The sequence below is a fragment of the Aulonocara stuartgranti genome, assembly GCF_965226115.1.
Source record: "Aulonocara stuartgranti genome assembly, chromosome: 10".
In the NCBI taxonomy this organism is placed as follows: Eukaryota; Metazoa; Chordata; class Actinopteri; order Cichliformes; family Cichlidae; genus Aulonocara; species Aulonocara stuartgranti.
The window spans coordinates 14,514,119-14,795,598 of NC_138946.1; the positions used below are offsets into that span (position 1 = coordinate 14,514,119).

General features: G+C 40.9%; 18 protein-coding genes and 1 long non-coding RNA gene across 50 annotated transcripts in view; 8 read left to right on the forward strand and 11 right to left on the reverse strand.

Moving 5' to 3' along the window:
* The first annotated feature begins 428 nt into the window (after positions 1 to 428).
* LOC309715745 (sorting nexin-12) lies at positions 429 to 6,294 on the forward strand. Of its 2 annotated transcripts, XM_082549097.1 has the most exons (5): positions 429 to 848; positions 2,284 to 2,379; positions 2,666 to 2,790; positions 3,107 to 3,197; positions 3,737 to 6,294. In XM_082549097.1, exons 1-5 carry the CDS (start codon positions 684 to 686, stop codon positions 3,740 to 3,742), a joined length of 483 nt encoding a protein of 160 aa, XP_082405223.1. In that variant the 5' UTR covers positions 429 to 683; the 3' UTR covers positions 3,743 to 6,294. The 2 variants fall into 2 exon arrangements, with proteins under 2 accessions (XP_082405223.1, XP_082405222.1); XM_082549096.1 differs by lacking the exon at positions 3,737 to 6,294 and having other exon boundaries at positions 3,107 to 3,719.
* A 12,342-nt stretch (positions 6,295 to 18,636) lies between these two features.
* On the forward strand, positions 18,637 to 25,596 carry slc7a3a (solute carrier family 7 member 3a). Its single transcript, XM_082549563.1, has 11 exons — positions 18,637 to 19,234; positions 19,349 to 19,510; positions 20,015 to 20,198; positions 20,283 to 20,398; positions 20,600 to 20,822; positions 20,909 to 21,048; positions 21,358 to 21,460; positions 21,765 to 21,988; positions 22,458 to 22,624; positions 22,749 to 22,857; positions 22,960 to 25,596. Exons 1-11 carry the CDS (start codon positions 18,868 to 18,870, stop codon positions 23,109 to 23,111), a joined length of 1,947 nt encoding a protein of 648 aa, XP_082405689.1. The 5' UTR covers positions 18,637 to 18,867; the 3' UTR covers positions 23,112 to 25,596.
* A 2,710-nt stretch (positions 25,597 to 28,306) lies between these two features.
* On the reverse strand, positions 28,307 to 37,001 carry LOC309715408 (ras-related protein Rab-39B-like). 4 transcript variants are annotated; one of them, XM_082548498.1, is made up of 6 exons: positions 36,909 to 37,001; positions 35,365 to 35,775; positions 34,332 to 34,564; positions 32,187 to 32,457; positions 31,603 to 31,778; positions 28,307 to 28,392 (listed from the first exon to the last, which is right to left on the reverse strand). In XM_082548498.1, exons 3-5 carry the CDS (start codon positions 34,544 to 34,546, stop codon positions 31,623 to 31,625), a joined length of 642 nt encoding a protein of 213 aa, XP_082404624.1. In that variant the 5' UTR covers positions 34,547 to 34,564; positions 35,365 to 35,775; positions 36,909 to 37,001; the 3' UTR covers positions 28,307 to 28,392; positions 31,603 to 31,622. The 4 variants fall into 4 exon arrangements, with proteins under 4 accessions (XP_082404624.1, XP_082404621.1, XP_082404623.1 ...); XM_082548495.1 differs by lacking the exon at positions 28,307 to 28,392 and having other exon boundaries at positions 30,720 to 31,778; XM_082548497.1 differs by lacking the exons at positions 28,307 to 28,392; positions 36,909 to 37,001 and adding an exon at positions 36,307 to 36,323 and having other exon boundaries at positions 30,720 to 31,778.
* On the forward strand, positions 36,997 to 43,551 carry rab38c (RAB38c, member of RAS oncogene family). The gene is made up of 4 exons (XM_082548499.1): positions 36,997 to 37,331; positions 37,990 to 38,120; positions 39,660 to 39,797; positions 41,492 to 43,551. The coding sequence occupies exons 1-4, from the start codon at positions 37,139 to 37,141 to the stop codon at positions 41,651 to 41,653; spliced, it is 624 nt and encodes a 207-aa protein (XP_082404625.1). The 5' UTR covers positions 36,997 to 37,138; the 3' UTR covers positions 41,654 to 43,551.
* A 2,090-nt stretch (positions 43,552 to 45,641) lies between these two features.
* On the forward strand, positions 45,642 to 72,453 carry LOC309715404 (phosphatidylinositol-binding clathrin assembly protein-like). 4 transcript variants are annotated; one of them, XM_082548485.1, is made up of 19 exons: positions 45,642 to 46,620; positions 52,782 to 52,924; positions 56,292 to 56,367; positions 56,762 to 56,864; positions 57,965 to 58,058; positions 58,156 to 58,267; positions 58,685 to 58,791; positions 60,200 to 60,241; positions 62,003 to 62,088; positions 62,560 to 62,662; positions 64,043 to 64,176; positions 64,415 to 64,512; positions 64,734 to 64,847; positions 64,959 to 64,989; positions 65,130 to 65,271; positions 66,259 to 66,282; positions 66,656 to 66,712; positions 66,892 to 67,011; positions 70,107 to 72,453. In XM_082548485.1, exons 1-19 carry the CDS (start codon positions 46,491 to 46,493, stop codon positions 70,119 to 70,121), a joined length of 1,731 nt encoding a protein of 576 aa, XP_082404611.1. In that variant the 5' UTR covers positions 45,642 to 46,490; the 3' UTR covers positions 70,122 to 72,453. The 4 variants fall into 4 exon arrangements, with proteins under 4 accessions (XP_082404611.1, XP_082404613.1, XP_082404612.1 ...); XM_082548487.1 differs by having other exon boundaries at positions 62,599 to 62,662; XM_082548486.1 differs by lacking the exon at positions 66,259 to 66,282 and having other exon boundaries at positions 45,644 to 46,620.
* A 2,925-nt stretch (positions 72,454 to 75,378) lies between these two features.
* rbm14a (RNA binding motif protein 14a) lies at positions 75,379 to 84,740 on the reverse strand. Of its 4 annotated transcripts, XM_082548492.1 has the most exons (9): positions 84,632 to 84,740; positions 83,801 to 83,980; positions 81,627 to 81,811; positions 81,195 to 81,377; positions 80,999 to 81,111; positions 80,523 to 80,804; positions 80,176 to 80,405; positions 79,612 to 80,022; positions 75,379 to 76,334 (listed from the first exon to the last, which is right to left on the reverse strand). In XM_082548492.1, the coding sequence occupies exons 2-9, from the start codon at positions 83,959 to 83,961 to the stop codon at positions 76,331 to 76,333; spliced, it is 1,569 nt and encodes a 522-aa protein (XP_082404618.1). In that variant the 5' UTR covers positions 83,962 to 83,980; positions 84,632 to 84,740; the 3' UTR covers positions 75,379 to 76,330. The 4 variants fall into 4 exon arrangements, with proteins under 4 accessions (XP_082404618.1, XP_082404617.1, XP_082404615.1 ...); XM_082548491.1 differs by lacking the exon at positions 75,379 to 76,334 and having other exon boundaries at positions 76,876 to 80,022; positions 80,999 to 81,108; XM_082548489.1 differs by lacking the exon at positions 75,379 to 76,334 and having other exon boundaries at positions 76,876 to 80,022.
* Positions 84,741 to 85,107: 367 nt separating this feature from the next.
* LOC309715406 (uncharacterized protein) lies at positions 85,108 to 90,893 on the forward strand. Its single transcript, XM_082548493.1, has 6 exons — positions 85,108 to 85,205; positions 85,763 to 85,954; positions 86,052 to 86,166; positions 87,421 to 87,493; positions 87,689 to 87,780; positions 88,157 to 90,893. Exons 2-6 carry the CDS (start codon positions 85,763 to 85,765, stop codon positions 89,317 to 89,319), a joined length of 1,635 nt encoding a protein of 544 aa, XP_082404619.1. The 5' UTR covers positions 85,108 to 85,205; the 3' UTR covers positions 89,320 to 90,893.
* dpp3 (dipeptidyl-peptidase 3) lies at positions 90,735 to 102,150 on the reverse strand. Of its 3 annotated transcripts, none has more exons than XM_082548482.1 (19): positions 101,954 to 102,150; positions 98,828 to 98,977; positions 98,525 to 98,669; positions 98,317 to 98,406; positions 97,956 to 98,093; positions 97,607 to 97,681; positions 97,386 to 97,476; positions 97,163 to 97,293; positions 96,253 to 96,383; positions 95,962 to 96,020; positions 95,142 to 95,336; positions 94,921 to 95,033; positions 94,728 to 94,820; positions 94,514 to 94,576; positions 94,271 to 94,395; positions 93,529 to 93,649; positions 93,107 to 93,286; positions 92,541 to 92,703; positions 90,735 to 91,564 (listed from the first exon to the last, which is right to left on the reverse strand). In XM_082548482.1, exons 1-19 carry the CDS (start codon positions 102,112 to 102,114, stop codon positions 91,422 to 91,424), a joined length of 2,367 nt encoding a protein of 788 aa, XP_082404608.1. In that variant the 5' UTR covers positions 102,115 to 102,150; the 3' UTR covers positions 90,735 to 91,421. The 3 variants fall into 3 exon arrangements, with proteins under 3 accessions (XP_082404608.1, XP_082404610.1, XP_082404609.1); XM_082548484.1 differs by lacking the exon at positions 101,954 to 102,150 and adding an exon at positions 101,662 to 101,873; XM_082548483.1 differs by lacking the exon at positions 101,954 to 102,150 and adding an exon at positions 100,395 to 100,684.
* A 248-nt stretch (positions 102,151 to 102,398) lies between these two features.
* Positions 102,399 to 106,533, reverse strand: cd248b (CD248 molecule, endosialin b). Its single transcript, XM_082548646.1, has 2 exons — positions 105,477 to 106,533; positions 102,399 to 104,334 (listed from the first exon to the last, which is right to left on the reverse strand). Exons 1-2 carry the CDS (start codon positions 105,907 to 105,909, stop codon positions 102,608 to 102,610), a joined length of 2,160 nt encoding a protein of 719 aa, XP_082404772.1. The 5' UTR covers positions 105,910 to 106,533; the 3' UTR covers positions 102,399 to 102,607.
* A 3,761-nt stretch (positions 106,534 to 110,294) lies between these two features.
* LOC309716012 lies at positions 110,295 to 114,881 on the forward strand. Its single transcript, XR_014279350.1, has 3 exons — positions 110,295 to 111,575; positions 114,480 to 114,601; positions 114,687 to 114,881. It is a non-coding gene; the product is annotated as an uncharacterized lncRNA (long non-coding RNA).
* On the reverse strand, positions 111,931 to 117,349 carry LOC309716011 (CAAX prenyl protease 2-like). 2 transcript variants are annotated; one of them, XM_082549564.1, is made up of 8 exons: positions 117,067 to 117,349; positions 116,892 to 116,994; positions 115,798 to 115,881; positions 115,154 to 115,232; positions 114,897 to 115,064; positions 114,489 to 114,560; positions 114,280 to 114,342; positions 111,931 to 114,180 (listed from the first exon to the last, which is right to left on the reverse strand). In XM_082549564.1, exons 1-8 carry the CDS (start codon positions 117,165 to 117,167, stop codon positions 113,960 to 113,962), a joined length of 891 nt encoding a protein of 296 aa, XP_082405690.1. In that variant the 5' UTR covers positions 117,168 to 117,349; the 3' UTR covers positions 111,931 to 113,959. The 2 variants fall into 2 exon arrangements, with proteins under 2 accessions (XP_082405690.1, XP_082405691.1); XM_082549565.1 differs by having other exon boundaries at positions 114,021 to 114,180; positions 114,443 to 114,560.
* A 1,689-nt stretch (positions 117,350 to 119,038) lies between these two features.
* On the reverse strand, positions 119,039 to 147,388 carry LOC309715648 (EH domain-binding protein 1-like protein 1). 7 transcript variants are annotated; one of them, XM_082548926.1, is made up of 26 exons: positions 146,763 to 147,387; positions 142,922 to 142,979; positions 142,747 to 142,842; positions 140,878 to 140,931; positions 140,518 to 140,696; positions 140,191 to 140,309; positions 135,629 to 135,833; positions 134,217 to 134,558; positions 132,524 to 134,071; positions 130,460 to 130,978; positions 130,081 to 130,185; positions 127,937 to 128,787; positions 127,612 to 127,834; positions 125,642 to 126,496; positions 124,623 to 124,830; positions 124,365 to 124,513; positions 124,192 to 124,240; positions 123,508 to 123,832; positions 122,484 to 122,554; positions 122,270 to 122,318; positions 122,111 to 122,163; positions 121,633 to 121,753; positions 120,583 to 120,682; positions 120,419 to 120,492; positions 120,168 to 120,282; positions 119,039 to 120,000 (listed from the first exon to the last, which is right to left on the reverse strand). In XM_082548926.1, the coding sequence occupies exons 1-26, from the start codon at positions 146,864 to 146,866 to the stop codon at positions 119,913 to 119,915; spliced, it is 6,660 nt and encodes a 2,219-aa protein (XP_082405052.1). In that variant the 5' UTR covers positions 146,867 to 147,387; the 3' UTR covers positions 119,039 to 119,912. The 7 variants fall into 7 exon arrangements, with proteins under 7 accessions (XP_082405052.1, XP_082405051.1, XP_082405050.1 ...); XM_082548925.1 differs by having other exon boundaries at positions 121,633 to 121,744; positions 127,612 to 128,787; positions 146,763 to 147,388; XM_082548924.1 differs by having other exon boundaries at positions 127,612 to 128,787.
* A 4,218-nt stretch (positions 147,389 to 151,606) lies between these two features.
* On the reverse strand, positions 151,607 to 157,036 carry znrd2 (zinc ribbon domain containing 2). Its single transcript, XM_082550125.1, has 4 exons — positions 156,866 to 157,036; positions 156,280 to 156,431; positions 153,591 to 153,675; positions 151,607 to 153,061 (listed from the first exon to the last, which is right to left on the reverse strand). Exons 1-4 carry the CDS (start codon positions 156,879 to 156,881, stop codon positions 152,625 to 152,627), a joined length of 690 nt encoding a protein of 229 aa, XP_082406251.1. The 5' UTR covers positions 156,882 to 157,036; the 3' UTR covers positions 151,607 to 152,624.
* Positions 157,037 to 158,725: 1,689 nt separating this feature from the next.
* On the reverse strand, positions 158,726 to 165,302 carry arr3a (arrestin 3a, retinal (X-arrestin)). Its single transcript, XM_082548509.1, has 18 exons — positions 165,221 to 165,302; positions 163,754 to 163,785; positions 162,966 to 162,996; positions 162,800 to 162,860; positions 162,660 to 162,704; positions 162,367 to 162,557; positions 162,013 to 162,072; positions 161,849 to 161,925; positions 161,604 to 161,739; positions 161,433 to 161,517; positions 161,270 to 161,342; positions 161,030 to 161,167; positions 160,775 to 160,858; positions 160,657 to 160,680; positions 160,517 to 160,566; positions 160,370 to 160,389; positions 159,542 to 159,572; positions 158,726 to 159,228 (listed from the first exon to the last, which is right to left on the reverse strand). The coding sequence occupies exons 2-16, from the start codon at positions 163,759 to 163,761 to the stop codon at positions 160,385 to 160,387; spliced, it is 1,068 nt and encodes a 355-aa protein (XP_082404635.1). The 5' UTR covers positions 163,762 to 163,785; positions 165,221 to 165,302; the 3' UTR covers positions 158,726 to 159,228; positions 159,542 to 159,572; positions 160,370 to 160,384.
* Positions 165,303 to 165,387: 85 nt separating this feature from the next.
* mcf2b (MCF.2 cell line derived transforming sequence b) lies at positions 165,388 to 186,093 on the forward strand. 5 transcript variants are annotated; one of them, XM_082548502.1, is made up of 27 exons: positions 165,388 to 165,957; positions 169,778 to 170,021; positions 171,427 to 171,561; positions 171,691 to 171,807; positions 172,542 to 172,691; positions 172,816 to 172,940; positions 173,071 to 173,185; positions 173,275 to 173,394; positions 174,922 to 175,113; positions 175,501 to 175,692; positions 175,772 to 175,952; positions 176,263 to 176,351; positions 176,666 to 176,766; positions 176,936 to 177,002; positions 177,459 to 177,574; positions 177,683 to 177,752; positions 177,837 to 177,929; positions 178,235 to 178,327; positions 179,660 to 179,785; positions 180,019 to 180,234; positions 180,318 to 180,410; positions 180,504 to 180,579; positions 180,812 to 180,854; positions 184,252 to 184,424; positions 185,001 to 185,119; positions 185,802 to 185,914; positions 186,009 to 186,093. In XM_082548502.1, the coding sequence occupies exons 2-27, from the start codon at positions 169,971 to 169,973 to the stop codon at positions 186,088 to 186,090; spliced, it is 3,048 nt and encodes a 1,015-aa protein (XP_082404628.1). In that variant the 5' UTR covers positions 165,388 to 165,957; positions 169,778 to 169,970; the 3' UTR covers positions 186,091 to 186,093. The 5 variants fall into 5 exon arrangements, with proteins under 5 accessions (XP_082404628.1, XP_082404627.1, XP_082404626.1 ...); XM_082548501.1 differs by lacking the exon at positions 165,388 to 165,957 and adding an exon at positions 167,380 to 167,618; XM_082548500.1 differs by lacking the exon at positions 165,388 to 165,957 and having other exon boundaries at positions 169,607 to 170,021.
* A 2,968-nt stretch (positions 186,094 to 189,061) lies between these two features.
* On the reverse strand, positions 189,062 to 209,731 carry f9b (coagulation factor IXb). 3 transcript variants are annotated; one of them, XM_082548506.1, is made up of 8 exons: positions 208,555 to 209,731; positions 192,943 to 193,109; positions 192,682 to 192,706; positions 192,477 to 192,590; positions 192,246 to 192,377; positions 190,456 to 190,817; positions 189,891 to 190,035; positions 189,062 to 189,627 (listed from the first exon to the last, which is right to left on the reverse strand). In XM_082548506.1, exons 1-8 carry the CDS (start codon positions 208,568 to 208,570, stop codon positions 189,068 to 189,070), a joined length of 1,521 nt encoding a protein of 506 aa, XP_082404632.1. In that variant the 5' UTR covers positions 208,571 to 209,731; the 3' UTR covers positions 189,062 to 189,067. The 3 variants fall into 3 exon arrangements, with proteins under 3 accessions (XP_082404632.1, XP_082404631.1, XP_082404633.1); XM_082548505.1 differs by lacking the exon at positions 208,555 to 209,731 and adding an exon at positions 193,962 to 194,124; XM_082548507.1 differs by lacking the exon at positions 208,555 to 209,731 and adding an exon at positions 193,962 to 194,068 and having other exon boundaries at positions 193,023 to 193,109.
* Positions 200,121 to 217,464, forward strand: fgf13b (fibroblast growth factor 13b). Of its 3 annotated transcripts, none has more exons than XM_082548511.1 (5): positions 200,121 to 200,406; positions 211,310 to 211,420; positions 213,301 to 213,404; positions 214,704 to 214,902; positions 217,317 to 217,464. In XM_082548511.1, exons 1-5 carry the CDS (start codon positions 200,358 to 200,360, stop codon positions 217,454 to 217,456), a joined length of 603 nt encoding a protein of 200 aa, XP_082404637.1. In that variant the 5' UTR covers positions 200,121 to 200,357; the 3' UTR covers positions 217,457 to 217,464. The 3 variants fall into 3 exon arrangements, with proteins under 3 accessions (XP_082404637.1, XP_082404638.1, XP_082404636.1); XM_082548512.1 differs by lacking the exon at positions 200,121 to 200,406 and adding an exon at positions 206,486 to 207,002; XM_082548510.1 differs by lacking the exon at positions 200,121 to 200,406 and adding an exon at positions 209,829 to 210,784.
* A 3,965-nt stretch (positions 217,465 to 221,429) lies between these two features.
* On the reverse strand, positions 221,430 to 238,481 carry LOC309716134 (actin filament-associated protein 1-like 1). 2 transcript variants are annotated; one of them, XM_082549764.1, is made up of 19 exons: positions 238,303 to 238,481; positions 231,031 to 231,159; positions 229,390 to 229,470; positions 229,178 to 229,263; positions 228,982 to 229,093; positions 228,779 to 228,868; positions 228,448 to 228,659; positions 228,030 to 228,209; positions 227,841 to 227,933; positions 227,185 to 227,287; positions 225,523 to 225,678; positions 224,727 to 224,941; positions 224,374 to 224,519; positions 224,179 to 224,257; positions 223,637 to 223,745; positions 223,364 to 223,531; positions 223,104 to 223,270; positions 222,331 to 222,456; positions 221,430 to 222,254 (listed from the first exon to the last, which is right to left on the reverse strand). In XM_082549764.1, the coding sequence occupies exons 1-19, from the start codon at positions 238,322 to 238,324 to the stop codon at positions 222,228 to 222,230; spliced, it is 2,301 nt and encodes a 766-aa protein (XP_082405890.1). In that variant the 5' UTR covers positions 238,325 to 238,481; the 3' UTR covers positions 221,430 to 222,227. The 2 variants fall into 2 exon arrangements, with proteins under 2 accessions (XP_082405890.1, XP_082405891.1); XM_082549765.1 differs by lacking the exon at positions 222,331 to 222,456.
* Positions 238,482 to 241,166: 2,685 nt separating this feature from the next.
* The window catches only part of LOC309715307 (actin-binding LIM protein 3-like), a 54,711-nt gene continuing 14,397 nt past the window's right edge, over positions 241,167 to 281,480 (reverse strand). For 2 of the 4 annotated variants that reach the window (XR_014279182.1, XR_014279183.1), the window contains 20 exons: positions 277,491 to 277,674; positions 275,927 to 276,039; positions 274,903 to 275,029; positions 274,475 to 274,568; positions 273,990 to 274,077; positions 267,354 to 267,412; positions 265,583 to 265,663; positions 264,859 to 265,020; positions 264,713 to 264,742; positions 263,968 to 264,079; positions 263,631 to 263,732; positions 258,158 to 258,208; positions 253,335 to 253,472; positions 253,119 to 253,183; positions 252,673 to 252,814; positions 249,037 to 249,066; positions 245,934 to 245,992; positions 245,189 to 245,255; positions 243,512 to 245,057; positions 242,497 to 242,598 (listed from right to left, as the gene is read on the reverse strand). Coding sequence is in view for 1 of the 4 variants with exons in the window: in XM_082548315.1 (XP_082404441.1) it covers positions 242,485 to 242,598; positions 243,512 to 243,600; positions 245,189 to 245,255; positions 245,934 to 245,992; positions 249,037 to 249,066; positions 252,673 to 252,814; positions 253,119 to 253,183; positions 253,335 to 253,472; positions 258,158 to 258,208; positions 263,631 to 263,732; positions 263,968 to 264,079; positions 264,713 to 264,742; positions 264,859 to 265,020; positions 265,583 to 265,663; positions 267,354 to 267,412; positions 273,990 to 274,077; positions 274,475 to 274,568; positions 274,903 to 275,029; positions 275,927 to 276,039; positions 277,491 to 277,674 (1,907 nt within the window). In the remaining 3 variants the exon portion in view is untranslated. Of the gene's footprint in view, positions 242,599 to 243,511; positions 245,058 to 245,188; positions 245,256 to 245,933; positions 245,993 to 249,036; positions 249,067 to 252,672; positions 252,815 to 253,118; positions 253,184 to 253,334; positions 253,473 to 258,157; positions 258,209 to 263,630; positions 263,733 to 263,967; positions 264,080 to 264,712; positions 264,743 to 264,858; positions 265,021 to 265,582; positions 265,664 to 267,353; positions 267,413 to 273,989; positions 274,078 to 274,474; positions 274,569 to 274,902; positions 275,030 to 275,926; positions 276,040 to 277,490; positions 277,675 to 281,480 lie in introns of all 4 variants that reach the window. The other 2 variants (XM_082548315.1, XR_014279184.1) reach the window with 2 other exon arrangements.

Below are 281,480 nucleotides of genomic sequence, written 5' to 3' on the forward strand. Positions count from 1 at the left end.
TCATTAGTTAACAACCAAATTATCATTTTGTTGATTTAAAAAAATCGTTTTATCATTTTTATAAACATGTGTAACTGCTATGTTCTTTCTCAAAACATTGAGAAAACAATAATTTCCTCTACCTGTATACAAATATAACTTCAATGATATCTATTTAAAACAATTTTGTTGTACTTTTTCTTTGCCTTAATGTTTTTGTTACCTTTATTTTTGTGTCATATATATTTTTTGCTAGCTTGCACATTACCTCTCTCTGGTCCTTGTACGTCTCTACTTCTGTTTTTTCTTTTTTTTTTTACATAAATAAATAAATACAAATACTGTGTTTTGTTTTGTGTTTTTTCATCAAAACTTTAGTCCTGTGAATTGCTCTGCTGTAGCGATGGGTATAAAAGAAACCCAGTACAATCAGCAATATCTGTGTGTCCATTAGAGGGAGTGCGGAGTGTCCCGCACAGTACGGAACTGAGTCAACGCATTTTTCTGATTCAAGAAGGGTAGGGTAGGGCGCAAGGCGGCTGGCCCCCGCAAAGAGAGCTACACAAGTCGGCTACTTCCCCAGCTGAAGCGGTCAGCTATCGAAAGCAGTTGATGTCTTCAGATGACATTTAAGACTTCACTGTGTATTTAGTTGGTTTGACGCTAATTCTCCGTTGGTCGTCTGAAAATCACAACCCGACAAAATGTCAGATCCTGTGGTGGCCGACACTCGCCGGTTGAATTCCAAGCCCCAGGACCTGACTGATGCTTACGGTCCCCCCAGCAATTTCCTGGAGATAGACGTTTATGATCCACAAATCGTTGGAGTCGGACGGGGCCGTTACACAACTTACGAAGTTCGCATGAGGGTAGGTATCGAGGCGTAAACCTCAAACACCTTGCAGCATTAGCTTTTGGCGCTAAGCTAACTCTTAATTACAGTACCGATGCTAGCCAGTTAGCCACGGTCACCGTGCCGTTACGTTGTCGCTATTCGTCGTAGAGTAGCTCGAGGTGGGGCGCGAGTAAAAATCGAGCAGCTGGGACTGTCAGCGGCCTAGCTAACATGTAGAAGTTTCTTGAAGGTATGCTAAGGTGCAATTACGGGAATGTAAGCAGTGTCACTAGTTCAAAGTCAGTACCGTAGTTTTTCCTCAGCTTACAGTATTGTTTGTGAGCTAGTCTGCGTTAAGTAAAAGGAAACTAAATAAAACATTAAAACAAAACCAGGAATTTCCAGCAGACTCCGGGAAGCTAACTGCTAGCTATATGTGATAATGCGCTGTAAAGTAAATTAAGACTGATTTAATGTTACATTGTTTGTCTGTCTGGATTTCTAGAGCTAAATACATCAGTGGATAGTATCTGGATATATGAAGGAGTAACCAAACGTTATTCGTACATATTCTTCGACAGTTTCATATTGATATTCAGAGAAAAGCTGAATAAAAAAGGCTAACAGTGTTGGTGTTTTTCTAAAAACCGCAGAGCAAAACGCATAAAAGTGTTTTGTGATTATTGAAATATGAAGAGGTCGAGTTAAATGTTGGGTTTTTTCTATAGTGTTGCAAGGAAGTTTACGGTTCTCTGTAAAGTGGCTTTTATTTGACTGTTGTGAAATTGTGTAAGTCAAATTTAATGTAACAGTCACAAGTTTTAACTAACTTGTTCACTAGAAAGACGGCTAAGCTTAAAAGAATGTGAGACGTGGGAAATCACTAACACAGCTAATTCTAAGGACGTTTCAGGAAGCTGATTCAGTGACACAACACAGACGCACTATAATTGTGTAATTGAATGTTAACGTGCCTGCCTTTCCTGCAAATCATCATTTTGTGGCACTGTGGAGAGTCTGCCTTGCACAATATGAACAACTTACTGTTCTCAGTGCTTGAAAATTGTAATAGACCATGGTAGGGAAGATTGGGTCAGGGGCCTGTGGTTAACTAATAATTACCAAAAAGCCATATCAGTCCAATTAACCCTCACTGGGATCAATAGTGGAAAGCAGAGGGTCGCTGCAGTCATAATCTGTGCTTTTACAAGTGGCTTTAATTGCTTTTCAAATAAACAAAGTATAGATAAATTTTTTTCTGTACAGAACAAACCTTTGCCAGTTATTAGCAGATCTGATTTGTAGCCAGATAAAAGATGAGTTAAAGCTTTTAGTGAAATAGGGGAAGAAAACTGATAATAGTTGGAATTGTAGTGCAGGTCCTTTCCTTACATATCAGTTGCCATCTCATGCAGATGATTGAATTTCAAATTAACCAACATGTTTTGTTTTTTGCCTTCTCTTTGTAGACGAACCTTCCCATTTTCAAATTAAAGGACTCCTGTGTGAGGAGAAGATACAGCGACTTTGAGTGGTTAAAGAATGAGCTGGAAAGAGACAGTAAGGTGAGTGAATAATAATTAACAATGTAAGTGCAGAGATTGCATTGTGTGACTTGACCATATAAAATAAGTAATCTGATTATTATTATTTTCTGAAACAAAAATATGGTGATTAAAATGTTTACATGCGCTTGCACGGCTATTCTACATGAAATTGTTATGAGGGCCCAAATTTGGCAGTGGAAATGTCTACGGTGTTGACTTTGTTTCATGTTGAGTGTGGACTTTTTTCTCCTTCTTTTTTCTTTTTTTTTTTTCTGTTCTTTGTGTCGACCCCTGCCTCCTTCAGATTGTTGTACCACCTCTGCCGGGCAAGGCCCTGAAGAGACAGTTGCCCTTTCGCAGTGATGAGGGTCTTTTTGACGAGTCATTCATTGAGGAGCGAAGATCGGGCCTGGAGCAGTTTATCAACAGGTCAGTTAGTCACAAAATTACATTATAGGCGGGAGTCTTGGGTGGAGGGAGACACGAGCAAGACTTCATTGTGTTTTTTCTATCGCTGAACTTGTATCAAAGCCATTGCTGTCGTTTCTTTAAGTTTTTCTATCCACTTTAGTGAGCTGTTTGTTGTCAAAATTGTGTAGCCCAACACAAGGCTTAATCTAATCTGTGCCTGGGAAAGGAGAACCAAGCAACAAATCCATGGCTGCTTTTCCACAGCGTTCCTGAAAAGCATTTTAAAATGAGCAGAGAGTGAGTTTACAATGTTTGTTTCTGTGTTTCTGTATAGAATTGCAGGTCACCCCTTGGCCCAGAACGAGCGCTGTCTTCACATGTTTCTTCAAGAGGAAACCATTGACCGTAACTACATTCCTGGAAAAGTACGACACTAGGGTTATTGAGGGATACGGGCAGTTGGGGGTTAAACTGTTGGGGCTGTAGAACGGACTGCCTCTTGCCTTCTCTTCCCTCCTAACTTCTCTTAATCTCTCTCTTTGTCTGTCTCTTTCTTTCACTCTGTGGATATTATTGCAAAGTCATATCGTCTTTATCTTGGAGTTAGAGCATGAACTTTGGCAACACATAGAACATGTTGACGATGTTTCAGACAACTTTGACTCCTCTCTTCCGTGTGCGTTTATTTTATAACTGTATATTAAGAAAAGCACCTGTCAGTAGCATTCATAATATCGTTAATATTTGGCACTAAATAGTAATTTGCAGGAATGGAAACGGTGTACGATACATTCAGACTTTCCACAGATGAGTGTCATATATTCATGATTGTAATATAATGTGAATAAAGTAGAATAACGTCTAAATATGTGTGCTGGAGCTAATGTGTACCATAAGGATGCATGCAGACTGTAAATGAGAATTCTGATCCTGTTTTGTTCTTTGTTTTTGTTTTATTTTTTAGGTATGAATGAAGTAAGTTTGCTTTATTTTATTCTGTCTCTAAGAGCTTTCTGGAATTAAAGGTGGTTGCATGGGCACTAACAAGACCAAAGGCGATAGTTCACAAATACTTCAGTAAAACAAAACTTAATACCACATGTTAACAGAGATCTGACTGCAATCTGTCATTTCACTTTGTAAGTACAGCCAGACGTGGTCTCTGGTGCATTATAAAAACATGTTATTTCCCCCCCCCCAAAAAAAAGGATAATGTGATTGTGGTGTGTTGCAAAGGTGACGGTACTCTGCAAGCCAGTTTTCAAGCGTTTCTTTTCTAACAGTAACCACTAATGTAAATGGGGTTTAATAAGAGTGCTGAAGTTAAAGTGTTTCTTCTAAACTGGCTTGCAGATGTTTCTCATTCCACAAATATCAGGCCAGTGGAAAGACAAACCACCACTAGTATATGAGTTATGTGAACTATTGTTTAATAGGGATTAAATACTGTACATCACCTACAACCTCAGCTCTTTTAAGACATTTCTTGTCAAACTAATTCAGATACACTGTCATTATCAATCACACTAATCCCTGGCTGCATGGCACACTTGCACGCTTTCTTTGCAGTACATTTGTGTTAGCCTCGCTGATCAAACTCTTACACGACTCTGATCACAGTTATGTTGCTATACCTGTTGATTCTGATCTTTTTTTTTTTTTTCTTTTTTTTTTTTGTTAAGATGTTTTTTGTTTTTTGTTTTTCTTTTCAGACTTGGATACTGTACATTTGTACAGAAATATCTACGTCTGAAAAACAAATCGGCCAATTGTACCATCATGTAAACCTTGACACAATATGTCCTGCATTTTGTGTACCAATCAAATGTTTACATGTGCAGTTCATTAGACAAAGTTTATGACTAATGAACTAAATCAGTTGAAGTTATTGTCCATACATATGGCAGCAAAAAAAAAAAGCTGCTTATTGGTCACATAAGTCTTAAAACGGACAGCATCATGGCATATTTTGCGCCCCCCCCCCCCAAAAAAAAAAAAAACAAAAAACTACGTTGCATGATGCTTGTTGGTGGCATGTGCTGCACAGAAGCTCAGGAAAGCACTTCGCTTATGGAAACTGCATGAACTCCTCTGTAATGTACCATGTTAAGCTTGTATTAGATTTGCAATCACAACTTCTTTACCTGCCTGACTGATTGAATAAGAGTCACTTATCTTTCAGTCCAGAAAGGTTTTAAGAGTAGAAATGGTTCTCCTGATCTCCCGATGCAAGTAAAGAGTAGAAGTTTGCACGTCCAGGGTAATTCCTTATTATTGCCTTATATATCTATACTACTATTAAATGACAGACACCCCAGTGTTGCACTTCTCTTCAGTGTTTTGTTTTTTGTTTTTACTGTTTGGCTGTAAAGCTCAAGCAACTCTAAAAACTGCATGGTACAGATTAAACGGGTCTGTCTTGTAAGTGAGACGTTGAGTCTCAACGGGACTACCTGTGTAAATAAACGTTTAAAATGTAATGATGAATGAAAGTAATGATGATCTGAGAAAAGCTTAGTTGGTGAAAAATGATGCAAAAGAACAGGAGCTGTCATACTGTATGGACCCAGCCTCATCTGGTCATCATGTGATGCTTTCTGCAGATAATCACATTAGTCAGCGTGCATCGTTAGGCTCTATTTAAAAGAGTGTCAGTCAAAGAACACTGTCGATTGCACGTTGGTGTATCATTTCTCATGTTTTTTTTTTTTTTAATCTCTCCCTTTCTCTCTCACTGCAAAGACGGTACAGTCTGCTGCACCTGCCCCGTGTACATTTATTTCTACATCACGTCATAAAGCTGATGTCAGACCTCATAAGTGTCAACGATGTAGAGAAAACACAGCTTTCTGTTCCTGGAATGAAACTTAAGAGATCCAATGTATAAATTGTTTGATGTTGTATCTTCATTCAGTCATTCCACTTACTGTATGTACACTATTTTTGATCTAATAATCAGTGAGGAAAACCATATATCTTTTTAGCCATTTTTTGTTTGTTTGTTTTTGTTTACAATGATTGTTTTTGGAATGTCTTTTTTTTTTTCTTTTTTTTTTTTTTTCCATTCGATTACTTTAAAAAGAAAGTAATTTCTTGCTCTTGTTTTCTTTTGCTAGCTGAGATGTGATTTTGATGATGACCTCCCAAAGTCAAGCAACATGTAGCATCATAAAAATGATGGCGACTCCAGTCACTCCAGTCGCTGTTTTCTCCCCTGAGTTTGATATTTCTGGACATGCTCTTACACAGGATTGTTTCACAAATACTTGTTGAGTTGGGCAAATAACCATGTCTAAGCACTGTGATAAGAGATTTGTTATATGAACAGACATTCATTGTTTAAAGGCAGTAACAGCATCTGGTTTATTGAGCTATAAAATGAGGCTTGATTTTCTTTTTTCTTTTCTTTTCACCTGTATTCTTCTTTCTCTCAGCATTATCGTGAAGTGTATTAATACGTTGCCATCATTGCAGGAACTTCATTGTTAATTCTGTCCACTAATTAAATTTCCTGCTGCCTGCTGTGTGCTGTCTCTTTTGACTTTTACAGCAGAGAAATGGGAGCAAAAGTCAGGGGGGAAAAAAAGTCAGGTCAGTGAGCAAGAGTAAGTCAGAGGAGATTAAATGATTGTAGGCTGGCAGGTCTTAAGTTATTCTTTATATCTTTAGATTTGTTCTTGTCATTTTTTTAAAAGTGGACTTGAGGATTAGTTGTTCAGGATTTCTGAAAGACCAGGATATTGGTTGCATTTACGGGGAATAGTTTCTTTTTGTGGGGATAGGTTAATTGGATAATCCAAATTGCCACTAGGTGTGAATGTGCGAGTGAATGTGAGTGTGAATGGTTGTCTGTCCCTGTGTGTTAGCCCTGCGACAAACTGGCGACCTGTCCAGGGTGTACCCTGCCTCTCGCCCTATGACAGCTGGGATAGGCTCCAGCGCCCCCCGCGACCCTGAAAAGGATAAGCGGAAGCGAATGGATGGATGGATGGAGTTTCTTTTTGTTTTTGAACTACTTAACACTGAGCTATGATTAATTCAAGCATAAAAAGGCACCTAACCCAATGAGCTAGTGTTGTTTACACATGAAACCCAATTTGTTACCAGCAACCTGGCACAAAAAAAACATTTGTTCCCAATTTTTTGTTAAGTATGAAAACAAACTGACAATCATGAAATTGCACTTTTGCATCAAGGTGATTCACAAACAGCTATTAGCTGAAAACTTGGCATATATTATGGCATGCAGTGTGTCCTTAAAAAATGAGGAGAAAAAACGGTGGCAGTTTAAAAAAAAAACTACAAGCAGAAATGAATAATTTGTGAAAGTAATTTCCATAAGAAATCCAGCAAAGACCTGACATAGGACCTGAGAGATACATCTGACGCTTCAGTTGCTCGATCTACTGTTCGCTGCGGCCTCGTCATGTCTTAGTGAAAGGGTGGCCGTCAAGAGGCCATTCTTAAGAAAAGGAAATGGGGAGAAAAGGCAGGTAATTTGTTATGCCATATTATACAAAAGATTTCTGGTTTTAAAGGAGATGATCAATATGACGTCCTCTGTACATATTGTCAGGAAAAGGTACAACAGTGACTGCAGCCATCTGTAAAACACGGTAAAAGCTATGGTTCAAGGTGATTTTGATCCACCATGCAATACCATCTGGAAAGTTTCAGGTTTGCATCCACTTTGTTTTTCCCCATGTCAGTGATCCCAGACACACTGCTAATGTTGTAAAAGCATAGATAGAAAACCACAAAAAAGCAGGTTCAGAGCCCAGATATCCTCCTTATCGAAGTATTGTGGGATCATCTTGACAGAGAATGCTACAAAAGGGAGAAACATCCAAGGAAGAACTTTAAATGCCTTTAAGAAGCCCGAAGACTACCAAACTTGTCCAGAAGGCCGCATAAAGAAGTTAGAACGAAGCTTGGCTAAGAGAGTTCAGGCTGTGTTGAAGAATAAAGTGGTCACACCAAGTATTGACTTTTAAGCTTGATAGAACTCCTGTTTTCCTAGTAAAATATAAAGAAATTAAGGGTGGCTCAAAAGACTTTTGCAAGTGGTAATTCTCTGGATGAAAGTATCTTCTTGATGTCAGAGGAGAATGGGCAGACTGCTTCGAGCTGATAGGAATGCAAAAGTAATGCAAATGGGAAAATGACAACTCTTTACAACCAAGATATACAGATGAGCATGTCTGAATGCACAAGATATCAAAAAGTAAACAGATGGACTACAGCCACGCTGGGTGTTACTTCTGTCAGCTAAGAACAGGAAACTGAGCCTACAGTTTTCACCAAAATTAGACAAGAGAAGATTGCCTAAGTCTTGATTTCTGCTGCATTCTGATGGTAGGATAACCATTTGGCGTAAACAAAAAAATGGCCTTAAACAACACGAAAGCATGGATCCATCCTGCCTTGTATCAGCAGTTAAGTTTGTACCTAATGAAGTGGCCAAGGAGTGTATAACGTTTAGTTGTAGTCAGTTTACACTGCAGGTTTGGAGAAAACTGGAACTCAAACTGCCAGACTACTTTCAGCAAAGGTTTGTCAGGGTGTTTGTAATTCTCATTAGCATAAGCAACAGTGACCTAAAAGCTTGTTTTTATCTGTGACACACATGACCACACAAAGCTGCCACAATGTTGATACAAACAAACAAAATTTAAGCAGAGAAAAAACAGCATGTAAGTGTGTGTGCATGTATGCATACAAGTCGTTTTAGGTTTTACCTAAGACGGTTTTTTAAGTCCTCTAATCGTTTTCTTGCTGAGGTTGGTCTTCAGGAAATGCCGGGATTAAACGGCGTAGGGAAATTCTCGCCACAGGTGGATTAACGTTGTCCCAGAATCTTGTGAGCTGCAGGTGATCCAAAGTAGGCATGACTGTAATTAGACACAACTGTTTCCACATGAATAAAAATAAGTCCAGTAGGGTCATAGAGAGCACAGCCTGTGTGCTACACAAGGCTGGTAAAAGAACACTGCCAGTGTTTGATTAACAGTGCAGAGTTTTGCGTTCTTAAATTACAGTTTTTAGAGGGTCTGCTATTTGTAAATTATACAAAATCCCTCTTTAAGTGTGACACGCGTGCTGTTCTATACCTGTTACACTAATTGTAACATTACAGCACTCACTCACCAAAAGATTCACAATAGATGTTAAAATTGTTCCAAAATTAGAATCTTTTAGTGAACTAAAGAATGTGCCTGAACAATGACATGCATGCAGCGGCCATGACCTTCCTCATCTGTGAGCACAGTGACCTATAGAAGACGTGAGCTTTGAAGTGTTGGCCTTGTCCTGAGTAATGATAGTGTGCAGACAGGATGGGCACGCAGGGCCAAAGCAGAGATTAGGTGGTGTTTGGTTAGTCGTTTTAACTGTGGAGCCCAGTTTGTAGCCATGACGCTTGTTGTATTTGCTGAGACACCCAGTTGGGTTAGCCTGATAAAGTGGAAGTAAATTGAAAGAGCAACTCAAAGCACAATGGCTGGGTAAGGACAATAGGTGAGACGAGTGGCTACTATAGTGCCATCGGACAGCGAGAGCAATGGGTGCACAGGAAGAAACTGCAAGAGGTAGCTCTGTACATAGACTCTTTCCTGTTGTGTCCAGTATAACAAAAACAAACATTTACAGCAACAGGAGCCCCAAAGACACCTTTTCAGTTCATTTGGTTTGTGGCGGTGGTGCTATAAATGTCAACAGAAAATCATAACATAACCAAAAGTTTAAAACCTTACAGGTGGGCCCTTTTTTATTGCTAGTCCTTTATATCAAAGTTGTAGAGGAGCAATGCCAAAATGCTGCACTGACTAGATTCCTGAACATTTGACATTAACATTATATGTCCAAGTCAGAGATCAGGAAATATTTAAATAAAGACCCATTCCTGGAATATCTTTCCCATTATATACAGCTGTAGTCAAAAGTTTACGTACACTTGTATGAAGTATGAATGTCATGGTAATTTGGGGCTCCATTTATTTTTTTGAATTGTTCTTTTTCCAGAGTGGAACGATTGTACAGTGGATCTATGAATGACTTTACAAAACAATAATTGAGGACACAAGTTTGAATTTATTTTGGATTTTCTCTGATTCACTTCAGATCAAATGTATACATACAGGCTCAGATATGTACATACACCTCTTCTAATGTTTGTTTAAATGTCCCTTAGCAAGTTGCACCTCGACCAGATGTTTTTGGGAGCCATCAACAAGCTTCTGACATAATTCCGGCTCGATGTTTGACAGGTTTTCTTTGCAACATTGGTTAATTTTAAGTTCATTTAAATCGGCTGTTTTTTTGGCACTGACTCGGCTTTTAAGCCACAGGGTGGAGGCTGAGGCTTTTGGGAAGGCCATTACAGAAGCTTAATATTAGCCTGTTTTATACATTCAAAAAAAGCTGTCCTGTTGGAACATCCAGTTGTGTCTAAGTTTCAAGCATCTAGCTGTTGATATGACATTAAGGAAAGAATTTGGAGGTTGTCCTCCTTCTTCATTATTCCATCCACTTTGCGCAGTGTACCAGTACCTCTGGCAGCAACACAGGCACATGATGCTACCACCAACGTTCTTCACAGTTTGTACAGTGTTCTTAGGTTTGAAAGCCTTACCTTTACTCCTCCAAACATACTTCTTTTCATTGTGAACAGCTCAATCTTTGTCTCATTTGACCATAAAACTTTTCTCCAGAGGACATTTGGCTTGTTCATGCGGTCAGACAGAAATTTCACTTGAAGTTGAAAATTCTAATTTTGGAATGAGTCTTCTTATTGGTCGGCACCCTCTCAGCCCCTGGTGTTACAAAATTCACTTCACTGTGAACAGTGATGCTGCTGTTCCAACAGTTTCCAGATAATGGCAGGCTTGAGCCTTGGTGGTTCTTGGGTTGTTTCTGAACATCCTAATCGATTTCCTCTCATCTGAGGGTGACTGTTTGGGTTTTCTTCCAGATCTTAACAAAGTGGTGACACATCCAAATATCTCACACTTAGATTTGTTTGAACTGATGATCCTTGAGTTGTTTAGAATCCACTGACAAAGTCTTTCCTCACCAATGAGAACAGGCTTTGCCATCGTCAAGTTAAAAGACAAAGTTCCTATTTTTAAAATTTGTATATTGTGCAATCATTCCACTGTGAAAAAAGAACAATTAACAAGAAAACAAAACAAATTTAAAAAAAAATACTTAAAAGCCCCAAGTTACCATGACATTCATGTCCAAGAAGAGGGTTAGGATGTAAACACGTGTCACAGCAGTGGAAATATTTTGCTTATGTGCCATTCCTAAGATCAGCATTATACTGTAAAGTCCGCCTGATGCAATACTGAGCTATCTTCTATGCTTTTTCAAAGCTACCACTGAGAAATTTTGTTCACTCTGCGAGGCATTTCTTTAATTCTGATGCCACTCGGTCTTCACGTTGCATCAGACGTCACAGATGATGCCACACAGACCAGCACTCATCCATGCAGCTACACACTGTAAACTGCAGTGCACACACACACACACACGCTGCAAAGAGGCAGCGAACAGACTATCAGAGAAACATAATTTGATTATCTGAACACACACACTGCAAAGAGGCAGCGAACATTATCTGAATTTCATCAGGCCACATGTGAGATGACATTTTTTATTATTATTATTGCATAATTAAACCTAAATAAGTGTGTATCATAAGAGCAGCTCGAGCTAAAATTACTTTATTTGACACCATTGACCTTCAAGAATGCGCAGGTCACCAAGTGCACATACACATGAAAGAAATTGTTTATATTTCCCCCCTTTTTCTTTTAATCTGTGAAACAAAGCAGCAGCGGATATAGTGCACGGTCGGAGTCACAGCCTATACATAGCTTTCCACGAGGGGCGTCCAAATATGGGCATCGCTACTACAGCATGCGCTCATATACAGTCTCTCTGTTTATCCCGATATTTGGTCTGTAAAGCACTTGTAGGCGACATAAAGTATATAAAAGTATACAATATACATTAATATGTAAAGATTACTTCACTACTGTGTTTTCAGAAAGTACAGACATCTAACTTCCATTCATGAGTGGAAAGCTCCACCTTGTGATGACGTCACTGTACACATCCTCTCGCGACTGGTAAAAACCGCACTAACGAGCGGGTTGTTTCGTCATCTGCTCTGACACCAGCGCTCCTATCTGTCGTCTTTCTTCCTCTCTCCACTCACTTTAAAACCACCAGAAGACATTAAAGGTAACGACGTCGGCTTTTGTTTAACACAACAGAAACGCGTTTTTAATCTAAGATGTACTGTAGTGACATTTTTCTATCTAAAATCGAGCTTGTACTTACGATATAGTAAACTGATGCAATCCTCCTCGTGTGTTGTCGGATGTAATTGGCGCAATGTTGAACAAGACCAGGACGACACTGTTCTTGAGCAGCTTTATTATGTTTTAAAGTCAAATATTTCAATGTGTTTTTTCTCTAACCGAGCGTGAAAAACGTGTCTCGGTTATTCACTGTACTTTCCGCTTTAATTTGTCATTTGAGCGGGGAGTCAGCTGTCTGCCCGAAACGTTACCCGGAAAACCGAGCAGAAACAAGAAACTTAATGTAAGGCGACCATTGTGGAAAATGTGTTTAATTGGTTTCCATCTTCTTCTCAGCACACTCGGACGCTTATCCGTGTTATTAATCGTGGTTTTCATTCATTGTTTTGGTCGTGGTGGGCTAGCACGCCCTGCTACTAGCGTGCTACAGAGACGTGGAATGACCGTAAATGGTGCTTTTAAAGACCCCCGTAGCGCCGAATTTTTGAGAATCGCATGCATTATTCTCAAAGAACACTAATCTTTAAAAATAATAATAACAACTTGGCTAGTTCACGTGCATATTTAAACTGAGCGCACCCAACCAGAGCCACTGCAAGAACTCGATTTGTAAGATTTTTTTTGTAAAGCCTAATCTCTGAATACCAATGCAACATTTACTTTTATGTGCAAACGTTATCCAGAAGATTGTTAAATCCAAGCCTGAGCCCTAACGCCGCACTTAAAAAGATCACCAACGTTAAAACCACCGCCATTTCCCGCTTTCTTGCGTCAGGTATGAAATGTATTAAAGCCAATTGCTGCACTTCCTATATTGTTGAAAGCAACACTGGCACCACACGAGAGCTTCCCAGCCACGTAGATAGGTCAGTGGTGTTTCGGTCGCTTGACAGATGGGGTATTTTATCCATATGGACAGCTGAACAACGTCGGCACTGCTCGTGGGTAAAACAATTTTAAACTCGTGATTTTATTTATTTATTTTCTGGTAACCTCGTGCGCGAGTGGCAATGTCACCTCGGGAAGGTGTGCCATTTGTGTTGCATCAGCCAGTTGAAAGCCAAGCTTTAGCTGGAGTAACTAATGATCAACTGCATTAATTGTATTGGAGACAAGGGTGTAGACACGGATAAGAGTGTGTGTCGAGAGTATTCACACCTGCTTGACTGCGTTATTGTGGTTTCAAGGGGTCAGGTTGTATAACCTTGTACCAGAATGCCACGTTACTTTAGGGGCAAAAAAAAAATCAGGAGACCACGGAGATCGCGGAAATTCGGTTTTGAAAAAACACAATAAAGTCGCCATTTTTTAGTATAATAATATAATAACAACACATAGCAACTCATAACAACACATTATTTTTTTTATCCTGCTGCTAAACTAATTTCCCCTTGTGGGACAATAAAGAAATTGAGCTGTAAGATTTGTGTTACTATTCAATTCAATGTTGTTTTTTCAGAGGTATCCGTCCAGTTTCTGTGGGACGCTTCCTTCTGTTTGTTTTGTTCACGCCATTTGCATCAAACTAAATATTACTAATATCTCTCAGAGTCAACAAAACCCATCAGAGCTGTGATTTACAGCAGGGTGTACTCGATAAACTGCAGCAGTGTGAAGCTGTAATAGTCAGAGTGAATGATTTCGCTCATTATTGGTTGTTTGAATGAAATGCTCATAAATTGAAGTGAAGCACAAATTTTGTGTGCACGTGTGTGTCATTGCAGGAAGGGTGTGTGCTAGTCCACATCAAAGGGTCTTCGTGTGACATGTTCTGGGAACATTTTGATTATGGTTAAATAAAAACATTCAATAACAGGGGAAGGGGGGTGCAAATGCTGCCAAACTCAAGAAAGATTGCACGTCTGTCGTGCTACAATGCGGCACATTTCGGCGTGAGTGTGTGACAAATTGGTAGTTTTGTCCTGCTCTTGTCATATCTGATGATGTTAATGGTGTTGGCAGTGGTCGTGGGAAAGCGGGCAGGCTCTCGGTTTGTCACATTCCATTTCACAGCGAGTCCGGTTTTTGGCAAGAGGGGTGGTCTCCCCGCCAGGTGATCTGTGGGGTTGTTCAGTTCAGTCTCCATGGTTTCTTTCTTCACTCGGCCTTTTTGTTAACCCGCTGTGCACCTCATATCATCCTTATTGTCCCTGAGTCTAAATGTACTGTTCCTGTCTTCAAACAGCCGGGAAATAAAAACACTGTGTCGTGTTTGAGAGGATGTAGAGCAAGCCGCGATGCAGTGTACACTCCAAATAGATCCGGCCCCACTTTGCAGGGAGCTGAACTTGGTGTTTGTTCAACTGCTGCACTCCACAGATTAACTGAAGTTGATATTTAAGGAGTGATGTGGATTATTTTGGCAATATTTTGCTATATAAATCCAGCAGTGGATTTCACAAACTAGTGAGCAGCATAGAGTGAAGACACAGCTTGACTCGGTATCACTATCAGCAGCAGTGGTTATTTGTCAACAGTGGCAGTCAAAACAAAGCCATGTGTTGCTCATGAGGATAGAATAAGGAGCAGCAACAGGTTGTAATGAGGTTAGCAGGTTTGTTACTACTTCAAATAATCCTCTTAGTCCTTGGAAGCACTTGCGCCAATGCTAAGTCAAGTAACAGGACTATTATCCCTGAAGCCTGTTGTAACCGGACCGTTGTTGGCCAGAGCTGCTGCTGGTCATAGTCCCCCAGCATAAAGAGCCTTTTAGTTTGGTCCTCAAAAAACAACAACCGTGCTCAAGCTTAGTTTTAAAAAAGCGATAACAAACACAGAAGTGATCTTTGCAACAAGATTCACGCATCATCTTTGGCTTTCCAGGGAAATGCTTGTGTTTTCACTTTAATAGCAGGAGCATGGGGGGGAAGGGAGGAAAAAACCCCCTGCTGGTTATAACGTTAGTCTTTCATACAGGCGTGTGTGGGCTAGTGGAACATGCAGAGGGTACATTTGTGAGCCACACCTCCACACAACCTGCCCCACTTGCACAAACGGGCACCCTCGTGAAAACCACAAGGGAAAGATTAGCAACAAGCTGACGTGACAGAGGTGGCATCCGGGGCTATGGTGGCTTGCTTTAATAAGACCACCCTTAATTATGCTCAAACAGTAAGAACGCATGTGTATGTGTGTCCTAAAAAGAAAAAAAATCATTCCCTTTTGCACGGTTGCCATTGTCCCCACCGAAGGGTCCCGTGTAGCGTTGGGTGAACCCCCGAGGAGATCTAAGGCCGGTCGGGCACAGTAGTTTGGTAATAAATGTTTATTGACAGGACACCGAGCACCTTAGATCTCAGTTCCTGGTGTGCGAGTGGAAAATGTTGCTGGAATGTCACACCAAGTGGGGAGCGGGAGCATTTCCACCATGTACCAGTTTCCCATCAGTCTTCAGAGGGGAGAGTGTTTATTATGGCAGTCATCAGGTGCTCTCTGTGTTGTTTTTATTTCATTGTTTGACAGTGTTTTGAGTTTTTTCTCCCAACACTTAACTGTACCAGACAGGATATTCTCTTTTGAAATAGTAAGCCTAGAAATGCTTTGATAGTCCGTTTCTGTTGTTTTTGCAGTATTAATAGAATATTGTCATTGTGCTGAAACATCGTGGGAGCTGGGGAAAAGGAAAAAGACTAAAATTGGATCATAATGCCGCCACAGCTGAATGTACATTGCTTTCATTTTTATGAAATTGTACACCTGAAATAAGTTCTCAAGGCAGAAAGATAAAGAAGCACAAGCCTCAAAAGTCCACTGTACATGCCGTAGTTCTCGATTCTCTTTTTTTCTCGAGTCATATTTTTGATTTTTTTCTTTTGAGCATCTGCAGTTTTTCAGAAGCTTCCCATTGATGTCTGGGTTTTGTTTTCTTTTTTTCTTTTCTTTTAGTTTCTAGTGGTCACGTTCTAAGTATGGATTCAATTTCACTCTGAGAACTTCACCCTAAGCAGTAGAGATTTTAATACATTCATGATGTGAGCAGGGGACCTTTTTCCTATTTTTATAAATGTATTTTATCCCTGAAGCTCATTGGACAGACGGTGGAGGACAAAAACACTTAAACAGCACTGCTCAAAATGGTACTGTGTGGCCCTCCGTCTTCAGTTTTTTACACACTTAATAGGCATTAAAGGGCGTTTTTGATGTGGCCGTCCTCGCTGTGCCGCTGATTCAGTCCGATCTTTGCCGCTGGGTTAGGATTTCACATCTCCTCCTCCTCTTTACAGACTGATCTGTGAAGTAACTGAAAGGCCTGACATGGGAAAGAATCGGGTGTCGTTGCAGTAATAGCCTCAGACGCGTAGCTTTTAACGCTGCTCCGCCCTCAAAATCCTGACTTCAGCCCTTCTCTTGGAGAACCTGCAGATCAGTTGCACACCAAGAAAGAATGTTTCATTGATTGTTCTTTATTATTTATTCTTGATTATTGTTTGTCAAATCTTATAGTTTAAAGGTGCGGCCTGTGGGCCCAGTGTTGGACTTAAATTTGTCAAACCCTGCCCTAATGAGTTGTGTGAGCTTTTAATCACCAAGAAGCTCAATGTTTTTGTATTTTCTGTTCTTTTGGATAAGTAGATATGCCTCATGATGCAATATCCTTCACCTTGGTCCAGTATATTATTTTGTTGAAATGTTAATGATTAACCATACAAGTATAGTATTTTGTTGATAAGATCAAAGTTTACAGCGTTCTTATTGCTCTGAGCATGTTTTTGCCTCGTGGACCTGCATGTGCGTACAAGACTGTTTACTGTAAATAACAGAGAGTGAGTACATCTAACATGTAAAGTTTAATATTTCTCTGAAATCTCAGTGACGCTGCAGAAACCAGGTCCAAGGGGGAAAAAAAGGGTGTAAAAACAACACGACGACATGATGCATTGAGCCATTTTAGACAAGACAAATGTGTGATTGCTACTTCCTGCAAGTCACACTCTGTCGTTCTGTCGCACACCCTTCTCGATTTGCAAATCTCTGGTCTCCGTGTAGCTTTTCTGTGGACATCTGACAGCTTTAACCCCACAAAGTGACACTTTACTTCTGAAAAGCTTGCATGAGTTAGCAGCACGACAGTGAGTCCTGGCTGCTGGCGATCAGTTTTATTTTGTTTTTAATCTCAGCAAGAGCTGCAAGACTGACATTTAGCATTTTGTTAGTGCTGCGTAAAGCCAAAACCAGTCTAACCAGTTTTTAAGCACATGGATTTCTCTCTTCTGCTTTCCATTTGGAGTAAAAGACATCTTATTTAGATAATCAAATTACTACTACTACTGCTGCTACTACTAATACAACTACTTTTACAAAGCAAGACTTCAGACTCAAACGGCAGTATGAGAACTCTGAATAATCTAAATAAGACTGAAGGTAGTCAAGCAACATTTTGTGGGAGTGTTCAGGGTGTTGCTTGTACACACAGTGTATGTACCGACCAAAAGGTTGTTGAACTGCAGGCCTCGACCATCACTCACTTTTTTGACATGTACACGTGTCAGTAACCCCAGATTTTTAGTTACATTCACTCAGTTATTGACGTCATTCCTGCTTCTGCCAATAAAAACGTGTCCAGTCCCCCTCAGACAAACAGAAAAACAGTGTCTGTTTAGGTTACATGTTGCATAAAGTGTCCTTGGCGTGTTATGAAGCTGCTTTTGTGTGTCAAAGAAACTAGTGTAATGGTTATCTTTCACCCTGTGAGATCTTGGCAAACCAACCCACAACTGGCACAAAATGTGTTGCTGCTGTCCTTCGGGGTGGTTCATTGTGTTATTTTTCTCAATCAGATCACTGATAATGCATGTAACAGTGAAAACAGTGTATTACATTCTGATTAGTGAAACGGCACTGTCACGAGGTTGTGTTGGAACCTATGTAGTTGTAGTCCTCCGTTTGACCAACCCCCATCACCACTGCACACACTTTCCCAGGCGTTTCCCCGTCTAGCTCTAGCTGCTAGTTGACTCCTGGTATTTTCTCGCAGTAAGGGAGTGGTGAGGAATAAGGTTAGGTGTTGTATCAAAAGAATTTATTATTTTTTGGGGTGTGCACCATGGAAGGTTTATTTGTCCAGGCAAACTTGAGATTTGATTAAAGCCTAACAGTATAACGCTCGGATTTCTTTTGTCTTCATGGTTCCTTTGCGTCCCACTGTGTCTCGTGATGTGTAACTGTGCTTTAAAAGGTGGTAGTATTCCAGTGCAGTTTGCAACATCTCCGGGGCTACCTCGGTTCACTTGAAACACACCTAAAAACCTGCCGAGACATTGCATATGATACAATTTATTTTTGTAGCCCAGCTGGGAGCGATTGTGTTGCAAGATTTGATATATTCTCCGCCAGTTTGAACACTTTCCTGGAAAAAAAACAAAACAACTTTGCTACTTGGAAAAAGCGAGGTTTTCATAATCCCTCTGCAGCATGCCAAGCACAAGAAGCTGTAAGAAGCGTAAGCTTTGGCTCGTACTGAATAGCGCCCTGTTTTGAGCTCTTGTTTTCTTGTGTTTCCTCACAGGTAATCTGCTGCTGCTAAATTCTGTGACCACAGCCTTTGCTACTTCCTGATCTCTGTGTTGAAGCGACTGTGGCCTGGCTGATACGAACACAAAGGGAGCAATACTTGACGAGTAACTTACCCATCCATCTGTCCAAACTTCTCCCGTACCTGCCGGTCACACGTGTTCTGTTTAAGCTGTGTCAATCACACACACACGCACTCACACTAGAAGGATTTAAAACGCATAGCCTGCTTCTGCGCCCACACACAGTCACAGCAAACATGGCCAGCCATCTGTCCACCTTTGGCAAAATCCTGCTGCGTCGCAGGAAACTAGACTTGTCAAGTGTAGAGACCCAGTTCGCCCGCTGCTTGTCCACCCTGGACCTCATTGCCTTGGGAGTGGGCTCCACGCTGGGTGCTGGTGTCTACGTCCTCGCCGGTGAGGTCGCGCGAGAGAAGGCGGGACCCGCCATCGTGCTCTGCTTCCTCATCGCCGCTCTGTCCTCCATGCTGGCCGGCCTGTGCTACGCCGAATTTGGCGCCCGTGTCCCTAAGACGGGCTCCGCATACCTGTACAGCTACGTGACAGTCGGAGAAATCTGGGCCTTCATAACAGGATGGAATCTCATCTTGTCTTATGTCATAGGTGAGCCTCAGTTTCACTAGACTGAGATGTGCCGTAGAAATCCACACATTAGGAGTCATATCTTGTCACCATATTCTTAAATAATCTCTGGTATTTTTTTTTTCCTTCTTTTAGGTACAGCCAGTGTGGCCCGGGCTTGGAGTTCAACCTTTGACAACCTGGTGGAACAAAAGATCTCGGGCTTCTTTAAAGCCTCCATGGCAATGACGGTGCCAGGCAAGGTGCTGGCAGAGTACCCGGACCTGTTCGCCCTCATCCTGGTGCTGCTGCTCACTGGTGAGTCTGCTTATTCTTAGTGCTATGAGGGGATAACTTGCTCAATAATAAGGACATTTTTGGGATATAAAAAAACTTGAGCAGTCCAATAACGGGTTATCCGCCTTCATTTTAACTGCTTTAAACTCATGAAGCTGTTTGAGCATCAGACCCTTACTGTTAGTAGCATTTTAATGCATACAAGTGTGTTTGTTCTTCCAAAGATGACCCACTGAAACCTCCAATATCGAGTACTTTTCTCATTTAAAATTAGGCTGTCAGCTTGGTCGTTGCACACCGCGCTGAAGTAGCCGATTGCGATCATTGCATCCAAATCATTGCACAACAGACAACAGTTTTCACACTAACATCACAGCTAGTGTGGCCTGCCAGTAGCAGTGTTAGAATGAATTGGTGTCGCTGACTGATGGTTTGTTGGAAGTGAAGTATGAAAATGTCCACCCACGTAGCAGGATGTGTTGTTGAAGCTTCTCTCTCTTGTCTCCGTCTACTTCCTGCCCTCAGGACTTCTGGCCTTTGGTGTGAGTGAGTCGGCTCTCGTGAACAAAATCTTCACTGGGATCAATCTGGTGGTTTTGGGGTTCGTTATTATCTCCGGGTTCGTTAAAGGGGACACTAATAACTGGCACCTCACAGAGAACGACTACAGGGAATTCATAAACAGCACCAATGGCAGCAGGGAGCTGAAGTGAGTGTTTGATGGCTGATTTACTTCTCTGATCCAATCCTCTTTTATTGTTTAACTTCATGTTTCTCCTCATCTGCCTCCCAGGTTGAAGGAGCAATACGGCACTGGTGGGTTTGCCCCATTTGGACTTAGCGGAGTTTTGTCCGGTGCAGCCACGTGCTTCTATGCCTTTGTGGGCTTTGACTGCATTGCCACAACAAGTAAGTAGTTTTGATGGTTATGAAGAGTGTTGCGTTACATAAAACTTTTCCTTTGTAAGGCCAGGAACTCTGGTGTGTGGGGAAAACCCCGCCCTTGGATAGTACACGCTAACATAATCAGCTTTTGTCAAGACGTTCAAGGGTTATTTAGGCGCGCCAGTGGGATCCCGCTCATCTTTCTCTTGCTTTGTGTTCCCTCAGGCGAAGAGGCAAAGAACCCCATGCGCTCCATACCTATTGGAATCGTGGCCTCGCTGCTCATCTGCTTTTTCGCCTACTTCGGCGTGTCTGCCGCTCTCACCATGATGATGCCGTACTACCAGCTGAACACTCAGAGTCCTCTGCCCGAGGCCTTCAGCTTTGTCGGCTGGGGTCCTGCTCGATACATCGTGGCTGTCGGTTCTCTCTGTGCTCTGTCCACCAGGTGAGGAAGGCATAACCCAAAACATCTAACATGTTTATGTTCACATGACTGTAAAATGTTAATGCAAACTTCCAATCCTCCCCCAGCCTCTTGGGCTCCATGTTCCCTATGCCCCGTGTTATTTACGCCATGGCAGAGGACGGGCTGCTGTTCCGATTTCTGTCTAAGATGAGCGCTCGCACAAAGACCCCTGTCCTGGCTACCATTGTTTCTGGTATTATTGCAGGTAAGATAAAGATACAACTTTCAGAGACATTTATGTTTGGGCATATTTCTCTTCATGTTTTGGACACGCAGATTTGTTTGTTTTGTTTCTTTGTTTGCTGTATCAATGTACAGATATTGCTGGTATCAATCTCCTGTTACCAGTAGTATCTGTTGCTAGTTTTCCAAGTTCACAGAGCTTCCTGCTGCCTCAGCTCTGTCTAGCAGCCTATCTCACAGGCTGACATGTCAAGATCAATACTAGTTTTGCAAATACTGATATTTTTGGTGCTTGCAGCTGTCTAAGATCTGGTCTTACTTCTCCTTCCAGCTCTGATGGCCTTTCTGTTCGACCTGGCAGCTCTGGTGGACCTCATGTCCATTGGAACCCTTTTGGCGTACTCTTTAGTGGCCATCTGCGTCCTCATTCTCAGGTAAGCACCTTTATTCTCCACCATCAAATTCACACAGAGGCTTGTGAAGTGGTAATCATGTGTTAAATACTCTGTAGCAGCTGATGCACTAATGCCATTGGCAAGCACCCATAAGTTTAAAAGCACAGTTATATCATAATCCGTGTCGATCCAAAGAACAAGGGTGAAGGCAAGGAAGCTTTACTGGCTCTCACTTGGCTGTGGGCTCATTTTCATAGTAGCAATAAACAGGAAGCAATATATTTAAAGTAACAGAAGCAGTTGTGTGTGACGTCTATGTTAAGTCTCTCATTCATGTTTCTAGGTATCAGCCAGGTACCCTAAATTCACCCAGCCAGCTGGAGAAGCTTATGGAGGAATCGGAGAAGATGCCTGTGAGTGGAGGGGAGAGTGGCGATGAATATGACATGGAGATGGATCAGAGGCCACTAAAAGAGACCTTCAGCTTCAAGCTGCTCTTCTGCCCAAGTGGAAAGATCCCCACAGTCCTGTCTGGGAACATTGTCTACGCTACAACTGCTGTCATCTGTAAGTGTGTGAGCGAGAAGGCTAAAACAATAAAGTGTGATGAAATATATGCTTTCCTTTGGAGTTTTAGGGTGGTTTCACACCTGCTGTGTTCAGTCCATTAATGTGATCCAAACCTACTACCTAACAGAACGCCCCATAGCCACATATGCTTTGTATTCTCAATGCGGGAAGGTGCTACAGATATCTAAAAGTCTGTGCGGTCTAGCAGCTAGCTGTGAAATGAACATAAAGTTCTCCATGTTGTCTCATAGTCCGGAGCACGGACGCAATGAGCTGTCTGAACACTCACGTGGTTTGTAGTGATGCATTTTGGTTCGCTTGGAGTTTGCTGAGAATTCCTCTGTGTGAAAACAAACTAAATCGCATGGGAAAGCTACAAGCTTACAAACTCATCATCTGATTTAGATCAGAATAAACTAGGTGAAGTAACCGGTGTAAGTAACTTCATCTTCTGCTCTCCCTGCAGCGATTTTGATGACTGTCCTGTGCGTCATCCTGGCCAACTGTTTGCCGGAGCTGCTCGCTGGATATTCGGGTGTGGTGGTGCCGTGCGTTATTTTAGTTGTGCTCTGTGCCGTCTGCGTGATCATCATCTGGAGGCAGCCGGAGAGCAAAGAGGCGCTCACCTTCAAGGTAACTTTCCATTTTTTTGAAGCACAGGACGTTGTTGTTTCTGAGACTGACTGGACACCTTGGGCACATGTTGTTACGATGTTATCTGAGAAAGTGTCTTAAGTTTGGCCTCTGTCTCTTTAAGGTTCCTCTTCTTCCCTGGTTGCCCCTGTTCAGTGTTTTCGTCAACATCTACCTCATGATGCAGCTGGACTTGGGTACATGGTGCCGCTTCACCGTCTGGATGGCTTTGGGTACGTTCGAGCGCTACACATCCTGTCCTTCCTTCTGTTGCCTCACATTAATGTGCCCGTTTTATAACTTCCATCCGCCTCTTCTTCTTCTTCCCCCTTCAGGTTTTGCCATTTACTTCTTCTATGGCATTACAAACAGCAACGAAAGCGGCAACAAGCCACTCCCACGCAAATACGAGCTCCCCGTGGAGAACAATGCCCCAATTTACAAGGGTGCCCCCAACAGTGACGTGGAAGCAGGCAGCAGCCCTTGATGCAGACTGGCACAGACCTGGGGGAGCGTTGCAGAACTTCCACACTCATGTTTGGCCATGTGGTTACCGCCAAATGTTGCAGTGTAGGCGGCTTGGAACGCTGCCCTGGGTTTGAAGGAGGAGAGGCAAGAAAATGCGACACACATCTTACCTCTGATTTTTAGAGGCTGATTTAACTTGATGGTTAGACTTCTCACTACGTGCCCGTTCTAACCCATTTCTCCTTAGCCATAGCCCTCTGGAGACATTTCGCTGCCTATGAGAAAATGCTTCGAATGGACCCAACAAACATCTATGAGTTCATGTTTTCAGTTATCAGAAGCTGTAAACTGGAAGAATGTTACACTTCTCATGTTTGCTTCCTTTTCCGTTACTCCAACCCTCCCATCCGGCCACAAAGAACCATAGTGTAAATCACTATGACTTAAGCCAGTCAGTTTACAACTGTCAGCTACACTTCACGTTTTCTTTTCCTTTTTTTTCCCTTTTTAGAAAGAAAAAATAAGCAGAAGGTGCAGACGCATCTGTCCGTTAACCATCTTTCTGTAGAGTTCACCTTCCCTGCTTGTTTGCATCGGTGCATTTAGGTCAGCAGCACGCGACGGATGCCATCTTACTCACTGTGCAGCTTTAAGGAGTTTGTAAAGACACTACCGCCCTTGTTTGCTCCAACCCCAACTCCCAGAGACCCACCTTACAGCATGTGTACACGAAATCATTGTGGAATCGGTTAAATGCGCCCGTTTTATGTTATTTTAGAAATTTTGGGGGGGGGGGGCGGTTGCATGTAGACTGCATTTTTGCACATTTTGAGGCCTTTGATTTGAACCTGGTAAATACAGGTTGTAAACAAAGAAAGTAAAGTCAAGATAACAAAGGAAAGCAGGAGTTGTGAGATTTTTGTTTTGTCTTTCCTTCTGTTTTCTGGTATTTAGAGGAGGATACCCCATCATCTATCTGTTTGGTTACAAATGTCTATTTTCCCACCCAAGAGCTTTTTCCAATGCCATGGAAAGCTCTCTATGAATTTTAAATGATCCGCGTAGACTTCCTGACAGAACTGCACCTGTGTGCCTCTTACCTTCGTCGTCCGATCCTGTGATGGACGGATACTGCGAGTATTTTGGTGTCTGGGAGCTGGGGTTGTTTTCTGATAAAGGACCCATATCCAATCACTACTATAACACATTTTTTTATTTTTTTTATTTTGTCACCTTTCTTTTGCTTTCTACTTCCTTGTGAAAAATAAGTATTCTTGTTTCCTTTTTTTCACAAAGGTTCTTGTTTAGTTTCAATTGAAACTTGTTCTTGGCAGCTTTGTCTGTTGAGTACTCATCACATTTATTATTTTAAACTTTAATTTTACTGCATTTTTTTTCTTCCTTGGTATAAAATGTTAATATTTAAATGTTTCTAGTATTGTTTGCTTTCTCTTTTTTTTCCCCTTTTCATATAAACTTTAATCAGTCAGTCTGCTTTTTAGATGTTAACGTATTTTAATCATTACATGTACAGTTTAGAGTGCCGTTCCCTGGGGGCTTTGTTTTATTTTGTTTGGTTGGGTTTTTTTGTTTGTCTTTGTTGAAAAAATGTCGTCAATCGTCACATGATTTTAATTGTACTTGCCGACCAAATGATCTAGTTTTTGGGACCCGCGCGTTTTCCAGAAGCAAGGAGTGACCCCTTAAAGCTGGTCTATAAATTATTTTTCAAACCTATCTTTGCCCATGTCAATAGTCAGTAACTTATTGTCAAAAGTATTTGTTTGTTGTTGTTTTTTTTGGGGGGGGGGGGTCCTAGTAAAGTGCTTTACTGTAGAGTGTACAGTATTTGTTTAAAACTATCTTTATTTGTATAATGCTGTAAATTATATGAATTGTTTCTCTAAAATATGACCAATTATAATTTGATACGGTGAGGGTTTGGAATGACACTTGAAGGCATTTTACGAACATTTGATGCTTGTGCTGCTGGAAGCCACATGGAGGGGAAAAAAATCCCTACTTTCTTCAGATAAGATGGTCCCAGCGGACGCTTTCCCATAAGACATGACAGAACTTGAAAATTAGTGGAGAGGGGAGTAGATTTGGATTTTTAGATGTTATTGAAGTATAAACTGGTGCCTGGAAAAATAAAAACCCATCTGTCAGCCTGTGGAAGGCGCTGCGGCTGCTAAGAGAGTCAGTACTTTCAGTGTAAACCCCGCTCTACATTTTAATGCTGCTTGCCGGAAATTCATTACCGGGAGTATTTTGTGACGCGGCCGTGCCTCGTGTCACTCTGTTCTTTACAGCCAGCTCCTGTGCCTTTCACAAAAGGAAAAACAATCATCCCCTCTCTCACTGCTGGATCATTAACAGCAGCAAAATATTTCTTTTATATCCTGTACATATCGCTGCCATGTATAAATGTAGCTGTATTTTCAGTGTTTGTTTGTTTTCTTTTTTAAAAAAATAAAAGTGATTGATGATCACACCTGATTTAACGTCTCTGTCTTGTGCACTTCTTGGTTTTCGTAGAAAGATGTCCGTGTGAGTTGGCTGTGTTGGAGGCAACTGAAGCACATTTTTGTTTTTTTCCATGAGTCATCGGTGACTCACGTAACTATGTCAACAATGCAGTCTTTATGAGTTATGCCAGGTGCCAACCCTTTTTAGGCAGTTTGACCAGCTTGGTAACTTTAGCCAATTAAATTCTTACTCTGTTAAATTCTCACTTTCGGCTCAAAAAGTTTAGACGGTTCGGTAAGAATTACCTCGTTGCATCATTAGATAATCACTGCAACCAAAAGAATTGACAATAAGACATTAACTGGACACTTTATTAGATACACCTCACTAGTATCAGGTTAGATCCCCTTTTACCTTCAGCACTGTCATAAGTATTCATGACATGGATTCAGCAGGTGGTGAGCACTGTTGTCTCACAGAAAGAAGGTCCTGGATTCAAATCCACCACCTCTCTGGGGTGTTTCTGTGAGGAGCTTCCTTGTTCTCACCGCACTTCAAAGACAATTTGCATTACCAAAACCAATTTGAGATGGTCTGAGCTTTGCTACGTGGTGCTTTGTAGCCATCAGACGCCAATAAATACTTACGCAGTATTGTTGCCTTGCAAACATCAGAGAAAACTGAAATATTAGGTATGATAATTCTGACAAGAAAAGCGAGGAATAAATAAAATGTAGAATAAATTCAAACTAGTTAGATACATCTAAAAATGAACACCAGGAAAAGATGCTTATAAAGGACAACAGTGAAATGAGACAGAAAAGGCTCATAAAAATATGTCTTTAAGAAGGATTTGTAAGAATGATGTATGACAGTGAGCTCATCACCTCAATAGTGAGATTGGGTTGGCTGTAGGTCAGGAAGTGGGCTCTGTATATGTGATACCCCGCTACTCCCGTCTGCATTTCAAAGTATGAACTCTAATCCATCTGTGTGAGTGTGTGTGTACGACGTGCTTGGGTATAGAAATGGGTGAACGAGGCTTGTAGTAAAAACTGGATAAGCTTTGAGTGCTCAGAGTAAAGAAGCAGTCCATGTACCTAAGAATGGTCACCCTTGGTTCTCAGTTAAGACTGTGGGATGGCCAGCAGAGCCTCAGCTGAGCTTATGACTCGAAATACACTTTAAGAGTCAACTATAAAATATTTAATTAAATTCTAAAATTAACATTAACAGATAACCAATGAAGAGAAGCTAAAATGGGAATTAATAACCATTAATTCTGTTTTATCCATATTTAGGTGCAGGAAGCTCTGTGCCATGCTGAATTTAATGTCTTGGATACAGTCATTCAGTGCACTGACTTTAAGATTTTTACTGTGGTTAAAAGAAATGTATGAGTGAAAATGCTGTGCTATGCCCGCGGATGACATATACCAAGCTTCTTCCCGCAGGCGATACGGTCTCTCAATCACACCACCACACAGTCCTGACCCACACATACAGTTCTTACACACACACTGGACTTTCTGGACATTGTTTTCACTTCATTACTTAAATCACGCTGCTGTTATTGTGTATATATTTATTTATATTTCTTCATACATTCTTATATAGTTCTATATTGTGTATTTTGTTGTACAGTTATTTTATTTTCAACTTTAATTTATATATTTTATCTTATTCTTTCCCAGTTAAATTTACCCTTCATTCTAATTTGTGTTGTACAGTTATTTCCTTTTTAACCTTAATTTATATTCTATTCCTTCCTAGTAAAATTTACCCTTTTTAATTTTTCATATTTATTTCCTATCTTATTCATAGCCTTTTCCTTTTTTGTTTTCTTTAGGTCACGAGCAGTTGTCCAAGCATTTCACTGCATATCGTACTGTGTATGACTGTGTACGTGACAAATAAAAATTTGAATTTGAATTTTGAATTTGAAACCAAGGGTAACATGTACAAAGAAAGATGCCTGAGGACAGACCCCTGAGGTACCCCACACTTAACTTCCATTGATGGTGACATCACGTCCAAGTGACTACAGTAAAAGACCTTTCCTGTGAATAAGAATAAATCCACCTTAATATTGAACCAGAAATTTGAGATGCTTCAGAGAAATACAGCGATCCACAGTGTCAAACGCAGCACTCAAATCTAATAACACTAAAAGACAACTAATCAGCAGATCATTCAGCTCTCTGATTCCTTTCTGTTTAAAAAAGCAATCAACTGTTCAGCACCGATCATTTCTGATCTGTTGATCACATTTCTCCAGAAAAGGGTCCATGGTTGACATGAGCGGTTATTTGTGATACTGTTGCCATCCTACCAGCTTTAATAGCTCTCTGGCCGTTCTCCTCTGACCTTTGCTACTTAAAAAGGCATGCTCTCCCAGAGAGCTACCACTTACTGGACATTTCCTTTTCTTTGGATCATTCTCTGTAAACCCTAGAAATGGAAAATCCCAGCAAACTAGGAGATTCTGAAACACCAGCCTGTCTTTCTTCCCCATTCTGGTGTTCAGTTTCAACTTCAGCGGGTTGCCTTGAGCATGTCTACGTGCAAGTTGCTGCCACATGATTGGGCGATTGTTATCAAGCAACAAGAACAGGTGTACTTAATAAAGTTTCCAGTGAGTCGTCCTTACTTTAAGAGATTTAAATGCGACATTTTCCATCTTTTACTCCCCGGGAGGAATGTTTCGTTTTATTGCTTTGAAGTTGTGATAGATGTAGGGTTGCACTTACATTTTCCATACGACTGAATTTGAAAATCACAACAAAAATGTGGATTTTAACTTCTTTGTTTGTCTCACCTTTGGTAACAGGCTGAAAAAGAAAGAAAAAGGAACACATTTTGGCGAAGGAAGAGTCTTTTTTAAAATCTCTACACTATAAAAATGCATAAGAGCTGCTCCCTCCTCTCTTCTCGACACACTAAGGCTGCGCTCTAGTGGTCGCACACTGCAATGTGCCAATCTGGAAACAGTACAGCTATGAACCACTGTGGCAAAGCTGTGTGTAAGCTTGAAAACCTGCACAACAGCGAATCTCCAAAGAAAAACCTTTTCACTTCCAGGCATTTATTTCCAATGACGATCGAGGTGTATATAATGCCACAACAACATCAAACGACCAACCTTGTCAGGATTTGGTTACAAATAAATTATTCACACGTTTAGTGTAATGTGATATAAATGTGTTTCCCGCCACCTTACACTTCAGACGTCAGAGCTCAAAGGAATAACACACAGCTGAATGTATATGAAAGCCTGTTCGATGGTTAATGCCACCAAAAAAGTTAAATCTGTCAGTTTTTTTTCCTTTGTGCTGTGTTTCACATGCAGTTTTGTTTTATTTTTCACATCTCTCATCCATTCTGCTCCTACAGTGAAACAGTTACCTACAATATATCAAAGATTAAAAGGAAAAAGCCCTTTCTGTCTTTGGAAATTTTCAATTAAATGGACTGAGTGTATAAATGAATTTTAAACAGACTCCAAAGACTCGTACTGAGTAAGTACTGAATGAATTAAGAAGCAGTTCATAGGAAGAAATAGTGTTAAATGTATGTGTCAAACAATAATATTGAAGGAATCTAAAAATAAAATAACTATAAATGTTACTTTATCCATTTCAAATGTATGTTCATTATCTCATTACACTGATTTTTTCCCAATAATATCCCTTTTCATTACTCACGGATGTACACGCTGCATGCATGATGAAACAGACACGGCTCAATGGTCTGGTTTTTTTCCATCCAGATGGTTGCTTGTTTTTTTCCACTGTATTCTAATACACGCGAGTCACACAGTGAGGTGAGCCGCAAAGGCTGTGGGCTAGTCTGTTTCCTGTGTTTATTCACAGCACAAACCTCTGGGCGTTTGTTTAAGAGGGATGCTGTGAAAGCTACAGAGACGCCGTGAAATAAAATCTAATGTGGGATAAACTTAGATAAATTGGATTTTAAGGTCCCATCACTCAAAGAGTTTGGTGTCATTTTTCTGTCACAGGAACCAATTTCTGTTAAGCTTTAGCTGTCTGACAGATGGCCTCACGTTTGTCTCTTGAACATTTGGGTAACAGAGGAGTGCATAGTCGTCTCAAAGACTGCAAGGCGCCTGGTCCTGCAGCTTCAAAAAAAGAAAGAAGCACAGATCATCACCCCTCCACCACCGTGCTTCACAGCTGCTAAGAGTTGTTTGTGCTCACATGCTGTGGTTGGTTTGCTCAAAATGTGGAGCTGTGTATTATGGCCAAACATCACCACTTTGGTCTCGCCTGTAAAGGACATTGTCCCAGAAGTCTTGTGGTTTGTTCGGGTGCAGCTTTGCAAACTGAAGCTGTGCTGCCATGTTGTTTATAGTGAGACGAAGCTTTCTGCTGGAAACCCTTCCAAACAAACTATACTTGTTCAGTCTTTTTCTAAGCTTACTTTCATGAATTTTAACATTGATTTTTTTCTCTGAGCATTGTACAGTCTGACCCTGGGGTAGATTTGCTGTGGTCTCCATTCACCTAAATGTTTTGCACTTGTGAAAACATTCAGGTGGGATGACAGACTTCAAATTGTTTGTAATGCTCACAAGGAGGCCATCTGATTGTTGGACTTTTCTCTGTTTTCTCTGTATTATTGTCCTTACCTTATAAAATAAAGCACCTTGAGGCAACTGTTGTTGTGATTTGGTGCTATATCAATGAAATTGAATTGGAGTGATCTTATAACTCTTTCCAGGGCAGCAACAAGTGATTTTATAAGTTCATTGCTGATGCTTTTTGTCCTTGGCATTGTATTACCTTGTACCTGAATGCTCCAGATCTGCAAACTATCAAAACATGTGCTTTAATAGTGGTGCTTATACCAGCTGATGACCAATTAATCAGGGCATTTTAATGAGAACTCCTTGCTGCTACTTACCTTGTTAATTCCTGTGGAAGCAGTAAATGTGTACTTTGCTTTTCCACACACTGCATCTGCATTTTTGTTTAATGTTTGCTGATAAATAAATGTTTTTGGATTACCTGAGGTTGATTTTTTTGTTAGTTTTAGCCTCATTTTAGGGGCTTTAAGGGACCAGTTGATTTTTTAGTAACATCCTGACACACAAAACCTTAGAAATGAAAGGAAGCTTCACTTTCTTTTTACTGTGACTTTATATTTATTTCAAATTGAACACTATGGGGATCTATACAAAAGGCTTTTGGACAGTTTCTCACCTGTTCTCACCAGTAACCCAACACGGAGCAGTAAACGTGAACTGAGAACTTGCCATATCGATCAAGTCGTCAAGGCTAAAATAAGCAGCTACAGTAACGTTTTTCTTCCAGCAAAGAACAAATGTACCATTAATCATTTTCACAGTGCAAACTCGTTCCTCCGCGTTCAGGTGAACAAACGAGACATCTGAAACTTTGGTTCGCTTGGAGTTCACCGACCTCCACCTTCTTTATGCGTTAAGCCACTCAGATTTGTAGTGCAGGCGTACAATCAGTCGGCGAGGCTTTCTGCCTCCTCTCTCCAGCCGAATATAGTCCACAACGGGCTGCGGTATATTCAGAGGCATTTCCAGAAAAAAGGAAGAGGCGTGGCTCAGTCGTGGCATCGCGGATTCATCAAATTAAAGTCACACAAGAGTATAAATACACTACACTGATAGTCTTTTATACATGTGCAGCTAGAGAAACGGAACTGGCCACTGGAGTATAACTGTACACATCAGGAAAGGCCAAAGGTGGAGTAAAGCTTAAGTGTCAGTAGCAGCTGCAAAGACAGCAGGATGACTAGAGTTACACGCATGCACACAGAAAGATGAAGTGGCAGGATGCTTCTTGTGCTTCTACACCTGTTGGGAACATCAACAAAGTGCCCCAAGTTTGAGCCTTAAACAGGCAATTGAATGTTAAAATAACGTCTATATGAATAAGTATGTAACTGAGCAGGGGAAACATTAAAGTCCCCTAAAACTGGCCTGAGAGCAGCCATGGCAAAAAAGATCTTGTACATATGGAGTCCACTGAAGTATTACCACCTCTCACCCTAACGTGCTGCAGCCGAATCAGCAGTAGCACTGCCGGCTGCTCTTGGTGACCTCCTCAGAGGAGTGGACGGTGTTGGGAACAAATCCGCTCTTGACGCCCTCCCAGCCGTCCTGGATCTTGATGTCCCCGTTGCGCACCAGCTCAAAGATGTCCTTCGTCAGATCCACAAACGCCTGGAGGAGGAATCACGAGCAGGCTCAGCAACAGAGATTATGTTTTATTCTGATCATTAATTCTTAAAATAACTGCAAAAATGTCAATATATGCTGCTTATAGCATATTAGGATTATGCATCTTTAAGTCTAAGAGAACCAACATTTTCATGAGGAGTTTTGCATTGAATATTTCAAATTGTTGTCACTTATTTCACCATCACTGCTTACTTTTAATAAAAGTACCTCTTTTTGTTTTAGACACCCTGCATGCAGACGGCAGAGAGAGACAGTCTTCTTCGTGCTCCTGTAGTTATTTATACCACCCATATTATTGTTGCAAAGCAGAACCTTTCTTATAATATCCCACTTTTTCAATTAAAAAAAAAGATGAACTACATATGGAATAAAAACAAACAAAAACTACACCTTCTCCACATTGATGGCCTCCCGTGCAGAGGTCTCCACATAGCGCATCCCGTAGGCCCCCGCCAGCTTCTCCGCCTCCTGCTGAGTCACCTGACGCTGGGCTTCCAGGTCACACTTGTGGCCGACCAGCAGGAAGATGATGCTGTGCGGCTGGACGTGGCTCTGCGCCTCCTCCAGCCAGTTGTGGACGTTTTGAAAGGAGCGGCGGTTTGTGATGTCAAAGAGCAAGAGGCCACCCACTGAGTTGCGGTAGTAGGCTCTGGTGATTGACCTGCACAGAAAGAGGTGTGCAGGAATGCAGACGTGAATAACTGGCAGAAGACCACACCCACAGTGGAAAAAAAGGGTCCCCTACAAATGAACAAGTTGCATCTGTTTGAGTAGTTTTTGCTAAAAAAAAAACTACCGTTATACAATTTGTACCGATTTTTTGTTCTTTTCTTTCTTTTGCAGATGAATACAGGTGAACCTCTGTCCGTCCTTATTTCTGACACATTTGGTCACTGTCATGGCGGAAGACCCATCCATGACCCATCTTTGGTGTTTTGGCTGAGAGAAGGAGGTTCTCATCCAAGATTCTGGTCTTTAAATCAGTGACGTTGTCCTGTACCCTTAGCAGAAAAATGTTTCCACCTCTGTGCTTGCTAGTGGGGATGGTATTCTTTGAATCATACTCAACATCTCTCTTCATCCAAACACGAAGGGTAACGTTGATGCCAAAGACCACCTGATCACATCACTTTCTCCTAAGCCTTCTCTCAATCATTTGTTCACCGGCAAACTTAGCACGGGCCTGTAAACGTGACTTCTAAAGCAAATTTTTGTGAGGCTGCAAAAGGTCAGTCCATCATGACACAGTTCAGCGACATGCAAACCAATTATATAACATTCATTGAATGTGTTTTATCTGGATTTTGTATTGATATTCTGTGTCTCGACATTAAAAACTACAATAAAAATTAGAGACTGTTCATTTCTTTGTAAGTGAAAAAACTCACAAATTCAGCAGGGGATCAACTAATTATTTCCCCCATTTTTTTTTTAATGTTTTCTTTTAAAAATACACTCTGATTTCCATGTTTACACAATATCAGCATGAATCAAAAAGCTGGCAGCTGGGAAGGTAGGCCATACTGTTATATACAACTCTTTCCAGCTTCTTCAACATGTGATTAGCATCAGGTTGAAAAAAATCTACTTTTTAATATTTTATTTGTATTTTGTGGACTGTTTTCATTTGGCTGCAAGTTTTAATATTTTATATCGTTTAATTTACATATTTAAAAGTGACCCCTTTAAAAAAAAACATAGTCATGACTTCATGAATTGTTTTTTTCCCCATGATTGCCAAATCATTAAAAATGTGAATTCTGAACCCAGTAAAGGATTAGACTGGAGATATTCTGGGTTTTTGGTTTGTTTGGTTTTTGTTTGTTTGTTTGTTTGTTTGTTTGTTTGTTTTTTAATTATTATTTTTCTTTCCAAACATGCAGAGCTACCCGCTGTGGCGACCACTTTTTGAATAAGGGAGCTGCCAAAAGTAGATTATTTTTATTTCGAGACCAGCAAAAGACCCAAACCAGCCTCAGGGAAACACAAGCTGGTGTACTGCCTGTGCCAGTCCTGAGCTGGATTAATGGAAGTGTTGCATCAGGAGGGGCAACCGGCATAAGATTTGTGCCAAATAAAACATGCGGATCCATCTGCTGCGGCGACCCCTTTGGGAAATAAAGGAGCAGCTGAAAGTCCCCCCCCCCCACTGTGATCCAATCCAACCAAAAGAGCAAAGTTTGTGGCTTCCCTATCCTCTCTCTGACTCTTATTATGATATTAAAATGATCACAAATATAAACTTTAATTTTCAAATGAGGTTAAACAGCTTAATTACCCATCTGGTTGAGATAGTTTTCACCTAACAAACTTTTAGTTTAGTGTTAACAGCAGATGGACAGAGAACTCATGCAGTAATGTTAATGAAGGAAAATGTCAAAACATGTCATCTTAACGTGGCCTAACTGAGCTTTAATGCCCATCTGACGGAAGCATGTGTAGTGTGTGCTTTTGAAGTATGAGGAGAGTCTTGTTTATAGTCCAAAATCTAGTTTTTGTGGACACATGAGAAAGAAATCAGGAGTCTGTCTTTACCTGAACCTCTCCTGTCCTGCCGTGTCCCAGATCTGAAGTTTGATTCTTTTCCCCGGCTCGATCTCCACAAGACGGGAGAAGAAGTCCACCCCGACGGTCGGGTCTGACACCTGTGCGAAGCGGCCCTCAGTGAACCTCCGGATCAGGCATGACTTGCCGACTGTGGAGTCTCCGATGACTATCAGACGAAACTGGTAAAGCCATATAGTCTCCATTTCTCATTGAAATAAGTTCTGCAAGACAAAAAAACCCCACTCACTTAGTCAGGGTCACCCACAGTAAGCCCAATACTGAGACTAAAACGAGACTCTTAAAAAGATGAAATGAGAAACCTCTCCTCACAAAACCAAATATTTTACATCATCTAATGGAAGGATTTTTGTAAATATAAAATCGAAAACATCAATTAAAATCCTGCTGTTCATGTCTTCAAATTTGGATCCTTCAAAGGGGATGGAAACAGCTGTAGATTAAACATCAGACTTTAAAGCTTCCACAAGCCCCTCCGTCTTTTTCAGAAAAAGAAGATCTGCTTAAATGAGTTTAAACAGATCAAACATTACATTTAATCCAGAGATTGTGCTGACTAGAAGGATATTTTTTGGGATTATGGCTTTCCTCTAAACATGGGAATAATAGGCTCATAGCGTCTCAGCAGTGGCCATGTGATTTACAGATGGGTGATCTAATTTGAAAGAGGGAGGGGGAGGCCACTCCTCTCCAACTCAATAAACAGTGGCGTAGTCAGCCCCCATGTGGATAGCAGAGTGGTTGTTATAGAGCAATAACACACAATGAGGCCTTGAATAAAGCCAGAATTCAGGTTTAATATAGTTGCTTAAAAATCACCATAGATAGGAAGAAGGCGTCCTGTGCTACTAATGATGCAACGAACAAACTATATGGTTCTTTATTTAATTTTTTTTGTTTTGATCACAAGGCCCAACCCTCTTAGCTCAATGAGCATTCTCTACTTAGTTAATTATTTTTCTGGACAACAATTAAATTAAACAACTAATAAAGTGTGACCTACCTCAATTTCAGAGCTCAGTACTTGAAAAAAAGAAACCCCATATTGATGATTATGTTTCCAAAAAAGAAGAAAAAAATGACCCCTAATCTAGCACTGGTTCTGTTGTTGCTTACAGAAAACCCCAGGCGGTAACATACAGAGCATTAGCAGGGCCTCCGGTGCAGCATCGCTTTGTGAGCCGGTTTAAAGGGTGAAAACGGGGTGAGCGGTGTTTGGCCCGACAGGTGATCCGATCTGCTGGCTCATTACAGCGGGGCTGTTGATATTTCCGCGATGATCCGCTGATGAAATGGCAGCAGAACACAGCAGCAGCATCGCACTCACGTCTCTTCCTCGCCCTCATCAGTACCATTACCGTAATGGCGCGCACAGCAGCGCAGCAGCAGATTCCCGGGGCGATGCATTCACGTGCTATACGGAAGAAAAAAAAAACGGTAAATAAGAAACGAACACACATGAGATTGTTTCATATCAGTACTTACTACTTACAAAAATATATTTATAATTTTTTTCCCCTAGACCTCCAGGGTGACAGCGAATGATCAGCCAGTGGAAAACAACTAAACTTATTCTATTTGCTCTTGTACTATAAGTACAATATTTGCTGGAGTATTTTCATTTTAACCTACTATGTACTTCTATAAAGAAAATGTATTTTCTTTTGTTAAACTGCATTTCAGTACACTAAAAATAAGTATATGCAGTATAACCACTATTACTCTTCTGCACATGTCCAAAAATTGCCTCCTTAACTTTGCCTCCTCTTCTCTCCAGAGCACACCTCCACCTCTCCAGCCTCGCTTCCACCCTCTTCCTACTCTCACTACAGATTACAATGTTGTCTGCAAAACATCATAGTCCACCCCCACCCTGAACCCATCTGACTTTCCCACCAGTCCACCACCACTCTCCTCATACATGACCTGCACCACCCTCACATACCTCTGTTATCCCTGACTTCATCATGAAGTACCACATTCCAACTCCTTCTGTACTTCTCATATCAACACTCACAAAACAAAAATGGCACCTGCAGTGCTCTTTCTCAGCATGGAGCACTGATCGTTCTTAGGTAAAGACTAAAGCGCATTTGCACGTTTTATTTGATCTTATTCATTGATATTGAAAACTCCATTCAGTTCAGAAGTAAAGTCCAACACATTAGCCTGAAATCAAGTTTGGATTCTTTGATTTGCATTTGGTTTTCGGGTCCATTACAATAACGGTGCTGTCTGACTTTAGCCATGATGGACACTCCGTGCAATCACGATGTAGGGCTACAGAAATGATTTAGTCATGAAAACATTTATTGCTGCTTTTTAAATAGTAAAACAATCTAATATTTGCGAACTTCAGCTTAAATCGATCATTTTTTTCTAATTGAAAACATCCAAAGACGTCATCGATCCATTTTACACAACTTTCTGACATTTAAATGACAGATATTAATTTGTTATTTGCAGAGTCGCTTTATTCGAATATTTTAAAGACATCAGATGGAATTTAAAATGAAGCTTATGTTTACGAGGAGTGTGTGAACGCACCATGAGTTTTCTGCTGAAGTTTGCAGTTTGCTCTGAAGTAAGCGAACTCACGCTGTCCTTATTTTATTTAGACTGTTGGACTCCGGTGATTGCAGACGATAGAAGATCACGTGATAATATTTCGGTTCGCAGCAGGACGGAAGGAAATGCCTTTACTGTAGGTGCTCTGTGGTTTTGATGTGTCTCAGCATCCTTCGGAAAGTTTTCATAATATCACCGAGCCTGCAGCCATGCAGCAGGAGCTTCTTTTCAAAGTCCTGGTCATCGGAGACTTAGGAGTAGGGAAGACGTCCATAATCAAGCGGTATGTGCATCAGATCTTCTCCCAGCACTACCGAGCCACCATTGGGGTGGACTTCGCCCTGAAGGTGTTGCAGTGGGACAGTAACACTGTGATCCGGCTACAGCTGTGGGATATTGCAGGTCTGTCAAACTTTAACGACCCACTGGTTTAAGGCTTATATATATCAGGTGATACAACGGTGTGTGTGTGTGTGTGTGTGTGTGTGTGTGTGTGTGTGTGTGTGTGTGTGTGTGTGTGTGTGTGTGTGTGTGTGTTGGGGTTTTTGGGAACAAGAACCATTTGTTTCACCATCAGCAGCCGTGAAAGCTGCTTCTGGAAGGAAAGGCGCTTTGCAAATTCACTTGAGAGGATATTTAGAGGAGAGTTAGAACATAAATATCTTCATCTTAATCTAACTCAAGTCTTTTTGTAGTGTCATAAATAAGAGGATAGCACTTTTTTTATTTAAGAAGTGAAAGGCAGAAGAAAAACAAAGAAAAGAAAAGCAGATTTTCCACCCAGTAAGTGTGTGTGTGTGTGTGTGTGTGTGTGTGTGTGTGTGTGTGTGTGTGTGTGTGTTGCATGCCTGGGTCACTCCCTGCCGTTTGGTGCCTGGTTGAGGAATGTAGATCCCATGCTCATAATATCAGGCACATGATGGCAGTTGCTGGAGACTAAACACACACACAGAGCTCCATACCTGGCACTCATAAACCATGACGTGACTTGATTTAATTTGATGGACTTGAAAGCAGTCTTTGTATGTGCGTGTGTCTGATTGATGGTGTCTCATCCCAGGACAGGAGCGGTATGGGAACATGACTCGTGTCTATTACCGGGAGGCGGTGGGAGCACTGGTGGTGTTTGACGTGACGAGGGCCTCCACGTTCGACGCCGTGCTGAAGTGGAAGGATGACCTAGACTCCAAGGTCAGATGGCTGAACCTGCAGAAGCATAAAGCTGGGCTTTTCTGGCTTCACCGTCATTCTCTCTGTCTTTTTTTTTTTACCCACACGTGACTGATCGCATGGTGGTTAGTGCTGTTGCCTGAGTTCAATTCCACCATCGGGTCGGGGTCTTTTTGTGTGGAGTTTGCATGTTCTCCCTGTATTTGCGTGGGTTCTCTCTGGGTACTCCGGCTTCTGCCCACAGTCCAAAGACATGCACTTTGTGTGGATAGGTTAATTGAAAAATCTAAATTGCCCATAGGTGTGAATGTGCGAGTGAATGCGAATGGTTGTTTGTCTCTGTGTGTTAGCCCTGCGACAGACTGGCGACCTGTCCAGGGTGTACCTCGCCTCTCGCCCTATGACAGCTGGGATAGGCTCTAGCACCCCCATGACCCTGAAAAGGATAAGCGGAAGCAAATGGATGGATGGTTGGTGACTGATCGCAACTAAAGAGAGAGAAAGAGTTTTTGGCCCCTCCATTCATCTGTTTTCTTAAATGTTTATGCAGTTCGGGGTCACGGAGGGGCTGGAGCCTATCCCAGCTGTCACTGGATGAAGGGCAGAGTGCACCCTGCACAGCTTGCCAGTCTATCACAGCACCCCACTGACTCAAAACCTCTGTTATTTTCTTTGCAGTATTTCAGTGTTTTTTCTCCTTCTCACAGGGATCCAGCAGCATTTCCCATAAAAGGCAAAAACCTCAGGTTGCTACATTTACCCACATGTTTTCTCCTTTTTACCCCTGCATCACTTCTAGTGTTGTTTTTGGGATCTTGCATTGGGAGCTATAGTTGCATTAGTGCAGTGAAAGTTGGAAAAAAAAGCCCAACAGATCACAATCGTGCTCTTGGTTGATATTCAGGTTGAAGGGTCCTCATTTTTATACAACAGAGGAGCGAACAAAGCAGAGCAGAGGCGACTCAGCAGATGATCTGAAAGACGATTTTGGGCAAATTTAAATCAGGTTTTTGCTTTTTTTTATGGGAGTAGTCATGCACATTTATGATCTCCTTTTGTATATGTGGAAAATTATCAGTCATTGTTCAAATGTAGATTAATGCCACGGGCTTTTGAAAAACCTTGCACTTTGATGTGCATGAAATGGCAGAAAATGAAGAAGCAGAACTTGAAAGGGAAATAAAATGTACAACTTATTTTTTGCAGACTGTTGCATGAAAAGCGCGTAAAGGGGAGCATTTTTGGACAGAGACATCATAAAAGATGTGAGAGGATTTCAGAGGGTGAACATGCACCTCTGAAAAAGCTTCCTGACACTTTAAAGCAGACAAAAACCACTCCATGATGAGAACAAGCGAAAATTAGCACTCTAGTCTCTTCAGCTCGTATAGTTGTCAGTAATACTTTGTTATTGGTTTGCTTTTGTGATAAAATGTCTTTACAGAGAGACTACAGGGCACACTGATATTTTTCTGTTTGTGTGCTTTAAGGTAAGACAGGGCCATTTAACAATTTATTTAAAAAATAATGTGATCCAGCTCAACTTTCTTCTGTCCAAAGGTGACACTGAACCATGGGAGGCCAGTTCCAGCTGTACTCTTGGCCAACAAGTCAGACCAGCTGGTTTCCCAGCAGCCCAAACTCGACGTCTTTTGTAGGGAGAACGGCTTCGTCGGATGGTTTGAGACTTCTGCAAAGGTGTGAGAGAGGAGACCCACGTGGCTTTTGATGCAATCTCTGCAACAAGCTGTAGATTTTCTTAGACAGATCGTTGAGTACACCAAAGATTTCTGTGCAAATTGTTAAAGCTTAGAGGTCTTTCTTTGACTACCCAAATGATAACTCTGTGCCATACAAGCAAGGCCCAAAATCGGGTTATATTTGCATATTTGGGGGGAAACTGGAGCAGTGTTATTTCAACAGAAGCTTCCTGTAAAAACAAACGATTCAAAAAATGTTTCATTCAAAGTCAGACAAGTTTATTTGCCGTCCTCTTGGGAGGCAAACAGAGGAATTCCAGCACTCTGGTGTGAACTAGACTCTTCTTTTTCTTCTCATTTAATGCCTTTCCAATGAGTTACACACAAGAGTGTGAGGTAAAGGCTGCGATGTAGTTACTGTACACAAAGGTTCATGTACATAAAGGGTGACTGACATGTGGGCAGTTTGAAAGAGAGCTGTAGATGTGTGACAAATGAAAGGAAAAGCCTGGACCGTTAAAGCCCTCAGTGAGGGGCTCTGATACAAAGTTATGCTGTGGGGGGCGTTTGGGTCCACAAATCAACACAACGCTGTCCTGATTGCCTTCATCCTACAATGAAACATGCTGCTCACACTTAGAAATCAAATAATATGACATCAGTCCCCTGCCAAGCATGCATTCCTAGTCCCAAAGAGTCTAGCTCTGCTCTAAATTAATGCGGTAATAGTAATTTTTTTTCTTGGCTAAATCACTATAGTAACCTATGGAGAATGCTTAACCTGGCCAGGAGCAATTTATGTGCAGCGTTTCAGTTTAAAATCAGCTGAAAGCGTCACATTTTCACTGATTCCAGTGCGCTTTAGGCGTTGTACAGATTCTGGGCTGAAGGAAAAAGGTTTATAAGTTGTACCTTACACCACTAAATGAGGCCCAGCTGTAAAGTCGAGTCGCATTCTCACAGGATTTTGCTGGCATTCAGTCGGTGATGCAGAAAATGAATGTTTACGCTCGGGCGTAGATGTGCCGCTATGTCTGATTTAAACTGCTGCGATGGCAGCTACTAGAACCCAAAATAGTAAACATTTATATTTGTTGGCTATTTATTTCTGAGAATACCTGTTAAACCAATGCAATTAATTGACTGCATCACTCTGAATAACCGCTGGTGTTTCAGAGCTTTAAGGTGCTGCCGTCACATTAGAAGTGAACGGCAGCACAGAGCGGTAATATAAATATAATAGAGTGAGATATTTTACCCCTTTGTGCGCTTTTGATGCTGGTAAATTCACAACATAAAGATAGCCTTATTTGCAGCAATGTTGCATTTTATTGCTATATTCTCTATAATTTTTAGAGATCACCTGTTCCTCTGATAATGTCTCTGATTGGAGGAGGCAGTGCTGAATTATTGTAGGGTCTTGACCTTACAATACAAAACAACTGCAAGCAACTGTTGTTGTGATTTAGTGCTATATAAATAAAACTGAATTGAATGTGTTGTCACTATATGAAAAGTAAGGAAAATTACAGCTTCTATAGGACTCATTCTGAGTTTAATATGAATGTGCGTCCATGGCAATCAATTCAGCTTCTCTTGAGATATTAAAATCTGTGTGTGTCCGCTGCACCGGTGTGGCTGTAAAGATTTCATCACAGCTGTCTTACTTTTTCTATTTTTTTTCTCACTCAGGAAAACACAAACATTGAGGAGGCAGCCCGCTGCTTGGTAGAGCACATTCTGAGAAACGAGGAGAGTCTAGTGACAGAGCGAGAACCTGGTTCGCTCATCCTGTCCGGATGCGCCACGACATCAAAGCAGCATCTTGGCTGCTCCTCGTGTTCAAAATGGTAATGTCTGACATCAACAGGCGACCAAGACGGGAAGGCCACGAGAAATGTTTGACTCAGGGACCGCTTTAAGAAAAATTCTGTCTCAGAGTGATAGATTTGATTTTAAAAACATCTTAAAAGTGTTTAAAGTCTTTGAAGTTCTGTGGGAATCAAAATGTGATTTTTATTACTTTATTTCTTTATCCATTTTTTTTTGTCCCTCCACACAAACTTTAACAATCTTAGAAATCAAAACACTAAAAAAAAGAAAAAAAAAGTTGGTACATGCAGTTTTTATTATTGGCACTTTCTCGCTTCTTTAACTTGCTTTGAATCGACAGTGTGACACTGATATTTGAACTGACGGCTCTCTGTGGCACTTTCGTTCTGACGCTGATGTAACATGAAAAATAATTCCAAACTTTGATTTTTTTTTTTGCCTGCAGTGTGAACACAGACACGAAAACATGAATCTTCCTTGCGTTATTTGCACTTTTCCTCGGCCTACGTTTCTATCTGTATTTAACCGCTCACTAAAAATGTCAACGTCATGAATACTGCATTGTGAGCTTGAGATACATAAAAGCAGCTGCTCAGCTTTGGATAACATATAGACTGGGAATTGGGAAAACAGCCTGACTCAGGGAGGGGCTTCATACTGTTCAACTCTGCTGCTTGAAGCACTAATACTGACCTCAACTCAGCTGGGACGAGAAGTCATATACAGTCTCTTTGCGTATGACTCGGTAGCATTAGCAGTTTATAGCAAGCACACTGTGTTGGCTATGTTTTTTTAATAGGATTTTCAAGAACCTACATCACTCTCTTTTGTATATGGATTTGAGTGAACATTTAATATTGGGTGGGCCACATGTGAGCGCCACACTCTTGGCTTCAGAAATAACTGCTGTATGGGAATGAAATCTCTTTGCAACAGCTATCGCCACCTAGTGGCTTCAGATAGAAGCAGGTTTAAGATACTTTCCTACTGACTTAATTTTTCCAACCCCAAAATTAGCTCAATGTTTTATATTGCCTATGGGGGCATTTGGTCTAATATCCACTGCCAAGCCAATGGATGTGGTGCATCAACAGTGCCTCTATGATAAGGCCCAGATATTTGAGGAGATAAGCCCAGAGCAGAGGTGGGCAATTAATTTTCCCACAGGAATCACATGAGAAGCTGGAACTGCTATGGAGGGCCACACTGATCAGCTTGTTGAGATATGAAATTAATACTGAGCAGAATTCAGCTCATCTTATTGGTGTGGGTGCAGTTTATCATGTGGCCCCTGTGGGAAAATTAATTGCCCACTGGTGGCCTAGAGGAATAATAATAATAATAACAATCATAACAAAGAATTTAGCCAACAATAACACTAAGTGGGATTTTTTTTGCTTTGCACCAATCTCGTTGAATATATTTTCCTTCTACACTGCATCGTGAGCTGATGAAGTGGAAAATCTGTTCTGGCACAGTGCTGAGGAAACTAAACAAGAATCCTTTGCAGTCAGGAACAAACAGAGAAGTATCGGGGACCCTGGAGGGGAGACAGTTTAGCAGATATGGCCACTAAAAAGACCATTCAATTAGCTGATAAGATACTAAAGACTGTTTCTGAATTCATTAATTAGAAACAGCTGTAAGAATAAAACAATTAAGACATCTGCGGGTCCTCCAGTGCTCTGCCTCTTCCTGATATACTGACGGATATTCAGTCAGCTGCTAATTTACATGTGTTGTCTGTATTTTAAATGTGGTTTCAGTGAAGAATCTCATTTTTGAAGTATTTCACTCTTAACTTTCACCATAAACTCTTGGCTCTGTTGTTCAAATGGGACATTTTCTTCAGCTTTAAAATCAACTTCTTGTCAGTCCAATAAAAAAATGTGGTATGTGCTCCTCCTCTTCTGCACAGACGCTTTTGTTGAGCTTGTCTTGTGTGTTATTTGAAGGTCCATGTTTTCAAATTAGGCATCTGTTTTATATTTTTCTTCACTGCCTTTGATGTGCAATAGCACTTAAGCCCTTAAGAATAGAGGCATTTGTCTGCACCCTCTGTGGACCAGACTATGTGTATATAGACATGTACTTCTGCATATGTTTTAAATGATGATCATTCAGGATTTTTGCCTCAACTACATGTCACTTAAATCAACACTCCTTCAAATGAACAATAATACTGAAAGAATTATCCAATTATTCTGTAGCTATTCATACAATGCATTTAGCTTTACTTTAAAGCAACGTTTCTCTTCCTACAGCTGCATGCTTCTGAGGATTTACAGTTGTTCTCTTGATGTCATTCTGAAATGAATAATCTTTAGGTTCTAGTTTGTTGGCAGGGAAAATTTGAGGTTGTTACTTTGCATTTTAAGGAAATGTTGATCAATATGTTTCAGTATTTTAGGCATTTTTTATACCAAGGTAAATAACTGAGCAGCAGATTAACTTTAAGATTGTGTATTTGTTGTACGGCTGTAGTCAAACGTTTACATTCAGCAATCATGGGCATGAATGTCATGGTAATTTGGGACTTTTAATGATTTCTTTGACCTGTTCTGTCCATGGTACAATGATTATGCAAGCATCCTCTACCAGACACTTTTGGTAGCCGTCAACGAGCTTCTGGCATAACTCTGGCGAGATATTTGACCACTCTTCTTGACAGAATTTGCAGACCTCGTTTAAATTGCTTGTTTTCCTGGCACAGGACTGGTCCATAGATTTTCTAGTGGTGTGAGGTCGGGGCTTTGGGAAAGTCATTCAAGAAGGGATCATTGTCCTCAATTTGAAGCTGATCATTGTGATCATGTTGGAAAATTCGGAGGTAGCTCCCCTTCTCCATTAAACCATCCACTTTGCGCAGTGTACCTGTACCACTGGCAGCTAAGCAGCCCCAGAGAATTATGCTACCACCACCAGCTTGACAGCTGGTGCATTGTTCTTAGGTTTGAAATCCTCACCTCCTTTACTCCTCCAAACATACCTCTTTGTCATTGTGACCAAATAGCTCAACCTTGGTCTCCTCTGACCATCAAACTTTTTTCCAGAGGACGTTTGATTTGTCCATGTGAGCAGCTGAAAATTCAAATAGAGCTTGAAGGTGTAATTTTGGAGCAGGCACTTGCCTTGCTTGGTGCCTTCTCAGTCCAGTGATGTAAAACACACTTCACTGTGGACTGCGGCACTGCTGTTCCACAAGTTTCCAGCTCACAGTAAGCTTGCTAGTTCCTGGTTGAGGGTGACAGTTTGTGTCTTCTTCCAGATCCTGGCAAAGTGGAGATGGTGACACATAAAAACAACTTTTACTTATGTACAGTAGTTTGAACCAATGATTTTTGAATCCACAGAAATTAAAATAAATTGACAAAACAGGGACAGAGGTTCCTGCAGGGTTTAAATTTTAGCAGTGTGAATATTTTGTGGTCTAGAGAATATCTTCTAAAGCTTTCTGGATAACACAAGGAAATATGTTTTAAGCTATTTAAGTAATACCCTCCTGTGAGTTATTTTACCATTATGAGAACACTGTTTCATTCCAGGAACTACATTTCACTGTAACGGTGAAAAGATATTAAAGCAAAAACGATTACTTAAAGCCCCCTCATAGTATTAAGTTAAAAACTGGAGGTGGAATATTGGTGGGGAATTATTTACAATAAACGTCACCATCTGGTTTTCCTGGGATTTAAAAGCACAAACTAAAACACACGGGGTCAGAGGCACCTTTTCATAGGAGGTGTTACAGGAATAAAACATCTTTTTGTGTGTTGTTATTATTAGTGGTTTTTCCTCACTATGTGTCTACATTTCATTGGACAGCAGATAATCAGCGCGAGTTTGCACATCACACTCTTGTGCTGTCCGTATGCACTAAGGTGATAAACCAGCTGATGCTTTTCTCTCCTTGAAAAGCCTTCTGCTTTAAGATGCCCTCCCCGGACTCGAGAAGTGGTCCAATCGCCCTCGTTTCTCAGTCACCTGATTCATGTGCTGCCATTTTACACACAAGTTTGACTGACAAAATAAATAAATAAATCAGAATTGGCCTATCGGAAACCTCAGCAGAGAAATACACCCTTTTGTAAAGAAGATTAAAAAGACTGGGGATAAAAATCACAGCGGCTGAGGTTTCATGCAGCCAGCGCGGGGTGCTGTGTGCGAATCAGAGAGGCGCTTGCAGTCGGATCTGTGCACACGTTCAGAGGCGATACCGGGTGAAGAAGAAGGAAAAGGGGAGGGAAAGGACAATGCTACAGCCCGTGTCTTTGAAAAATTAGTCTTCAGTCATGGTGATGCCGCATAGATTTCATAATCATCGCCGGCCGTCTTTCTATCACTGACATTGCTTTTTTGTGATTCAGCGCTCTGGCACGGACTCTGCGCCGGCATTTCACCCTCAGCAGCGTCTATTTCAGGGATACTGTAGATTATATTAATACACTGACCAGCTTTGGATGCAGGCCGCTCTGACAGGCTACACCGATTTTCTTCTTTTTTACAAGCAGGTTGATTATTTCTGCAGCTGGGCCACCCTGTTGCCCTGCGCTGGATTTTTGGATGCTTCTCTGGATGTGTGACCGTTTAACGCTTTATTTGGCCGCCGCATGAATTCTCCCACCGGATCCTGGTCCGTGTACGCTGCTGTCCTCCACCACCACCACCTGCTCCTCCTCTTCTCCCTCCTCTGGCCGATTCTCACAGAGGGCACTACCCTCCTCCTCCTCCTCTTCCCTGCCGCTAAAGACATTTTGATCGTCCTCCCCGGTTCCCCCCACCCGGACTCGACCATCACTCCTCCGCCTGCCTCCTCATCCTCCTCCTCCACCACCGCCGCCTCCTCCTCCTCCGTAACATGTCGGGACAGTCTTTGACCGACCGGATCGCCGCCGCACAGCACAGCATGACCGGGTCTGCCATCAGCAAAGCCGTCTGCAAGGCCACGACGCACGAAGTCAGCGGACCCAAGAAGAAACACCTTGACTGTAGGTTAAGCATACCATCACTGCTTACTGTATAGATAGGCAGCCTGCCTGCATGCATGCATGCATCAAGCGACCAGCATCTTTTTCCTCACAAAGGGTAGCTTGTATAAACAGCATTACGCTCCCCCCTCCCACCACCTCTCTCTCTCTCATCCGGCCCGCTTATGTTCACAGCTTCTTTAATTAGGCACCGTTACATTCCATTAGATTAAAACGTGATTTACGCAGCAGCCGAGCGCACACAGGCTCCACCACTGACCATCAGAGCAAGCGGAGATCTTCTTCGTCTCTCTTTTTTTTAATATAAGGCGAGAGGGGGGCAAGCCAGGCATTATCTGTGCATGTCATTCAGGGGAAATAGGCCACTCTGGTATAAGCTAATCATATTGCAACCAGTGTAGGCCTATCCATTATTAATGCCACTATCAGGAGCAGCAGCAGCACTGCTGGAGACTCTTCAGTACAGAATGTGCGTTATTGTGCAACATTTTTCTGCCATGCATTCTCGCTGATAAATGCGCTGCTGGTCAGTCCTAAAGGTGCTGAGGACCCTGTCAAGGTTTTAGGAAGAGCAGTGCACTTTTTCCACTCCCCAGCTAATTGTCTATGCAATCAGTAGCAATGATGCACACAGTGATAAAGAGGATTTCTCACATGTGGATTGCATCAGTGATTATTAGGTGGCTGTTAGGTTAGGTGGCTTTTCTGCCTCACTATAATTACTTGACATGATCAATAGAGAGCATGGGTGATCAATGGCACTGCCAGTCACACTCACATGCAGGCAGACAGACAGCAAGACAGCGAATCTGGAGGAAATGTGGATAAATCAGTCAGAGAGAGACCATGAGGCAAGTGGCCAAACAGCCAGTCATCCAGCTACACACCCACCCACCCAGTCAGTCGGTCGCCTGGCAAGTTTGGCAGTGGATTGGTCAGTCATGTCCACAGCAGAGGGTATCATTGTGGATTTTGGGCTCCCTTACAAGATATGCCACCAGGCATTTCAGTGTAATATATCTAAAGAGGGCTGCCTCACTAAAAAAAAAAAAAAAAAGAAGAAGAAGAAGAAGCAGGAAACACCCAGTGGGGGCTCAGAAGCAGGTTTCTCTGAGCATTTACGATGAAGGAGCCCTTTTGTGACTCTAGAGCAGGGGTGGGCAATTCCAGGCCTCGAGGGCCGGTGTCCTGCAGGTTTTAGATCTCACCTTGGGTCAGCACACCTGAATCACATGATTAGTTCGTTACCAGGCCTCTGGAGAACTTCAAGACATGTTGAGGAGCTAATTTAGCCATTTAAATCAGCTGTGTTGGTTCAAGGACACATCTAAAACCTGCAGGGACACTGGCCCTCGAGGCCTGGAGTTGCCCACCCCTGCTCTAGAGTAATTCCTGCTGCTTTGATTTCATATTAATCTTACCTCGATGGTGGCAGGCGCTCAGTGTTAATTATTAAGTTTTTTAGAGGCTGATGTTTTACGCTATACACAGTTTCACACATCCTTGGAAAAATAAGTAGAAGAGAATCAAACCTACTGTAGGCTCCACGTTCAGTATCGCCGCAAGTGCATCAACAGACTGGCACCGGTGCTCGTTTGTTATTGTGCTCGCCACAGACGCCCCAGTTTTATGAGAACATTGGACTCCTGCAGATATTAAACGACAGAAGGTCATCCACCTTCAGCGCCTGCCACGAGTGGGTGTATCTCAGAAACTAGTAAATGTCACTTAACTCAAGGGTGAGAGCAGAAAATCTTAAAATAGAACCGGAGCATTTACATGACAAATGTCCATCTGTCAAGTGGATTATAAAACAGTTTTTGTCATGACTCACAAGGGCAGAGAAGTTTCTCTCAGAGTCGGTCAGTTTATTCTGGTGAAGGTGGTTTATTCTCCTTTTCCACATTGATACGACTCCTTTGTAGATTTGATTCACTCTCATGGATGTGTGAATCACATTTTTTAGTTAAATAAGCAATTTTGTACTGAAGCCATTCAGATGCAGCTGTTCTAATAGATACCGCAATAAAATACTTTCTATTTCCAGCTAGAGAGCCTCTCTAAGCCAACATCCAGCACTCTCTCTCATCCGCATTAGGGCACACTTTTAAGGTTAAGGAGGCGATCCAGGAAGGAAGTGTGTTTGTCATCAGGCGGTCAGTGGGCCTGAGCCTTAATTTGACTGAGAGGACCTTGGTGGGGAAGTGAATAAAGAATGCAAAGAAAAGGCAGTGAACACAACTGCTCTCAAGGAGCTTCTGATGAGTCAGCTGTACAGGACTGCGTGCAATCACAGGTCTCTTTGTTCAACCATCAATGCATCTGAGACTCTTTTCTAACCGAACCTGCGTGGTAAACTCAGGTTATGAGAAAACGGCGGACATTTGGTTTGTATTTTCAGATAATGCAAAGCTTATTATAAAAGCTCTCTGCATGGAGGACACGAGCGAGTGGAGCAAACTCGGTGTGGCTAAAAGAATACAGAGCTGCCGGGAAGAAACTGTTCAGATTGGAAAGAAAGAATCTGTTAAAATAATCTGAGGTTAGTTTGATAAGCAGAGTTAAAATACACTCTAGTTGTTATTGAGCCACCACAGCAGGCACAGCATAGAATAAATGCTACGCACAATAAATCTATTCAGAGTGACCAAACCCAGGCCTCCTTTTTTCCCCCCCCCTCTTACGGGGTCATGACCTTGCCGCTGTGGTAGGTGACTTCAGTGGCAAATGTTCATCTTTGATGACCCACAGCAAATAATGAGCATGACACACACACAAACACAGGGTAATGACATAGTAGAAGAGTAATCAGGCTAAAAATTACCTTCTGCCCCCAGAGCACAGTCAGCAGTGGTATTCACTGTATGATTTCTTTGCTTGTGCGTCACTGCTGAAATGCTGTAGCGTCACGTTGTAGATTTATTCAAAAAGAAGCTAATTGTGTCGAGAATAATTATCTGCCTTTTTTGCTCCGATGTTCTTCGCTTTTGGCCTCTCGGCTGGATTCAGTGAAAGGCAGCAGCGAGAAAGAGGAAGAAGTGACGACAGATGAGCAAAAATACAACGGATGACGGGGCTCAGCCGCACAGGCGGTCAAACAGAAGAGTAATATACATGAATCCCCCCCCTCCCCGCCACGCACACACATGCTTACTCTGACATCTTGTAGTTCAATTACACGCTCTGAATGATATTCACTTTTTTTTTTTCTTTTTTAACGCCAAGGCTTTAAAACACATGGGAGGGAAAAAAAAGTTTTTATTGCATTTTAAAGTAAATCTCTCTTTATGAGCTCAAATCCCTTCAGTCATGCATACTTTAAAACTCTGCTCTTACATTTGATCCTAACCAGTATTACAGGTGTCTTAAATTTAGCGCCGTGTTGTCGTGTAATCGTGCAAACCTTTGCACGCTTGCAGCATAAATCTCACTTCTTTTTGTGTTCTTTATCTGCATTTTTTTTTCCTGTGTGGATTTCGGCTTATCGATAATCCCAGCTGGCAATCGTGCAATCAATACTTCATCATCATCATTGTCATCATCATCACATCCCTCTGGCTATTTGCACAGCCAAATATCGATGGTTAAATCCCAGCTGATGAATTGTCACCCAAAGGAACAAATAGATTGGGACATGGAAATGTAGTAATTACCCTACTAAAAGTTAAATATCTCTAAACCTCCAGTGAATTAGTTAGTGGTTACTCACAGGCAGTGTAAAACTGAACACCTTTTGACCTTGTCTGCTGTTTAGTTACAGCTTGATATAGATGTTTGGGGTTTTTTATATTTATTTATTTCTGAATTTCCTAGGATCATCCTTCAAGCTCTGCTTTTGAGCTCAGCTACCTCTAAATATGAGGCAAATATGTGGTTATTTTTCCACTCTGTTGCCTCATCTTACATCGTTTTTATTCAAGTGTCACATAAAACTACTAGAAGCTCTGGTCCTTGCAGTTTAAAAGCCCATGAACATAAAAGCAAACATACAGGGTTTCAGAGAAATGGTCCTAATTTAGACATGGAATGCAAGAGGCACACATTAAGGATTTTAAAGGAGGAATTGAGGATTTTATTGTTGCGTATATATACATATATCTATTCAATATGCGTTAGTTTGGGAATTGTTTCTTGTGCCAATTTTATTGCTTCCTGTGCATGTTACATTTTCTGCTTTCAGATGTAGGGAGTGGACAGACCTTTGGCTTATATTTGGCCCTAAAGCAGGAGACCAAATGTCATGACATTAATGCAACAGAGTTGAGAGTCTGACAGTCTTGGCTGCGTTCGTAATTCATTGTAGGCCAAGCTGGATGAGGTGACAACCTATAATCAATACTTTTACACTTATTATTGGCTGTGCTGTTCCTGCTGAGGCTTTCGCAGTCGAAACTAAAATAAAATAAGACCAAGCTGAGTTGGATCGAAACATCAGCTGCCGCTGGTCGCTGTTGCTTAGGGTGTGTTTCGACATGCAGTCAATGGTTAATCAGGGTGCGAACCGGGACTCTTTGGTATCCAGCGTTTCAGTGGCTGCAGAAAACCTCATCAAGCTTTCAAAACAAAACACTGATAACCTCTGATCCTGCAAAAAAAAAAGAAAGAAAAAAAGAAGCAGATCTCAGAAACCAAACAGCTTTCTCAGTATCTCAGCACACAGATGCTCCCCCGTCTGCCTGTGACTACACTGGTTTTCTCTGATTGCACAAGGGACTCTTTAATTTAGTTCCTTTCATTATAATTGTGCGACACACTTTTGTTGCTGGTGTCTTGTTACCAAATTCAAGTGAAACCGCGGATCGTCCTGATTTCACACTTCTCATCTCATCTGGTAACATTTTAGATTCATTTCTTCTGTCTGCTTATCACTTTTGGTCCCAGTGTGTGTTTTACCAGGATTAGCTGAGACCCTGTTACCAGCTGGCCTTTAAGCAGCCTGCACAATCTCACTTTTAACAGCATCACTGAGAATTTGATGCAGATTGTTTATCCAGGAAAAAAATCTCCAGCTTGCTGATAAATGTCACTGAGCAAATAGCATGAGCTATATATTATGAATGCACTCTGTATAGTGTGTTTATAAAAAAAGTTTTTTTTTACTGTAGAAATGCCCCAAGTCAAGATAAGAAAATCTGTCCCTGAAGATTTTAACAACCTTTCGTTTACAGTAATTGAACATTTCAGAATCACATAAGTGGATCTGTAGGCTATGCAGTCTGTAATGCACTGTGTAAAACATGTTTGCACCATTTTACTAGAAGCCTGCAAGTCTTTGTGCTTCAACAGATGCCAAACATACTTTGCATTTTGCTTCTGAGCCCAGTTCCTTAAAGAATGTAGGGCAACATTCCTGCAACCCATCCCAGCAACACTTCTTATCTCTATTTAATTATTTTTGTTGTATCTACAAGACTGAGCACAAACAAAAACCCCACTCCTCTGTTTCCCTGCCAGTTCTCAGATGTGAACACGCACATGCGAGCACACACTCGACCTGTCGTTTGCCAGACCTTTGAGTCTGACATACAGCACCGAGCTGTTTTTCCCCCTTTTTTAAAACGTGTTCCACATTTGCTTTAAACGGCCAATTTACATTCTAGATGCGACTCTCGGATGTTAACTGTTGGGAGGGTGGGGGTCATCTGTTTTAGTCCATCATCGCTAACAAAGATGCTCGGGAAGAAAACTCACAGTCAATATTCATCATCACTCCATTCATCTGACAGTTTTTTTTTTAAAGTTTTTTTTTCCTAAATAAAATATGTGTCGCTTAAGTTCATTACGCGAGAATGGAATCGACCTTGCAATGTACCTTTCCATCTTCTGAGTTGATATTTTATTGATATTTTTGTAGAGGAGGCTGGCAGCGTTGCTGAATTACAGTCTCAGATGTGCATTTGGAGATACATCCATCTATAGAGACTATATCATTCATCGATATCATTAATCCATCATTTGTTCATTGAGGCGAGATAAATGCACCGGTCAATATGACTTCAGTCTGTGTGATTGTTCACTCCATCAGCAACTGTTGCTTTTATTCACAATGACTTACAGTAAGTGAACAGGCGGGGTTGGAGTTTATTTGTGTGTTCCTTCACCTTGCTTTCACACTTTTCTCCAGATTGTTTCATGGGTCATCTTTTTTTTGTCTCCTCCAGACCTGATCCACTGCACCAATGAGCTGAACGTCAGCATCCCCCACCTGGCAGACACACTGCTGGAGCGCACAACTAGCAACAGCTGGATTGTGGTTTTTAAAGCGCTCATCACCACACACCACCTCATGATGTACGGCAATGAGGTGAGTCAACCCGCATCGACGTATGGATGCCCGGGGAAATTCGGAGGATGTCTGTCCCCTCTGATCTTGTGACAACAGGAAAATTATTTGTCATCCTGACAAAAAACGCTTGTTTTAAAGAGATCTAAAACGCACTATGGTGCTTCTAAAATGATCCGTCTCACTGTTTTTTTGAGGTCAACATTTCCTGAGTGGTGGGACGTGACTTGAAAGGCCAAAATGACTCTGCCGAAGCTCTAAATAAAAATGTAGAAAAGCTTATTCATCTATTTATCAGTATTGCTCTTCCAATAGAAAAAGGCACCAAATAACCTCTCATTACCAGTGACTCCTGTGTGTGTTATCAATTAACTACACAAATTGTCACTAGGCAGCAAAAGATGACGATCAAACCATTTCCTGTACAGTCTAATACTCTGTGAATGAGCACGAGAGAGACTCTGAGCTTGCTGGTGTTTTGATCGATCCTAAATACTTTGTAGAGATTTCTCTCCAACGCACCCTCAGTGAGATTCTTTGAAACCGTGTCTTCCATGTGTCCAGCAAGGACAGATGAAATACTCGGCTGACATTTCAATGGCCAGTATGACAAATCGCAGCGCTCCACTGCGCACCCTGCGAGAGCAGCGACCAAAAAACATCAAACATGTTAAATGATGAGCTTCTGAGACTAGATAGAAGTGCCGTGGCAACGATTACTCCGGGGACGATGACCCTTTCAGAGCATGTGAGCAACAAAGCTTTCAGTGACATGAGCAGTGACATGATGTTTTAAAAATTTGTCAGGGTTGTTTAAATTGGGCGTTTTTAGCCTGGCTTTTTCCTCACTGGTTTTCACCCTGGCCAGAAAGACTGTGTGTTTACAGGCCTCTGAATTGGCATCAAAGCTTGCTTAACGTGATCTGATCCTTTTAAAAAGTGGATGCTGGAATGGGTTTTGCTGCAAATGGGATATCAGTTAAGGAAAGAAGGGGTTGTTTTGTATTGGTAGTGAGGGCAGATTGTGAACGCTAGATCAAGGAAAAGTCGTATGAATCAGCTCTTAATGTTAAAACACCACAGCGAGCTGACTGACCTGATCCACCCTGGCAACCACGACTCAAATAAACCAAACAAATACATGTAGCTTTTTCCAGAGGCTGCCTTTTTTCTCCATTGAGCTCTTAATTGTCTGCCTGCTTTCAGTTGTTACAGGAAAGTTAATCTGCTTCTTTTCCCCCTGGGTAACTCAACCTAGACAAACTACATCAAGCCTGGACATGTTTATGAATGCTGATACAGTTTTCAAGGATGTCAGTGTGTCTGTTTCATACAGTTTCAGGAAGATTATTTCACTGTTTCCTTCTTGGCTGTGAAATTAGTAAAAGGCAAAAAAAAAAGTAGGGCAAGAGCTTTCAAATAAAGACGGGGCAAACGGTCAGTGAAACAAGTAAGAAAGTGAGTTACACAGCGATAGCTAATATACCCAAGTTTGGTAACACTGGCTACTATAAGATGCTAGTCAAACCCGTAGACTGTATATTAGACTTTGTTGTAGACACAGTGATGTCACCCACTGGCTTTAATGTTTGCCGTTTTCAATTTCTAGCACCAAATCACAACAACTGTGGCTTCAAGGTGATTTTTTATTGTAAGGTCAAGACCCTACAATAATGCAAAGACAACAGGAAAAAAAACCCAACAATAATATGATGCGACAGCGGGAAGAAAAAACTTCCTTTTAACAGGAAGAAACCTTGACAGAACCAGGCTCAGCGAGAGGCGGCCATCTACTGCGACCGGTTAGGGGTGAGGGGAGGAAGACAGGACAAAGACACACTGTGGAAGAGAGCCAGAGATGAATAATAACTGATGATTAAATGGTGGTGTAATTTTTGCAGCCTTAAATCTGCTTTTGTGTTGCAGATGTTGTGTTTTTTTTTTAGATCAGATGCAACTTTGAACAAGCGCCAATTGCTAAGTTAGCAGCTAATGCTGACTAGCTTAGAATTTGGCCATGTGCAGGTTAGAGAGTGCACTGCTGATAGCAACCACTGGTTACTAATGAGAAATGTGTTATCCCTGACCATTTGGTGAGCAGTTGCTGGAGATTGTTAGTTGAAATTTGGAGCAAAGAGGTATACAGGGGTTATGAACGCTTTGGGCAACAAGCGTTGGGCATTGACAGCAATTTACACTATATCTATAAACACTCGACAATTACTCACTGAGTGGTGGAGAAGCCTTAAAGCATAGCAGTAAAATATGTGCAAAATATATGGGCAAATGTTGAAGCCTGCTAGCAAACAAAGCAATCACAAGAAGGTTTTTGGTGCAGCACCACGAGGTGGCTGTAGCTCAGAAGGTAGAACAAGATAATTGAAAGGTTGGTGGTTCAATCTCTGGCAGCTCCAGTGTTAGCTAGAAAGCACTTAGGTGCAGAAAAAAAGTCCTTTTATTAATGGATGAATAAAGCATATTGTATAAAGTGCTTGGAGTGCTCCAGTACAGTAGAAAAGCCCTCTATAAGGACCAGTCCTTTTAGCATTTACCCTCTTTGCAAACCACTTGCCAACTGCTCAGGGAATACGGTTTTCCTAGACCTGCATGACTGAGGCCTTAGCAAAGTGCATACACAAAATGCCAGGCCTGTGGTGCTTTTTCAAATTCTTCTTCCGAGTTTCCGTGGTGACATGAACAAAAGTCTGTCACAGATACAAACTTTGGTGACCTTTAAATTACGTACGAGCAACGTATGTGGATTGAGACATGTGAAACAAACACAAATGGAGAATATAACGTCACATTTGCAGGGAGGTGGTGAATATGAAAATCAAAAGAATCGTGATTTATAATAAATCTTTTAAAAAAACATATAGATGCTAAAAATCGCTGCACGTGTGACGATGTTTGTGCAAGGTTTCATTCATATATAATTATAGGTAGGGTAGATACACAAATATATACATATGCTATGATCTTTACAGTAAGATGCCACAGATATTCTAATTATTGATAACATATAAATACAATAACACTAGATTTTAATTCACTGAAAACACACAGAAAGCACAGATAATATTACAGTGCACAGTAATATTATTTGTCACACTACTGCATTAAAAAGGCACCGAAACAATAAACAGAGTTCAACTGGAAGGTACATTTTATTACTTTTAAATGTAACTTTGCAAAAAGAAGAACTTTTTTTGTCAAACGTTACCTGCGTCACCCAAGCCAGCACAATTACCCTCTGAAAAATGCAGATAAAGCTGCAACATTTGTGTACATACAGGCTGCCCATGTGGCAGTTTGGCCTTGACTTGAAACTGTCAGGCCACAGAAAGAGAGAAATCACTAACTCATTCTTCTGTTCTTTTTCCTTCAGAGATTGATGCAGTACCTTGCCTCCAGGAATACACTCTTCAACCTCAACAACTTTCTAGATAAGGCTGCACTACAAGGTGATTTAATGCCATTTGGCTCTTTGTAGACTCAGCAGTGCTGTACATCTAACAAAATGACTTTATGTCGGACTCTCGCTGCCTCTGTAGCGCTATCAATAAGCTGCTGCTCAGACGGACCAAATCTGAAAAACCTACCGATGACTGTACCCTTTGTTTGTTACAAAGGGTGCGGAAAATTAAAAAAACATGCTTGGTGACTTTTTAATTATATATACAAAAGGAAAACAAGATAAATAAATAAAGTAAGGTAATGCATGAGCACTGGAAATGTGGGTTGGTCGCAAAGAAGCGACTATATTTTTAATTAAAATAAGTGTAGCTTCTTAATCTAATGTGAAAATTGGTCAAGCTGATCAATCTCTAACTGCAGCACCCTCTCTCTGCCCTACAGGGTATAACATGTCAACCTTCATCAGACGCTACAGCCGCTACCTGAATGAAAAAGCCATGTCTTACAGACTAGCAGCGGTGGACTTCACAAAAATGAAGAGAGGGTAGGATACTCTTGCTTGTAACACTTTGCCTGTTGTTTATCCTCTGCTTTACCTGTATAGTAGAAACAGTAAATATATTTTCTATTTTTCCTTAAATGTACATTTATGTTAACAAGTAGTCATTGCAGCCCCAAGTGGCAAATGCATGTCTTGTAAAAACAGTGTGTTCAAAATGGTTTCTATTTTTGTGTCAAGTGGTCTTGTGCCTATGTTTGAGATGAGCAACACAACAGTTTTGTTTGCATATGGGCAGCCAATCAGAAGACAGTAGGACCTTAAAGAGACAGAGCTAAAAGGGCACAGAGAGTAGATGAACTGAGCCTTTGAGTAATAAAAGCTTAGAGTCGCTGTTAGTGATATTCTAGAACAATGTTGAGCAAGAAATTGAACAGCCTTTGATGCTAAAATGCTGTATTAGAGTCAGTATATCATAACTGCAATCTTAAAACATTGTAATTATAAGCTAGTGGTCATAACAGACCAAACAAAGGAAAACAATTACAAGTATTGAACCAACAAAGGATGATTGTGAGGTTGGTTTAGGACATGCGTGAGGACAGTTTTACATTTTTCAGTGGGGAGGTCAGAGTGGGATTACATCAGGGTTAGATGAGGTCAGGCAGGACCTTCAGTGGATTATAGTGTTTGCAGATGATAGTGTGACCTGTAGTGAGAGTAGGGAGGAGTTGGAAGAGAGCCTGGAGAAGTGGAGGTATGCTCCAGAGAGAAGAGGAAGAAGAGGAGGGAACAGTTGTAAAGTATGGTTTAGAGATGCCACTAACAAAAAGACCAGAGGCAGAGATGAAGATGCTCAGATTTTCACTGAGAGTGACCAAAATGGACCAGATCAGAAATGAATACATCAGCGAGACAGCTCAGGACGACCAGTTCGGAGATAAAGTTAGAGAAGCGAGGCAGAGACTGTTTGACACGTGCAAAGGAGGGCTAGTGGATATGTTTGATGCTGAAAATGAAGCTGGCCAGGTAAGACAAAAAGAGGAAGACCACAGAGGAGGAAGTTACATACTCTTGATTTTCAGTACATCACTTCCTCTACAGGCTTGATGAGTTCTGCGTGTGTTCTCCTGTGTGATTCTTAGGGCTGATGGTGTGATGCGCACCATGAACACAGAGAAGCTGATTAAGACTTTGCCCATCATTCAGAACCAGCTGGATGCACTGCTGGATTTCCAGGTAAACATCTGCCTTAATCGCTCCAAACCCTTTAATGTAAGCAATTGTAGCTGTCACTTCAATATCTCATCTCTCGTTCGTTCCTCCTATCGTCCAGCCAAACTCCAACGAGCTGACGAACGGAGTGATCAACACAGCCTTCATGTTGCTGTTTAAAGACTCCATACGGTTGTTTGCCGCTTATAACGAAGGCGTCATCAACATGTTGGGTACGCACGACACGGCAGATCCTGAGTTCATCTATCTTTAGTTCGTTCTATATTTATGTGGTAATTTTCCTCTGATGTCAAGATCACAAGACTGTGACTCCATCCAACTCCACTTAATCCTTCTTTAGAGAAAATCAATTTTTCCTCCCACTGTGTAATGATCAACTTCTTTTCTTCCATTAATTATTAAGGCAGTGAGGTGTGAGGGTCTGATAAGAGACCATCAGACTCTATGATTTTATTGTAAGTGGGAGTCTTAATGAAAATTAATTTCATCCTGCATGGACAAGAATTGGACAGGCCTAACAGGGAAAATCAGTACCAGATAGATTTTTAAAAGTTGTTTTTTACAGTATACACTGCTGCAGGTCAAAGTAAATTCTGTTTTTGAGCTGTTTCTCGTCTTCTGGCACACAGAGAAATACTTTGACATGAAGAAGAACCAGTGCAAAGAAGCTTTGGAGATCTACAAGACCTTCCTCAACAGGATGACCAAACTGTCCGAGTTTCTCAAAGTGGCGGAGGTAACGTCCGTTTGTCCTGCCGCTCTTCGATGGAGTTAAACACCTGTAAAGACGATGGGAATATCTATTTGGAGCGAATCTCAACGGCCTTCCTTCCTCTCTGATTTTATATAAATATATTAAATGCTCCTTTCTCATTTCGTCCTGTCACTCAGGAGAAATTTAATCTGCAGAAAAGCGCACTTGAACCTGTTGAGATTTGCTCCAGACTTCTGTTACCCCAGGAACTGATTTACGGTCAGTCTTCTCAGACCTAAACTGACCGCAGATCAGCCTCCGGGAGCTTCTTCTCTTTAATCTTCCAAGTCTCTTTTTTGCACTAGATCTTCTCCTGTTTCTGTCCCTCTCTTGCCCTGGCCTAGGGAGGGGTTTACTTCAAGGCAGTCATTAACGCCAGACTCTTATAGGCTATCAGAGAGACACTCATGTAGAGCTTCCAGTTGAGAGACCCCTCGTGTGCTGCCTGTTCACATGCCTGCACTGCATGCCCAAGCAAGCTCTTTTTCTATCACTATCTCTTTCTCTTGTTCTAATAGCTTAATTTCCACCCTATTTCTTTTTTTTGTTTTGTTAATAAATAGAAGTTTCTTTTATTTTTAAATGGCTGTTACTCCGTTAACAGCTCTTGCTGGGCTTCACAATAAATATAAACAGTTTTATGATCTGTAGACTGCGCAGAGTAATCGTGTACATCTTCAAAAGCTGCCTCGCTGCTTGGTTTCGTTCCCATTTGGAAGAAGGTTTGGGATGCAGCCACTTGATCCCAAAGAAAGAGAGAAAAAAAAGGAAAAAGAAAGAAAGACTAACGTTGACTTTAAGGACCCATTCATTTTACCTGTCTAACAAAATGTGTTTGTCTGTTTGTGTGTCATCTGTGCTCCCCCTCCCCTTCTTCTTTCTGTTCAAAGTCAACATTAGTTGAGTGTCTTCCTTTTGGATGTTTCTTATCTTGCAGTCACATGACCTGTTGTCTGCCCTCTGTGCCCTGCCTGTCTAAACAGTCGTTGTGCTCAGCTTTCATTTCCAACCAGATCTCATCGTGTGTGTATTTATAAGTGTGTGTGTGTACATGTACTGTGTGCGTGTATATATATATACATATATATAGGTGTTTGTATGCGTGTGCATGCGCCTTCCTCCTCTGTTGTCTTTTCTTTGTTTTCCTTTACAGCCACTGCATGAAGTAATGAATGCTTGGGTTTGATTCTTCTTTCTCCCTCCTCCTCCTCTTCCTCTTCTTCCTTCAACACGCCTCTTCCCTTTATTTTTTATTACTATGTGGTCTATTGGGTTTCTTTCTTTCTTTCTTTTTTTGGTTATTCCCTGATTTATTGTTACATTTGGTTTTATTTTTATTTTGCCTCCCTCCTCCCTCCCCCTATCCCTCCTTCCTTTTTTTGTGACACAGCGAGTTGGGATAGATCAGGGCGACAGCCCCGATCTCACACAGGTCAGTCTACATCTCATCTCAATCAGTCAATCAACCAGTCAGTCAACCAGTGTATTAAATCCGTCAAAGTCAGTCCCATAATGCTTCATTCTAAACGCTCCCGTTCCCTACTCACCCTACAGACCTGCCCACACTGCAGCTGCCCCGTTCTCCTCCTCTCTTCTTCACTCTCCTTAACTCCTTCACTTTGTCTCCTTTTCTGTCTGAATCGAGAATAGAGAGGACACATGCAACTAGCCTGAAAGCAGCATTTCCCCCCCCCCCCCTGACAATTTTTAGTCCTGTTTTCCTATCTGAATCCTTGCAGAACAAATTTTACTCTAAGGTAAGATTTTTTTAAATCAGTTTTTATGCAGCACAGCCACAAAAGTTTTCAGTCTCTCTCTCTCTCTTTTTTCAGATTAATTTTAGACTGGGGCATATAATATGTCAGAATTTTTTCTGGCAGTCTTTCAGGCATTTTCCCAGTGTAAATATCAAAGCTTGTCTGTTGACTCAAAGGCTTATCATACAAAAAAAAGTCAGCACAACTTTATGAAATAGGCTTTTGTCCATCTAAGCAGTGTTCACATCACTTTCTGAACAGATTATGTCCCTTTGTATTATTAGCTGTGGGGAGAGCAGCGAATGGTTTTTGTTAAATAGGTTTCTGCAAATATGACTTGGATAGGTGTACATAATGCCATCATAAGTACTGCATACTATGCTATGGTCCTTGAATACAGCTTATCCTTTTCATTGGATTTTAACAATGTGACAAAAAAAACTTAAATGGAAAAAAGTTGTTTTTTCTTTTTCTTTTCTACATTTATGTCGTGTTTGTAGTGCTTATGAAGACCTTATATGCCCTTATTCAACAACATAGTGAACCATGCCTTTACTAAGCTCTAGATATGTGTCTGTTTTAATTTTAAACTTTTAGCATATTCTAGATTTCTCTGAAGAAGGATGCCCAGAATTCGCATTTTACTCTCTTTCCCCCTTAAAATAAGTATATGAGAAATCTTTTCTTTGCCTGTTGTGTTTGCCTTGTGTTCTCTGGTGCTGAAATGTAAAGCTCTGGGTGAAAACTGTGGTATCACATGTGGTCCAAATGAACCCATCCATCCTTTTTGTTTTCCAGTAATGAGTGCAGGCCAGCTGTTCGATGTGTATACCTGGTTTTTTCACCAGATGTTTACATTTGACTGAGTTAACTTCCTTGGCTTCCAGCGGGACACAGTTTTGGTGCTTAGCTCCAGTGATTACTTCCTCAGCCAATCAAACCACTAACACATGAATCTCACTGTGGAATCCACAAGTTAACTCTTAAATTTTGGATAGTGATTTTCTTTCTGTGTATGCGTGTGTAAGTGTGTGTGTTTACGAGAGCATTTGTGCACTGCTGGCCTCTGCATGGGCTCGTTAGATGGTTCACAGACGTGTTTGTTGTGTTTCGACTCTGGAGCCCCGCAGCGATGATGCTCTGCTCTGTCCCGACCTGTCAGTCCTGCTGTGGACTCGCTTGCATGATCCAAAGCTAACATGTGCATGCTGGCCAACCAAACCTGATGAAACCAAATGAAAAAAACAAAAAAACAGAACAAAGAGCTGTCATAGAGTAGATAGTGAATTTGAGGGTGATGTCTAAATTTTGCTGCTGCTTTGTGTGTGTGAGAGAGAGATGAAATGAGAAGTGAGGAGAGGAGGGAAAAGCGAGCTAAGTGCCCCAATTTGCCTACTTGCCCATGGTTGTAATCTGCTGAACCCCACCCCCCTCAGGCTCCCAGTTCTCTCCTGGAGGCTCTGGAGCAGCATCTAGCTTCTCTGGAAGGCAGGAAGCTCAAGGACCTCTCCACCGCCAGCAGGTATGATCAGATACCTGGCCTGCTGCATCACTCACTTAATGCTACTTTTAAAACTATTATTTCTGCTACAGCTGTTCTTTCCCTTACTGCTACCAGCATTAGCACTACAGCAACCATGGTGTACTGGTGATCTGCCACCATGAATTTTACTACTGCCAGATTTTTACAGTTTCTCTTATAGCAAACATAAAACTTGCATTTTACCTACATGCATCATATGCTGTTGCTTAAATGATACTTACAATCAAATTTTACTCAAAGTTCGTTTCTGATCACTACTTTGAAACATTTCAACCGTGGGTCATGCTGATGGTGCCCAGATAACTAAATGGGTTTTTTTTTTTAGCTTTACATGGTGTTGTTAAAAAGTATCAAAGAGTAAAGTAAAGAATATCCCCCCCAAAAAGAAAAAGAAATTTAAAGAGACCTGTAAACCCTGTGTGTGTTTGCGGGTGTGTGTCTTACCTTAAGATCCAGCACCTTGTCCAGTGCAGTGTCATCTCTCTCCAGCACGGGGATCTCTCTCAGCCGCATGGAAGACAAGACGGAGGACAACCGACTGCAGCAACACAAGGTGAGTCAAACCTGTCCACATACTGTGGACAGGTTTGCACAGTTCATACATACCACGTGCCAGAACTATTGCAGGGATTCAACCACAATATGATTGCCTGTGCTTTTAGGTTCTTTTGTCTTCTATGCTAGTGAAACACTCTGAAATCCGTTCACGTGTGTGAACCATGTAGACCTCGGTGTCTTAAGACTTTCTGCCCTCCACACTGTTGTTAAAGTTGAATAGACAAGTGCATTAATTCTGCAGTACAGTGAAATACGCTGTTTCTCTGTAGTGTACAGAGATGCACACAGAATAGAAATGAACTCTCAGTCTACATACTGCACTCCTGCAGTGGAGTTTATTCTCAAACAAACCATCCTGGCCTTTCATTTGATAGTAACAATTTAAAGGAAGATTAACCCTTGAAATACACACTCACTGGATGCTTTGTTATTTATATCTAATAAAATTCTCATTAATGAAACTATTAAACTGGGCAATAATATGGCAGCAACTCATTTAGATGAGTTAAAGAATGTAGACATGGTCAAGATAACCTGCTGAAGTTCAAACCAAGCATCAGAATGGGGAAGAAAGGTGAGGAGACTTTGCATGTAGCATGGTTGTTAGTGCCAGACGGGCACTTTCCCACACAACCATCTCTAGGGTTACAGAGAAAATATCCAGCAAGATGCAGTTCTCTGGGAGAAAATGCCTCGTTGATGTCAGAAGAGAATGACCAGACTGCTTCAAGCTGATAGGAAGACAACAGTAATTAAAAAAAAAAAACCACTCGTTACAACCATGGTATGCAGAAGAGCATAACACATCCAGCTTTGAGGACAACCTTAATCGCTTTTGGACAAAAGAAGATATGATCTGATCTGGTCTCATAAAACCATGGATCCATCCTGCCTATATGGATGGTTCAGGTTGGTGGTGGTGTAAGGATGTGGGGGATGTTTTCTTGGCATACCCCTTGATACCACTGGGTATTGTTTAAACACCACAGCCTGCCTGAGTATTTATGACTGCAGTGTACCCATCTTTTGATGGCTGTTCCCACCAGCAACTCTAACTGGCTTCTTGAACATGACAATGAGTTCACTGCACTCAAATGGCCTCCGTAGTAACCAGATCTCAATCCAATAGAGCACCTTTGGTATGTGGTGGAACAAGTAATACTAGATGTGCAGCTGACAAATCTGCTACCATGTCAACATAGACAAAATCCTTTGAGGAAAATCGCCAGCACCTTGTTGAATCGCTGCTAATAAGGATTAAGGAAGCTCTGAAGGCAAAAACAAAAAAAGAGTCTGACATAGTACTAGCAAAGTGAACCTTGTGTGTATTATACTAACCATAATCATCTACATTGTGTTGATGTATTCTGTCTAGGAGGACGGTCACAAAGTGATCGACATTCAGACACCTAACGTGTCACCCAGCACCCAATCAGTGGGCAGTGCCAACAGCAGTGGAGGGGCCACAGATCTCTTCTCTAACTCACCTATTGTACCCGTCAACAACCAGTGAGTGTATTGTCTGCGCTTATATATAGTTTCTACAAAGAAAAAAAGTGCCTCCTATCTATACTGCTAAAAAGAGTGTTTTTTGTATTAGTTAAATGTCACAAGTCTATTTCCTTGATCTTATCCTGATATTTTGTCCAGTTACCCTACGTCTTTAGATGAAAGCCTTTAGCCTTTACATTTTTAGAATAAAGTGAGGAAAAAAACTGTGCTTTCCACTCCATTTTCCTTCCTGCAGTGTGCCAAACCTGACTAGTGAGCTGTTCACCCTGCAGCCTAACTTCACCCCCATCCAGACCACACACACTGTGCCCAACAACAACAACGCCTGGGGAGGTAGGACCACGCACGCACACGCACGCACGCACATGTACACATAATCATGTTAACGTACAATGAAGCATGAGAGTAAATTCCCACTCACTACCTCACACACACACATACAAACAAGCACACGCTTAAAGCATGTTATGCTTTGACAATGACAGCTAGCTTCTTCATGCTTTTTGACTCATTTCTTCTCTTTTCACGTTACCATGGTTACCTGTGGACATCAGGTGACTTGCTAAAGCCATCCCCACCCACTCAAATTCACAGTCCTGGAGCCCCGTTGCACTCTGGGAAGATGCTGCCCAATGATTTGGACTCATCCTTAGCCAACCTTGTTGGGAGTGAGTACAAAATGTGCAAATTTTCTCTTCACATTTTCCCTGTTAACCAGTCTTGCTGTGTCTCCCTTTCAACTGATGCTATGTTTATTTTTGTTTTATTTCTTCTCCCAGACCTGCAGTTTGGGGGGACGCCAGCTAAAAAGTGAGTGGGTTTGCCTTACATCAAAAGCCGAGCCGCAGGCAGACGACTGCTGTCGGATCTCTCACACTGTTCAATGATTTTTGCATCCTCTGTGCACCTGCAAATGCACGTGTTAGATCGTGTGTGTTTTTGTGCATCAGGCCAGAGCTCCAGTGGAGTCAGCTGGTAGAGAAGAAGCCGACGGGTGGTAGTGGCTGGCAATCGAAGACCATGTGCACCAGCACCAACTGGACTCACACCACCCATCCCATGGCACCTGCACCCATGCCCGTTCCTCAAATGGTAAAATAAATGCTACAATTACTTTTTAATTGCCTGCGAGAGTTTGTGCTTGCGTCATCAAGGTCCTGTGGTTGCACTTACACTTCCTCTGACACTTTTTTCCCCCACTTCTGCTGCTTGATTAGATGTCTTCTCAAGACAGTATGGGTGTGAAGGTTTCTGCTTTATTAACAGTTTCTCCAGTCTCCACTTAGTATGGTTGGTTAATTTGGGATTAAAATATAATTTCACATATAAATTTCTGTAAACCAAAGCTAGCTATGAGTGGATGAGGGATCCTAGGTGAATTTCTAAATGGATGGGCTTGCTCCAGCGCGATGGCCAAGAAACTGAAAAGGTTTCTGGCTTCCATGCTGTTTAGTCAGTTGCTTTATCGCTCATTAGTGTTTCCCTACTGGCCGGTAGACTTTACAATGTGATAAGGTAATAAAAAAAAAACAGATTTTTCTAGGCGCTTCTGAGCTTTTAAAACTGGAACCCCAAAGCCTCAGCTTTTTTAAGATAATGATAAAAACTGACATTGCGCACAGTTGGATTTTTCTCCCAAAAGTCTTTATAGATGTCTAATAATTGTGGTCATGTGAAAGAGACCAAGTGACCACTGAGAAGATTGGCAGTGAGGCTGTATCCAGCTCTTTCAATGCATCAGTACTTTTGAAGGAGCTCCCAAATGTGTCTGTGCCTTTTGTGCTCCATGCCAATTATCTACACGTCTCTTCAATTCAGTCTGGTTTCATCCTTTTAATTTTGGACTGATTGACCTCTCAACTCAAACTGCTCATTTTCTCGGCAAATGGTTTGGAAAGATGGTGGCACGCCTTGAATGGAAAGTAGATGATTTTAACATGAGGAAAGTGCAAAAAATTCCGCTTTATCTTCTCTGCCTGTTTGGAGAAAGAGAACGGGCATGGCTGTGATTGTGGTATGCGGAACTATTTTAGAGGTCTTTAACTGTTTTTCTTTTCTCTCTTTCCTTTAACTCGACAGAATGGGATGATCTATACTGGCTATGTAAGTTTCTTCAGCCCCCTTTCCTTCACTCCTCGTTTTGTCCACGACATCCTCCAGAACTGCACTGCTTTGCTTTCTTAATCATTTTCCTTATTGTACTGTCTTAGAACTGCCCTTTTATCCCTTGTGGTGTCATCTCGATTCAGTGTTGTTAAACGTTAAAGCTGATTTTGTTTAACAAGATCTTGTAAAAGCCGAATGAATGGGAATATTTATTTGGCATAAAAAAACAAAAAATGACTTTCTTTGAGGTACATCTTTGACAGATTAGAAATTAATTGCCCTAACAGAATTAGCGTTAATTTTAATTTATTTCTTTTGGTCACTATTAAAAAGTATTGTGCATTACGCCCCTCCCTGTTTTTCTGTACAGGCTCCAGCACCAGTGGCTTTTCCTATGACGACACCCCAAGTGCCTGTGTATGGAATGGTAAAGAACAACTTCCAGTCTTATCGTGGTCTTACAGTCAGAGATTTTTAATTTATCCAATAAATACTGTTTATTTTTATTGTTTTGTCTCGGTTCACGTTGCTCTGTTTACTCCCCACCTGTTTCGCTCCCTCATACTCTTCTCCTTCCCTGCCTGCTCTCACCTGTGCTCTGAGAAGCTCCCTCCTCAGATGAATCATCAGATGGGGGGCGTTCCCATGATGCCCCCACAGCATGTCATGTATAACCAGCCTGTCCTGAGACCCACCAATCCTTTTGGACCCATCCCAGGAACACAGGTAACATCAGCCCTCACAAAAACAAGCAGAAATGTTAATGAACATGCCAGAGAGCGTGGGGACAAGAGCATAGCATATGGGCACTAATGGGATCATCTCAAGTAGTGCAATGGTTGTACGCAGTTGTGTTGCACAAAGACCAGAGCGTTCTCACTCCCGAGGCGTAACATGTCGACGTTTTGTCACGTCCCGCGGCGTTCCTGAGGAACGCGAAAGGAGACCTTCGGCGTTCTTATGGTACGCGGCGGGTTATGGCTGGAATCCAGTGCAATGACGCTCCCGCGGTAGTAGACGTTCCAGCCCTGTATTCCAGCCCTAAACCTAACCTTATCCCTAGCCCTGACCATAACCTTATTCCTGACCTTAACCAGATGATGATGTTAAATAGCGTGTTTCTAAGCGATTTGAAGAAAAAGAGCGAACATGTGTAGGTTCAGTCCATTCGGTTCTCTTATTTCCTCTTTTTCCGAGGTCGTCATTTAGGAACGTGGTGGGTAGCCGAAAACGTAATATGGTGACGATTTGTCACCTAGCGTAAAATGTTACGCTTTGGGAGTGAGAACGGGTACAAAGACACAAGTTTAGTAGTTTTGCCTCTGTACACCACCACAGTGGATTTTAAATCAACCAATCATGATGTGATTGAAGTGTAGACTTTCAGCTTTAATTCAAGGGGTTTAACAGAAAAATTTGACAAACTTTTTTAGGAATTGCAGCAAGTTTTATAGATATTCTCACATTTTCAGAGGCTTCGCATTAATTGGACAGTTTACTGTTTCATGACCGGTTATGCCTACTTCTCTGTTCTTGGACAAGCTTTGAAGACACGATATCTGAAGATGATTCAAAGTGTTGATTTTTCACTGCACTTTAAATATGAGGCCCAAGGAGATGTCAGTGCAAGTGAGGGACATCATCATTAGGGTCAACCCCCCCCCCCCCCCCCCCGCCCCCCACCCAAAAAATAAAAATAAAGCAATCAGAGAGGCGGCAAAAACCTGGTACATTCTTAAAAACCATGAATTCACCAGCTTGGCAACAACAAAACACCCGAAAGAACATTGAAGATTAGTAAACAGAATTATAGACAGAATTATAATGATTATAATCATATCCATGGTTAAGAAAAACTTCAGAATCTAAATGTGTTAACAACACTTAGGTGTTGGACATAGGTGCATCACTGTCAAGGTCTATAATCAAGCGATGGCTTCATGAATGGAAATATAGAGTTTTTGCAAAAAGGTGCAAACCACTGGTTACACTCAAAAACAGGAAGGCCGCATTAGACTGTGTCAGAAAAAGAGCCTGCACAGTTATGAAACAAATATTTCGACAGGTGAAACCGAGATGGTAAATGGCCTGTATTTATATAGCGCTTTACTAGTCCCTAAGGGCTTTACATATCCAGTCATCCACCCATTCACACACTGGTGCTGGCAAGCTACATTGTAGCCACAGCCACCCTGGGGCGCACTGACAGAGGCGAGGCTGCCGGACACTGGCGCCACCGGGCCCTCTGACCACCACCAGTAGGCAACGGGTGAAGTGTCTTGCCCAAGGACACAACGACCGAGACTATCCAAGCCGGGGCTCGAACCGGCAACCTTCTGATTACAAGGCAAACTCCCAACTCTTGAGCCACGATCGCCTGGCTACCAATGGAATCAGGTCACTAGTGTTTAGTGATGATGTAACTGCAGATAGAAGTAGTAGTATGAATTCTAAAGTGCACAAAGCTATACTTTCTCTATACTCTCTCAGATTGCAGATCTGACTTCCCAGTGCAAATGATCCATAGCATACTGCAAGAGCCACCCAAGAGTTTCTCAATGCAAAGAAATGGGAAATTCCTCAACAGTGAAGTCAGTCACCAATGAAGTATATCCTATATATACACAGCATCCCAGCTGTTTTGTGGCTACATCGATGTAGTTAAACGAGCAGGCTGGGGCCGCTGGTTAGCTTGGCATAAAGTGATGCCCCCACAATCCCACAACTTGGCATCAAATAAGAGAGAAAAGTGATTTTCTTTAGGGTTATTGGTGTGCTGTTTTTCTTTTTCTTTGTTTGTATTCTTTTTTACTTTTGTTTCTGCTCTTAATGCTAAGGTAAGCTATCCAACTTCTGTTCACATGCAAATCACATGTCAGAAAATAAGTGCAGTTGTCAAGCTGTGCATTCCTTTGTAAACCATAAATCAAACATGCAGCTTGTCTGGGTGCTTTTTTTGTATTTTTCTTTCTCCTTACACTTGACCAATTACAGATAATCTGACACCACGCAGAGCAATTTTGAAAGCAGTCACAATACAGTAGGGGAAAAAACTGCCTTGTTGAAGCAGCAGCAGCAATGCTATTACAAACATGACCAATAAAAAAACAAAATGTTTAGTAGGTAATAAGGAGGGTGTGTGGATGGAGAAACTGCCCAAACTAAATCATCTGCAAATATTGGACAGCTCTAACATTTATGGTCTTCAGTGCGTAGCTTCTGAGAAAAGCAGATTATTGAAGCAGAAACAGATAAAGGAGAAAACTGGGAAGTAATAGGAGCTATTTAAATGATTTGAGCACATTAACGGGCTGCATTGCACATCTTAAACCGATGTGTACCAGCACAGAAACAACACGGGCAGAATATTGCTTTGGTACAAACACTGAATCTGTGCCTCTTCAAGTCCTCGGGAATAACAGAGGCCACTCGTTCATAGCTGTTTCTCTAGGGGTGATTAGCAATGTTCAAGTAGTGGCTCCATCAAGAATCTCAATGATGAGTCATGTTGTCAGGTAATTTAAAAATTGACCAGGAAGTGTGAAGAAGAAAAAAATAAGTTCACTGCGAGCAATCATCAGCTGCAAAGGTTACAAGACTCACAGGAGCACAAACAATCAAGTATATTTTGACCAATTATTCAAAACATAACAGAGTAATATAATTGTTTACTGAACAATCACCGCTCCGAGGTGCTGTTTTCTTGGCACTGCGGCAGCTAATACGCTTGTCAATAGATGCCTGAACACTTGATGAGCTGTTTTGTTGAACTAAATTACTCTTGCATGTCTCTCACCCCCCCACCACCCCGTCCTCTGCAGATGCACTTCATGTAGGGGATGATGTTGTAACCATGGCAGCAAAGCTGGGAGAGAGAAGGCGAGAGGAAAGAGACAGAGAGAAAGAGTCGGCAGCGAACGCAAATCCAGAACCAAAATCCAGCGCAGGGGAAAGAAAGAAGAGGGCAGAGAGGAAGAAAAAGGGGAGGGGAGAGGACGAAGGAGAGAGGAGGACCAGAGGATGGATAGAAGATGAAACGCTGATGTCAGTTTCCATGTCACCTGACCCTCTAATCTCCTCTCCTCTCTCCATGTGGCTACTGATCTCTCTGTCTTTGAATCTATAGTGCTGGGGCACCAGAGGCTCTGCATTAGTCCCATTCAACCTCTGCTTGATTTGCCAGTTCAAATGGCAATTACGACCTGTGATGACACTATGAGGACTGACAGCTCGTTGGAAGTGCAGAAGCTCTTTTGCCATTTCCCCCCCGCCCCTCACCCCATCATACTGATAATTTCCTGTATAAAGGCTTACCCGCATCTCTCTCCATCCCTCAGCTGAATCAAACTTGGAGGACACGCGTCTCTTTCTCTGATTGGATCGTTTGCTGGCACTTTACTCTATGTGACCTTTGCCAAGGGTGTATTTCTGTGTAGGTGATTTTTAGCATCTTGTTCCGATTGGTTCCCGGTAACGTGTCATCCATCCGTCACCTGATGTCAGAAGTTATTGATTTGAATGCGTGCGTGTGTGTTCGTGTGTCTGCGCGTGCGTGCGTGCGTTCCTTTTTCTACATTTCAGCGTGCTGCATCCACGTATCCATTTGAGTCTTTTTATGAGCTCCATTTGTTCTTAATTGCCAATTTCACAGAGAGAATCGGGCGTAAAACAATTGGCACGCTTGTGTGATTGTGGATGGACGTGGAGCTGTGTAGGGTGTGCTACAGCGTGTGTTTCTCTTTTGGTACCTGATGTCATTAATGTGTTGCCAGGTACCAACATGTTACTGCACTGGAATTAACTGATGAAAGCACTGAGCCAGACCCAGGCATCACATTTGGATGTAAACAAACCTCCGCTACTTGGGGACGTGATGTACACACTGTGTTTCGTTTCGTTTTTTGGGGGGTTTTGCCCTCTTCTACAGGCGTGCAATATCATGCAATCTCATTATACACCCATTTGTAGCCCGGTTAGAAGCCTTTTTCTGCTGTAGTGTCAGAGTTCCTGTATGTCCACATGAGATTTCTGTACAAAATACTGTTGATTTTTTTTTCTCGTTTTCTAAGCTGTTCTGATAACAACTGAACTGCTCTAAAAGTTGTGAAAAATGCACTGAGAGCCACACAGGAGGTGAGTTGACATTAGGTGAATTTCAATCTAGCAATCAGTAATGGTCGAACTCCCAGCTGTATGATATCCTCCCTGTCCTGAGCATTTGTCCTGTCCAAAATTAATCTCCTGTCAAGTCCTTATCACCCCCACCCTACCCACCCCAAAAGATAATAAAATTTAAAAAAAAATGGATGAGGGTAGAAGTCTCACCTCCACTGGGAGGATTTAAAGAGAGCCACTGAGAAGCGAGTTATTAATGTAGAGTGGAACGTTTATGGACAGGACAGCTAAAGGTCAGTCTGGAGCATCAAGTGAACGACAGCAGTGGAAAGCAGCTGAGCGTAATGTCTGTCGATCGCGGCCCGAGCAAAGCCCGCAGCGACGGCGCGCAGATTAATTCGGACAGCCAGAGACAGGGAGGCTCTAATGAGACATTAAATGTTAATGTGGATTTTCTAGGAGATCCAAGGTCGAGTTAGACTCACAGTCAGATGATATATATAAAAATATATATAGCACAAACCTTCAAAGAGGGGACAATGCTCTGCTGCACAAAAACCTAAAATCATTGCTGGGATGTACAGTCGAAAGGGGCAATAATCAATTGGGTATGAAGTCGTTTTTTTTATTGGTTGTGTCCGTTCTATGTACATGTACTGTATGTGTGTTTGTGTGCACATGCCTTCCCATAGAGATAAACAGGGTCATGTTCCTCGGTTAGAGGTTACACATCTCTATCGAGCTGGTAGCTTGTACTAACTTAGCAATGAGTGTTTTTGTGACCGTGTCTGTACAACATCACATCATTTTAAGGTGGCTCTAGGTTCACTCATCTGCTGCAAAACGCAAAAAACGGGGGGGGAAAGAAACCCCCGAGTCATCAGATGTGGAATCAGTCAAAGTGAGTCTGAAGCAAACTTCTCCAAAGAGCTGGAAGTGCACATGCTGGTGATTTCTAACAAAAAAAAAAGAAAAAGAATCGCAACTGTAACTGCTGGCTATGTAAAAACCAGTCTCACCGCAGCTACAACTTTACTACCAGCAGAGAGATTTGTGCTAGGAATCACCGGGCAGGCAGATGTTCTCTTTGAGGTTTCACTTTTGAATGAACATAAATGTAAGAGGTCAGCTGAGATTTGGGTATTTCCTTCGGGAAAATGTCGCGCCATTACTCCTTGTTGCAGTTATTTGTCGTTCTCCGTCAGATGAATGAGCTTTTCATTGTGCACTTCACTCCCACCAACAGAGCTCGATCCATCCTGGGCCAACCTCTGACTGTTACTGTGTCCTCTGTATATAGGTAATGCTGTTCATGTGTTTTTAGACGTGCTCTCTCTCTCTGTAAAGTGATCGAAGCCCCATTGGATGACGTACTGTACGTGGGACAATTTATTGCTGTATCTGTGTTTGAATGGTTGTACTTTGAAGGTGTCATCATCCAGCGATGGGCGGGGTGGGTTAGGGTTGATGTTTGTGATGTTTGTGTCCATCTGGAGGAGTAAGGGTGGGGTCGGGAGGGCTGGGGTTTATGGGGGTAAACTATCACAACTGGTCTATACCAAGAGTGTCTTCATCAAGGAAGTGGACAGGACAGGGTCTGTCCTCTTCAAAACAGGAACATTTTTTGCACCAAAGTCATCATCAAAGCGCAGCTTCTTCTTATTCAAAGTCACTACGGATGGATGATATCAGAACTCAAAGGAATTTTTTCGTTCTTTTACTTTTAGAGACAAAGAAACTGTCTTTTTTTTGCATGATTAAGTGTCGTCTTTTTATTGGCTTGTGTGCCCGGTAAAAGCATGACCATTGTGTGAACTCTCACTTACCGGTGTGTTTGGAAAACGTTAAGGAAATTTCTCCATGAGATTTTTTACTTACCTCTTGACATGAACACTCATTGACATTCATAAATCAACTGTTTTACAATGTAGGGGTCCGTAACTGTTTGAAGGCTGCCTCGCATGCAGAAATGCAACTTGCAAGTAACCCATCAAACTTCAAACACAGTTACCATATCTGCATCTCTGTAAAACATCATGGATGTCAATGTCGATTATCACCTAGCTAGCTAGACATTGCAGTCTTGTAAAATCGCTCTTTATTAAAGCGTTGCTATTTTCAATAAGTGTGTTTGAATGCTTGCTCCTTTTTCATACTATGCCAGCAGCATCATGAGAGGTCGTGATTGAAAGTCCAAGTACTGTAATACGTGTTTGGTCTGGTCCACATCGTGTGGTGTTCTTTATGTGTTTGCCCAGTCTCGTCCTGCCTGTTGTCATAAACTAGACTTATCAGTTCTTAATCATACCCTAAAGCACAGACCGGTTTCCTCTTAAGCCAGTCTTAAGTCCATGAGATGCTTCAAGTGTGTTTTGAACAATTTTGGAAAACTAGGACCAGAAATGTACAGATGTGGGGGTTGGGATTTGAGATCAATGGCATCATTTTCAGCCCAACTGTGTTAGTGCAGATGGGTAAATTAAGAATCTGTAGCATTACCCACATCTCTTGGTCATGTCTTTTTTTCCCCTTCTAAGAATAGTTCATTAATATTATATTCTTCCTCACATTCCCTCTACCTCGCTATGGTAGATTAAGGGACACAGCATGAAGCCTTTGAGCCAAACTAATTGTAGTATTTTATCTGTGGTAGGACTTTCTAAAGCCCAATGAAATAAGATTTGAAAGGCAAAGCTTTAGGAGAAAATTATTTGCCGTCACATCTTACCTTTCCATACAATACAATAAAAAGAACCTCCACTTTCAGTGTACACATTTACCTACACTAATGGTGCACAATGGATGTAGAAGGTTAACACAATGTTTCAAAAGTGGATGCTTATATTAAACATGGGTTTCATAAAAATGAAGTGAGTGGCCAAGTCCCCCCACCTCTCTTAGATTGGAATAGTCACACAGACAATATCCATGCAATAATTGCAAGAAAATTCTTTTTTTTTTTTTTCTGAAACTGGAATGTTTATTGAACCTTCTGACAATTTTTTAAAAATCAATTTGCATTTGAGTTGGTATAATTTCTACTATGTCCATAATTTCTGTCCAATTTATTGCGCCATTTCATTCAGCTTTTTCAGGAAAAAAAACAAAACACACGGATTCAGAAGTCACAAAAACCCATGTATCAAATAGGCATTATAGGGTTAATCTGGTCACCGCAGGAACAGCCAAATTGCTGTTCAAACCATCTGTTTGGAAAGGACAGCCAATCAGAATAAGACAGCTTTAAAAGGAAATGAGCTAAAAAGGTTTGTTTTAGACCCAGGATGGACAGAGGCTTGAACTGAACTGCGAATTGTGCTAAGCTACCCTAGAAAAGAATGAATATACAGAAATGAAAAATAAACACTATAGGTCACCTCTAAAGAGTATGTTTAACAATGCCCAGAATGGAAAAGTCCCCAATTAAATTATTTACTGACTGCACACTCAACAGGAAACAAGTGTTTGTATTCATTAGTGAAGCTACTTCATAAACTAATCTGGCTGATGGAGGCATTTATTACCAGAGTAGAAACTGCTGCATATCCATACCATTATTCCAATGAATGGTGCATGATGTCTCTGCAGTTTCACCTTCACTGTTCCACCTTTGCCCATTTACGTACACAGGCCTACTCCTCATGTTACCTCAGTATATTAGTGTATACTGCTTTCACTACACCCATGCAGTACTGTAGTGTCCATTTGTAAACTTAATTGCTGTTGAGGGCATGAAACTCAGTGAGTATCCATGAAAAGGTCTTGTTTGCAGGTGGAAGTCCGATACCTTCAACTACTTCTTTTGTATATTAAAAACGACTCAATTATCAGGTTTGGATTGTTATCAGAGTATTGGTTTTTATTTGAAAAAGCATAGATTGATGTTTTTGGAAAAAAACTGAATAAAATGTCATCTGATGCTGAGCCCTGAAAGTTTAAATGGCAAAACCCACCAAGCTTTCTGCATCTTCAAATATTCACACAGAGATTGTTTCATTCAGTTGAAATTCATTTTATTGATAATTAAACATTTGAAAGAACATAGGACAAAATGTAATTTAAAACAACATGGTCGCATCCGTGTTCATCGTCATTCATACAAGTAGAATGCGGCATCAAAAATCGTTTTCAGATGGGGGGAGTCGAGCGTTGAACCAGCAACCGATCCTGAGCCAGGTTATTCAACTCTGAAGTGGAGGCCCTACCACTGTGCTCTTACGCAAGGCACTTAACCCCCGAAGAGGCCGCAGGGGCGCTTTTAGAAAAACTAAGACAACCCATCGATCTAAATGTCCCCGACTCTGGCTGTGGTGCTCTTCGGTGATAGGCTGAAACAGGACGTACTTACAACAACATGCCTGCTGCAGAGTGTGTTCAGATTTAGACTAAAGGGGGCACAGATGTCCTTAAAAACTTGTGTGAGAGTGGTCACATTAGGAGCAGGAATGTATGAGCAGAGAAAACTTGAGGGGAGGAGGGAGGGGAAATGTAAGGATTTGAACAGGAAAATAAAAATAAAAAATAAATAAAAATCTCCCATTTAAAAAAAAAGAAGAAAAAAAAAAGAAAAGAAAAGAAAAAAAACCCCCAAAACCCCAAACAAACATTAATAAGAAGAGAAAAAAGATGGGTGAGTTGTTTCAAAAAATAAAAAAAATTCCAAAATCCGGACAAATCTGAATCCCTGAAGGCAAGTGAGATGTAAGAAGTATGGACACAGGAGCATCTGTACGGCGTGTGTGTGCTGGTGAGTGTGTAGGCGTGTTTCGGGGAGGGGTCTGAGTGTGTGGTCTGAGTGTTTACCTTAGTGGGGAGACCCCCCATCGTCCACAGCAGTTTCAGGCCTAACGCTGCTTTTTTCCCCCATTCCACGCTACAGCTGCGTGTGCCGTACGTCCAGGGCAAGGGCTCAGTTTGGCTCCCTCCCACTCTAGCTGCAATAATCAGCAAGAGGAAGAAGGTGGCTGGAGCAGCAGCAACAACAAGGCAAGCAACTAACAGTTCACATGGAGAAGGTGGAATAATGTGGAAATGTAGAGAGGCTATGTGTCACTGAAAAATAATCGCAGCACTATCAGTTCACGTGCTGAATGAGAAGTAATGCGAGTAGCTAATGTGTGGTACAATCACATCGGAGCAACTATTGAGAGTCATGAAATGCAAGAAGAATCAGGTGTGCATTAGTATTATTTGCACTGCATCGCACGTGTTGTCTGTTATAAATTATATGAACTAACCCAGTTATAAGGTGAATGTTGTCTAGGTGTGATTTGGATGCTGAGAAAGCCTGTGTGTGCTTCTGGTGAGATCAGAAGAGAAAAGGAAAGGTCTTCGTGCCTTCTCACTTCTGCCCGGGAAAAATCAGTGGCCTCTACAAAATCCAAAACGACTTTCGCATCACCATCAGCACTGAGAACATCACCTGAAGTCTGCTCAGCTTAAAACCCTTCGATACACACACACACACACACACAGTTGCTTTCTCTTTTTACTTCACTCGCCAATGCCACTACAACTCACCATCACTCACTACATGCTACAGCACAACTGTAATCCCTCCCTGCCATACAAACGGCTGCCTCTTTTTACGAGTCTGGTACAACTGAACTGTCCAACTACACCAGGTCTCCAACTGTTTAGAAAGAAATACAATCACTATGTTTTTATTAACAGTCAATATTCCTACCAAATGTTGGTTGGCATCTTTTTAAATATTTACATTTGTACCAAATTGTAGATTTTCTTTCCGTCTAAATCACAACTATCCATGAGACCAAAGGTGTGACAGAAGCTGATGAGACTTCCAAAAAAAAAAAAAAAAAAGGAAACTAATGGAAGATGTCAAAAAATAAAAATAAAAAAATAAAGAGGAAAGAAAAATTAAAAGTTGAATTTTAATTGCTCAAATTCTATTAGCTCCATTGGCCATGCATCGCTTGCTGACATTCCTCCTGGCTCTTATAAATTCACATATATACAAAACCAACAAAAAGAAAAAACCCAAAACTATTGAACAACTGAATGTTGCTTATAATCAGAGAAAGATGTGGATGCATTGAACACAAAACAAGAACTAAGTGTGAATAACTACTAAATTACGTGAAGACTGTTCTGACATTTAAAGGCAAAACCGACCTTTAAAGCAAAAACTGACAGGACATATTCAGTTCCTGAGGTTGGAACATATTTTTGTTTGCACAGACCTCAAGATTTACAGAAAGCCAAGAGGGGAAGAAAAGTAAGGTAAATTATAATCATCTACCTCAACTGAAATCATGCATTCTTGTGGGTCTACTCTGCTTTAATCGATACTGCCCAAAATAGCAAAACTATGAAACATCAAGCAGGTTATTCACACACTGCTTATATCCATCAAAAACCAGTCCAACTCTTGTATGTTAGGAGGATGGTCTAGAAATTTACCTCAAAGTCACTCCTCTCACCCTGCAAATGAGTAAGCTCAGGAAATGTTTTCATGTGAACAGCCCCCATTCTTTTATTTTTTTAAGACTGCACCGTCAGCTAAAACCCCTTTCAGACACAGCAATCTCACTAGGTCTACCTAGTAAGACTTACATATTTCTTTTAATATGGTGCATGTCTGGATGCATGCTGTCACATGTGCGTCAAAAACAATAATCAAGTGTATGTGTTTGCTTTATTCAGTCCAGAAGACAGGATGATGTCTCTGAGCTTGTGTGGGAGAAGCTGCTCAGTCAGCAGCCCACACACTCAAAATCAGAGAAACCCTGCTGGTACTGACGATGAAGGAGAGAACAAATGTTCTCAAGTGAAACTACATCTACAGAGTGATGCTTACAATGCCCAATGACACCAGTGAGATAGGTCTTTTGGATATATTGAAAGCTGTTTGTGTGCCTGAACGAAGCCGTGAGAAGAATTCATGTATAATCCAAGTGCTGTCTATCTACAAGACTGATGTTTTCTATCCCATGTCTGAAAGGGGCTTAAGTGAAACCAGCCTGATACATTATTTGAGATGCCATCTGGTCAATTTAACAACACAATTTCAATCTGTACGGGATCAAATTTCCTCAGTAAATGAAACAATCAATTTGATTAACCACTCAAACTTCCTTTTACCTCATCTCTGCTTTCCATCTTCAAACACCATATTACATGTAGAGGTTGTGCGTCTGATCAAAACAGGTTTATTGTTACGAAAGCATCGCTACAAATGACTTCAGACTAAGCCTCGTTACATACTCTACAAAAGCCACAACAAATATGCAAGCACAACTGTTTGTACTTTGTTATTGTTGGAGATGTGCTGAGTCAACTTTGTGTTCTTCATAGCAGACTGCAGTTTGAGGTGCTGTCTAACTGAACAACATTATACAAAGAGATGTTTCTTCAATACCCTGACAGATATACAAAAGGGGACAAAATTATAGAAACAATTAGTATAAAGCAATACAGCTCAACAGCACATTAAATTGCAGCCAACCCAAAGTTGGCCGTCATGAATGAACATCATGGGCCTGTAGAGAAATTAGTGTTTTATAAAAACAATAACAAAGCCATACAGTCCCAGTTGGACAGGATATGTTTCCATGGATAAAACCGGTTTATAATTTACTTATCTGTACTTTGTATTTTTGTCTGCAATATACGATGAGTTGCCAGACTGCACATTTCATGCAGCAACAATCTTTTATGTAGAGTACATAAAATGGCTTCGCCTGACACCGAACAGAAAGCTCTTCTGAAGTGACAAAAACCCACCTTCTGAGTCCAACCTTGTTTGGGGCAAAATTTAAGCTTTAACATTCAACAAGGAACCAGCTGTGCCTCTATATCACATCTAACAGGAACTATTAATGCTTAACAGTACTCCAGTATCAGCTGCCTCCCTCATCTCCACTACTCCAGAGACCTTGCTAGCTCATAATCATCCACTTAACTGAGTAATCATCCATTGAGAGACTAGTTGGTCAAGATGGAGAAACAGGGGAGAATCACAACCTTGCCCACTCTCTTGTTTTTCGCCTTTAAACTGTCCCTTATGTATGCTCGCTGACGTACACACACACAAACACATACACGCGCACACACACAATCACACATCTGCCATGTGTAAAGGAGCGTGTGGGAGGGGGGTGGGACTATCGATAAGGGGGTTCTGGCGTGTGGTAAGGGTAATCGTGGCGCGGGGGCATGGGTTGCCCGTGTGCGGGTGTCTGCTCATACGGTGTGGAGGTGGAGTAGCTTCCCGCTCCGTAAGCTCCCGATGAATCATATGCTCCCGGTGCCCCGTAGCCTCCAGATGTGTCATAGCCCGCTGAGGCGTCGTAGCTTCCAGACGAGGCATCGTAGCTCCCGGATGAAGCGTCGTAGCTCCCCGATGAGGCGTCATAACTTCCCGAAGTGTCGTACGTTCCTGGTGCTGCATAGGAATCCGATGCGGCATATGTCGGGAGTGCTGTATATGTCCCTGGTGGTGCAGGGGTTGTGGTGGAAGCAGGTGCCTGTGTGGTTGCCGGTGGAGGCGGAGGTGGTGGTGGAGGATTGGTGTAGGCATACTGGAGGTACTGGTACTGTTGCTGGTACTGTTGATACTGTTGGTACTGATGCATTTGTTGGTAGTATTCTGTATATGACCTTGAGTCAAAATTAGAGTTGAAGAAAAGGTAAGAAATAAGCAGGAAAAAAAAGGCACACAAATCTCAATAATATGACCATGTTATATTATCATAAACTGGTTTAAGCTTAATTTTCTTCTATCACTATCTGCTCTTTAAATGTTATGTGTACCTCGCAACAGGATCCGCTCCTTCAGGAGTTGTGGTGGTGGTGGCAGCGACGGGGTCTTCAGGTGCTCCAGGTGGTGTTGGAAGCAGGGCACGTCGTTTGGGGCGTATCTGAGCAAATGAACCCGGAACAGGGTCAGGGAGGAGAGGAGCTCGATTTCCTCGTATTGGGCTGCGGTCCCGCTCATTATCTGAAGGTGCTGCCTTTCTCCCTGCCTGCTGCTCTGCCAGAACCTTGAGTCATAAAAAAAAAAACAAAAAACACACACAACACAGATAAGATGACCGTTTCTGAAACACAATAATAGACACACAAGCACACAAGACATTTTTACTCCAAAGTTAACAGACCTTCTGTCCCTCCTGAAAGAACTTGGCTCTCGCTGCTTCGAAAAGTGTTGTTGGATCTGGTACAGTCTGGGGCTCCACCTCTTCCTCAACTGCGGCCGCTGCAGAATTGTGATTTGCCAGCTCATGAAACACCTGGTCAGCTACAGATCCATACACTTGGCTGGCAAGAGCTCCATATATGACTCCATCTGCACCTTTAGAACTGGTGATCCCTTTCAGAGCAGCGTAGGTGGGGTCAAAGGATGTGGTGTTGTAGAAAGAGTTATGGACACTTTGTTGAACCTGCAACAAAAGAAAATTCTTAAATCTAGTCCGTCTAAACTCTATGGTGCAATATAGGGAGTTCAAATTAAAGTTCATAAAAGGCTTGACTGACAATAAAGTTTCCTAAAAAGTTGTGATATTCATTACTTTGAAAAACAAAGAGCAGAAGGCTTTCAAATGGCAGTGGACATCCTGGTGGAGAATATACTTACTTGTATGGGTAATCCAGCTGCAGCAGCTGCAGCTGCAGCAAGCACAGCTGCTTGACTCTGATGATGCTCTAGTGACGGAGGCGGTCGTGGAAGAAGACCCTCTCTGCCACCTGCTGAAAACATGATTACAACATAAGCTGCATTTCATTTCTTGGAAAACAAATTGCCCTTTCATCATCACCTGCTGTTACAGCACCTGTGGGGTTAGCTGAATTTCCAGCTGTCATAATCTGGTTTATCAGAGGTTGGGCTTTGGACAGCTCTACAGCCAACTGACGCCCCTTGAACATGGTCCCATTGAGTGCCTCAATAGCCGCCAAGGCTTCCTCCTTCCTCTCCATATGCACGAATGCATAGCCAACATTTGAGCATAACCTTGCTGTAGTTTACAGGAAAGAGAAAGGTCAACATTAGTCTGAGGCTGATTTTTACAATGAAATGTGTGCATCCCATATTTTATGTCACATCAACTTGAAAGATTGGACCACGATGCAAACCAGAAAAGTCACTTGCTCAGAGTTTAAAGTCCCCAAATCTGTTCTTATTCAAACCAGCTCAAGTTAATTAAATCCTGATGCAAATTTCTCTCACACACAATCTTTACAGATTACAAGGCTTTATACGTTACCTTTGACTTTATCACAGTCTAAAACTCTTCCGAAGGTTGAGAACAACCCATGCAAGTCATCTGCTGAACATGTAGCGCTGAGGTTCCCCACAAACACTTTAGTGGAGTTGGGTGGGCGTGCTCGTGACTCTTCGACTACCAGGGGTCTGCCTCGGTACTCTTTGCCATCAAGATGTCGTATCGCCCTGTTAACGTAAGAACAGCTAAATCATAAACACATTCAAAACCACAGATGAGACTATCAGTAATAACATTTAACTGCAATATACGGTCACTGCCTACTTCCCTAAGCACACCTATTCAAAGGCTCATTAATGCAAATATCCAATCAGCTAGTCACATGGCAACAACTCAAGGCATTTACATATGTAGTCTTGGTGAAAACTACCTGCTGAGGTTCAAACTGAACATCAGAATGAGTAAGAACGGCAATTTCACTTTGAATATGGAACACCAACTTCCTGCTATCCAAGACCAGGAAACTGGTGCTACAATTTGCACAGGCTTGCCAAAATTGGACAATAGAAGACTGGACAACAACTGCCTGGTCTCATGATTAAGTCAACATTCATATGGTAAATATTTATTCTGAATGTGACCATCAGTTCACTGTACTTAAATGTCCTTCAGTCACTAGATCTTGACCCAAAATAGCACCTTTGGGATGTGCTGGAAGAGCAGACTCACATTATAGGTGTGCAGGCAGGACAAATCTGCAATGACCAGATGATTTCACATCAATATGAACCAAAATCTTTGATGAGACCCTGTTGAATCTATGCCATGAAGAATTAATGGAGTTCTTTATGGAAGAGATCAAATACCAGCATAACAAATACTGCTGCAGCCTTTCCTTGTTTTACTAACTGCACTTTAATAGGAAGTAAACAGCTACTGTAATTAGTCAGACCACAACAGTGTTTGGTGAGAGAATGGTCCTGTTCCTGTTTTCTTTTTAGTATCTTAGTTTTTCAGATACTGCAGCCTGTTGCTTCTTTCATACCTTTATAAACTTTGTTACTTTTATTGTTTGACCTAGGTCTTCCAATTTCTAATAATAATGAAAGAGACAATTCTTGTATCTGAACTGTTTGTCTCCACTCAGACATTTTTTTAAGGTGTCTGCAAACTGTAAACTATTGCATGTGTTTTAGGCTTCTACTGTATTAGACTAGTATTAAGCAGGAAAGTGAAGCTAAGCAAATGGTCAAATTAAGCTTCTATGCATGGATCTTGGGATTTATAATTAGTCATTACTTTTATAATTAGTCATTACTTTTAAACAGTCAAAGCACTGGAAAGGTCAAATATGTATATACTTGTTACTTTTAACCTTTAATTTATATTGTATAACTCATTGATATGATTGTTGTACTGTAACAAATATGTAGCTCCCAGAGTGGACTCATTTCTGTGAGTTGTTTTAACACTATAACAAAAACATCATTTATTTACAATGCAGATAGTGCTTACCAACTGTATCGTTTAAGAGGTTCAGAATATGTACTACAATACCAAAAAATCAAACTGAAAGAGAATGACATGTCATGTAGACTAAATCTGACTAAACTCTCAAACATTAAAACTAAAGACATTTCAACTTGTTTCAATTTATTTAACTAAAGTCTAGTTTATGACATGTTTTTTTTTTTTTTTTTTTAAACGTTTAGTTTTACTTAAGTATAACAACCTTGATGATAAAATAAATGAACGTTTCTGGTTTTGGAATAGATAGATTCTATCTATCATATGATGTTCCTAACTCACAATAGGATTTTGAAGGCCACTGTGCACATTAGTGCAACTGGTCAGAACAAAGTTAAGTAAAGAGACACAGAGCAATGCATGGCAGATGTCTGTGCAATACTCTATTTAAGAGTCTGCTGATAAGCCATAATTATTTTGGGGGTTAGCTTTACTTTACTACACATACTGAACATCACTAATACAAATGTTACATTTCTGACGCATGTTTAAAAACGACAAAGCTGGACTACTTTAAATGACTAAATACAATGAACTCAGTCTGCTCTTATACTTTGAGAAAAGAATGTATGTTTTCATGTAAACTACATGACTCCTTTTGACATGATTTCCGAGATGTACAACAACATTTAGGAAAGCAAAACACTAATTATATCTAATAACAGTGATGGCCAGTGTAACAATTATACCTGTCTGCTGCCCCCTCTCCCTTCAGGGTAACGAAAGCATACTGTCTCAGCAACGAGCAGGTGTTGATCTCTCCATATGGACCAAAGAGCTTGTTCAGTTCTTCGTGCGTAGCATCTATAGGAAGGTTCCCTACAAACAACTTCACGTTCTCACCGCTCATCTCTGTAAAAACCAGGCATCTGCAAGAGAACAAACATGACGCGGGGAACATACGGTCATTTGTGATTTGAGCAACGGTAACAGGCTAGCTAGACGATTAGTAGATCTCAACAGGAAATTTGCTGTCTTGAAAAAATCTCGAAAGGCCTATCAAAGCTGATTGATCCCCCCCCCCCACACACACAATCTGGCGTTATTACCAGGCGGGGTTTTTTTTTTTATAGCTATTTGCGTATTCGCCGGATTGCCACTTGGCAGTCGCCGCAGCGACGCCAGGAGGTATTATTAGCTAAGCTAATAAAACCGTTAAGTTGGGCGGCGAAAATGCCTCCAGATTAAAGTGTGTAAAATGCCTAGGTTAGCCGCAGAATGGCAAAAGACGAAAAATAGCTACATGTAACTGTTTATATAGCTTACTATAAGCACCGTTACACGACCAGCAGCACGCTAAAACTCCAGACACTCCTGGCCATCTTGTTGAGCATTAGCTAATGTTAGCTACGCCAGCTAACGCTAACGTAGAGGGTTTTATCTGAGTGGTAGCAAACGTCTACCAAAGCTAAAGCCAGGTCTCTGTTACCAGTTATCGTAAAAAAATAACTAAGCCCGTCTAGTTTTCATATTTGAACAAAAATTTTGAATTATGCCAGCAAAGTACACAGAAGCCTTACCCAACGCGGTCCTGGAGCTGTCGTATTTAAACCTCACATCCGTATCCGGTTTCCTGAGGCAGGGTTGCACACATGGAGGGCGCAGTTTCACCAAGACGGTCACTTTACTGGCAAGCCACTATTTTACTTGCATATCTTCGCGCTAATGTGCTAAAGTAGACTGTAGCACTAACAAAATGGATGAACGGAGGCTATGGGTTCTGTAACTACAGGACTTTAAACCAATTAACCCCTGTTTAACTGCTCTTCTAAAACGACTTGTTACTATTATCTGTACTAAAAAGTAATAGAAAAATAAGACATAACTCAAGTCTTATGTGGATCTAGAACACGTGAGTCTGACGTCATGATGACTTGACTTGACTCCAGGTGAGATCAGGTGGGTTAGGAGGAGGAGCAAAAGAAGGCATCTTCAGATCGGAGAGCACGCGTCATGACAGGCCAGAGTGAAAGAGAAGTAAACTTCCTATCGTAGTAAAAAAAAAAAAAAAAAAGCTGGTGGAAGAACACGAAGCATGCCATCATAAAGTGGATCCGGAGGTGAAAAAGGAAGGAGAAGAATCGGAGCAGAGAGGTAGTAAAACAGTTTGAGTTGGTTGTTTAAAAATAAGATGAGCGTGCTGTGACACACAATTACATGACTGTAGCGCTAGAAGCCTGCGTGCAGCGCAGTTTGCGGAGGAAATGCGCAAGTTTTAGAGGAATGTACTTCGTGCGGGTCCAGACAAGTTGACATGTATAGGCTGCGGTCAGATTCAGCCCATTGATGCGTTCGTATTAAGAAGGATAAGTGTGTCAGTTTGACATTTGCTCCTTTTTTACTTAACATCTAATGACTGTTGTGACGTTTGTGTTTGCTGTCGGTGTGTCTGTAATTTAAAGATCTTCACCATAGGTTGCTATTTTATTTAAGCTCTGTCTGAGCTGCTGTGCTTTACCAAGTCTGGACTTTCCGGTCCAATCCAGTCAGATTTATGGTACAAGTGTGTGTCTCTGTTTGTGTGCAGCAGTCTCACCCGTCTTTCTGTCATTACTGGGATCCAGAAGGATGCCATAACCACGTGTAGCATTATGAGACTGCATGGAGATTTGGAGCACATTAACTATGTTGTTGTATGCATATGTGTTTAGATGGCACAGCAAGAAGAACCCCTGTACGATTTCCCAGAGCCCACCCAAGTATCGGAGCGCAAGCTGAGGGGTCAGGGTTCCCTGAAAAACATCAGTGTACTGGATCGTCTCCTGCTTACAGTGCCCGTCTGGCTTCAGCTATCAATCAACCCAGCCACAGCACTGCACATACTGCAGAGGGAACCTCCCGGGGTCTGAGACACAGACATAACACACATCCACATTTCCTCTCCTACCTTTTCTTATGCACTCCCAGTTGCGTTCAGTAATCACTTGTGTTGTCTTGCAGACGTTCCTGGTGCGAAAGTCTCGCACGTCCCAAAGAAACGTGCTCTGTGTGCGTTTGACGGATGACAGCGTGCCATCGTTTGTTCAGCAGTTTGGTATCAGAGAGGAGCAAGGCAGTAAGAGCATTACCTCAACACTTGGTAGTCTTTGGAAGAGTCCACTCACATTTTAGGAAAGCATCTTAACGTTTAATAGAGTGCTGTGAAAAAGTTATTTAGCTTCTTCCTTATTTCTTTTATTCTTGTTGCATATGTGCCATACTTATGTTAGATCATCGAGCAAATGTTAATATTAGACAAAGTAAATACAAAATGCAGTTTTTGATTAGATAATTTCATTAATTAAGGCATCAAAGATGGGAAGGAAGTGTTTGGATTCAGCCATATTAGAGTTTTCAAGTTTGAATGGTCTGCCATCGTATGACATTTTTGCCCAGTCACTTTCTTATTGATGAATCATGAACACTGAGGCAAGTGACGCCTGCAGGTCTGTAGATGTTCTTTTGTGACCTCTTGGATGAGTCGTCGATGTGCTCTTGGAGTAATTTTAGTCAGCTGGCCACTCCTGGGAAGGTTCACCACTGTTTACTCCATATGTGGATAATGGCTCTCACTGTGGTTTGGTGGAGTCTCAAAGCACCAAACAAAGTCGCTGATAGAAGTCAGTGACTTTGTTTCTCAGCTTTTCTTGAGTGTCTTTATATCATGGCATGATCTGTTGCTTTTTGAGATCTTTCAGCCCACATCACTTTGTCAGACAGGTTCGATTTAATTTATTTCCTGATCCAGCAGGTCGGGCAGTAATCATGCCTGGGAGTGGCTTGTAACATTGAGCAAAAAAAAAAAGTGGTTAATCACAGTTAATTTCTCATTTAACAAGGAGAAGCAACAACACCGTACTCGTGTGCTGGATATAAATGTAAATCTGCATTTTCTTTAATTATATTCTTTTGGCTAGGTATTATATACACCATTTGCTTGTTTTTACTTTATTATTTATTGCAACAAATAAAAATTAAAAAATACACGCACACAGACCATGATGAGTGCAGTGTTGTCAGCAATTCTATGAGTCTTATTTAACCTAGCTTTAAAATCTTTTCATTCTGAAGATGCTGTAATTAAATATCAGACAGCTTTAAATCTACAACTACACACTATCATTTCTGTACTATTACACAGTACTTACACATAAATACTAGAATTCAGATAAAAGCAAAGATGCCTTTCATTGTCTTCTTTTAAAGTAAAACTCCAGGCCAAAGACCCAATATTCTACTCAATAATTCCTCAGATAAGCTGTATTATTAATACCAGCCAGCGTTCCCTCGCACTAAACATCCCTGACATTTGAATTTTCTTCATCCGCAGCTCTGTCTCTGGAGACTTCAGCCATCAGCTTTCCAGACCTTCCAAGACTAATTTCCTTTTACTGTGTTAGCAGGTAAAATGTTGCCTTCCTCATTCTCAGTTTCCTTAGTGGTTCTTTGGTATAATTTTGATTCTTTAACCTTGCTCAAGTCCTATTACGTTGTCATCACTTCTTCCTCTTTTTCCACGTGAATCCATTCCAATATCTGTTTATGTGCAAGAACTAATGCAGATCTTTTTAATCTCTGCGGCGCATGTTTCTTTTCAGAGATGTGCTACCATTCCCTCTGGAGCTTCCTGACGCAATAGCGAGGGCATCATCGCACAAAGAGCTCGAGTCTATCTCACACATGGGAATAGGTTGGTCATTTCATTTTTTTCCCCCAATAGAAGATTTTGTAAGCATGCTCAACTTCAAATACTTTGATCTTCCAGGATTTATTTAAGCACATCATTAATTATGTCTCAGCCGCAGGTTAGCAAGCAGCCACTGGGGGAAGTTTGTGTGTAGGTGCATCTTTTCTGTCCTCTGCTTACTTAATTCTTTTATGTATGAAATGTGAATTTAATAAAAAATAAATAAATCAATAGTAAATTACTGTCACAATGATGTTGAATTTATGCAGCTTATAAAATGTAAACTTTACTCAATAAATCACTGTTCGCATTAGAATCACAGTAAAATTTGGTTATGATGAACTTATTAAAATAACCAAAACATTTTTTTGTTGTGTAGAGTTTTGGAATTCCCACCTAAATGTCCGTGGGCCACGGGAGACACCTAAGCCCCGAAAAGCTAAGGAGAAGAAGCGAGATGTTGCAACCTCCGCCCTGCCTAAGTCTGCACTGCAGTCAAGCTCTCCAGCTCCGTCTGACTCAGCTCCACAGCCAGACTCAGACAACCAGCATAAATCTGCACCTGACTCAGATGCTGCCGCCCAGAAATCGTCTCTAAATTCCACCTTGTTCCACGAGTTTTGCCCGATCACCACGCGTAGTCCCTTAGAGCTGGACTGTGGCTCTGGGCTGGGCGCTCTCTGTTTCATCAACCCTCTTTTCCTGCAGTCTCAGAGCACTTTATCCAGACGGCGCATGTTCAAGCACAGCCTCAAAGTCCGGGTTTCAACAGAGACATCGACCATGCTGTCGCCCCCGCTTGCTCCACCACCTCCGCCACCTTTAATGCCAAAAACCAAGGGGAGGTGTAAAGCCCAGAAGAGCGGACAGGAAACACTCGAGCTGAGAAAAGGCCAAACTGCTCAAGACGGCCATACCCAGCCGGTGACGCAAAACGATCCCAGCGGTGGTCAACCGCAGCCTTCATCAGCAATTCCTCAGATCCAGCCAGGGATGCAGGAGCAGCAGATGGAAGCACGCCAAAGTAAAGAGGGAGTGAAAGAAGAGGAGGCTACTGCCCAGCCACCAGCAATAAAGGAGCATCTCCCAGCTGACTCAGACTACATGAAACCCTGTCCAATAATCAGTTTCCCCAATTGTGCCTCACTGTCGTCTAAGCCACCTCCTCTTTTCCCCAAAATTTTTCAATCCCTCTCTCCTCGTGACTCTCCCAGTGCTTCTCCCTCTCTTTCCCCTTATCAGTCCCCATCTGTATCTCCCAAGATGCACATTTCTCTCTCCCCTAATGACTCACCCAGCCTTTCTCCCTCCCATTCGCCTTATCAGTCCCCATCTCTTTCTCCTAAGGTCCCCTACTCTCTCTCTCCCTTCATCTCCCAACCCTTCTCTCCGTTGATAGAGCTGGCCAGCGATACATACTCCACTCCTTCAACACCGGATCAGTTGAGATCAGACAGTGAAGCTGAAGAGAAGGAGGAAGCACAAGTGATCGAAAACAAGGATGGAGAATACAAAGATCAGCACAAAGATGGAAAAGGTTGACTTGGTGTTACAAACGAATGCTGCTTCTGTAAACGATAGGGAGAGCTGCAGTACTGAAGAAACGGCAGAAACTCCTGATTAGGGCTGGGTATCGTCACTGATGTTTAGAATCGATTCGATCCACGATTCGATTCAATTCAATTTGAATCTGGGAAATTTTGCCTCAGACAGTCAGAAATATTATAATTCAGATCAGTACATTGACATATTTTTGTATCTATTAAAAGGGAAGCTGACACTTTCCAGACTTTATCAAAAGGTGTGAGCGTCACAGCAGAGGCCTTTGTGTCAAAGTAGCTGAAGATAAAACACAGAAAAACATGAAGGTGATTTTCCTGGCCTGGGATTTTATAAAAATATTCCACAGTACATCAAAAACGAAAAAACCATTAATCAACATATGAACATTACCTCTAAAGTTACAGCGGTTTTATTAGAGACACGGCGTTTTGCATTTTGTATAATTTTAAAAAGTTTAAATTTGTTCAGAAGTTAGGTTTTCTTTTCGGAAGTAAGTAAAAGGGGAAAAAAAAAAAAAAACATCGGCCGACAGCGCTGTAAACAACGGTAGACTTGTGCGTAACAAGCAAGCGAATAATGCAGAAAACAGATTTCGGGGATAGATGGGAAACTGTTCTTGAAGTACACTGAGAAAGAGAGAGAGAGAGAGCTGTGCATGAAGTGTGATTTTTATCGTGGTGGAAGCAAAACCGCAAAAGTCAGAGGGAATTCATGACGATGTTTATATAAAGCGTAGTTTGGATCTTCTTTTGCTGCTGGTTCGGTCAATATTGTTTGGAGAGAGATCAAACTAACAGCTTTAGAATCAGCGCAAAAAGGGCGTAAACACAAAGCGCGGACCCGCCGAAACATCAGAAGCAGCGAGCTGTCGGCTTTCAGCCTCGACCGTGTCCGTGCCGTCGGTGAGAAAGGCGACATCTCACCGATTCTGATCCGTCGGCGGGTCCGCGCTTTGTGTTTACGTCTTTGTACAGAAGCCGTGTACCTGCTCTCATTTACTGTTTTAGATGTTTGGTGGTGGTTGAAATTTTGTGAGGTTTCACCTGAGATTCTGGAATTTTGGGCAAAATACATTTATATAAAAAAATCGATTCAGGATTTTAATGAATGATATCACGTTATCCAAGCCAGAATTGATTTTAATCAATGAATTGATTATTAAAACCCACCCCTACTCCTGATACATCCGACAAACAGGGCGATGGTACAAAAGCATCTAACGAGCAAACAGCTTAAACTGCCTTTTAATTACTAATCCCTGGGATTACTTCAGAATGCCAGTAGTTTCTTCAGGGTGACTCTTTATTGTTAACGTGTAGTAAAAGTGAGTTTATGAAAATGAAACCTGCTATGATTCTGGAAGGAAAGAAAAAATACCACCCAGATCTTATCAAATTGATTTTTTTTTTTTATTTGTTCAGATTCAACATCAAAAATACTTACTAGTCCAACTCACCAGAAAGAGGAATAACACTAATCCAATATGTCTTAATACCAAACTGGGCAAAAAAAAAAACCCATGAAGTATTACTTTGCCTTACAGTCAACATTAAGTTGTCACTGGAGCTAGTTAACAGTCCTAAACCTCTCAAGTCATTAACACCGAAATGGGCATAAAACTAAAAAGGACCAGCTGTGAAGACTGTAAAATCTGTAGCCATGAGTTGACTGTAAAAAAGTATTCACTTCAATCACTTTGAGTTACCATAAAGATTTGTAAAAGCATCTTTTCAATGCTTTAACTGTTTTTAAGTGTCAGGGTTACATTGGTTTAGTTCTTACTTCATTAGAAAAGTGTTTGCCAAAGACATCTGCAAGAGTGATGAGCTATTAATAATCATCTCACTCACACCGTGTCTGACAATTGTCATCAGAAACAGACGTGACACGGAACCAGAGTGCTTAAGAATCAGTTGGTGCTTGAAAAGTTGTGGCTGCTCTGGTTCTATGGCTTTATTGGATGTAAGAAAGAATCATTCTGCTATTGCATACAGTTGCAAAGAAAGAAAAAAAGAAGAAAAATCTGATTTCTGTTGGTACTTTTTGGAAATTGCAAAGCAGATTCTCCCTCCCTCCACATATCAACACCAGCAGGGAGCGTCTTGTTTGCTCAGCTCCAGCAGGCCGGACTCCAGCTGCTCTGCATCGTCTTGGAAGCGCTCGGTAAAGGAACGAATCAAACCTGCTGCGCTGCCTTCGTATTCCACCAGCTCAACACTATCCCCTGGAAATCAAACACACACAGACTGAATGATTAACTCTGGCAGAACAGAGCTAATTCACTTGTTTGTATGCTTGTATAACTGTTGTCTGTCACAACAAGTTGAACAGTTAATATATTTTTAATGCCATTTGATTTGATATACCTTTATTAGTCCCACAAGGGGACATTTCATAAGGCTGCCGACCTATTGCACGCAATGGCGCCGCCATCTTACCCTCCGACCATAAGACAGGTCAGAGAGGTATATTTGTACAATTGTTAATATTTCTATGCGAGGATGAAGCAGTGCCATTACAGATTTGACACGTAGTCTTTAAGCAAACTCCAAAAAGGTATTTTTGGAAGCTTCCAAATAAAACTTGGATATAGAGAAGCGTAATCATCCTTTCCATTCATTACCTCACAACACTATATTAATCAGATTTAACATTTTAGGATCTGTAAAATCACATACATTATGATTTCTCCTTTTTTCAACTGAAAATAATGTAGACATTGAACTCAATCAAGTCAATATGTTTTATCCAACCAGATAAGTTTATATCACAAGTTTTTTGCTGCAAAATGAGATTGACTCTGTCACCATAAGACCATCTATCAGTCTGTAATTGAAAGGGGAGATAAGCTGCCAAATGTATTCAACCTGTTTCTGATAAATCAGTCCAAGTCAGACTGCGAATGTTAGCAGAACACTTGCCTTCTATCAGCCAACCTGTGCAATTGCCTTGCGATCAGTTGCAATTGGTAACAGAATGTCCAAAAGAATCACATTCTGAGCCCTCTTGTTTGCAGTATTCCAATAGTGTTTTAAAATTGACACCTTACCATGCAAATTGTCGTTTCGTTTCCCCCGATCCCAACCCTAATCATCACATGCTTATGAATAGTTTTATAGAAGTGAAAACAGCTAGACCGGTTATCAAACATAAATAAATAAATCAGACAGCACCCTGTTAAAACAGAGTCATTTCCATACCGCTGATTCTTGTGTTGGCTTGAACAAACATCTTGCGAGCCTCCTTCCTCAGCAGCACCGTCTCGCGCAGGCGCAAAAAGTTGTGAGCGCCAGTGTCGCTTACAGTGGAGTACTTGTCATAGAAAGCCCTGCCTCCTTCCACGTCTGCCGTCGACTTAAAGACCTACAAATCAGTTTACAAACTGTGGATTCAGCTTAACAGCATACTGAATGAAATCAACAGAAAGACGACAATAAAGCTTAGATGATGGCTTAGAGTAAACTTAGGTGGAAAGTTTGGATCAATCTAGTTGCAAAACAGGTTACAAAAGCTTGACTCATTTCATTGTTTTGTTCAACCCTCAAACTAAAATCCTAACTATAAGTTACTGCAAAAGTAAATAATACACAAATTCACATTTGCCATGGTGCACCCAATTAAGTTTTAATATATATTTTTTTAAACATAAAACACTCAACTGCTAATCAAAATTGTTGCTGCTTAATTTAGTGGTGCATGTAGCTGTCAAATCGATTCTAGTGAATTATTCTATTTTGCATCCATTGATTGGAGAAGTATTGATTACCTGCAGTTTACAAAGGAACCTATGGATGGCGTTCTTGCCCACGGTGGGGATCTTGCTTCGGTCCAGTGTAATTTGTGCATCGGGCTTGCCATCTTCTCCCGTTACTTCCTCCAGGCCCACCAGGCCCTCTCCAGCCTCCAGCAGCACGCGTAGGATGACGAATCGAGCCTGCATGTGAGCCTGACACAAACACATAACGCCACATATAGTTGACGTACTGTCTAACAAACAAACTGAAATTTACCATCAACTTATTTATAAAAATGACACAGACGTATCGAGCTGAGGCTGTAAGAAACACATAGTCAACGTTCTGTATGCTTGATTGTAGAAACTGTTCAGCTAATACTTTGCAACTTTGAAGAAGAAGTGAAAAGAGGCCACTAGTAAGAGGAAAACTGCTCAGTGAGCAGACACATTACCTGTCTCCAGCGCTTGCTCTCAGGTGTGTAGAACTCCAGGCCCAGCAGTCCCGCTCTCACCATGCTGAGCCAGTTTATGTACACCACATCATCTGCATCCTGACCCTCATGGCCAAAAATACTGGCAGAGAAACACATGGATGTAAACGCACCGACCCCACAGAGAATCAGCCACACTCTTGGACATACATAATGACCACTACCTCCAACCCACTTTTATATATTTAACAAAAAACCCATCCATGTCCAAAAACTGGAGTAAGACTGAAAAATAACTGTAAAAGTGGACTGAAGAGCTGCTTAAAGTTTCCAAACATCCAAATAAAGTGGGCACTATTTCACTTGGCTCTGGAGTTTGTTTTTTTTAATATTCATTACATATTTAAATAGATTGAAAGCCTTTGTTTTTGTTCCCAAAAGATTCTTGGATCCCACAAATATTTTTCCAGCTGCAAAAATCTGTCAGTTTATGGAAATTTGAGGGAGACTTTTGAATCCAAATGTGACTTTTATTTTCTTATTTATACAGTTTATTTGATCTCCTTTTTATTTTTACTTTATGTGCAATATTTGCTTCTCTACATGAAATATTGAGGAGATGCTGAGCCTAAGAATTTCACTGCTGGGAGTGATTGTTACCTGTAGATGCCAATAAGAAAACTTTTTGGTTAAGGTGGGATGTGTAAGTTAGTTTAACATATATAATACATATTTATTACAAGATACAGTGTGCAGGACATACCTGAGCACTTGTTTGTTGAGGCACAAATAGAGTCCGACACACTCAGCGCGGCATTCTTCATAAGAAGAAGCAATCGTGGAGAACTTACTGTCCCAGGTCTCGCTGCCCCGATACCAGCTGGACACCTGAAACGCATGTTCACACATTAAGTCTCTCTTTTATTCAGCAACTGAAAACTAAAGCATGAAAACGGCCATTAGATTTTAAAACCAAACAGAAAGGTGCACACAAAAACAAACTCACCGGTTCACCGGTCTCTGGGTTGATCACCTTACTTTGGTCAAAGTTAAACTTGCCCATGTCATCCTATGGATGGAGATTGAGGACACACAAACTAGATTTATTCACTGATTTTTTTAAATTGTCCAGAAAAAAAAAAAATCATTAAATGAAACATTTTACAAAGAGGAACGGGCTATATCTGCTGCTCTTAACACACCACAGGAAGTAAACAGACCTGGACAAACAGCTTTCCGCTCCCGTGACCCAGAAGCTCGTGAAGTCCAACCTGCACTTCGAACGACGGGCCCTTCCATTTGATAAACAAATCCTGGAGAAAACAGAAGGATCAGGAGAATGTATTATTACACAGGTGTGTGAATGGAAAACAGAGATGGTGTTTAAGAGAATCAGAAAAATGTGTAAAATACCTTGTCACCCTCCTCCAGGAAGGTCAGTTTTTCCTTTTGCGTTGCATAGGCTACAGCCAGCACGTTACCAAGCGACACGTTTTTAAAGCCCTCTGTCTGTCTGATGTCATCGTCTATATACAAACAAACAAACAAACAAAAACAAACAAACAAACAAGCTCAATGCTGTAATCAAGCTGGACTCAGCTGTTTGACAGTGTCAGAGATTTCTGCGCACGTACAGTTGGGGATGTTGATGCCAGCTGGTATTCCACTCCCAGCGAAGGTGAGAACGTCCAGTGAGGTGAAGTCCGGTTTAAGGAACGTATCCTTCTCAAACTCCTGCGGCCAAGGCAACTCAGGAAGCAAGACTTCTGCTGAACTCACCAGTTTGGCGAAACGCTCACTCATCGCCTTGTTCACAACGGCCACAAAACCTAAAACAGCATGACGCAATAAACTTAGGAAATCAAATCCACCACGTAATTTTTTAATGCTCATTTCCAGGTCTGTATTTTTATTTTTCGACTCTACTGGAGTAGTTTTGCATGACTCACAGCTTAAATTGTTATTCATCCGTCCCTTGGTGCACACACTCAGATTTTCCACCGTTTCAAACAAGCTTTTTTAGCTCCCTTCCCCCTCCCTTTAACACAAATTTTTGCTGATCGGCATGTGCCTGAAATAACCATATAAGGGATCGCCACTCTCACTGACATCACACAGAGCCAAGAGTAGGTTGGGAGAGAAAAAAAAATCCTTATCAGTCTCACACTGATAAGGATTCATGGACACTTGGACATATGTTGCCCAAATTAGATCCAGCATTTCAACAGTAGTACTAAACAACGTCCTTTACAATGCGTGTTCATTTAAAGACCACAGGCTGCAATTACTAATGGGGCAAAACACAGAAATGTATCCAGGGGAGATGCTAAGTCCATCTACTTAAGTAAGCTCAGCCAACCAGCAGGAAATAAAACCCAAAGAGACCCATAAGATCACAGCTTGCACAACAATAGTCATGACAGTATCGCTCTTCTTCATCAGCTTGGCACTTACCTTCAAACTCTCCTCTGGAGCCAAATGGGTCTCTGTAGCTCTCGATGAAACCTATATAACTGAGAGGAAGCAAGACCGGGGAGGAAATGAAGGGATAATAAGGAGTAGAGTGAAGAGCGGTATTCATTCACAGTGCAAAGGTCAGAATGAGTTTTAAGGGGAAGTAAATAGGCAGGAAATGTAATAAATCAATTTCACTGAGCAGCAGAATTTAAACGGTGCTAAAATAGTCCCTCTCTAAAATTCATCGGGATCTCATAAACGTACTGTGCTGCTGATTAGTGGACTCACCTCTCCACAATTGGCCCCTTGTCTTTAATCCAGTAGCGCGAACCCTCTTTATGTGCGTCAATGGAGCCTAAGGTGAAGCTGCGTGTGTACTCTTCAAGCATCTTCCTCTGGTTCTCATTGGCAGCATAGGCCTGCAAGACATTCACAAACAAATTCTCTTTTAACAGGGGTTGGGCAGGGCACTTTGTCACACTTGCAACTAGTGCAAAATGCTGCGGTACAACCTTTAACTGGCAGAAGGAAATTTGACCACATCACTCCGATTTTGGCCTCTCTACAGTGGCTTCTAATTGAATTTAGGATCCGTTTTAAAGTCCTTTTATTGGTTTTTAAATCTCTAAATGGTCTGGCACCTGTTTATTTGTCTGACTAATGAAGCCCCATGTCCCCATTCGTTCCCTTCGGTCAGCTGAGCAGTTGTTGCTTTCGGTCCCAAAGTCACGGCTGAAACTTAGAGGAGACCGAGCGTTCTCTGTTGCAGCGCCGATGCTTTGGAATAATCTTCCTCTCCATATTAGACAACTACATCAGTGCCAGTTTTTAAGTCCTTATTAAAAACCTATTTTTATTCCCTGGCTTTTAACTCTGTGGGTAACTGACATTTTTATTAATTTTATTGCTACGTCTGGTTTCTGCTATTTTATTACTATATTTATATTTGTATTGTACAACACTTTGGTTTACCAGGTGTGTTTTTAAAGTGCTATATAAATAAATGATGATGATGATGATGATGATGAACGAAACAAAACTTATTTTGTAACTAGAACTCTGACAGAAACATTTTTTGGTTCACTCAATCTTCTCGTAAAGACAATTACTGATATTTTACTAACCCAACTTTATGTTTTAGATTTAAATGATAAAACTGGTATTCATGTAAGCTCCACTGCATTCTTAGCCGTCTCACCTGTGCTTTTTCAAGATAATAGCAGACTTTTTCCATGACACGGCTATAGTCTCCCCTCTTCACAGTGAACTCTTTGTCTTCAAAGCTGAAGCTGCCACAGCAGGACTCGCACTCCCCATCCACTGCGCAGTCTGTGAACCAATTATTTATTTATTTTCATTAATATATATTGAAATACTTTTTGCATGCCATTTTGTTTTGGCTTTTTTAACTGCAGTTTGACCTTTTTGCACAGCTGAAGCCAAGCGGACCTCATAGCAGGCTTTCCCTCCGTCTTCCTTCTTAAACAGACGCGTGTTGTAGGCAGACAGTTTCTAGAAACAAGCGACAAGAATAAACTGAGTAAGACTCAAAGGCAGATTAAAAACACATTTATCATAAGAAGGAGATTAAAAGAGATAAAAGAAACAATAAAATATTTATTTTAGATGTGAATTTGCTTACTTTTGAGTCGAGGAACTTCTGAGCCAGCTCAGCATCCTCCAGGCAGCAGTTTCCTGAGAAATAGGTGGTAATTCCCTGAAGCAAACAAAAACAAATTGAGTCAATGAGCCATGCATCCTCTCACAGGGAACAAGCATATTTACTGCTTTCCTAAAAAGCAGATAAAATCTCAGAATTAAGGGGGGGAAAAGAAGAAGAAGTCAAAATAAAACCAAAGAGAACGAAACTTTTGCAGCTGAGGCCAAAACCATTTGTCACATTTCTCCCATCTATGAAAACCACTGGCTATTTAATCAAAATTGTTAACCAGCCAGCCTGCACTTGGCTTTAAATGATTAAAAGATCCCACCTTGTCGCCCAGCCCCAGCTGTTTCTGTCTGTTTTCCAGCGAGTAGAGGAGACAGGAGCAGCTGTCCCACAGAGCCTCCATCTCAGCCGGCTGCTCCTGAAAGGCCTGGCTGGCCCAAACCAGCGCTTTCAGCTTGTCCTAGTGTACATGCCACAGATGCAGACAGATAAACACATCAGATTACACTATATCAGGCACACTTGTTCTGAACACCACTGATATCTTTCAGGTTTCTAAAGTTACATTTTGTTAGCTTCGTGTTTACACTCTACGAAGCTGCTTTTACAGTTGTCCTCAACCTATAATCTGGTTAAAAAGTATCTAAACTAGATTGACAACTCTTACTGCAGGCCTGTTTTACCTTAGGCAGATTTGGGATGAACTTTGTGTCTCCAAAAGACTTGTAGTTGCCCATGTTTGCATACAGACCTGCTGCATACACCAGAAAGGCCTGAATATCATAAACGACAAAACATCGAAGAAACATTTTTATATGGCTGCAGCCGTTTGTGGATGAAAGCTTGTTTTAGAAAGAAATGAAACGGCAGAGAGACGGCGAGGCCGTGTACCTGATACTCCTCAGAGCTGAGCCCAGCTGCTGTGGCGACCTGTTCCAGCTGTGCAGGCGTCTGCTTCCTGAAGATTCTCTGCAGCAAGACAAAGATGTTTGCAGACTCGGGGGACGTCTGCAGCAGTACTACCAGACCGCCATACCTAAGACAAACGTTCAAACAGATGTATTTACATTTGTTATTTTTAAAACCAGCAGGACGGCAAATTTTAAATAACCTGAAGTCTTTTGTTGTTTCAAGAAGGTGAAACATGTAATTTCAGAGTGTTGACATTCTCACATTTTTGCATTAGTAACATACCAAGATGCGCGTGACAGGTAGTGGGCGTACATCTTCTCCTGAGGTGAAAGCAAACGAAAGGCCTCGCTGCAGTCGAGTGCGGAGATTCCAATGTCATTTGGGAGGTAGTACTGGGAGTCCACCATCTTGAGTCTGAACGTTACACTCGTGCTGTATTAAAATAGCAGGAAAGGAAAGTGGGGAACATGTTAGGAGGAAATGTGGGACAGCAAGATAAGTGGTGCTTCAAGTTAGAACCTACAACTTTCTTCTTTTTTTTTTTTGTTTAAACCGTGGGTATTTGCACACCTGTCTCTGTCAGGCAGGACATGCAGTGTAGAACAGCTTGTGTACGATACAAACACACTGATATTTACTTGCAACAGTCCTACAGATACTAGAATGACTTCTATGTATAATTATTTTAAGAGTCTTTTTAAGAGTTGGGTTTGCCAGCTTCTTGTCCTTCCTCTTTTGGTCGGTCCCTTTAGGGGTCACCAGGTCATCTCACCTAATATCTAGCATCCTCCTCTACCACACCAATCCTTTTACTTCTTCTGTTGTTGTCTTCTTTTTCTCCTCCCTTTGCAGCTCCATATTCAACATCCTTTGTCCATTATATCCACTATCCCTCCTCTGCGCATGTCCAAAACATCTCAGCCTTGTCTCTCTAACTTTGTCTCCTAACTGGTGACTGTTAGCTCATTTCTGAACTTATCCATCCTGAGAGGTGAGGGTGGGGTGGTGGATAGGTGTGGAAAGGGGGGGAGACAAAGGGGATGGGTGTGTGTCTTTATGTAAAACTGATGTCTGTGTGTCCCCTTCCATTTTAATATCCATCTGATTTTCACTCATACTCCTCTTTTTACACATCATACGCTCACACACCAACACATACACCGAACGTTTCTCTTTCAATGCAGAGGGCACATGGTTGCCATTGAGATCTGTAGCCTTGGGTCTTCAGGCCCCCAAAAACTTCTCTTTGGCTTGTTGGTTGCGTTATTGCAGTTTCTTGCCATCATTATCAAGTACATTATCATGACACGCGTGCACATTTGAGCAACCCACTGTGCTTTTCTACATGTGCTCTGTCACCTCTTTAGTTCTCTTATTTTCTCCCCCTCTCTTTTTCTTTCCGTCTTTTCCCCTACCTGTTAGCTCTGACATTGATATATTTTGGAACTGCTGTGAAAAATAATAGTATTAATAATAATAATTAATAAATAGATAAAGGAAGAAGAAAAATGAACAAGCAGCCTATAGAGCCGGGGTGGGGGAACTCCAGGCCTTGATCCAACACAGCTGATTTAAATGGCTAAATTACCTCCTCAACATGCCTTGAAGTTCTCCAGAGGCCTGGTAATGAACTAATCATTTGACTCAGGTGTGTTGACCCAGGGTCCTATCTAACACAGCACGACACAGGCCCTTGAGGCCTGGAGTTCCCCAACCCTGCTATAGAGAGTCTACAGAGCTCCTCAAGCAAACATGTTTGTCACAACAGTATATTTAGATCATAAATGTAATTGCAAAAGCTGCCAGACCGGACAGGCTTAAAAAAAAAAAACAAAAAAAAAAAACATACCAGGTCTCACTCTTGCACATCTTCCCTTTCAGTTTTGCTGCTATCCTTTTGTCACAAATTATTCCAGGCACTCATCTCCACCACTCCAAGCTCAACTCTGCCTGCACTTGCTTCTTGACCCCGCTTGTGCACAGTTCGTCCCTTTAACATCTTTACTGCCTCTACTTCATGCATCTTCACTGTTAAAAGTGCTTCCTTCTTATTCACACACACATGTATTCTTGTCTTGCTTCAAAGACTTTCATTACTCTTGTCTCCAGAACATACTTCCACCTGCTCTATATTCTCACTGCAGCCCCCAAAGCTGGAGACTCCCATCTGATCTCATCTGTCAGCCTGTCCATCAATGCTGCAAATAAGAAAGGGCTCAGATCTCTGATGTAATTCTACCCCCACCTTAAAATCATCTGTCACCCCTACCACACCTCACTTACCTCATGTCCTTCACCACCCTCACATTCTTGTCTGCCACTCCTGAATTCTTATCTAGTACTATAGTTGCTCTCTTGGTACCCTAATATACTCAGATTTTCAGTTTGCAATAAAACACAAAAGGACTTCACCTAATGATTTTAGTTCCCAAATAAGTTTTTAATGATTCTTAGAAATTAACACTAATTCTTTAATAGATTGCCCTGTTTACATATTTTTTTTAATATACTTCAATTGGGAGCTGTAGTGGTTAAAATAGAGCATAGTGCAGTGGCAAGTAAATTAAGATAAGATAAGCTTTATTGACATTGTAAGCACAAGCGTACAAAGAAACTGGAATTACATGAATTGAAGTGTGGTTATATTTCATATAAATATATTTCGGAGAAGCAGTAAAGAGAGAAGCTTTTGTGACAACAGGCGCTGATCGTCCAGTGAACCTTGACTTGCAGGACCGTGGCACAGATTCAAAATCAGTTAATATTACTCGAGCCTGTTTTATTTTCCGTTTCACTTTCCCCCCCAAAAAACTACAGTAACTGATATGAAGAGTCTACACACGAAAATAAATCCTGATTGTGTCTCTTTTAAAACCAACACAACGATAGTACGTGTCTGAATTAAGTATGAATACAGAGGCTACAGCTAACTGAATAACGTTAGCTTCCTGAGTGCATGCTAAGACGGCTGCATTTAATAAAGACTCGGCGACTTCTGTAAACAAAATAATTAATCACAAAATGTGCAAGTCATTAATCGGTATGACTGTCTGCTAACTGATACACAAGTGAGATAAATATAAATAAAGGTAAAAGTCAACTCAAAAACTCGTTACCTTGATTCCGTTATAGCGCTGAGCGAATGTCAAATTGCAGTCTCACGCTGCACACTTCCTATATTCATTCAACGAGAGAATCAGCCCTCAGCCAATCAGAGGTTGTATATCGTGGCCGATGGAAACTTTAGCCAATCACTGAGCAGCTATGCCGAGCTTTTTAACGCGTTTCACATTGTGAATTTGAACAAGATTAAGTTTGAAGAACACCGCCGTTAACCACAGCAGGAAGGTTCAGGAAATGCTAACAAGAAACAGAGACTATAGCAGTCAGATAAGTGTGTATATGTACCAAAGTCTTCGAAAAGGTAGAGCACATGACGAGGTGGCCGAGTGGTTAAGGCGATGGACTGCTAATCCATTGTGCTCTGCACGCGTGGGTTCGAATCCCATCCTCGTCGGTCTCATTTTACAAGCACGAAAAATTTTGAACATTGTTCGTCCCTGATACATTCTCCCTTAATGCTGCTAAACATGAGTTATTCAGTCGCACAACCGGAACATCGAAGGGTCAGAATCCTACAAACTCGTTGGGCTATCACTCAACAGCGCCTCCTGCCCTTCCTGACAGCCCTACACCATCTCCTCCTCCTCATTTCTGGCCCTGATATTGAAAATTTGGCTTAGGAAAAATCAGCAGTCTTTCAGCTGCTCAGCACACAGAGCTATAAAACCACAACCACACATTCTTTCCTTTCATCTTCATTTAAACCAACACAAAGCACACAAAGTTTTTTCAGTTTTAAAGGTTTTTATTGAATTCTAAAAAAACAAACAAACAAAAACAAAACAAAACAAAAAATGATGGCAGACTACATTATTTACAAAAGCTGTGCAAGAGGACAAAAATGAAAAGTTTTCTTGATGAGTGGATAGCAGTTTTAGACAAATCTTAACAGACATTTGCATTTTAAGGACATCCGTGCGTGTTTGATTATTTTTGGTTTCATGCTTGGGTTTTCACTTCCCTCCTCTCAGGAGGTGTTGTGGGGAGTATCCAGCGATAGCAGTCTGAAAAGCGAAGGCTCTTGTCCACAGCACAGCTGGTGCAGTAAACAATCCCCAGAGCTAGCATTACTACCAGGAACACACACAGGGGCACCAGGAGGGCCACGAGCAGCCAGCTCTTGTCGTGCTTCCGTTGACCTTCAGCAGACTCTGCTTCTACCGTAGCTTTTACGCTAGCTTCTTCTGCACCTTCCATGTTAGCTTCCTCTGAATTTGAACCATTTGCAGTGTCCTCTGCCACACCTGGACCAGAGTCTCTACTTCCTGCATCAGCATCCACGCCATTATTAATTTCATTGTCTATGTTGCCTTTTTGCGTCGGGGACGGGGATGTCTGATATCCCCTGGGTGACAGGGTGTCCCACTGGTTTAGGTGATTTCCTGACCTGTGAGACCCATCGGGGGGAAGTCCTTCAGGGGCCTCTGTCACCCAGTCAGCATCAAAGTTGGTGTCAACTTCAAAGTTTGGGTCAGGAGTGAATGAAGAGGACCAGGGAATATCATGGTCAAAGATGGCTACATGAACAGAGTTACCCGGGTCGGGGGTCAGAGTAGAATACTCTTCGTCTTCAAGCGAAGGCTGGCAGGTGTGTCTGTCTAACTGCAGGTCGTAGCCATTGTCGCAGAAACACTCGTAATCTCCGATGAGGTTGAGACAGTGCTGTTGGCAGGACGACCCCCTTGCACACTCATCTATATCTACACACTCTCCTTCGCTGCCCACCTCATAGCCAGCACCACACACGCACCTGAAGGACCCCACTGTGTTTTCACACACACCCTCACAGCTGCCATCATCGAGGCATTCATCCACATCCACACACTCGCCCTCGTCGTCTGGCTGATACCCTGAAAGGCAGGTGCAGTGGAAGGTACCTGGGATGTTGACACAGAGCTGGGGACACGGTCCTTGCTGACATTCATCTACATCGGAACACCTGCGGCCATCTGGAGCCATTTGATAGCCTGGGGGGCATGTGCACCGAAGACCCCGTTGGGTCTCCATGCAGTTATACTCACACCCCATCTCCACACAGGCCGGGTTGATGTGAGGCAAGTCGGTGGGACCTGCAGAGTCAGATAGCTCAGGTGGGTTGGTTTGGCTCAGCGTGTCAGGCTTGCAGCTGTATCCATCCTTATCTACTGTGAAGCCCTCAGAGCAGTAACAGTAGTAATCTGTGTCTGTGTTCTGGCAGTGCTGCTCACATCCGTGGTTCTTGCTACACCAGTCTTGGCTCTGTGGTTCCTCAATGGGTGGACAAAGTGGAGAATCGGTGGACCAGCCCACTGTTTCGTCGTCTCTCTGGATGCACAGAGCGGTCATCTCAGTAGGATCCGGATTTGCGCCGTCTGCAGGGCATTGCACGGTGGCCACAGACCCAAATGGCACATGAGTCAGCAGACTGCTGACAAGGTAAAATGGGGTGGTGTAAACAGGTGGACCTCTACCCTCATCTTCAAGAGGTGGACACATGCCTTTGTAGTTGTACTGGCAAACATAGCCATTCAGTGGAACCGAGCAGGAGCCGTCAAGCCACTGGAAGTCTTCTTCGCTCTCACGCCCGCTCTCAGATGTGTGAACAATCATGGAAACGCAGCGATAGACTCCACAAGTTGATGGGGAGTATTCTTTGAGCCAGTCGGTGAACTGGACATTCTGGTCTCCTGTTGTAAAACACAAAGACAAAGATTAAAAAAATAAAATAAAATATGCAAGTTTACTGTGTATTTGAGTTTTGAGAGCTACTTGACACATTTAAAGGATGACCTTTATCATAAATAAAGATCCCATATTTACAGTCTACATGTGCTGATATTGTCATATTTGGAAAATGTTCTGTGCAGTCATTAATTGCATTCAAATGTGTATATGTGTGTGTGTTTGTGTGTTTTAAATTTGCCCCTAGGAGTCGCCAAAGTCAAAACAAAGTCTGACTCACAGGCACTTAAAAAAACAACAACGCCACAGCAAAATAATGTTGTATTCTACCCCCCACAAGAGTGGAGGTGGGGGGTGGGCCCAACAAAATGATGGGGAGGTTTGCCTCTAAGCTGTTCTGTTAACAAGCAGGCTGCAGAAATGCCTGCAATATATATTTAAGGAGTTTGTTTACTCTCTCAGGAATGTGCTGCAGTGGTACAACCTAGCACAACCGTAAACACTGAATCCAAGGTTAACTGTATCATATGGAAACATCTGAGTGCACACATATGTACATTTACAACATTCATGGCCAGTTCCTCCACAGTAAATAAACTGTTTGCAACAAACTAGGCAGAAAAGTCTGCATCTGCAGTTACCTTAACGGGGGTGAAGTCTTAGTATCTAGTTACCACTATATGGAAAAGAGAGCAAACATGGCTTTGTCCTTTAAATTATGACTGAAGAATAATAAAAACGGTTGCATTTCTCTTTGGATTTGATTTGCAACAGAAGAACAAAGCAGACACTTTGAGTGATGATAAAAAGCGTTTGTTTTTTAAGTGGGTGAGGTTTCCATAATGACTAAATCAGACTGAGGGGTAGCAGTGAGGTCAAAAAAATGGATTCCACATTGTCTACTGCACCAGCTGTGTCTGTGAAACAAAAGTAGTTCATCTAAATACCGTCCAGCCAGACTGGCCGAGGTATCAAAGTCTGACAGAGAGATTATAGAGGAACATATAGCGTGACACCTGTAGGTTATAATTTAAAAAAAACCTAAACATATCAACATCAAAGTCTATTCAAACACTATTAAAATGGTGAATGGATGTCAATGTTATAAAGAGCGAAAGCTCAAATTTCAAAAAAGATGAGACTTTGCCTGTGACCCAGACGAATCCTCTGAGCGGTCGGGTGGATGAACACTGACGTGGAGGTCTGTGCAACCCAATCCAGAGGTAAAGCTTTGACTCAGATCCCTGTGTCTCGATGGCTGACAGCAGCTCGTGGACGACAGCCGCAGCTTCTTGGTTATAAATCGTCGCCAAGGTCCCTCCGCGCTCCCGGCAGCTGCGCCCAGCCTCCCTGAACGTCTTCTTCTGGAGGAAGACAGCGTAACATCCTTCTTGGTAACAGACTCCATCGCTCTCCATAAGCGGAACTTTCTCTGCTGGCTTCTCCCTCTCTGCTTCCCTCAGCCTCTGAGCTCGGCTTCCAGGAGCCAGACAGACCGTCAGCAGCCACAGCACGCACAGAAGACTCATCCTGCTGCAACTGCTGCTGCTTCTGATGATTGTTTGCATCCTCCAAGACATGAAGTTTAAACTACACCAACATCTAAATGAGACAGCCAACCTTACTGTCAAAATAAATACTCCAGTAATGCAGCTGGTTTCTTTTCTGCCCTGTTATTGAAACTCACCTGAGCCAAACTGAGCTTCTATTGTTAGTTTTACAAATTACCGCTTTCCACTCCAGACTTAACTTTTTTTAAAAGAAATAAATACATAATTTGGTCTAAAGGAGCTATTTGAAGCTATTTTTCTTTGCCTTATTTTATCTGGGATGGGCAGATTCTTCAAAAATTAAGGAACTGCAGTGTAAAATAAATCCATTCAAACTGCCAATCCTGCTGCCTCAGATTTTATAAGAGCTTACTACAAAATAGATTGAACTGAAAGTCCGATAGAATTAACCCCAGAATGTCCAATTTAGTCCAGTAGAGTCCAAAAAACAGTCCAGTGAGTTACCAGTAGAGTCCAGAATTTAAAAAAAATGATTGAATGGGTCCATCTATCCTTGAGCTAAGTCCAAAATAGATAAAGTTGATCCTTGTATGAATTTAGGTGAATTTCTGGGACAGAAATCCTGCACTGCATCTGATCCTGCTCAGGCTTTCAAGCCTCTGCAAAGTTCTGAGAGAACCTTAGGAGAAGAGAAAGATGGGGGTGGGGGGTTGGGGTGTAAAGGCGGAGAGGCTACGTAGAGGAAAAAGCAGAGGGGGCTGGTAAAGTATGTGAGACTATGAGGGAATAGTTGAGGGGATGATGGGTTAGTGGGGCTTGGGAGGTGGGGAGCAGGGTTGGTATTGAAAACCCTCAGAGTGTGTTATGAAAACCATACGGCACCATTCTGTCCCCCATCTTGCCAATGGTTTTGGACACACGTATGCAGTCTCACACAGCCTTTAAGCCCTGCACTGCATCCACAGGATGGAAAGTGTCTCCAGCATTGTGAGATGCAGAATTTGTCCCTCTTCTTCTGACTCTTTCCCCCACCTGCCAGATTTTCTTCCTCTCAGTCTGTCATCATCTTTTTCATTTCTCTCTTCGCTTCTATTGTCTTTTTTACTCTTTTCTCATTTTCTTCCATTTCCCTCCCTCCTGTCTTTCCCCCGTCTTTCTACCAAGTCCATACCAGCTGGAAGACTTTACAGTCCAATGGAAACATTTGAGTGTGGAACAGAGGTCTACCTGTTGGACTGTTTGTTGGGTTCATTGCTGTTATAAAATAACTTTGAATGTGCACAGATGTTTAAGAGAATGAGTAGGTGTCCTTGTGTGTGTGATTTTGTGTGTATGTACGGGTGTATGTGTGTGTGGTTGCCACTCGGGGGCATATGGAGGAGAGGAAACAGGAAATGCCAGATGTGCATCAGCTTGACCTCTCAGTAACTGGGGAGCAGGAGTGACTTGAGGGGGTACCTCCTGTCACATGATCTGGACGTGATGAGTGGCATGTCTGGAAGCAAAGTCAAACACTGAGATGGAATTTTTCCAAAGAAAAATATGATCTTTCTATTTTTCCATGAGTTTATGTAAAGAGCAAAGCCAAAGAACACTAAATGAAGCCGACAGCTGCAATTTGAAGATTCAGGTACTGAAGGGAAGGCTGCTGATGGGCACAAACAGCTATCAGCTGAAAGTCCACCATGCACAAGACTGTTGAACTGCTGAAAGCTAAAACACTGTATGGATGCTCATCGTGTTTCTTTGTGGGAAGCTTGACCTGCCACATGTCAATTACAAGCAGCTTTATGTCATTGCTTCACTCTCCAACTTTCCTCTTGGTCTGGCGTAAAAAGGCTTTTTGATACAATTTAAACATGAAAGCATGATTTCACCTCTGTAGCCTCTTAACAAAGGATGATGGGATGGAAAAGTCACACTGCATTCAAAGTTGAACTTATTAGCTACACATTGTGTGGCTAATCCAAGCCACACATCCAAGCTCGTGTTTTCCCAGTGTACAGCAGATGAGTCGGCTGGCTGTGCTGTGATTGTGTTGGCAGGCAGACCATACACAATCTTACTATTCAGCAGTCTTTTCCAGTTATGTAACAACCACTGGAACTTGGGGGAGAACAAACATAAAACCTCAGGATCCTGGAGAACCTAAAGAGCCTTTCGATCTTGTTCCCCACCTCCCTTTCCTCCTTTTCAACATCCCTCATCCTGCTCCTGTCTCCCCACTTCTCCTGCTTTTCTTGGACTACCCCAACACTCAGCTGTTTCTCCCTTTCCTTATTATTCTTTCATTCCCCGTGTCTCTCCTTTATTTTTCTTTGAATTCTTTTGCTTTCCCCCCTCTCCTTCTTCTCCTCAGGTTTAGCTATTTGAGCAACCAGATCAGCAATCTTTTCTCCAGAACCCCAGTTTTCACCCCAAACTTCTGTTTATTCAATCATGGAGCCTGATTAGCCCCGCCCCCTGGCCTTATAGCCCCGCCCCAGAGACAGATTCCAGAATTGTAATTGACAGAACAGACAAAACCTCTCCTTTCCATAGCCCTGCACTCCCAATCCCCCCTCTTCACATTAATCTAAACACAGTGTGTCCAAGACGTCTAATGGAACATACAGAGCTCTTGATTTAATATGTGCCGCCCCCTAGGTCACAGCTTACTTTCTACCTCCTTGACTCCGAGCCGCTTGCCACATATCATTACTGGCTCTGATACATTCTCAGATTCTGGATTCCAAGCAGCTGAACTGTACCTTCCAGCTCCAAAACCTCTCCATTTCATTTTAACCACTAATTCATTTTTTAACAGCCCGGTAGATGTTCTTGATCTGATGTTCTTCTGTGGCCACTAAACCTTATATGTCTTATATGTATTACACACTTTGGGCTCTTTTTTCCATACGGAAAAGAACACGTGACATGAATTTTAATAGACTGCAAGAAGCTCACATCTCCCCTCAGCAGGTAAAATTTTCACCAAATTCCTAATAAACAAATGCAAATGCCAGCTGAAGCTAAATGCAGTGCCAGTGTTGATGCTTGCACACGAGCACAATGAAAGAAAGACAGAAATCTTACTTTTGTGAACATGAATGTCTGCACCAAATTCCATTCCAGTCTGAGTTTGTTTCACTTAAAAATCACAGATGTGAAGCTCACGACAAACAAAGGGATTGCCAAAGTCAGCACAGTTCATGCGGTTGAACCTGTGAACTTTGACCTTCCAGGGATAAGCCAAGACTTCTGGGGACCATAAATATATGGACACTAAATCATGGAATGGAATCCAGTAGTTGTTTGGCTTGAAACACTTAAAAACAATTAAACAGTTACTTCACCTTCACTAGGATCCCCTTTTTTTAAATGTGAAATATTCTCTCAGATGAAAGGACGAGCCCAAAAAGTGTTATTTTGAACTCGCTGGACTAAACTGTGTCTGTTCTCCCAGAAGGCTGTTGGATGGATCAGTGAGTCAGTAGGATAAATCTGGGCAGATACATTGAAAGAGCCCCAGATGCTTTAGCGGAGCTGCTCAGTGTCAAACAGATCACCCTGCAGTTATACTGAGGAACTTTCAGGTGTGAGTGTGAGAGCAAGGCATTCCTGGCAGAAGAGAGCTCTGCTGGAAATGCCTTCACCCACATGGATTTTTACATTTAAGGACTGGTTGCTTTTGCACAAGAATCTGTCAGTAAATGGAACATAGAGTGCTGTATATAGAAACGTTTAATTCTTATGTTGTGACATAATTGAAATATATAAAAACGCAAGGCTTTAAATGCTAATAGAGGCTTTTTGGGACTAAACAAATTAGTTATGCCTCTGTTCCTGAGCTCGTCTGATGCCAGTGAAACTGTTTAGTTATTTCCTCATGGTCTTGGGTCACGGGAGTACAGAATCGCACCACTCAGGCCTGTTGCAGCATCTGTGCCATATCAAGTAGAGCAGGACACGTCACGTTGTTCATTTTTCCCAACCGCTGGTGTTTTAAGACACACACACACACACACACACACACACACACACACACACACACACACACACACACACACACACACACACACACACACACACACTGAAACAATTAGCAGTGGCCTTGTGGTTAAATAATAGACTGTAGGCATTCCTGGTAATTTCAGTGGAGGAAAAAGAGGATACTTTTATCCACTTCTTCTACAACGTCCACATGCTTCATCTTTCACAGCAGACACAGATGCCCTCCATCCACACCCACACTGTCAACAAATCTATACCACAAACGTCTGAACCGACCTGGGTTGCTCTCCAGTTGTTAAATCGAGAGGAGATCAATTCCCGTTGGTTATAGTCTTCAATTACTGGATGCATCGGCTAAAAATGTATGGACGGCTGCAAGTCAGTAAATAAGCATTGAAGCTATGTCAAAGCAGTGAAGGTGTCTCATTTGATTTTTAACCTTTACGTATTAATAGTTAAATCATCACACAGTGCAAACATCGTCTCAACTACAAGCTGAAAATGCTAAAAAGTTCCTTCATTACTTGCTTACATGAAAAACAAGATAAAACATTCTCCACCAAACTCTGCAGGTAAAAAAAAGAAGCTTAGCATAGCGAAATAAAAAGGAACATGAGTAGCAAAGGATAAGGAGGCAATGATTTATGTATTATTAACTGCAATAGGAGTCAGCTGAATGTACAGAATCACACATGTATAAACAAACCTCAGACAAACAGCGAGTCAAGGTTTAAAAACTGCTGAGAGGCAGAATGGGAGGACAGAAAACTGGGAGAGGATAATTCCTGACAGATTATTTCTTTACCAGATGACAGGCTCAGCTTTTCCATAGACACACGCATGCACACATGGACGACACTTCTCTGCTCTGCATTTCACGATACAGTAATATTTCTCCAGGGAGGGAGCATTCGTGTGTGCGCGCGTGTGTGTGTTTGTAATGGCAAAACCATCAACTGCGAAAAGAAAGGAGAGGACACAAAAGGAGAAACAAAGAGACAGACGGGCGTCTGATGTGTAGAACGGTCATGTGTCTGACTCATTTCTGCACCGTTTAATATCCTGGAAACTTCACATTTTGCACACATCCACGTCCCTCATTTGATCCGGGCTCATTTTCCTACTCTTTTTCTCCCAAAAAACAGCTTTTCTACAGTAAATAAGAAAAAAAGAAGTCTAAACAAAGTAAATCACTCCCTAAAACAATGCAAAAATATGCATTTTCCCTCTGCTGTCTTTGTTTAATACTCCCAGCAATGAAGCAGGTTCCACCTTTTTCTTTCAGAAGCTTCTTACAAAAACCTGCTGCCAAGTTTGAGTCAGTGCAGCAATGTCCCACAAATTTAGTAGACCTTGTTGAGCTGGAAAGATGCCAAGGATCACTGAGTTGAAATGTAGGAAAGCGAAGCAGGGAAGGAGCATGCTGACAAATGAGCAGTCTATCCCTGAATAAATAAAGATCTGGGGAAAAAAAAGCTTTTTTAATCCTTTTAAATCTGAAATATTCAATCCATCCAAGCGTGACACCCGCGGCTGACGCTACAACGTGAAAAGGAGATGCTTGTATATCATACATCATGAGCCGTGTGTCATTTTCAGGTGCAGACAGCTGCAGTCGGATAAAGCTACAAAACTGCCCAGCGCCAAACACTAAAGGTGAAGCTGCAATGCTGTGGTATCGGCGACAGGATGAGATTGACTTATGAAGTGATTTTGGTTTGGAAAAATGTGTAAGAGTGAAGGTAGGGCGTATTTTTGTTCTATCTCTTTTCTGTGTTTCATTTTGAAGATGATCCCTAGTCCCCATCTTAGCCAGCAGCACTTTGAAACCAGTGTTACTTGCCCAGCTGAAACGTTAGTCAGGGTTCAAATCTGTTAATATTGTAGGTGCAGTATACTGTTGCCTTATGTGCACGATTTAATGCCAATTTGAGAATGAATTTGGATGCAAAAGCATTTTGAATGCTCAGTGTAGTTAAACGTGGCCTTAATACTTAAGTCAGTATGTTTTTGGATAGAGATGCATTTTTTTTGGAGTTTTGCCTCTATACACCACCACAGGTGATTTTAAATCAAACAATATAGATGTGATTGAAGTCAGATTTTTATTTATTTTATTTTTTAAAGCTTTCATTCAAGGGGTTTAACAAATGTATTGCATTTACCGTCCCCCCATTTAAGAGGGTTGAAAAGTAATTGGGTTACCATTGAAAAATATCCCATTTCTTTTCTTTAAAAAACTCTTGGGTTGCTTTGAGCCAGTATCTATTTCACCATGAAGCGCTGTCGAATCAGTTTTTGCAGCATTTGGATGAATCTGAGCAGAGTGTACAGCCTTGAACGCTTCAGTATTAATCCTGCTATTTCTACCAGGAGTCACTTCATCAAAAAAAACCCTCCACTAGTTACCTGGTTTCACTGAAAGCCATATATTATCATATCATAACATTACCTCCTCATGCCTGACACACTGTTTCTCTCCTTCTACTAACATTTCTCTTGCCATCGTTCTGGTAGAAGTTATACTTTGTTTCATCTGTCTAATATTTTTTTTTCTGAACTGTGCAGGCTCTTTTAGAGACTTCACCTCTACCTCCCAGAGAATCTTCTTACATTATTAGATATTGTAAAGTTGTTTTCCTTAACCATGGAAATAATTCTGTCATCATCCACTTTCATCTTCTGTGGTCTTTCAGGTCTGTTGGTGTTGCTGAGAGAACCAGTGCATTCATTCTTTTTAGAAATGTAACAGACTTTTGATTTGGCCACTTCAAAAGTTACAAATTAAACAGTTTGAAACAACTTCCAGTGTTACGTGTGCTACATTTATCATGAAAACAGGCCTCAGTGTGGCACGAACCTGCTTATGAGTCAACTGTCCAATTCATTTTGAGCTTCTGAAAATGGGGAACTGTACATAAAAAATGACTGTAATTCCTAAACAGCCAGTATAATATGTTTGTTAAAGCCTTTGAGTTAAAGCTGAAAGTCTGTGCTTCAATCACATGTTGATTGTTTGATTTAAAATCCACTGTGGTGGTGTGCAGAGGAACACTACAAAAATCTGATCTTTTTTTGCTGCAGGAGCGTCTGTACATGTGGTTAAACAGGCAGCCCGTATGCCAAAGGCTGTTTGTGTTCATATCTGCCACAGACCATCTCCTGCGTGTCATTTCCCCCACTTTTCTCCTTTTCCATCTAATAAAGGCTTAAAGAAAACCTTACCAGTTGAAATGGGATTCAAAAAAAACTTTAGTCAAGACCAGAGTTTACTGACTGAAGAACAGCTAAGATATGCATGTAGTACATGTGCAGAAACATGCGTGACTTTACCCCCACTGTTTTAATTTGTAAACATCTGTCTGACTCATAAATCTTAATTGTCCAATGCAACCTTTAACCATTTCCACAGACCCTGAATGACCTCCTCTCCCTCATCTCTGCTATTTCACATTTTCAGTTTCCCTGGGGAAATACTTTAAGCTTCTTCCCGCTCCACTTTTCCTTTACATTTCTCCTCTTTCCTTTTCTCTGCCCACTCCAACCATTTTCCCTCACTTCTTTCTGTATTTACTGCTACAGCCTGACTGTCATAGCCTTATTTGTCCTAATAGCACACGTTTTAGTTGTGCCTCTCACTTTGGTTCCCTTTGTGTATTTTCTGGCAACATCGTCTGTGTTTGTGTCTGTCTCCATCGCTCTGTCTGCATGTGTTTTTTTTCTACTGCCTTCCCTTTCACAGTTCATCTGTTTTTCTCAGCCATGCACACACACACACACACACACACACACACACACACACACACACACACACACACACACACACACACACACACACACACACACACACACACACACACACCTCTTTTTCTCCCTTTTAACCGGGGAAAGTTGTACTGGCATTGAGTTTCAATACAGTAGGAAATATTTTTAACCATGCAGGAAATGTCTAAACTGCTCTAATCATTCTGCTCTCATGCTGACCCACCCACGCATAGACATATATACACGCATAGATTTTTAGTTTTGTTAAAAAGAAAAAAAAACAGCAACTTTTTACATCACAAAATGAAATCCAGAGTAAAAGAAGGAGAGCTGGAGCGCATTTAACTTAATTCGATTTCATTCAGCAAACCGACCCTGGAGGGGGAGCCAGGCTGCAGATGGGAATGGGACCATAAAAGTACTGGTCTGTCAGCGGGAAGAGCAGCACCAGAAACAGCAGGCCTCCCATCAGATATGAGAAGAGCAGAGCTGAACTGTGAGGGTGTTGCAGGGCAGAGCTGATGTCAGGCAGGCCCTGACTGTTGCAAAATGAATGGCACAAAACTGGACCGACAACATGCCCTTAAAAAAAAACAAAACAAAACAAAGATTTCAGATGAAATGGGTTGATTATCGTAGGCTAATGAGTGACCAAATTATCGTATAGATCACATATCTTACCAGTTCTCATGAATATAAAGGCAGTAAAAGCACCAAAAACAGTTGTGTACAAGAACTGCATCCCTGTGAGAGAAAAAAAGATGCGATCAAAGTGCTCAGTTTTAGTTTTATCAGTCCATGTCACATAAAGATGATCAAAATCAAGCTAAAAGAAATGAGTCACCTTGCTCTGATCATGACAACATGGTTTGCCTTTTCAGCTAACTGACCTGCCACCAGAAGGATGACACTCATGCTCTCTTTCCCAAGGCGTCGCTCCTCTATGACATGGTGGAAATGAGCTAAAATGAGGCAGTTGACATTAAAGGCAGTCAAACCAAATGTAATGTAACACTTGCAAACATAGATTTGGAAGAAAAAATGAGGCACAAAATGCAACATTTATTATTCTCTCCTCCTTGGTGCAGAGGAAGGGTGGCGACTGGATTGGACAAAAGAGGGTGAATATGGAGCTGCCAGGCAGGAGGAAAAGAGGAAGATCACAGAGAGCGTTCATGGATGTAGGAACTGCTGGGAGAAGAAGAAGTCTCTCGAACTTGGTGTTAAAATTTAATCTGAAATAGTTCAAATATATGCAAATATGTTTTTTTTTTCTGTTTGAAAACTTTTTCACATACCAACTCCAAAGAACAGTGGAGCGGTGACGATAGCGCCTGTGGGTCCCGTGCAGGGCACCAACATAGGAAGCATGGCCCCTCTGAACACCAGCTCCTCTGTCACTGGTGCCACCACCTGGTTTCTGAGCCACACTGCGTCCCCCGCACACCGCCTCCATGACTGAACATCTGGGAGAAGTGCATGAAAGCACACATGTGCAGCTCTCTGATTCCAGTTAACCCAACATAACATTCAGTTATTATAGAGACAAACGTACCCAGTGCACACTGCATTTCCCCGGTGAAGCCTTTGGGGTTGTCTATAGCGGAGTGAACCAGTGGGCCGAGATAAAAAACCTGACGTGGGAGAGTAAAACCAGTTGTTTATAAAATCTAGAGGATGTAAATTAAAAAAAAAAGATTAAACTGGAAACTACAGGGTACATTTGTCAGTGTGTGGTTTAAACTCGCCCATGGGGATATTACTGCAGAACGTAGACATTTAATGGAAGTTGCAAAGCTAAGCTGAGGCCACGCTTAGCAGGAATGGAAATAAATCTCTGAAATGTCAAGCATGCCTCAGCTAAGCATAAATATATTGCTGTATGAGAGAAACGGGATCTACAGATTACTGTTTGAAGCTACTGAAAAACTCATTGACTATGGTTTTCTTCATTTCTGACAAATCTTATGTTAATGATGTAAATGTAAATAAATCCTGGGTTTTCATCTGTAAGTATTTAATGTGCGCTACATATAAAACTTCAGAGATATTTGTGCCCTCAGTTAAGCAATTTGAAATCAGTACTATTCTTTTCCATCTCTAATGAAGCAAAATGTTACAAATGTATGCTAAACAAAATTTATATTAATATTTTGAATGCAGAATCAAGTTAATCAGATATGGGATCCCCTGACTTACCATAGTAAGTAATAAAGGTAATATGGATGCAGCAACCAAACCGTCCATGCGAAGTCCCATCAACTCCCACACAGACACGTCCGCCTGAAGGGCAAAATGTGTTTTAGAAACCGTGAGAATGACGTTTAAACGAGTCACTGAAGTGAAACGAGTCACCGAACTTCATGTGGCCTTCAGATTAGCTCAAGAACAGTGTGGAGAGAGTTTCATTGAATGGGTTTCCATGGCCGAGCAGCTGCATCCAAGCCTCACATCACCAAGAATAATGCAAAGTGTCATATACAGTGGTGTTAAGCACTCCGCCACTGGACTCCAGAGCAATAGCGACGTGCTCTGTGGATGATGGACAATCCGATGGGTCTGGGTTTGGTGGTTGTCTGACTGCATTGCGCCAAGTGTAAAGTTTGGTGAAGGGGGGATTATAGTCTGGGGTTGTTTTTCAGTTGGGCTGAGCCCCTTAGTTCCAGTGAAAGGAACTCTTAATGCTTCAGCATATCAAGACATTTTCATGCTCCCAACTTTATAGGAAGAGTTTGGGGACGAGGGTGACTCCTTCCTGCTCCAACAGGACTGCGCACCAGTGCACAAAGCAAAGTCCATAATGACATGGATGAGCAAGCTTGGTGGGGAAAAACTTAACTGGCTTACACAGAGTCCTGACCTCAAACTGATGGAACACCTTTGGGATGGAAGAATGGTCAAAAATTCCCATAAACACTTCTTCTGTGGAAAGCCTTCCCAGAAAAGTTGAAGCTGTTATAGCTACATCATAGCAACATCACATTAAACCTTACGGATATTTCAAGTTCAAGTTGAGTTTGAAGAAAAAAAAGCAAATACTTTTGGGAATATTGTTCATAACATTTAATTTTAGATGAGCAGTAATCACAGATTTGATTTGATTGGTATAGATTACTGATGGAAAAGATCCTTTACAAAGGTAACAATCGGGACAAATAAACAAACAGATTCAGAATTGAACGATAGGTGGAGTTTAAATTGTCACAGAGTTGAGTTAAACTCATAGTGCTGAAACTTGTCGGGTCACAAGGTAAATCCTCCAGGGGAAATGTTACTATCTACAGTATACTCACCTTGACATCAGCCCAGTGTATCCATGTCTTCACAACTGCAGGTGACACTACAGAGACCAGCAGCACACTAGCACAGCGACGCTTTATCACACTGGGATGATCCCTGCACGCACAGTTTAAGTTTAGTTGTCTGGCCTAACAGCACTTCTCTCATGCCTGTTGGTGAGCTGTATACCTTGGTGAGCTGCTTCTCCAGACGTACAAACTGCCAACGTAGAGACCAGCCAAGAATAGGCAGCCCAGGAAACACCTCGGGTGGGTGTTCTCTACCTGCATGACAAACGTGAGGGTTTGCAATCACAACTTCAGCTGGTTCTCCAGCTAAGCGGCGGCTAACAAAGGAGTGCAGGTTCACCCCGCTTTGGATCGGCTCGATCCTGTCAGTTATTTCAGATTAGTGAGTCCTGGTGATTAGCTGATTAGCTCTAATGCTCTATGAAGTCCAGTAACTGCACGCAAAAAACAAGCTCATTCAGGTAAACGGTACGAGTGTAAACAAGACTACGTGCAAACAAACATAATACATAACAGTAAATATTCAGTTTTGGTTATGACTCAATATTTTTATACTAGGGTCAGAGATTAAAAAAAAAAAAAACAGGTGAAGCTTAGCCTCTCCGTGCCAGTAGAAGTAGTTGTGTAATTGGAAAACAAACATGTAGCCATCATAGAACACGAAAAAGCTAGTTCCCTGACCGGGAATCGAACCCGGGCCGCGGCGGTGAGAGCGCCGAATCCTAACCACTAGACCACCAGGGACATGCTGGAGATCGTTATTCTGCACCTTACATCCAATCGCATACAGAAAACGATTTTCATGCCTCTATTAAGATCTTTTGGGGCTGCATCAGTTTACATTTGCTCTTTGCTGTGTTCGTGCAGTAGTACTAAACAGTGGCTCTGACTTATAATTTCTTTTATTAAACTGATTTTTGTTAGCTGATTTATCAGTATCAGTCTACACGTCAAATAGATTATACAATGCCAAAAATATATAGTTAAGTGTATATATTCACATTTTAATTCATCAATATCTTTGGTTATATTGATAGTCTGCAGTCAGCAGGATTTACGAAGGTCTTATAAATAAAATAAAGAAATTACATGTTTTGTAAGAATCTTTATGACTCTGCGTTATTGTTCTTCTGTGTTCTACATTATAATCAATCCAATCGTTTTTGGCACTTAAAATATATTTATACAACTGTTATGTTATAGTTGTTGCTTCCCTCTTTGCCAGATCTCTTCTGAGAAAGACATTTTTTTATGTTAATGAGAGTATCATATTCATAAATAAAGCATAAATAATTGCCAGAAACTGATTGCAGCTTCTACTCTGTGGCAGAAATGATCTTTCTGGCTTAAAGTGGCTCGATCCCATTCACAAGAGATATATTTGACATATGTTTTACATATTAAAGGCCAACAAGTCATTTACAACCGTTTAAATACCGCCAATCATAAATACTGGAAATCACTTATTGGCAGACGGTCAAAGCTGGCCCACTGGACAACTTTGGAAACTTTAAAGAAGAGCATACATTTTGGCCTTTTAACTAAAAGAAAAAGGTTGTTTTTTATGCATAAACAATAGCTTTCTGTTTTATAATTACAGGGCAGTCTGGGAAATAACTGTACACTGTTAAAACTGTTAAAATTACACTTTCCCCCCTTCTTATGTTAAGATATCTCAGAGATCACATGTGTAGTTAAGCTTCTCTACACTGGTCCAACCAACTTAACCCTAGTGGGCTGTATGTGGCCCATGATGTAAAATGAGTTTGACGTCTTTGGCTTAACAATTTAAGTAATTTCCTCACAGCTGGATTGCCAGTTGGAGATGCATTACCAAACCTCATTTGAGACACACCAAGCAAGGTAAAAACAGATATTTACCCTGAAGTGTTGTTAAATTTAGATTTCAGCTGTATTGATCACTATCCAGCAATGTCTGTTTTGTGATCACTGCAGCATCACATTAGGGGATATTTTTGTAGCGTCCAATGCCTTTATGCTATTATGTGCACAGGGTGATTTTAGCATGTTACGATTATACATTAGGATCATATTACAGTTACTGCCCTGGGTTACATAATCTATGAAGTGTGATGAAGACTAAGTGATGAAAACAGTCATGACAGATGAGCAACCAGCCGATATGTTTTTATTTTCATCATCACAAACATCCTCGATTCATTATACGCAGCTACAGTATGAATACATAGTGGTGCTGTGGAGCACAGTGCCACTTTATTAGCACACCTCCATAAGCATGCATGCAGTAGTCGACACAGAAATGGAAAGCACTTTGATTTCTGTGAATATTGCAGACGTGAGCAATCACATCCACAAAGACTGCAAGTTACCAAGGTGTAACTTTAGGCTGGAAACATCTTTGAGCTCCATGAGGCTGCAGGGGGTCATCCTGAATCTGAAAACACGTATCCTCCGCTAACAACATTGGGCATTCGAGTCCAGCTCATGACTTACCACATACTATTTTGATATCCAAAATGCTCGGGCGTGTTTATGGACTTTTTCCTCGGGGAAGTGACAAGTAGGGTGACATTACTAGAAACCTGCAGATTACAAACAACTGTAAACTAAACTTCCCCTCAAGGCTGCAAATATTTTGGCCTCGTTTTTCACAATGGAGGATAAGCCAGTGTTTGAATACTGAAAGTCACAGATTAGAAACAGAAACACACAAAAAGCAAATGTGCAATAGATGTAAAACAGTCAGATACATAATTTAAATAAATAAAAATAGGTGAAAAGAATCAATCAATACTTATATATTAAGACACACTTAAAATAATGAACACTTGAATTTCTTTTTTTTTTTTTATCAGAGAAGATGACATATGTTTTGCAGTGTCAAACTCAGAGCAGTCCTCAAGGCACTTTAAATACAAGAAAATACAGAGCCCCAGCATCCTTAAAAAACAGCTTTCTATTTTTAAAAAAAGTACTCTTTTGGGGCTTTGGAGTAAAAGCCGTTTGTGCTTGTCCTCACTCGTCTCACTGTAACACACATTTTTCTTTGTTGCTGTATTTTCTCCTCCTCATTTCGAGACCACGCTCCAGACGCTCATCCTCCTCCAAGGCCCTGCAAACACAAAAGCACGGTACGGTGCTGAGCTCATGGATATCTGCACCCCTCTATCATAGATAGGCATAAAGATCCAAATAACAAACTAATCTCTTTTGTTTTTTGGATGTATAATCTTCCTGTAACCCACTTTGTCTCTTTCACATAACCCTACATATACTGACCGTCTCTCCTTGGTGTCGATATCCCTGATGATCTCGTCCCTTTGGTTGACCAAAGACACCAGCTCCTGGAGGAGCAGCTGCTCCCTCTGCTGCTGAGCGGGTGACTTCTGCCAGTCTGCACAAAAAGCAGCACTCAAAAAGATCAAATTCATTGTGTTTTAATTTTTTTTTACCATTTAGATTTGTATTATTATCTGTAAATCATTTTGACTGATATTGTACAGATTACTTGTTTCCACTACTTTAATGACCTTCAATAGCCATGATTACGCGCAGTTCTCTGGTCAGAAGGTCAAATCTCCTCTCCAGATCCTGCTCCTCTTGTCTATAGATGCAGTTAAGAACAAGTCGGTTTAAAACAAATGTAAAATATACGTATATGAGTATGTGTATACTGATATGTGGGAGGTCTTACAGCAGTTCCAGGTTGTCTTGTCTGCGGATCAGAGCGTTCTTCTTGTTTACCAGAGTGAACCACTCCTGGATCAGTCTCTCCTCTTCATCACGGTCACTTCCTGCAACAGCAGAGAAAAGACATGAAAGCTTGTGAATATTTGAATACAGATAAAGATAAAGATCATTAAACATAAAGATCCACATGCAAGATACTATTTAACAACAAAAAAAAGTGTAAACTAGACAGAGCTGGATCTGGAATTTACTTCATTATAATCACAAGTAGAAGGCAGGTTAGCATCATGGCTGAGGAGGGTATTCATCTGCATGCAGGTCAGGAGATTTAAGGTTCGGTTCAATTTAGTTCATCTTTTTATGCATTTACATGTATATTTTTTGGCGTCTTATAGTGCCACCTTCCCCTCTTACAAGCACTCGGTGATGTTGGAGAGGAAGAACTCCCTTTTGACAAGAAGAGACCTCTAACACAGGCCTGCTCCTGAACTCCTTCAGTAAAATATATAAATCCTGTCCTTCTACTACTTCCTGCAAAATACTGCATTAATTCTAAGATTCATCTTCTTACTTTCAAGTCTCTCCATAACCCTGCACCTCTGTATCTCACCGATCTTCTGCACATTGTCACAGCTTGCTCTACTCCACTCTGGGATCCTCCACCTCCACCATCCTCTGTTAGACCCCAGTTAGAGCTTTCAGACGATTGTCAGCTCGTCTTTGAAACTTTTTCATTCTCTGATGTGTTTTTAATCGCCATATACTCGATTTTGTTATTTCATTGATTGTAAGATGTCCTTGAGTGCCCTGAAAGGTGCCTATTAATACAATATATTATTATTATTATTTTATTATTATTATTAACAGAACAATGTTCAGGGAGGGGCAGCCACCTGCTATGACCAGGGGATAGGGAAGAGAAAACAGGAGTAATCCAGTGATGACACATAACTGCAACCACTTAATCAATGCAAAAGTCCATTGGATTAAATCTGCTTAGTGAATTCTGCACCGTTCACTTCTTGCTTATCAGAGGTTTAATTAAGTGACTCACCTGTTTCCATGAGACTTCGCAGTCGTCTCTCCACCACTGCAGCTCTGCTGTCGATGTGCTTCTGTTCTGTCTCCAATGCTGCCAGCTCACTCAACACATACTGGCTGGTGTCCTGCAGAGACTGACCACAAGCCACCATCATACACGTACAAAGACACGCAGACGAATAGAGGCAAACACACACAACCACACACGAACATACAGAATGACGACAGAAAGCCACAAACAGAGGAAGAAAAGAGATCAACAGAAAGAGGGGGTCGGACAGCAGAAAGGGGAGGGGGACATACGAAGAGAAGCAGAAGAAGAGGGTCAAAAAGATTAGAGAGGTCAAAGGATGGAGAATATAAGATGTGAATGATGAACTGGACAGCTGTTATTCAGTACTTTTTGGAGCCATCAATTAATGATGATGTGAGAATCAAAATGATATAGAAATGAAATAAAGAACAGAAAAGGGGAAGAACACATGACTGACCATTGTTTCCTCGTCTTGTTTTGGAGGCTGGGGCTCATCTGCACGCTGAAACTCTGCAAGAATTGAAATACACAAATCAGAGTAGGGAAAAAAGTGAGGGAAAGAGTGCTAAAACAAATGCTTCAAATGTTAGAAAAGGCTTACTCTGCAGGCTCATACCTGTATTACTCGTGTTTTCTGTTGCAGAGTTAGACATTGTATTTTCATCCTGGAGAAGAAATATAAAACTTTCATATAGCTACAGTAAAGCAGATGTATAAAGTTAAACAGAGGTGAAAATGCAAAGTAAAAATTGAGAGTGTTTCACGTATTTTTTGGCCTGAAAAGTTTGTTTGCTGATGGAAATAATAAAGGAAGAAAGACAAAGTGTTACCTGAGCCGGCCCAGGCTTGACTACCTTTGTAAGAGACCGTGGGGGCGGGACTGGAGTTATGGACTCCTCCACTAAAAGCAGGACAGACAAATGATTACATGTTATATTTCTTTAATTGTTTTAAGGCCTCAGAAAACTTGGTACAGAGTATTTATCCATATGTACTTAATCCAGTAAAATGAAAAGCCAAAGAAAGAACTATCAAAGTGAAAGTAAAACATGTATCTGAATCTGCTCCATTGACACTTTGTGGATGTCTGTGATTACCAGGAGCCACAGCAGAAAATAATGCCCTAATGGTCATGACATATTAAATATTACTACATCGTGATTGAAGCACAGATGTACATGACATCACTTACTGGATGTCCTAACTGGATGCCGACCAGGCCAAACCATTGATAACAGCACAGGAAGGAAAAAGGCTGAGATGGTTTTCTCACATATGAACTCATCAGAACTTTTCCAACTTTGACAGAACACGCAGAGTTCATGCCAGACCTCATCGCTCATGAATCTATTTGAGATAACGTGTCTCCAGGGACATTCAGGAGTTTTAAATAAGAATAATAAATTTCACAGCTGTTCTACTGGGACTAATATTTATAGCCAAAATGAATATTAAACACATTTGCACTAAAAAGGCACATCTGGTATCTCTGGGAACCAACAAAAATCTTAAGTGAGGCATTGTGAACTTGATTTATTGATCTGTTTTCTGTGCCTCTTGTTGCCTTAGCTCTAACTTTGCTACTTCACATTCCTAAGTTACCCTGGGAAACACTAGTGTTTCCACCTTTGCTCCTTTCCTTTCTGCTCTCCTCGCTGTTTTTGCTCTTTTTTTTAACCCAGGTTTATGGTGTGAAAGGGCTTGCATAATAAAAAGTTTTTAACTATGCCTGCACAGTTTGTTATGGTAAGACAACAGAAACTGTAAAAGTTCCAAAAAGCCAAAGTGGGCAAAATTAACCTTATTTGGTGAATATATAATAAAATAATCATACAGAGGGAATAATACTAGTACCTTTAAGCTGTCGTTTAGCTCTTGGCGGCGGGACCACCAGCGTGCTGCTTCCTCCCTCTTCTAGACTCACTCCTTCATTTAGTCTGGCCATGCAGAAAGCAGCAGCGTCCACATTCGTGGGAGTCGGGCCGGTGAGAGCGACGCCGTAACTGGACTTACTGCTGTTGTGCTCTATCTGCAGCACGCTCAGCTCCTGGTTGGTGAAGTGTGAGCGGATCTGGCTGAGGTAGGTCATGACTATGAGCCTGTCAGGCACGGACAGAAGGACCATGTCTGACGGCTCCAGCAGGCGAGAGATTCCCAGCGCCTCGAAGCCATCAAACGCCTGATGTTGTTAGGAAACACAGGATTACAATGGGAGATGGCAACAATTGCCCTAGCAACACTCTTTTAATAGAACAGCAGAATATGTGCTCTGGAGCAAAGCCTGGAAAACTATCATTCAGGACCACTTTAAAAAATACAAGAACGTCTGGCTGCTTGTAAGCAAAATATAAAGAAATAAGGGGTGGGCTAAGAATTATACTTATTGCTCTGGGTGTTAATCGTCAAACATCTCTGACTATATTGCATGAAAAATATTGATCTAAAAGTTACCAGAACTATGTCATCATCCTTTCATGTGGCTGCAAAAACAAACTGATGGCACAGTGCACTAAACTAAAAACATTAAATCATGCTCACCTTTTTATTGTTGAGTTTGATATCATGAGGGTCCAACTGGTCAAAATCTCTAATGGCACAAAAGCAGGAACAGAAAAGTAGCTTACAACATTAAGATGAACAGTTTAGTTAATATTTATAATTTCTAAAGAGAATCTACTCAAAACTAGTAACTTTTGTGTAAAATGTCGTACATTTTGTCTGGATGGAAGTGGTGTAGGATGGCACAGAAGGCCAGCCCATTTCTCCAGGAAGTGCTGAAGTTTGTGACCTTTACCCCCTGGTACCCACTAGTGATGCTCTGACACCACTCGAGCAGCGATTGGCTGGAGTTCACCAGATCCTGGAGAAAGAGGGAAAGAAATGTTGTTTCTGTGCATCTACGCAAATGAAAAGCCAAATACGTATGATGAGTAAAGAAAAGTATAAAGATGAGTATTCATTAAATTTACCTCAGCTGTGTCGTCCTTCCCATCAGCCTCCTCCCGGACCACTGTAACAGGATCCAGGGTCCTGGGGTCAGAGGTCTCTTCTTCTGGTAAAGTAGGAAGACGAGATGATGTGATCTCACAGTGATGGACTGTGCTGGGCGAGTCGTCTAGTTGGAATGGTGGTTTCTTAACTACGTCATCAGGGAGGTCAGCCAGCTGGTGTTTTGGCCTAGGAAAAAAAAGATATATGATGTGAAAAAAGCTTAACTTAGAAGAAATGAAGGAGGTTATCGATGCCGTTTCATCATTGCCATGTGCAATTTTTCAGATTTGACATGCAAGCTTGCCATGATGATGATGATGAACTGAACAAACTCACGATGTTAAAAGAGCGTGATGGAAAACATACAGCAGTCGTGTGATTTGCATCAGGATTTGCAGCATGGTTGCCTCAATGCAGGCCTACGCTTTTGGCATTTTATGGGCATACACTCATTTTTAAGCATCTCAGTTTGCCTTTTTGGGTCACATCACCCATGTGTGACCTAAGCAAAAGCCTTAAGCCAGCTGGTTGTCATCAGAGCCTGATTTTGACAGATCTTGCAAGCCTCTTTCCTCACTGTCACTCAGCCAAGCATACATCAAACACCTGACACATTTTTTTAGTTTAAATAATCTTGCTGATTATGATGGCCTTGAACACACTCCCTTCTTTTTGTTGCAAGTTTTAGCGATTTGTAACAAAATGGGGTCTCATCCGGGATCTGCACCTAGGGCCTCTTTTCAGCGTTTCGGTGTAAAATACTCTTTGAACATAAAGTTGAAAAAAGTGACCTCTAGAACAGCCACATGCACTCATGTGTACAGATACACAGACTACACCAGAGCTTGTTTTTTGGGGTTCAGCCAAGTTCAGCCAAGAAAAGACAACATTAGATCTCAGCACACAAAGCTGTACTAAAACATTGTGCTTTATAAGCCAAGTCTCAAACGAGTTGGTCTAATAAAACAGGACAAGATAACAGCCTATCCTGACTTACGCATTTTCCTCTGCCTGTGGCTCTTCTGTTTCAGTTAGTGATATTTCCTGCAGGGCATCAAAGCTGGGAAAAACTAAGTGTTGATTGACAACAGTGAGATCTGTGGCGATGTCCAGTTGTTTTTTTGGCTGCTCAGTGTCACAGTCAATATCCCCCGGGGCCGGGATGAGTCGTTTCATATTGTGAATGCTGGACACCGGGGATGAGTCACCTGACATCAGGCGAATTTTAGCCAATAGGAACCTTTCCTCTTCTTGGAGTTGTTGGTCTTTGGAGTGACTCGTGCAAAGGTTGTTCATTTGTGCACTGTCACTCTTTTGGCTGTCACTGTCACTCTTGTTTAAACTGAAAGTCTTGGAGTTGTTCACATCTTCCTTAACCTTCATTTCAAGACTTGTGTGTGATTGTGTGACTGTATTTATTTCACTATCTACTTTAGTGACGCTCATGTCTGTGTATGTCTTAGTATGTTTTGTATCAGACTGTATGTTGGAAGTGCTTGGAGGGAGAGGCCAAGGAACCACTGACGACTGAACAAGTTCTCCCTCCTCATCAGCTGCTACCTCAAGGCTATGGCTAGTATTTGTAGCAACAGCTTTTCTCTGTCCTTTTAGCAGCTGTTTCTGTGATTCATTAAGTTGGGGAACGGGTTTATTCCTCACTGTCTGATTGACTGATATCCCCTGCTGAGACACAGACAGAGGGTTAGGATGTGGACTGTCTGTTAGACTGGTTAATGACTCAAGAACTTCTGGTTTATTTGGCTGACTGGGAGCAGGGCTCTGGTAAAGTGTTTGTTGGCTGAAAACAATTGAAGAGGACTTCTGGTTTACAGCTGGGGAAGGGTGGCCTGGTCTGAAGACAGAAAATCAAATTTCAGATCTCGTGTGTTTTTCACAAAACTCAAGAACCACAAACCTAGCCAGCATCCTTTTCATGCCCCATTCCCTTTCTTTGCAAACACACCTTCATTCATCTCAAGCAACCACATATTTACCCTTTCAAGATCACAAACGTCTAAAGATTCAAGGACAAACATTTTGATGAACTAAGGGTAGTGCATGGTGGATGTTAAAGCTCACTGTGCTTTTCCCACACTCAGCTATTTTTATGTCATTCCTTGGACATCTTGTTAGGAAAAGATTTTCACAGAGAGTCCCGGAGCATTAGTAGAACCAAGGCCTAGCAATGAGATTATACTAGTTTTGACTTTCTCTAGCCTCGAATGCATCACAGCATCTGAACATCAAAACAATCAATGCATCCACGCCACTTGACATTCTGTGAAGCTGCACTGATTACAGAACTATGTAAGTAGACGTGTCATATTCATGTAGACAGCAAAAATAACTCATGCAGTAGATGCACATACATCCATTGCATGCTTTTTTATTTTCATGCTTGCAAGATTTACTGCTACACATTTGTCTAAACAACAACTGAAAGCCTATGGTTAACTACTAAAAGTTCATATTTGCAATTTTTCCATAGATTTACAGGAGACTATCAATGGGCTACACTGACACTGAAACACTGAAAGATAACATAATCTTAACTTTGATTATTACCCTCCTCAGTTTACAGTAAATGGAAATAAAGAACTGTTCAACTGAGTAGAAGCGTGCTATGTAAGTACCAGTCGACTCCAATAAGCATGGAGTTTAGGTCACAGCGAATTAGGAAGCTGAGGAGAAGATGGGACATATAATAATAATTAATCCAGAACAACAATAATGGTCTAATGATGTTCTTTGGAAGGTTGCATGTATGATTCATAAGCAAATACATGACTCTTTCATAAGAAGGACATGCACGGCCAGGCCAAACGCTCAGTGGGGTTTAACTAACGTGATTTCCCCCGGAGTTAAAGAAAACACAGTCCAGAGATCCATTAGAAGCAACGAGCACAACTCTCTCTTTACTCACCTCTCTCCCTGTGGCTATTTATCTCTCCCATACCCCTTACTCACCCTGCTTCCCCTTCCATGTACAGCTCAGCCAGCCAGATGGATCCAAGATCTTCCTGTCCCCTCTCATATGATATTTCCTCAACATCATCCTCTCTCAGCCACTCTGGGATGGCTCCATGTTTAAGATAGGATTTGCCTTTTTTAAGTGATTTGAAGCCAGGATCATCCATGGTTTTCTTAACAATACAAACATAGTCCTCAGCTTTGCTGGTTTTAGTTTTGGCTGCAGGGGCAGAATCAGCCGGGCTGGTCAATACTTCAGCATTAGATATTACAGTGTTTGCTAGTTTAGGATCAGAACTGAATCCTGATTCCTCATTATTACCTTGTGACCTCTCATCATATGCAATATCCTCTAATTCTACCTCCCTCAGTGGCGGACAGTTGTTTTGTTGGCTGCTATCCACTTTCTGGTTGACTTTTTCTAAAGCAAGAACAGGAAGGGCCTCTGTCCTCCACTGTGGGGTTTCTCCATGGTTGTCCTCCTTTCCTTTTCCTTTCTTCTCTTTTTTCTTTACTTCCTCATTGACATCCTTTCTCTGTTGCTTTGTTTCGGGCTCTGTTTCCCTTTTCTCCTTATGCTCATTCCCTTGCCTTGTTTCGTCCACTCCATTCCTTTCTTCCTTTCCCTCTTTTATCCCTTCTCTCTCACTCATCCTCATCTCCTTTCTCCCTTTTTCCAACCTTTTTCTTGCCTCTTCTTTTTCCCTCTCCAACCTGTGTTTCTCTTTCTTTGCTTCCTCTTCCCTCTCCTTCCTGTCTCTCACTTGCTTCTCTGCCCTCTTGATGTTTTCCACCTTTTCTCTCTCCTCTCTCTCCCTGTTCCCTTCTCTTTCTTTCTCCTGTTGACTAGCAGCTCTTCTCAGAATTGCCACCAGATTGTGTGCCTCGTTTAAAGATGAGCACTCTTTTTTCTGAGTCTCAGAAACTTTTTCTTCTGCAGTCGCCTGACTCTCTGCTGTGTCAGAGAAGTCTGTGGGTGGCAAAATGTCCACATCAATGGGAATCGGTGGATCATTATCCGCCTCAGAGGAACACAAGATCTCCGGATCTACTTCATGTAAACATGGCTGGAGTTCATTATTTATAAGGTGGCATGGCTGTTTGATAGAGGGTTGCGGTTGACCTGCAAGAGTCGATCCTGATGTGTTCAGGATGGAGGCCACTGTCTCGTAGCTAAAGGGCAGATACGAACAACAGGAAAACTGTGAGACAGAGCTCACCCGAAAACGACCTGCTTCATGAGCTCTGAACACTGTGACAGAGGGTGAGACAACATGTTGATTAAAAATAGTTCCTTCCCAGACTTTGTTTTGGTGCTTTTCCAAAATGCCGTGCAAAAGCACCCAAAAGAAACACTGTTTGCTACAGCGAGAGCAACTCTGCACAGCATACCGATTTTTCTCTTTGACGGGATTAGGAACAAGTGAAATACTTTCTGGTGGCACAGAGCTGAGAGCTCAGATCGGCCCACAGACAAGCCAGCAGCTACATATGCAAGATGAATCCTCAAAGAGCCACTCAATACTTAAAAACCACATTGGCAAAGCCAGCCCACCACATAATCAAAACAATCACAAAGATCCACTGGATGGTGCATTCTCCAGCGATGGATGCTTTTATATGCAGCCAGTTTAAATGCCACGAAAGCAGTTAATAAACATCAAAATGTTTCAGTACTTCACTGAAAGTTGCCACGCAGCAACTTTTTTAGAGATGAGGCAATAATGCATTAACGTGTAGGCTCTTACATAATGAGGTTAATGTATTAAATGTTTTACCTCGTCTAATATTTCTTCGGTCTGTTACACTACCACCCTTCATTTCTTTACATTTTGCTTCCAAGGAGCTAGAATTTTATTTTTTTTTGTGTGTGTAATTTTTAAAATCATGATGAGCAATAGTTAATAGTTCGTTTTTTAACATATCACAACACTGACCAATGAATCACTGCAGCATAAATAAGGATCCTAACTCGAGGGATGAACCAGTGTTAGTGTCTACCTCTCTGCACTGAATTATACTTGTTATTAATCTCTGGCTGTCTTCCACAGCATGTCTTTTGTCCTGTCTTCCCTCACTCATCCCAGCCAGTCATGGCAGATGGTCGTCCCTCCCTGAGCCTGGTACTGCCAGAGGTTTCTTTCTGTTAAAAGGGAGTTTTTCCTTTCCTCTGTTGCCAAAGTGCTTGCTCATATAGGGGGTCATATGATTGTTGGGTTTTTCTCTGTATGTATTATTGTAGAGTCTACCTTACAATATAAAGCGCCTTGAGGGAACAGTTGTTGTGATTTGGCGCTGTATAAATAAAATTGAATTGAATTAGACAACAAGAACCAATTTTAAATGGTATCTTTAGGGGCTTTGTTAATAGCAACCCGTTGCAATAAAAGCATATCTGGATAGAAAAACACACAGTAGAAGTCCACACAGTAGCACACACACACGGACACACACAGAGAGACTCACCCTCTGTATAACACCCCAACTACTGCTGACATGAAACCAGCAGGCGCCTCCCTCTGCTGCTCTGCAACACACACATCTGCCTCTGTGTGCGCACATTTCTCAGCACTACCACACACACACACACACACACACACACACACACACACACACACAGGTCCATTATATACTTGTGTAAAGCTCTCATCAAACCGCTCCATTTGAAATACCACTGCAGCACTGACAGAGGTCAATATAAAGAAAACAGCTTCAGGTGAGGTTAGTTGCAGTTGCTGAGTAAGCACTTGATAGGCTGCAGCACCCAGAGGAACGTTAGCCATTAAAATGCGCATGTGGTGTCACGCCATGCAGCAAACACTGCAAGCAACCATCGCTGACTCACCCCCCTATTACACCTTCCTCCTCTTTCAGCTTCTCCTCCTTTGCTTCCTTGCTTTCACTACTTTCCATCCCTTTTTCCACTCCTATCTCGGTGGTGGTCTCCTCCACAGCTGCCCACAGCTGTTTTTCTGCCTCGCACACTGGGTCCTTATTGTTGATGAAATGCTCGTGACCACCAGGCACGGCATCGGCTGGTTTCTCCTCATCTGCTCCCTCCTGTTGTGGTTTTCCTGATGGATGAAGAACTTGTTCCGGCCGCAGTTCTGGTTTTGGTTTCGAGGGCTGAAGTGGCTCCAGCGCCAGAGTCACATGCTCTCCAGCTTCTTGGGGGGGAACCTCGACTGAGGGTGCTGATTCCACGCTGGGTCCCTCTGGCTCTTTAGGCTCCTTTTTAACTGCCGGTGCGCTGGGCTGAGAAGAGGGTGCGGCAATATGATGTTCATCTCCATCTTTTGCTTTAACTGGTTGGCTCTCTTGCCTAACAGGCGTGTGCACCTCAGCAGCATCCTCTCCGTGTGAGCTAGAAGAGAGGGAAAACCACATGAAGGATATATCCACTAATTGGCATTTCGTACAAACATGGTTAGGAAACCAAACAATTAGCGAGGCATGCGAAGCACAAACAAGAGGATTAAGCAGAGAAGCAGACAAAGATGTGCCCCCTAGTCTGTTCTTACCCTCTGCACAAAGGTTTTGTACCCTCCTCGGCAGAGATTTTTTCAGGTGTAACTTTCCCACTTCTCCCTTCTAGCACTTTCCATAGAGGAATCTCTGCATCAGACAGCCTCTGTTGAGGTGGCACCACCATCGAGACCTCTAATATAACTGCTTTATTCTGGGCTGTTGGCTGAACAGCAGGGCCAGGCAGAGTACATGTGGCAGAGACTTTCTTTTCTGGCACAACAATGTTTGACAGTGAACCCTCGCTTATGAGAGACAGTTGCCCAAGACTGGAGAGAAAGAGGAAAAGTGAATAATAGAAAGGAAAAACAGGAAGAAAAGGAGCAGAGGACAGTCATTATTAATTATAAAAAACAAACAGAAGTAGGGGTGAGCGATGACGGACAGCTGAGATATACCAGGGGCAAGACCACCGATATCAGTACCAGTTATTACAGCAGGATGCAAACCTCCACCAAAGCTGCTCACTCTCTGGGCAGTATGTACTTCTAAGGGAACAGTACTGTGTTTTGTATATATTCACTTTATTAAGCTGAATACCTTCAGCTTATTATAAAGCATTATACTATATATATTATATATATATTACATAAATTATATTTGTCTTCAAAGATGTAACACATTTTGGGATTAACTTAAATAAAAAGCAGATGTGAAATGTAAAAGTGAGGTCAGACGTCAAATGTGACCTGATATTTGGATGCAAACTATAATTTAAGTGTTATTTATAATCCCCAGTATCATTTCCTGAACGTTGCCAATACAAACAAAGGCAGCTTATTTGACCTTTCACAAGAGGTCAGAGGTCTAAAGTAACCTTATACTTAGAATCGCCATTGATCATTCCATATATGGATATATGTTGTCAGTACAAGCAGTGGCAGTAAGAAACATAGTTTTAAATAGATCTATATAGCATTATTATAAATTTGGCCATCAGATCAATATTTTGAACTTGAAAGTGAGATGATATTTTAAATGTTTATACAGTACTATGTTGACAACACATAGTACACTTGTAAGAATCATACATTATAAATTTTAAGCCTTTTGTTGACTTTCAACCAATAATTCATCTTTGTGTTTAAGTACAGAATAACACACATGGGAAAGCTACAAAAACATGACCTCCTTGGCAGAAGTATTAGGCGAGAGAGCAGAGAATCCTGAAAAAATCACCACAAAGTAATCAGACGGATTCAGCTTCACGCAGCTTTAAGTCGGAAATAAGTGATTTTTAAGATCATGAACTCAGTTTCAAGTTTTGAGTCTCTCTGATTTCATTTGCTGATTAAAGAAGAAGCCATCTGTGTTTACAGACCACACAAAGCGCAATCAGCACGCACAGAGTGAAATCACCACTTATTTCAGAACTATAACTCACCGCTCGCTGGAGTTTGGTTTCCGAACTGATGGAGGGGCATACTCTCTGTCTTGTGATTGGTTGGGAATTTGTGAGGGAAGCCGCTTGGATGCAGTGCTGCTTTTGACCAGCGGAGGGAAGTGAGGAGCAGGAAGTTTTGTTTGTGTCACATTTTTAAGAGCCGCGTTGGCGTGTTTGGTACCAGCAGGGGTCATGTGTGTGTTTAACTCAGAAATGGACAAGGAGGGAACTGTTTTCATCTTTTCTTTGTCTTCATCTGACTTGTTGGCCTCCAGACTGCAGACCGATGCTGCTCGAGCCTCCTTCTTCTTCCTTCTCTCCATCTCCTCCTCCTGCAGCTTCTGCTTTTGTTTTTCTTCATTCTTTTTCCTGTCTTCTTCCTCTTTCACTTTCATTTCAGCTTTCTCTTTCTCCTCTCTCTGCCTCTTCACCTCATCTTCCTTCTTTTTTCTCTCCTCCCCCTCCTTTTTCTTCTTCTCTGCCTCCTGTATTCTCAGCTCCTCTTGAAGTCGCCTTTTCTTTTCTTCTTTTTCCCTTTTGATTCTCTCCATTTCCTCCCTTTGTATCCTCTCCTTTTCTTTCTGCTCCTTTACGAGCCTCTCTCTCCTCTCCTCCTGCCTTCTCATCTCCTCTTGTAGTTGCCTCTTCTTTTCTTCTTCTTCCCTATTAATTCTATCCATTTCCTCCCTTTGTATCCTCTCCTTCTCTTTCTGCTCCTTTAAGAGCCTTTCTCTCCTCGCCTCCTCTTCACATCTTTTCTCTTCCTCTTCCTTTTTCTTCCTCTCCATCCTTTCTATCTCCTTCTCTCTCTCCTCTTTGAGTCGTCTCTCCTTTTCTTCCGCTTCTCTCTTCTTTCTCTCCTCTGACTCTTTGAGTTTTTTCTCCTCCTCCTCCCTTTTTCTTCTCTCTTCCTCTATTATTTTCTGCTGCTCCTTCTCTTTGGCCTCTTTCAAGCGTTTCTCCTCCACCTTTCTTTTTTCCTCTTCCTCTGCGAGCCTCTTTTTCTCTTCCTCCCTTCTTTTTCTTTGCTCCTCAACTGCTCTCCGCTCCTCTATCTTTTTCTCCTCCTCTTCCTTCATCTTTTTGATGAATCTTTCTCTTTCAAGTCTTCGCTCCTCCTCCCTCTGGAGTTTTTCCTTTTCCTCCTCCAGCTCCAGGAGTCTCATCTCTTCCTCTCTTTTTCTCCTCTCCTCCTCATCTCGCTTCCTCATCTCCTCTTCTACCCTCAATTTCTCCTGTTTCTCTTTCTTCTCCTTCAGGAGTCTCTCCTCCTCACGTTTCATCCTTTCTTTCTCCTTCTTGATCTCTTCCTCCTCCTGTAAGAGTCTCTTCTTCTCCTCTTCCAACAGTCTCTTCTTCTCTTCCTCATGTTTTCTCCTCTCTTCTTGCTTTAAGAACATGGCCTTTTGCTCTTCCTCTTTTCGCCTCCTTTCCTCCTCTTGTTTCTTTTGAATTTCTGCCTCCCTCTGCTTCTCCTGCTCCTTTGCGATTGCTGCTCCCTCTAATTGCTTTTCTCCGTACTTCTTTTCATTGGTTTTTTGTTCAAGACTGCAGAACAGATACACAATATACCTTAAGGCTTTATTTCTCTGTCTGCGTGTATCACCTTCATCATCACTTCACATTCTGCAACCTTAGCATTTGTTTTCGAAAATAATTATTCCTGATTGCATCCTTGAATATAAATACTCACCCTGGGGGACACCTTTTGATAGTATCGTGCTTAGAGTCATCCTCTTTCAGAAACAAACCCCTTGATTCTTGTCTCTGGTTAGGCGACTCAAAGATGACATCATCAAAGTCAGGCTCTGGCTCTGGCTTTGCCAAGGGCGGCTTTTCTGTGTTAATGGAGCTACTAATACTCTCACTGGAAGGCTTTTTAACATCAATTTGCTCTGGAACATTGGGCTGTTTAGGAGTTATAAATGCTGCCACGACAGTGGTGGAGGGCTGCTGGGGAGTGGCGCGCTCGCAGGAAGCAAAGGGCCAAGGAGGGGGTGGCGCTATGATCAGCTCTGAGCGGGTCTGGGGAGGACTAGGGACAGAAATATTGGAGGTCAGGCTCAACAGATAAGCAGTTGAGATTACAGAAAGCTGAGAGTGCAGACCAGACCAGGATATCAAGGCAACAGGAGGCAGAAATCAAAGCGCTTTGCAACTGTTGGCATATGTTAGCATCATGGAAGCACAATCACAAACAAGAAGCAACTGTGATGCGCTGGGGAAGTGCACACTGACAATTATTGTAGTCCTTCATCTAGTAACATGAACAGCAGACTGAAGCACTAATTTGGGGATAATTTGGATGATCGTTAGAGCTGATAAGCCAATGATCAATGCTCCTTATTAGGTTTTTATAGTTTGTTCCATTTTTGTTTGAAAATAGGACCAAACAATTGTAGGAGCATTGCTGTCCAGCAGCTATGTTATCAGTGGTATTGAATAGTTAAATCTGGGTGTCTTAGATGGCTGTTTAGGGAAATATGCTTATTTGTTGTCTTGCAGCGTTCACAGATTTCCACTAAACATGAAGCCTCCACCAGCAGACGGTTACCTTTGTACAGCATCAAAGTCCAGACTGACACATCAGACTGAGTCGATGAGCTCTTCTAAAACTCGCTTATTAGGAGCTCATATCTTGTTTTTGTTGCCAATCCAGGTAAACTGTTTCCCCTGCTTCCAGTTTTTATGTGAGCATAACAGCTTGAGGTCATTTGATTAATACTTGAGGTCATCAATTGAATTTTTATGTTTAAATCTGCCAAAAAAAGATTTCCTTATTCCTTAAAACAGTATCGCAAATTCAAACATACAGCACATCTAAGACTGCCTTTAAAAACAAATCAAAAAGATTACAGGAAGACGAAAAAAAGGAAGTGAGCCTTCTAACTTTTTGTCTTTGTTTCAATATGAACAAGTGTTATCATCTTTGCTGTTTCTCCTGCACTCAGTTAGATCTGCTCCCAGTCCACAAGACACAGCGTAACCTTTGCGGTCTGACAGAATTTCCACTCACACAGCAGTTTCAGGCCAAACATATCTTCAGGGCACCAAACCTTGCAATCTAAATTTATCCCTTCATGTGATATCGTCCCATGACCTCACCTGATCTGCACTGGTCCGACTTTGTTTTCTGCGATGGTCACCTTTGAATCCTGGGCTGCTCTGACTGGCTGATTGGACATCTTGCTGTGTAAAGCTGTCCCTTTGTTTTTGGGGGAATCCTTGGATTGGTGCAGAGGGCTTGCGGATGCTTCTTTCACTGCTGAGGTCGTTTCCTCATCCACCTGAGCGAGGGGGAATGTTAAGCCTATACAGAATGAGAAGGAAAGATCAGAACATACTTTGCACAAAAGGAGGAAAGACTGTTTTTGCTTTAAACTGGATATTTTCAGATAGAAGAATGAGGAAAATGTCTTTGAAATGAGGATGATTTGCAGGCCAGTGTACCTGACCGACTGGAGCTGGTATGTGCTGGAGGAGCAGAAGGACGAGATACAGTGAGAGGTGAGGAGAAAAAGGCAGGCTTTGGTAGAGAAGAGGATTGAGTGGGTGAAGTGCAGAGGATAGAAGCAGGACAGACTGGAGCCACTGGGTCACAGAGGGCATCAAGATCAGGACTAGTTAACAGAGGAACAGGGGCGATGTCCCCATCAGCTCTAACAGAGTCAGATTTCAACTTTGCTCCGTGAGCACCTGGAAAATGAGAAGGAATGACAGGAAGGATGATTTCCAGGATGAAGACAGAGGAGAAACACTGAGAAATAACTACAGAACCTATGAAAGATCAGAAATAGGAAAAGCTGCCTTCAATTACCTGACTCTGAGCTAGAGGTGGGAGATTTTGGAAGAGGGGGTACGGATGAAAGAAGAGGGGCATCAGAAGAAAAAGGAGAGGGAGAAGTTGGGCGGGCGACTGACTTGACAATTTGAGGTCTGAAAATGTGAGAATGTCCTGCCAGAGGATAACACAAAATGTTTAAGTTATTAAACAGAGAACAGAGAGGATAAGCATTGCTTTTGTTAAGACTGTAAACACAGAGACAGACCAGAGGCTGAAGCAGAATCATCTGCAGTTTGAACCTCTGGGGGGCGCCACTGGTATGAAACAGGAGCTGAGGAGAAGAGAAGTGTGAACATAAGAGGAAGAAAGAAAGACTAAAGTTGGTATAAGGAAAGAGTGAGCTAACAACATTATTCCAGTTTAAAGACATATAGAAAAGAGTTATGTACAATATTTTATTTTATTCACTTTATAACTATGAAATCCTTAAAAATGCCTTCTCAGGTCTGTATCTGTATGTGTTTTTGCATGTAGTTTTACAGGGCCAAAAGCTTTTTTAATTCTTTTAATTTATTAAGCCACTTAAAAATGACCTATGAATCACTGAAGGATAAAAAGGGCACCTAACTCAAGGGATGGACCAGTGTTGTGTTTAAACAGAACAAACCTAGTAAATAAATGGTATCTTTAAATCTTTAGGCACTTTGTTGCTGGCTGCCTGTCGCAAAAACACATCTTTTCTTCATTCTTATCGCTTCAAATTGTTGTCTATATGAAGAGCTACTGTCAGAGTCAGTCAAGTATATATTTGTAATAGTACATGACAGATGGGTGGCTCATTTAAATATATAGATGTAACTAACGCCTGTACACGAGCCACATGGATTCAGTTACATGAAGGATTAAGCAAACAGCTAATATTCGACAGACAGAGCAGACTTTGAATGTTGACAGATGTTAAATGAAAAGAGGCAAACTATTTAAAAAATGAATATAAGAATGAGCATAAACAACTAATTTATCTTGCTCTGAGACAGTCACACAACATTCAGATGTTTCACTCAAAATTCTGAAATCATCACAAGCTGAACATGCATATAGCTTCCTCCCAACACAACACAACAGTCCATTCTCTGTTTCACTCTATCTGTTTCCATGGGCATGAAGCTAAATCATACATAAGTGGAAACGAAATCAGACGGTCACACATCATTCATCAGTTTGTCTGAAGCATGCAGCATGCCTACCAGCCAGCCTCTCATTACCTTTTGCAGAGCCTGACTGGAAGATTTTTGGCAGAGAGGGAGGCTGAGAGATGGCCCATGTGAGTGGAGGGTGAGATGATGGAGGTTCAGAGGACAGGGTAGATTTTGTTGGGAAGGAAGATTTGATAGAAAGGGGCTGGGAGCCAGTGGATTTGGGTTTATGCGGGAGAGAAGTAGATACGGTTAGTGAAGACTTCTGTAAAGTGATGGAAGATGATGTTACAATGGGCTCAGGTGATGACGGTGAAGTGGAGGGAAGTTTGGGAGGTACAGAAGAAATGCTCGTGGGAGGTACACAGGCAGCCTTTGAGGACAGAGAAGAGAGTGTGTTTGAGTCTGCAGCACCTTCACTGCAACTGGATGAAGAATTCACAGGAACTGACACCAGTGAGGCAGGAGGTAAAGGAGACACAGATTCAGAGGATTTAGGAGATGGAGTGTGGGCGGGCACATCAGGCAGAGGAAGGACAGAAGGCATACTCTGGATTGAAGGAGCATCTGCTGTGATCTGGGAGCTTGGAGCTTTAGAGTCAGTCAGAGAAGAAGCTTCAGGAAGAACAGGATTGGCAGATTTCTTATGCTTGGACCTGGGTGATGGCTGAGGGGAGGGGCCAGGGGATGGCTGGATCTCTGACTGGACAGGAGTAGTGGACAAGGGACGTCGCGAGCGGCGTGGAGAAGGGCGGGGGGCAATTGGTAAAGGAGGCCGAGAGTGCACAGCGAGACTGGAAGGACCACCATCACTTCCACTGGCTGCATTAATACATGGAAGGATGGATAGAAGGATAGATTAATGAAAGTAGATTAGAAAAGAAAGAGTAAGAAAGAAAAGTGAATGAAATGTGCATATGAATATGATGCAATGGAATGGCAAACTAGGTTACTCTTGAGATAAGCCTATGGGTATTCCTTCTTAGGTGTGATACAAGAAGAAATAACCCAAAGTCCATTTATAAATCTTCATTTGGACAGTTGTGGTCACAAGTTAATATCTGACCATCATTGGCATGAACGTCATGATAATTTTGGGGGTTTAGTGATTTCTTTGAATTGTTCTTTTTCCAGGGTGGAATAATTGTGCAGTAAACATCTATAACGACTTTATTTAGGGTTTTCTCTAATTAACACAGGGTCAAAAGAATACATTCAGGCTCAAATACACCCCCACAATTATTTGGTTAAATGCTCCTCTTGACCTGATGATTTTGGTAGCCATCAACAAGCTTCTGGCATAATTCTGGCTGGAAGTTTTCAGCAGTCTTCTTAGCAGAATTGGCAGAGTTCATTTAAATTGGTTGGTTTCCTGGCACAGACCTGACTTTTAAGTGTAGTTCCCAAACCTTGTGGTAAAGTGAAAGAATTTAGAGGTCGTCCTCCTTCTTCATTATTTCATAAACGTTGTGTAATCTACCAGTAACGCTGGCAGCAAAACAGCCCCAGAGCATGACGCTACCAACACCACCATGCTTGACAGCTGGTGCATTGTTCATAGGTTTGAAAGCCTCGCCTTTAGTACTCCAAACATACCTCTTGTCATTTTGGCGAAATAGTCTGATCAAAAACTTTTTTTCAGAAGATATTTGGCTTCTCCATGTGAGGAGCTGCAAATCAACTTTGGAGCAGAGGCTTCTTTCTTGCTCTGCACCCTCTCAGTTCATGGTGATGTAAAACTCACTTAACTATGGACAGTGACGCTGGTGTTCCAGCACTTCCTGGTTCATAGCAGGCCTGAGCCTTGATGGTTCCTGGTTGTTCCTGAACACCTCAACCACATTCCTCTCATCCGACAGTGACAGTTTGGATTTTCTTTAACACCTTGGCAAAATGTGCTTTTATACAATTATTTGAACTGATGATCTTGGAATTGTTGTTTAGAAGCTGTTCACAGCTTGTATAACTCTACAACCTACAGCTATGCTGCAAAGAGAAACTGCAAGTTGTAGTAAATCATGATCACTAAAGAAAAGCTAATAGGCACTGTCAAGCTAAAAGATACTGTAGAGCCTTCAGCACCACTTGTTGAAATATTTAATTGGAAGAACTCCTCTGCGTCTGAATGTCTCTCCAAATTCAAATACAACGTAGTTGCAGCAAATAAAAAAGAAAACCGTATGAAGCAACGCTAATGTCTGTTTGGACACAAAAACCTCAGCGTGTTCAATGCTGTCTCCGCGTAAACTTCAGTATATTGGTGGCAGTATTTTACCATCACATGATTCCTAATCGTGTTTAGTATGTGGACGAGAAATATGTGGTGTCCAAAGGACTGTCCATTCATGCAGTAAGGACCACAGAATAAATGACAGAAGTATGTGAAATACTGCAATATATATAAACTTAGCTAGCCAGTGAGAGACAGGCAGAGATGCACACAGTAAGTGAGAGTAGCAAGGGGGGAGAAAGCGCTACCTGAGGATGGCAAAGTGGATGCCGTGGAGTGTCGCTTGTCAGGTGGAGGGGGAGCAGGGCGATTTGGACGGGTAAGAGTGTGTGGGACAACTGGAGCAGCAGAAAAAGGGCAGAGTGGAAAAACATACGGAAATAAGAACAGAAAAGGAAAGCAGAGGAAAAGGAAATGTCAAGAGGTCAAAAAACTGTGTTGGTGTAATCCTGCCTACCTGTGGCAGTCACAGACTTCTTATCTTCCTCTTCATCGCTCTCATTGAAGTCGTCCAGGTTGCCGATATCTGTGGGTTTGACGCTCATCAAGCTGGCAAGACTTTGCATGTCTTCATCACTGAAGAACAAGAAAAACACGCACCACAACCTCATTACCAACCCCACCAATAGGAAGCACTCTTTATGAAAAAAAAGTGTTTTCAAATGCTTTTACTCTTTAAGCTATGACTCATTTATTAAACTCAGGTTAAAAGTGCTATTGTCACACCTCCCTGATGTAGAACAGCAGTAAGAGTAAGTAAGTAGTGGTAACTTAAACTACTCACGTGGCTTTTCCCTCTCGAATAAAGACACATGAGAGGGACAGCTTGAGCGTGGCCTCCACAACTTTGACAGACAGTGGCTTCAGCTTCAGCGTCAGGTCAGTCTGGGTTAGCGTGGGGCTAGCAAACCGCTTCAGGTTGATGTCAGCGGATGCCAGCACCTTACGGTGACCTTTATTTTCCTGTAAATAACATAAACAAGTATTATACACCATATTCTTTGATTTCTACTTGGTGATTAAGCTGAGTCTGAATTTTATAACTGGATGTCTGAGCTATTTAGGTTTGGCTATTTTATTGGCAAACCTTTTGTTTATTTTTCTACTTATAAACAGTTTTAGTCAGGCATAGAGAGATACTTACACCCTCAATGACAAAGGTCCATTCTTTGTCTTCAAATTCATCAGCATTGGCATCCTGAGGGGATTATCATAAAAATACAGACTGTTTAGTGGGACATCCTCCTAAAATTGTATCCACATATCCACACATATGCCAGAGTCTTCAGGTGTACTACATAAACTCTATAAAGTCCTGTGAAAAACAGGAGTACATGCAGTACACTGTTACTGTGTCCAGGAGGGAAGGAATTATCTGGTTTTAATTCTAGGAGACGGTAAGTAGCAGCCAAGTGATACTTATCAAATTCACTTGATTAAATAATCACTAACACATGTGAGCACCTCAATAGAAGCTGGAGTTTGGGCAGTTTCCTGGTCTGAAAGACTGGACTTTGCAACGCTCAGAAAGCTACTTTCAGTTTTTTCCCTTATTCACAGGGAGTCACCAAAGTAGGTAACTCTGCATATTGAATGTGGCAGCATGGCTTAGCTTTGCAATGCTGTATCTTAAAAAACTACAAGACTTCTGGAACAATGAGATGATACCAGAATAGAGATGTTTAGCCATATTGCACAGCACCGAGTTTGACTGAAACTTCTGTCTGACAGCTACAGTCTGGCTAGAATTATGCAGTTTATCAAGCACAGCAACAAATCTCCAACAGAATGACTGAAAAAAAGTCAGAATTCAGATCTCATCTTGATTTAAATGCAGTGGCAGGACCTTAAGAGCGTTGTGGATAAACAAATGGAAACTTCTAGCAAAAAAAGAGTAGCCCAAATTCCTCCACAGCGATGTGAAACACTGATAATGTTACACAGAAAACAATTACTTCAAGTTATTTCTGTTAAAGATGGATTATAAGCTGATGATTCATGGACTGTACTTAGGACTGATTTGAGTCCTGTGGAAATGACCTTTTTCACATGACTGTATATTGAATTTATTTAAAAGATGGACTTAAAAGCAATTCCAGTCCAGCCAGCACTTAAACATGCATTCTTTTTAAAGGCCAGCAGAGAGCAGCCCCTTTAGCAAAAAGAAGACTGGTTGTTTGGAAGTCTATGGAATAATAAGCCTCTGTTCCCTTGTCTGTGACCTCAGTCAACACTTTCCTGCTGAGTTTATGGTCTTAGATGCTGGTCTTGAGTCTTATTTACTAAAACACATTTAAATTATAGTCCCTTTTGGAGATACAAAGGATGATAATGAAAGGTATATCCATCATGTTTGGCTTCAGAATGCCAAATTGTCAAAATGCTCAGTTCGAAGTTTTACAACAGGACTTTGTTAACCCATGTTTAATGTCATAGTGTCTATATTCATCCTTATATATACTTTTCCACACTTACCGACCGCTTTTCCCGCATATATATTCTACATCTCTTTTATTCTGAGCAATTAAACTCTTTATCTATATTACTTCCACACCTTAAATCGATTCGGAATCACCAAACACCCTAAAATGACTAGGCATGACTAGACAGTGGGAGGAGTACCTGCAAAACCCCCCACACAGGAACAGGGTCCAGAGTCACACAGCAGACCAGTTAGAACATTTGAAGCCAGAACCTTCTTGCTATGAGATAATGCGACTAACCACTAACTAACCATGGTGTTAACTTGACTCTAAGGAAAGCCTAAGTTTAAACTTTGGCTTAATAAAGTATTCTAAACTACTGAAGGATTAAAAAATGATCTTTCTAAAAGGGACTTTTCGTAACATTTAGGGCCACAGTAAACCATTCACACAAGGATTAACTTGTTCAAGCCACCCAGAAACAACTTGTGCCCTGACCTTTGTTATATGTTTCCCTCATTTATTCAGGTTTTTCATTTACTTTGTTATTACATTGTAAATAGTACACTCTGTACACTGGGTGTTGGTACCTTGAAGAGAGTAACAGAGATGTCGATGTTTTCCGGGACAGGCCACACTACCATGCCTCTGTAGGGGTTCTTGATTCCAGGTTGCCAACTGTGGAGCTGCAGAAGAAATAACGCATTAACAGAGCTGTGAGGAGGTGTGTATGTGTTTATGTGTGCGGTGTTTTGGTGACTTCACCTTGGAACACATTCGTCTGTTCCTCCTGGTCCACACCACCCTCAGCTTGTCTGGTTGCCTAAAGAAACACGAACACACATCAAAACAGAAGTGCCATTTTCCCTCAGGCCATTGTACGTCAGTCATACCTAATACACTCTTTGCTCATAAGCAAGCGAGTTCTCAGAACAAAGTAGACACGATCCAAACTAGATAACACAAGTAAGAGATCTTGTGACTGCTGAATAATAATTCCTCTGTGCCAATGAAAGAACATGATGTGTGTTTATTTGTGAAGATGGTTGTCAGCAAATTTATGCAGGTCTGTGAAGATGTGATGCTGTGCATTTACGTGTTAAAGTGTTAGAGTACAACAAGTTACCACATGAAACATGTTACAAGTGTGTACCTGTCTTTTTGTAAATGTGTGTTTTATAACATCTGTTTCTGTGTTTCTATTGTATTTCTCAGCCCTCTGTGGCACAGGAAGTGAGACAGGAAGCTGCACAGTCATATGACCTAAATTTGTATGACTATAAGGCGTGCCTATGACAGGAAGAGAGGAGCCCCCATAACAGGACACAAGATACTAACAAATGCAGGCACCGATCCACATAATACCCCTTTGGGCCGCCACTAATACTACTACTAATAGTAGTAATAAATGTCAATAATAGTGTTATAACAATGTTATATATTATTCATATTTATTCCTTTGTCTGGGCCAGGGGAAATAATAATTCTGTATGTTGTCTTGCAGCACTTTACCGCACTATTTTTGAACATTTTTAAAAAGTGGACAACAAAAATATTGTAATAATACAGAGAAAACCCTAACAATCAGATGACACCCTATGAGCAAGCACTTGGTGTCAGTGGGAAGGAAAAGCTCCCTTTTAATAGGAAGAAATCTCTGGCAAAACCAGAATTATAGTGCATCATGGGAAGCCCTGAGCAACTTAGGTCTATTGTAAGTGTAAGTAAGGGAGGGTGCAGAGTTATTTGATCCAGTCATAACTATAAGGTTTATCAAAAAGGAAAGTTTTAAGCCTAATCTTAAAACTAGACAGGGCGTCTGTCTCCAGAATCCAAACTGGGAGCTGGTTCCACAGAAGAGGAGCCTGAAAGCTTAAGGCTCTGCCTCCCATTCTACTTTTAAAAATCCCGCAGTCTGAGAGCCAAGTGCTCTCTATGAGTCAAAGAGCACCGCTCTCACCGCTATGGAGGAATAACTCATAATACTCTTTAAATCTCATTGCTAAGCCCTACTACATTACATTTATACATGAAGTATTCCAATACATACAAAAACGACAGCAATAGTTTTTAGATGGTCCATGTGGTCTCACGTTTCAGTGCATCAGTGTTCAAGTATGGCTGAGAAGGCTTTGTGAGCACATGTGTTTGTGCGGTATGTGTGTCAGGGGGTCAGGGAGTGCCATCAGAAATAGCCTGGTAGGCACAGAGATGCAGAGGAGACGGAAAGAATACATTAAATAAAAATCAGAGACATTAACATTTGCTGAAAGGAAATATAATCTATAATACGAAGATGCGAAAAGATCTATTGGGCACAGTTACAATGGGCAGCGGTGGAGAGTTGACACTGGTTTTAAAGAAGCAAACAATGGTGGTGCAATACAGCTCAGTAACATGTGATTACTGCACACCACAGCTCAACAGACAATAGTTTTCTTATCCCACGACTGCTTAGATGAGTGGTAAACATGACTCGCCTCTGTGTTGAAATGTCCGCATGCAGCGCTAAGTGTTAGATATAAGCGTAGCTGTCTCTTCAGCAAACCTGCTCACTTACTCACCAACATCTCTCATGGTTTGGTCACATGAAGCGTTTCTAAGACATAAAAATAGTCTTGTTGCTAAGTCTTTTATTATGCCTGTGTCACTTCACCGCCTCTGTCAACATTAGTTCATTTTCTAAATGTTGTCTCCGGGTCCTTTTTAAATCCCCCCCCCCTGTATTTTTGCTTCTTTTATCCAACCTGATTGACCCTAACCTTTCTTTTACTTAAAATTGCCACCTTTGTTACTATTGAACATGTGTCTCAGTACAGAAAGTCGATGATCTTAAATAATAGGCTAACACCCCCTCAAACACAGACACATGCGCACAGAATATTTGTAGAGGGACCCACATGTGGCCAAAGAGTTCACTTCCTGTCAGTAACCTCAGAGTTTAATCACGTTCAAACATGTGTTGATCACCAACACATACATTGAGCACACATGACTGAAACTTTGGATGAATCTCTGGTGGTGTCCTCACTTCCTCTTTACTCCTCCCTTTCCTTCTCTGTCTGTGGTTATGACAGTGGAAGTTAAAGACTCTGATTTCATCACTCTGAATGTAGGAAGTAAATCACTCAGTTGCCTTTATAGGTTTTACACCACAGATGTATACCTGTGTCTTTCTGCTGTTGATCAAACTCTTTAAACCTTTTTGAGCCACTCTGTTCTTTATTGAGGTCTGTGCTGGAAACCCAATTAATACATCATTTAATGTAATCTGAACAGATAAGAAGGTGCAGTGTGGTCCAAACTGACAACTGGGTGAAAGTTTAAAGATGTTGCTGAAGCTGTTAACAGAGGAGATTGCACTTGGGATTTTAAGATTATGATAATGTGTAATACCACTTCCAGTCACGTGAAAAAGAAAGTTTTCACAGTCCTTGTGCAGTTATGTGAAACGCTAAGTACACACAATGATTCAGTAGCTTGTAGAAAAACGTTTAGCATCAATGACTTAAACTGAGCTTTTCTCTGTATCTTTATTGGTCTCGTACATCATTATGGGGGATTTTTAGCTCACCTTTCTTTACAGTGTTGCTTCAGTTCATTGAGGTTTTTTGGCATTTGTTTATACGCAGCTCTCTTAAGGTCCTGCAGTAAATTCAATCAGGTTGACTTTGAATGGGCCGTTGCAACACATCGATTCTTTTCCTTTTCAGCCACTCTTGATAGATTTGCTGCTGTGCATGGGATCATTGTTCTCTTGCATGACCCAGTTTGGGTCATGCAAGGACATGACAGGTGTGACAAGGACAGATAGCCTCATATGCAGGAGTTCATGGCTGATCCCATGTCTTCAAGGTCTCCAGGTCCTGTCGCTTCAAAACAAGCCCAAATCATCACACCTCCACCACCGTGCTTGGCAGGACTGCACAGAGTCCTGTGAAAACTTTCTGTTTCACATGACTGCATGGCAATAGTTTTACTTTCCTTTTTTTAATGCCAGTGCCTCACACTTTTGCTGACAAATTAACATTTCTTTTTGTATTTTTTTTAATCGCATTGTAGTGTCTTTTCTAAGTTTTTGTTTTATTTGCATCAACTCTTTTATTATCTCTCTTTTTTTAAGTAGCTGGCTTAGTTAGCTATAGTCTAAAAACCTTGCCCTTGACCCCTGAAGCTGACACTTTTGACTTATTTTGCTTTCCGTATATCAGTTTGAGTCATATAACGTTTCAGCTTCCAAAAGTTTTGTGTAACCTAACGAGCTTTAGCCTCATAAAATAGTTTATTTAAATCCCAGACATGAACTAACAACGATGCGCATGACTGGACACTATAGAGGGTCCTACATGCGCATGGTCACAGCAGTGGACATATCACGTCCACGCAGGCGGGGTGGGGAATCGAACCCGCACTGTCAGCTCAGCACATGGGGGACGCCCTCATCGTCCTCAATGTAGCGGAAAACACCCACGATATGAGATAAACATAGAAGTCCTAGAAGGCTTATTATAGCTAATAACAGGCTTCACACGGTATCAGGAGGCTACTCACATCTCCAACAATAAAAATCGTGAGCAAATAGATGCAGAAAAGCGCATTTACTTACCATTTTTTAGTACACTCCAAAACGAGTTCCTGGTAAGAAGCGATGAACTGAAACTTTGAAGCCTTTTTACCAACTCGCTGCAGTCTTTTCCACACCGAAGTCATAACTTCCAGCGGTTAAAATAAAACCTAAGAAAGAGGAAAACTGAAGAAGCCCTCCGCCTGACAATAATCCAACTTTGTCCGCTGCTTGTGCTCCTTATAAGGCTTTCTTCTTCCTTCTCTGCTGCTGCTGCTCCTGTTGCTTATAATGAACTTCACACAAGCTGTGACTTGCGCTCATTGGCACCGAGTTGAATCACACACTGACACACAACAAAAAGGACAGAAATGTCGCCATGTACCGAGAAGCAAGAGCCGAACACCGTGAACAGGCAGCTGAAGAGTCAGTAAAGAGGAACCGATTCCGCTCTGTCATTAACACAAGCTTCAAATTAATACGACAGCAGCCCGAAGTTTCAGTCAGACCACTGCAGGAGCTCTCACTGACTCTTTGTGCCAGTAATCCACACGTGGAGACGGCGCAGCTGACTCAAGCGTGGGGTTGTTGTAATATAGGTCTGCTTCCTTTAGAGTTAGTTAACCCTCCCTTTTTTCATGGGTGAAAGCAGCCAGCAACAGAGAGACAGGCAGAGTCAGACAGGATATGCAAAGACTGATGCAGTGGTATGCAAACTCCTTTATCTTGCTGCTTGTGTGGAGGCACTGAGGTGACAGTCCTCAGTTATACCTGCAGACTTTGATCCTAGCTATCTTGAACAGCCTTATCTGACATTTAACTTAATCAGCCGTTCATAATCTCATCTCCAGCAAGCTGAAAGCACACTGTGTCTTGAAATTGCGTTTTTCAAATTGGGTATATAACTGAAATCACTTTCTGAGTTTCGGCTGCGTCATCCAACGCTCACTCAGGAAAGTGTGGATCATGTAGTTAGAGGAATAGTTTCCACTGAGGAGAGCCAATAGACTACAGACCAGTGTGTGTTTGTGTGTGTATGCGTGTGTGTAAGATAGGTCAAGGCACAGGGATTTTCCTCAGTGAGAGCAGGAGTGTATTTATAGGATGGAGAACAGGGATTGATGGATGGACAGAGGCAGCTGGAGTAGAGGAGTGTGGGGCAGCAGCAGGGGGGTAACTCTCTCATGACTCAGAGTTGGGCTAATGTTACTCTTTGGTTTGGTATTCAACACAGCATTATACCTCTCAGTACCTCTGCCCAATCCTACTCTAAACATGTACACAGACACATAACAGCCTGCGGTGTCATCTCATCCCCTCTTTTGTTAATTGGTGCTCTCTGCAGTCAGTAAAACGAATTTCTGTCTACTGTAAACACTTGCTGCTGTCTGGCCTCTTCTACTGTAGCACAAACATGTCATTTTTGTGTTGTCTCTTTTATTTTCATATCACTTTTGTTTCTCTTTGCCTATCTGGGTTATTTCCCAGCTGTAGGTACTGACCTCACAAGTCAGTGTATTGTAGCTCTGGTAGTATTATTCCCCTTTCCAGCTTTGCCTGCTGTCACCACCCCTTCTGATGTCTATTTGTTTTACTAATCACTGACTGTTGAATTTACAGTAACTGAGTCATATGATACCAATAGTGATAAAAAAGGCTTCTATGAGACGAGCAGTGAGCAGTGTGAAAATTTACATTTGCATTGAGCCTAAAAGGCCAAACCACAAAAACATTCTGGTGATGGATGAGATAGAGAGCATGAACACAGACACACACACGCACACACACAGAAATTCAGCCCAACTCTCATTTAGAGTGACAGAGAGGCATATTCTAACAATATCCACAACATGTGTTGATTATAAATAGAGAACAGCGTGAGACGTTCTTCTCAGACATCTCTCCAAAGCAAATGGTTTTCCCCATGCTGCAGCCATGTAGGATGACCTCAGAGAAGGAGGAGGAGAAGGTGGAGGACTGCAGGAGCTCTCTCTTGGCTGAAGGCAGCATGTCCCCTGTTGGTCATATTTGGCAATACCACCCCCTGGTTGTCTTTAACCGAATGCAGGAATACTGTTCATATCTGTGGCACACGCTGAAGTTATATTCCAAGACTTCAATGCAAAGTAGAAAGAAAAACCATGATGTGCAAAGTCACTTGTTAAACACAGACACTGACTTTCAAACGTTTAATGACAGCTTAATATATCTGCATTCATGACCTCTGAACAGGATTCCATCAGGATTTACTCAGGAATCATTTCTGATAATCTGAAGGTCGATTTTGTTATCGCTGGAGTCTCAAGAGGAAGCAAAATGGTTTGTCTTGTATGCATAATTTTAAAAAACAGGTTGTTTTCCCCCATACACTGCTGTTGAAAACCTATGGTCATTTAACACCTTGAAGTGAAGTAAGAAAATCTTGAAGAAATCACAAACCTCCCTGATACTACTGTGTGAAGGATGAAACTCTAGGATTGCAACTCAGAGTCTCTAAAACCTCCCACTGTATCACACACAGTGGCAAACAGCTGATTAGGAACATGAAAGCATCCTGTTCGACATAAAAAAAACAAGTAAGTTTCTTTGTATTAAACATGGAGAAAAATGACAAAATCCTCATGAAACCACAAACTGCATGCCTGCATTCACATCTCTGTGAATGCAGGCATGCATTTTCAGAATCAAACAACAAGCACGTTGGAGCATGTAGATGGCACAAAATATGCCTGAACAGTGCTAACATCTGATCTTACTCGTCTCTCTTGATTTTCTTCTCCAGCAGTGGCTGTAAGTGCTCCTGCAGGACAGCGAGTGCAAGTTAGTGTATTTTTGCTTGGAGTAGCATACAACTTTTGAATGAGTGTAAATTTTTACCAAGTTGCAAAGTTCTGGATCCCACATAGATTAGGGAACCTTTACACAATTCTCATATCAAGCATGCAGCACGACGAGAGAAAACGGACTTTACAACTTCATGTTTTCAGATAAATTCAACTAATCTAAGGTTAAATTTCAACCTGAGGTTTATAAGAGGAAGAAACGGCCACATAAGTTGTTATAAACTGTTTCAAACTTCCCCTCTGACATTACCAATCACATCAGGAGAATGGCAAATAAAGCTGTCATGGATATACACACACCAGTCAAAAGTTTGGACACAGCTTCTCATTTAATGGTTTTTCTTTATTTTTACTACTTTCTACATTGTAGACACATACTGAAAACATCAAATGCATGAAGCAAGATATATGGAGTCATGTAGCAAAAAAATAAATATATATGTTTTATATTTTAGATTCCTGAAAGTAGCCACCCTTTGCTTTGTTGACAGCCTTTGCCTTCTATCAATGAGCTTCATGATGTAGTCAGCTGAAATGGTTTTCACTTCACAGGTCAGGGTTTATTTGTGAAATTTCTTGCCTTCTTAATGGGGTTGGGACCATCAGTTGTGTTGTGCAGAAGTCACAGCTGGTACACAGCTGACAGCTTTCTTTGACAACTGTTAGAATTCATATTATGGCAAAAACCAACCAGCTAAGTAAAGAGAAACGACAGCCCATCATTACTTTAAAAACTGAAGGTCAGTCAGTCCAGAAAATGGAAAAACTTGGAATGTGTCCCCAAGTTTAGTTGCAAAAACCATCAAGTGCTACGATGAAACTAGCACACATGATGACCGGCCCAGGAAATGAAGACCAAGAGTCACCTCTGCTGCTGAGGATAAATTCATCCACGTCACCAGCCTCAGAAATCGCAAGAGACAAGGAAGAAGAGAGAACTCTTGTGTGCTTCTTATCTTTCTCCACTTCCTTAGAGAATCCATTATCAGCATTCAAAGAGGGATTGAACAGAACAGAGAAGCGCCAAAGTAAAACATCTGTGCTTGCCACTTGAAAAAAATAAAATAAACAACTACAGCTCAAGTTTCATTTTGAGACGCTGTTATGGAGTCATTAGAATGACTGAGTGTTTTTGACAGGGCGTAGTAGTTTAAATTGGGTATAGGTGTGGATGCAAGGTAAAAGAAGCTCTGAAGTGCATAGAATAAACTGCTGTATAAATATTTGTGTGAAAAGATGAATGTGGCTTGCAAAACAGGTCATTTTTATTTTATTTTCTATAAAACCTCCTGTGTAAATCCTGTTATCTATAATGTTTACCAATATAAAAAAAAAAAAAAAAAAAAAAAACAATCTGGAAGATGATCACTTTTGGACTGGATGCTTCCTCACCTGATGTGCAATTTCTCCGAGCCCCAGCAGCATCCCCTGCTGGAGGTCAGGATGTTGCAAGCCCTTGGGCAGCAGCAGCTTCAGTGATGAAAAGACACCACCCAGTGGACAGTCAGCTCCGTGGCACAAACTCTTCCATCACATCATCGGGAGACGCAATGGCACAGATAAAACATGGAAAACAAACCTTAAGTGGAAACAGTCCTTATTTCTGTTTTATTCTCACAGAAAATAGCTGCCCCATCGAACCACACTTTCCAAGTGCAAAGCAGACTAGATGTAATGTGGGAGTAACAAATGTGAAGTCAAGCTTTCAGACAGCATCCCTGCTTCACCCGACTGCAACAGCACCATGATTGTCCCGATTTTCGGATAAAGTGCACAACAGTGTTTTCTTTAACTGAAGCACTTCTCTAACTCCAGTTAAATCCAGCCTGCCACGCAATAAATCAAAACTTGCATGGAGATGATGCAAAAGCCATAAACATTTATTTTGAACTTGCTTCAACACATCATTCTCAAATTAAAACTATTTTGATGTGTTTCTGTGCCCCTGTAAATGACTTTAAACCCCCCTTTGTGTGTGGATGGTGTTGTGCATGGATCCAGCTTTTATGAAGCCCTCTTATGAAAAGAAACAAGCTGCAGAGCTCCTGAACAAGAAGTGCTTTATTGTGATACATTATTAGAAATCTTTTACTACCTTGATCAACACTGAAGCTGGCTTTTCCTCTATCAACATACAATTCAGAGTATATTTGCTCTCAGCTTTTTTCAAAGTATTATGTCTGACTCCCGAACTCTGCGCGCTCTCATAGACACATCGGCGAGCCACCTGACCGTCACCATTAGGCATCAAACACATATACAACAAAAACTTTCTACAATGACCATCTTTGCACTGCCACAATGGCAGAGACAACAGAAACAGAGCCAGAATGAGCAGCAGGCTTTGTGAGACAATACAGGGCCACATTAGAGGAATGACGCGTTTTGGCAAAAATACTGACTATAAATCTGAATGTAGTAAAAGATCCCTTATAACTCTTTTCCACCGACATGTGACTAGTGTGAAGCCAGTTCTGCCCAAGGAGGACCATCCCAAATTTCCACAGGTTTGACAATCGAGTGGTAAAGAGAGGAAGAAAGGGTCATTTCTAAGGGGAGATAACAACGCAGGACAGACTGTTGGCTGCTTCAGCAAATCACTGGTGAATATCTGGTGATAGCCCCTCTATCAGACACTGACATCAGTGGTTTCAACTCAGGGTCCAGCATTTGTGGTGCTGTATCAAAAAAGCTGGCTTTTTCTCAATGGAAATGCATAGAAACGTGTGTTAACTGGATTTATCTCTTTGCTCTATAGATTAAACCATATTAGAAGAATTTAATCACAGAATGGGTTAAATTAATTATGTTTTTAGATTAATATCAGCTCTAACTTCCAAAAGAGTGAAAAAACAGTCAAATTTGTAACATTTCTGCCAGCTATACAACTACATTAATCCAAGAGTAACCGGAGCACTTTTGATGTTATATTCCTATTTTCATAATACTTTGACCAATTTTGAAATCATCTCTAAGCAAGAGAGAAGCTGAACCAGAGTCATTACTCCAAGACAGAGGCAAGCAGAAACAGTGTTCCAGGGTTTCAGCCAGTCTGTGGCAGCTACTGGGTGAGCTCCTTGAGGCTGCGCAGCGAGTTGGCACAGCTGTTGATGAGGCTGCAGAGCTGGATGCTCGCTTCCAGTGAGGCTGAGCTTTGTAACTGGTTAGTGGCCCAGCGAAGTTTGGTGAGGACAGCTTCCTCGGCTTCCTGCAACACAAGTCGCTGGGCAGAGCTCTGTGGAGTAACTGAGGGACGAGCTGGTGCCAGGGCTGCAGTGGAGGCTGGAGTTGAAGGAGGAGGGACAGCGGGTGGAGGCAGAGGAGTTCTTCCACCTGCGGCAGCCCCCTCACAGTGCTCTGGTCTAGGCTGGGGAATGGACATATTTCCCTGACTGCTGCTGGGGCTGTCATTGAGCTCAGGAGTCTGGGACGGTGTGGGGGACTGGGCTGCGAGCTGCCTTTCCCTCACCTGGGACAATGCAGCCTGAGCATTCAGGGCTGGGAGGAAGAAAGGGCAGACAATGTAACAAGAACACAAAGTGGGCTAACATATGTATGTTTTTTGAAAAGATATTTATAATTATTTACATGGAAAACATAAGACTATGTGATTTAAAGGTTTAAATATCTATTGTGCAGACCGTTTGTGAAAGGGTGGTCGAGTAGCAATTTATGTTCAAACTAGTTTTGCAGTGTAAATGACAGTTTCCAAATCTTCTAAACAACTTGACATTTGTAACTTTAAATGTAAATTTGTCTGGTTGAGCTGAAGGGTTTTAAACAAATTCTAAGGACACTGGAGAAAGCATCATTGGACGGCTGCTCCTACTCTTAATGTGTTAATGCTACTGTTTTTTGTGTTTTTTAAATTAGTTTTTTTTCCAGTTAATTGTTTATATGAATTCTAATGTTTTAAAATTTAATTCTGTACAGATATTTAAACGGGTCAATCTTGAAGATATGACCCCATGTCTCAATGAGGTTTACCTGTATAAATACATTTTAAATACATTTTTTTAATGCATACCAGGGTTGTCTTTGTCAATATCAGAGTCCAGCTCCTGGCATGAGACGCAGTAGTTTTTCTGCTGTTTGTCCTGGAGAAGAATAGTCTGAAAAACACAAATACATAAATGATGCCACTCCTCACCTTCTGTTCATGATAACACCTGCATACATTTTTACATAATAATAAATAAAAAAAAAAAAGTGCCACTTTGCGCCATCAATGACACAGCAAAACCATGTTTTTATATTTCCTAGCACAGATGATGACACAAGCCCAGGCATGTTTAACAAGAGATGATGATTTAGGACCCAAAGGAGCTACTTAACAAAAGGAAGAAAAAAAAAAAAAAAAAAAGTTGTTTCACTGCTTGAGGCAAAAATACAACCAGGCTATGAAGCCAAACAAAAAAATAAATAAAAATCTGCAGCTGGTGATGTGAAACCGAATGTAAACATGACTCCACTGAGCATCACTGGGGCACTCCACATGACAGGAAGAGCGTACAGTGGATTGAAATTACTGATGCAGTTAACATGGTGGTAAAGGAGGGTTTTAACCCTCTACACCCCATAACAGTTGCTCTAAACATCCCCTTAAATGCACGTTTCTACTACTATTTGTATACACTATATTTTAAAATATCTGAACAACAATTACACCTAACAACAAATTGGGGGGGGGGCACACATTTCAATTAAACATTAGGCGATAATTTACGTTTTCATCCCAGTCACTTTGTCTGGCATTCATGTGTGGTAAGTGAAGACTCTCGGATCACCGTTTACCTCAGCTGTCAACAAGCTGGGTGAGAATCCCCCACATGCATTTAGAGTGGGGGTGTTTTACAGCTTCTGAAGGAGGCTGTAAAAGTTGGTGATGAGTCAGAGAAAGTCACTCCTTCCTGATGACAGTGATACTGAGGTGAGTTGTTGAGGATATCCTGAACTTCTGTCAGTAACCACTGCTTTTTCTTTTTTCCCCTGATGTGAGCTTGTGTCAGAAGCTTTCTTTTAAGTGGATCTAACGTTGTCAGCCTCTATGAATAAAATCTCAGACGATGTGAGAGTGTAATCAAACTGTTTATGGGAGGGATTTTTATTTAGCTGGCACAATGTTAGCGTATAACCAGGTGGTGTTATAGTTGGTATGTTGCCAGCTGTCTGGAGACAGGAGTGTCTAATCTGCTGACAACCAGGTGAAATCTGGACTAAAGTATTTTTAATGGACATTTTCTTATGTTAAAGCATGTAATTCAGTTCACAAGATGAGACTACAGGTGAGCAGGAAGAGGATGAGGTGGGCATAAGGGAGAAGTGGTGAATGAGGCAGATGAAGAAAAGAAAAAAAAAAAGAGGAAAATATAAGTGTACAAATCTCATATAGTTTGAAAGAACTATCTGTGCCATCTTTACATTAAAACTAACCTATAAAATTCACACTTTACCCTATTTATTTAGGTTTTTTTTTTTCAATATTTATGCGTTTGTAATACTTATCAGATTTCCCCTTTTGGGACATCCTAACAGAACTGTAACGTTTATAGACGATAAACACTAGAACCCTCAGGAGGGGTGATTTTGATCACCCAATCTGTGTGCTCACTCCTCTGCCTGCAGCTCTTCACCTCTCCTGCTCAAGACTAAAACTGATTTGGTTGCTGTGCTCTGGATTTCACTCTTTATTTGCTCGGATTAGCTCTCCATTCATTTCAGCTACGGCTCCTCTGCTGCTCCGCACAGCCATCAACCTTCCTGGTTCCTCACACATTCAGTCACACAGTGCTTCTCTACCACTCCACTTCGGCTTGAAATCCCATCCTCAGCTTTGCAATAATTATTTACTTTGGATCTAACTACAGTCCCCCTACATAGAGTTTTTAAATAAATCATATCTGGCAAGTTCTGGCTCAAGTGTAAACATGGTATTGCTGGGCAACCCTGTGTTTGCATTGAAGCACCGCAGCAATTTCCTAATGTTGTAAACCTGCTCAACATTTGGCAATAAAACCCTTTCTGATTCTGCTACAGCAGTGGTTTCACATCAGTTTCTATGGGGTCAAAATGATGTCCTCCGTGGTTCTAGATAAAAGCACTCATATTTTTTTTCCCTTTTGATCCCACACTCAAAATTCAGTATTTGATGAAATACGAGATGATGATGATGATGATGATGATGATGGGGTTTTAATTTAACAAAGTCACATAACTTTTAAAATGCCAAGAGGGTCAAAACGACCTCCTTCTGTTAAACAGGTGGTTAAAAAGCTCAACTAAGATATGACATCCCAGGTAGAAAATATTATTCAATTTTATTAGGTGCAGGTTAAGTTCCTTTAGTTGGAATAGTTGTTGCGGAACTGCTATTGTTTTAACCTTTTTTTAAGCTCTTACTTAAAATTTCCAGGGATTACATTATTTAAGCCATTTCTGGGCTTACATTTGGCCTTTGCTCTCTCACTGTTATCATGCAGTGTCAGTACTATTGCACTATAACCCTGCTGGCATCTTCTGACAATAGATCCATACTTCAAATTAGGCAGTCTTCATTTTGTTTGCTGCTGGCTGGGAGCTGCAATCATCAGGACGTTGATATTTTTCTATATACTTAGAAATATAATTATTGCATATTTAATAAAATATCATGATAGCATATCAGAGGCTAACTCACCCAACCTGACAAACACAGCACAGCGTCCTGCTTCACTCACCCCACACACTTCGCAGGCTTCTCCAAGCATCTTGTACCCTTTCAGCAGGTAGTCTCCCATCAGCTTGCTGATTTTGTCTTGCCGCTCCCTACGAGCCTGGATCACCTTCATTTCTGCTTCTGTTGGAGGCTCCCACTTAAAATCCTCTTCATCTGCAGGTCAGTAACAGCCGAAACGTTTCATTTTATTTTCAGATTTCAGACCACAACTATCCTTCTTTCGTATTCTCAAAACTTTAGGATTATAAACAGTCTTAAGCGCTGCTGTAACTTGTGGATACTATTATATGTCTGCTTCTACTTTACAGTTTCACCGGGATTAAAACAAAAACCCTTTTGGCACTGTTTTGAAGTGTGACTATCACAGGTGAACTGCTCTGCTAGGAAATGACAAGCTAGCTAGCAAACCAGCCGGGCTACCGTTTGGCTAACAACATGTTTACGCTGGCAGCGACGAATTTAAAAGCAAAAATAAAGTAACCCAGAGGAACAGCCTCAATAAAAAGAATTTCTTTTTTTAAATCACAATGCAGGAAAGCAGCAGAAATGTCAAAGTCAGCTTGTTTTTACAACACAAGTTCACAAACCTCCATTCAAAGCCATGTTTCTTCTGTGCTACACGTTGGACGTGATGACGCAATGCAACGCTCCTTCTTCCTCCTCGTTTCTTCCTCCGCGTTCGGCAAATATTTGAGCACAGCCGCCTGCCCCTAGTGTTAATTAGTGGTAAATACCACAAGAGTGAAATTTGGTGGGCAGCGTTCCCACTCCTCGCTGTTATAGTCAAAAATGGTAGCAATAGCGCCACCGTATGCTGATTAGTTAATTAACTTAAACAATTAAATCGTTTCAGCTAAACTTCTCATATGAGGATTAAGTGGATGATTTCTTCTTCTTTTTCTTCTTCCGCTTCCTCTTCTTCTTCTTATTATTATTATTGTAATAAATTATTAAGACAGTAGGAGCAGTGTGCTTTTTAGCACAATTTTGAAAATTGGAAGGGTGCCTGAGAAAAGAAGTGCACTAGAGAGGGATAAAGCTGATGGCTACACCATGAAGCCACCCAGCACATCAGCTGTTCTCCTTGTTACCATCTGGCAGACGTTACACGAGTCTGTCTGCTCGGACTACAAGACTTAAAAACAGTTTTTACCACCAAGCCATACGACACCTCAACCACAACACTTAAACACACACACACACACACACACTCCACAGGACACACTCAGAAGCTACCTTGCAGCTTCACAAGTACTCTGTTTAATCTGCACTGGTCATTCCACTTTATTGTTATTGATGTTTATATTTAAAAAGTGCAATACTGTAATTTTCTGCTGCTCATTTCTGTGCAATATCCCATCTGCCAACACCCCCCCCCCCCCCCCTCATATTTCTTTTCAAGATTTTCTTATTTAATCACTAGTGTACGTATATTTATATTTATAGATACATATATATTTAGTCATCTTTTCTCTTTTACCACGTCTCTAATATTTTGCTCTTAACTGTTTTTCTATTTTTTTTCATTTTATTATATTTTATTATATTTTCTTCTACTGTACCATGCTGCTGAGTGACTGCTGCTCGTCAAACACATTTCATTGCAATGTTGACCCTGTGCTAACTTGCATATGACAAATAAAACTGAAAACTGAAAACTGTGGGAAAGACTTGAGGAAGCTAAATTACGAAGAGAGGTGACTTTTAGTGAACAGCAGTATGGCTTCAAGCTGAGAAAGCGCACTACATGTGTGATGTTTGCTTTGAGAGTGTTGAAGTACAGAGAAGATCAAAAGGAGTAATGGTTGGAGCAGGACATGTGTAAGGACGGTGAGACAGTGGTGAGGTGGGTGGTAAGAGTCGGGTTTAAGATGGATAAAGATTTTAAGATTTCCACTGAGAGTGACGATAAAGGAGAAGATTAGAATTAGATCAAAGGGACAAGTAGGGTTAGAAGAGCAAAGCTGTGATGGTTTGGACATGTGTAGAAGAGGCAATGTAAATATATTGGACGAAGGAGGTTGACCATGGAGCTAGCAGGCAGGAATAGAGGAAGACAACACAGGAAGTTCGTGGATATGTAAATATGTAGGTGTACCCCAGACATGATGTTTTTATGTCGAGAAGATATCTGCTACGGCCTAAATATATTCAACTTTAATTGAAATTACACATCTAAACTATTACCTATAGGCAGCACCTACATCCCATAAATTTATAGAACAGTTGTCTTTGGGAGCATTTGTTTAGAATCCAGTCCTTCAGTTCCAATACAGAATATAGTAGTGTTTTGATAGTGTTTTCTTGAAAGTCTATCTTTGGCATTCGTATTTTCTAAAGTAGTCCTCTGGCCATAAGTAAAGTGCCCTCCAGTATCTACTCTTATGATGTGAACAATGAATGAAAACAAGACAACGAAATTAAGAAAGAAAGAAAACATTTAAAGCTGTCTTTCAGGCAATTTTATTGTATTTTGGGATGTTTCATGTGTCCAGTCTAAACCATAATCCACCACATTTCACATGGAGAAGTACATCATTCAAAATAATGAATGAACACACCACAATAATCAAAAGCACATCAGCTTTTGAGGGTTTCTCTCTGATTTTCTGTTCATTGCCTTCCAATCACATCCTGCAAACATGCAAAGGATAATCAGAACATGCTGCTACAGAAGTCTGGGGTGTTTAAATGTTGGATACTAACATGCAATCCAAGCATTCTCTCTGCGGCTAAAATTACATTTATTCAACATGACCACGAAATCTGCAAGAGGACTGATGTTACATCTGTACGCATATCCTTGGTGTGTCTGAAAGGTAGATGTCCTCGGTTGCTCTGTAACGACTTGGTGTGAGGACACCAGTCGTGTTCTTTCTTCTTTGTTTTTGTCACTTCCTTTTGTTTTGTTCCTGTGGATTTCTTTTCAGTGTCCAGGGTAACATCCTCTCTTGAGAAGTAAACAGAAAGAGATGTTGGAATCTGTGATGTCATTATATAATATACTTCACTTTTTAGCATCAGAATTTCCTCTTTAAGAGTATAAGGTGTCATAATCATTCCTCATAATCTATTGCTTTCATGTATTTGTAATTGTAATTTACAATATTAAAAGCAAAGCAGTTATCAACTCAATGTCCTGGAGGAAGTTCTATATAAAACAGTGCATATCCTGTCAACACATTTAATGACTTTAATTTTCATCTTACAAAAATTCATAAATATAGCAGATGGCAGGTTACATAGTAATAGCTGAATCTCACCTTGACTATGGGGGTGTTTTCATTTAAGACACTGTAAAAACAGGAAAAGGATACAGATAAATTAATAACAATAGCTCAATTTATTAATGAAATAATAAGAAAAAGAAACATAAAAACAAATCACACATATGGTCCATTTTTAAAAAAGGTAGAACTCTGTGTAATTTAAATAAAGAAGAATGAAATCATTGTTAATGAGTTTAAAGACTATATAATTAGGACAAAGACAACATGCTCAATATTGAAACTGACAGTCTGTTGGCAGACTAGTTTAGACTTTTTTTTTACTACACAGATATCCTCCTTTCATACGTGTAACATGTGGAAAGACCTTCAAAGTAACTAAGTACTTCTAAACTTTTATATTTTGTTCAGATATATTGTTCCCAAGAGCGTGATCTTCAGACATATTTTATAATGTTTTTTCCCCCTGTGCATGATTTTCTCTGGGTTTCCCACATCTTTACTCTTAGGATTAAAAAAAAGGATCGTTCCTAAATTATTCTTAACTTCATGCTGAACATTTTGAACTATTTGACCAAACAATGTCATATCGAGGGGGTTAACCTCTTCCCACCTAAGTTGTATAAAAAACCTATTCTAGCTTTTTAAACATGCTGCTGATTTCAAATACAAATTGTTTTAACATTTTATATGCTTATGTACGTTTTTCATTGTATTATATTTTACACTGTATGCAATTTTTAAAGCATTTTCTTAAAATTCAGCTTTCATTTGTTAGCTTCTAAGTCAAGTCCTAATAATGAAATGTCTAGGTGATAGCACCCAAAACAACATGTAAATAATAAAGTATTAAACACAACTTACACCAGTGTATACTCCTTATTCTGCTCCGTGTAGAAAAGAGATTAGCACAAAGGCGAGAACGTAATTAGGCATGAGAGTTAAAATCATTTTAAAGGCATTTCTATAAAATTTTAGGAGTCTTTTAGGCTCTACAAGGTAAAAAAATACCTTCAGGCTTGGGGTGCATGAGATTCAGTGGGAGCTCCAATGTGACATCACTGCAGAGAAAAATGAGCCAAATAATGTGAATGCATGCAATCATCATTTCTGTATGGATTGTGATAATATTGTCACTAAATATTACTCACCTGGAAGTGAGGCCACCCAGCAGACTACATGGAGAAAAGAGGGAAAACGTAAGCCGGCCTTTGCCGTTTCGTTCTGTTTAATCTTGAACGGGATTTACTTGTGTCAAAAAATACTTACCCTCCTCCAGCCACCATGAGGTTAATTTTAATCTTGTAGGAAACCAGGATACCCAGCACCTCTTTTTCTACTCCCTGCCGCAGCCTGTGGAGGACGAAGTGCAGGGATTTGAAGGATTAGAGGGGTTTAAATTAGCTGAGTGTACTACTGTAAGACATTGTGGACACTGAACAAGAAAGCGGATGGAAATGTGAAGCAACAAAGAACCGACAGAGAGGAGTGTTTCGCCCAAACTTTACACCAGTGTGCACTTACATGGTGGTGGAGGCCAAGTTGGTGTCCTCGTCCTTCAGTCGACCGTCCAGCGCCAAACCTCTTTTCTCCTTGTTATCAGCGAGCAGAGGTGTGATGGTCAGAGTGTTGTCGAAGCTGCCGTTAGAGTCCACCGTCTCTCTGCAGAGAGTGAAAAGAAACACATGAGCAGATTGACCCAATTTTATATTTTCATTTTGCTTCTGTGACATTTGCTGTGCTTTCAGTTTTCTGCCCACATACCCGAACTCTTGGTTAAGAACACACTTGGTGTATTTGTCTGCCGAGTAGAGGACGATGTCTGTGGTTTGGTCCACTGTTGCAGGGAGGAAGATATAGAAAAATGTTATTTCTTTATAACATTTTCAGGATTTATTTCAGTATTTCAGTGAATAGAGGTACCCACCACTGATTTTAATTTTCTTGACTGTTTTGTTGCTCTCGTTTTTGATTTTGATATTGATTGGGATCGCTTCACCATGAAAGTAGAGCTGCGGCAAAACAGGAGAGAGATTTTAATTGGTTCACTGCACAGCTCCCATTTCAACAGGGTGAAGCTAAAATTTTGCTGCCGTACATCTTTCTCCATTGAAGCTTCTAGTTGAACGGGCTTGTCAGACATCATGAAGCTTTTGCAGATATCAGCCTTGGGCCCGGCGCCCACCTGAGACGGGGCGTACTGGATTTTACGAATGACGAGACGGGCGGTGTCCCTGTCAGGGCCAAGGAGAGGGAAGGAAGAAGAGATGAGGTGAGGAAAAATGAAATGGAACAAAGAGAGGCGAGATAGCAAGGCAAAGACATTAGTGGAAGTGAACTCACTTCTTTTCAATCTTTTCATCGGGGTTGTTCTTTTCCTTGGCAAGATAAGTTTTGATCTCAAAGTCAACGCCACAAGCCTGCAAAGTACAGTGCAGTTGTGAACAGCTGATATTTAAACAAGTGACATCCTTGCCTATATACTCTAAGGTAAAGGGATGCCTCACCTTTCCCTTGTCATCAGGTCCAGGCTGCAGAGAGACTGAGCAGGGTAGGTTGTTTGGAATCTATGGAGACAAAGACTAAGATTTATAAGAAAACGCAAGAGCTACTTCCATGAAATTACAAAATAAAGCCTAATTTTAGATATTCAGGAAGAAAGAAATTGTTAATTTGAGCTTTTCCTCGTTAAGAAAAAATATATAAATGTCTATTAAATACTCAGTATTAAAGTGGAGTAACATCATATGTCATTGAATGTTACATGCACAATTTCTAAAAAAGCAAAAACAACTCTTTCTCACATGGCTGAGGTCATAAACTGCTTGTCGTGCTTAATTTTGTGGTCCTGAGTCACACACCTCAAAAGAGAAAGGGTGTGCGTTGTCTCCTGCCTTCTTCAGCAGGGTGTCGTGCATGGCACTCAAGGCAGGCTTCTCGCCATTAGGATAGAGTTGGGTTTGCTGCATCCAGATGTCCTTCCTGAAGCACAGGCCCATCACATCCAGGTCTTCACTACCATAACGGAAGGCACATGCCAGCTGCACGAACACTGCAGACAGGTGTAATTACATCAGCTACTTCACAGTGATTGGCAAAAGCTTCTATTTATAGAACTGAACCCAATTTAAAACGGCGCTTTATGTGACGCTACCTTTTCTGTCTCCGAAATCTGCTGGGTCCAGCTTTACGACGCCGTCTGCAAGGGAGCAGGATTACAGGCACAGTTATTGTCTTCATAATGACCGCAGGCAAACACAAATACAGAAAAAACACTCTGTAATAGGAACGTACCAACTCTGTCCACTTTGTCCACATGATCCACATAGTCTCTCTTCCCCAGGTAGAGGGTCAGCTGTCACATTGAAGAAGGGAAAGCATAGTGTTTCAGAACCTTTTAAGTTTTACCCCTTTTTCAGTCTATTAAAAAAATGTTTTAAGAGAATAAAAGAGAACATACCCCTCCATTTCCACTGGTCTTCTTGAAAACCCTGTGAAGCGAAAAGGAGAAACACCACTCAACCTTTAAATTAACCTTTTTGTATAGATTACAGTTAAAATATTAACCTCCTTATCCTGGCAACCAGGGCAGAAATAAGTGTGTGAAATGTTGAATAAAGCTGGAGAACCCATGTTTTTAAAAGAAGAGTACATCCACTTACATCCATGGAGTTACTGTCAGGCTTAACAAGATAAAATAGTGATTCAATTTGGACCCTGTGGGTAAATTTGGTTTCTTTGCAAATGACAGAAGGGCTGGTAATCCTTTAGTCCTCGTTATCCAGTTAGTAATAGCTAAGCGTGGAGCTGCTTTACCTCATCAAGCCAGGATTGAGAGGCTGGCTCAGGTGAGGGAGCTACAAATGCTGTAAGAGGGTTCCCCAAATAACCAATTACCACTGTCATCAAATAAAGCTCAGAGCTGTGTTACCATATTTGAAAGAGCATGTTGAGAGACTAAGCCTATTACAGACCTAAATAAATACTTTCTAATAATTGTCCCTTTTAGGAGTTGGCTGACCATCCTGTCTACAACTCCACAAATTTCAAAGAGATCATGATTTTTATCAACCTTTTGGCCCCTGTCAGATTTTCTTTAGGTAAAAGGGAAACATCTTTCCACTAACAATAGCTTTGGATTGTTATATTTTTTGAGTATGAGAGAGAGAGATATCTTTAAATAGTTTGATTAGAATCAGCAGTTCCTCTGGGACATAAAGATAAAAACAAAATGTATCCAGTACTTACTTTGCCATCTCTAGAAGGTTTTTGGAAGTATTCTGTTGGAAGAAAGGTGAAAAAAACAAATGATCAAAAAGTGATCAGGAGGTCACAGATCTATAACTGAGAGCTCTCTGGCAGCTGGAGTGATGCTTTTATTTGAGGGTACAGAGGGTTAATCCTCTGCAATAAGATTACGCCACTGGTGTTAGGACTCTTCCACCAAACTGGTGTTTCTCTGGCTGCTAACTGACCCCCGTGACCTCACAACAAACAACCAAAGATTTACATTGCACACGTGGTTATGTCACAGTATGTTTCTCCTAAAAGTGCCAAAGTCTTTGGACTATTTAAGGAACACTAAATGGATAAAACCCATTCATCACCTTTGATAGCATTCCAGGACTTTAGCTCTCTATAACTCCTAGATAAAGATTAGTCCTGAAGGGTTAAGAGCACTACAAGCATTTAATTAAATACGTATTTTCAAACATATCTGATCATCATCTTCCAAAATAATCTCCAGTCTTCAGGTTGTTTGGGCTTATATATTTTTAAACATCAGATCATATTTCTCTTTAGAAATTTGTTGGGGTTTTTTTCTATTGGTACCTTCTGTGTCAACTCCAATCTCCAATACAAAGATTATGGATAAATGCAAAGAATGAGAATAAAGTCTTGGTTAATTACCCAGATGCCTTCAGTCTAAAGTTGCTTTGGGCTACAGTTACTTATTTCAGTGCCAGGAGCAGGTACAGCAGCTTCCTGCCTCTCTTCTGATTGGCTAATTGCTGTGCAATTTCAGCATATGTGATTGTTGCACACCTCTTCAAAAATACTGAACTATGCCTTTGTTAGATTCTTGCTCAAACCACAGAGCACTATATTTAATATTTATTGGTCGATTACTCTATTTTACAGTGATTAAATAGCATTCTTGTCTGCAGATAATTTAGTAGACATACTGAAAGCCACAGAAAGCAGATGTTTTTGTTACGTATGTATTATTGTAGCATCTACCTTACAATATAAAGCGCCTTGAGGCGACTGTTGCTGTGATTTGCCGCTGTATAGCTAAAATTGAATTGAAAATTGAATTGAATTGAACTTGCATTCTCATTTTCTTCTCATTTTGCACTATTTTGGCTCTTTTTTTACCTGGCCTCCATACACAAGCATTCTTACATATGTTCACTGATTGTAGATATGGCCTCAGAGAGAACCTGTCGGTTAACTTTAATGGCCTATTAAAACAATGCAATACGTATATACTGTAATGACTTCCATCATCCTTATTCAACCCCACAGTGGAGCATAACTGAATGATTTTCACCATTGCACCATTTGACCTTTGACCTCTATTCATTTTCATAGCTACTTATCCAATTCAAGGTTGCAGGGGGCTATCAGGCATAAAACTGTACTTCATAATTAGTTTCACCACTACACATCCATCCTTTCATTCATTCATCTGTGAATATGAAGAATTCTTACCTCTTCTTAGTAGTCTGGGACCGTGGTGAAGGATGTCAGGATAAGTTGAGAGTGCAGTCTACAGCTGAGCTCCCTTTTTATACCTGCCTCCCTCTGTGCATCCTTCAGGCTTAGCCAGTTCACTATTGCTGTTTTTACCTGCTTCATAATCCTGTTAAGCAATCAGACAGCAGCTTTTTTCGGACAACAAAAGGTGCAGCCATCTAAATCACAGGGACATAAATACAACCTCACAGTCGCCATGCGGCTGTAGTAGGCCGATAATACCCCTCTGCACCTCCACAAATCACTCAAATCTCCTTTGATTCAGAAAGCACAACAAAACAGGCCATTTAAAATCAACGTTTTCTTTCTCTGATGGATTTTTTTCCCCATCAAAAAAATTGTGTTGAACATCTTTATAGCTTGCATTAAAAACTGCATCTGTGAGCAGCACCTTTATCTGTAAATATGGGTTAGCTGGGTATCTATGTGTTATTTGTTCTTTTTTATTTTCTTTTACAATCATAAAAACACAAACATTTTAAAAAATATATCAGATTCAAGAGTATTGCTATATGCTTGATAGGGAGATGAAATAATAAACTAACCTATATGATAAAGGTTTCAAATGTTTTCTTATTTTAAGCCAGTGTGCAGCCGTGTATAGATTCCTAGTACTCCAGTCTGTCTGCTCTCAGCAGATTAACAGTTCCCTCTCCCAATATGGTACAGATGACGGGAGTATCAACGGTGAGGTCAGAATAAGCTTTCTTATTCAACAGTGTCTAAGTAACGTGCCAAAGATTAAGGAGAATCACCAGAATCCCCTTTGACCCTTGAAAAGCTCCTAATCCTCCAACAGGTCCGTTATAACTAGCTTATGTTAAAAGAATGAAGAACACAGGAACGTAAAGTAAAACATTTTAGGATTGATGGGGATACTAGGGAATATTTTTTAGTTAAAAAAGATTCTTGATTATGAGACAGAAAGCTTTAAAAATGTAGTAAATGTAAATGTAGTGTTTTTATTGCATCCAAAGGATGACAAGACCTTTGCTGGAGTTAAGCCGAGGTTAACAGAGATTAGGCCACCTGGACACCCCACAAGTCAGGGGTTACTGTGTTGTACTAGAGCTGGGCGATATATCGAGTTTTTAAAAAATATCGATATATTTTTATACGAGATATAAGATGTGACAATATCCTTTATATCGATATAGTCTATGTTACATTATAATTATACTTGTGGAGCCGCAGGTTTGCCTCTCTTTCGTCCACTTCCGTCTCTACGCAACGTTACTCGGCCTCGCCTCTCCTTCACTGAACACAACTCCTCCTCGTCCCCCATCGCTTCACTTGCAGGAAGCGACAAGATGGACACGGCAAATCTCCGTTAACGAGTTACTGCACATCGCCGTGCGTGGGGCTGGACGGCGTCAACGTGTTAGCTAGCTAACCACGCTAACGAGCTAACCACGCTAACGCCATGCAGCCCAGAGGTGCTGCACGGACTAAAATCCTTTCATTTTCTCAAAAGTTGACAGCGCGCCTTATGTATGAATTCTGGTTGTGCTTGATGGCCGCGAACCGATTTTATGTGGAACACGGCGCTCAGCAATCTGTCAAAAAATGTTTTAGTACGACTTTAGTAAGCTACGGAGCTGCACCGCTTGATGGATTGTCGGAGCATTACGGCTGAGCCTCGCGGAGTGATACGTACTGTGCTTCAACGTAATATTACCCTACTGTGTATAAGGACTATAAATGGCACCTGTTAAGAGACGTGGTTGCGAAGCGGATTTCAAACTCCAGGCTGTCAGTACAAGTTGGGAACAGAGCAGCTGTGAAATCTGTCTTTGTTATTACGCTCAGCGTCTTTTAGTTTACATTTTGACTGCACAATTGTGAGCTTTTTGTTATGCACAAAAACAACATTGTTTTCTTTTATTTATGGAGCATTATTATTTAATAAATGCTCATAATTTATTTTTGAGTAAATTTTATGTACATCTGCTCTATGTTAATAAAAGTGCCTGTGTGACATCTGGGACACAGCTTTGACTAAGAACTCTCTTTTTGTTCTTACTTTATGGCTTTAAAAAAAATATATCGAGATATATATCTTATATCGCCATCCAGCTAAAAAATATCGAGATATGAATTTTGGGTCATATCGCCCAGCCCTATGTTGTACCAAACATGGCTTAACGTAGTCCTTAATGACAATCATAATCCCGGTGAGGTGTTCTGCACAGCCTTTATGAGCTTTAGCATTTTCCAGCTTTTGTTTTCTTTATTCGTTTGACGCAATGGGAAGATCTGACGCCAAGAGGGAGATGTTACTTAATGCCTTTTCCACGTTGGACTTTAACCACACGTATTCTTGATCTGGGTGGGATGAAATAAAACAGAAATAGTAGGTACAGGTTTTTCTGTCACTTGCTGATGTTTCTTGGAAACTGTGTCTCTGGCTTACGCCCTTTAAACCATCAACCTAAACACAATGTGACAGAGCGATTGCCTCTAAGGAGGATTGCCCTGTAGGACAAACACACTCATCTGTATCCAAAGAAATGGTGAAAAAAAGTATCTTTGACTTTTGAATATCTACTAATAGTGTATGTCTGGCATTAGACAAACTGAAAATATGTTTTTAATAGTATTTAACTTTAATTTAAGCAAGAAAGTGGGGCCGTAGAGATTTAAAATCTAATCTGCAGATCAACAGCAGTTGCTTAGACACAATATGCACATAAATACTCAGAAGAAACAAAATGTTAGTATAGTACACAGATTTTATCTTTGAAACAGATTTAGTCTGAGTAGTTTTTGATTGGTTGGAAACTGGAATCAAAGGAGAAAATGAGACAAAGAAGTGGGTTAAAGAGAGAAAAACAGAAATACATCCCCTACCTACTTAATGTATTGTAAAACTTCATATAATAGATGCTAATTAAATGGCATCGCTGTACCTGCAATTGTTGATTATGTTCAGACAGCTTCTTGAGTCCTGGGGACACATTTGGATGCAGTATAATTACTGCTCTTAAATCATGCCGTGAGTGTTCCAGTGGCCTACATTCATTTTATTTATGTGAACATTTGTTCTGCTAATACAAGCTTATGTATCCTATTTTGGGAAACAGTTCCACAGGTGAATAGGCATAAATAACATGCCTGAAAATAGAAGTATGTGTGGTGTAACAGGTGCTAAAACAAGTGTACTTGTTTCAGCACCTGATCGATAAAGACCGAGTCGGTGCCTCTCGTGCTCCTGAGAGGCTTTATTTTGGGACCAGCTGACTGAAGGCACTGACGGAGGTGGCTGAATCTTTTTAAGGCACACACTCCAGACTAAACAGACTAGTAATTATGAGGAGTGTCTGATGGGGGGAATCAGCCAAAGGCCAAATCCAGCTTAATCAATTATTTATGGGCTAGGACAGAATGAAATGACACGAGGTAAGGCACACGATATGAAGTATAAACAAACATAACAAGACAACATTACATGAGCTCAGATAAAACATTAGGCAAATGAAACTAATTTAAAACATATATATTTATCTGTTTAGGAGCTTTTCCATTAATTCTGAGTTATGTGATGAAGATGCTTTTTAAAAAAGTTGAATTACCTGTGAAGCAAAGCAACAACTGCCCAGGGGCTCGGCACCCTCGGGGACCCCACAAGGCCAGTTTCATTGTATGCCAAATGATTTCTGCTGATTTTATTTACGGACACCTTTGCTGCAAATACAATAATATATAAACAAATATCTAAATAAATAGGTAAATAAAAAAATACCAAAGTACTGACTAACCTGTTGGCTGTGGCATGAGAAAGACTAGTCAGATAACATTTTTTTAAGACTTATATATATATATATATATATATATATATATATATATATATATATATATATATATATATATATATATATATATATATATCCTACTGGACAGTAGGATAAATACTGGACTTTGAAGATAGAAACAAAGATACTGATGCCTAACAATACTATCGATATTTGGATATTTTTCCATCTTTACTTGTCATTAAATTAATCTTTCCTCCCTCATACCATGTCAACAAATAAATATCATACATGCATTCATTAATTCAGTGTTATACGCCTCTTAAAGTGACACCTCTATCTTCAGCTGTGCTGCCCCTAGATTTCACTAATGCCTCTGCTTCCTCATGTTCACGTGCTTCTGATGCCAAAAGGTGGTCCGCAGGTGACTCATCGTATCCTGAGTTTCAAGCGCCATCTAGCGAGACCAGTGGCATATTTCCATACAGCTTTCAATGTTATTTATTTTTTTATTTATTTTTTGTACACCTGTTTCATAGATAATCTTCCGGTATCTTATGACTTACGATCAGTGTTAGCGATGTGAGATTTAAAGTTAATAAATTATAATACAAATATAATATTATTGTGCAGAGTTTGTCAGTCTCCGAACAGTAAGTCGAGTGATTTAATTCTAATTTCGTCTGGTCACAGGAATAATGATGATAATGTAGACTTGTGTAAGTGTAAAGCGGCCAACTTCCTTTTGCTTTGACGTCAGGTGAAGCACACCCCACCATCCTGGTCCAGAGCAGAAGTGCATCTGCTGAGGTGCGCGCCGCTCTGCCTATCCGGACACTGCAGTGGAGGTTACCGTGCCATCTCTGCGGCTGCTCGTCCCCGACACCACGTCCCGCTGCGGACTTTCCGGGTACCAGTGAGGACAGGGCAGAACAAGGAAGCGCTAAAAAGCCATGGCCGAGTCCAACCCGCTACGGGGGTTCCCCCGTCTGCGCCGGGCCGCGGTAAGATCCGCCGGGAGGTGGGAGGCTTTAAACGGGGTGGCGAGAATGAGGATGCTGCAGCGGAGATATAGACGAGCTTTTCTTAAGGCTGCTAGGTGCTGCGACACAGAGGCTGGGATGTGTTCGCACCGCATTACATATTTAACACGCCTAAGAAAAGGGGTCGCGGTTGGACGGCAGTTCAGTGTTAAAGAGCCTGTGTCGGGGACCAGGACAGGCCAATGACAAATGTTTGGGCTGTAGTTGCAGGTGCAGAACAACAAGAGGCTGTATCAGCTCTGGCTCTGCAGTCTGCACACACAGAGGGATCAAGTTGTGCAGCTTTATGTAACACATTTTGAAACCTGTGTATTTAAAGTACTCACACAAATCTCTGTGCAGTTGTTTGGTGCAGATGTGCCTACAAGTCTGCAGCTATCAAGTTACCTCCATCATGGCTGCTGTTTTAGTAAATATCAAGAGGGACTGTGTGCAGTTGGGTGATTATTTACCTGGGACATTTGTAGTGTGCGCAGAGTATCAGTCTGGGTATTTGGTGTCCAAAAAAAGCTCCACAGCTATAGTTGATAACAGACTTGATGGCTTTTAATGCGCTTTAAAAAAAAAAAAAAACACCTAATGAGGCATCCTTGAGGTTCTGCTTGTGTATTAGATTACACTGCACACATCAGTAGATGAGCAAGTGAAAATAATGCATCATGAGACACAGATAAGCTTCCCTCCAGGTTTCTCAGATTTGAAAGAGACTTACATTATATATAGAAGTCTTCTCCATTTTTATTAACTCCTCAGCCTCATGTTATCTGAGCCTGCACACAGGAGAGGGAAACTGGATAAATGGAAACACTGGCAGGCTTATGAAGAAAGAGTAAACATGCTTGATGACTAACCTTGCAGCATGTGGAAAAAGTAATACTTCAGTGGCAACAGAAGGTGTGGCATTCTTTGAGTTTGTAAAGCGGATACTGTTTACAGTCTGTGGTGTGAGAGGAGAGATGTGGACAGGTGATGTGAAAAAGAGAGAAGAGTGACCATAGAGCAGAGTGAGCCAGAGAAGCTGACCGTCAGACCTTCTGAAGTGCTGCAGAGGCTGAAAGACTCCCCAGATTGACACAGAGGGATGCTGAGGCTGTGTTGAGCTTTGCTAGACTCCATGACAAACAACACCCAGCTGTCAGTGACTCTGAATGACTCGTCTGACTTTTTTCAACCCTCTAATTCTGGTGTTGTCAATCTGTGGGGTGAGCCCCCTTAGCAGGACACATAACCACAGCAGCATGAACAACATGGGAAAAATATCGCTTGTGCTAAATAATGCTTACCTTTATTTCACAAACATTTAACATACCAATCATTTCTTTGAATGACTGATAAATTGAGGGAATGATATCGTTTCTTCTTTCAGACCTCATTTCCAGGCAATCTACATTTGATCCTGGTGCTCAACCCCAGCAGTTTGTTAAGCTCTGCGCCGAGTCCATCATCGAGCACCGACCTGGGCTTTCGCTTCAGTCAGGATGACTTTCTGTTAAAGATGCCGGTGAGAGAAGGGGTTAAAAACTAGAGCACTCCTGTGCATGTATATTTAATTTTGTCACCTTTTAAAATGCCAACTGCAGTGCAACACTGGTCAGGTAACAGCCGGTTGCCTCGCGTTTGTGTTTTCTAGGTGGTGATGCTGCGTTCTGTTGGCGACCTGCTGCGCTACATTGATGAAAATCACTTGACAACAGACTTCACTGCAAAAGTGCAGTTCTGCCAAAGCGACTGGGTCGTCCTCCGAACAGTACGCACTTCAGATACTAGATAATCCACTTTATCTAGGCATGTTTTCTGTCATGCTAATTCTGTTAGTATCCAGGACAACTGTCTATGCTGCTAAATTTAACAGGCCATGATAGCTTGTTCTGGGAATGTAAAAATGTGTCTTTATAAATATTCTAAGCCTTCATTTTTGATCTTTTACTTTATGTTTAATTCTTTTGTATTATATACTCATGTGAAACAGAAAGTTTTCATATACAGTCATGTTACAAACTAAGTACACGTTTAGTGCTTCCTTTGGAGTTAAAAGGTTAACTACAATTCCCGTACCACTAAACAAATGCACTTGATTAATTGATAATTGGCAAGTGTAACCAACTCTTATAAAAGGAGCATGTAAGTGGTTGTAAACACTATGCTACACTCTTCCAAGGAGATGAGTCTTAGCAAATTCACCCCAAGATCGGACATTGCAATGCTCAGAGAAACCTTAAGAGAGCTGTGCAAAAACAAATTCCTGCAAACCTCAAAGAGTGGACCAAAATGTGGGAGTTGATAAAGTCGTATAAAAAACTTCAAGTTATTGCTGCTAAAGGTTGTTCAACAAGCTCCTGAATCATTAGGTGTACTTAGTTTTTCCACATATTTATATGCCTAATTTTGAGAACCATCAAAAAACTGAAATACAAATAATTTATTTCTGTGTTTTTTTTCTTCTTCTTTTTTTGGTTTGGGTGAAAATGTGTAATCCTGCAGTCCATCGAGACGTTTGCAGTGACAGTTAAAGAGATTGCCCAGCTGCTCCAGAGCTTCGGATCAGAGCTGTCAGACACCGAACTTCCTGATGAGGCTAACGCCATCGAATTCTTGCTGCACTCCCACACACACCGATACCGACAGATGAAGGTGGTGTTTTGCTCCCAATCATTTCCTGCCTCTCTCTGCTCACCCACACTGTATCTGTCACTTTCTGTACTTAATCATTCTCTCTCTCTTTTTTTTTTTTTGCATCAATTTTGTACTGATCTAGGATGATATCAGGAATGTGCTGAAAGAAGGACGCCTCCTGCTGTCAAACCTGGAAACTGTCAAAGCTTCTAAAAGAGATGCAGAGGAGGAGAGGGAAATACAAGCAGACATGGACACTGTTAAGAGGTAAACCATCAGAGGATAAGTGAAGCTCGGCTTGAGTATGAAAGACACACTCTCAGTTTAATACCCTTTTCTAATGTTATTAAATCGTTCTTTTAGTAGACAGTTGTGTCATGCGGCCTGTGTGTTTTAGGCTCCTGGCACAGCTCGGAGACATGGAGGAGGCATTCGATGGCTTCTTTGAGAAACACCACCTGAAGCTGCAGCAGTACCTCCAGCTGCTACACTATGAAAGTAGTTTCCAGCAGGTGTGATAAGTGGTGCCGATGTCTTTTCACAAGTCGTAGTAGTTCATGATCAGAGTCACACTGTTTTGTATTTGGTATCGTGTGTGTAGATGGAGGAGGTCCTGGAGCGGCTCTCTGCCCAGGAGAAGGAGATTGCCTCTTTGGGGAACACAGTGGTTCAGACAGAACAGTTACTTAAAGACCTGGATACACTGGACAAACGTGCTCAGGTGACACACATGCACACACACAATTAACATCTCACATGTGACTTGAAGAAATTTAGCAAGTGGGCCAAAATGTATATCTGTTTATCCAAAATAGGATTTATTCTCCTTCAGCAGTAATCTGCTGAAGGAGAATATGTGGAAAGCCCAAAGGCAAAGAGAGCATTCCTCCTGCCCTTCAATGCTCATATATTGAATGCCTGCAGGCAGCGAGAGCAGCAGCAATCACCCACACAAGCAAACACACAATACCAGACAAATCTACCTTCCCTTCCATGTGGACACATAGGAAGCCTGAGGCAGGGAGATCAGCAGGCCGAGTCATTTCAGTGATATCTGTAACTGGGTTATATACCCATGAAGTCTATTCTGGCCACTGGCTATCAAAACCAATTCGCTTTGGTGCACAACCTAGCATCCCACAGATTCTTCTAAACTTCAGCTATATGCACTTCGAACCATCATGAGAACTCTCAATGTTGTGTTGGTAAAGTGCAATTTGTGTTCTGGCCAAAAAACAGCTATGAACTCCAGCAAATATGACGTCATATCTCTCCAAGCACTTGCAAAGGCATTCTGCTAGCAGAAAACTAGTAGCAAGAGACCTCCGCACACAGAGCGGGTCAAAGTGGGATTTTAATTACTCTTCCACACATAGCGTGGTGTAGAGAGGACCCGTATGCAGGACCCAGAGACAAACAAATCAAGAAAATGCAATCCTTTTATATTTCTGTTCAAAACTAGACAAAGTCCACCATGAAAAAATGAGATTTAGAAAGACAGGAGTGCCATAGATGGTTTGAAAAGGACAGGAGGGAAAAGCATAACTATATATAGGTGAGAATGATGAGACACAGGTGGAAACAGTCCACAGCAATTAGAAACTATGAGGGTTGGGGAGACGATTATATGATGGAGATAACCTTTAGAGCAGCGGTCCCCAACCTTTTTTGCTCCACGGACCGGTTTATGCCCGACAATATTTTCATCGACCGGCCTTTAAGGTGTCGCGGATAAATACAACAAAATAAAACTAGTACCGGTACCGAAAAAAAGAAAATTTATTCATAACACACGTGAAAAGACCAAGGAAAACCGAGTAAACGATAAAAACGATAACAAAATAACGCTGAAAACCGATAAAAACCCTGAAAACCATACATTTCACACCTGAACCTCAACTCTCGCGGCCCGGTACCAAACGACTCACGGACCGGTACCGGTCCAAGGCCCGGGGGTTGGGGACCGCTGCTTTAGAGTTAAACAGGAATAAGCTAAAAACTAAATAATTAACATTAAGACATGAAAACTAACACCAAGTCTGACAAAGACAGGGGAACACAGGAGGAAGGAGAAACTAGATGCACAACAAAACTCACCAAAACATAACAAAGCCAACATAACACATTTATGGCTTTTGGCAGGCTTTTCTTATAATTTGTACTGATGGAGTTTGCATGTTGTTCAGGTTCGTTCTTGTCTGACCTTTTCGTCATTAAAACCTCAAACCTCTGTCTCTGCTTGAATCAGGAGGAGATGGCTCGTGCCCAGGTGTTGATTCTACACGGTCACCAGTTGGCTGCAAACCACCACTACGCCCTGGCGCTCATCATCCAGCGCTGCAATGAGCTGCGACATTACTGTGATGTCATCACCATCGCCATACGCACCAAGAGGGCCTCGCTCACTCGAACACGAGACCTGCTGGGCTGCCTTGAGGAGGTAAAAATGTTCACAGGCCACTCTCACATGTGCAGAAATGCAAAGATGTGTGCATACAAACTTAAATGAAAACAGCAAAATGATGATTGTGCATTTTTGATTGAATGATCTACTTGTGAATCTTCCTCTTGCCATTAATGAAAATCAGGTCATTTTTATTTATACAGCCCCAAATCACAAATATGCCTCTATTTATAGTTGTCTATAAATCTATAAATCTCTAGGCTCTTCTGTCCTAGAGAAACATTTGACAAAGAAAAGTCTCTCATCTGCAAGTCAGTTGTTGACTGAAGCAAATATTTGCTCTGTTAGCAATCGTTCACCTTTCTTGTAGCACAAAGTGTTGCCATGGAATCGGTCTTGTATTTAGCAGTCTTTTGTGAGCAGGCCCTTCGCTGGTGCGACGAGGGCGCCTATCTACTGGCCAGCCAGATGGTGGACAAGTTCCAAACCAGAGAAGGAGCTCAGGAAGCATTGCAGTACCTCAGCTGCCACCAGGAGAGGGCGCCATCAGCCATGAAAAACAGCCAGGATACTCTCAGCTTTGAATTTCAAGCCATACTCACCCCGCAGCTACAGGTAACCTGAAACCGCTGACACAAACACACATATATTTGACACCACTGTTGTTTACTATAGTAGCTCTGTGTCTGTCCAGTCCCAGATTTCCATGGTGACAGAGAAGCTGAACTCAATGCAGTGCATGATCAGAAACAGGGAGCAGTGTCTGAGGAAGCTGGCGGACGTGCAGGTCCGACCCATACAGCTGGTGGCCCCTCGGCCAGAACCGGACCAGACTTTCCAGCGTTGCAAGTCACCCCTTTTCTCCCCCAAACATGGTATAACATCTTCCATTGCATTCTTCTTAACACATACTCAACAATTCAATCCTAATGGGGTTTCTTCCTGTTTTGCAGTAGAAAGTATGATAAAGCACAGGAGATATTTTGAGCATTGAAGAGGTTCATGTCTGTTGTTGAGTAGGATGTTCTTGGGCACAGTTATCTCCCTATCCTACCTCCATGTCCCTCTTGCATTCAACAGTTTAACCAAGCTTTGTTCTTGACTGCGCTCTAAAGGTCTTGAGCTGTTGCTCTTTTGCCAGCATTTCCTTTTTGTTCTTTCTTATATGTGCGATATCCTCCACAGGTGTAGACTTTAATGTTTTGAACTCCAAGTTCTCCTTTGATCTGCTTCCCGGCAAGAGGGCTGCAAGAAGGAACAACAGCCAACCCAAGGTGTGTGTCTATATATATGTACACATATACGTGTGTGTGTGTGTGTGTTTTCTCTTTCACTGCAGGAGAAAACTTGAACTTAGTAGACATTACCCAATGGGCATGCGACATTAAACAATTTTTAATCTCCCAGCATGCACCAGAATAATATTTCCAGTAGAAGGAGTGTGTCTCACTGCTGTGTACTCTATGAGAAAGGGCAACTTTGGCAACAGATCTGCAGACTCTCTGTTTATCACGTGTTTAAAACGCGTATTTTTACTCACTTTCCCACGGAAAGTTTAAGCTGACGTGATATGTATGTGTTTCGTCAGATCGAGGTGATGCATGATTACCAAGGCAACCGCAGCTGTCTATATGGACCCAACCCTGAAACTGATTCAGAGGCAGAGGACAACCCAGAGCAGGTCACACGGTACAGTCTTAAATGTTAATTGTGACTCTAATGTTGCTAGTTGTTTTAGGTGTATGTGTGTGATCCGTTTAGGAGCCTTTCAGCTTCTTCCTGTGCGAGTGTCAGAGCTTACACAGTAGTTTTACATTGTTTTTTTTTGTCTGTTTATGTTTACGTTCACTCTTTTTAGCCATATTATGAAGGAACTGATAGCTACAGAGAGGATCTATGTGGATGAACTGCTCTCCGTCCTTCTGGTGAGTTAGTTTAGATCATTTGATGGTATTGTTTGGTTTGTTGGATATTTCATAATTTTTATAGATATACATATCTGTATACAGAATAGTAATGGAGAGTATTTTAGGTACAGGGGCTTTCTAGATTTAATTTTTAGTCTGGGTAACACTGACAGCATGAGGAGGGAATATCTTGAAATCTTGGGCAATCTTGAAACCACTGGCTATTACCTGGTTATGATTTAGTTGTTTGTTAGCTTTTCTAGTTTGTCTTCATCAACGTCAACATTAACCAGGGCACAGAAGAACAAGTCTTAGCTAGAGTATCCACGGAGTGGTCATCAGATGACAGGGTTTCCAGACTTGTTTTGTCATTTTGTATTTCTTGACTTTTTTAATTAAAACTTTCTCCTTTTCTTTGGCTTGCATTACCATCTCTCCTCTCCCTTGACTACCTCTCGCCCCTGCAATTATCAGGGTTACAGGGCAGAAATGGAGGACCCCTCTGTGGCTAATCTTCTTCCTGTAGCTTTGCGCAGCCAGAAGGACGTTCTGTTCGGCAACATGCCAGAGATTTACCAGTTCCACAGCAGGCAAGCCGCACACACAAACACACAGAGCTCACAAGCTGTTCCTGTCCCTTTCTGTCTTTTCATGCTGATCCAATTTCCTTTTATGTTCCTCTTGGTTTCTCCTTGCAGGATCTTCCTCCAAGATCTGCAGAGTTGCCTGGAGACACCAGAGAGCGTGGGGGCTTGCTTTCTGAAAAGGGTGAGGGAAGATGTGATGAAAAACACGAGGACTTTACGTGTGATATAACATAATATGTTTAAATGTACATTTGTGTGTGAGCAGAAGGAAAAGTTCCAGGTGTACGAGCGTTACTGCCAAAACAAGCCTCGCTCCGAGTTGCTCTGGAGACAGTGTGCTGATTCGCTGTTCTTTCAGGTAGTTGCACACGTTTAACACGATGCACTCACTTTCACTTTGTAGTTATGGCACCGTTTTTGTTCAGAATGGATTTTGTGCTGTAGCGTTAATCTCATTAAAATGACGTTAACGCGGCTAGCCCCGTGCGAGGGCTGCATAGCGTCAGCGCGGTTAGCTCGTTAACGCGCTAGCACTGTGCAGCCCCTCGCACGGGGTGATCCGCGTTAATGCGGTTATGGAGTTAACGTCATTTTAACGAGATTAACGCTGACAGCACTAATTTTGATCTCTCTGTCTCTGTGTCCTGTTCTTTCTTTCTGCAGGAGTGCCAGAAGAAGCTTGATCACAAGTTAGGTCTGGACTCTTACCTCTTGAAACCAGTCCAACGCCTCACCAAGTACCAGCTGCTGCTCAAGGTTTTCTACATTTGAGCTATAAAAATTTATTAGTAATGCAGGTCACTCACTGAAATGAATAATTCTTAGTCTGTTTTCAATGTATAATAAAGAAATATAAATTTTGACTTATAATTTCATTAATAGCCCGACTGACGTATCCGATATTTTCGATATTAGCTATTTGCTGATTTATTGCTATTGACATTTATAAAAACGAGACACCGGAACACACTTATACCGTGTTATGAGTAAATCAATACATATGACAAATATCAGAGAAATCTGTTCGCACTTTGTGTGTCGTGTGTCTGGAGAAATATCATAATAGCAGATTTTTATAATACTGATGTTCATCAAATATCGGTCTCTGTATAGGTCAGCTCTAATTACAACTGCTGATAACAAAAAACTTTCATATACCTAATAAAGATCAGTATGCTACTAACATAGCTACTAAAGCTTAAAATCAGATATTGTATTACAAATGAACAGTACATGCAATACATGATCTTTCACTATTTTCACTATTTTCTGGGGGTTTTTACCGTCAACTTAGCACGACCCCTGCCAGTCACAAAATATTACAGCAATCAATGTTTTTACAACATGCAATTGTGTTAAAAAATCCTAACTTTCTCATGATTTACAGTGTGCATCTGTATTCATAGAACAAAAATATTCAGGGAGATCTTGAATGATTACTGATTCATGAGTCCCTCAGAAGCTCAAATAAATACTCTGGTGGTGAAAATGTTAATATTTGCTTTCATCCACTATGTTATTGTGTATTACTTGGTAAGTCATGTACCAAAATCTTCTCAGACATTCATCATCCAGGCCATAAAATTTAACAGCACCCTCATACAGCGCAAAGTGTATCAACTCATCACCAGAAAAAAAGTGCTTCTAATGTTATTGGCTACAGCAAAGTAGGTCAGGAAAACAAACATGTTTCATAATTGAAAATGTCTGTGCGTTGAACTTTGAGCTGCAAGAGGGAGTATTGATAGAAGACTGAGCTCTGTGTGTGCCTGCGGTTCTTGTCCTGACCTCTGTTTTTTTTTTTCTTTCTATTAGCGGTAATTATTATTTTTGCTGTGCTTTTTTTTAATAGCAGTAATATCTCATGTGGACGAGCCGTCCATACAGTAATTGCTTTTGTCTGAATTGACGCATGGACAAAATGACAGCAACAGGTTGGATCCATTTATTCAATTTGCAGAGTCACAGACAGGCTGACAATGATTTACATGTGCATAAAGCCATTTAAGTGGACAGACATCAAGGCAGACCAGATTAGATAAAGTAAGATCCACTGACATGTCATGCTGTGTGCCTGTCCTTGTTCAGGAGCTTTTAAAGCACTGCACAGAGGAGCGATACCGCTGTGAACTCCAGGAGGCTCTGGACTCCATGCTGGAGCTGTTGAAGTCTGTCAATGACTCCATGCATCAAATAGCCATCACCGGATATCAGGTACCAGCCAGTCAAATCAACAAATAAAACAGCAGACACACAATCACATTACTGGTTCGCAGATTTATGACCTTTCATCACACTTAATCTTATTAGAGCAAAGCACAAAATCTTTCTTACTGGTTGCGATGAGAATAGATTGTGCGTGTGGAAAAACCTTCAGTATATTACTTTGCTGGCAAGCTGCAGATTTGAGTCTTGAGTGTATCCATCTGTCTGTCTCCATGACACAGGGTGATCTCAGCCATCTGGGTCGTGTCGTGATGCAAGGCAGCTTTAGCGTGTGGATCAGCCATAAAAGGGCAGCGGTGCGAATGAAAGAGCTGGCCAGATTCAAACCCATGCAGAGGCACCTCTTCCTCTATGAGCACGCCCTGCTCTTCTGCAAGCGCAGAGACGAGGACAACCACGACAGGACGCCCTTCTACAGCTTCAAATCGTGCCTCAGAGTAATAACACGAAAAACTCTCTCACATTATCAGGCGACTCAAACACTTTGTTTCCAATTTACGGTTTTTCTCTCTGTCTGTAGATGAGTGCAGTGGGAATCACGGAAAATGTGAAAGGAGATGTGAAAAAATTTGAAATCTGGTATAGCAGCAGAGAAGTGGTGTACATAGTTCAGGTATGTGATGCTCTTTTTTTCTATTTTAAGTGTAACTGAAAAGACTTTTCAGTGTCTTAGTAGTGTGTTATTTTCACTCTGTGTCTCTATTAGGCTCCCACGGTGGAGGTCAAAGTTGCCTGGCTGATGGAGATTCGAAAAATTCTCAACAACCAGCAAAAACTACAAGGTTTCAATTAATGTTGATGTTGCTTTGTGACCTTTTCTTTTTCCTTTTTTAAAAGCCTGATTTCATTTATATGACTCGTGTTCAGTCGTGGTTTTTTTTTTTTTAGTGCTTTGTGGTTTTTGTTGAAACCTTAGGCTCCTTCCTAGCAGTGTAATTTCCTTTAATCTGTTGTTTATGGATTTTTATTCCTTCTACATCTAACTCATTCCTCTATGTCATCTCATCTTCTTAGATGAAGCTTCTCTTCTGCTTTCAGACAACCCTCTCTCTGACAGGTGATTCTCTCTGCATGACCTCACATGATGTAGGGATGTGCAAAAACATTTACATAAGAATCATGAAATGTTTTTATTCAGGTCACACAAACCAAAAAGATTCAGTTTTTTTCAATAGCTTTTTTCAAAAGTTGGGACGCTGTGTAAAATGCAAACATATCAAAGGTACAAGCTGAGGCATTTTACTGGTCCATGAAAAATATTTGCTCATTTTAACATTCATGATGGCAACTCGTCTCTATAAAGCTGGACTTTAGAGAGGTAGAGTTTCTCACGTGTAAAGATGGGCAGAGGTTCACCAATCTGCATAAAACTCTGTCTGCAAATTGTGAAACAAATTTCACAATAATGTTCCTCAACCTTTGTGAATTGTGAAGACTGAATATCTCATCCTCTACAGGACATTATATCATCAAATGATTCAAAATCTGGAGAAAGCTCTGTGTGCTCAGGGGACAAAGATTTGAAAATCATTGTGTACATTTTACACGGTGTCCCAACTTTTTTTGAATCTGGGTTGTATGAGTAACTCAGTGGATAGAATGTCAAAATTCCCTCATCCCCATATAGCATCAGAGAAGCTTGTTATGATGTTTCATGTGTGGTGAGAACAGGTCAGCCCAAGTCTGATGACTCGATTCTATTCTTTTAAAGCTTGATAAATTCTGTGAAGAAAAAGATTGTGTTTTGACCCTTAAATCCAATTTCTGGAATGACTTCCCGATCACATAACACCCGCCTACAAGTCAGGATATCCGCCATCGCCACAATCATAATTCTCATAATAATCTTTTTACAGTTTATTGATGTTACTGAGTCAGTGTGCATGTGCGCAGTAGCTCCATATGTGAATGTATCAGCATCTTTGTCATTACCCTTGAGATTTTAACTGCCAAATCCTGCAGATGGCACAACATTGTCTTCAGCTCTGATATTTAAAACTGCTGGTTTTCAGCACCATGGACAGTGCCATTCACTTAATTTAGGCCTGCTACAGTTTCTTTCTGTGCTGCCGGGCTTTGATTCCTCTTCATATTCATGCATATTCACCTCACTGCAACAGTCCCTGATTAGATGCTTTAAAGTCCTACTGACTGTAACAGGGAGGCTGTGCATTACGTTCTTTTAAACACATTCTTTTAAGTGACTCTGTCAGATACATTCTTGATCCCGTGGTGACCATTAAAGTGATAGGATAGGAGGTAACTGTAAGTTAGACTACTTTTAGAGCGGTTTTCTTTTTAATATCTTGCACTTGTTGCTTTGATGATCGCAAGCTATTCAACGTATTGTCAGTGATGGAGCTTTGCAGTGTGTTGGAGTTTGTGGGTGTGTGTTTGTGGAGTTGTTCTGGAGGTAACAGTTTTATGTTTACAGGTGGCATGCTAGCATGTTGTAAGGTCAAGTAATGGCTGAGCCTTGTGTGTGTCACATTATGCAAGATCATGGAGATTCAGTTTATGGGAAATTTATCAACACTGGTATATTTTCTCTTTGTCAGCAGCTTCTACAAAGAGATCAAAACTAATGTTGTTATTTGTAGTCTCAGCCGGGTTTTGCTTGGACCTCCACTGTTCATGAAACATTTTTAAACATATCAATGACACATACTGTTGCAGTGCTGTAATCACTGGCACTAGGTTACAACAGTTGCATTATTTATAATTCAAAAAATAAATAAATAAATAACTTGCACAGCTATAAAGAATTATTAAACATTTGATGTAAAATTAAAATCCATATTTGTGAGCATTTATAGAAATCTTTAATAGGGAACCAGGAGATTTTAAAGGGTGTTAGAAGGTATTGACAGAGACAGATGAGATGGTAGATTTGAGGGCCAAAATGTAGGATGCAAAACTAATTTACACACAAGCTTTAATGGCTGATTTCAAAATTCACAAGTTGAAAAGAGAAACAAAAGGTACCAGAGAAAAACAGGAAGAACCATAAAGCAAACCGGGTCCTTATGAAGCAAGCTCAGCATCACCACGGGGAAGTACCCAAAAGACAAATGCTAAACACAGAGAGAGGAAGAGTTTGACTGAACAACATGAATGACAAAAGTGAGTACTGCTGCGTTTTCAGTCAGAGAAGCACTTCATAACACATCAGAGTGATTTCTTTGGTCTCAGTTGATGCATTTTTTCCAAAACACGTCTCTGTGGCTTTCAAGCTCAGAAGACTTTACACCCAAAATTGGTTCACACCAAGGATCCTATCCCCCGGTAAAAACAGAGTAATATAGTGTACACTGTTAAGTGCCAGGAGGATCGCTCTCAGTTATACATCGGGGAAAACTGATTAAGCAGAAGAGCTGCATCCTCTGGAAAAAACTCTATTTACACCTACAGATCTCTTTGGCCCTTGTTTTAGTGATAAGAATGTACACGTCCTGGACAGGGAGGAACGCTGGTTTGATCCGGCAGTCAAGCAGGACATTTACCTGAAAAGGGAAAAATCATCTCTGAACTGAGGAAGGGACCCTAGCTACAGTTCTGTGATTGCATCCAGGATTTCCTTACCTGGATCCAGACTGAGGGTGAAAAGTCGTACGCAGAATATTCTGTAAATTCAAAAAACTAAAAGTCATCGTACCACAGGAATGAGGATTAAAGAGTTTTAAAAAGTACAACAAACTTTAAGCACTAGAATGATAAAAAAAAACCCCAAACAGAAATTCAGACTAAAATGTTTTAACACAAAACTCAAAGAGGCCCACGACCCATTGTTAGTGTTGGTCTTATCATGGGAGTTGTTGACATACATTAAATGATACCAGCGATTTCTTTTAAGAATTTGAGCATGGTAAAACCCCGATCAGACATTGTCTTGAAGCACTTTTGGATTCTTACTAATATACAGTATGGATGATGAAATACTGTAAGGATTGCCACTCTTTGAATGATATGTGGATCTCACAATTGTGTAGGCCTCACAGTATTTGTAAGTAATTGCAGTGTTTGCTTTATTTAGTAGATGGGAAGGCTTAAAACATTCGGACAATTATTATTGTACTGCGTTAATGTTCTTTCTAGTTATTGTATTAAATGGGACAAGCTTCACCCGTCTACTACATAAAGCAGGTTGAAGCACACGTGGAAATTATTTGCAAATGCCCTTTAATCAGGGCCTGTTATGCGTGTTTGCGTAGAATATTGTAGAAATAATATTTCCATATATTGCAGCGATCTATGATATAAATGATTTTCATGTGATAACCTCGAACATCCTTTGAAATCAGGCGCTGAAATATATGTGACTGTTACCTGAGTGGAATGTTGTGTTAATTTACAGACTGTGTTTGAGGTAACAGCTCGTTTTGTGACACCGTGGATGTCGTTGTTGTTTTGTTTGTTGTGCTCGTTGGTCTTGTTCCCATTGTGATGTGGTTTAGTGCATCAGAGATGTGTGTGTCGTGGGGCAGCGTGCCGGTGGGAGGCTGCTCAGCGTGTCTCCCTGTTCCTCACAGCTCCTCTACAACAAGCCACTCCCACATTCCCAGAGGGGAGGAGTCGCTACACACTAGCCCCGCCCATTCTGATCCTGTGGTTCATTCACCTCGACGCAGTGAGTTGGACAAATGGAATACAAACACACACACTTGTTTTTACACCTTAGCGAGGACATCAAATCGACAGGAGCTGTCCCTAGCCACTTACCTGAACCATAACAAATGAATATTTAACCCTAAACCTAACCATAACCTAATTGTAACCTTAACCCTGAAACTGCAATTTGAGGTGTTTGTGCTGATATGCTGTATTTGATTTTTTATCATGCCCTACCATCTTTTTAGAGATAAGAGGTTTTCCCCTTTTTCTAATTGCTCTGTCATGAACTTTAACATTTAACATGGGTATTCTGCAGCTTCTCTCAGCATTGCATGGTCTCACTTTAGTGAACATTTTCTAGGATGTCCACTGGGAAGTTTAGCATCTGTATTGCATGTTTTCCACTTGTGGATGACCTTTCTTAGTGTAGAATGATGGACTTCAGATTGGAAATGACCTTACTGACCTTTCTTTTTTACCATGAGTATTTCATTACTAACACTTAACTGTTCAATTTTCTCATTTACAAAACAAAGAAACAGAAAAATTCTGCAGTTTCACTTCACTTCTTTTAGCTGTCTTTCATCTGTAGGTTGGCCTGTGAATGCTCACTCAGTGGCAATCTGTGAGGGCCTGGAGGACTGGGGTGCTACAGACCTCTCCACTTTATCAGACTCAGAGGAGGAGGATGAGGATCAGCCTGCCCCACTGGTGAGATTTTGTTACTGTCACATGAGATATGCACAGAGTTCACACAGAAACTGAGATGTGGTTATGCAGAGAACATTGAAGCAGTCTAAATATGCTTGCCTGATGGGAGGGACTTACTAAAGCTTTTAAAATTCTAGCTGTTATTTTTTGTTTGTTTCTTTGTGTTTGCATGAAGCCTACCGCCTCTTTAAGGGAAAACTATGAACATTAAGCTGTGCAGCTACAGCAGGTGGAAGGTCCTACCTGAACCTAGTAGACCTCCCTCAAATGAGTGGTGGCATCCAGCCTGACATTTTCTTACACCAGAATTCAAAATATCATTAGCATAAGAGCTATAAGTCTTATGTCTTTGTTTTTTAAAAAGATCCTCCAGCTTTCTTTTCTGGCAGTTCCTTCCTCGTCTTCCTCATCTTCCTCTTTTCATTACCTCCTACTGGAGACTGATATTAGATAAGACCTGCCTTCTTGATATTTTTCCCCCATCCAATATGACTATGAAGGACACTGTGACTGACGTATCATCTATTGTACACTGATACTTTGTGCGATGATGCTCTTTGCGCCTGTGGTGGTTTATGAGTTCCTAAATGAGTAAATATGTATTTGTCTTGTCTATTCATTCACGTGGCAAAGGGTTTTATACACTGTTCCCTCAGTTTTAATTGTTTTTACTCTGTTCCAGGTGGCGGGCAGGTACAGAGTGATGGTAGAGAGCACCATGGCCAGCTCTGATGACATCATCTTTAACTGTGGTGATGTCATCCAGCTGCTGCATGAGGATTCATCAGGAATGTGGTAAGACAGGCGACATTCTTCAGAAATCTTGCATTCAACCATTTTCAAATGTTGAGATGTTTAAAAAGATTTCCTGCGATGTGTGTAACTGCAGGATAGTGAAGAATATAAGTCGTGGCGAAGAAGGCCGCGTCCTACCCGAGGACTTGCATAGGATTCTGGGAGAGACGTGCTGAGAGCCAATCAGGACAGAGGATGAATGAAGAAGTGTGCCTGTTTGTTCCTCATACTTTGCCTGAATATCCTTCCATGTGTAGAGACACACACAGACTTATATATTCCATCAACTTCCTGAAAAAATGGGCATCTGAATCTGCTTGTCAATCAGAATGAAGCACAACATCAGCCACAGACTTTACTCCTCAAACTGCTGTGAGAGTTTCACCTCTGAAGACTGTGACCTCCAGAAAGAACCTCAGAAGACTTTAACAGTGGAAAGCACATACAAGCCATCCTTTGCTCTGCCTTCTCCGGCAGCAGTACATCAGATTATTTTGGACTGAAGACTTTAAACAGGGGCTTTTATTTATATGTTCAGAGTGGACTTTTGTTCTAGACGTCAAGCTGTATAATTTCTATTTTCTTATGAAACATCATGTCTACCAACATATCATTACTGTTCTTGTGCCAAACAGCTAAGCTAACTGTCATGCAGAAATGCCCTGGTTACGTCGTCGCCGCCTCTTAGCAGCCAAAGTGAACACTGAATGTCTGTCAGTTTTGTTTATGTGATAAAAAAAGAAAACAAAATAAGAAAAAAAATGAAAATATGGCATTTTAGTTTTCCAGGTTTCAGCTTTCATACTAGCTCTAGACAATTTGACACTCAGTGCTCATAGTGTGGGAAAAAATTACTGCATACGCTTGTTTACACTTAGCTTAATTAAAAGGGACCGATTATGCTTTACTTTTCTCTCTCCTTAAATAATTACCTGTTACAGCAGTGCTACTCATATTAAGCATGGCCAGAGTAATCCCTGTAAGCTAAAAGATAAGGCTTCAAATAGCTCCAAATGCTTGGTTTCATACAGCTCCTTTTACTCTCAGCTCTTAATGACATCAGTGAGAATGGGTATGATGTTTATGATGTGCAAATGAGAAACGAGCTAGCTTAAAGGGATGGGACAGGAAACTGCACTATTAGTGTAATTAGTATGAGATAAATGATTATTCTGAACTTTGAATCATACCAAGCTGCTTAAGTAGATTCCAAGAATAAAACATATGGAGCTGGAAATGAGAATAATCGGTCCCTTTAGTGACGTGTCATAGCAGGAAAGGCAGAGGCATAAAAACATTGTTGAAAGTTAGTTTGGGAGTTTGAAGTTTTTATAAACAATCTGCCAAAAATTTAGAAAACTAGAACATTTGTAGTCGTTATTATTGACACAGTATATGACAAAGTGAATCAATTCATCATCTTGTGGTGACACCCCAAACTGTGGAAGACCAAATGCAATACACAAAATGTTGCCCCGGGTCATAACAGGACACCAAAGGCCTCGACCTCAAAGTCCTTCTCCTGTAATCTCTGATCACAATTAAAAGAACAAGAAACCTCTGTCAGTGCACTTTGAACAACCAGATTAAATTAGGTCTAAATCCTACATCCTTGCTACTGTGTGCTTTGGAGTCCAGGAACACTGATACGAACAGATCCTCTCCTGGTATGACAAGTTTAAATATTTCCTGTATTTTATTGAAAAAAAGCATTGGTGAAAGTTTCAGTTGCAGTGTGATTCACTCTTTTATGAAGAGTCTATACACTAGGACTAGGTTGCTGTTATTTGTGGTAATAATATAGTTTTTAATGAAAGTTATATTCTCTGCTATGCTTTTTTTATTCATTTGATTCAGTAGCTTTTCCATCATCTAGTCTTTTAGAGCTAAAACCCTTATCACTGTCAAGCTTTACCATATTGATTGATTGCTTGCTGCTGTGCACGGGTATCTTACACCCTACATATGACTGCAGCTTTATTTCCACCTGCAATGAGAAACGATGCTCAGTGGTACTGCCTTTAAAAAGAATAATGTGGAGTTGTCACCTGAGCATATTTGTGAATATGAAATTTGAGGGGGTTCATTGAGAATATGGAAATGCATTTTGAACTGCCTTGTTTTACAGCTGCCCAGAAAAGTGTGTGAAGTGTGCAGAGTGCTCACAAAAACACTGCCACTCAACTGGAAATGAGCTGAGAGCTCATCTCTGACTGATGTAGTGTAATTATCTGAGTTGCTGGCAGCTTATTTAGACATCTGCAGCAGACTGTGACCATATAAACATTAAAAATAGAAACTGTAGACGTTAAACACCATTTTAGTCAGTGTTTTAGTCTGAATGGTGGTACTGCTTTGGACAGATAGACGCTCATACTCTGCTATCAAGTGAAGAAATGAATTTATTGCAAGAATATTTGAATCAAATCCTTGTAGTAGCAGTAAATCCAACATTAGCTTGTACACTAAGTAAAGATTAATTTTCACGGTATTCAGCACCCACAGTGGGAGCATTGAATCGTTTGACAGTGAGCGCTCGACCATCCAAATGAAGCATGTTCACTGATACGCAATACTAAATAACATTTCATCACTTTAAATTGATTTGAAATCCACCCAGCGCTGGCTGCACTGTAACATCAGAAGTTATTAATGGATTAGTTCAGTTAGGCTTTAGCGTTTTTCGTGGCAGTGCTTTAACTTGGTGTTTGCTGCTTTTGCTTATTTGCACTGTATTTTTTTAAATAATACTAATTATGTATAGAATTATTTTCTGAAAATATAAACACTGGACTTGTTTCAGCTTGACTGATGTGATTTGTCCCTTTTGTATAGCCTTTGCTTGAACGATACGTCCATAGTCCTCCTGTTAGTTTTATGGTGCGTCTTAGAGCAGGATAATGGCCAAGAAAAATTCACTACCACTTCATTTCATTGATAAAATGGGGTATTCATATAGAGCTTCCTGTTGATGCAAATTTGCTTAAATCATGTTTGTCATCATCATATGATACTCAAACACTCAGATAAGTTGATATGTTTTATTGAGGTACTAAAAAAGAACACGGGGGATTTCTCACTTCATTCACTTCCTCGGGGGCTAAACTCAACACATGCTACTTGTTTATTTTTACAGCTGATTCATGAATCCTGTTAATCGTTTATATTGATCTGTGTTACGTTACTGATCCATTTGTAGTAGTGTGAGACCCGGGTATAGATGCCATACTTCCCGTCTTTGGCACACTCCTCTCCCCAGCTGATGATGCCTGTCAGGAACCAAGTTCCTTTGTAATTGGTGGCATGCGGCCCACCGCTGTCCCCCTGGCACGAGTCCTTCTGTTCACTTTCAAAGCCTGCACAGAACATAAATCGGGTGATATGGTCTCGGCTGCTCTGTTTACATTTGGTGCGGTCCACATAGGGGACTTCCAGCTTCTGGAGCTTGGTGGCCTCGGGGCCTTGAAACCTTATCCGGCCCCATCCACTCACAAGGGAGACCGTGGATTCTCTCACAATGTTCTGTATGAATTCTTTGGGGCCCAGGCAAATGGGACGCCGCTTGTTGGACAAGTCCACTGGACTGCCAAGCTTTAGGAGCGCAATGTCATGGTTATATGGTGAGGTCTTGAAATCATACTTGTGGTGGGGATGCCTTTCGGCCACCTCATGGTCTCGCTCTGGACCCTCATCTTTGTTCACATCATGTTCACCTGGAAGCATAGATTAAGATAAAGATTTTCTAAGACAATGTAAATTTCTGCACAAGGAAGCAAAGTCTAAAGTACTGGACAACTTGTGAAAAAAAACATTAAAGAAACATAATTGAAACATAATTTGTTAAAAAGCCATGAAGCTGAAACGAAAAAGGATTTGCCTGATCCCTAATACTTTAGGACAAAACAGTATTATCTGTACTTTAGTTCAAGTGAAAGATTTAATGTTAAAGAATGCAAGTAGCCTTTGTTCTTCTTACCAACTCTGATGAAGAATTTACGTTCTGTGCCATCGTTGTTCCACAGACAATGGGCAGCAGTGATGACCCATAAGTCAGCGAGCAGGGATCCTCCACAGAAGGGCCGCGCTCTCTGCACGCTGTCTGGGCGGGACATCAGGGCCACCTTCAAACACAGAAAGAAAGGCAAAGAAAACTTGCAACAGAAGAGCAGTTTTAAAGAACCTACCATTTCTTGCACATTTTTTGAGCAACTGAAAACAAAAAACACTCAAAAGCAGCACGTTCTCTCTGCATGGGACAGGCTTCAAACACTAGACTTACACCTCTAATACATCTTTATTAAACCTGGCGCTCAAGTGCAAGTTTAAATGTCAAAGTCTATTCAAAAGTCTTTCTATTTAAACTATTGCACAGATTTAAAAGTTGCTGACTATTCGAGGATTACAGCTTACGTCTTACTTTACAGCTACATCTAAAACTCGTGCAAATGTTCTTGCCCTGCTGGGATTTTTGGTTCCAGTTCTTCACATATTGGCCTTCACTGCATCCCCAGCTCTTCCCTCTCCAGCCTATATCACAGTACCTGCCAAGGTATCTCTCCAGGAATGGCCGTATCTCCTCCCACAATTCTTTGGTCAGTTTTCTCTTGAGCTGTGACATTGGGGAGTGTGGCATACCCCCAGGACGACATCTCTGTCTTTGTTTTTGGTGTATCGGTGACACTTCTCACATGTCGACGGCCAATCACAGCCTCAGAGTCCAGAGAGTCATTGCTTGGGTTTGAGTCGGTCATGGGATGGTTCAGATAATCATACTCTGATATATCTTCATCATAGAAGTAATCGTTTCGGGTATCGTTGTAGGAGAAGTTTGACGATCTTGGTTCGAGAATGGACCTGGTGAGAGAGCTGGAGGACAGATTCACACGACCACAGCTGAATGGCTCTGGAGAAATAAAAGTGAAATAATAGGGGAAATATTACATTTCTGCCTCCTAGATTTGTTTAAATTTTACATTGTCATCTTTTATGGGGTTGGAAGTATAGTTCTTCAGATTTTTTCTCACATGTGCAGATTGCTGACCCAAAAATAGAAAGAAAAAAAAGAAAAGAAAAAAACCTCTTTCCTTTCTGTTCCCTTTGAACACTTCATCTTTAGCAAAGTCCAGTTATATTATGTTTAAGCAGTGTATCATAGATGAATGTGATTACTGTTAAGTTCCCTGAATGTTTTTTGTGATAAAAGAAAAGAAGAATTTTTTCCCGTTCATATGATTTACTTAGTCCGGCTGCAGAAGCATGAACGAGCGTAAAAATGAGAACTATAAATTTTGCACCCCACCACTTCCACTGGAGACGTGTTAGGAAGACAACTTCAGGAGAAGTATGAGGAGGAACAATTGCATTTTGAACAATCATCATGAATATTTACATGAAAGTTTATTTCCTTTATGATTGTTGCCTCTCTGTGGAATATAAAATTTACATGTATTCATGGTAAAAAGGAAACTACACGGTTCGTCCTTTCTAAGGTTTCATGCATCAGGACATTGTAAAAAGCTAACTAATCTGTACTTGGTTTTTAAATGAGGTAAATACAACCATGGATAAACAACAACAAATGAAATATTATTCCAAGTCATTACGTATGTAACAAAAACTAAGCCGAAATGCAGACGCAATATAAAATAAACTATATATATATATATATATATACTATATATACCGTGATTCAGTAGCTTCCAGACCACCATTAGCAGCAATATCTTAAATTAATGGTTTTTCTTTGTGGCTTTATCAGTATCTCAGTACTCTTCTTTACAACGTTGCTTCATTTCATTGAGGTTTGCAGGCATTTGTTTATGCACAGCTCTCTTACTGTCACACCACAGCATTTTAATCAGGTTGAGTTCTGGACTTTGACTGGGCCATAGCGATGCCTTGATTCTTTTCTTTTTCAGCCATTCTGTTGTAGATTTGCTGCTCTGCTCAGGATCATTCTTCTGGACACATATGGCCTCACACTTGGCTTTAAACACTTTGGTATACAGAGGAGTTCATGGTTGACCCAGTGACTACAAGGGACTCAGATGATCTGCTTCAAAACAAGCCCAAATCATAGCCAATGCCATGCTTTACTGCCATGCTCTTTAGAGGCTTCTAAACAAGCCATAGTTGTTCAGTCTTTTTTTTTCTAACTGTATTTAGCAAATATTAAAACCTGATAAAGATAAGTTTTTTTTTTTATTATGTCTTCATATGTAAAACCTTAGAAACTGTATTGTAGTTGAAGTCAGAATGAAGTCAGACTCGTTCAGAAAAAAACAAAACAAAACGCTCTTACCACTGCACTAAATGCTGTGTGTGGTTTTACCTATTGGCTCACAGCTCTTCTTGTTTGGCCCAAGTATGTAACCAGTTGCGCACCTGCACACAGCTTGATTAGCCTTCATTACACAGAAATGAGAACATTCGCCATTGTTCACCACACACTGCTTGTTCACTTCTGGAAAAAGTCAGGAAAACAGAATTAGCTTTCGCTGACAAAACTTTATGGTCTTAGCTCAAACGTTGTTTCAGCCGAGTTATTCAGATCCACACTCACCGATCTCACAGTTCTTGCCACTGAAGTTTGGTTGGCACAAGCAAAGATAACTGTTGATCCCATCTTTACACACACCTCCATTCTGACAGGGGGGTGGCTTACACTGGTCGCCATCTACACACGACAGATCACACCACAGGTTTAGAGAAGACTGTGTGCTATAAATTCTCAGCAAACATGAGAACTTGTACTTTGTTCGTCTTACCGATATAGCCTGCCCAGAACTCCATCTGCAAAAGGAAGATCAAATTAAATGGGAAGTTCACCAACCATCCATCAAGCTCTGATCACTAGACCACTGTAACTGCCCACTTTTGGAGATATAAACAGTCAAGATCTTAATACTGGTAAAGGCATAGGATTGTGTGTGTGTGTGTGTGTGTGTGTGTGTGTGTGTGTGTGTGTGTGTGTGTGTGTGTGTGTGTGTGTGTGTGTGTGTGTGAGAGAGAGAGAGAGAGAGACCTACAGTTTTCTCATCATCCTCAAACACCTCTCTGGCCTCCTCCATGCTGCAAATTTCTTCCACACATTCCCGCTCCAGGTTACCTTGTTTAAGTTCTTCAAAAGCAGTGTTATATCTGCGCTTACGATGCAGCACGGTGTGTGCCGTCTGCTGAGACACGAACACAGCTCCTGAAAGGGTAACAAAAGACAAAGAGTCCTCACTAAGTTTAGCATAATTATTCAGAACTATTGATAAAGGCTGCTTTCAGGGATATATATGTATATAAAACCTATATGCATAATATAAAAGTACATCAAAGATGGACAGGTACCAGGACTGAAAGTGAAACCAGCGCGGAAGTGTCTTAAATCTGGCAGCAGGGTTTGTTGGAAGCAGGCTGAAATTCTGTACTTTTTCATTCAGATCGACAATGCACTCATCAAAACACCTTTATGGTGACCAAAAAGCTCAGCTTGAGGCTAAAAATGTACAACTTTGCTGTCCAATGGCCATCTTCTATGTACAGTCTATGATATTCCTCTGCAGTAATCATATTATTGGTGTTCTCACTTGTGTAGAGACTCTGCTATGGTCTCATCTTCATATATCTGGTGATCCCTTTGACACATGATGCTTTACCTTAATCATTTAATTGAGCCAAACAAAGAGCTGATACTTGCTACAGTTTTACATCCGCTTAGGATAATCCAGACTGGCTGCTACATGTACCTAACTCAGTGGTCCAGCTATCATCCCTGCCTTTCCAGCACAAGACGTCTTGCAAACAGCCACCAAACAAGCACCAAATTGTCTAAATTATATCAACTTAACATCCTCATAAATAGTTAAAAATATTTACACCGACAGCCTAAGCACTTAGGAATCTTTACAGATCCAAGTGAATAAGAACTTTAAGAATCGAGGTTATTCAGTGATCACCTGCTTAGCCACCAGCCTTTTCCTATATTTTGTGCAGCTCTAAACTTTGCTGAACTCATTTTCCTGCCACCTGGGTCAATACCTGCTCTGCTGCTTTTTACCTGTGTTTTCTTCTGTGATCTCAGCACCCACTCCATACATGTCCAGCAAAAAACCAGCAAAGCAAACCAGTGCACACACTCTGGCCATCTTGTCGTTGTCAGTTGTCTGTCTGACTTTGACACTAAACTCAAAGCCTTATCCAGCGCTCCAAAGTACAGCAACACAGTGTTTGCTCACCGGTATGTCTGCAGTGCATGTGTGTGTAACTGTGGGTGTTTGTTTTTTCAGATTTGTGTGTGTGTGTGCGTGCGAAGTATGTTTAAGGGAAGGATGTGGAGAAAAACTTCATGTGTGCATGGAAGAAAAGAGAGGTGTCCCATAAAAGAATAAAAGAAGGTGCTTTTTTTCTACACGTCAGGCTGAAATTGAGCAACATCAGATATTGACTGCTGATGGGACAGTTTGGACATTAGCGTGTGTACGTGTGTGTGTGTGCACACGCGTGTGTGTGAACATTACCAGCTGTTGTTTATCATGATGAGTCTTTTCCGATAAGCAGCTTTTGCAAGGCTTACGTGAGGTTTCAGATGAGTTGAGTGCACTCACACAGGCACATTTACGAAAACACACACCCACAAGTTTGTACTTCTCCATTTCTGGGTAAGTTTGTAATGACGGCTCAGGTCATTGAGCTAGTGTCCTTGATCAAGTGACCGAACCCAAAGTTGATCCCAAAGGCAAGTAAGAACCTTGCATATCAGCTCTGCCACCTCTGGCACATAAACAGGAATTTGAGACTTACTGTAAAGCATTTTTAGAACTGATGCCACCATGCTAGACAGTTAGTACAGTGTTCTTAGGTTTGAAAGCCTCACATTTATGCCTCCAAACATACCTCTTGTCATTGTGAGCAGATCAATCTTTGTCTAAAACTTTTCAACAGAATTTCATCTCATCCAAAGATGAAAGTTCTTTTAGACCTTGGCGAAGTTAAAAGGCTGTCTCAGGTTAAAAGACACTGTAGAACCTTCAGCACCAGTTATTAAACTATTGAAAAATGATTTTATGTTTAGATTACAGAAAATCCAAAATGAATTCAAACTTGTGGATCTAATTCTTGTTTCTTAAAGTCATTAAAGATTTCCACCTTAGGGGAAAAAAAAGTATTAATTAAACCACCAAAATTACAAAATTACCAAAAAAGTTGAATATATTAGGAAATAAAAAACAAAAAACAAAACTCATGCTTAAAATGTTTGTCTGTCTGGAGGATCCAGTAGTTGAGGGTGGATAAAGTCACCAACTTTGTTGTATAAGATATTCTTGTACAACTGACGCCACCAAATCAGGTTTTCTGAATATTGGATTTATTTCTATTTCTGCTCTCTAATGTTTTAATCCATTAGTCCATAAATTTGCGGTGACTGGGGCTCCTGTTCAGAGTTCACTTTAAATCTGAAGAGTAAATGTCCTCGATTTATAAAAATGCTCACTGAAATGCTCACAGAAACTCATCAGTTGATGCTGAAACTCGCACACTGAAGTAAATAATGTCAGATCTGTACTAAGTGTTGAAGGCTGTTTTATTAGAACGTGAGCTACGCAGGGTTTGACTGGTGATAAATCACTGTGACTGACAGCTAGGTCAGCTGACCTTGAGCCAGCAGCTCCTTAGCAACAGCGCCCGTGTGGTCATTTATTGGCTGACGATGGCATAGATGGAGCGAGCAGGGGGTTGCAGCCCTCTTTTTATGGCAACTTATGTAAGCCTTTAAATTCATCTCACTCGCAAATTAGATATTAGAGCGTAAAATGGGAAGGGGGATTTCACAATTAGCAGGTTTGTAGCAATTATGATTAGATCGCTGCCTGCTGATTGGTGTCCTGGGAACAGATTTGATAGCTCTGAAGATGAGGAGGGTGGTACTGGTTTCAAGCTTTACAGATGACAGAGAGAAGTAAAAAAAAGAAAAAGTAAAACAGTGGGTTAAAAGCAGGAAAATCCTATTACCACCAGTGTTTTTGATGGACTTTTATCTATTTGATATCAATGTTTGCTGTTAACAGAGCTGCTGAAATCTTGGTTTGATTTGTAGGACTCGATGCTCCAGATCTAGGCATGACATCGAGTCAATTACCTCCTCTATTCATGTCCCCATTTTCTCCAGTCAGTACAGAAGTGCCCCCTCTCATTCCCATTAAAATCATTCAGCTCGGTTGCCATTAGTGAGTCATGAGGTCATTGCTGTTCCCTCAACAACACTGAGTGGTGTGCAGCTGATCTCAGACACTGACACAGGAATTATGACTGGCTGAATGAGAATATTTTGACTAATACACCTGCCCCTGGGTACAGTGTTTCCACTGTGGCCAGGTGTTTGTCCCACTTGAAAACATGCTGAAACTAATGACATGAACATGATCAGAGATGGTTAATCTAATCCCCCTGTAGAGTAAAGAGTATAATTCATTTCTCATTTCCATGTCTTTGCCCTAATGTGGCAACACTCACAAACAAGACAAGCAAACTCCCCTGTAATGGTTTCTGTGTTTAACTTGCGCTGCATTCAAACACACATGCACGTGTTACCTTTCTCTGTGTGTGAGATCTATATTTCTGGGCAGAGTGGGTTTGACTCCCCCCCGGAAATGAGAGTGGGTTTGACTCCTGGGAAAAGGAGCAGACTTATGTACCACTTTTTGTTCTAATAGAGCAGCTGGTCCCAGATCAGTAATCCTCCAGAAGGGGGATCTTACAGAGGGACAGCTGTGCTTTGGTCTGTTGGCTTAGAGTCAAAAAGCCACTATGACGATGTCACAGCTCCATTATACAAAGTCGTCATACAAGAGATGTAGTAGCAGCATTTTGAAGGGTCATGCAAGGACAAAAATCTTTAACAAAACGCAGTAACATCATTTCTCGTGGTGCAGGAAATTTCACTGAAGCAAATAATTCTATTCATGATATTCAGTGAATGCGGTGAGGTGAAGGTTTGGGAAGAAGCCGCTCCAAAGAGACACTCCTTGAATATACAGGCTTGAATCAGTGTGGCCTGAGGATGCATATTTTCTTTTTTCACAGGCTTTTCTTTTTTCTTTTAATCCATTCATTTTCTTTTGCTTATCCGATTTAAGGGCACAGGAGAGCTTCAGCCTATCCCAGGGCAAGAGAGACAGTCCTTCCTGGATGAGTCGCCAATCAGTCGCAAGACTAACACAGACAACCGTGCTCATATTCACACCTATAGCCAATTTAGAGTCACAATCCAAAGACCTGAGGAAGCCAGAGTGCACTGAGAGAACCCATGCAGACACAAGGAGACCAACACAAACTCCACACAGAAACTCCCAGACTGGATTCAAACCAAGGACTTTTCTCCTATCAAGTGAAAGTGCTAATCACTGTGCCATTGTGCCTTTTTTCAAATCTCTAATATTTAATTTTCATGTTTTTATTCCATTGTACCCCTTCTTTAAGGTTTAGGTATTGTTTTCCTTTATTAACTTCCCAAGAAGGTTAATGCTTGCATGCATATGTGTCATTCTGTCTGTAAACAGGGTAGCTCGAAAGAATTCTGATAAAACTAGGGGTGTGGCCTGGGATCGTCTTAACCATCCATTAAAATTTTACATACATCTACCAAGGTCTTCAATGTCAACTTGGTTGAAAATTGACAAAAACTCTTATAACAACACTTATAAGAAACTATGATTCTTACAAGTGTGGTCTGTTTTGTCAGCATATCGAATGCACCATATCATGTCCCATTTGACCTTTGAACTATCTTAAAGGTCTTTAGATTGATTTGAAGGTCCAAGTGATAATAATGCTATATAGAGCTATTTAAAAATATGTGTCTTAATGCTTGTTGCGCTCTCTGAGTGCTTCTTGTTCTCAAATGAATGTATCTTGCATACACTTGTAGAGTGTTGTTGTGATTGTTCTTACTGCTGTTTTCAATGTGAACCAGTTATTTTTCAGGTCAAGTTTACAGAGAGGCAATAAAATAGTTTCGACCATCATAATTGCTGGGCTTCTTGTCAGCCCTTTTGTTTTGCCTCTTTAGATTACAACTGAAGACATGAAGGGGGTGGAAGAGGAACTGCCACTGTGACAACACAAGATCAAACTGGTTAAACATGTGATTCATTTTAGCCAATGAAGTCACGCATTTGCAACCTGTTAGTGAAAATCAGGAGACACATAGGTTGCCTTGAGCTCAGCTCTTTATTCTCACTTGCTATTACCCTCTGCCTGGGTCATTTCACAGTTTAAAAAGTCCTTTATAATGAATTCTTGACAATCTGCCACAGAAACAAGAAAAATCAAAGCTACTTCCAGCATCACACTCCTGTTGTGCCATATAAAAGCTTGATGTAGGTCCTAGGTGTCAAACTCTGGCCCGCGGGCCAAATTTGGCCCGCAGCCTAATTACATTTGGCCCGCGAAGCCATACCAAATTACTATTAGAGCTGGCCTACTGGTATTATACAGCTAATATATATATCATTTAGTATTAAGCTTTGCTTGTTCCATATTCAGTTTTTCAGCAAAACTTGTTTGAGTCCATAAGAAAAGATTCATTCTTATATCTGGAGGAAGATTTTGTTTTTCAATAAATATTAATGTTAGCCCGCGACTTTGTTCCAGTTTTGAATTTTGGCCCACTGTGTATTTGAGTTTGACACCCCTGATGTAGGTTAACAGAAGAAACTAAATTTATCTCTGACCCGACTTCTTTACTACGAACAACCATCACACTAACAAACTGAAGCCTTTAGCACGTGAAGCCACTTTTCATTCAGTCAACAAGAAATGAATCAAAAACAGGCCTTTAGGGCAGAAAAGTGCTGGAATATTATAATATGGAAAAGAAAAACACATTACCCAAAACCAATACTAAGTATGAAGTTTAAATGGGATCCAAAACAAGTGTTGACCACAGAAAAAACACACACACAAAAAAGAAAAAACTACTTTTCAGCAAAAATTGATTAAGTGATCAATAAATGGATTCATTTGCATAGTGCTAGAGTGCTGAGTGCAGTAGTGGATTTGCATTTCTTGGAAAGAAGACAACCTTGTGATTACACTGATCTTCTTTTCTTCAGTAAGAGCAAAAATGTGCATCTTTCAGTTTCTGTATGTCTGCTGTAACCAATGTCTTCATTATTGCTCAGTCTTTTAATGTTTGATGCAGTAGAGGCGTTATAAGGAGAACTGTTTGCTTTGTCAGCTGGTGGAAAGTCCTTCTCACTTGTTTTGTCTTTGTTGTATTTATAGCTGTTAAATTTGTTTCAAAGATCCCCTGACTACTCGGAGAAAGAGCTGCAGGATATCTGCAGTTTTTAAAAATATATCAGTTTAACGTTTAGAAATAGCGAGCTTGCAAAACACTTTATTAATGACGTATTTATTTAAACATGAAGGACTGCAGGTTTCCTATAAATCACCAATTCTTCATTATCTTCTTCATCTTTTTGCCATGGCACCTGGGTTGTTGACCCAGAGTTTTGGGTTTTGGAGAAAAAAAGATAAAAAGGAAGAGCTGTGTGTTTCTAAAATAGGTGCTCATCAGCAGGTCATCAGATCTCCCTTTTTTTTAGTTGAACCTGCCTTCCCAGTGTTACCCATGTATTGTCTCCATCTGTGATGTTCCTCTGTTTAGTCTCTTCCTATCTTATTTCTGTAGTCTTTGTCTTGTGTGCTTAGTGTTCAGTTTTAGTTTTCCCCAGTCTTATTTCCCCTTTTTTCAGATAATATCCACTGAACCTTCCCTGCCCATGTTCAAACCATCTCAACCTTGTCTCTCTAACTTTGTCTCAACACCGTCCCTCTGATGTACTCATTTCTAATCATGGGTGTTGGTCACCAATGAATACATGGCTGTGTGTTTTGTCATTTCTTTCGGACTCCGCAAAAGGCATTGAGGTCAGTGGTTCAACAGCCAGCAGCAAAAATAAGCCACTTACGGTACTTAAAAATATAGTAGAACATGAACAAACGCCAGTTAAGCCCGTGTAATGTTTTCAAATCCCTGCAACACAGTTACAGATGAATCCAGTGACTGCATCTCTGCAGAGCTGATGGAAAATGATAGGCTACTTTTAATTCCTCATTCAGTCAGAATACAATGAGCTGTCTTTGGCTCGTGCTCCCCCACCCACCCCCCGCGCGCCATCATCAGTTTGTCACTGTGCGCGTGCGAGTGCAGTTTTCGCGCGTGCAGGATCGGAGGGGAAGCGCTCCTGCTGGTACATGGTGACATGTAGGTGCACAGACAGAGTGGAGCTGTGCAGAGAGCAGCATCAGAGGAGCAAGAGACAGGGGGACAAGGAAAGAGGGGAAAGAGCTGGACCGTGCGCAAAGGGACCGGACACATTAGAGGAGGATGAAAAAAGTGAACGTTTCACCTGAAGTTTGATTCAGCGACCGGTAGAAGCGACGGAGCTCCATGAACGTGATAACGAAAAGCAAAGAGGATAAAGATCATGCTTCCAAAGGTGAGTAACGGTGAACCCGAGTCAGGAGGGAGACATTTTATGTATTTATTTATTGTTTATAGAGGGAAGGAAAAAAAGAAGAAAGATGTGGTAGCCAAAAGGTGTGCGATGATGCTGAGTCCAGCCCGCTCCATGGCCACTTAATCCTATTGTTCCCACAATACAGGGCATACAGGGCATTGTGTGGAAGCTTCAACATACACACTTAAACCATTTGGAAACGTGTGTTTAGGTATAATGCAAATGAAACACGTGGGGTTTTTTTTATTATTATTTCGTGGATGTTTTCTCTCTATTGGTTTTGTATTTGACAGCTTTGAGGTATTTTAAATATGTAAGGAGAAACACAAACCTGTGAATTTATTGCTTTTGTTTAAGATTGAATTTATTGCGTTACGAGCTAAAAAATCGTTAAAATGTGGTGTGTGCCCCCCGTGCACAAATTCATTCATTCCTCCCCCCTGGACAGCAGTAAAATCGACGTGGAGTACACCGCAAAGGAAACTGGGAAACTATGATTGCCATGGAGACAAAAAAAGGGAGTTGCCTGCAAGCTGTGCTCTATCATGAATAATAAGCTGTACGTGAAACCCGTGTCATTCATGACTGTATCTTGCATGCATTTTATTTGCTTTATTTAGCACTAAGAATTTGGCCAACATAAAAATACCAATTTTTATAACTTAAGAAAGACAAATTTAGCAGATACAGGAAGAGTTTAATATAACAAAAATCCAAAGATTGCAGTTTAAACAAAATATTAAAAGAGACTGGAGATCTAAAAGGTAAATGTGGGTCTATAACACAAATAAGTCACATTTGTGCTTAATGCTGGGGAAAGAGGCTAACGCTATCTGTTCTAAAAACATGTGGAGAGCAAAAATAAAAAACAAGCATTGAGCCAGAAAGCTGTTGTTGGAATTATGAATTAACAACACATTTACTCAAATGCTGTAGCCCTGCTTAAGGGGAGGTGGATGGGACAGTTAGCCAGAGCACATTGGCAATTTTATTTAGTTTTTTATGTATTATTATCATTATTAGTGAACGACACTGTTGTAACCTAGCATTTGTGGCTATGATTGGTTGTTTAGTTGACAGGCAGCTGATATATTAAATATAGATATTCTGAGCATTTCTAACTAATCTTTAATGAGAAATCGTCTTAAGTTTCAAGTATTTCTTCTCATTAGTTCAGCTGATTTATTTCCTTTTTGCATAAACATCGCTTTGCACTCAAAAGCTCAGAGTTTAATATTTGCTGCTTCTTAATTGAATAAAGTTGAAATCTAGGCTACTTAATTCAAATAAGCTGTGGCCAGAGAGACTCGTCGTCTCTGGAAACTCTCTGACAATGGGTCCAAGGATTTCATAGCAATACTTAAAAGCAGTCAAGGTGCTGTTGCCTGACCTGTAAGTCTGTGTGTCCTAGACCATCAATCACAAACCACCAAACTGGTCATGCTGAACGATGTTACAGGCAGCTGCTCCAGACCCTTTCAGGACTGTCACATGTGCTTACGGTGAACCTGCACACATCCGTGAAAAGCACGGAGCATCAGTTCTGTTATTCTGGTCCTGCTGATGGGTCAAAGACCTTCTACAGCCTTGTCCAGCTTTCCTACAGTAACTGCTGGTCTCCTGGAATCTCCTCCATGCTCTTGAGTCTGGGATTTGCTGCGCCTCCCAGATGCAGCAAATCCTTTTAAAATAGCATGTACTGCTGTAAGAGCTGGACCTTTGTGAAAACTTTGTAAGGTCCAGGTATTTGCTAAGGCTCAGCAAAAGTTAAAAAACAGATGTATTTTGTTTAATGTAGACTATGCATTTACCTTTGTCTACCTTTGAAGAGTACAAGAATAACAATATTGAGCTAGAAATGTGCATAGTAGATCCAATTAAACTTCAGCTTCTTTGTACCATATTGCCCAACAGCTAGTGACAGTGCTGTAATAAACCAGGTTAATGTTAACCTTTACTCACCTATGGGGAACAAAGCAAACACATCAGTACACAGAAAACCCAATAAAACCAAGTGTTTTACCAGAGTAGGGCGAAACCCTTATACATTGCAATGGATACAATAAAAGCACCTTGAAATATTGCTTTTGAAAGAACGCTTATTTTTTGTGTTTTTTATAAACAGAGTATTTGAAGTTAAACGTGTACTTTATTGGTCCCCATGGGGAAAATCCCTCTCTGCATTTAACCCATTCACTCAGTGAAGCAGTGGGCAGCCATTGGGTGCCCGGGGAGCAGTGTGTAGGGACGGTACCTTGCTCAGGGTAGCTGTTCAGGGGAATCGAACCCCCGACCTTCCGATCATGGGGCCACCACTCTACCTACTGAGCTATCCCTGCCCTATGCAGTATTACCTAAAACACCAGGCTTTGAATTTAGTTTGAATGATATAACAAATATATAAATACATTGGGCAAAATAAGTATTGAACACATCAACAATTTATATCTCTAAAAGTGCTATAACGTGAACTTCTCAGCAGATATCGGTAACGACTCACCCAATCCACACTTCAAGTCAAGTGGCTTTATTGTCATTTCAACCATGTGCAGTGGTACAGTACACAGGGAAGCGAGACAACATTCCTCCAAGACCATGGTGCTACATATAACATATAACAGACAATCAACACAGGACTAAATAAAGTGCAAGTGTGCAAAAATGGCAAAAAACCAAAACAAAGACAGAACAGAATGATACAGACACAAGACAGTGCAGAGACAACAGTGCAATAGAAAAAATGCAACATACAGAGACATCCAACCATAGACGTCCATAAATTAAGTTTCGTGTAATAATGAGAAATGACACAGGAAAAAAGTACTGAACACATGAAGAAAGGATGGTGCAAAAAGACATGACACCAGCTGAAATCTATCAGCAATTAGAAAGCAATCCTGCCACTCAGGGCAAATTACTGTCAGCTGGTTCAGTCCCAACAGATGGCCTATAAAAATGTGCCTCATTACCAAGGTGCTACACAAGAACCATCGCATGATGGGTAAAACCAAAGAGCTGGTGCAATACCGTCACAACCTTATTGTTGCAAAACATGTTGGTTACAGAAGAATTTCAAAACTGGAAAGTGGAAAGAACATAATTTAACATAACCAGATGCTCCCCACAAGATTTTAGGCAAAGGAGTGAGAAGAATTATCAGAAGAGTTGTCTTAAGAGCCAAGCAGCGCTTGTGGAGAGCTACAGAAAGACCTGGAATTGGCAGGTACAGTTGTTTCTGTGAAAACAAGTAATGTACTCAGCCACCACAGTTGTATGCATCATCACACAAGATGATGTTTGCTTTTCATCACTGATGAAGGAAAGCATGATGAAATATGTTTAAAATATCTTGTCTAAATGTTGCTCTAAATGTGCAACATTTGGACAAGCCTGTGAAATAATGGGAGAATATCGTCGGGTCAAATGAGACCAAAATCGAACTCTTTGGATGCCATAATAAACACCATGGAAGAATGAACCAAAATCACACCTGAGCAATCCATGCAACTTGCTTTTCCGTACAGGAGGTGTCTTCAATAAATGAGAAAAAATCACTAAGGTTGTTCAACATTTTTTCCCTGTTTCAGCTCTCATTATCACACATAACTTAATTCTGTGGTTTGATTTGTCTGCATGTGTGGATGAGTCGTTACTGACATCTGCTGAGAATTTTATTTCAATAGCACCTTTAGAAATATATTTAATTAGACAATTGATGATGCGTCCGATGCTTATTTTACCCACTGTATATAAAATAAAGAGCCATGCCTCCATAGCACAGACTGAGGTCACAGTTAGTAAATGCATCAACTTATTGTGGCTTGTTCATGAACACAACATAAATTAGACACACACATGCACAGTCGTGTTTTCATATTTTAGTGGGGACATCAATTGAGATGTTTTCCCTAGCCGCTTACCCTAACCATCAGAAATGAATGCTTAACCCTAACCTTTAGTCTAAACCGAATCCTGTCCAAAGGACAACCCTGACACCAAAACCACATTTTGAGTCTCAAAAATGCCTTCAAAGTCATGCGGACAGGAATTTGTCCACATAACGACTTTTGGTCCCCACAAGTATAGTAATATTTCAATTTCTGGTCCCCACGAAGAGATGTAAACATGGTACACCCACACTGTGAATGACCACGGCAGACCCGATGGCATGAACATGCTTTGCAGCATAGTTTATTCCAAACACGGTTGCTGTTACAAAACACAGAGCTGCAGCTCTCCCGCTGCCAGCTCAACATACCAACAATGACTATCACAGGACCCAGTGCAATACTTAAGCCGGCGGGGCATGATCGCGGATGCCGTGCAGGTGCATCCGCCTTCCCTGCACATTCACATGTCGTTGTCTCCAAGCTCAGAGTACTGCTCAGCCTTTCCCATAGCTTTTCCCTTCAGCTTCCTGTTTTCCAGCATTATGTTATCTGATGGTGCCATCCAGTGGCTGATCGCTTACAAAACTGGTGACATTACATAGTTTGAAAAATCCAAAGGGAAATACATTTGCAGATGTTTTTCTGTTTTCTTTCTTTCTTTTTCTCGTTCTCTTTTTTTTTTAATAGATTGAGGTTATTAAATACTGGCTACCTGCCCAGGAAACTGTCTTTGAAGTCTGAGCCAAAACATGCCAGCTGCCATCTTTGTAATTCGCTATTCAAAGCCAAGGTTACAAAGTTATTTTGGGGAAAAGAAAGAATTTTGGTACACAAAGAAAGAAAGAAAGAAAGAAAGAAAGACAAAAAAACAATAATATCGGTTCTCTGGAAATAATAATAATAATGGATACTTTATTGATCCCCATGGGGAAATTACTTGTTTTTCTCTGCATTTGACCCATTCACTCAGTGAAGCAGTGGGCAGCCCACTAAGCAGGCGCCCGGGGAGCAGTGTGTAGGGACGGCACCTTGCTCAGGGGTACCTCAGGGTAGCCGTTAAGTGGATTCGAACCGCCGACCTTCCGATCATGGGGCGACCACTTTACCTACTGAGCTATCCCTGCCCCATGTTGATTATGTAAAATCAGAATCTACAGAGTTACTTCAAAGAGGTTTTGTTTTAAATTACTTGTCCTACTAGGGATGTTCTGTACTGCAGTGCATGCAGCAGCAGTTGCTGCTGTCTGTTATTCTTTGCGTATCATGTCAGTAATATGGATGCTGCTGTCTTTTACCAGGCAGCTTCACAGGAAGAGCTCTTAGAGCACAGCAGTGTAATGGGCTTATAATACACAGTTGTGGATAATTGTGTAGAGTCTCTATATGGTTCATGGGCATGTCTCTGAGTGAGGCTGCTATTTAATGTGCTATGATGTGGAAAGCCCACTGTGAGAGAGCCACTAATGGTGCGTTTGCTTGTGTATTTGTGTGCACACTATGTGAGTTTGCCTCTGAATTAAAGTTTTTAGTAGTTTCACTTCTAGTTGTTTATCTTAACAGAATTGTGTGTGTGTGTGTGTGTGTGTGTGTGTGTGTGTGTGTGTGTGTGTGTCTGCCTGAAAGGCTCCAACAGTGAAACAGTGTAATCAGTTTTCTATATGAGACCTAAAATTTGAATCACGAAGCATGTTGGCTCCACTGGTTGAACTTGTAATCAGGGTTTAATTAGAAGCAAATATAAATAAGAATTTCGCCTGGAGCTTGTTTAAGGTCGATGACTACAATTATGGATTGGTGCAGTTTAAGCTGTGACAAATATTGAAAAGAGCAATATCTGATGTAGACCTTGTTTCCTATTAATCTGATTTATTTCAACAAGTGCAGCTGAGAAATTTCCTGCTTCTCTTTGTTAAAACTGTTTAGCTGGATTTGACATGGCATTTTAAAAAGGTTTGTGTTTAATGACTCACGCCCCAGTTTGGGCAGTAAGCACCAGAGTCTCTGTTGTAATCTTTACTGCTTTTTGAGGGAATGGAAAACATGAATCTGATTGCATGATTTTGGGGATTAAAACCTGATTATTTCTTTTTGTTTGTTTACAGTTTTTTTAGCAATTGTTTATATAACCATATGTTTTGCTGGTAAATGAATTGTTTAAGTAACAAAAAACAAGCTTGGATACTGACCAGAATAGTCACAGGAGGCCCTTGTAAATATAGCTGTCATGTTTTTGGACAGAGAATAACTGTGTTTAAGTGTTGAAAGAGGTCATCGGAGAGTATTTATATGTCGGCTGCAGTAACATAGATTTGGATGAATGTGTCTCAGCCACATTACAAGGAAAAACAAACACAGACAGCGTTTCCTCGATACCTTGGATTTGGGAAGGGCCTGCTGGCTCTCTCCCTCTCTTATTGTGCCAGATCAGCGGGGCCTCGAGATGAATCATTAATGACCGGTTCCAACGGCTTAATGGCCTCTAATGTTCTGTAATGATCTCCCGTCAACGCCATGTACGCGGCCTTAATGGATCCAATGCCGTGGAGAATTGTCTGGTTTGAACTTCCATAATTCGCCCTGTTTTCGACGAGCGGCGCACAACAGGAAGTGCAAAAAGCCAGGAGCAAAAGGCTCCAGAGCTCCGCGGGCGCAGCATGACTTTCCCTCTCCGCCGATCCACTTCAGGTAAGATGAGAAAGGACAAAGTTAGCTAGAAAAAGGAGCCACATCTGTGCCTAAATGTCACCAATATGTTCTGGTAATAAGATGTGCAAACGAGACGCGCTAAACTAAGTTCAAACAGCGCAACTCAGGCGCCGGACGTGTTTGAAGTGGCTTCTGAATTACGAATGTGAATTGTGGACCTTAGAATATTTAAAATGCTTAACTTAATGTTGATAATTTTCTATTTAAAAAGTTTAACGTGTTTTTTTGTTTGTTTGTTTTGTTTTTAAATAAAATGGGTTTAAAGATGAAGCGCTGTCCGTGGTGCTGAAAACAAGGCAGGACGCGCCCTTCTGTTGGGAGGACAGCTGGACTTCAGCACACCTTAGCAACGCGCTGGCTCCTTAAAACACATTCACAATGAATCGCCTCGGCTCTGAGTTTATTTCACGGGCTTAACTTAAAGAAAAGAAAAAACACAACATGAAACTCAACAGAGAAACATTCTGAGTGAGTTTTGGGAGTTTAGTTAATGAATTCTATTATAAGTTTGCAACCAGTCCGTTAAGGCACAGCGAAGACTCGGATAATCCCTTTAGTGTAGAATCGGCCTGCAGTGCAGTTTCTTACACGGTCTCCTCCACTTTGCATCCAAAGTTTTACGTTAAATAAAATATTCCAAGCGCGACTCAAACAACGCATTGATGGATTAAATGCGCAAACAAATTCCGGGTCTCAGCATTTCACTGAAGCTTTTGGCCTCGTAATGTCGTGGCGGCCAGTCGCAAAGAATTTAAAGTGTTGAATTTTGTACCACAAGCTGTGAATGTTGTTGTGCGTGGCTGATTTCACTATTTCCGGCTCTTGTGTGGTTAGACTGAGTTTCTCACAGTTTTTAAAAAAATCTTTTTAAAGTTTAGGCTGCTGTTTTTGTTTTAAGTATTTTTCTTTTTTCCAACTTTTTTTTAATGTATTCAGTTCTTAAACTGCCAATTGGTGGCGCTAATGAACTCCAAGCAAAGCTTAAAGACCTTCACTTCCTTATCATAGAGTACATAATACTCACATTCTTCAGACTGTTTGTCTCCATTTCAGACATCACTGTGTCATTTCTAGCTACACCTCAAATAGATGTTAATTATGGATAGCCATTTATTTATTTTTAAATCTTTGTACCTTGTCTCTTTTTTCATTGCTTTTCTGTTGGTTGATTTTATTGATTTGCTTGTTCTCTGTAAAGATGAAATGAGTTATCGTGATGGCTGAAGGCTGTGTTAATGTTCCTCAGGATCACTTTATATCTGATGTTTTTTACGTGGCTCTTATTTTGTGTGGCTCAAGCTTTTAGAGGCCTGTGGTTGGGTTTAAAGCAGTGAGCTCATAAAAGAAACATGAATAACTAGATTTAGCTTTCAGTCACTTCTTTGCTCCAGCTGTTTTCCTTCATGTGATTGATGTTTTAGTTGACTTTACCGGTTAGTTATGAAAGATTTTTGAGTGTTGTCTCAAAGAGCGTGGGTTGAACTGCAAAGTAAAACTATATTTATCTGTGCATGTTTACAAGAGTCCTTACCTAACCAGAAGGCCATCGGTGGTACTTCAACTTCCTCGGTCAGCGGCAGGGTAAATGCTCCACTTTAGCAGTGTGGAGACCTCAGTGTCTGTCCACGGTCCATCACGTTCTCCAGCTGTCTTATCCTCACAGTGGGTTACAGCTCACTGGGTTTGGATCCTCTTCATTCGTGTAGTTTACTGCTCACCACATCCTCTTACTCCCCCAGCCATCGATCTCTCCCGCTGGAGAACAGCATGCATCGACTCTGCCCGCTGTTCAGCGGCTGTTGCCACATGCAGGTCGACCTTCGTCTGCCGGCTGTGTGTCCACCGCCTCCTCTTCCTCAGTACCAGTTGGAATTAGCAGTCACCATCCGCCACTGCAGCTGTTTTTGTCTCTGACAACTGTGCATCTGTTTTCCTGTGGGGGCTGCCTGTGGCCAGCCGACATGCACCGAGTGGCTGATTGCTGCTGCCTAGTGTGTGTGTGTGTGTGTGCACCTCTGCTCTGGTGCAAATGCAAAAAGGGAACATCTAGAGAACGACACAGCTCGCAGAGACACAAGTGCCGCCGTCTTTTTCACCTCCTTGCATGCTGCAGCCTTTTCAGCAGTGGTGAACCTCTGCACCAAAATATTAGAGCCCCTCCTTTCTCTACCCCCCTTCTGATTTCTTCCCCTCATGCACACTTGCTGGGTCTTTCTCTCACTCTCTCTCCCACCCTCTTCCTTCATTGTCCCTTCACTTCATTTCTCTTATTTCATTATCATGTAGTTCCCCCTCATATACGTCATTTTTCCTGATGTGTGGAATAGTCTTGCACTTTCTTCTCCTGTCTTCTCCTGGATTTATTTTCCCCTCCTTTTTCATTCATCATTCTCTTTTCCAATCCATTTGCAGGTTATTTTCTACAAGCGTCTCCCTCTCTCTCTGCATCGCTCTCTCTTTCTCTCTCCAACACACTCAGTATCTCATTTTCTCTCTTCCGCCCACCCCCTCTTTCATTATTCCTCCTCTCATTCATTCACCTGTCTGTCTCCTCTCTTGTTTCATTGTTTATTCTCCCACCTCCCATTTTATCCTCTCCTTCTGTCTCTCTCAGTCCGCCTATCACACATCAGCATATTTAGTGTATCATGTAAATATCATGCCACGTGGGGGTACAGGGGCTACAGGTGCCCTATGAGAAAGCACTGCCCAACCCCCCCCCCCCCCCCCCCACACACACACACCGTCCAGCCCCCCCCACACACACACCGTCCAGCCCCCACCAGTCTCATCTGACACCCCCTCTCCTCACACACACACACACACTGCACGGACACGCATACACACACACCCGCTCCACCTCCCCTTCCTCACTCTTCTTCCTCGCGGCGGGCAGGGCTGCAGCAGTTTTATGAACGACACGGCTGCACCATGATCCCTTTCCCACTGAGCCAGCCCCGAGCTGTTTCATTGACAAACATCCCAGTTGCTGCATTTCTGTCACGGACAGCGTCAAGAAGAGGAGCATCGCCGGGGGAACGGTGCAGAGCGGCAGCAGCAGCAGAAGAAGAAGAAGGAGAAGAGGAGGCAGTAGCAGCTGCAGCGATCGTCAACAACCCCCGGTGTCGTTCACGCCAGCTTACACTCTGTTGATTTGCCACTCGGACCTGGAGAATCTCACGCGCCGTCGTTCTCCGTCCACGCTCTCTCTCTCTCTCGGGACACTCGGAGGAATCACCAGAGGGGGGAATCAGAGCGCTCTTTGCCACTCAGACCCCTTGCGGGGATGTGAGGCGGCGTCGTTAGCGCTCAGTCACTGGCACGGTGCTGGATCTAACGACTTCCATGAAGCGCCGGGACGCACCGATGGAGGATTCTGGACGCTTTTTAAAATCACGGAGACTGCATCGGTCGGTGTGTGATGCGAACTGAGCCGTGGGTGGTGTAGACCCCCACCCCTCAACCCCTCTCCCCGCGCTCCACACACCCCGACCGCCTCGTCCGCGATCGCCCTCTCCAACCCAGGACGCGCAGCCTTGTTTCACTCCACCGGGGAAACATGTCCCGGGCAGCGGCTATCGCCAGCTCCCTGATCCGCCAGAAGCGACAGGCGAGGGAGCGGGAGAAGGCAAACGCATGCCGCGGAAGCGGCAGCCCGAGCAACAGCAAAGGCGCAAACGAGAAACCGAGCAAACTGAACGTGTTTTCGCGTGTCAAGTTGTTTGGCTCGAGGAAGAAACGGAAGAGAAGGCGACCACCAGGTCTGTGAGGAGGGGGGGTGGGGACAGTCGGATAGCCGGCGGGTAGCATCACCACCTCGTCCATCTTCACCATCACCTTCAGCATCATCGCCATCCTCATCTCTGCCACCATTCAGCATTATTTTTTTTTCTCATCACTAAGGCAGGTTCTTCATCACTTCATCACTCCTCACTCTGAGGACAGTGTCACAATCCTGTTGCATGAACCCACAAACGTCTCACATGAGTAACTTTATATTGTCCCACAGCAAAGTGTTGAAAAGCACAACCCTAAGTGATCCTACTCATGATACATGTGTCAATTATTAGCTGATTTATTTATTTATTTATTTTTAAAAAGCCATCTTTTTTTATGAGTTCCACAATGTTTAGTGGAACTGCCACGGATCGATACTGGTGGTCAGGGCCCTCAAGCATCAGGGCCTCTGACACTTCTGGCTTCCTGGAGGCTGCTGGATTTGATGCATGTGATCACATGACAGCAGTAAGAAAAGAATGCACTTAATGTTTCTGTTTTCCTCTTAGAGCCCCAGTTAAAGGGCATTGTGACCAGGCTTTCCAGTCGCCAGGGCTTCCAGCTGCAGATGCAGCCTGATGGCACCATTGATGGAACCAAGGATGAAGACAGCACCTATGGTGAGGCTGGCTTTAACTAGATTTGTTGTGTGTGTGTGTATTTTACCCAACTCAATCATTTTGACCTAGGTTAACTAGGTAACCTAGAACTAGGTTATTTAGATTATTTATACTTTAACATGATTTATAAATAAAAGCAAAGCACAGGCTGAAACTGACTTTCTTCAGTGCAGATCTATATTACTTCTCGCTACAACAGAATGTTGCAACATGTTACTGCTTTAAGGGTCGATTTAATTTAATTACCACATCCCTATTGTTGAGTTTCATCTTGTGGAAATCTGTTTACTGCAGTGACTTTAATTCAGTCAGTCACTCAACAACAAGTCAATAATTAGCAAATGTCAAGTGGTGACACTGCAGTCTTTCTATATGAAATGCTTCCTGGTTAAAATCATTGATCAAATGTCTGCACAACATACAGTGCACGTTCAAATCCTTAGCATTCAGAAAGCTACTACACCAAATCAGACAACAGATTCATTTTTACCCACTCCATTTCATTCTCTCCATCACACATGCGCGCACACACACACACGCACACACACACACACACACACACACACACACACACACACACACACACACACACACACACACACACACACACACACACACAGTGCAATGTTTGATTGATACGGCTAATTCAATTCTGTTGTTGTGGTTCAGACTGCAATCACTCTCCTTATGCACAGTTGGTGTTGCCAGCATCTCACATTAATCTCTGCTACTTCTCAGGCCACCAACTGTTGTCTGCATGCAGAACGACTACAGAGGAATCACACTCTTTAATGAGATGATTACATGGTGTATACATCATGTAAACGCCTACCCACATTAAATCAGTCACCCGTAAATGCGTTTGAATACATAATCCCCGTAAACCACGTCTTCATATATTATGCACAGTTATTGTAAAGAACAGTATTGACTAAAAATGATGATGATTAAACAAGGGTCCTGACTCACAGAGCTATGGTTCGGTCTAATCTTTACGCTGATATGTTGTTACCAGCGTGGAGCCTTTAAGTGCTCATCCAGTTTGGCTGGAAATGCATTCAAATGAAATCTGACAGTCTGCGATTTAATGTCACATTCGCTGTAATGTGTCGAAGAGCCCAGACAGCTTAGTTTTACTCGGGTAGCTTATGCTTATAAATCATGCTGTAAAAATTCACAAACAGACAGAGCTCATTGAATTTGTGGCGTTAAAGAAGCTCGGGAATGCACTGTTTACTCTGCATGCTCAAAACATTCGGCGACGGAGGACCACTTCTCCAGCAAATCGTCAAACATTTCCTGATTGCAGCTTCTTAACCGCAAGATTTGCCGCTTTTCTTCCGATTCACATCGGTGTAAAGTGAATATATTTCGAGGGCTTTTGGAGTATTAATCAAACAGAAATTTGAAGGCATCGCCTTCTGTGTGGGGAAAACTGTAATGGGTACTTTTAACTACCATCTGACATTTTATAGACTAAATGAGTGATTGAGTAGAAAAAATAGCTGAAAGTGATCATTAAGTGCAGCTCTAGCAGGAACATTTTTCATTTGTATGACAGATGAAATTGCGCTGATTACTGGCTCTCTGGCTTTTCTGTTGAAGCATGTCCTTGCACTATCAAATGTTTACCAAAACTTGCTCTGCTGCTCGCCTTTTGATAATTTTATCCCACGCTTAATACCAGGAGCTAAATTGTAAGCGTAGTTCAGCCTCCTCAGCGCCCAACCTTCTAAAATAGCTTCTCTGTGGCAAAATGAAGGTGTCATCATGCCATTGATATTGATGAGTACTTTCCTCTGTTTCCCTCTGTGTTCGCTGTGTGAATGCTTGTTTGATTGCTTTGTGTTGTGCGCGTGGCTTTGCGTGTGCATTTGCAGCTGTGTTCAACCTGATCCCAGTGGGGCTTCGTGTGGTGGCCATCCAGGGTGTCCAGACCAAACTCTACCTGGCAATGAACAACGAAGGCTTTCTCTACACCTCTGTAGGTCACCACACACACACACACACACACACACACACACACACACACACACACACACACACACACACACACACACACACACACACACCATCACAACCAGCGTCATTAATGCTACAGACTCAAACCTGCTCTTTGGGTCAGGTTGAGTAATGAAGCAGAAGCTTTCACCGTGAGCAGACTCATTGTCATCACATCATCACATCAATACTTTAACTACAGTGTTGCTTTGTGAGTCAGCTGCCACGGGGTGTTATAATCCAGTGTCTGAGCCTCCCTTATCTGTCTCCTGATATTGTGGCTTCTCAGGATTGATTTCAGATCATCCCCCAGCCTCCTTTTGTTTATCTCCCTTCAGTGATTCTGTGATAGGAAGATTACTTTGTGTCTGTTTACACACACAGCTCCCAAAATTTGTTTTCATGTCTTTTCCCACTCAAAACACACGTACACCCCCCCCTCCTCCTCTCCAACGCTACTGTGCCTACATTTTCTCAGACAGGTCAGAAGGTAGTGCTGGCTGCAGTGCAGTGCATTAAGTGCCTCATTTTAGCTGCACAGCTCTGATGGTGGGTGGTGTGGAAGCAATAACAACAACAGAATCAACAAAAATAACAGCAATCTGAACAAAACTGTGAGACCAGCAGATAGAAAACTAACAAAGAGGAAATAGAAGAATGGCACAGACCCCGATGTAATAAGAGCCACGCTGCTACGCCTGTGCAGACACGTATACCGCCACAATATCTGGTCCATCATGTTGTTATTGTGAGGGCTTCAGTCACAGCACTGATATCGCTCGTTCCATCTTCTCACCTAATATTAAATGCAGAATACAGCCGCGCAATATTTCTGTGCCCGGGCCATATTTCTTTATGTTTTCCTGCTTAATCTATTTCAAGATCATGCATGCTGAAACTTCATCAAAATTTACTTAAGATTAATGGATATCGAAGAGAAACAGCTTTCTCTCTGGGCACCACCGTTCTCTCAGTGGGCTGGTTGGTATTCAAGGGAGTAGCCGGTTGCTATGGAGACGCAGGAATAAGGAAATGCAAATGTCAGCTGTCCTAAGTTGGTGCAGTTTGTTCTCGGAGGATACAGCCTGGCCGAGATAATGATTCAAAGAGCAGACCAGCTGATGGATGAATACACTGATGACTATATGGTGGAATGACTGAACGCTTTTTAATGGAGTCGCCGCCAGCAGCTAACACTCCACTCTCGCCACGTTTGCTTTATCACCTTCTCGTCTTCTTTCGTGTAGGATTTGTTCTCATTTCTATCACATTTTTCTCACAGGAGCATTTTACCCCGGAGTGTAAATTCAAGGAGTCGGTGTTCGAGAACTACTATGTCACCTACTCCTCCATGCTCTACCGGCAGCAGGCATCGGGCCGGGCTTGGTACCTGGGGCTTAACAAGGAGGGTGGAATCATGAAGGGGAATCATGTCAAGAAGAACAAGCCTGCTGCACACTTCATACCGAAGCCACTCAAAGGTAGGACTGATAGCCTTACTGATTTAAATACCAACTTAATAACTCAGAACACGTAAAAGTTTAAATGTAAAATGAAGCGTTTATTCTGAAATTCCTGTCGCATGTTTAAAAAAAACCAAGAAAACATCAAAGACTGTTTGCTTGTTGTTGCTTCACTTGGATTTTCGTCATCATTTTGCATCATTAAAAGGATGTCTTTGCATTCACCTTCGCATTTCTCTCAGCTCGAAAGTCAGACCCTACACATCTTTTTATAGTCAAAACTTTAAATAAGAAGCTCAGCATGTGCACAAGTACGAGTTCAAGGCTTACTGTAGGTTTCAAACTGAGAAGAGAAAAGCTGTGTTTAAGAGACGCAGCCAATCAGAAGAAAGCTGGCTTAAAGGGAGGGTGGTCTTCCTGGGTGAGGGGTGGTTTGTTTCAGATAGTGGATGCAGAAAGGCCTATCATAAGATAAACAAGAATGTCTTTGAACTGTAAATCATGCAGAGGTACTCAAGTAGAGTCCAAGAATGAAAAACATGAGTCTGGAAATGAGCAGAGTAGGCCTGCTTTCCAATTAAACTTGCAGTATTTACATATTCATATATTCTGAGTTTGTCAGTGAGGGAGGAAAGAAGTTAAATTAAGATACGTGTTGAAAAAGAAAATCGTTTTAAGAAAAAAAAAATAGAGTAGCAATTTTTTTTAAGTTTAAAACATGTCCAGAGGGGCTGTTTAAATATTAATGACTAAATATGCAGCGATCGGTGTTAACACTGGGAAAAAGCTATAGATGAGCTTATAACCCCCGCGTGTTCATGTAGAACAAAATAGACAGCTAATTGTGAAAATGGTTTTGAGCACCTCGGGGTGAGTTTGGCAGCTTAGTGAAAACAAAAGCAGAATCTCAGCGAACCTATAGCACTCGCTATTAAAGTGAGTCATGCTCATAAATGATGAAGTATAAAACTGTGCAGGTACCATTTACACCAGCAAAGCAAACACGGTGTGTCCGTTACCCCTGACCCTCGCAATTTCAGGGCTCTAGAAACTATGGCTGTGATGTATTACGTCACAAGTATATGTTAGGTTAAACAAATGAAGTTGTGATAGCATCTAAGAGAGCAAACTGTACTAAGGCTTCATTGATTAAGAGCTTGGGGCCGCTCTTGGAAAGCTTTCTCCCCTATAGAAGATTTAGGATTCCAAAAATTCAGAGGACCCCTGACCTATGGAAAATATCTGCCTTCCTGGACTAACTTAGAACCCATCTGCTATTTGCACTCTTTGCTTGAAGGTCTTATCGTCTTTAAAACTGATTTTGTGTCTTGTTAGTTTATAAAAGATTTAACTGGATTCTATACAAGGAAGGTCATTGTAGATGGTAATATATAGAAGCTTTACAGATTTACAGGCTAGAGTGAAAGCACACTGAAAAGAATGCCAGCGCCAGAAGATAAACATTGAAATGTAAATGCAGATTGGGTACTCATGAATAAAAACAATAATTGAGTCTTAAATGGCATAAAAGGAAAGTTTATGCCCAAATACTCTCGAGGAGGGGGAAAACATCAATAATTACATTCCTGGCCACCAGATATGATAGTGTTAGGCGACCCAATTCTCGGGTTTGATTTACCAGTGCCGGTCATCCAGAAAAACAAGAAAATACCAGGAAAATAGGAAAAGAGGGAATAATCAATATTTCTGCATAGCAAGGTGATAATGGATCCACAGAGATTGGTTATCTGACTCTGCTGCAGCATTTCTGACCATTTAGTATCACCACTTCTGGATGCATTAGATAGCTGTTTCCATTGAAAGAGCAGTAAAATGCACTGTACACCATCTGACCGGCAGCGAACAGCAGATACAAAAAGTTAGCTGAAGAGACACATATTTCCCCGGAGACTTAGCGGAGGGCAAAACAAAGCTGAAAAGGGAATGAATATTGGAGTTACATTCATCAAACGGACATGAACACGACTCCATATAACGCTGCTAATGCAGCTAATGGATGTGTTCAGTGTGTGGCAACTGTTTGGTAACAGGCTTCCAGCCTAAAGGCTAATATGTCAGTGACCAGAAGCCATCAGGCATTATATGAAAGTGAGGAAAAAGGAAAAAAAAAACCCTGAACTCTTAGTTAACTGTTTATTTTTTTTTTGCCAGTTATTGAAATTAAGATTAGAATTTACCCATTTATGGAGTGTTACAGTCTTTAAATTTCTCTCTGATGATAAAATAGCGTCTTAAAATCAGAATTAATTAGTCTGTGGAAACTGAATCTCCCAGGTGCAGAGGAACTGACTGAACAAAGCTGTGCAGACTACACCCATGTGACAAAGACCAGTGGCAATAACTGAATTAATGATTCTTGTCTTGTCTTGTCTTGTGTGTCTGTCTGCATGTGTGTGTGTGTGGGGGTGTAGTGGCCATGTACAGGGAGCCCTCCCTCCATGACTTGACAGAACTCTCCCGTTCAGGCAGCGGCACACCGACCAAGAGCCGCAGCGCTTCGGCCCTACTTAATGGCGGCGGGAAGACACCCAGCAACAACGACTTATCCTAGCCCCCCGACCCCTCACACCGTACCACACATACACATGCACATACACATGCACACTCAGACACACTCCCATGCAGACGCACACATACACACACAGATCTCAGGCCGACATGCCCACACATCAGACTGGTGAGGGGTGGGAGAAAAAGAAGGAGGACGGGGACGTGTTCTTCCACTAAACGGAGCCCACTGTGACTGACTGTGATGTAAATAAATCAAGGACAATCAATCCGTCTGGCTCTGCTGCCCCTGGTGTGCAGAGGGACGGGACCTGCGACTCTCTTCCCTCGGACGGGTCCTCCTGCTGTATCGTGAACAGTTGGATCAAGCGAGGGAGCGATAGAGAAGAGGGGACAGAGGAAGTCAGACAGTCAGTCACGCAGTCAGATAAACAGACTGTTACAGAGAACCAAAGAGTACAAGTATTAACCCACTAGGTTATTACTACGAAATGGCACGCGGCTGGAAAGTTACAGAGTTACAATGGAAGGAAGTCTTTATCTAATCTACCGTACGCTATGTTTACACAGAGCTCATGGGTTTAAGTCATATTTTTAAAACTGACAAACATATTCCTTGTACACTTATAAGGACTTATCATTTGTTTGCATGCAGGTGTGCCTGTGCATGTGTGAGAGAGAGCGAGAGAGAGAGATTGAGTACATGCTGTGCTTGCGATAGGCGTGCTGTGTGTGTGTGTTTGTGTGGGAGAGAAAGTGTGTGTGTGTGTGTGTGTGTGTGTGCACGCATGTGTCTTGAGGGTGGGGGTTGGGATTTTACCTTTTTAAGATCTGTTGTATATTGGACAAACCCCCCGAGGGCTTGAGCAGGTTACGGTAAGGTTTACTGTATATGCTTCCATGCTTACTTCTTACAAGCAATGCTGTCGTTTCTCTTTCCGTTCGTCGTTGTTGTCCCTTGCCGTTTGTTTGTTTGTTGTTGCATGGAAGCTTGTGGACCTCTGCTCAGTAGCAGCATGCTGAAGGTCCTTTTTCTTTTCCCCCCTCTCTCCTGGTCTTACGTGTTCCTGACCATAAGAGAACACTAGTGAGCCAATAGTGTGATACCAGAACACTAGTGAACTAATGTGAGGGTGTTAGAACACTACTGGACCAATAGTATTGCACCAGAACACGGGCGGACCAATGGTGTTGGACCAGAACTTTGGTGAACAGCACAGATTAACTTAATATTTTGGTTCCTGCTGTGGACAAACTAGAAATGCACTAAATAAACTCTTTCTAAGGAAGTGAACTGTCTCCCTTGTGTATTTATTCAAGCATTTTGCACCTGGCTGATGTCATGTCTGTTTCAAATGTTTGAAGTCTGGCTTATAATATTTGAATTTTATCAACAGTCAAGGCAGCGCTCACATTTCTTTTTCTTATTACATAAGACATATTTTTATTCTATTGCTCCAGTGGGCTGCTGATAGTTTTGGTTTCATGCCCAGCGCCGACGGTTTTACCACCACCAAAGGCGGAAGATGAATTAGTCCCTATGAAAACGTGTTGATAGTGGCTTGTGTGGATTACCGAGTGTAACAGTGCTGATTTGCTAGCACTCCATAACGGGGGTCTGTGAATACAACCTCGCGGATTAATGTAAGACTTCAGGCATGAAAAATAATAATTAATGTAAAACCTCACCAACTAATCGTGGTAAAAGCTCATTAAATAATTATGCAAACCCTCATGAATTATCAGGAGTACATAAATAAAACAGCTCTTGCATGAAGCGGGGCGTTAATTAATGCCACATGTATGTCATTCATCGTGAATTAGGATATATTAATCATGTTCATAGTCGTCTGCAGTTTACGGGGTGGGCTCTAAAACAAAATTTGCACATGTTTATTATGTTTAATTCCAGATGTTGCAGTCATGATGAGTTAACCATGGCTCTTCATGTTTTTGCTTGGTATTATAAAGTGGTGACCTGCTCCTTCATTAACACTGTTAAATGCTAAATGATGAATAATGGTGTAAAATCGAGTGTACTCATTTATAGAAAGGAGTGGCAATGCTAAATGCTTACAGAAGAAGCACAGCATATTTAATTTTGACATATGAATGAAGGGAAATGACTCTTAATAAAGTAAAATATTTATTTTACATTGTCTCAACTTTGTAGTAATTTACAATGGATAATACAGTCATGGTAAAAAAAAGTGCAGCCTCTTTTCAATTCTAATGTTTTGCATATCAAATAATAAAAATCATCTGGTCCTTGGCAGATCTTATAAATATACAAAAGAGTGTGTCATTATTTATTTAACGAAGATTAAGCCAAAACAAAAGCAATGTGTGAAAGCTACCACCTTTACTGGTTCCACAGGGATTAAGATGGTAAGAAGTAGATGCTGCTAATCAAAAACACTTGATTGATACTGATAACCAACCAAGTGTGAGAACATCTATAAAAGCAAGTTTTGGCAGTTTGCTGGTCTGGAGCATTCACACGACGCCAATGAGGAACGACATCAGCACTGGTTGTAGAAAAGCAATTGTTGCCGCCAATCAGTTTGGCAGATTTTCCAATTTGCCCTTCCAAAGTGTAAACAATTGAGACAGTGGCCGATGTTCCCAGAAGTGGACTACCCAGCAAATAAATACAATTAGAAAAAGGCTGAATAAGTTTATTCTTTTTCTGGAAGGGTTTTTAGGAGAAAGCCTCTTCTCTTTAAAATCAACATAGTAGCACGTCTTAGGTGTTTCTGAACAAACCACAAGACGTCTGGAACGATGTTCTTTGGGCATATGGACAAAAAACAACCACGGAATATCAGCACAAACTCCTCGTACTGACTGCCAAGCACAGTGACCTCAACCCGACTGCTACCCTCAAACAACTGAAACAACGCTGTAAAGAAAAGCGGGCAAAAATTCTCCCACAAAGATGTGAGAGACTGATGAAGTCATACAAATGATTATTTCAAGGTACTTCAAATTATAGCTGATAAAAGTGGTTCTACTAGCTTAAGAATCATGGGCGTGCTTAAATAAATAATGTATTATGCATTGCTTTTCTTCATCTGAGGTTGTATTAACTTAATCTTAAGAACTGGTGAAGACCAGATCAATATATTTAGTTATGCCCTGATCAAATGATGTAAAACAAAGAATCGGCAGAGGGTGCACTCTCTTTTTACCGTGACTGTATGTTTGATACAGATATTAAAAACACGCAAACCACTTTATCTGAAGGCTCAAAGAAGCCATGCTTGTTATTCAGACATTTGGAGTTTAACAGAGCACGTGAATGATGATCGAAAACCGCATGGTGCTGCACTGAACATATGCATAAAACACTTAAGTTAATCACTGTAGGATCCAAACAGGATTCTGGATAAAGTGAATTTGTGTTTTTCATGCATGAAAACGTTTTTTATGAGTTGTACCATGAACAGAAATGACATTTATTGCCTTATCTAGCAGACGAAGAGAAAGAATTATAACGCTGTTTTATTCACACTCACCTAACGTTCAACTCCAACCCATAAGCCTTTAAACACTTTCTCACTGTCTCACAATCAGTGAGGTCAGCTACAGTATTGGGCTCCGTAAACTGTCCATGGAGACCTCAACAACATTCAAGCTGGAGGAGCTTGGCATTGAACCACTGCCCTCTCACATAGTAGCTTTGACTGTAGTTATCTTCACATTAAGGAGCTCCTTGAGCTCTTATAAGAGAGGAAAAAACCTTAAGTATTGACTTATTTTAATGTTGAACTTAGCATAATTAACTTCAACTTGCCTTTGGAAGCAAAACAAGAACATTAAAACAAAAGTGGTATTTTATTTGACCACTAGGTGGTGCTTCTATTTCAGAGCTCTGTTGCTATTATTGGTAACTCATCTTGGGGGTGGATGAGAGGCAGCAATAAAAGAAACTCTGGTAAAGAATCTTAAAAGTCTAAAGAAATGAGGGAAAATAGACACGGGGGACATAAAATAAACAGTCCCAAACACAAATATTCTTTATAAAATTATTTACTCCAACATTTGCGTGTGTTCGTTTCTCAGTGAAGGGCAGGTAAAGCAGACACAGGCATTTATCTTCAAATGATTCAGCTGAGAGGGGCCGAGGACACATTTATGCAATCACAAAATACAACAAGATAAAGTGCAAAAGTCAAATGTGAAAAATAAGAGTCATATAAAGGTTAAAACCAATTGTTTCACATTGCAACAACAAACATTTATTCATTGCTTTTAGGAACAGTGTCTACTCGATATTTTTTATTAAACGTATAAATACACAATTAAGATATGAGATTCTGTACTTCTCTTACTAATAATGATAATTTAAGATTATAACTAAAAAAATTTCTTTAACCAGGTTTTTCATTTTTCATTTCCAAGTATCAAGTATAAAAATAATACAAACCAGTGGGTGTAGCTAAAACGTCTTGCCTGTAACGCTGAACTCACAGTGTTGAAGAACTACACTCTCCCTTTGCTACGCTTTCCTTTTTTTTTTTTAAACTTTCTGCAGCCCTGTGCAAATGTAAACACGCATGCAAACTCACACCAACACGTACACATCACGTTCATAGTGATCCACATTAACACGGTACTGATGTATCAGCTGAGCATGTCGTATTTACAGTAGCTGGTGCAGCATCACGCTGCCTGTACTTTTCCTTTAGATGAAATGAGAGCGCAATGCCTCCGAGTCCATCCTTTCTCTCTTCAGTGCCAGTTTTCTTGCTCTTCTTGCGTTTTCCTTTCAAACGTCCTCGTCTCCATCTGTCGATCTGTTTATGATCACTCTATGTCCCCTTCTTTGACTCCCACTCCTGGAAACAGTAAAACGGGAGCATGTGAGTCAAGCAGTTTTTGGTCCTCGCACACACAAACACACGCGCACTCTACCTTTGCCTTCTGCATCACATTCCCCTTGGAGGAGGCGTAAAGAGACGGAGGCCGCTTTCGAAGCTCAGATGCCGCGTTGACAGGCACAGTCTCCATGTAAACCTTTTCAACCTTACTGCCCTGCGCCTACGCACGAACACACAGGCAACCCCCCCAAAAAACAGTAAAAGTTTGATTTCACTTATTTGAGCCCAGTGATGTTACTTTAAAAACAACACAAGAAGACCAAAAGTTCTTCCAGTCAAAAGCAGATGGATTACTAAAACAAGCATACAAGAACACAGAAAGAATGAAGAGAGAAACACCAAAACAAGCAAACACAGAAACTCATTATAAATGTCTAAAATGAGAAACATATGTTAGCAAACAAACATATAAAGCCTGATAAAATAAAAGTCAAATAAATAAGGGCCATATGGTCAAATAAATGACTTGTCTGGTAACAGACACTGCACACTGATTTAAAGGATTTGTCTTAATACAGTCCCAGCTGTTCATATGAGAAATCCCTCAGCTCATGTTCTGGACAAAAATCAACCGTAAATCTTCACTGAAGCTCATATGAACTTTTAGCAGTCGTTGATATTGATGTATTTTTAGTATCATCTTTTTACCTCCATCCTAAACAAAAAACCTCACGACTGCATTTAAATGTATGTATGTAAAGAACTCTTATAAGAGCGTTTGTATATATTTTAAAGTACATTCATTAAGAGTTTTCTAAGGAGAGCTTCAGTTCCAGCTGTAAACAGATGTGTGTGTTTGCTGCCTACCTTGACGTTGATCTTGGTATCAGTAGGTGGACCCAGTGCCCCTCTAGCCAGTGACTTCTTCAGGTTTTCTTTGACCTCTGTCAGTCTCAGTTCCAGCTCCACCCGTTCCTCCTCCTTCTGTTTGCACAGTGTTTCCAGCTCAGCTAACTGCTTTTCCACACTATTACCTGAACACACACACACACACACACACACTCATAATTAGGACCGCTATGAAGCCTACGACTGAACAAGCGCTGTGTGTGTGATTCGTCTCTGACCTGTGCCGCTCTTCCCCTCCTCCTTCAACTGCCTTTTCTCCTTGCGCAGGGAAATCAGTGCATTTCTGAGGTCCTCCTTCTGCTTCTCCAACTCCTCTTTCTCTCTCAGGTACCGCCTGGCATCCTCCTCTGCCCGTGTCTTCCCATACCGCCCATACTGATTCACATCTATGATGTGAAAAAGAAGGAAATGAAGACAGATTTGGCCACATTTGAACCCAAATCACTTTCATGGAGACAGTCTAATGAATTATGAAATTAACCGAGACTCACTGGAGGCATGTCTCTTAATGGCAGCTTGTTGTTCAGTTTTCTCAGAGTCCCTGCTGGAGAACGAAGCGTGACGTCTCACCTGGCCTCCTCTGCTCTCCACATCCACTTCCTGCAACAGAATAATTTAATGAATTCTAATTAACAAAATGTAATAGAGGAACTTTAAGGAAAAGGAAAATACTATAAATACTATATGTTTATATGACTGATAAATGTAAGCTTTTTAAAGATCGGATTAAAAAAGAAAAAAGAAAACATATTTTGTTAATCTATTATCCAAAATCTTATTAGTAGTTTCACTAGGGCTCCAGTGAAGCTCAACACAGAATGGTATTAAAATCCTAAGTTACAAAAAAATGGTGTTTGTATTCTGTAAATTTGCAATAAATTTCAATGAATGAATGTAAGAGAGAGGAGAGGATCAGTGAGAAGAGAAAGAGAGTAGAAGCAGATTTAAACATCTCTGTGTCTGCTGTGTTCAATATAAAGGTTTTTGTATCTCATCACTTGCTTAGAATTAAAGAAAAATAAAGTTTTCTCACCGCAACACTTTCATAGACCTCATCGTAAGTTCTGGAGTCTATTGAAGCACTACTGGAGGAGTTAGCTGTTGTAGCCCACCTGGGAGAAAAAGAAGAGGAAGATATATGAATATAAAAATGAGTATTTCAAAATAAAAGCTGTAATAAAAGACTGTTGGGTAAACATATGCACAAAAACGCATACTGTTGACTCACAAGAAGGAGTGTCTGGCAGCATGCCGTATGTCAGTAAGTGTGTCCACATCGATGTAATCATAGTGCAACTCTTCAGGGAGAGTGCTGCTGCCGGTTTCTGCAAATAAAACTCCAAGCCAGCGGCCAAGATCCTCAGAGCAGCTGGCCTGAATGACACACAAACACGAACAGACACACGCACATTTGTTAGTCCATGAGCAGAAAAATGTAAGGTGTGGCATGCCTGTGCGCACACTGATGATACCTCTCAGCTATATCAACAGTGATGCAACCAAGTGGCACAAATAAAATCAGTCTGTATATACATTAAATCTCCTGTGCTGGATAAAATGATTCAAGATCTCCTGCTTCACCTCCAGAGCTGCCAGCTCGTTGCCTCCCTGTAGGATGCGGAAAGAGAACGGATGTTTAGGTCCAAGCCCGCCTGGCATCACCTCTGCCCCCTTGAGTGGCACCACAATGATTGGGGGTCGCTGGTCCCCAGGGTCCTTCTGTAGGTACAAACTTCCACCCCGGAGCACGCACCACCGCTCCCTCCAAGAGCCGCTCAGACACACGCTCAGATATCCTGATGAGTGTGTTAAAAAGAACGTATTTACATTTTATTCATTGTCATATAATGTACCCAACACTGTTTGATGTGACGTTCGGTTTCTGGATCTAAATTAGATGTTATTATCATGAAATTAAAATGATATGATGTTTTTATAAGTTGTTATATTGGCATGAATGCTAAAAATGAGTCATTTTAGCTTGTTCTTAGGTGTTGGCTAGGCAAACTGATGATGTCATAACAACAGATATGGAATAAAAACTTCAGGGACTTAATATCTACTTGTGCCCATTACAGCACATTATAATTGTTTAGCTCCTGATCATGGAGGAGGAATTCGTGGACAAATATTTGGTGTATTATAGGAAGAATATGTACAATAACTTTTACATCTCTACAGTTATAAGTTTTTTTCCTAAAAGGCATTTTTATTGTTCTGAATTGTGCATCATCAGCATTAATTTGTCCTTTAACACTCTTTGACACTGATGTCAAATTACAAATGCTAATGGAAAACAATCTAAACATCAATCAGCCACTTAGATGATTCTCTAACTAACCAGCCATTCAACAAAGTATTCATCAGGTCTTCTCACCAGAGCGGGGGTTGTCATGCTGGCCAGAAGACAAAGGAGACTCTCCTGGTAAAGGAGGTTTCCGCTTGGAAAAGGTGATGATCCGATTGATTTTCCTCCCAGCTGCTCGGCTCATCGACCCGGTCAGCTCTGAAAATGCTCCACGCTTCCCCCTGTCTGAAGTCAAACACATCCTGAAGTTGAACTTTATAACATCCAGCCAGTAAAACAGACAATGTTGCCTCATCATTTAAATATCATGCTGTTATTATTTTTTTTAAGTTTTACATTTTATCAGTTACAATGTAACAAAAACATGATGAAAACTGGAATAAAGTAAAAGGTCTGAATTCTGGAAAAAATACATTTTTGAAAAAGACCCTGCACCCAAACAGGACTCATGAAGCTTTTGAAGAAATAATATCTTGTTATTTCAGAGATGGCTTGTATTTATTCAACCAGACCCCGACAGCCGGTTTGCAAGTTCACTCTGAATGTACCAGGTGCTGCAGTGCACTGTTCACACTACTTCCTGATGATGTCAGTGGGAGACAATTGCAGGAAGAGGACAGGAAGGATGTCATATCTGCTCGAGCCTCACTTCCTGTCTCTCCCTCTCTCTCATGTCTCTTTAGGATCAGAGTTCCTTCGTCCGTAAACAGATTTGAAACAACTGTTTCCCAATTTCACTGTGTTTGACCTATTTTCTAACCCAGCACCAAGGATCTCCCTGGTTTATCCTTCCTGATTTTGTAGATAGAAAAACAAAAATATTGTGTGTGTGTTTGCTTTTGTAGCCTTGTGGGGACCTGAGTTCCAGACCCTGAAAGTGGGGACTCTTAGAAACTGAGGAACCATTTGAAGAACCCTTATTTAAATATTTATGGTTTAAAAAGATGCTAGACTACGTAAAACACTATTCACACAAAACCCATCAACAACCACTAAACTTTGTAACAGACATACAGTTATCATTTACTACAGAGAAGTTGCATCACAGTCATTTACATTTCTCTTAAACTGTAACTATGTTGGTTTCTCTATGTTAAAGATGTAGAATAATGGAGGGAAAAAATCGTCTCCCTGCCAGTTATTAGTTTACCTTTTTTAAAATTTGCTACAAAGTATCAATGAATGAGTCAGAATAGTATTACTCATACAGTGTTCCTCTCTTTTCATAAAAATGGCAACATAAATTAAGCTAGAAGAGCAATGCAGTATATGATGTGTGTTACAAATATACTGAAATGAATCCTTTACCTCCTAATCTTACAACACGTGAGAGGAAGGTGTTATGCCTCTCCCCACAGATCAACAGTGTGCTGCAGCTGCGGAACTGTGCCTAAATACCCTTTAACAACCATCTATCTAAATGTTTGTTTTCACTGTGAAATATGCCAACGAGACCAGAAAGATGCTTTGCTGTGATTTTAAAGAGCATGTAAAGTGTAAATCATGTTGAACTGTCCCAATATATCTGTGGTAACACTGAGAAATTACCCACAGACACTAATCTAACGTTAAATCTCACTATAACCACCGATTTAACCTGCAATAACATGTCTTGTGCTATAATTACTGAGAGTGTACACACAAGAAGCTTATTTCAATGAAGCAACCACAATAAAAAAGAGTCGGTTGCAACAAAAACATCTCAAAAACTGCTGGTGAAGGTTCACGTACTGAGTGAGTCAGTAGTGTCTCGTCCTGACCCGTGTGCAGTGGCCTGACTGTCTGCTGTTGGCCCGCTGTCTGAGTCTGAAGCCTGTCTCTCAGACTGTAGCACCTGGCAACAAAAGGAACAAAACACTTTTACTTCTCTCTTTTATAACATTTGAAGAGAGGAGACAAGGAATAGCAAAAATTGGCACATTTGTCTTTCCGTTTTCATGTTAAAAATAAAAATAAATAAAAATTAATGTATCCTCTGGGAGTATGACTATTTCTTTCTGCCAACGTGGGGTGTAACTGCCATGTCAGCATGCATTCAGTTTGTTCAGGACTTGAAGCTCTTTGAAACCAAGGCAACTCAGCAACCGCAATAATCACCTCACTCACTGCTTGTAAACTAGAAGCCAAAGGAATAGTTGTGTCATGCGTGGGCTGAAAGAGGGTGATGTCAGCGACACTGAAATGTTAAAACTGGGGTATATATTCAGTATGCCACAAATTACATTTGTCATAGTAAGACACAGTAAGAGCACAGCGTTAGACCGGCATTGGGGCTCCTCATTAAGTCTGTTTTATGGGAAATTTTGGTCTTTGTGGCAAGACCACAAAGAGAACACTGCGGACAAACAGTCTGACATTCAAGGACATACGCAGATAAGCACACTCACCTTGTCGAGCTCCAGCTTCCTCTGTATAATTGGAGAAGTTGATCCATCCAGCCCCTCAGTGTTGCTACACTGGCTGCCAACATCGTGGACCACCTGAACAGAGAAAAAGAAAACATTCATTTACAGGCACAGCCTTGTGTCTGCTCATCTGTCTCAGCACCGTGCCTCTAATGAGGTGAAAAAAGGTACCTTGAGCCATCGCTGGGCCTGTTCTTTACTCTGGACTGCCAAGACTAGCGCTTCGCCCCCAGGTAATGAGAAGCGCAACTCGTGACGCTTTTTCCGGCCTTCCTTAGGGACATAGATGACGTTGCAAAGATTCAGTGGGAGCTCTGTGTTGGGAGAGCTCTCTTTGATGCTTTTAAAACACTGTGAAGGAAGAAGTCAAGAACATGCATTATTTGAGTAAAAGATAATCTATGTAAGCCTAGCCTCTTACTGTTATAAGCTGGAAAATAACTGTGTAAACTGTGGCTTACAAATAAGTGTGTTCAACTGTCTGATTCACCATAAATAAATAAGGATTTACCTTGAATAACACCAGAAAAAGACAATTCTTTGATTTGAATGATAAAATAAACATTAATAAACAGCAGCATCTATTTACCTGCAGTTTATTGTCTCGGACAACAACAAGCTGCTTAGCCCACTGGCCAAAGCGTTTCTTTCGCAGTAGGAAGGCACAGATGCGGCAGTCTCGAACCGGTCCATCTGTTCTTTCCTCGGCTGTCCATCTCTGAGGTTGGTCTCGGCCCTTTGCTTCCTCTTCCTCTTCTTCGTAAGACTCGTAGGAACTACTCAGAGCATCTGAGTCATTGTCTGAGTACCAAAGCAATTATTGTTTTACAGAAGATCCACAAAACAAATTGTGATTCACAAAATCCTAGCTCTACTACTAGACATAAACTAGCATGAATAAGGGTCAGATTAAGACTCACAGGAGCTTTTGGGAGGCCCATTCATTCTGGTGGTGGGGTAGTTATTGTCAGCATCTTCATAATAGGCGTCCTCCACAGAGTTCCTGGATGCTACAGGTGAATAGATAGAGTATGTGAGAAAGCAGAACCAAAGGTACTGATCTGATTACCATTATACATGAATGCGCACACACATGTGCGTTTGTATATGCATGTGTTCATACTGGTGGTAAAGTACTGAGGAGTAGATCCCGGATCTAGAGGAACAGCTTCTTCATAGTAGTCATCAGGAAGGGGTGTAGTTGGCAAAGGAGGAGGAGGAGTGTCAGTTGGGGTCTGAAAACCAAAGGTAGCTGCTGAACCAGAACTGGGGGTAAAAGGAAGGCTGGTGTAGGTAAGTAGTTTCTGTGAATGACTTACAGATTTATTGGGATGAGTCTTCTCCTCTTCATCCTTGTGCTCTTTCTGCTCCACTGGAGATGCACTGAGCATGTGCAAATCACAGCCTGATAGGATTAATCATGATTAACTTTATAATTTTATATAAACAGAGGTATAATGATTGTAAATACATACACAAAGGATTTTTTTGTAACTGAACCGAACCGAAGGTATTTTGAAGGACTACTAACCAAAATCCTCAAACAGAGACTCTACAAAGCTCGTGCCATTGCCATAGAGACAGCTGTTCATGTAGACATCAGAGCCGTTCACTGTGGAAAAGACAAATTATGGATTAAAACCAGGATCAGAGTTAGGGTTACATAGCCTATAGCTTTTAGGTCAGGATTAAGAAGGGCTATAGAGACTGAATAATGAAGTATAAATAGTATTTCATCTGCAATAAAAATTAGATCTATGGTGACCTATGTACAGGGAGTACAGAACTGAGATTGAAAATCTTTGTACAGCAAGAACAAAGAAAATGTGTGTGAAAGGTCACAGAAAGGTTTGACAGAAAAAAACAGATACAATGATGCGAAATACACAGCAACTATTTAAAAAAGATGAGTATGGACACGACAGACTGGGTCCAGTCTAATATTTGTTTTCTGAGACCATCGGGATGTTTTGCTGTTCTCATTATCCTCTTTGCATTTCATTATCCTCTTACACGGATCCTTTTATCCTCCCCGACATCCTGTATTCTTCCAGATAAAAAGGGATTTGTCTGTAAAGACCTCAGCAAGATTTCATGTCACAGAGGCTGCATTTTGTAGCACAACAACTGCTGCACTCTCTCAAGTTGAGCAGTTTCAGTGTGGTTGGCTAAACACAGTAGGGTCACACCATTGCAAACAGACAAAAAAAGAAAGACATGCTGTAGTACTGTTGATGTGACACTTCTGACTTTTTTTTTTCTTTTTTTCTTTTTGGCTAAACTGCTGCCATCACACTCAGCTGAATTCATCCTGAATAAATAAAAAAACACTTCTACATTGAATATTCTTATTTCTACATTGTATTGAAATAAAGTGCTGCTTTTACTATTTTTGTAATGCCAGGACATCAAATGCTGCTGTTCTATCTGACCTGCTGGTGTGCAGAAGGTGTTTCTTGGCACTAGTGAGACAAGTCTGGCAATCAAACTGTTTATAATGCATGACTTTTTTCTAATGAAACACCATTTTAAATACTGCCCTGATGTTTCTGCAAGTCATATTTCATCCTAAAATCGTTTTACCAAAACCTAACCAAAATGCAGATGTCCAAAAGACAGAAACTTCAGTCTCTAGATGTCCAATCTTACAGTAGAACTATGCATGCTATAAGAAGCCAGTAGCACCTGACAGAAGAGCAGGAAATAAAATAAATAATAAAAGTAACACAAAAGGGCAATTTTATTATTACTGGGCTCTATCTGAAAGATCAGATCTTTATTATCTTCAAGGGAGAATATATTACACAGTCAGTGGAAATCACAAAACCATCAATCAAACAGCAACATCAAAATCATAGTGAGTGACTTAAAAACAATTGGAAGTTTGGACAAATGAGTTTTTCACTTTATTGATGTAGTCTATCTGCAGCCAGACCTTAAACTGCTTAGACTACGGCTGGCTGGACCAGCCAGGACTGAGTGGACCTTCTTCGAAGTCCTAAATTTAAACAATTGGGAAAGGTCATTCAGTGCAGTTGACTAAGTAAAGAACTGTAAGTTATTTATGTGCTGTGTGAAATGTATTAACCTGTGCTGTACAAGAAACTGTACATGTTAAGAAATATTAACCTGAGTTATTTACATTGCCATCCTAACATTGGAGATTCTGTACCTGACAGCTGCAGTGAGTCCAGGATGTTGCGTATGGATGCCATTTTTTCAGCGGTAGCAGGACTGACCGTCTCGTGGTCCAACATCTTCAGCAGAGAGCCTAACTCATTTACAAGTCGTTCCATCACAACTAGAAACCACAAAAACAGACATCATGTAATACTCTTCTGATTTCAAGAACCACCAGGTTATTCACTTCAACTAAATTTTATTTATATCAATTCATCAAAATATTGTAATGTAAAGATCCCATAATATTAGAGAGAAAACCCCAACAATATGATGATCCCCTATGAGCAAGCACTTGGAGACAGCGGGAAGGGAAAACTTTCTTTTGACAGGAAGAAACCTGCAGCTGAACCAGGCTCAGGGACAGGCAGCCACAAACGGGGTGAGGGGAAAAAGAAAAAAGGAGGGAACAGAGAAACAAGGACAAAACACACACTATGGGAGGGATAACACAAAGTGCAATGCCTTACAAAGCCATATAATGAATGGGGAATGAGAAGAGATAAGTGGAGAAGAACTGCTCAGTGCATCATGGGAAGTCAGGGAGGGATCGTTCTAACTGTATGCCTTATCAAAACGGAAAGTTTTAAGTCTAATCCTAAAAGTAGAGAGGGTGTCTGTCTACTAAATACAAACTGGGAGCTGGGTCCACAGAAGAGCAGCCTAACAGCTGAAAGCTCTGCCTCCCATTCTACTTTTAGAAACTTTTAATAACCACAAATAAGCCTGCAGTCTCAGAGCGAAGTGTTCTGTTTATGATCATATGGTACTGTGAGGTCTTTAAGATATGACGGCCCTGATTATTCAAGACCTTGTGTGTGAGGCGAAGTTTAAATTCAACAGGGAGCCAATGAAGAGAAGCTAATCTGGGAGAAATATGATCTCATTGTTAGTACTCTCACTGCAGTGTTTTGAAACACTGAAAGCTTTTTAGGGAGTTTTTAAAACAGCCTGATAATAATGAATTACAAGAGTCCAGCCACAAAGTAAAAAAGTATGAACTGTTTTTTTTAGCATCACTCTAAGAAAGGGTGTTTCCCATTGAATTTAGCACATGAAAGAAAGCATTCTTACATATTTGTCTAATGTGTGCGCTAAAGGATATGTCCTGGACAAAAATGACTCAAGGATGCCTCACAGTGTTACTGAAGGCCACAGTAATGCAATAGATAGAAAGTATCTGGTTAGACAGCATGTTTCTACGATTTTAAGGATAGCACTACAATAACCAGATTTGTCTGAATTCAGAAGCAGAAAACTGGAGGACATTTAGGCCTTTATGTCTTTAGCTGCTGTAGTCACATTTTATAGATAAATATAACTGCGTACAATCTGCATGGTAATAATGCTTTATGCAGTTTTTAAGGCTATAATATTGTCTAAGGGAAGAATGTTTAAGGTAAAAGCAATAAAGTAAAATCCTGAGTGCTCAGCATGGCCATCAGATCATCACAAGGCCAAACTGTCAGTTCACAAGTGGCATGAAGTCAGTTTGGAACTCAGCTGTCAGCTGCTGCAACAGCTGACAGGGAAAAGATTTTTAACATCCTCTAATGTCACCCTGGTGATTTTGTCCCGCTCGGAGCAAGCCTTTTTGGGAACACAGCGAGTTTTCTGTGTGTCACTACTAAGCGTTAAATCCGACTTTCCACGTTGATATTTTGTGCTTTCTTTGAAAAACTTACTCTTTTCACTCCTACATCCTGTGTGGGTCAAGCGTGTGTGTCCGTGTGTGTGTTTTGTTGACCTTGACATTGTTTCAAATGCCCTGACACACTCTCACACATCCTGCCTGCTCACAGCCAACAAAGAGGAGGAGGAGGAGCAGGAGGGGGAGCCGGAGAAAAAAGAAGGTGAGGAGGAGGAAGCTTCCTTCCCTAAAGGAAATGGAGCCAAAGTGAAGAGGAAAATGTATAGCTTCACCACAGAGGACAGGAGATGGTTACCAAACTGCTTGAAGCCCCAAGTTAGTTCATTTACTTGTTTACTTCTAAATATAAGAAGATTGAAAGGCGTATCTTAGGATTAGTCTGAACCCGGAGCAAGCAGCTTTTCTTCTGATATTGACTTTTAATTAAACACTGAAGACATTAGAACTGCTTCTCTGATATTATCCACTGTTATTTGATGAAGTATTATTCATACACTTGAACAGGTCAAGTGCAACCAAGTCTAAAATAGTTTCATGTCCCTTTGGTTTCCAGTGGGAGGTTTTAATAGCCTGTGCTTTTTATGTGGCTTTATCCACACTGGAAAGATTATAGTTTGTGGAAACATTTAAATTTTGTATTTTTTGGCATTAAAAATGTCAAATTTACAGTTCAGTTTCATTCATAATACAAAGCAGAAAGTTCATAGCTGGAAAGCTGGAAAAGCAACAGGATTTTTCAGCAATGATTTGAAAGAGCAGACTCTTTCGCCTCGTGTCCCTTTTTACAATCTGATCCACTTAATTTTATGGCTTTGTTAAGAAGAACATGCTTCACAATGATTAGTCAGATCAATAAGCTTTAGTATGTTTACAATTTATTATGGCATAAGTACACCTAAAAAAACATAAATAAATGAATTGCCTATTCCCAGAAAAGAAATGGAACAAGGGTTAAATAAAAATAAGATCAAAACAGTCTGTTTTCCTCACACACAACGTGAAGACAGAGAGAGTGAGCGAAAAAGCCCTGACTCTCCCACAAGCCTCTTCCGCCTCCCCCTCTCACTCGGACAATACTCTATTGTCTCCGCAAGGGCCAAAATTAGATGGCCACAATGCTCGGCAAGACCAGAGCAAACAATCGTATTGTCGGAGTCAGAGACTCCCGGAGAAAACAAAACAGGAACTAACACACAGTGTAAGAGGGGCGTGGTGCAACGCAGCTGCACGGTCTCAATCCACGGGCATGCAGGGTTGTATCTCCAGCAGCTGTGTGTGTGCGTGCGTGTGTGTATGAGTGAGTGTACGTGCGAGTGCAGCTGTGGTTTCCTGTCTTTGCTGTCGACAGGAGCTTCTCTCCCCTCCTTCCTGATCTTGACTCTCCTTCACTTCTTCCCACTTTCCCATTTTGTGTCCTGCTGTTTCTGTTTCTGCCCCAACATCTTCTCTCGCTGCATGCTCTCCCTCTATCTCTTGCCCATACTCTACATTTCTCCCAAACCAACTGAATAGAAAGATTCCTATCTGATGGGTGCTCAATTTGCAGATGCATTTTGCTCTACTTGAGGAAACGTCAATTAAAAAACAATCAACAAAGATCTCGAGTAATCAGACCAGTGCTCTGATCTATTTTCTGCCGGTCTCAAAGACACGCACAGTCAAGGACATCAGTCTGCTCTCTCTCTCCCCCTCATCTCTGAGTCTATATCTTTATTTCTCTCTCCTTCTATTTCCCTCTCTCTCTCTCTCAAGGGACCTGAGGGTTCAGAAGCTGAGAATCAGCTGTTCTGCAGGATTGTGGTCTGTCTCACCCACAGAGGGATCTTTGTAATCCCCCACTGCCCCACGCACCCCCACTCCACCCAGAACCACACACATGCAAGCACATACACACACACACACGGCACAAATTTCCTCTTCAAATCCTTTTTTCCCCCACTGATAGACACGATCATTCACTTAACTAAGAGGAAGCACAAACGCTCACTGTTAATTCGTCTCTCGCTTCCTCGTCTGAGTAAACATACAGTCACAAGAGTACAAAGAGGAATGTGTTTGTTTGTGCGTCTTCACGTTCCTTTTTCTGTGTGTTTCCACAGACAGACTTCCTGATGAAGATCAGTCATGAGACTCGGGCCATGCGACTCTCATTTGGACTGATTTAGTGTGTTTGGTTGCAGCTCAGAACAAAACAACTGCTACTTACTGCTGCTGCTGCTGCCGCTTTTCTCGCCGCATAATACCTATAAGCAGCAGGTCAAAACAGGAAAGACACTTTGGCTCTCCTAAACTGAGGCTTTCGTTCCCATCCATTATAATTCGAACACACCAATTAACATAAATCCAAGGCTACCCATCCTCACTTGCCTCTCCCATTCAAAATATCCCTCCATGTTATAATTTTACCAACACTTCATGACTCAGAAGTACTCTATATGAATGCACTGAACTGTACTGCTTTTTGCTTCCATAGATTCTGTTACCTGACTGACATTAATATGTGTAACAAGGGTAATTTAAGACATATACTCTACGCAAAAACCGTATGAAACTGTCCTCTTCCTGCCTCCCCCACACTCCTCAGCACTGAGGTCCCTCCAGATTGCACATTCTCTCTGCCACTCCTTTCTTTCCCTTCCTCTGAGATCCTTTTCCTTCAACTCCTCTCCCTCGCCTGTCTCCCTCTGTCCCTTCCCCAGACACCCATCCTCTTCAGACAGAGGCCAAAGTTCAAGGCTTGGCAGGCCCAGCATCTCCCACTAAGACAAAAGTCTACTTCAGAGACACAGCATCCAGTAATTCATATTTTCGTGACAACAAAAGATGGTGTCAGTGCTTGCCTGGGGTTAGCGTTCAGTCAGACACTTTAAAAAGTCCACAACAAAGATAGCAAGATACTTAAAAAGAAACAGCTGGGGGGAAACAGTAGACGAATTCTTTTCGCATTCTTTTAGTATCTTATCATTTTCTGCAGATAGCAAATGGTGTGGAAACACAGGAAACAGAGGGGCACAAACGACTTTTATAAATACTGAAAGTCTTTATTTGCCCAGAGTGGAATGAAAATGGTTTGTAAAGATAACGCAGCAGCCAGAACACAGTTAGTATGAGTTGTGAAGGCATGAAATCTGGAAATTAGCTAGTTTTCTTTCTTTTCTTGAACTAAGTCTGCAATAATCCTATCAAGTGCACACGATTTAAAATGACTGGACCAGTCCACACTTTACTGTTACTACCTGTCATCACTGTCTTTCACAAATGCAAACACTGAGGCGTACGTACACACACAGACACACGCACCCACTCAAAGGTTTTATTTTTTATTGCTTTTACGGGGAGTGACAGGGTGATGATGAGGACAAAATATCAGGATTCTCTGTTTTTCCACTTTGGTGGCAGGGGGAAGCTGCTATCATCACCACATCAGCTTAGCTTCCACCTACACCAGACACACATGGGACACATGTACAGACCTGCTGCTCTGTTGCGTTTCTGTTACAGAAAATGTAATCACAGCTGATTTGAAGCGCAGCTAATTCTGGCTTCGAGCTGCAGTCTCACTTCCATTCGTGAAGGTTATATTTCTGTGTGAAACACAACTTGAAATCCAATCAAGAGGGAGTTGTGCACTTTCTGAAAATGGAGCGAGGGGGTGTGTTGTGCACTGGAATGAATCGTAGAGGAAAAGGGATTTTAAGGCAAACGTGGCAGAGGTCAAGGCTTGTGACACATATTAAACTGAGGAAAATCATATGTGCAAATGCAATAAACCACTTATAGGCAGAATGCACGCAGAAACAGTGTAAAATTCAGTGAGGGGTATGTTTACCTTTTTAAATTAAAATAGGCTTGTGAGAAAACTTTGCAGCTCTTTAATCTCTCCTTTATCCACAGCTCAGAATCTACCAATTTTTCCCAGCCACTGAAGCTCTTGCAATATTTTGCCAAATCTCCAGTATCAAGTATTCACACATTTACTGTGAGAATATTTTCTCCTGCAGTGTACAGCTGCTCCAACCATTTGGCTGTGGATTTGCCGCTTGTGTCTGAGTGCTCCATGTTTTTCCCCTCCAACACATTTTCACATTGGAAAAGCAGAAGTGTAAATAAAATAACTAAAAGGGCAGCGAGCCCAACGTCTGCCAAAGCCAATGCAGCATTTTCCAGTTTTTAAGGAAAGAAAAAGAAAGTGATCCAGGTGCACAACAAAACTGAATCAGTTCTTCAATTTGTCCATGCGCAACTTTTCATGAAAGTCAGGTTGATAGTTTTTGTTTCATCCTCCTGACAAACAGACAAATTTACAGACAGAAAGGTTCCCTGCTTTTACAGGGAAGAATAACATAGCTTTTATCCTATAAAGAATCACTTCTGATTTGAATGGCCTTTACTAGTTAGCAACATTCGTATCCGTAAGACACAGGTGGCCAATGAATCTCTTAATTAATAATTTATAAAAAGTGATGTGTATAGTATGCTGTAGCCTTCACAATCACCTGGTCTCAAGATGGAAGAACATCTATCTGTGATTTTAGATCAGCTTGTTAGACAGTGTGAGCACCACCATCACTAAAACACCAAATGAGTGAGAATCAGTTGGAAAAGAGACCTCCATTAGAGATCCAGAGATATTTAAGTTTAGTGCCATACTGTGGCATGTAGTGGCCCAACAATGTTATTTCTTTCCTTTTATTTGTCACCTGTCCATAAGACAAAAAAGATTGGCTTATTTACATTTAGCTGCTTCAAAAGACGAATTATCAATAAATTCACACAAATCTTATAATAAAAAGAGATGAACTGCACACTTAATAAAAATACAGTGAACTGGGGAAGTTATGTGTTATAGGATGTTAAGATGAGATGAGATAAGATAAGATAAGAGTCCCAAATTCCAAGATAAGATGCTTAGAATTTAATTCTGCAGCTGCATTGAGCTATGCCATTGACATCCATTTACATTTCCGTTTAATGCAAACTGCCTATTTAACCAGTTACCTCTGTGACAAACGAACCCCCTTTCTTATTATCTTTCAAATTAAGCCCCTTCTTCATCACCTGGTCTCCCGTAAAGAAGCTTCCTGTTTGCAACACAGTGGCCTGAAGGGTTTTGAAACAGAGCAGCCATTCAGCTGCTGCTGCTTCCCACCAGCAGCGCTGCTTCCAACAGGGCACTTTTCTGTTGGTATCAGATTGCATCACTCTACCTGAGGATACCTCCTCCATCCACTCACACAGCGCACCACCCGGCGCGTGGCTGTATGACATCACTCCCCACTCCCCAGGAGTCAACCGGCAGCGAGGCGCGAGTCGCTCTGCTCGCTCACTCAGAGAAACTTGAGACAGATGCTGCTTCTCCATTCACGTGTGTTTAACGAGAAGCCAGATGTATTAAAACCACCCATAACATCGCTTTTGTTTGGAAAAGAACTGTATATCGTATCTGATACGGTGGATAATGTTTTTTAATGTAACCAGTTGTTTCTGTTTGGGTTTATGAATGTGGCCTCGCTGTGGAGGAGCTCTTGCATTTACACTGGTGCCCACCCAACCTATGGAGGCTTTATCATAAAGTATTTACAGTTACCGTGCGATACATGGATATTTACTTACCACTCTGTCGTTTGGAGTCCATGTCTTCAGATGTTCTGAAGTCTGTGCCGCCCGATTTGTTTCCAGTAATAATCCCTCAGTTGCTTCGGTTACAAGTTCTGCTCATGTGAGAAGAGTTGTACCCGCATACACAGCGGAGGTCTGTCGGCCTCTGTGCGGCCAAGTGAGTCAGAGTGGCCGCTACACTTTTTGAGTAGGGGCTGCTTGTTCATCATCAAGAGTCCCGCTGGGTCCTAGTGCTGGTGGTGTTCTGTTACAGATCCACAGTGACAATAGTCATCATAGCATTACAGCTTGGTAGTAACATGGCAATACCGGGGTAGTAGTTTGGTACGGAAGGCATAATACTCACATGATCATGTAATTCCTACAGTATTAACCAGACAACAGGTTTTTATTAGCAAATATATCTGGTTGGAGGCCGGGATGCATACTGTTGGGGCCAGAAATATGCACTTTCTTACTTTAAGAGATCATAAACCATAATTATTAAAGGCAGAATAATTTTTTAACGTTAAGAAGGTCCTTACTCAAGGATCATGCACATGTTTGAGTCTACAGTGCTCTGGAAAAGGTTTAAGCAATGCCTGATTTTCAGGAGCCAGACTTTCTTGGAATTTTTTTTTTTTTTTTTTTTTGTTTTTTTGAAGTGGTCTTGAGCAATAGTTCTCCAGGATTTCTGAAGGTCTTTCTCTTTTTTTCCATTTTCTTTGAAAGTCATTCATTGACTGCTTTTGGCTCCTTGGACTTCACCATTTTCAGAGGAATTTTTATTTGTTTGTGTCACGGGTTGCAGGACTCCGGAGTGCGTTGTAACAGAGACAGTTTATTCACAAAAATCTTCACCAAGTGTATTTACAGGCAGTGCGAGGACAGTGCTATATACAAGATGTGCGAGGACGGGTTCCAGGGCTCCAGGGAAAACAAGGGGATCACACACACGCTCACGCCAACCTCTCTCCGCTAGTGACCAGCCACCTCTTACACGCTCCACACGGGGAAACACGGGGACGGGTCCGGGGAATCTAGAACAGAGAGACAAGTGTTACTTTCTGAGGTGGAAGTGTGGGAAAGTAGGGCTCGACGTGTACTGACAGGAGTCTTCACAACAATCCAGCGTTGAACAGCTGATCTCCTCCTTCTGATATACCAGCTGGTCTGATGAGGCCCAGGTGTGCATGATCCGGGAGGGCATGGGCCGAGGGCGTGAACCCGCCATGAGTTCCGCCCCGGCAAAACAGGGGAGGGGGAGAGAGATTGCTGATCAGTGCCTTGCCGACCCCGCAGGTCGTGACAGTTTGGTTGTTTGTTAGGACCCGAAGTCTGAACCACTCAAGCATAAAAAATAACCTAACTAAAGGAATGAAACAGTTTTGCTTCTATATATAAGTTAGCAAAGAATCAGTTTTGCAAAAACAGATAATTTGTTCCTATTTCTTTAGTCAAATCTATAATACAAAATGGCACTGATATCAAGGTTTGACAGGTATAAAATTGTATTTTTTTTTTCATCCTTAAACTTGGGAAGTCCCACTATGGTGTGCAGTGTGTCCCTAAAAAATCTAAAGGAAATTGGAAAAGTGGGGGACAAAATAAGTAGAAGGGCTAAAAATAACTAAATAAAATCTACCTACAGCAGATGAACAATATCTGAACGTCACATCATTGCAAAACAGCAAGATATCTAGTAAAGACCTGACACGGGACCTGAGAGATGCATCTGGCTCTTCAGCTGATTATCTACTGTTCACTGAAGCATCATCAGAAAGGAAAAGTAAGTGGGAGAAAATAATGAGGTATGCTAGATTATACAAGAACTGGACTGAAAATTCCATTTTTGGTTTAAATCATATATGAACAAAGGGAGGTAAAACAGTGAGTTTCTAAAGCCGCCTAAAAACACAGTGGAGGTCTTTCAAGAAGCCTGGAAACTATTTCTTGAAGATGACTTATTAAAGAAGAGTTTGGCTGAAGGAGTTCAGTCTCTCTCACACAAAAAGTCAAATATTAATGTTGGTGTTCTTTAGAATGGTGAAAACTGTCTTTTTCAAGAAAAAAAAATCAAATCCAGATAGTTTTGAAGCTGTTGAGATAATTATTAGAATTTTGTTCAGCAATTTGTCATATGTCACGATGGCTCCACCATGAATATGAGACTATTAATATGAAATAAAATAATAATAACAGTGAAAATAATGTTTCATCATACAGAGTAACCCAGTGAGGTCTTCATGGCTGGCTGTGTTCTCTTAAATATGGATACTAATGGGTAAATTCAGCTGGTAAACCATCCATGTCAGGTGGTAAAACCAAAGTACAACCAGAAAAAAAAAATAAACGTCTATGTTCATGATACCAAATAACAGCTAATACAAGTTTATGAATAAAAAAGATTGCAACGGTTGGGTGCTAATTCAGGTGGTGTAGCTGCAATAAATGTCACTCAGTTAAATAAATAATTGTATTTAAACCTCTCAGACTATGTATTATATTTCTAAAATGCACATTACTTTAATTAAAAAAATGTTCATATAGTAAACTCATATAAATTATTATTATTATGTGCACAAAAATACAAATCTGCCAAGAGATATATTCACTGATAGTCCTCCACTTTCCTAAAGCTTTTATCAAAATTCATATATTTTCCAGATAAGGAAGCAGCTCTCCGTACCCCCAGATCTGCAGTAAAACTGAACACTCTGAGAGATAAGAGAGGTCCAGGTGAAAGCACTTTAAAGATGAGCCCTTGATTAATGATTGTGTCAGTGAAGTCTAAAAATACAAACCATAGAACAGATAACATCATAACTTCTATTGAGTTGCATTCGAGGGTTGGAAAAAAAAATACCGCACACTAAATAAATCAGTGCATCATTTATTTAAGAGTAGCAGTGAAAGACATTAGGCTGTAAATGAAAACTCCAATAAACAAAAAGGCAAACGTTGTATATGTGATTAATTGCTGCAGCCTGTAAACACAAAAACCCTCCACTTGGTTCAACGGCATTACTTCACCTTTTACAGCCAGTTAAAACAAACTTGAGTCATTCTTTGCAACAGCTATCCAGTGATTTTTGTTTTAATTAGACCACTTTCAGCTCAGTCACTACATATTGCATCTGTTAATCACAAACACAAACCTTTACTTCATATTTTCATATTTCTTCCTTCAATATTTCCTTTCTTGGCGTTCCTTATATTCAGAGTTCTTCACTTTGTTCAGATGGCTTTTAAATATTAATAAAAAAAATAATTCTTGATTAACTGTCATACACTCACACCCTCACACATACACAACATGTCAGAAAAAAAGTGTTTCAACTGTTGTCCAGCATCTGAATTTCGGGCTTGTTTCTTGAGAATAACTGCAAATACGAACAAAAAGCTTGGATTTCCATATATAAGTGAAACGCACACATCTTATTTTAAAGTGTATAGTACTAAACCCCCACTTCTAAACTAACACCTCCCAGCTCTGAGCCATGACGCAGCTCATTTATGTCAAATGTCATTTCAAAGCAAACGTCAATGGACTGTCCAGTCTGCTTGCACATGTAGAAAAGAAGTGTGTAATATGGCTTCAGAAATACTGACATCAAAAATCAAACATGTTGTTTGAAAAATGTAGACGAAAACCTTTGGTTTTCAAGATGTGCACATTATAAAAACACATTATTTATACACCATGTTCAGTAACCCCAATGTTGAGAATCACACAGTGCTCATTTTCTTGTCTTGCCAGTTTATCAGACTTTGCAGCAACTCTCACCCCCCAAAACTAGATTCTAGAACAGCTGACATACTTCATAAGAATACACGTTTTTTGGCAGACCTGGAGTTTCTTAAAAAGCACATCAGTAGTTCAGACAAAAACTGTAACGCTCGTGTAAACACACTGCCATCTGCTGGTAGGAGAGGCACAAGCAACCCGTTGTAGCTCCAGTGAAGCTCTCTGCTCCTCTTTTAGTTTTCTACCACTCAGTTTTCCCTTCTTGGTGGGGATTTTTCCTCAATTTTGGCCACTTGGCAGACTTCACAAACATTGCTTAAGAAGTCCAAACACACAGCAGCTACAACAAGCCAAGAACATCTCTCTTCTGCCTTCTTATTTTGTTCAGTTCTTCTTCCGCTGAGCCATGGACTCAAGCTGGGTTCAGTGAAAGGATCTGTTGACTTTTCTCAGAAGAGTCTGACCTGTTTCTTCAGTTCATTTTGTTTCCACTGAGCAAGACGGTCAAAGGCAGACATGGACATGCTGAAGACTCTATAAAACTCCTCTGGGGAGAGATGACGCTGTTAGCAGGAAGAGACAAAGAAGATTAAAACACAATCTAATTTTTACATTTAATAAACCATAGAGAAAAAACATTAATAATGTGACACGACCAGTTGCACAGAGTTTCTAAAATTCATAAGTAGTGACCTTTACTGATATAGTACCAAATGAAAAGACATACAGTACTATACAAAAGTATCAAGTCACCCTCATTTCTGTAAAGTTTGCTTTTAAGTAGCCTGGCTTTCTCGTAATTTTAAAGTGGTTTGAGCAATAACTATCCAGGCTTTCAGAAGCACTTTCAATTTTTTTCTTAGGACACTGGCAGTTTTTTCTTAGTCCACTCCTTGTACCTGAGCCTGGAATTCAACATTTCTGAAGCAGTGCGGGATCATCTTGACAAACAACTGAACAAAAGGCAGTCAAAATCTTTGAATGTCCTTCAAGAGGCCTAGAAAGTTCAAGCTCTTTGGAACTGTAAAAATTCTGTTTTTGCTTTATGCACTCTATTTCCATTTACGTTTGCACGTGTTTCAGTAAATCACTGCACCTATTTCCCATTTTGTTAGCAAAATATAAAGAAATGAATGGTGACTCAGGACTTTTGCACAGTGCAGCACACAGGGAACACTGTGCTTTAAATGTTTTTCTCCGCTAATGATCAGTCTGTCCATTCAGCTTTACATTGCAGGTTGTTTGAGGCTACGGGCAACAACATCTGCCACTTAGTGCTTAGAGGAAGGCTCTGTATTCTGCTTTCTTTGCTGCTCTATGACTCGTAAAACATCTGCAGTGCTCATTGTGTCCAACATGAGGGACACTGCAGGGTTTTTTGTTCTTTAGTGTTGAGAGCTTTCATCACAGTCTGAAAGATCAAAAGCAACGCTTGATGTAGACTTTGTGAAAGAGTTGGGTCCTATAACAGGTCACCTCTAGTCTGGCTCGGTCCACATCACTGGGGAGGCGCTGCTGCCCTCTGACTGACACCACAAGGGCTTCATATGGGTAGATCTTATGAAGAAAGAAAACATATTATTAATACCTGTCAAAGGGTTGTTTTATTATTAATATTCCTGTAAGGTTCCTCATCAAAATGCACCATGGGTGATTTAGCTGAAACAAGTATGAAACGCTAAAAGGACTTAAAAGGACTTTAAATGCTGACTTCTTTCTAAATTCTTTACTGAAAATGATTATTTGAATGAGGATGAAAACAAAAACATCAGTAAAAATTTTGGAAATTCAGTATATATTTTAACATGTTTGCATCAGAAGAATCTGAATCATTTTGCATTTGTTTTACCCTCTAGTGGTCAAATGCAGTTACAATGCCAACAACCCCTAAAACTGTATATGAATAAAAAAAAAAGAACATTAAGTTTATTTTTTCAAATTTGTGATTTCACCAATGAAAATGTTAAGAAATGCTGTTTTTTTCTGGTGTTAATGAAGTTCTCGGTTGATTTTCTTTTTTATCCTAAAATGATGACTTTTAAAGAACAAGTGAGAATTATTTACAATAATTACGCAGCAGAATCAAGTCTACTGATGTCTGTTTCAGCATAATTCTGATCTTCCTGAACTATAAATTATAATCATCTAAATACAAACAAAAATAAAGCTTGAACGGTTTTACTTTACATGTATTTTTAATTCAGTGCCAAAAAGTACAAAAATAAATAGGAGCTTTTTCAGGATACAGCATGTGACACCAACATGTAACATTGTTACATAAAACTAAAAAGAAGAAATATATATTTATTTATTGTGATTATATACAAAATAACTACGCAAACAAGATTTGAGCAACCAAAATTTTCCCTGAAGGTTCTCATCTATAGCAGGTGTTGTGATATCATCATGTTGCCAAGCAACCACCTACCAAGTTAACTGATGCCTTTGTAGTTTATGTGCCTATAACACCTTAAAAGCGTCATATGATTAAAATTTCACGACAATATCATGCAATTTTTTAACCACAAAACTTGAATTATGCATGCTATGTTGAGATACCATGTTGCCTAGCAACTGCCTAAAAAGGAGAAAAACTACAGACCAGACAATACTGGAGAATCGCCATGCACTAGTATATACACAATACATGACTATTATTTATTATTAACTTTCCAGTTAGGCAGCTTGATCTTAGAGAGTACTGTCATAGTACTGTCAGCCTGTGTTTACTCATATTCATGAGTACACATATACTTATCTTGCCATAAAAAGACAAGGCTGGTACTGTTAGCTTTTGTTAACGTCTATTTGTGGGTTTGACTTTGCTGTCAGTAAAATGAGTCTGTCACCGTTACAATTTCTCTGGCTGAAGTGGGTGCTACTGAGTGAGATTAATTCATTATTCAGATTAAAGAAGCAACATCATCATTCTTATCCACTGATACAAACCTGTCACTCTTTGCTCAGCAACAGATTTCTTACTTTCTTACTTCTTACTAGCAACTGGATCTTACCTTATATTCTGAAAAGAAGGAGAAAAAAAGGAGTCACTGACAATTGCTGTTCCAACAGTTCTGACTAACATGTGTTAAGGTAGGCAATCGATCAAGAGAAAAACTCAAGTAAGCAGATTGAGCTGAGCAATAGGCTTACCTCTTATCTGCCAATTAACTGCATTAGTGCTGTCATACTGGTAATAATCTCCACCAACACTCCCAGGCTGCCGCAACAGGAAAGTGCATTTTAGGAAAACATGGAATAAAAATACACATTTAATATTTTACAATATTTTAGTGTTTTTTAGTCTAACAGCTTATCACACTAATGTATCGACAGCATCATGCCATTTGTCTCACTTGGCCTTAAGAAGCAACTGATACAAATGGGTTTCAGGTCAGTAGCAAATGAAGGACTTTGCAATGTATTACAGTTTAGCAAATGGCCATGTGTATCTTATTCTCTCTGACTCTTGAGAGGAAACCTACATTCATTATCTGTGGACTGCAATCATCAATTATGGGAACTTGGTTTTTGTCTCCAAACACAAGGCGAGTCATCATACACACACACACACACACACACACACACACACTCATCTGGTGTTGCTATCCTCGTGGGGACATCTTATTGACGTAATGCTTTCCCTAGCCGCTTACCCTAACCATCAAAAATAAATGCCTAATCCCAATTGTAACCCTGACACTAAAACCACATTTTGAGTGTGAAAAATGACTTCAACACCATGGGGACCTGGTTTTTGGTCCCCACGAAGGCTGTTGGTCCCCACCAGTATAGTAAATTTCTGATTTTGGTCCCCACCAAGATAGGAAGAACCGGAACACACACACACACACACACACACACACACACACACAGCCAAAACCCATTGATTCCTTACCCTGTTCAGTGCATTTCTGCCGTAGCCTGGCAACGAGGCTGATTTGGCAATGTAGGAGTCTGGCAGAACAAACAAAAGCACATAAACAAGCACATGAAGAATGAAAACTGATACCGACACACTTAAATTAGAATCAAGAGTACACTGCCTCTATTGTCTGTGGTGCTTTTGGTTTATTTATTTAATTATTTATTTGGTGGGGGGGGTGTTACTTCACAGCTTCAAAATTTTTAATTTGATTTTGTCAAATACAGCAAGAAATAAACTACAGATACATTTCTGTATCTGATTTTAAGAAAGCTATGGGTTTTGAGCTGTGGGTAAATGGGGGAAAAACATTTTGCTTTTTTTCTGTCAATGAGCAGAAGCTATATTTTGCTGTTTCATCAGGTTTTCTTTCCACTTTTTTTCATGTCTGAAAAGTGATAATCTAATGGTTTTTCTGTCTTATGCTCATTTTTCTATCTAATATCTTTCACCCAACTCTGATCTTGAAACCTCTCATCTCAATAGCTCAAACAGCGAGTTACTGACATGTTGCTGGGAGTTTGGAAAAAGGCCTCCGATCAACTTTCTATCGTTTCATATAAGAATTCAAAGCAGAAGTGCCCTTTTTTCATATATTTGAAATCTCAAGGCTACAACACAATGTCTCAAAGACCCAAGCTGTGATCTGAGATGGCTTTTAAGTTGCAGAAAAGAGTTGCATTACTTCCTTTATACCAACATAGCACCTGTCTTGTAATCAGTGATAACCACTGGTGGCAACCAAGTATCTCTGGGCATCCTCATAGCTGGACTGGCCATCGGGCAGTTGGCGATTTTTTGTTTTTATGGGCCGATCGATTTTTTTTTTTTTTGGAAGGGTATAAATAATGAAAGGTGTTGGATTGGCCAGTTGGTCATGATCGACTCTGGGCTGGACCAATTACAGCCGAGGAGGTCGGATGCACCCTCCCCCTTGTTTAGCAATCTTATAGACGAACTAAAGAAAATGGAGAACAAAAAAAGGAAAGAAGGGCCAAAAAGAAACGAGCCCTTCAGGCAGACGCTGCCAAATGTGTAAAAATAACTGAATTGTTTGGCGGTAGCTATGGCATAGCTTCCACAGATTTAGCAACATCAGCAAGTGGTGGAGGCCAGCAGGTGGATAAGGGAAAGGGGAGGCAAGAGGAGGAGAGACCGAGGCGGCCGCCGGTCATAGTGGCAGAGGAACTGAACTTCAGGCAAGAAGTTATGACCTGCTGTCTGTGTCAGATATAAACCAAGTTTAGTTGTAGTTTGTTTTCGTTGTGCTGACTTTTTACAGGCGCTTAGAATAACTGGTACTGCGTACTAGCTAGCATGATGGAGTTTATATACTGCTGGGCGGGTGCTATGAAGTTATTGATAGTAAATTTTATTTTATGCTTCAGGTTAGTTTCTCAAACTCCTCAAAATCTTAACAAATTGTGCCAATCCTTACATGTTGCACCAGGCTGATTTATCATCTAAAGTGGAGAAGTCTGTGACAGAGGAGACAGAAGAGCAGCAGAGAGAGATGGAGAGATGACTTCATGTCATCCATGAGGGATGCATTTGACATATGTTTCACATATTATAGCCCAACAAGTTACTCATAGCAATTTAAATACCAGCAATCAGTTTTTGGCAGACAATCACTTTTTGGCACAACACCGGCTATTGCAGTTAATAATACAACAGCTTCTTGCCATTTTTTGTGTTTCTTTTTATCGCTGTGTAACTGAGCTCAATTGAAAGCCTGCATGCGCTAGTACCTCTTGCCACAAGTTCCCAGAATCCTTTGCGGTTTTACCCCTGAATGACGTCACATTTTTGGTGGGCCGGTCTCTAGTCAAAATGCCCGGGCCGATTTTTTGTCCCAGTCCAGCCCTGGGCATCCTTGCACTTGTTGTGTGCACTGCTGCAGTGGAAGCAGCAGAGGGCAGTGTAATCCCACTGTTCCTCTCAATTCATTTGGCTTGCCTTTACTTCACTATCACTGTTTCCTGTTCCTGTTCTTCCCCTGTCACTAGATTTTCCCTCCTTTTTTCACTCCTCCCTCTAACTCCTCTGTTCATCCTTCCTCCCTCCTTCTCTCTTTTACTCTGGTGTTGAAAGGAATTAAATTACCCTGTAATGTCAAAGAGCCCTGGCGAAACACCATGATGCAGCAGAATACAGGCTGCTGTGTATTGGCAATGCACAGTATGTGTAAAATACTGAAGTATAATGAGTTTGTCATCTACTACTTTCTTTCTCAACAAGAAATGAGATATAGTCAGTGTTCATCTCAGATATGTACTGCTCTGTTGCCAGCATGAAAACTACTAGCATAAGCATCTCATGTATCACAATTTTTGTTTTGTTGTTCCTTCACTATAATAACTGAATCTTTGAATCTTTATAGCTAACGTTTGGTGTATTTAGTGCACCATCAAAATTACTTTATTGGGCACAAATGCACAGTTTTCAAAAACAAATATGGAAGCCCAGTTCGGACTTTAATGCCTTAAAATTCATTCTAATTTGTGTTGTACAGTTATTTCATTTTTAACCTTAATTTATGTTTTATTCCTTCCTAGTTAAATTTACCCTTTTTAATTTTTATAGTTATTTCCTATCTTATTCATAGCCTTTTCCTTTTCCTTTTTTTTTCTCTTTAGGTCACGAGCAGTTGTCTAAGCATTTCACTGCATATCGTACTGTGTATGACTGTGTACGTAACAAATAAAATTTGAATTTGAATTTAAAACATAAACAACTATTAAAAGCAGAAGAACAGAATTCCCCAAAATCTTTAAAAATATTGTCACATGTAACAAGAGCTTATAGAACAGATCACTGTGGATGATGCAGCTTCTGGAAAAAAAAAGAAAAAAAGACAGGCCTTGTTGTCATTCATCTTCCTACCCGTAACTCAAAAGATAGAGGTGTCTGTGCACGTGTCAGTGTGAACTGATAAAAATCTCCTACTTAAAGCTCTGCTGCTGTCACAGCAGAACTAACAGGATGAAGAAGATGAGGGGAAAAGCCGTCTGTCTGTGCCGCGGCTCCCATTGGGATGAACAAGCAGATCAAAACACATTGATGAACCACTCACCGCTGTCAGCGCTGCAGAGGGACCTGGGAGCTGAAAGACAGACAAACAAAGGAGTGGGGAGAGGGGCCATATGAAAATATTGTAATTTCACCAGTTTCATACTGTGAAAATTTTGTCTCAAGCCCCAAAAATGCAGTTTTTTTAAAAATGATTTAGAATAAGAACTTTAGCTCAATAAACACTTTAGTGGAGGGACTTGTTTCCCAGAAAAGAGATGCTAGTAAAGAGCAGAATAAAATACTGCTAAAGAAAAACGGCAAGATGGATTTTGAATCCATCTCCGATTCAGTTAAAACACTGAGGAACAAATCGTGCAGTGATCTGTGGAATCTATTGAGAAAGTTATAGTATGTTATGGGACACAAAGAGAACTTTAGGAGGTCACTGCATCAAATTATCTATCTCCATCTCCCTAGCACAATCTTTTCTTTTCTTCCCGCCTCACATCGTCATTTTCAATCCTTTGTCCAATATATGCACTATTACTCGTCTGCACATGACATCCTACTAAACACACGTAAGAATCCAGGCATTCTGTTGTATATATCTTAAAATACTGAAATTGTTATAGTAATTAGGATATCTACCAAATGACGAGGACTCCATGTTAATCATAATGCAATGAATTTGAGCATTTTAAAAAATAAAACCCATGAAAAATGCATTATATGCACAGTGTGTGAGAACAAAGGCATAGCTGAAGTTAATATTGGGATATTCATTCTCGTCTTTAAAAAGCATTGGCAATCAGCAGATGTTCTTCATCCTGATCCATTAAACTGACTAAAGCTGCAACAATGCTGCTGTCCTTTGTGGACCATGTTGGTCTTTTCGTTTAGTGTGCGCATAAACATGCATATCAGTTGCTGGGACAACATGAACAGATGTCACACTCTGTTAAGTAGGGTTAATAAATCTACCACATAGTAAAAGTATTAGTTTTCAGTGGCGAGGGTATACATATTTAAAAAAGCCAGTTGTTTTGGGAGATGTCTATAAAACATCAGCTGTGTGAGAAAATGTCCCTAAGAAGATCTGCATGCAGGATTAATCACTACCAAGACCTATACATCATTTAAAATATGAAGCACTATGTGCATAGGCATGCAGCACGTTAGATATTTATATGCTTATGGCACGTACCCACTGTACTTATTTCGAATAGAGTTTTGCAGTTATTTTTTCTCAAACATAGATAAACAAACAAACAAATAAAAGAAAAAGTTCTTTCCCTTTTTTCCATTTTATTATAATGACTTACTAGCAAAGCTTGCTACTGACTGTTTCTGTCACTATGGTGAAATAATTACAGTGAGATTTTCTTAGTTTCGCATGATCGCGTGCTAGCAATTGCTAATTACAAAGCAAAACTACAGCTGAGGATCTTGTAAAAACATCTTTAAGTCTTTAACTGAACAAATAATCAAAGATAATAATGATTTATTATAAAAAAATAAAAATAAATCAAAAGCACCTTGCGCTTTTACGGCTAGTTTTCTACTAATTTAAATGCAGCTGCTTCTCTAGTATTAGTGCTAAACTTAAGACAGCTGCATCACTGCTGAATATTAATTATTGATCCTGTACACACTTAAGTACATTTGAATGATTATGCAATCACTTAACAATCTACAATCAATGACTCTGAAGGCTGAATCAGAATAAAACAAAACAACTGCAATGCTCAGTTGTTAAGCTTTGACCTGATGACTTAAGGTCATCTCTGAGAATGATATAAATGTGTTTACCAGCTGTCATCCTCTGGTTAACATGAAATGTGAAATTGTCATGGCCATACCACCATGCTGAGATATATTAGACCGAAGTGATTGACTAACTAACTGATGGACAGATACTGCCATCCTTAGGGTCACGCTGCTAGCGTGGATAAAAATGGTCCGAATCAATTCAGTGAGAGGAAGTCACCAAGCATGTCAGTCAGTTTGTAGCAGTACATTCCATTTCTGAAAAATGGTGAACATCCCATTTTGGAATTAGCTTCCTCTGAAGAACAGATGAGTGCGCCTGTCAGGATTTTCTAATCAGTGTAATAACAGCAAGCACCATAAACCCATAGTGATTACACAGCACTGAGCACCCACATTATTCATACCTCTCTCTCTCTCCGTGACCTCCCTGTGGACAGAGCTCATTTCCCTCTTTTTCCACCGCTCTCTGACCCTGATTTACTTCTAAGGCTTCATGTCGTACATCTTCTCTCAACAGCTCCAAATTGCCTTAGCTTCTGATTCTCTCTCTCACCCTTATATCTATACACTTTCTATAGTGTTCACTCTTTGTTCCGCTTTAACAGGCTTCCTTTTATTCCTGCTGGACCCCCAGCACAACACAACACAACGCACGCTTTCTTTGCCTTTCTCCAAATCTCTCCATCTTTGTCTCGCGTTATCTGCTGAACACAATGAGGAATGGGATCAATTAAAGAGTTAACACAGAAGCGGGAAAACCCCACCTGCTCAGGCTCGGTCAGCAAACAGTACAACACCCAACACTGTTCCAGCTATAAAGGAAACTACATTTATTTCCTAACATCTAACCTTCAGTCACTGCATCCTAATCAGAATTAGCCCAAACCAAAACTAATGTTGTTTTAGCTACTAAAGCCTCAAACCTTTTAAACATTAAATAAATAAATAAAATACTCCAGGGACTGGGAATATATCCATAAGCCATGCAAACTTAACATCATTAACCTTTCACCAGAAGAGAGACAGAAAGGACGTAGCCAGGCTAGCTACTATTTGAAGCTAAAATTCTTTATGAACACCAGCATGCTAACATGGTCACACTGATAATGCTAACATGCAAACGTTTAATATTTTATTACTATATAAATCATATGGGAAACAGAAGATAAAACAATGGAGTCCAGTAAATACTGAGATACTTTAGAGAGATGGTTTATCCCGTAGACAGGGAGATATTTTTCCAATATTTGGAACAAATGAGGGAACAACCAATAGACAGACTTTCGCTACTTAACCAGATAAAAGGGGTGTTTGTAGCATTGCCATAAAAACAGTCTGTTGTGGCTCCTTTTCCTGTCTTTTTAAGTAAGCTTTCTTCTCATTAGCTGTCCCGCAAAAACAAACCGTTTGAACAACGGATGACTTAGGCTGCGCTGCTCACAGTCCTGTGTGCCTGAGATGACCATATAAGGGATATTTGCTCTCAGTGATGTCATATGAAAATACGAGTATAAAAAACTGTGCATTTAGAGCCATCTGAAGCCTGTGTTGACCTCATTATTTCAAACTTTAGCCACGTTTAATGTGAGCATTCACCAGTGTAACAGTATTTATATATATACACCATAAAATAAGAAAAAAGCAGAATACATCCACTTGAATATTTCTGCTTTACTCCAGCTAATCAACTTATAGCCATGGCACCACCTCTTAAAATCATCAGACTTAGTTTGTTTTTTCTATAATGAATTACAATATAGACTTTTACTAATATATCTGCAAAAAATCCCACATCAAATTCATCATACTAAAGACAAGATTACGAGCCTAACCTACTGTCATGTGACAATGCATGGTAAATAAAGTTGATCAGCTTACTGGCATATTCAAGATGTAAATAAACACATGTACACACACACACACTTACAGCCATTAAGGGAGCTGTATCCCAGATTGCTCAGCGCCTCCTTGCTGCTACAGCGGGAGCTGTGTCTGCTACCCCACTGGTCATTGTCGTGACAACCTGCTCGTGCCTTCATCTCCTCCTTCAGGATCAATCTGCCAATTCCCTGCATGGAGTGAAGGAAAGTAGAGCAGAGGGGAGGAACAAAGAGAGATGGGAAAACAAGGTGGAACAAAAGGACAGATAGATGGAGTAATAAGAGTTGATTGAGTGGGATGGGTGCATGAGTTGACAGATGGTGATGGAATAATGCAGGATAAAGGATGTGAGGACAGAAGAAGAGAGGAGTACAGGGGCATCACTTTGTATCATGTCAAGTGAGGCTGGAAAGAAGCATTTAATTAACTGGCTCATTAAATATTAACCCTCACTTAAAATATAACAGGAAGAAGCAACAGATGTATTTTTACCCTGTTTATATTATGATTCAGTCCATCCTCCTCTCCTCCAGATGAAAACCTCCTCACCCTGGAGACTAGACAGAGAGATGGAGGAAATGAAAGGTAACAGGGAGCAAGTGAGAAGACTGAAAAAGTGAACATCAAAGTGAAAAAACTGTCACTTGGCTCTCTGGGTTCAGTTTGTGTATAGCAGTAAAACATGCTGTTAAGTAGAAGGTGCTTTACCTTTTGGAGAGCCAGTATATGGGTAGTAGTTGGAGTTCGGGTGATAAATGCTGTTACAGTTTGAGGTGGAAAGGCGATTTGAATTGGTGAGATTGTCATTGGTCCTACTCTTATTGGCTGTTGGAGAGGCTGATATTTCTGACAGGAAGATAATTAGAGAAGCTGTTGAGGGTATTTTTTTAAATTTATTGTTAAAGACACACTTTGAACATTTGATTTGTGACAGAAAATCTTTTTGTCCTAGGATCTTGTGCTGAATTTCATGCTAGAAATAACAACAAAACAACCAGAAGTGAAACGTCTATATGGGTAGAAAGCCTTAAAGATGTTCTTGTTTAATGAAAGTGTCTTTTTCCCCCCCTCCCATTGTTGGCTTTAAAATGATTTTCTGACCAACGTGTTTGCTGATGCGTGAGTGCAAGAGAAACAAGACAGATGAAGTAGTGCATATATTTACAGAGAGGGGAGAGAGCACAGTATGTGAGAGGAAAGGAGGAGAAGAGGGGAGACGCATCAAAAACAGGGGAATGGAAAATCGAAAAGAGGTCAGAGACAATGGGAGGGGGTGTGATAAAAAACTTCAAGCAGGCGATAATGCTGACTCTGAATAAAAAATATGAACAGAATGAAACACTTTAAGGTATTATACAAGTGTGTAAAGTTTCTGTTAGGGCTGAAATCTCACAAGAAGTAATTAAGAAAAATGCCAGCAAACAGAAAAACACTGTAAAAGCACACAAACCACAATGGAAACAGGAAATCACAAAACACAATGGAGTGTTTTTGGAAGACAGTAATGTGACAGCACAGCTGCACACGTGACAGAAACTAAACCACAAATGACTGTAGAAAAGATGTGAAAAAGACACACGCATGGTGTTTTTTTTTAATCAGATGATTCATATAACACTGTAGATTCATGTTTGCTATTAACTGCTAGTTTGTCACTTCTGCAGCTGGTCCATCACACTGTTGTTTCCCCAAACGGCCCTTGTCTTTTGTGTGCTTTTTGAGCATTTTTCTATTTGCTGGTGTTTTCTTAAGACGCAGTGCATTTGTACCTTCAGGGCCACTGTAAACTAATCATGTGTATACATGAATGGCATTTTTCTTCTTTGAAGGACAAATAAAATCCATCTGTTTGTGCGTATTTGTTATCATTTTTGTATTGTGATGTTTTTTTTTTTTATTTAATTTGAGTATTCATTTAACTTAAGCATTTGATCAAGTGCAATATGGCTCCACCTCACCCCCATTTTTAGTATCATTTTACATCTAAAACTGATGCTACCTTTCAGATGCACCAAAACAGATGCAATGTATTTTTGGCCTGACTTAGATCATTTGATACAGCTGGAGCTGCTAAAACATTTTATTTGTGATTCCTTCTGTGGTATATCTAGATGTGGTAGATGACATGTGAGGAAATAGATGAAATAGTGTTATTGCATAGTGTTATAGGCAGACGTGCAGCCACATCTGCCTATAACACATTATGGTATCAATGTATCGTATATACACCTGATTATGGTATTTTGCCTTAATATGAAATCTGCTCTATACATGATTAATGGTGTAAATGTAAATCCACATCCACACAGCCCAGTTTGCAGACTGCCCAACAGGAGAGAGAGAGGCTTGTCAGCACTTTGTGGCGCAATGTAAATCATGCAGAGGTCTTTCAGAAGAACTGTAACTCTGTTGGACCTGCCATGTGAGCACAGATAGATCATCTAGACACTATTTGGCACTGCTTCTCTCAGTTCCACCAGCGGAATCTGTAATCACAGGTTTGATGTGGCTGTATCAAAACTGCGATCAAACTTTACATCCACCTCAAGTTTGCATACCTTTATAGTTGAGCCAAGTAACCTTAAAGCAACTTTATCAACATGATGTATGGGGAATGCTACTGTCATAATTAGGAATGCACCAATCCATCAGCTCTGACTGTGATTTAGTATGTGCATTTTTCCAAAAGTCTCATGAGGTAGCATTTGGCTAGAACGCTAAAAAACTGAGCAGGCTAGTCAGTGTGACTGGGTGATACAAGATTCAGTCATATTAAGGTCAATCTAGGAACTCACTGAATGGTCTTCTGACTTATGAGATATTTGGTCATACAGAGAAAGGGGCTGGCAGAAATCAACCTACATAGAAGCTACGGAGAGGCATTTGCATTCAGTTCTCCAAACAGTCAACAGCTCATATCTTAAAATTGATGCGGTTATGTTCCATACATACATACATACATACATACTGCCATACCATACTCCTTCCATTTCTGAATGATCGCTTGAACAGTGCTCTGTGGGATGTTCAAGGCTTGGGAAATCTTTTTGTAGCCTAAGCCTGCTTTGAATTTCTCACTAACTTTATCCCTGACCTGTCTGGTGTGTTCTTTGGACTTCATGGTGTTGTTGCTCCCAATATTCTCTTAGACAACCTCTGAGGCGTCACAGAGCAGCTGTATTTGTACTGACATTAGATTACACACAGGTGCACTCTATTTAGTCATTAGCACTCATCAGGCAATGTCTATGGACAACTGACTGCACTCAGACCAAAGGGGGCTGAATAATTACGCACACCCCACTTTGCAGTTATTTATTTGTAAAAAATGTTTGGAATCATGTATGATTTTCGTTCCACTTCTCACGTGTACACCGCTTTGTGTTGGTCTTTCACGTGGAATTCCAATAAAATTGATTCATGTTTGTGGCTGTAATGTGACAAAATGTGGAAAAGTTCAAGGGGGGCCGAATACTTTTACAAGCCACTGTAGATTATGTTCACCTGTGTCTCATTTCCCTCAGCTGTGTTCACTTCAGCTAATCCCCCCCCCTTGTGTATATATAATGGCATCTTTCTGTCAGTCCTTGTACAGTGTCTGTTATTGTGTCTTCTGTGCCTAAATTGTTGGATTCCTGTATAGTCCTTAATATTTATAGTTTGTACTTTTCAACCTATTTAAGTAAAGGTGTGTTTTCAATTTATGCTGCTGCCTTAAGAGTCTCCATATGAGTCCTCCTCCAACAGATACATGACAGCAAAACTGAGAAGCACAGACAATGGCTGCAGTGGTGGTGTAACAGATTGGCTATTTTTACTGTTTTTAATATTTTTAGTTTCTCCAGCCTCATCTGTTCTTCTGCCTCTGGCATCATATTTAATCTTTACTCTGTATTATTTGTCTCTTGGTCACTTCTTTTTGATATGAAGTGAAGGTTAGTTTCTCATGTCTCTTTTTATGGATAATAATCAAGTAGTCCTAAAATTGACTCCTCCTTCCTTTTACCTGATTTTGATGGAAAACATCAAGGAAAGGTGTCCAGAAGAACTTATAAGGAAACAGGAAAAGGAAAGCTTTTTACTCAGAGAATCTGAATGCACATATTTGTAAATGGTGTACCATGTTAAAACTACAATGTCCCATAGCTGGACTAAATTACTAAATTACAAGAAGAACTAGTAAAAAAGGCTGAAATTCTATAAAATTAAATGAATCTTATTTTATTATTTTTTTCCTGCCTAACCAATGATGCAGTAACTCTTATCCTACCTACTGTTGAAATTTTCTGTGACCGAAGTAAAATTCCCTCCATCAACAACTTAGGCTGGAGCCTTTCCCAGCTAGCCCCGAGTAAAAATATATATCATATGATGATGATCAATCTAAAGGGTGGCAATACAACCACAGACATGACTCATGTATATCTTAAACACACTTTGATATAGTTCATATAAGTGAAATTAGTGATTGAATTGACTCAAAAATGAGAAACACACACTTAGTGTTAACATTTATGTGACCAAAATCACCATCAGTTTGGTTTAGGCCTAAATCACAGTCATTGTTTTGGTGAACAGTTGGATGGTTTGTTGCACGTAATAAAGGAAGGGTCTTTTCTTAGCAGGTGGAGAATTTGATTTGTTATTATGGCTGCCATACAGATACTTCCGGGTCACTTCTATTTGTTAGAAACCTTCCTAAGCAACATTAACTGCACAACCACACCTCTAATTTTATTTCATGGTCTTTTTCTCTGCTGTGACTATCTGCCAAATTATTGCTTTCACCTGTGCCTTGTTCCCACCTGTGCTTCACCTCCAGTCACCCCTCTGTGTGTGTGTGTGTGTGTGTGTGTGTGTGTGTGTGTGTGGTCCCGTATTGTCCCCTTTGTCAGTTTGTCGGTTTACCCCAAGAGGTGCTTTGCTTTGTGTCTGCCATCTTGCTTTATGTTGGGTTCATTTCTTGTAGTTTTATCATTTTTCACTATGAAATTGCATTTTAAACATGTATTTCTTAGGCTTTTCATAGACCGTTTACCCCATTCCAACCAAAGCCTACTTAACAGGGACAAGTGATCAGTACCCAAAGGCCATCAACCTTTCTAGTTTCAGAAGGTGAAACTTATCTAGTGGACAACTGACAAGAGCTGAAAAATTGGGGAACAAAATTAGAGTTAATTCACACCATAAACTTTTTAACTGAACGGGATGGGTCAAACTGCAGCTACTTTAAGGCTGTGTAAGGGTCCAGAAGAAATTCTTTCATGTATTCTGAGTGTTTCCATGTTGAGAAAATCCTAAGAAGACTGAATCTAATCAGAGGTAGCAGATTACAGACAACAAAGAAGTGTGTCCATAAATCTATACTGCAGCTTTAACTCAGATCTTTTCTGTAACTGGTTCTTTAAATCAGACACACAGAACTATCACACTAAGACTATGCTACAATGAACACAAGAATCAACTAACTGGACAGATACACAGCCCCAAAAAAGGTTTTGAAATCACAAAAATTTGACCAATTAACCAACCTTGTCTCTTGTAGATGGGTGGTTTTCTATAGATGTTAGTTTCTTCAGAAGCTGAGAACAAAAGAGAGTCAGTTGGTGAGAAAAAGCAAAATAAACATTCAGAGAAGAGGAGAACTTTGACCTTTAACTAATTCTTTAATAAACCAATTTCTTTGTACAATTAGACAGATACTTTATTGATCCCACAAAGGAAAGCTACTGTACATATTTACAACCCCAACCTGTACATAGTGTGGCTACAACACATAAATATGTTCAGAAAGTGAGATCAAGTGATCCACAAGTTACTCTGCAGAGGACATTTCTATCACTCCAAAATCGATACAATCATCCACATGAACTCTATTCAGAGAAAAGCAACCACCGGACTCTGCCCACCTTCACACAGAGGTGACAACAGAAATGCACATCTGAGCCAGTGATATCCTCCCAAGAAAAAGTTAGCCAGTCCTATTTGTATTTCCTTTAAAAGTGTACTTGAAGGTTCAACAACAGTCAAGTGGCAAAAAAATAATTCACAACCAAATACCTCATCCTATAGTCAAACTGTTGCTAGATGGTTTGGGCAATGATTTTTCTCCTCAGAACCCTGTCAGTTTCTTTTCAGAATATAATTTTTCCAAAAACACAATTTTTTTTCATCCCTTTCTGCTCCAGTGCATCCTAGATGGAAGTGCCAGCTGCCATTTACATCTCGAGCCTTCTTCAACCAGTTAACTCTTGGAAAGGGTGTGCTCACATATTTTAGTGGGGTTTTATGCGATCATGTGCAGAATTGTTATGACGAGTAATCAACACAGCTGCATCATCAGCATAAGCAGGCACATTAGTTCATGTACGTGAAACTGCAGCAAAGGTTAAACCTGTGAGACCCCATCTAAGCTGATTTAAAAGGCAACAGCATATGGCTGACCACATAGGGGCCAACCCTGCCTAATGCCTCTTTGTACAGTGACGTAGCTGCTAAGTCCTCTTATTTTCAACAATATAGCAGTATTTGAATACAACAGCTTATCCCATGAAATAGCATCTGCAACAAAGATGATCTGCTTTTTCTTCCTCTAGACACAAAGGCCTAAATTGTCCAATAGTGCGAGTTATTGAAAGTCTGAATATAATGAATAATGGCTTCCAGACCATCCTTAAATGTATTTAAAAGATTCAGCTATTTTTATAGTTTGTACAGTGAAGTGAAGCTGGTCTCTGATTTCTTAGCAAACCCTAACATCTCTCTCTCCTTTTTTTTGTTGCCTATAGGGCTCTTCAGGGAGTCACAACTGAGCTGCTGAATGGTAGTAAAAAAAGTCTTCTCAAAGGAAAGTTCAACTTCAGTGTAGGTAATCCCTCCATCTACATGACTGGCATCCATTCAATTCAGTTCTATTTTACTTAAATAGTGCCAAATCACAAGAAGAGTCGCCTCAAGGCACGTTGTATTGTAAGGTAAAGAGTCTACAATAATACAGAAAAAAACCCAACAATCAAACAAGTGCTTGCTTTGACCAAGCACTTGGTGACAGTTTCTAGTCTTGCCCACTTAAAATGGGTTGTATGTGGCCCATGATGTAAAATGAATCTGACATCTCTGATCTATATCATTAGCAAAGATTCTAATCAAGAACCTCGTTGCCTTTCATGTGAGATTTCTTTCCTGTCTCCTAGCTTTTTGCAATTCTTATTACTGATGACGATGTTGTGTTTCTTACCAACTCCCAATGTTGAAATAATGATATTAGTGATCTTTTCTTAATCTCCACTGACTTCAGAAAGACTGACAGGAGGGGTCTGCTTCTGAATGTTAATTTGCCACAGTTGGTGCTGAAGGTGTCTTCTGTAGCTGTATGGTGATCTGAAAAATCATTAGGGTGACATCATGGCCCTAATGTGCAATATTGAGTGCAGAGCTGTGAATGGCACACTTGAATTACAAAGCAAGATTTTTATTCAGGGTAAAATCAAAGTCCAAAATGTTAAAAATCCATAATGTGGCATTAACAGAAATCCAAAATAAAAAACGTAAACAAAGGAAAACAGGAGACCAAAGAAGGTGCACACAGGAAGAAAGGGAACAGGAATATACCATATGTTGTGAACACTGATGGTGGGGAACGAGGTACAGGTGAGAACATACAGGAAGTAAACCTAAAACATATGCTTTTATAACACAAACCCAAGCTCAAAACTACTGACTAGACCTCCAAATCAATGACATTTTCTTCTCACAACACTGAGGTCATTTTCCTTCACCACACTTGACAAAGGTGAAACGAAGGTAGGTCGGATACGTTTGCCTTGACAGAAATGCTGATTATCAGAACTATAGTCATCAGTAATAATTTTTTTTACAGAAGTCTAGAATTTGCTCAGATGCAGGGAGGGGAAAAATGTATTTCCACATTATGTCAACCATCATCCACCATTTTTTCATCTTTAATCTCATACAACTGAAGCTGAACCTGCTGCATCACCTGCCACAGCGACACTTCCTCCTTCAATTTTTTTTCATTAGTTGCACTATTTGTGTTGTTAGCATCACTTGCTTTTCCCCAGAGAGGGACACCATTTCTGGGGAGAACACCAGTACCTCAATGCATAGCTTTACACCAACAATTAATGAGATAATTAATTAAATTAACCTCACATTTCTTTAAAGATATCATGCAAACTGTATATAAAGGTAAAACTATACCAATCACCTTCCCGTACAAAATCCCAGTATGCAGTGCACAGAGGAGAGCGGAGGAGTTAAATATTCTGGCTTTCCTTGTTTAACCTCCCCCACCGAATTAGTTGTATACATTTACAGTCTTAAGCACGACAGAAGCTGACAGAACAGGTGATAAACTGGTACTGCAGAGGTGCTGCCTTGCATCCAGACAACCTGACTAACATGCCGAGGTTGATTAATACAGCTTCCCAGGCTTAATACAGGAAAGAAAAGCAGGCGGCACAAGAATAAAGATGAGGGTGGAGAGCAATTAAAGTTGATCCAAATTAAAAAGAAAAAACTAAGAAGAGACAAGAACAGGAAAGCGCCACAACAACATGCCACAGTAAACTATAAATGCCTTTTAGCCTTTAATACAACAATAAATAATGAAAAAAACAGAAAACATTTCCATTCACACTGTGTGCCACAAATGCAACCAAGTTTGCAACCTTATTTGTATGCACTAAATGTGTATGCACATGACACTCTGAGACACTTTGAATAAAAGCATCCAGCAGATACATTTCGTACTCTGTTGAAAGTAAGCAGGAAATGCTGTTTCAGGGCTGGCGAGAGGAAAAAAAGCTTGAGGAAACACAAATTGAGAAATGGAGTGGGGGCAGGAAGAGGGAATGATGGAGGGAAATCAAATATGCAGCTCATATTGAGAAGAAGAGGCCTTTTATAGTGAAGGGAGCAAAGACAGAGTGAAGCATTCAGAGAGGAGAGAGGCGTTAAGTTGTTAAAGTGGAGGGTTGATGGGCTCTTAAAATAAAATTAACCGATATTTGTTGCAAGATGACAGTACTAAAGTACTCGTATGTTACACAAAAGCTGCAAATGAGAAAGACAAAATAGACAAAGAGTGCCCATTGGTCAATGAGAGAGGAGGATTAATACATTGTATGGTTGTTAAAACATCAATGAAATAAGGACAAAGGCAAAAGGATAAAAGAAAATAAAAAAAGATGAAAATGAATGAATTACAGAAAAACTTTTGTTCCTCTTTCTAGATGATGATGGATGGATCGTGCTCATTAGTAATTAATATCTCAAATTACTTTTTTGTGACTCATTTTTTAGGGGGGTAGATAAATTGGAACCAGCAAGAAGACTGTTCTTCCATCACAATAATTACTCAATATTCAAATTTACTCTTTAGTTACAGTCATGGTAAAAAGAAAGTAAATCCTGAATTTTAAGGTTTTTACTATCACGACATTATAACAAAAAAAAAAAAAAAAAGAACATTAACAAAAACAAAAATAGTGCTACCCCCTCAGCCTCCTAGATACAGCTATACACCTATCTGAAACTCCTATGTCACTTATCATATTCACAAACTTGGGCGTCGATGTCGCCTACCCGCCCCCTCACCCATGGATCCCCTGAAATCTGTCACCACAAATCAATAAATATATAAAATTACAGAAAAGGTCTTGTAGCTCAATTTTGATAGTAGATAGTGGAAAAAAACAGTACATTTTCTGTGTTTTATTATCAATTACTTAACTACTTGTTGTAGTACTAATGGAAATGTAGGAGATATTTATTGAGAGGAAAAACTTTAAAAGTTATGAAAATACAGTTAAAAGTCCAAAAGCAATCCCCTCCTTCACAAAGGAGGAGATTCAAAGCCGTCCAGTGGACCGGATTGGAGTCTTTCCTGGGCCGATTCTGGCCCCAGACCTTATGTTTGACACCCACGGTCTAGAGCATTCAGATGTATTAACACAATGGCAAAAAAGATAACAGAAGTGCCAGGAAAAAGCTGATTATTTCTAAATATTAATATTATACCATGGCTCAGGTTTGCAAAGGTGAATCTGGAAAACCCTCAATACCTTTGGAACAATGGCTTTTGGACAGATGAGACTAAACTGTGGGTATTTGGCTATAGTGCACATAATGCACCATGTTTGGTAAAAATCAAACACAGCATACCAACTGTCAAGCACAGTGGTAGAGGGGTGATGATTTGGGTTTGTTTTGCAGCCACTGGACCTGGGAACCTTGAACTCCTCTGACAGCTAAAGCTTGAGAGAAATTTGGTCATGCACCAGGACAATAAACGAGCACAGCAGAAAATATATGAGAGGATGGTTGAAAAAGAAAAGAATCTAGGTTGCTTTGGCCAAGACAAAGTCCAGACCTCAACCTGAATAAAATGCTGTGGTGGGACTTTCAAAGAGCTGTCCATGAACGAATGCCCACAAACTTCAATGAACTGAGGCAACGCTGTCAAGCAGAGTGAGCAGAAATTCCTCTACAATGATGTGAGAGATGAATAATGTTGTATAGAAAATGTTTACTTCAATTTACTAACGGTGATTCTACAAGCGACTGAATCATGGACCGTATTTTCTCTTTCACACACAGCTTCTACATTTTGGCTCAGCTGTTGTTAGTTAGTTGCTTGTTGTCCATCTGAGGTTGTATTTACCTCATTCTAACACCTGCTCAGGACCACCTTGTTTTTTATTATGTCCTCATATGTAAAACCTTAGACTTGAGACAGTGTACTTTTTTGCCATGACTATAAAGGATTTTTTTATTTCAAAAATGACAACAAAATATCAAATTATTATTTTAATCCAATTAAAACCTGTGTGCATGAATGCAGGAGAACAGCTGCTATAGCTGATATATAGTAATAACAAATGAGGTCCATCAGTGAACTGTGGATTAGTTTTGGTCTGACGTGGTGAAGTTTTGGTTAGTTAACAGGTTAGGGTCAGGGCTACATACACAGTAACGGCCTACCTGGCACATGGAAATGCTTGGGGCCTTGGAAGGTGTTGGTGGGTGTAGCACACCTGGGCTCTGGCTGACTATAATAAGGAGAACTCCTGCCACTTTCACTGCCTGCACTCAGCCCAGCCAATCACAATGAGAGAAACCAAAGCATCAATGACCCACATCCACAAACAGTAAGACAGACAGGGTATTGAAAGATACACTGACAAATAACCCGATGGATTACATGTGCATGCAAATGTGAGTTGCACCCACACAAAGACTTTCTATCCAGCTATTTTTCTCTGTGTGTGCGTGTGTGTGTGTGTGTGTGTGTGTGTCTTTGCTTGAGTGGGAGTATTACCAGGGACATAATAATGCAGTGGGGAGCCTCCGTGACGACTGTGTGCAGGTGAGTCGGTATAGGGGGAGCTGGAGGAACGTCTTGTTCTTAACTCCATGCCATCCAAGAGATCCTGAAAGGAAAGGCTGCTTTAGAGGCTGTCTGAGTAATGTGCTTTAATTTACTAAAGGCAGTAAAGTAGACCACAAGGTTACTTCCACAACACAGTTTTAATCATGCTGACAGCAGTTTATTAACCTACATGGTGTGTATGCTGCTAGCAGTCCTAGTGCACAAACATGTGCAGATGTAGTCTAAACACAGACAGTGAAGACTATCACGGTGCCGTTACAATGATGGCACAAATTAAAGAAATACTTGGATGGTTACTTTCCTTCATGCCAAGACTGAAACAATAATATTAGCATATAAATAGATGCGCATTAAATATGAAAGTGGTTAGGTTAGCGTAGCATGTAGACTGGAATCAGAGGAAGCATGCAGCCTGATGGGAACAAAATCCACCTACCAGCACTTCTAAAGTTTACTAATTAAGATGGTATATCTCAAGGGTACAAAATTATGTCCCAAAATATCAAACTATGTCTTTTTGTATTCAAATGTTGCCGGTGTTTGATATCACTCAACTTTACTGTTTTGAGTTCTAAAATTAAAACCGGTTACATCTATTTTCTTTTTGTATTTAATACTTTAGAGTAAGGATTACCTTCTCAACCATTACACAAAGAGGTGGGGGAGTACTTACATGAGAGTATGGTGATAAGGAGCCCAATGACTGGATATGAGGAGAAATAAAAGATATTTGTTACTGTTCATTATTCTTAATACCTTATGGTCAATTTATTTTTACCGGAAGAAATTCAAATAGTGAGTTTGTGTGTGTGTGACTACCTGCCTACGGTTGCATCTCTCCAAAGTGTCATCTGAGAGGTGGGTCTGTGCATGGTCGGCCTGATAAGGAATAATGTCGGGCCGCTGAATGTCATATATGGCTTTAACCCTGGGAAGTGCTGCCACCTGCTTATATTCCAAAACATCCCCATCACCCTTAGCCTGTTAGAGAGAGACAGGTAGACAGGGATACACATTAAATGAAGACCAAACCATAAGTAGAAGACTGGCTGTAAACAGCCAATCTCGATCACCAACAGAAGAGGCACCCAAATTCTTGCATAGAAAATCACACATATGGTAGCATACAGGAAGGGAAATGAGGCAATGGTAAACATTCAGGTGAGCAGGTTAAACTGAAATCTTTGATGGGCCAGTAAAAATTTAAACATGACATTAAACGATCTAAGATAGAGCTAAAAAGTGTGCACTGTAAGACAATAACTCTGGATAGGAAACTAAAGGGCTTAAGATAAAAGCCTGCTTATTATAAAAGGCATATTAAGGCTTTAGTAGTCTGGCAATTTGCTTTTAGTAGGCATACAGTAAGGCAGGGAGAGGCAACAGACAGACAAGAAGTCTGCTGAGAGACTGATAGCACAGACCGCCTGAGCTTTAAGGGTCTCTTTTGTGCTTCTGTCTATGCTGGTTATGTTTGAGTGACAGATGTGACTGTGACAGCTGAGGGCGCAACCATGGCGTAGCCATGGTGACGGTTACTCACACAGATGAGCCGGTGAGGAGAGCCAAGGAGAGGAGAGGAGCCTGGAGGAGAAATGGATGCTGTCTCGGAGGTACGTCTCAGCTGGTGGGACAAATGTCAGTGAGAGCAAGAAGGTGAATAAAGTTAGCTTAAATACAACAGTGAGCGCAGAAAAGTACTTTAATTTAATGCATTACTCAAAAAAGTGAACCTGGAGCAGTAACTCAAATAATCACTCGTTACAGCCAAGGTATCCAGAAGATCATCTCTGAAAGCACATCACCTCAAACCTTGAGTTGGTTACCCAGTACCACCAGTACCTCCAGTACCACAGGAAACTGAGGCTATAATTTACGTCGGCTCACCAAAACTGGGCGGCAGACAATTGGAAAACGGTCACCTGGTAATAAGCCTTGAATTCTGCTCAAACATTTGAACGGCAGGGTGAGAATTTGGTGTAAACAACATGAAAGCCTGGATCCATCCTGCCTTGTATCAACACTTAAAGTGGTATAATGATGGTGGTATGATGGTCTATGGGACACACTCTGGACTCCATCCTTACTACTCAGCATCAAGCCTCAGTGTGCTCATCTTCTAATAGCTGTAAGTTAACGCACCAAGTCACACCAAGCTAAAACCACCCCAAAAAGGGTTTCTGGAACATTACAATGAGTCCAGATGGCCTCCACAGTCACCAGATCAACATCCAATAGATGTGGTAGAACAGGAGATTCACAGCATGCAGGTGCAGCTGCAAAATCATGCATCAACCGTGTGATATTAAATGTCAATATAGACCAAATTTAAAATAAATAAGTAAACTAAAATACTTTATCTAGCCTCTCACTTAAAAAATTGTGTTTTGTTAATGCTGCTTTTTTGTTTGTAATATAAAGCAAGTGGATGGAGCTTCTCTGCTCACAGCCAGAACTGTGTAATATTATAGATATCAAATCTGTTTGACTTCATACAAAGACTTAAAAAGGCGGATACCTGACTTTTTCTTCAGTATTAATCTTTCAGGATAGAGAACCACTTTGTACTGAATATTATAGCTGCAAACTAACACTTCTGTACCTGTTATGTTTTTACTGTGACAGCATTATTAAGCCAACTCTTAATCATGTAAGTGTTCTTGTAAATGTTCCTCTATGTGCTGGAATAGCTGAATCTCACTTTTTTTCTTGACGTGTTCACTTCCCGGTTGAGCTGAGCAATCATTTGACAACAAATGTTAATTTCCTGCTTTTAACATTCATATTCCCTGTGTGTGTGTGTGTGTGTGTGTGTGTGTAGTTGTGTGTAGGTGTGTGTATGTGTTTTGTAAAGTTACAACTTCCTTTTCTGCCATGGTGTGATGATTATTATTTGCATGTTCATGATAACACCAGGCTCTGGCAAGAGCTGTCAAAGTGCAGGTCTGCAGCTCTACTTTCGATGAAATGCTTTGAAAAAATACAATAAGACTTTATGCTGTGTTTGGACAATTTCTGTTAAATAAAGCTACAACAATAGTATGAACAATCTGGTGACGAACTATATATTACAATGAAATCTTTTATAAATGAACAGCAAAATAAAGTCTATTTATCCAAATTTTTATATATAAAACTAAATTCGCTGAGGGCAGATTTGAGCACATTTCTTACAATGCTAAGAGCGACATACCTGCTTTTAAAACAACAGTGAGACATTTCAGACACAGCATGAAAGAGAGAACCACTGAGAGGACAAAAACAGAAACAGAGAGGAAGAGCAGGGGCTTGCAGGTATTTTGAGTAACACTCACCCTCAGTTTCCTCTCCAGCCGAGCTGCTTCTTTACACATGGGGTGCCAAACCTCTGAACCTGCACATACACACATGGGATTTTATCTCAGTTTACTTTGTTTATTGCGTGTGGGCAGCAGCCATACAGTTTTATGGGATCCTATGAAGAGCAGATCAGCTTTTCTCAAGTGCATCAACATCAATCAAAGGCACACACACACACACACACACACACACACACACACACACACACACACACACACACACACACACACACACACACACATGAGACACTGTGTATGTGTGTGTGTGTGTGTGTGTGTGTGTGTGTGTGTGTGTGTGTGTGTGGAAGCAGTTTATCTAAACTGATAAGAGAGGATGTAGCTCTTGTAGTTTCCTACACAGATAAATATCAAGAGGGAAAAATAAAAATTCTGTCCACTCCTTTGTCTAAACTGAAATATCCCAACCATAATTAAACAGATGTTTTTCTCACAGTAACTCATCTTTTTAGTTTGGCCAACTCTTATTCATGTCATCATCTTCACCTGTCATTAATGTTTAGTGACATTCTGAATGTGTGAAAACAATTTAAGACACGTGATCCCCAAATTTTGTTGTTTTTGCCATGTCATCTTTTAGTGACTCCCTATTTTATTTTGAAGGCCTGTCCCTCATGTAGCTCTATTTCCTGCCTTTGCTCATTTCCCACTATCCTTATTGTCTAATTTAGTCTATATGAACCTTATACTAGCCATTTCCACCTGGTGGGTCTTTAGCATGTATGACTTCTCAGTCTGTCATTTTATCAAGCTTTTATCCTGTGTCTTCTTTCAGCTTTTATAAAACGACTTAGACTTGGAATTTGCTGCTAACGCTCTGCATTGTGTTTTGTTAACAACTTTATGGTCAATAAAGTTACTATTTGCAACCTGCCTCTCTACCTCCTTGTTGTGGTTTTGCCTAAAATGCAACAGATATTAGCAAATAAGACACAATAAACAGTACTGCACAAATAACAAGAATGGAACGAATGAACAAGTGAATAATGCTGAACTGCATGTTGTATGTTTCTAATAATGTCCACAAAGTTATTAATATTGAAGTAGAAGCCTTACTTTGCTTAAACTTGGGTCTTCTTGTATTCTATAGCAATGATTTAGCCAGCTGATTTATCATCAACCATACGGAAACTTCTATCGCTGTACTTGATTATAAAAAATACATTCAGTACTTTTTCTTTAGTTTTGCTATCATGTTTTCATGCTGTGCTTCTGTGAATACTTCTCATTGCTTATATTACATTGTAGACTAAAAAAAAAAACTAAGTACGTTTCAAAATTGTTCCATTAAGGAAGCCGGCATGATTGTACCATCCTTTTTAAACAGAAAAGAGAAAGTAAAACAAGTGTTAAAGCGCAAAAATATTACATCAAATATTCCAGGATGCGACATTATAATCGTGTTGTTGTTTATATTTTTTTGACTGTGTTGGCATAATTGTGCTTTAACAGTTATGGCAAAAGAATTTTGTGAATGAAAAAGAAGTGAAGTAATTAAGGGGAAAAGAGAGAAGAATGAGCAACAGTAAACAAAGAAGAGCAGGGTGAACTACAGCGCAAGAGAGGAAAGAGGCAATGAATGAGATCTCGTAGCTCTTATAACAATCGACCACTAATGTCAGGATGTTATATCCATGTAGATCTGATAATGACAGTAATATATCCACCCTGAGCACACGTGTGCACACACGCACACACGCACGCACGCGCGCGCGCACACACACACACACAAATAAATGCATGTGTACACACACACGTTGCCTATGTATCATTTTTCTTGAGCCCTGGGGCAGGCCAGCAAAAAGAACTCAGTTAGTTGATCATGACTCTAATATACAACCACCATCAACACCATAAATCTGCAACACACATACACACACACACACACGCACACGCACACACACACGCACACACAAAGCAGGAGGCTATGCACGCCCAATAAGTACACACACCGCTCTCACACAAACACCCACACAAAATCAATAGTGTAGACAGGAACCATGCGTGGTGATTCAGTGCACCCCCGTCCCACCCACGGTCTTTAACTCTGCTGTCGAACAGATGTGTGGCCTTGGACTTGAAATCCTTTTTCTACAGGATGAGGAGAATTTAAATTGTGCAGTGAAAAAGAATTCAGTCTCAAACACAGTGCAAAATAAACTCTGAGAAAACTAGCTGCATGCCTATTTATTTTTTCTTTTAACAATAGTGCCATTATAAAGTAACCTGAGATATTTGGGGTTTTTTTTTTCTTACATGCAGATGTGGGATGTAGGAATGAAGGCTCTGCTGTCTTTGTACAGACTTTATGCAAAATAAGGGTAATCAGTGGAACAAACTGGCCATCTGATCTTAACTCTATTCAAAAATATGAGTCGAAGGCAACCAGTGTGAAACCCAGGGAAGTAGTAATAACATTTATATATTTGTACCATTTGAAATTCTAAGTGTAGTCTATAAAAAGATATTTAAATATTCAGAAAATTTTCCTTATTGCTGAGCCATGCTGCCAATACAAAGTGTGTACACACTGAGCACATGAAGTGCATACTGTATGTCTTTTGAAACTGAGACTACGCCGAGTAAAGAGTAAATATATGTGGTTAATCATCAGTTTCTACTTGGAAAGGAACATTTCATTCAAACAAAAACTGATTCTGCCAAACAAAAATGATTCTCTTTGGCATCGCTTATCACTCAGCTGTGATCACTGAGCATTGATTGGCTGTAATAATAATAATGGATTGGATTTATACAGCGCTTTTCAAGGCACCCAAAGCGCTTTACAATACCACTATTCATTCACTCTCACATTCACACACTGGTGGAGGCAAGCTACAGTTGTAGCCACAGCTTCCCTGGGGCAGACTGACAGAAGCGAGGCTGCCATAGCGCGCCATCGGCCCCTCTGGCCAACACCAGTAGGCGGTAGGGTAAAGTATCTTGTCCAAGGACACAACGACGAGGACAGAGAGCTCGGGGATCGAACCGGCGACCTTCCGGTTACAGTACCGCTTCTAAAAGATGTGCTTTCTTTTACCACCATTATATTTATGTAATGATGATAAAATGAATTAAAAGACGTCTTTTAAGCAGCGGCCCCAAACCTGAAGGGAAAATGTAATTCGCCATTTAAACGAAACACAAAAAAACAAAAACACCATGGTCTGCTGCTAATTTTTAAAGAAAGGAAATTAACTAACATTAAATCCAAGTTTTTGTTGAGAATGTTGTTGAGAATGAAGGGAAAGGAAAACCATAACAGCAATTCAATCCTTTAACCGTTTTGAAGATGCTAGCATCCATTTTTAGTTCATAAAACAGTTCTTGAACTCTAATTACAATCAGCTGATTTCAGTTCACGTGTAAGAGGAGGAAAATAGTGACGCAGTCTAGAGCGTGGATATGAACTTTTTATTGCACAAAAGGACGAGATAAATGGCAAAGTGGAAAATCCTGGACAGAAACAACTGCTTTATGCTGCTAACATAACTTTGGTTCTTTGCAAGCATCCACCGAGAGAGCATGCTAATGCTAAGCTAGCCAAGAACCCAGAGTGAAAGCTCAGTCAATACCGACCTCAGCAGCCAGACCCTGAACTTCAACAGGTAACAAGCAGAGGAGCAAACAGGCTGCAGCCTCGTTTCTATCTGTTCACGTTTCTAAAGCGGAAGGCGATTGCTTTTTTGTGCTGGTTTTCATCTTTGCTTTGTTGCAGCTAGCTTTGGATTCTACTAAGAGAAAGATCTTAGAGATCTGTGTTCTCACTGGGAATTTGTGTTTGTGTGTGTGGGGTTTTTATATTTTTACATATTGTTATGAAATTAATATAACGAGTAGGATCACAAATTACTTTTTCCTGGGAGTAATCAAGTAATGTACCACATTACTTGAAAGAAGAATGTCCCGTGTAATATGTGTAATAATGACTTTTTTGAGTGACGACTCCAACACTGATCAAAGCAAAGAGGGCAAATACCTCAGCAAACATTTGACCCACAGCATGCAATTAATTTGCATGAATGTATTTTCTTTACTGCTGCTTAGCAATGATGGTGACTCTTGAAACTGAGCCAATGAGAACCTCATGACAATCAATAAGAGAATCGATAAGGGATCAAATAATGGAATTGGAATCTCTAAATTCTCATTAATTCCCATTCCTAATCCCTACCACCACACAAACCAGTTTTTGTATGCACTTGCACACACAAACCACTTCTTATTCTAGACATGTGTCATGAGATGGATTTCGAGTTTGTGTGTGCATGTACGAGTGGGTGTACGTGTGTGTGTCGTAATTGAGTGTGCCTCACGTGGGTGATTGCTCGGGCCTCCTACATGTCTAAAGTAATCAAAAGGAGTGAATGTAACCTTGGGGCAGTTTACAGGAGCTCAGCACACAGACACACATATTAGTCTCAAACACATCTATAAAGAATATAATGTACACGCTTACAGGTATAGATTAAAAAGCTCACATATGTGGTCTTCAAGTACTATATGCAAATGCTTAGTTTTACTGGTGGCTTTGAGAGGTAGAGCAGCAGAATGACAATGAGCTGAAACAGGAGGTGCCACCCTGTGTGGCAACTCTGACACTGTGCCTGTCGGCCACATGTTACGGTACAGCAACTTAATATTAAATTTAAATTTCCCTCCATTAAGCCAAGTGTTCACAATTTTTTTTCTTGTCCTGTCCTACTTTTTTTTTAAATTTTTTATCACTTGCACTATTTTACAATATCTGTTTTCATCTTGTATTTTCTTGGTGTGTGTTCCAGCCACCCACTCCGGGTCTGTGTGTGCTCCTTTGGTCACTTCCTGTTTTATTCAGCAGTCTCCTTTCTCATGTGTCCAGTTGGTTTGCTTCTTGTCTTTACTCACTGCTGTGATTTGCTGCTTTTTCCTAATTGTTTTCACCAGTTAGGTTCCACTTGTGTATTTAGCCTCTGTTTAACCTCAGTTCTTTCTGTGTGCAGTGCACCCATGTTTTTCCCATATGTTCTTCATAGTATGCCTTTCAGTACACTTAGTTTGTTATTTGTTAAGTTTTTGTACATATTTTCTGTATTTTTGATTTTTTTTTATAATGTTTCACTCCCTGTTTGTTATTTGTTTTTCTTCTTTGCTGTTGTCTGCTAGGCAGGGCAGCATCAGCACCAGAGATGCGAGTAGGATTAACAAATTGATTCACAAGGCTGGAACCATCACTGGCCAGAGTTTGGAGCCGTTTGAGTCAGTGAGGGACAGGAGGTCACTGAACAAACTGCTCTCCATTATGGACAACCCATCACAACTCCCTCCACTCCACACTACTAAGGAAGCAGAGCTCCTTATCCCTCTGACTGATTCAACCCAATTACCATAAATAACGCTTCAGGAAATCTTCCTGCTGTTCTCTGTCAGACTGTATAAAAACTCTTTGTTCTATGACAAATGAACACACCTGTCAGGTATAAGAAATCTGCCAATTTTAATTCATACTTAGCAGTATTATCATGATATAAATGCTGCATGCTCTTTGAATATGTGGGACTCAAACTAAATTCATCATATATATATACACAACAAGAGTTTTCTTTATCTTCATGTATCTCCATGATTGAACTCATTAACTTTAGTCATTGTTATCTGATTTATAAAACAACATTTCCTGGATGATTCAATTTAAAACCTGGTGATGGTAACATCATTTAGGATAATTCTGTCAGTGACAGCTGAGAGTAATGGAAACAGTGGAGGAGGTGAAGGCTGACAGGTAATTGACTCCAACCTCTCTGTGTGACAGAGGAGGGGGATGTGTGGGTTTCTGTGTATTTACCACAAGTGTTATACTTGAGATCAATAACCTATATAATGGCTGTTACCGCAATCTTTTATTAGGTCAAGGTATTTTTCACTGACATTCCTGGTCTTTTTTTAATATATACACATACACACACACTCAGACATAAACCCCCAAATCCTTCTCATGCAGTCCTTTGCAGAGGTTTCAGGAAATGACGCATGGTACATTAGTTGGAACTGAGGACATTTTAGCCAAGTACCAAGATCTAAATCTTAGTCTTATGTCTGTGTCCACCACAGGTGTAAACATACACATACATATACACTTACCTAGAAGTCATTAAATTATTATAAGTATTTGCCATAAGGGAAGCTTGTCCTCAAAATATGAGTAAACATGTTAATGTCCCCACAACATTAGTAATACCAACACACACACACACACACACACACACACACACACACACACACACACACACACACACACACACACACACTTCCACAGATGCAGAATCACACAGAGGCCATCTGGATACTTGCAGGGTACTAATTCAATTGAAGCTAGAAGTCTATTTTTATGCCTGTTAACTGTACAAATGCAGAAGCACATTTGTGACTATGGAGACATAAATTCAGACTAAATTGATTTCCTAACAAATATATTCAGACTTTTATATTCAGAAGTTATAATTATTATTAAATGTTAAGCTTTGTTTTATCCAAGTTCAGGTTGATAGTGGAATTTTCTTCCACTTCATACAAGGGAAACTTATTTTGCTAGTTAACACACAATATCCTGATTACCTGTCAGGTACATTTCTTCTCCTTCTAGGAACATCATGTGACAGCGGGCACATCTCGCACAGCTGGGGTGGTAATGTTTTCCTCCAGCCTGCAGGAAAGGAAAGGAAAGGAAAGGAAAGGAAAATCAGACACAAAATGGCAAAAGCAAATGGTACAGATGAGAAAACGGGAACAGAGTGGTGATAAGAAACAGAAAAACAATGCAGAGTGAAGAAGGAGGAGAGGCATGATAAGAAACAGGGAAAAAAAAGATGAATAGTGTGAAGGAGATGGGGAAGTGTTGCTTTGTCGGGTTTCCAAAGCTGCTTCGTCATCAGTCAGCACTTCATTTAAAGAGGGACAGCTGCATTTTTTTGCAGCTTTTTATAGACCAGCTCACACTGACAAGCACAGAACACGCACATTCCCACTGTCGTTCCCAGCTGTCTTTAAGCATGCACGCATATTCCCAAAAGCACACATACACAAAAGAAAAATGCACTCACCTCAAGTACTTTGCCACTTATGTACCTGTTACAGCTCTCACACCTGATCCCAAACTGACTGTGGTAGTCAGTCTCACAGTAAGGTATCCCATCTCTGAACAGTGAGAAACAGTGAGAAAGACAAAAAGCTCACAGTTTACTCCACAACTATTCATCCTGTAAAGATTTACAAAGCAAGTGCAACATTTCAATTTAATTTTGATAGTAAATAGTAGAAAAATGAGTAAAAAACCTCAACCTTTCCACAACTTGATGACAAATGTTTTAAACGTGCAATTTTCTAGTACGGTAGTTTCAGAATTAAAAGTCTGGATACAGGAGGCAGATTCTGTGCAGTGGCTTTTGATGTGGATTGCTTGAAGAAACGTTTGATATTTGCCCAAGCACACCTATGACTGACTTGAGATAGGAAGGATCAAGCCACCTACTTGCTGATGTACTCTCCAGTGAGGGCGCAGCCGCATGTTCGGCATTTAAAACAACTGACGTGCCACTGTCTCTCCAAAGCCAGCAGAGACTGACCCTGTTTGATCTCCTCACCACAGCCGGCACAGTCTGGAGGGGAGGGGAGGAGAGGGGAGAGGAAAAGCAGGAAGCGCGGTAATGAGAACGCACACATGTACGATAGGAACAGGCAGGAACACTTTGAGCATTTATGCATTTATCACTCCCCTTTTATGTCCTTGCCTTTCTGCTCTGCCAACCTCTCATCACTTCTCTACCTCCTCCTCCTCTCTTCCTCATCCCTCTCTCCTGTCGTGACAGTCACACTGTCTCTGCCAGATGGAGCTACCAGGACTACCTGAAGCAGCAGGCCACCTTCTGTGTTTGTGGGTGTGTTTGGAAGTATCTCCCTGCAGCTACACACCTACAAAGATGCTGTGTTTTTGCAGCGTTCAGCAGGTGGACTGTGCAACTCTAGGTGTTCATTTGTAGGGGAACAAACAGTCTTACATGCTGGATGAATCACAAAGATATGAGTCAGTTAAATATCATTAGGCAGGGAAAAACCATAGCTAATAGCTTTTTTAAAAAATCTTCTTCTTCTTCTGAATCTTCTTCTGCTTGTGTTAGGTTTGATGAATGGGACTTGATGGGATTTAGTTACACACACAAACTTAAATACTCAAAGCTGGACACATATTTATTTCTTCCATTTCTTTAATTTGTTGGAGTATCAAACATGACATTTTGCATATTCTACAGGCTAGTAAATGAACCTTTGAGTTGAGTATATTCTATTTAAAACACCATGCATTTCCTTGAAATATTCATAGAAAAATAATTATTACAAAGTAATACCTGCACAGCTTTTGAAGAACTGGATAATGTGTGTTGGCTTATCCTTTGTCTCGTGAAGAAAATGTGAGATATGTTGTTGCTGTGTATGGTGTTGTACACATCAGTGAGCGTATATTTTCATTTGTGTGTGTGTGCGTGTTTGTTTCTTACAGCTTGGTCCGTGGACCTTGACGGGCTTGTCGCTGTTCAGAGAAAGTGAACACTGCTGACACACACACTTTTTCCCACAGAAGGTCACTCTGTCTCCAATTGGAAATGGGCTTCTGGGAAAGCACGCATAAAAAAACCATTTCAGTAATGCCATGCAGAATGCAGATAGGGTGATAGATAATTCACAGTTTACCCAATCAGAAAACACACGAAATTCCAATTTGCTTGTACTCCCAAGTTGAACAGTATCGATGTACGTAAGTAGTATTGGTGCAGGTAATTCCAAGTTTCTTTAGCAGAAGTTTCACACAATATTTGCCATTATTTCTGCTACCCTTACATTATACATGAAAACTTTCCCAGCATTGAAAACGAACATTTAGCAAATTCTTTTTTACACTGGGACATTTTTAATAACATAAATACTGTCAAAAACTACCATCGGCAGTGTCAGAGGAGTATTTCTGCAGTTTGAATGTAGCAAAGAATAAAACGAGATCTCCAGGCTGATGTCAAAGTTGCGAGGATTAAATGTTGCTCTCAGCTCTGGAAATCTTTGTCAGATTCTCAGTGCGTAACAGTTAAAATGAATAACGCTTCATACCCAGTGAGGTATGGGATAATATTTCAGGGTAAAAGCAGAGGCGAGCACAGAGCCCGTGAGGCAGACACAGGAGCTGTTCTTAAGAAACCAAGAACATTTTAACACACAGCTTACTCGTACACAGTAATCTAAGCAGGCCTCTTCTAAAGTCGTGTGAGAAACAACTACGATGTCTTACTTTTAAAAAAATGCTGCCTTGCCACAAGGGGTCACCACAGCAGGCGGCTCTGCAGGTTTAATTTGGCTGAGCTTTACACCAGATGCCCTTCATGACACAACCCCAAAGGGGATCTGTGCCTCCGGCTGGAAATGAAGCAGCATCTTTTCACTTGGCAAGCAAACATGTAAACCACTACACTCAGGCCAGGGATCATTTTTATGTGGAGCAGAATTTCAACACAAACATCTTGCAATTATGTTTTTAATCAATCTTTTTTTTTTTTTTGAAAGGTTTGCATCTCTGTGTTATGACAGAAAACATTCACGCAGAGTAAGTCTGTTAATTTTCTGCGTAGTTCATTTTGCTCACAATATCTACTTGTTGATCGTCATGTTTAAGTTGTACTTATGGAATCACAGCACTTCTTTAAGGTTAGAGTAAGATAATCCCCCTGGTTAAATAATACTTTTATGTCATGATCCATAAATCTGCTGACACCAGGAGCACCAGAACACTGAACCTTGCCACTCGAGTAAGTCATCAGACAACCTGTCCTGACCGGTCTTCAATCCCCACTGTGATTATTAAACTGGATTTTATTCTTTCTTTTTTTTTTGTCTGATCCCTTCGTCTGAATTTATTACTGATCTCAGACAGACTACTACCAAGTATAGATTTACAAGATGAATGCGAGTCCAAATAACTTTTTATTACTTTGACTGCCTGACTCAATCAGTCTGTCTGTTTGACTATCTGCCTGCCAACATTTAGGTCTACATGAAGAAACACTCATTCTTTACTTGCAGATGCTGCAGACAAAGCAGTCTGGGTGGTACGTTCTCCCCAGGGCAGACACCACCTCTCCAGTGATGTACTGGTTACAGCTGTCACACTGGGTCCCATAGAGCCGCTGGTAGTCCTTTGTACAGATGTACTCACCAGAATGGTGGAAGAAACCCGCATGCACCAAGTCACAGCCGCACACTAAACAGAGACACAGAACTTCATTTCTCATAAACAGAAGCAAAAAAAAGGATGTATAGTTACAATGTGGCAAGGTTGCTCATGGTAGTCATGTTATTGAGGGCAAACTGTCATGACCAATAAAAGAACAGGGTGTCGAGTTGGTCAAATATGTATGTGATCAGTATGTATGATGTTCCACAAGCTGCTGAAGTAATTAAGAAACTTTAATTGACAGCCTTCTTTGACACAATCAACAGTATTAATCCACTTATCCACATAAAGGTTTCACCGGCTGATTTAAAGTCACAATTAATATTCTGTGTGAGTGCGTGCGTGTGTGTGTGTGTGCGCGCGCGTGTACTGTTTGTGGGTGTAGATTAGTACAGTACGAGCTGTTGTCCTTTCTGAGCTCAGAAGGGTTAATACTCTAATCTGATTTTGGGGATTAGACCAGCGACCATCGTGTCTTAACTCATACAGTATGTTATGCTTGTCCATCCAAATGAAGGTGCAATAAAGTTTCAGCCACTTCAAATGTTTGGAGTCTCACTGATTATGTAATACCATTAGGGAGGCTTCTGACTGGCCTCACATTGTGCATGGAGAACAGCGACTCCAAACACTGAGTAGGAAACACACAGAACTATCTTCAGGGACAAGAAGAACAAGAAGTCCTGCAACAGACGGTACAGCATCTACAGAACCCTGATCCTAATTTGTATTGCTTTTAGCTTGCACGTGTTGTGTTTTTGTTAGGCGGCCTCTGCTCAGCTGGTTGATCAGGTGTTTTAAAAGGAACTGAACAGCTATTTGCTCCAGCTGGAGGGAGCTGAGTCCCTCATCTGCCATCAGTTGTGCTTTATAGTATTTATTACAATATGTGTCAGCCAATGGCTTATATTAACCAAAAATTCTTACGTAGTGGAACCAGTGTAAAGATATTTTCCCATGAAAGTATCTAAAAAGAATCAAATTACTGCTATGCTTTCACCTCTGCACGTCTGTCACTGACAGATAATTTGTAACGGACTTGCCCAGGATACGCTGCATTATCCACAGAGGCAGTATGATGAAACCTTTACGTACTTTAGGTTAGACGACTGAAAGGCAGCCAACGGATCAAGATATCGGACAGTGAATTGAACGTCTAGTCTCTAATTAAGCTAATGGCTCTAAACCCAACAGAGTGAGTGGATCTAATCTGAGCCAGTGTGTTAAGAGGCTCAGACAGATAGAGAGAAGGAGTGAGAGAGATGTATAGAACTGTATAGGAAAGCTGAAGACATCATAAATATGGTAAAGCAACATTAAGTAACAATATGAGCCTGCAGCCAAACTCAGGAATTTTCATTTAAATATATTTAAAGGGTTTTGAAAAGGATCCAACTCGCTTTACAATTACCTTATAACACCTTAAAAGTTAGATTTATATGGTATTGCTGTTCAATATACATTTTATTACAATAATGCCAATAATCATTTGTGGACTGCTGACCATAAAAAAGAGTGGAATAATAGTAAACACTACAGAGAACTATGAGAAGTTTATTCAATCCTTATTCATTCAGTGCTTTAGAAATAAATGACAATATTTTAAATGAAGTGTCTGACAAATAGGATCCCAAAGTAAAGACAACACACTGACTGCTGCATTTAAACTGATGACTTTTACAGTAAGGTTCTAATTTCTCTCTGACCCGAATTAAAGCACAAAGCTCACACTGTGATAGACTTTTTTGTAACTCTTCACAGTGAAGGCTAACAGTCTGTCTTATGTACTAAGTATTTCGTTACTTATTATTTAGCCTGAAGATTCTGAAGTAAACTTTTGTAGTGTAGGAAAAAAGATAACAATACTGTATTAAGCGTTCTTTGGGTGGGGGTGGGTGGTTCTTTTCTCCTCTGGCAAAGCGGCTGTTGTACAACTTTGAAATGCCAGCCTGACCTTTATCAGTCGGGCTGAGACTAAAGCAGTTCACAGAGGAAGAGTTACAGTTACTGAAGCACTCATTCTCGAACTCATTGTACTCACATACTGCATGTCAAAACAAAAGGCCATTTTTATGTGACATATAAAAGGTAAATATTGTCAAGCCAAGCAAGTCAACCTGTCATGGTTTTGAGATTTTAGGATGTTTTGGGATTTTTCTCATTTTTGATCATTTTTGTATTATAGTTCTGTGCTTCTGTAGGTCTTTAGGTTCATTCTAGGTTAAAATGAGTTTTGTGTTTGAGTCCTTTGTTCATGTTCTATATTCCTGGTGCCTCTGAGTTTTAATATCGATTATTGTGGTTCGAGGTTTATTTTTTTTTATGTTGGTTTCCTTTTGTTTCCAGTCTCTGTTCCTCATTAGGTTATGTAATCTTTAGTTATCATCTTTTATGTTCCCTTTGTGTCTCCCCAGTCAGTCATGTCGCCATGTTTGTTTATCTCCAGTCACTGTGTCAAGTTGGCGTCTTAGTCCTGGCATTAGTGTTTATTACTTCTTTTTTTATTTTAATGATCCCTCGTCTCCTGTGTGTTGTGTTTGGTTTTGGCACCCCTTGTCTCGTTACTGTGATTGTGTTCAGCTGTGTTCCCTGGTGTTTCCCATTTCCCTCATTACCTGGTGCATCTATATTGTCTGAATCTCCCTTTGCTCTCTTTTACATCATCCATCATGGTTGTGTCTTCTGCAGCACGTTTTCCCAGTTAAGTTGAAAGTTTGATTTTCCTCATGTTGTTTTGTACTTTGTTTTAGTTAATAAAGCCACTTTTTAGTTTTCTCCTTTGTGTTCCCCAGTCCTGCGTTTGGGTCCAACTCTGCCAGCCACACAACCAGCCTCAAATACACATCCCATCATTTCTCACCATGCAGATAACGTTCACACATTCATCACTGTCTCAATGGAAAGCTATTAAGATATAGAGGAAACAGGGAAGAGTGGGAGCTGTTAAGACTTGGCCTCTCCAGAGGCCTCTCTGTTATTTTTGGATTTCAAATCGTAGGCCAGTTTCCAAAAGCTGTTCTCGCTGACAAAAATCAATGCATGAATTTTATACAGGCTGATATCCTTTCATATTTATTTTTCAAATAATCAAGATCACCAGAGAGCATTCAACAAATATTTATGTCATTTTAATTTTCACTGGTGAATTTAAACATATTTAAACCTTTTTATTAGTTTTATCTTACTAGGGATGGCAAAAGCAGTCAGTTAGTAGGTAGGTGTAATCCCACTGCTGGTCCAGACTGAAATATCATTTCAACAATATCCACGACAGACCTAGTGGCATTTTGATCATTTGTATTTCACTAATGACGGTTGCTGGACACGCACAGCTGCATCTCTCCCGCTGCCAGCTCAACAAAACAACAACCTTAACTCAAAATCCAGACTTTTAAGCCGGTGAGGCGTGATTGTAGAGTATTGTACAGGTATTTATTGTCGAACTATTTGAACCTGGTATTTAACCAATTCTCCTTTGATGATACTCACATTCAGCCACTGCTTTGGTTTATGACTAAAACACAAACTTATCGTTATAGTGTCAGCTTTGTGTTCAGTGATAACTAGCAATTGTTAGCTTAGTAACAAACTAAACTAAGATAGTAAATACGCTTATCCAGTTTAATATTTGCATGTTATGCACATATCAGCTGCTGGCATATCTTTACACAATGCTTTGCTATTTTTTTGTGAAACTGATATAAACCCACTTCAGGTCCAATCCATGTGAAGAGGACTTTTAGGAAAGTTTAACAGACTAGGCTTCATGTGCCCATTCAAATATTAGTTAGCTTTAAATGATTGTTTTCTGAAGCATTCAAATATTTTGAGTC

What these genes read in the sequence shown, in the direction of transcription:
- rbm14a (XM_082548489.1), bottom strand. Translation starts at nt 83,961, where the DNA reads ATGAGCGGTGAGAACGTGAAGTTGTTTGTAGGGAACCTTCCTATAGAT. An exon ending in GGAGAGGGGGCAGCAGACAG is followed by an intron (nt 81,812 to 83,800) that starts GTATAATTGTTA and finishes TTACGTTAACAG; the next exon opens with GGCGATACGACATCTTGATG. An exon ending in GGAGCGGATCCTGTTGCGAG is followed by an intron (nt 80,023 to 80,175) that starts GTACACATAACA and finishes TTTTGACTCAAG; the next exon opens with GTCATATACAGAATACTACC.
- dpp3 (XM_082548482.1), bottom strand. Translation starts at nt 102,114, where the DNA reads ATGTATCAGGGACGAACAATGTTCAAAATTTTTCGTGCTTGTAAAATG. An exon ending in TCATCCCAAATCTGCCTAAG is followed by an intron (nt 98,094 to 98,316) that starts GTAAAACAGGCC and finishes CATGTACACTAG; the next exon opens with GACAAGCTGAAAGCGCTGGT. An exon ending in AGCTGGGGCTGGGCGACAAG is followed by an intron (nt 97,682 to 97,955) that starts GTGGGATCTTTT and finishes TGTTTGCTTCAG; the next exon opens with GGAATTACCACCTATTTCTC.
- LOC309716011 (XM_082549564.1), bottom strand. Translation starts at nt 117,167, where the DNA reads ATGCAGGTAGAGAACACCCACCCGAGGTGTTTCCTGGGCTGCCTATTC. An exon ending in GGAAATGCAGTGTGCACTGG is followed by an intron (nt 115,065 to 115,153) that starts GTACGTTTGTCT and finishes CACTTCTCCCAG; the next exon opens with ATGTTCAGTCATGGAGGCGG. An exon ending in CTTTATATTCATGAGAACTG is followed by an intron (nt 114,181 to 114,279) that starts GTAAGATATGTG and finishes TTTTTTTTTAAG; the next exon opens with GGCATGTTGTCGGTCCAGTT.
- LOC309715406 (XM_082548493.1), top strand. Translation starts at nt 85,763, where the DNA reads ATGGCACAGCAAGAAGAACCCCTGTACGATTTCCCAGAGCCCACCCAA. An exon ending in TATCAGAGAGGAGCAAGGCA is followed by an intron (nt 86,167 to 87,420) that starts GTAAGAGCATTA and finishes CTTCATCCGCAG; the next exon opens with CTCTGTCTCTGGAGACTTCA. An exon ending in TCCTTTTACTGTGTTAGCAG is followed by an intron (nt 87,494 to 87,688) that starts GTAAAATGTTGC and finishes GTTTCTTTTCAG; the next exon opens with AGATGTGCTACCATTCCCTC.
- LOC309715745 (XM_082549096.1), top strand. Translation starts at nt 684, where the DNA reads ATGTCAGATCCTGTGGTGGCCGACACTCGCCGGTTGAATTCCAAGCCC. An exon ending in CTTACGAAGTTCGCATGAGG is followed by an intron (nt 849 to 2,283) that starts GTAGGTATCGAG and finishes TTCTCTTTGTAG; the next exon opens with ACGAACCTTCCCATTTTCAA. An exon ending in CTGGAGCAGTTTATCAACAG is followed by an intron (nt 2,791 to 3,106) that starts GTCAGTTAGTCA and finishes GTTTCTGTATAG; the next exon opens with AATTGCAGGTCACCCCTTGG.
- LOC309715648 (XM_082548924.1), bottom strand. Translation starts at nt 146,866, where the DNA reads ATGACTTCGGTGTGGAAAAGACTGCAGCGAGTTGGTAAAAAGGCTTCA. An exon ending in CACTTCCATCCAGACAAAAT is followed by an intron (nt 124,241 to 124,364) that starts GTACGACATTTT and finishes TTGTGCCATTAG; the next exon opens with AGATTTTGACCAGTTGGACC. An exon ending in TCAAGCCTGGGCCGGCTCAG is followed by an intron (nt 122,319 to 122,483) that starts GTAACACTTTGT and finishes TTTCTTCTCCAG; the next exon opens with GATGAAAATACAATGTCTAA.
- slc7a3a (XM_082549563.1), top strand. Translation starts at nt 18,868, where the DNA reads ATGGCCAGCCATCTGTCCACCTTTGGCAAAATCCTGCTGCGTCGCAGG. An exon ending in CATCTTGTCTTATGTCATAG is followed by an intron (nt 19,235 to 19,348) that starts GTGAGCCTCAGT and finishes TCCTTCTTTTAG; the next exon opens with GTACAGCCAGTGTGGCCCGG. An exon ending in AAGAGGCGCTCACCTTCAAG is followed by an intron (nt 22,625 to 22,748) that starts GTAACTTTCCAT and finishes TGTCTCTTTAAG; the next exon opens with GTTCCTCTTCTTCCCTGGTT.
- f9b (XM_082548505.1), bottom strand. Translation starts at nt 194,049, where the DNA reads ATGGCCAGAGTGTGTGCACTGGTTTGCTTTGCTGGTTTTTTGCTGGAC. An exon ending in TTGAGGATGATGAGAAAACT is followed by an intron (nt 192,707 to 192,942) that starts GTAGGTCTCTCT and finishes TTCCTTTTGCAG; the next exon opens with ATGGAGTTCTGGGCAGGCTA. An exon ending in CTGGAGAGATACCTTGGCAG is followed by an intron (nt 190,036 to 190,455) that starts GTACTGTGATAT and finishes CTGTGTTTGAAG; the next exon opens with GTGGCCCTGATGTCCCGCCC.
- cd248b (XM_082548646.1), bottom strand. Translation starts at nt 105,909, where the DNA reads ATGTCTTGGAGGATGCAAACAATCATCAGAAGCAGCAGCAGTTGCAGC. An exon ending in AGGATTCGTCTGGGTCACAG is followed by an intron (nt 104,335 to 105,476) that starts GCAAAGTCTCAT and finishes GTTTTACAACAG; the next exon opens with GAGACCAGAATGTCCAGTTC.
- rab38c (XM_082548499.1), top strand. Translation starts at nt 37,139, where the DNA reads ATGCAGCAGGAGCTTCTTTTCAAAGTCCTGGTCATCGGAGACTTAGGA. An exon ending in AGGATGACCTAGACTCCAAG is followed by an intron (nt 38,121 to 39,659) that starts GTCAGATGGCTG and finishes TTCTGTCCAAAG; the next exon opens with GTGACACTGAACCATGGGAG. An exon ending in GGTTTGAGACTTCTGCAAAG is followed by an intron (nt 39,798 to 41,491) that starts GTGTGAGAGAGG and finishes TTTCTCACTCAG; the next exon opens with GAAAACACAAACATTGAGGA.
- LOC309715404 (XM_082548485.1), top strand. Translation starts at nt 46,491, where the DNA reads ATGTCGGGACAGTCTTTGACCGACCGGATCGCCGCCGCACAGCACAGC. An exon ending in GACCTCTCCACCGCCAGCAG is followed by an intron (nt 62,089 to 62,559) that starts GTATGATCAGAT and finishes TCTTACCTTAAG; the next exon opens with ATCCAGCACCTTGTCCAGTG. An exon ending in GGGGGGACGCCAGCTAAAAA is followed by an intron (nt 64,990 to 65,129) that starts GTGAGTGGGTTT and finishes TTTGTGCATCAG; the next exon opens with GCCAGAGCTCCAGTGGAGTC.
- fgf13b (XM_082548510.1), top strand. Translation starts at nt 210,583, where the DNA reads ATGTCCCGGGCAGCGGCTATCGCCAGCTCCCTGATCCGCCAGAAGCGA. An exon ending in GGATGAAGACAGCACCTATG is followed by an intron (nt 211,421 to 213,300) that starts GTGAGGCTGGCT and finishes GTGCATTTGCAG; the next exon opens with CTGTGTTCAACCTGATCCCA. An exon ending in CATACCGAAGCCACTCAAAG is followed by an intron (nt 214,903 to 217,316) that starts GTAGGACTGATA and finishes GTGGGGGTGTAG; the next exon opens with TGGCCATGTACAGGGAGCCC.
- mcf2b (XM_082548502.1), top strand. Translation starts at nt 169,971, where the DNA reads ATGGCCGAGTCCAACCCGCTACGGGGGTTCCCCCGTCTGCGCCGGGCC. An exon ending in ACTTTCTGTTAAAGATGCCG is followed by an intron (nt 171,562 to 171,690) that starts GTGAGAGAAGGG and finishes TGTGTTTTCTAG; the next exon opens with GTGGTGATGCTGCGTTCTGT. An exon ending in GGAACAACAGCCAACCCAAG is followed by an intron (nt 176,352 to 176,665) that starts GTGTGTGTCTAT and finishes GTGTTTCGTCAG; the next exon opens with ATCGAGGTGATGCATGATTA.
- arr3a (XM_082548509.1), bottom strand. An exon ending in GTTCTTAACCAAGAGTTCGG is followed by an intron (nt 161,168 to 161,269) that starts GTATGTGGGCAG and finishes CACTCTCTGCAG; the next exon opens with AGAGACGGTGGACTCTAACG. An exon ending in AACTTGGCCTCCACCACCAT is followed by an intron (nt 160,859 to 161,029) that starts GTAAGTGCACAC and finishes CGTCCTCCACAG; the next exon opens with GCTGCGGCAGGGAGTAGAAA.
- znrd2 (XM_082550125.1), bottom strand. An exon ending in AAGCCTGCGAAGTGTGTGGG is followed by an intron (nt 153,676 to 156,279) that starts GTGAGTGAAGCA and finishes TGTGTTTTTCAG; the next exon opens with ACTATTCTTCTCCAGGACAA. An exon ending in TATTGACAAAGACAACCCTG is followed by an intron (nt 153,062 to 153,590) that starts GTATGCATTAAA and finishes TCTTCCTCCCAG; the next exon opens with CCCTGAATGCTCAGGCTGCA.
- LOC309716134 (XM_082549764.1), bottom strand. Translation starts at nt 238,324, where the DNA reads ATGGACTCCAAACGACAGAGTG. An exon ending in ACGAGCTGGCAGCTCTGGAG is followed by an intron (nt 224,520 to 224,726) that starts GTGAAGCAGGAG and finishes TGTGTCATTCAG; the next exon opens with GCCAGCTGCTCTGAGGATCT. An exon ending in GCTGCCAGACACTCCTTCTT is followed by an intron (nt 224,258 to 224,373) that starts GTGAGTCAACAG and finishes TTTTTCTCCCAG; the next exon opens with GTGGGCTACAACAGCTAACT.
- LOC309715408 (XM_082548498.1), bottom strand. Translation starts at nt 34,546, where the DNA reads ATGGAGACTATATGGCTTTACCAGTTTCGTCTGATAGTCATCGGAGAC. An exon ending in GCAGGACAGGAGAGGTTCAG is followed by an intron (nt 32,458 to 34,331) that starts GTAAAGACAGAC and finishes CTTTCTGTGCAG; the next exon opens with GTCAATCACCAGAGCCTACT. An exon ending in AGGCCATCAATGTGGAGAAG is followed by an intron (nt 31,779 to 32,186) that starts GTGTAGTTTTTG and finishes TTCCTCCTCCAG; the next exon opens with GCGTTTGTGGATCTGACGAA.